This window comes from Strix aluco, chromosome W, assembly GCF_031877795.1.
Source record: "Strix aluco isolate bStrAlu1 chromosome W, bStrAlu1.hap1, whole genome shotgun sequence".
NCBI classification, from domain to species: domain Eukaryota; kingdom Metazoa; phylum Chordata; class Aves; order Strigiformes; family Strigidae; genus Strix; species Strix aluco.
In genome coordinates this window covers 35045634-35274739 of record NC_133970.1, presented here as the reverse complement: position 1 = coordinate 35274739, position 229106 = coordinate 35045634, and the positions used below count along the sequence as shown (strand labels likewise).

At 43.0% G+C, this 229106-nt stretch overlaps 1 protein-coding gene across 2 annotated transcripts; it reads left to right on the top strand.

Annotated features, from left to right (window-relative positions):
* The first annotated feature begins 36309 nt into the window (after window positions 1-36309).
* On the top strand, window positions 36310-185926 carry LOC141917729 (homer protein homolog 1-like). 2 transcript variants are annotated; one of them, XM_074811142.1, is made up of 9 exons: window positions 36310-37285; window positions 94598-94754; window positions 104227-104358; window positions 109123-109215; window positions 115768-115910; window positions 157569-157725; window positions 175834-175944; window positions 177573-177653; window positions 183354-185926. In XM_074811142.1, the coding sequence occupies exons 1-9, from the start codon at window positions 37281-37283 to the stop codon at window positions 183540-183542; spliced, it is 1068 nt and encodes a 355-aa protein (XP_074667243.1). In that variant the 5' UTR covers window positions 36310-37280; the 3' UTR covers window positions 183543-185926. The 2 variants fall into 2 exon arrangements, with proteins under 2 accessions (XP_074667243.1, XP_074667244.1); XM_074811143.1 differs by lacking the exon at window positions 183354-185926 and adding an exon at window positions 182857-182895.
* The last annotated feature ends 43180 nt before the right edge of the window (window positions 185927-229106 follow it).

Sequence of the window (229106 nt, the reverse complement as noted above, 5' to 3'; positions counted from 1 at the left end):
TCCTGTAGCAACATCTTTGTACTGAGCAAAAGCACCATCTCCACACCGGCTTATATCAGATTTCAGACCCATACTATGTATTACTACTGGTGGTTCCTCCCTATCACCTGTGAGCCGTAAGTAATTTAACACATACACCGCTTTTGCAAGTGGTTCTGCAGCAGCCAAGACCTCTCCCCCTTTTTGTTTTTGCAAAAGCGCTTTTAAAGTTTGATGCGCTCTCTCCACTATGGCTTGCCCCGTGGGGGAATGTGGTATAGCTGTGATGTGACGTGTACCCCAGAGTTGGCAAAAAAGAGCAAATTTTTGAGAGGTAGAGGCTGGTCCATTATCAGTTTCACGGGTCAATTGAACTAATTCCCCATATTCCCTGGCCCATTCCGCCCTACCGCGATGGTAACTTCTCACAGCTTAGTGCTTTTTCACAGTTCAGTGTTACAGCTGTCCGCTGTTTTTGCCTGCCCCCTTGGCACAGCTCAGCAGTTTGTTATCTGTCTTCCAAGGCCTGTTCTTCATCAAAGCCTAGCTATTGCTCAGAGGCTGTGTAAGGCTGACAGGCCAATGCCTCTCCCACATCTCCCCTTTCTTTGTTTTGCAGCTGCACCTGCAACACTTATTTCGAGGCTTTATCAATTAAGGGTTAGGCAAACTTCAAAAAACACAGCATACTTAAAATAGTTCCACAGAAGGCTAGAAACAAAACAGCAGTTACAGTTACTAGTTAAAAGAGTAGGCTAATTTCACTACTTTGCGGGATATGACTAAATACTACAAAAATAAACAGTAAGGAAAATACAGAATAGCACACTTACTTAATGGGGTACTAACATTCAGATCCGCAATTGCTGGGGAACCCTGGATGCAGCGAGAATTTAGAGTGCCCTTCCTCACAAACCGGAAATCCTACGCGATGCGTCCATCCGTAGGTGAGGCATCCAACATCGCTGCAAGCAGGTCCAGCCTCATATATCTAATTCAGCAGGCCAAAATAACTGGCAACTTTCTTTGAGCGGAAACATCTGATCTCATCCTCCTGTTGGGTTCCACCCAGAGCCTGGCCAGCACTCAAGGGGGGAAACCAAGGGAGTTTCTAATAAGGTTAAACACTTGAGTTCCTAATTCTTAATATTGCTAAACAAAGAAAGTCGAATACACACATTCTTATAGCATTTCATCCTTATTAATAACTACATTTTGTCTAAGCTACATCTTTCACTAGTGACTAGTAAGCCTATATGTTTCATCAAGGAGTTGCAATTCCTGTTAGCATTTTCTCTTAAAAGAGTTGGCAACTGTAGTGTGATTAAGGACAGAGATAGTGTATTTTGTCCTATTGCAGCAGCAAGCATTGCCCATACATTCTGCTTAAATGATCAGTTGAAGAGACCACGAACTGTCGGCACAGGGGCACCCACAGCACCCACAGCCGGCTCCTGAGTGTCCACCAAAAGCTGCCTCTCACGCCTCAGGTGTGGTCGCACACACCTTGCCGGTAACCACCGGGGACCGTGACCTGTGGAGACACAAGCATAACCTCTTCCCCAGGTTATTAAAGGATATGGTCCTTCCCAGTTACCACTTTCCAGGGTTTTTGCTAACACTTGAGCCTTGCCCTGGACTTCTTGTTGATCTGGTATCTGTGATGAGAAGTGATGCAATATTGACGGCACCTATTTTAATGATCCAAATGCAGCAAAGCGAGTGACGTCAGATTGCCATAATTCTGAGGAGGTGAGTCCCCGAGGGTTGACACCACTGGCTGTTGAAGAGAGAGTCCTTCTGGCATTCAGGGCAAGTCACAATGATGTCTTCAGCGTGAGGCCTTGATAAAGAAAACTGGTTTTGTATTGCCCTGGCATTTTGGTGGAAAAATTGCATGTGAAAGCCGTGCTTGCTGTGTTTCTGAGATGGCATTAGCTGCACAGTAGAGATCTTGTTTCGCTTTCTCTGTAAGTACTCTGGGTGATGTCAGTGAAGGATCTCCTCGCAAAATATAAAGCAAGCTATGGAGATCATCATTAGTTAGGCCCAACAACAGCTGTATCCAATTTATGGCTCCCAACAGTTTCTGTCAATCATTTAAAGTCTTAACATCAGTTTTAAGTTTAAGGTGTTGGGGGACAATGGTCTGTTCACAAATTCTCCACCCCAGGTACTGCCACGGTGATGATCGCTGTACCTTTTCAGGTGCTATTTGTCACCCCATTTGAGGTACTGAGTCTTTGGGTAAAGCAAGAGGCTTTTCCATGATCTCCTGTGTTTCTGCTGCTATAAGGATGTCATCCATATAATGATAGATAACAGCCTGGGGGACCTGCATTGTGGGAGTATTCTTTATGCCTTATGGTAAAACAACCCAGTGGTACCGTGTTGTAGGTTCACTAACATTAATACTGGGAACAAAAAAGGGAAATTTAGATGCATCATCCGGATGCAAGGGAATGGAGAAAAAATAAATCTTTCAGATCAATTATTAGAAAATGCCAGTTTAGGGGAATCAATGTGTTGGAGATCATATAAAAGTCACAATTTACCACTTTTATTTGATATAACAAACACCAGGGGTTCCAAGGACTGGTAGGTATGATATGTCCTGCACTTAACTGTTCATGAATTAAATCATTCAGGTGGAACAACTGTTCCATTGGCAAGGGCCACTGACCCACCCACACAGGTGATTCTGTTTTCCAGGTTAGTTGCAGGGTGGGTTTAGGGGTGGGTTGTGCTGCAGTGGCCATTAAGACAAATTTGATCCAATTTGAGTTCCCCATTGAGCCATACAGTCACGACCCCATGATGTAGCAGGGGTTTCCAATATAAATGCATGAATATTTGCTACCCGGTTTTGTGGGCCCCTTACCTGAATGAGATCTTTGCTTTGAAATGTTACAGCGTGACCACCAACCCCGAAAAGCACTCGAGTTACCCGAGCTAACAGCAAATCTGGTTGCAGACATTACAGTCACATCCGCACCAGTATGTAAAATGCCTGTCAGTTCAACAGATTCTTCGGCTTTAGTGAGGGCACATTTTATCAGAGGTCGACTTTGTCTCCCTGTCTGAGCTCAAAATGTTTGAGGAGTAAGTGCTGATCCAAATCCTGAGTCACCCCAGCTGTAGTAAAATAAACAAGCTGAGTAAGTTTGACCTCTGGTAAAACGAACAACCCCTGTAAGGTTGTAGATGATTTTTATGACAATACCCTTCTCAGCTAGATGGTACAAGGGTGCACTCTCCCCACAGAGTGTGCACCTAAATTCAAGACAACAATTAACACAGAATTACTGCCTCCTGCTAGAGGAGATATTTCACCTGTGACACTTCAAACACTGAGCCCGAACAAACAGGCAGCACCGATGACCCAGCGGGCACTAGGACGCTCTGTCAGAGAACTCCGCACTCCGCAGCTGCCGCTGGGCTGCGTCTCGCACACGCAGAACAATCAGACAAAGAGGCCTCTTACCCTTATTACTCACACAACATAAAATGATAAATGGTGCAAACATCAAAACACTGTTAAGAATATATAAAGCCATTGCTTATTGATTATGTGGTGTTGGCAGACAAGGGGCGCTGCATCCCAGTGTCAGCAGCTTCTGTAAAAACTGCCGCTTTTGGCGGGGTGGAGGGGTGGGGCCGAGAGTGCGGTGCCGGGCTCGGCCGCAGGCGTGTAAAAGACTGAAGACTTTCTCAGCCCTCCCATCAGCACCATCATAAGTAATGCTAATGATAAAACTAAGAAAGTCCCAAGCCCCCCAAGCCTCAGGATTACCATCAATAGCGGCATGTAGTCTAGCAATAAATTTTGGATAGGGCTCCGTGGGCCCCTGTCTTACTCCTGTAAATGCTGGTGCTGCTTTTTCATCATGTACGGCTAAAATCGTTTTTAAGGCCAATTCTTGGGTTAACCGTAACACTTCTGGTTGAAATCTAACTTGGCAGTCGGGGCTAGCAAAAGGGCCTGCACCCATCAGCATTTGTGCTTGCACCCCATATAGAGGATCTCCTTGCTGACAGGGTGTGGCTGCTGGGAAGTTGAATTACTGAACCAGTACATGGTGATTTTAACTCATTTTCACCATATACTAATTCCGTAACCCAGCACATCCCCATCACTTTCCAGTCTCAGGCCTCCCACTCATTGCCCTGTGGGGTTACTGTTACCGGGAACGCCATTGGTCCCAGCTCGTTAAACTGCCCCTCAATTATCGCATCCCGAGTAACTCCCCGCCATCGATGTGCCGGATTAGCATTACCACCCGCGCCTCCCAGTGCCCCCCTCCCATTTGAGCCGACGATGGCAGCGGCCCGATCGCCACCGTTTCCCTCTGACCACCCCCCCCCCTCCCCGTGTTGCGAAAGAAGGGGTTAACACAGAGAGTGGAGGCGGTGCCGTAGGGGTGGGCTGAGCCGCTTGCTGCATTCGGACCTCAAGTTGCTCTAATTTTCTCGTTAGGTCTCGCAAGTGCTGATCTTGTAAACCATAACGAGATTGTTCCTGCACCGGTCGGGGTGACGGGGGCGAGGACGGGGGCAGGGCTGGGTCGGCGCCTTCCTCTGGCGAGGCGGCGGCGGGGGGCGGCGGGGGCGGGGCGGGGCGCTCCGGGGATTGGTCCTTTGAGCTTGAGGGGGGGACTCAAGCGGTGGTGAATCTGTTGACTTTTGCTCTTGCCTTCCCTGCCGCACGGGTGCTGCGCGTGCAGCGTCCCCGTCCCTCCTTTTAGGAGCCGCCTTGGGGAACAGGGATCCCGCGAACGTCCCAGCAGTGGCGGAATCCTGAGCGCCAGCGCGTTCGGCCTCTGCTGACCAGGCAGCGAAAGCGGAGGCGGGGGTCTGCCGTTCCGCTTTCAGTTCTGTCAGAGTGTCTAGGACCAATCTCCACACGGTGGAGAGTTTCCCACTGTCTTTAGAGCCTGAGCTAATGTCGTCCCACAGTGCTGCGCCCAAGTAGCTGCTTCAAAGGCTGCGCTCACTGAGGGGATTAGTCCGTGCTGCCGAGCCCACAACAGCACCCTCCTCAGGTTCCCCTGATAAGATAATCCTCTCTCAGAGAGTATATGTTGGAGGAGCTTAACCACTGCCGCTTCTTCTTTACCCAGCGCGGACCCCATCTCCTCCCCAGCCGCTCACCTGATCAGGGCGAGATTCCCGACGATCGCGCGCGCGTCTTCCCAGGCGCCGGGGCAGCGCCTGCTACGGCTGCTTCTGCCCCCTCTGGGCCGTCTTCTCTTGCTCGGGCGAGCACCGACGGGAGGGTCCCGATTCCCCAGGGCTTGAGTCCCGCGTATCTTCGATGAGGCTCCCTCGGGTCCCTGGTCGGGTGCCACTTGCTGACGCAGAAGTCCCGGACACAACTTAGACGACCAATGTGATCGAGTTGATGCCACTTTATTAAAGGCTACACAGCAATTTATACTCTATCTCAAGCTTCACGCGCCGCTATCTTATTGCTAATAGGCTAAAGCTACTTGTTCACGCGCCCTTCTGCCCCCTATGATTGGTCCCGGTGTGGTGTCCACGCGCTGCTCTCCCCCCAGGTAGACCCCCTGTTTTCGACATTCCAACATCTTTATCTCTTGCCCAGGAATGTAGTTTCTCAGGGCGTCTCGGCCTTGTTTATGTCCTTGAACACAGCTGCAGCTTGTTGTTACAGTGAGGCCCCTTGGTCTGGATCACTCACAACATGTCCGTTGTTCTCCAGTGATGCCACAAGATGCTCCTGAAGGCTACAGGGATCCAGGAAGGCTGGGCACTCTTTAAGAAGGAAGTCTTAATGGCTCAGGAGCAGGCGGTCCCCAGGTGCTGTAAGAGAAGCCGGCGGCAGAGAAGACCACCCTGGCTGAACAGGGAGCTTTGGCTGCAACTCAGGGAGAAAAGGACAGCTTACGGCTTTTCGAAGAAGGGGCTAGCCACTCACAATGATTACAAAGATGCTGTGAGGCTATGCAGGGTGGAAATCAGGAGGTCTAAAGCCCAGCTGGAATTTAATCTGGCTTCAGCAGTCAAGGACAACAAGAAATGTTTCTATAAGTATGTCGGCAGCAAAAGAAAGACCACGGAGAGCCTCCATCCCCTGCTAGATGCAGGAGGAAACATGGTAACAAGAGAAGAGGAAAAGGCTGAGATGCTTAATGCCTTCTTTGCCTCAGTCTCTGTGGTGGTTTGACCTTGGCTAAATGCCAGGTATCCACCAAGTCGCTCTATCACTTCCCCCCCCTTCCTCCTTTTTTCTCAACAGGGCAAAAAGGGGAAAGAAAATAAGATAGGAGAAAAAGAACCCTTGTGGGTAAAACAAAAGCAGTTTTAATGTAAGAAAAGCAAAGCAAAGGTCCACGCGCAGCAGAAGCAAAAAAAAGAAAACAGATTTATTCTCTACTTCCCATGAACAGGCGATGTCGGGCCTTCTCAGGAAGCAGGGCTCCAATACGCATAGTGGTTGCCTCGGAGGACCAAGGGTGACCCCACCCCCTTCCTCCTTTCTCCCAGCTTTATACTGAGCAGACGTCATATGGTCTGGAATATCCCTTTGGTCAGTTCGGGTCAGCTGTCCTGGTTGTGTCCCCTCCCAAGATCTTGCCCACCCCGTCCCACTGTGGGGGGGAAATGTCAGAAAGAGCCTTGGTGCTGTGTAAGCACTACTCAGCAGTAGCCACAACACCAGGGTGCTATCGACACCCTGCCAGCTCCCAGCATAAAACACAGCACCATGAGGGCTGCTACAGGGGAAAACCAATTCTGGCTCAGCCAGACCCAGTACAGTCTCCACCCCTTATTCCATACCATTTACGTCATGCCCAGGTCCCACATAACACTCATTTATCCATTCCGTAAGCTTTCTTCACTCCTCCAGATGTTCAGTGACTTGGCTCCCATCTGTCAAGATGGATGTTCAGGACAGGAGCAGTATGTTTGACTGTTGGACTCCAGCACCGGCTAGGTTTGGGTCATCATCGCACGTATTTGGTTCACTCTTCGTCGTTCCTACTTCCTCCATCACTTCCTGCAACATACAACTCAGCCCACAGATTATTTCCCCCCAAGGTTAAATCTCCTTGAGGCACACACTGAGTAGCCCCATTCTCCCGCATTACCCACCAAGTACATCCAGGTCCCTGAGCAAAAACAATCCCACGAGTGGGCTTGCCTTTTCCCAAGGGAGGAGCAATCCACACTGCCTTCCCCAGCCATTTCCCTGTGTGTACTACAGGGACCTTATCTCCTCCCACAGTATGAAGGGGTTTGGTTTGGGCAGGACCAGGACGGTTAACAGATCCTCTGGTGTTAATTAGCCAAGTGGCTTCTGCTAAATTTATATCCCAGTGCCTCCATCCCCCATTGTCCAATGCTCTCAACATAGTCTTCAACAGTCCATTGTATCTTTCAATCTTTCCAGACGCTTGTGGGTAATAAGGGATGTGATACACCCACTCAATGCCGTGTTTCTTTGCCCGGGAGTTTATGAGATTATTTCAAAAATGGGTCCCATTGTCTGATTCGATTCTTTCAGGAGTACCATGTCGCCATAAAATTTGCCTTTCAAGACCTAAGATGGTATTTCGGGCAGTGGCATGATTTACAGGGTACGTCTCAAGCCAACCAGTAGTTGCTTCCACCATGGTGAGTATGTAGCGCTTGCCTTGGCGTGTTCGTGGCAATGGTCCAATATAGTCAATTTGCCAGGCCTCACCATCTCGAAAACTCAGCCATCGCCCTCTGTTCCAGGGAGACTTTACTCGTGTGGCTGTTTTGCTGATTAAGGATACCAATTAAACTCGGACACCAGACTGAAAGGAGTAGGCATATTTTACTGGTGATAACCAAATAATGTAACAGAGTAATACAGAAAACATGCAGTAAGAAAAAAGCAGAATAGTGCACTTAAAGCAACAAACAGGAAAATACAGGGTAATGCATCAAATCATTACTACAAGAGAGAGAGAGAAGAGTGATTAAGAAAAATACATCACCACTTGTATACATTGCCATCATCCAGACCCGCAGTCGCTGGGCAGCCCCGGTTACAGCGAGGATTTGGAGAGCCTGTCCCGGCAAGTGGGAAATCCTACGCGGTGCGTCCACCCATAGGTGAGGCTTCCAAAGTCGCTGTGAGCGGGCCCAGCCTTATATACCAGAGATCGACAAGCCAGAATAGCTGGCACCTTTGTTTTGAGCGGAAAGTTTCTGGTTTCATTCTCCTGTTGGATTCCACCCAAAGCCTGGCCAGGGCTCGGGGGGGGAACCAAGGGAGTTTCTAACAAGGCCAAACACGTGGGTTCTCAGCCTTGAACAAGGCTGCGAAAGGAAAGTTGGATACATTCTCTCCTCACTACTGATTATATTTTGTCTTTCACTAGCGAGTTTACATATTTTATTAATGACTACATGCTAAGTTAGCAGCTTCAGCTTGGGGCCTGTTGTTCAGGCTGCAGTATTTCAATGCTTTAGCACTTTTTACACCAGCATAAGTGGGTTGTTATAACTTAGTACAATACCTACTCGCACAATGGTTATCAGTTATAAAATATACAGGATTCATCTATAGGTCAACTCTGGCTTGGGCCTGTTGTCCAAGCCTTAGCACTTCAGTGGCTTGCTTGATTGCAGCACATGTTTCGCATTCATGAGTGACCTGTGAGATGGCCTCCATGGTCAGGTCCACCCCTCGATCACGAGCCCATCTGTACGTTGCATCTCTCCCGAGATGCCCGGATGTTTCATGGGCCCATCGAGCTACAAATAGCTCACCCTTGCGCTCCCAGCCCAGGTCCAGCCGAGCTACTTCAGTTTTGGCAGCCTTGTCTACTTGCTCATTGCTTTGATGTTCTTCGGTAGCACGGCTTTTGGGCACGTGGGCATCTACATGACGTACCTTTAGAGCCACGATTTCCACTCGGGCAGCGATGTCCTGCCACAATGCAGCAGCCCAGATGGGTTTACCTCTGCGCTGCCAATTGGTCTTCTTCCACTCCTGTAGCCACCCCCACAGGGCGTTAGCCACCATCCAGGAGTCAGTGTAGAGATACAGTACTGGCCACTTTTCTCGTTCAGCAATCTTTAGGGCTAGTTGGATCGCTTTTACTTCTGCAAACTGACTTGACTCGCCCTCTCCTTCAGTGGCCTCAATGACTTGTCTTGTGGGACTCCACACAGCAGCTTTCCACTTCCGATGGTTTCCTACCACACGACAGGATCCATCAGTAAACAGAGCATACCGCCTTTCATCTTCTGGTAACTCGTTATATGGTGGTGCTTCTTGGGCACGAGCCACCTCCTCAGGCAGTGCTCCAAAATCTCTACCTTCTGGCCAGTCCATGATGTCTTCCAGGATTCCTGGACGGTTGGGTTTTCCCAGTCGAGCTCGTTGCGTGATTAACGCTACCCATTTACTCCAGGTAGCACTGGTTGCATGGTGTGTAGAAGGGATGTTTCCTTTGAACATCCAATGTAGTACAGGCAATCGCGGTGCCAAGGGGAGCTGTGCTTCTGTACCAACAACTTCGGAAGCGGCTCGAATCCCCTCATATGCTGCCAATATCTCCTTTTCAGTTGGAGTGTAGTGGGCTTCTGATCCTCGATATCCCCGGCTCCAAAATCCTAATGGTCGACCCCGAGTTTCACCTGGTATCTTCTGCCAGAGGCTCCATGTGAGGCCATGCTCCCCAGTTGCTGTGTAAAGTACATTTTGCACATCTGGTCCTGTCCGAACAGGCCCAAGAGCTACCGCCCGAGCTATCTCCTGTTTGATGTGCTTGTTGTTGCTCAAGACCCCACTCAAAATGGTTCTTCTTTCGGGTTACTTGATAGAGAGGGCTCACCAGCTGACTGTAACCTGGAATGTGCATCCTCCAAAATCCCACAAGTCCTAAGAAAGCTTGTGTTTCCTTCTTGTTGGTCGGTGGAGACATAGCTGCTATCTTGTTGACAACCTCCATAGGCACGTGGCAGCGTCCATCTTGCTATTTTATTCCCAAGAACTGAATCTCCTGTGCTGGTCCCTTGACCTTGCTTTTCTTTATGGCAAACCCAGCTCTCAGAAGAATCTCGATTACTTTTTGTCCTTTCTTGAACACTTCTTCTGCCTTGTTGCCCCACACAATGATGTCATCAATGTACTGTAGATGTTCAGGGGCATCACCCTTTTCCAGTGCAGTTTGAATTAGTCCATGACAAATAGTGGGGCTGTGCTTCCACCCCTGGGGCAGTCGAGTCCAGGTATATTGGACACCCCTCCACGTGAAAGCAAACTGTGGCCTGCACTCTTCTGCCAAAGGAATTGAAAAGAATGCATTGGCGATGTCGATTGTGGCGTACCACTTGGCTGCCTTTGACTCCAGTTCATATTGGAGCTCTAACATATGTGGTACAGCAGCACTCAGTGGTGGCGTCACTTCGTTCAGGCCACGATAGTCTACTGTCAACCTCCACCCTCCGTCAGACTTTCGCACCGGCCATATTGGGCTATTAAAAGGCGAATGTGTCTTACTGATGACACCTTGGGTCTCCAGTTGACGGATCAGTTCTTGGATGGGAACCAGAGAGTCTCGGTTTGTGCGATACTGCCGTCGGTGCACGGTCCTCATAGAAATTGGCACCTGTTGTTCTTCAACTCGCAACAGTCCCACAGCAAAAGGATCTTCTGAGAGGCCAGGCAGATTAGAAAACTGCTTGATCTTCTCTGTGTTCACACTGGCCACACCAAAAGCCCATCGGTATCCTTTTGGGTCTTTGAAATACCCCCTCTTGAGGTAGTCAATGCCCAAGATACAAGGGGCTTCTGGGCCAGTTACAATGGGATGTTTTTCCCACTTGTCCCCGGTCAAGCTAACCTCGGCCTCCTGTACTGACAGTTCTTGACATCCGCCTGTCACTCCTGAGATCCAGATAGGTTCTGCCCCTCTATAACTTGATGGCATTAATGTACACTGTGCCCCGGTGTCGATTAAAGCCTGGTACTTCTGTGGATTTGATGTGCCAGGCCATCGAATCCACACTGTCCAATACACCCGATCATCCCTTTCTTCCTCCTGATTGGAGGCAGGGGCCCTCTATTCCTGTTCTTGGTCAGAGTATTCACTGTCTGACCCTTGCCGTGCCAGGCCGGAAACTCCTTCATCAGGGCCAAGGGAGGTGATCTCAGTCTTCCTGTATCTGGGAGATCACTGATTACTTTCTTGCGGTTTCACACCAGCTACATTAACAACCTTCTTAGATGTCTTCTTCTTGGCAGGGGTCTTTCCTCGCAATTCATGTACACGAGCTTCCAACTTGAAGGTGGGTTGACCATCCCACTTCCTCATGTCCTCCCCCTGGTCACGCAGGAAGAACCAAAGTTCGCCACGTGTCATGCGCCTAGGTTTCCCTTTCCCTCTGACTGGGGTGGAAGAGAACTGATTTCTTGGGGTGCTCCTGACATCCAGGGCGCTTGCCCATAGAGATGAGGAGGTACCAAGACTCTCTTCAAAGTTCTGAAGCCAGGAAGAGACTGCCTCCACAGTTGGCGTACATCTTAGTCCTTCTCCCATATCCATTTCTGGATAGTACATCGCAGCCAAGCCGGCAGAATACGAGGATGGCGCACCTTTAATCACCTTCCTCCACATGGCCCGTGTGCACAGGACATCCTCTGGATTTTTAGGGGCTTCATCATTATCTGGATCACCATAGATGACTTCCAGCACTGCTAATTCTCTCAGGTACTGGACACCTTCATTTGCAGTAGTCCACTTCCCTGGGGAGTTGTCCATAAGATCTTCCTTGAAAGGATACCTTGCTCTAACACTTGAAAGGAGTCATCTCCACAGACTGCAAATTGCTCTCTCTTTTCCAATTCCCCTTTCAATTCCTCGATCTCTAGCAAGGGAACCCAGCTGTTGGGCTTCCTTACCTTCCAGCTGCTGAGCATCAGCCCCATTATCCCAGCATCGAAGCAGCCAGGCAGCAATCCGCTCACCCGGCTGGCGGCTATAGTCTTTCCGCAGATCTCGCAGTTCTGATGATGTCAGGGACCGGGTAGTTTCTGCCTCCTGTTTGAGTTCTGTTATTCCCTCTTCTGACCCCTTTGCTGAAGGACCCGCTTCTTCCTCTTCTTTCTCGTCCCTTATTAATCGAGGGTATGGGCCTGTTGTTCTCCTTGTCCACTGTTTCTTTTTTACTACTGGGGCAATCTCTGCTGTTGTTGTTATTGTTTGAGTTCCCATTTCCACCACAGTCCTTTGAGAGCACTGAACTGCAGCTCGATAAGCACAGGCCAGGCCCCAGTACAGCGCTAGGAGTTGCTGATTTTCACTGGGATAGACAAGGCACCCTTCTATCAGGTGTTGTGTCAGTTTTGCGGGGTTGCTTGCCTGTTCAGGGGTAAGATCCCAGGCTACAGGAGGTGATAACCGTCCTAGGAATCTGCCCAAATCCTTCCACTCCCCCTGCCACCCAGGGACAGGCCGCCTCAGGGCACATTTTGGTATTGACTCACCCAAAATTTGCCTTCTCTTACACCAAAAACATATCGAGCTCCACAGAACCCACAATAGGCGAATAGCATTAATGAACAGTATCAAAGAGCTAACATAAGGATTAATAAGTACCTGAGGAGCCTGCAGAATAAAACCACTCATGATGTTCCCAATTTCTTCCAGCATGTTCCCGAGCTTAGCAAAATAAAGATAAGCAGAGCAATAAACAAACCCGTGACCAGCACAAGATCTTGTCGCTTAATGACTGCTATAGCTATAGCACAATTAATATAAAACTGCCGTTGTCTTGCCCCAAGTTGGGCGCCAAAAAAGACTGTGGTGGTTTGACCTTGGCTAAATGTCAGGTATCCACCAAGTCGCTCTATCACTTCCCCCCCTTCCCCCTTTTTTCTCAACAGGGCAAAGAGGGGAAAGAAAATAAGATAGGAGAAAAAGAACCCTTGTGGGTAAAACAAAAGCAGTTTTAACATAAGAAAAGCAAAGCAAAGGTCCACGCGCAGCGGAAGCAAAAAAAAGAAAACAGATTTATTCTCTACTTCCCATGAACAGGTGATGTCGGGCCTTCTCAGGAAGCAGGGCTCCAATACGCGTAGTGGTTGCCTCGGAGGACCAAGGGTGACCCCACCCCCTTCCTCCTTTCTCCCAGCTTTATACTTGAGCAGACGTCATATGGTCTGGAATATCCCTTTGGTCAGTTCGGGTCAGCTGTCCTGGTTGTGTCCCCTCCCAAGATCTTGCCCACCCCATCCCACTGGGCGGGGGGGGGAAATTTTGGACAGAGCCTTGGTGCTGTGTAAGCACTACTCAGCAGTAGCCACAACACCAGTGTGCTATCGACACCCTGCCAGCTCCCAACATAAAACACAGCACCATGAGGGCTGCTGTAGGGGAAAACCAGTTCTGGCTCAGCAACACCCAGTACAGTCTTTAATACCAAGACTAGTTGTACTGAGGGAATCCAGCCTCCTAAGCCAGAGGACAGAGACTGGGAGAACAACTGCCCCGCAATCCAGGAGTAGATAGTCAGTGACCTACTGCATCACATAGACATACACAAGTCTATGGGACCAGATGGGATACACCCGAGGGTGCTGAAGGAGCTGGCTGGGGTGCTCGCCAAGTCGCTTTCCAGCATTTACCAGCAGTCCTGGCTGACCGGGGAGGTCCCGACAGATTGGAAACTGGCCAATGTGATGCCCATCTATAAGAGGGGTCAGAAGGATCATCCGGGAAATTACAGGCCTGTCAGCTTGACTTCGGTACCCGGGAAGCTGATGGAGCAACTCATCCTGAGTACCATCACACAACATATGCGGGACAACCAGATGATCAGGCCCAGTCAGCATGGGTTTATGAAAGGCAGGTCCTGCTTGACAAACCTGATCTCCTTCTACGACAGGGTGACCTGCTTATTGGATGAGGGAAAGGCTGTGGATGTTGTCTACCTTGACTTTAGTAAGGCCTTTGACACCGTTTCCCACGGCATTCTCCTGGTGAAACTGGCTGCTTGTGGCTTGGATGGGCACACGCTTTGCTGGGTAAAAAACTGGCTGGATGGCCGGGCCCAGAGAGTTGTGGTGAATGGAGTTAAATCTGGTTGGCGGCTGGTCATGAGTGGTGTCCCCCAGGGCTCGGTTTTGGGGCCACTCCTGTTTAACATCTTTATTGATGATCTAGACGAGGGGATCGAGTGCACCCTCAGTAAGTTTGCAGATGACACCAAGTTGGGTGGGAGTGTTGATCTGCTCGAGGGTAGGGAGGCTCTGCAGAGAGACCTGGACAGGCTGGAGCGATGGGCTAAGGCCAACTGTAGGAGTTTCAATAAGGCCAAATGCCGGGTGCTGCACTTGGGCCACAACAACCCCCAGCAGAGCTACAGGCTTGGGGAGGAGTGGCTGGAGAGCTGCCAGTCAGAGAGGGACCTGGGGGTGTTGATTGACAGCCGGCTGAACATGAGCCAGCAGTGTGCCCAGGTGCCCAAGAAGGCCAATGGCATCCTGGCCTGTATCAGAAATAGCGTGGCCAGCAGGGACAGGGAAGTGATCTTGCCCCTGTACTCGGCACTGGTGAGGCTGCACCTCGATGACTGTGTTCAGTTTTGGGCCCCTCACTACAAAAAGGACATTGAATTACTCGAGCGTGTCCAGAGAAGGGCAACGAAGCTGGTGAAGGGTCTGGAGCACAGGTCGTACGAGGAACGGCTGAGGGAACTGGGGTTGTTTATTCTGGAGAAGAGGAGGCTGAGGGGAGACCTCATCGCCCTCTACAACTACCTGAAAGGAGGTTGCAGAGAGCTGGGGATGAGTCTCTTTAACCAAGTAACAAGCGATAGGACAAGAGGTAATGGCCTCAAGTTGCGCCAGGGAAGGTTTAGACTGGATATCAGGAAGCCTTTATTTACAGAACGGGTTGTTAGGTGTTGGAATGGGCTGCCCAGGGCAGTGGTGGAGTCCCCATCCCTGGAGGTGTTCAAGAGTAGGATTGACATAGTGCTTAGGGATATGGTGTAGGTGAGAATGGTCAGTGTTAGGTTAATGGTTGGACTAGATGATCTTCAAGGTCTTTTCCAACCTAGATGATTCTGTGATTCAGTGATTCTGTGAAACCCTGAGAAATAATCATAAAAATATTAACCTATTATTTATAAGACAGGAATAATAGGAAGAACAGATACAGAAACCATGGATGATATTTGGAATTTGTTAGAACTTCTACTAGAAATCAACTTGGTATTGTTTGGCAGGAGTGATCAAAAATAAAAATGCCATATGATTGCTATGACTTACTCTTTCTGAAAACACAGACCATATTGTCTATTATGTAAATATGACTGAAAAAGGTTTTTTATAAGCATGTGGTTTCTCAGATGTGATCCATAGAGGACACAATAGAAAAGAAGGCTGTGTGCAAGTACAGTTTTGCAAGAAAGGATTGCTGTTGGAGAGGTTTCAGATTCACAATGCCATTATTGCTACATTTCAAAACTCATAAGTAGAAAATACACTTTTTTTTTTTTACAATATTTTCAGCATCTTCATCTGAAACTACAAAAATATCTGTGAGGATTTGGGAAGCAACGCTGGGTAATGTTTCTAGATAAACTCAGAGTACTTAGACAGAAATGACAAGCTGACATAATCAGTCTACTTGCATAAACTGTTCTTTCTCTATGGTCAGAAAAAACACAGGAGGGAATTGCAGCCACTAATAAACCTAAGAAATTAAAGCATTACTCAGGGCTCAATATCTTAAAAAAATTCCTGTAGCAGTGTAGTACCACAGACCTGTGTAGGAGATATGTGATCTATTGTTTTGCTGATTAAGGATACCAATTAAACTCGGACACCAGACTGAAAGGAGTAGGCATATTTTACTGGTGATAACCAAATAATGTAACAGAGTAATACAGAAAACATGCAGTAAGAAAAAAGCAGAATAGTGCACTTAAAGCAACAAACAGGAAAATACAGGGTAATGCATCAAATCATTACTACAAGAGAGAGAGAGAGAATAGTAATTAAGAGAAATACATCACCACTTGCATATATTATCATCATCATCCAGATCCGCAGACTCTGGGCAGCCCCGGTTACAGCGAGGATTTGGAGAGCCTGTCCCGGCAAGTGGGAAATCCTACGCGGTGCGTCCACCCGTAGGTGAGGCTTCCAAAGTCGCTGCAAACGGGCCCAGCCTTATATACCAGAGATCGACAAGCCAGAATAGCTGGCACCTTTGTTTTGAGCAGAAAATTTCTGGTTTCATTCTCCTGTTGGATTCCACCCAAAGCTTGGCCAGGGCTCGGGGGGGGAACCAAGGGAGTTTCTAACAAGGCCAAACACGTGGGTTCTCAGCCTTGAACAAGGCTGCGAAAGGAAAGTTGGATACATTCTCTCCTCACTACTGATTGTATTTTGTCTTTCACTAGCGAGTTTACATATTTTATTAATGACTACATGTTAAGTTAGCAGCTTCAGCTTTGGGGCCTGTTGTTCAGGCTGCAGTATTTCAATGCTTTAGCACTTTTTACACCAGCATAAGTGGGTTGTTATAACTTAGTACAATACCTACTCGCACAATGGTTATCAGTTATAAAATATACAGGATTCATCTATAGGTCAGCTCTGGCTTGGGCCTGTTGTCCAAGCCTTAGCACTTCATCTATTTCTGATGGTAAGAGAATAAGATGTTGGAAGTGAGTGCTGGAAGACTAGCATTCACTTGCAACAGGATAGAGTTAGAAATATTGGACCATAAGGCATCTCAGGGAATTATGTCATACAGTTGCTTTCAAAAGCAAATCTAGTCCTAGTTTCAGAGTACCACATTTACTTGAATATAAGGCAACAAAGAAGTTTCTTCATCTATTCTGGGAGAAAAAGCTGTGAATTTAAATTCCTTCAGAATCCCTCCAGAACCACCTGATAGGACAGTGAAGATTTTCATAGACTTATGAAAATTCAGATAGAAACCTTGGGCTCAAGGAAGAGGATGTCATTTGCTCTATTCCCCTCTTTTCTCTACTTCATTTATAAATTAAACACAGATACTGCAAGGGAAAATTATGAAGTGATCCCACTCACTGAAAGAAGCATGTGTGTGGAGAGGGAGATTTGTGATTAGAGAGGAGAAAGGAGGGCAAGGAAAAGGCATAAAAGCGTAGGAGAAAGGAAGAGACACAGAATAGCAGCAATGTATGAGACGTGAGGAAAGTGTGAGGTGCTGGCTCCCTCATCTTCAAAGGGAATAAACATCCTTGGTTTCCTTAGGATTTTCAAATTTACACTCATCTGGTATTAAACCAAACAGCAGGTGATGTAAAGGAGCAGCCCAGAGCCTTGGAGGAAGTGGTGTCTGCAGGCTGCCAGCTGCCGGAGGAAGGTTATTTCCATTCTTCCAGCTACCTTCACCTCTCCCACATGGAGGCAGTGATGGCCAACGTCTGAGTTCTGTGATTACCTTTCAGTTACTGTTTCTTTTGCACCCAGTACTTATTTTGGAAGGCTACTCTTGAAGCTACCAGCTCCTTGAAGATCAACAACCTTTGGAGTGGCAGGAAAAAATATTTATAGTGAGTTTATACCGATTTATTATTTTGCTCTTTCATAGCTCTTTTTGCTCCCCTGCTTGTTTTAGCCTCACTCAAAATATTTGGAGACCATAATAGTATGTTGCATCAGATTTTAGTTTCATAAACCAAACAAGCCAATTTTTATTTTTCTACTCTCAAATAACAGCTCTGAGGTTCCCTAAACATCCTTAGAGTTTCTATCTGGTTTTGGTGCAGCTAGAATTCCTTTTTTTGAACATGCTGACTAGAGCTGAACAAGGAATTGCAGTTCAAATCTTTTCAGTGCTTTATCAAGAGAAATGGGATTTCCCTGTCTCTCTCACAAGCACATTTGTCTATTCCATAAGAATGGTAGCTCATAACCAGTGTGCAATCAACCAATACAGATCTGGTTTTGCGTGGAGAATACAGAGGTACCATGGAAGGTTAGTCAAAATGCAGACTCTTGTGGTGCTTCTTGCTTTTGCAGCTCTGTTCTGCTGCTGTTCAAGGACTTTGGCCAGGCCAATTGTGGTGGTGCAATCCTTACCCCCCCCGCCCCTCTTTGTTGGGCTGCTTGGTGCTAGGTGCGATTCCACCCACATCCCCCGAGCTATACACCAGTCTGTGGAGATAAGGACTGACAATGTTAACGAGCCTGGCTCCTGCCCCTCCCGATTGCTCGGAAATGGTTAAAATGGCCCATCAACTCCTAAGGGCCTGGCACACCTGTGCCTGGGATGTGGTCAAATGGGAACAATAACAGAGTCGCACATTAATCAAATTCTTCTGTAACTGCTGGAAGGCACCAGAAGGCATTTGACAAAAGTCAATTATCTTGGACCCTATAAATGGCGACCACCAGGGAGACCCTTTGAGCTCTCCTGGATCGCAGCGGGCCTGTGACCAGCATCTCCCCTGAGCTGGGACGCCTCTCAGGTACCAAACCCTTAAGGTGTCGTCTGCTCCAGACGGAAGGCCAGGGCGAAGTCCCCCGCTTGAGTCTCAATTATCGCCCGTTGAGGAATGCCAAGGCATTGGGAGTATTTGCTCTAAACTCGAGAGGGAAATTTTCTTTGAGCTAGCTTCTCTTTACTCTGTGTGTGTGTGTGTGTGTGGGTACGTACCCTTGTTTCTGTGTGTGTATGTCTGTTCTGTGTTCATTCCACTGAATCCAAACACCTTTGTTTCTGTATGTTTGTCCATTTTGTTATGTGCATGCATGTGTATATATGTGTATATATATAGGTACCGTTAAGTAAGTTAGTGTGAATCTTGTCATTTTAGAATCTGAATAAGTCGCTTTTCTTTCTTTTAGTATTTCTGAATTATTTTATAATAACAAATTGCTGTTAGTTATTAATAAACCTAGACTTCTTACTAAATATTACCGTGTCAATACTTTCATCCGCGACAAATTGGCGTAGTCGGCAGGATGACAAGCAAAATCACCAAATACTTACAAAAACACGGTATCCAACCAAATCCCACCTTCCCAGAGGATTGGGCTTATAATAATTGGCACAACTGGGAAGAGGTAGAAAAACAGTTAACTATTGCTCGAGGTGCAACTAAATTTGGAAAAAATAAAGGTATGATTTGTAAAATGTTGGGAGTGTGCCTGGAAGCTGCCTGTCATGAACGAGAAAAAGTTAATCGTAAAATACAAAATTTACAAGATGAGATTACAGGGCACAAATCCACCAATCTGCTGTTATCGATTAAAATAGAGCAGCTGCAACAGCAACTTAAGGAATCCCAATTGAAACAACAAAAACTGGGGGAACGCGTTGAAATGATGCTAATGCAGTCTCCAAACCCCCCTGATATTGTTCAAATCAGAAAATTAATTGTGTCCCCTGAAGACTGGGATGGTAACATTTGGAGTGATACACATAATGACGACTCAGACGAAAATAATTATTTGCAGCCGCCTGAGTCTCCCCCTCTTGCAGTCAGACCAATTATTAAAACAGAGGAAACAACAGGACCTCGGGGTGGTGTGAGAAGTCGCATCAGCAAAACAACCCCCTTTGATCCAATTCAAATAGCCCATTTACAAGATCGTTACGGCCGTAAGCCTGGAGAAACTGAAACTGAATACCTATGGAGAGTTTCTCTAAACGGGGGAGATAGAATTTTACTAGATGGCAATGAAGCCAGTGGATATTGGGGTCCTGGTGTCTTTTTGGATGCTGGTCCCAACCCCCCGAATGATCCCCACTCACTAACAAGCAGAGTGGCATATTGGGCTGGTGGCATTGATGCCTTAGAGAGAGGAGAACCTCTGTTAATACCTATCAAATCTCTAAATGACCTCTCCGCAGCTTTTACAAAAGCTGCCTGTATTCAAGCCATGCATCAGCGTAAACCTACTGATGTTCCTCTTTCGGCAACTGTAGCTCCTGCTATACTTAAAGTACTGATAAAAGGAGCCCCTGCCATGCTCAAACCTTTTCTCATTGCAAAACGGGATGAGATCCAGAGAGACTTAAATTATAATGAATTGGTAAATCTAACACAAACTGTTGGAAATAGTGGGGAAGAAGAATTAGAACCAAGAGTATTACCCACTTGGGCAACTTTAGTACATGAAACTGTAAATCATGCCCGAGAAAAGGGATGGGATGAAATTCCCAATGAAACAAAAAATATAGGTCGCACTGTTAGGCAAATTAAACAATTGCATCAAAATAATTCTCAGGAACAAAAACCCTCTGACCGACAATCTAGGGGTCAGGAGTGGAGAAATGAACTGTGGAAGCAAGCATTGTCACTAGGAATTCCTAGAGCCGCGATTCAGAGACAGCCTACCGGCGTCATTCTGAGTCTGATTCAGGCATTTCAAAAAGGTATCGCTCCAAATGCTCCAACCCCCCCCCTCCCCCCGTCGCCAGCTCCCAGAAAAAAAAAAGATAACCCTTTTCTCCCTCAAGAGGATCAGTTGCAAAACACAAGATCAAAAAACTGATAAGGTCCGGACGGCAACTGGGCCTGCCAGTCCGGCAAGTAGAAGCTTATCAGTGGATAAATGAGAACGGCCCTTACATTTTAATTCCAGTTGGTCCTCAAAATCAATTAATAAAATTTTTGATTGATACTGGTGCACAAATTTCAATAATTACACAGCGAGATGCCAATAAGCTAGGCATACGACCTGGCCGGCGAAAGGTTAAAATTACCGGAGTCACAGGAATTAGCACTGTGTGCCAGACAGCAAAAGTTAATTTACTGCTCCCTGGCGAAAAACGTGTAACATCTCTTCGCTTTGCGATCAAGGAGCATTATGAAAATATCCTGGGTTTTGATGCACTGAACGGCCGGACCTGGCGTTTGCCAGACGGCAGTCTGTGGTCTTTTGGTTCAATTGCCAACCCCAGCCATAATAAAAATCAACAAACTGCCACAGTGCGTGTACTCCGTGCAGCTCCAGCACTTCCCGAATCAAAAATTACTGATGTCCCACAGTACCCAATTTCTGCTACAGCACGAACTGGAATTTCTGAAGTAATTGCAGACTTAGAAAAACGGCAGATTATTTCCCGAACTCACTCCCCATACAATTCTCCTGTCTGGCCAGTCCGCAAACCAGATGGGAGGTGGCGTTTAACAGTCGATTATCGGCGTTTAAATGCCAGTACAGCCCCATTGACAGCGGCAGTCCCCAACATTGCAACTTTAACGGCTACACTGCAAGCCGCTGCACATCCTTGGATGGCAGTGCTAGATGTAAAAGACATGTTTTTCATGGTCCCTTTAAGGGAAAAAGATAAAGAAAAATTCGCATTCACATGGGAAGGTATCCAATATACCTTTAACAGACTCCCACAGGGATATAAACACTCACCCACAATTGCCCATGCTGCACTTGCTGAACTTTTACAGACAGTTTCACTCCCTGCAGATGTAAAACTGTATCAGTATATAGACGATATTCTAATCGGAGGACCCTCTCCTGACAAGGTGGGAGAAGTGGCAGCAACAGTTTGGCAAACATTGCATGAAGCAAAAATTGAAATTCCACCTGAAAAATGTCAGGGACCAAGTAAAGAAGTAAAATTCCTGGGCACTTGGTGGATTGCTGGAAGTGCAGCAATCCCACCAGATACTCTAAATAAAATAGAACAATCAGAAATGCCCCAATCTAAAAAAGAATTACAACAGCTAATGGGCACTTTAGGATATTGGAGAAAACATGTACCTGGATTCTCCATCATTGCCCGCCCACTTTATTCACTTTTACGAAAAGGAAAATCGTGGAGATGGGATTCAGAACATGAAGAAGCAATTAAAACTCTAATACTGGAATTAAAAACGTATCAATCCCTAGGACCTGTTCATCCTCGTGACCCTATTATAGCAGAATGGGGTTTTGCAGAACATGGTACTTATTGTAACTTATTTCAAATCGGCCCTGATGGGCCAAAGAGACCTTTACTGTTTAGCTCAACTGCATTTAAAGAGACTGAACAAAGATACTCAGAGTGGGAAAAGGGTCTTTTGTCTCTAGTCCGTGCAGTTAAACAAGTTGAGAAAATACGTCAAGAACAAGCTGTTCAGACCAGAGGTCCCTTTAATTTATTAGACACAATCCTAAAAGGGACTGCTCCCCCAGAGGGAATTGCACAAAAACCTACAATTAGGAAATGGTATGCCTATCTAGTGGGTGTGGCAGATGAAATGCAATTAACTGAAGGACACACAAAAGTTTCTAAATTACAAATGCCTATTAATACTGACCCCCTGGCATTACAACAACCATTCAAACCTTCACCAATTTTAGATGCACCTCCCTTCACTGAAGATTCACCAACCGAGGGTGTCTGGTTTTCTGATGCCTCGGCAAAAAGAGTGGATGGTAAATGGCAATATAAAGCTGTTGCATTAGAAATCAAAAGAGGCAAACAAGTTATTGAAGAGGGTGAAGGCAGTGCTCAAGTAGGAGAGTTAAGAGCAGTTGTTTTGGCAGCACAAAATGAAGCAAAAGCCATTTATGTAGACTCTTATGCTGTCTGGGCAGGTGCCACACAGTGGCTTTGTCAATGGGAAGCCCTAAACTGGGAGATAAATAAATCACCAATCTGGAGAACTGAAGACTGGCAATTACTATTGACCATAGCCAGAAAAACACCATTCCAAATAGGATGGGTAAAAGCTCACGCTAATGACAATAAACCAGCTACAAACTGGAACCAAAGGGTGGATGAATTGACAAAAATTAGGAAAATAGATATTGAAGATTCCTCAGACCCCACATGGTATCGACTGGGAGAATGGTTACATCAAAAATTAGGCCACACAGGTCGAGAAGCACTTTACTTTTCAGCCCAAAGCCGGGGATGGCCTCTCAGTAGGAAAACATGTGAAACCATCCTCACTGAGTGCCCCCAGTGTAAATTAAAATTGCAGATGGACCATCCTGCCAAAGCACCACCTTTACACATTAAAGAGGGGAAAACTTTGTGGTCTACTTGGCAAATTGATTACATTGGTCCTTTAAAATCCTCTGCTGGGTACAAATATATTTTAACAGGTGTAGAAATAATATCTGGACTCCTTACAGCTACCAAGTGCCAAAAGGCTAATGCACAGAATACTATCCGAGGCCTTTCCTCATGGCTCTCAATTTTACCTGTCCCTGATTCTATCCAGAGTGACAATGGCTCACACTTTACTAGTAAAGAAGTACAGGAATGGGCAAAGCAAAAAGAAATAAAGTGGGTATTTCACACACCTTATTACCCACAATCTAATGGTATAGTTGAACGAGCCAATGGACTGCTGAAAAAATATCTTAAACCACATGAAGGACAATGGGACAGACGTCTTTCTGAAATTTTACAGCAGTTAAATAATCGGTATGGTCCCTATGGAAGTCCAATTACTCGAGCCTTCTTAACACTTTCTTCAGAAACAAACCTAAATAATGAGCACACCTGGTCCTCAATGAAAGCAGGACAGCCTGTGATGGCAAAAATACCATCTGTAGGAACAATACCAGTAACCCTGGTCAAGCCACGAGGATTTCTAGCATGGGATGCTATTGATAATGATGGAATAAAACATAAAATCAGTACTAGATGGATTTATCCAGCATCCTAAGGGGTAACCTGTTCAGCTTCCCCCCCCCGAGACCGTTCTCTTTTCTTTCCTTTTCAGAAATAACCGACTCCACCAACGACAATGCGGAAGCAGACACCATACCCAGCAAGTCCACCAGTAGCACTGTGGGAACAACCCTCATCTTCAATATGAGACTCTTCGCAGCATTGCACCTACCCTTTCTCTCCCTCACCATCATACCTCGATTGCTACAACAATGGTGTCTATACGGCTTCTTCTTCTCTCTTCCTTTTTCTGCTCATGAGAGTAAAGGCACTTACAATGGCTCACACATCAAATCCTTGGGATCTTGCATTACTGAGATACACTGGAAGCATCAAAACACTACAAGGCAGGTCTAATTGGTCAATTTTCCTCACTGCACAGAAGGTGACAGGATTATTGCATTTGTCCTCACTATACGCAATGCCTCAGTGTACAACATACACCCAATCCTTGCATCAGGACTAAATCACAATGGAAACATACTCTGTCCCTCAGAACATAAAGTATGGGCCCACCAGAAGGAGGGGAAATGGCAAACAATTGATGTAAATGCATGTACTGTGTGAGAAAAACGAGGCTTCATTTGTGAAAGAAATACTCTTGAGGCTCAAGACATTTGTCTTGATACTGAACAAAACATTTGTCACTTTGAGATCCACCCAAATGAAACCCCTGAAAGCGTAGTCATATATGTTGGAAAAGGATGTGTTTGCATGCGAACACGATGTGATTCCTTATTAATAGATGGTACTGTCCATACGACTCCTCCAACATCCTGACTTAATCGACCTCCTGCAACAAGCACAGAAAACTGGACAAAAGACTCTTATCACGGTCCAACATGATATAGAAGAAATACATCAAGTGTTAACAAGAGTCAAAAGGGATGGAGAACATCAGTGGTGGGAAAGCTTATTTGGATGGTCACCAACCGCAACTGGACTGTTTAATTCTATGTTCCACCCGGTCATGATTTTCTTAATTCTAATTCTAATATGTTTACTGCTCATAATTGTATTGTATATTAAGGTTTGGAGGATGGTTAAACAGATTACTCAGTTACAGAAGTATCCCCGTGTGTACACCATCCCAAAATAACTTTTTGAAGCTAATCAAACACAAAATTTCCTTCAACTGTGATTGGATTATGGCATCCTCTGTTTATAGGCATAGAGGCAAGAGGCAACCACACTGCCACTCTATGGACAAGATAAATTGACTTTAGTCACGGGGTGGATTGTGGTGGTGCAATCCTTACCCCCCCCCGCCCCTCTTTGTTGGGCTGCTTGGTGCTAGGTGCGATTCCACCCACATCCCCCGAGCTATACACCAGTCTGTGGAGATAAGGACTGACAATGTTAACGAGCCTGGCTCCTGCCCCTCCCGATTGCTCGGAAATGGTTAAAATGGCCCATCAACTCCTCAGGGCCTGGCACACCTGTGCCTGGGATGTGGTCAAATGGGAACAATAACAGAGTCGCACATTAATCAAATTCTTTTGTAACTGCTGGAAGGCACCAGAAGGCATTTGACAAAAGTCAATTATCTTGGACCCTATAAATGGCGACCACCAGGGAGACCCTTTGAGCTCTCCTGGATCGCAGTGGGCCTGTGACCAGCATCTCCCCTGAGCTGGGACGCCTCTCAGGTACCAAACCCTTAAGGTGTCGTCTGCTCCAGACGGAAGGCCAGGGCGAAGTCCCCCGCTTGAGTCTCAATTATCGCCCGTTGAGGAATGCCAAGGCATTGGGAGTATTTGCTCTAAACTCAAGAGGGAAATTTTCTTTGAGCTAGCTTCTCTTTACTCTGTGTGTGTGTGTGTGTGTGTGTGTGTGGGTACGTACCCTTGTTTCTGTGTGTGTATGTCTGTTCTGTGTTCATTCTACTGAATCCAAACACCTTTGTTTCTGTATGTTTGTCCATTTTGTTATGTGCATGCATGTGTATATGTATATATAGGTACCGTTAAGTAAGTTAGTGTGAATCTTGTCATTTTAGAATCTGAATAAGTCGCTTTTCTTTCTTTTAGTATTTCTGAATTATTTTATAATAACAAATTGCTGTTAGTTATTAATAAACCTAGACTTCTTACTAAATATTACCGTGTCAATACTTTCATCCGCGACACCAATGGCCATGTCAATACTCAGCAGGCTTGAGATTCAGATGGCACAGCCATCTGTTTTTTTTATCATCTACAGGTATCCCACCAGGAGGTTCAACCCAACACTCCTTTCAGAGGTATTGATACTGCTGCTAAGTTTACAGGTGTTGCCCCAGCTGATTGGCCATTCAGAACAGGGTTTGGCAGCTTGATCATTGGCTATGAATATACATGCCAGGAATATGCTGCTTCAGAGCAGCAAACAAGTCTTTCTCCTGCACCATCCTGTGCTTTGCCCTGCCTGAAACCATCCATCTCTTGTTTGATGGTGGCATTGCTTGGTATCTTGTGAAGTTACAGCCACTGCCCTGCTCATAGTTTCCATCGGGCAGCATGTTCTGCAGCTCAAAACTGCCTCCATCAGAGTGCTCCAAAGAAAAGTGTTCTAAAAGAGCAGGGGAAAAAAACCAAAACAACCAACTTAGAGCTGAGCCTCTTGTTATCACTATTAAATTTTTCCAATTTATATTACTTCAGTCTTCAAGATCAGGTGATTGTGTATCATTTATCCTGTTAACATCTATCATTTAATCTCCTAGCTTGCTTTCTTTGTATCTGCATGTACAGTTCAGCCTTAGCTGATGGATGTCACCATGACTTTGTATCTTATATTAATTTGGGGAATGGCAAGACAGAGAAGTGATTTGAGTAAGCTTGGCAAGCATAAACAAAGGCTTTCTCCGCAAGACAAATAATGTTAACTCAACCAAATCAACCTGGAAACTGATCAAAATTGTAAAAGGGTGTGGTGGTTTAGTCCCTGCCGGGGTCTGAGACCACGCGGCCGCTGCCCCTCCCCCACAAAGGGAGTGAAATACAAAGCCCCAAGACTGAGATAAGGAAAGGTTTAATACAGCAGTGCAATAGCAACACAACCAACAACAACAATAACAATAACAGTAATAGTGATAGCAATGAACAGAGCAAAATAGCTACCAAATACAGCAGTGAGAAGCACGATGTACAAAACCACGAGTGCACCGCGCTCCCGCGCCAGGAAAATGTGACCTGCCAGGATGTGACGTCCGCATGGTATCTGAATAACCCGGCTAGAGCTCCCCCCCTCTGCTGGGGAAACTTAACCCTATCCTGGTTAAACCAGGACATAATCCACCCCTTTATTCTATACCATGTGCATCACATCCAGCTGCCACTTAGCAATTAGCATTGACAAAGAAAAATTAACAAAAGCACAGTATAACTCACGGTGTGTTTTCACCCACAATCAAGTCCCCTTGTGGCACGCATCGGACCTCTCCATCCTTCTGCATCACCCACCAGGTGCACCCAGGTCCTTGAGCAAAAACAATCCCGTGGATGGGTTTGCCTTTGCCCGGCGCAGGACTAACCCAGACCATTTTTCCCAGCAGGTCCCTCATGCGCACCACAGGGACTCTATCCCCGTCTACAACACGTGGAAGTTTTGACTGAGCCGGGCCAGCTCGATTGGCAGATCCTCTTGTGTTCACTAACCAAGTGGCCTTTGTCAGATGCGTGTCCCAGTGTTTGAAGGTTCCACCCCCCATTGCTCTCAATGTAGTTTTTAACAGTCCATTGTAGCGCTCGAACTTCCCGGAGGCTGGTGCGTGGTAGGGGATGTGGTAGACCCACTCGATGCCGTGTTCTTCTGCCCAGGCATCTATGAGGTTAGTTCGGAAGTGAGTCCCGTTGTCCGACTCAATCCTCTCTGGGGTGCCGTGTCGCCACAGGACTCGCTCTTCAAGGCCCAGGATGGTATTTCGGGCGGTGGCGTGGGACACTGGATAAGTTTCGAGCCATCCAGTGGTTGCTTCCACCATTGTGAGCACGTGGCGCTTGCCTCGGCGGGTCTGTGGCAGTGTGATGTAGTTGATCTGCCAGGCCTCTCCATATTTATATTTCATCCATCGATCTTCATTCCGCTGGGGCTTCACCCATTTGGCTTGTTTGATTGCAGCACACGTCTCACATCCATGGATGATCTCTGCGATGGTGTCAATGGTGAGGTCCACCCCTCGATCTCAAGCCCACCTGTATGTTGCATCTCTGCCTTGGTGGCCCGAGGTCTCATGGGCCCACCGGGCTATGAACAGTTCACCTTTACGCTGCCAGTCCAAGTCCACCTGAGCCACCTCGATCGTAGCAGCTTGGTCCGCCTGCTGGTTATGTTGGTGTTCATCAGTGGCCCGACTCTTGGGTATATGGGCGTCCATGTGGCGCACCTTCACAACGAGGTTCTCCACCCGGGCTGCAATGTCCTGCCATACTTCAGCGGCCCAGACGGGTCTGCCCTTGCGTTGCCAGTTGTTCTGTTTCCATTGCTGCAACCACATCCACAGGGCACTTGCCACCACCCACGAGTCAGTGTAGAGATAGAGCCTCGGCCACTTTTCTCGCTCAGCAATCTCCAAAGCCAATTGGATGGCTCTCACCTCTGCGAACTGGCTCGATTCACCTTGTCCCTCAACAGCTTCAGTGGTTTCTTGTGTGGGATGCCACACTGCAGCCTTCCATCATCGATGTTTTCCCACAATGCGGCAAGACCCATCAGTGAACAGGGCATATTGTTTTTCTTCCTCTGGCAGCTCGTTATATGGTGGGGCCTCCTCAGCACGTTTCACCTCTTGTTCTGGTGACATCCCAGCATCTTTGCTCTCTGGCCAGTTCATGATCATTTCCACTAATCCTGGGGGGTCGCGGTTCCCTATTCGAGCCCGTTGTGTTATCAACGCAACCCATTTACTCCACGTGGCATCTGTTGCATGATGTGTGGAGGGAGCCTTTCCTTTGAACATCCATCCCAGCACCGGCAGTCGAGGTGCCAGGAGGAGCTGTGTCTCAGTGCCGACCACTTCTGAGGCAGCTCGAATTCCTTCGTACGCTGCCAGCATCTCCTTCTCAGTCAGGGTATAGTTAGCTTCAGAGCCTTTGTATCCCCGGCTCCAAAAGCCTAGAGGTCGGCCTCGGGATTCCCCATCTGCTCTCTGCCAAAGGCTCCAGGAAGGGCCATTCTCCCCGGCTGCGGTGTAGAGCACGTTCTTAATCTCCTGCCCTGTCTGGACTGGCCCGAGGGCCACTGCCTGGGTAATCTCCTGCTTAATTTGTTCAAAGGCTTGTTGTTGCTCTGGGCCCCATTTAAAATCGTTCTTCTTGCGGGTTACGTGGTAGAGAGGGCTCACAATCAGGCTGTAGTTTGGGATGTGCATCCTCCAGAACCCCACAGCGCCCAGGAAAGACTGAGTCTCCTTTTTAGTGGTTGGCGGGGCCATGGCTGTTATCTTGTTTATCACCTCCATTGGGATGTGGCGACACCCATCTTGCCATTTTATTCCTAGGAACTGAATCTCCCTTCCAGGCCCCTTAACTTTCTGTCGCTTGATGGCAAAACCAGCCTTCAGGAGGATTTCAATTACCTTCTCTCCTTTCTCAAAGACTTCCTCAGCTGTGTCCCCCCATACAATGATATCATCAATGAAGTGCAGGTGTTCTGGAGCCCCACCTTTCTCCAGTGCAGTATGGACCAGTCTATGGCAAATGGTGGAGCTGTGTTTCCACCCCTGGGGCAATCGATTCCAGGGGTACTGGATACCCCTCCAAGTGAACGCAAACTGTGGCCTGCACTCTGGTGCTATTGGAATGGAGAAGAACGCGTTAGCGATGTCAATCGTGGCGTACCACTTGGCTGCCTTCGACTCCAGCTCATACTGGAGCTCTAGCATGTCCGGCACTGCAGCACTCATCGCTGGCGTAACTTCATTCAGGCCACGGTAGTCCACGGTCAGTCTCCATTCGCCATTAGGTTTTCTCACTGGCCATATAGGGCTGTTGAAAGGTGAATGAGTCTTGCTGATCACCTTCTGGCTTTCTAGTTGACGGATCAGCTGATGGATGGGGACCAGGGAATCTCGGTTAGTACGGTACTGCCGCCGGTGCACCGTCTTGGTGGCAATTGGCACTCGCTGCTCTTCAACCTTAAGCAACCCCACCACCGAGGGGTCCTCTGAGAGGCCGGGTAAAGTGGACAATTGCTCAACCTCCTCCAGGGCAGCTATACCAAAGGCCCACCGGTACCCTTTTGGGTCTTTAAAGTACCCTCTCCTGAGGTAATCTATACCTAGGATGCACGGGGCATCTGGGCCAGTCACAATGGGGTGCTTATGCCAGTCCTTCCCAGTTAAGCTCACTTCAGCTTCTAATAGGGTCAGCTGTTGGGACCCCCCTGTCACTCCGGAGATGCAGATGGATTCAACCCTACTGTGGCTTGATGGCATCAGGGTGCACTGTGCGCCAGTGTCTACCAAGGCCTTATATTCTTGTGGTTCTGATGTGCCAGGCCATCGGATCCACACCTTCCAGTAAATCCGATTATCCCTTTCCTCCACCTGGCTGGAGGCAGGGCCCCTCTAATCCTGCTCACCATCACTCACTTGATCTAAGAGTGACTTGTGCAGGAATGATTTCCTGGTCCCCTCAAGAGGGTCAAGCATACTGTTGGCCATTCTATTCTGTCTGGGGGATTTCTGACTAGACACTGGAGCTGCATCTCTCTTGGAAGACTCCCCTTTCATGGTGGTCTTCCCTTTCAGCTGCTGTACTCGTGCAGCTAGGGCGGAAGTGGGCTGTCCATGCCACCTTCTCATGTTCTCCCCATTGTCGCGGAGGAAGAACCACAGGGTGCCCCGTGGTGTGTACCTTCCACTGCCCTTCTCTTGGGTGGGGAAACGCCTGCTTCTAATGGCTGAGACATCGGCCCGTGCAGGCGGAACATAGGACATGTCCTGTTCCACTTTCTGGAGCCTCTGAGACAGTTCCTCTACGGCTGAAACCAAAGCATGTTGGGAGGAAGGGAGACTTCCCTCATAGTGCCGGAGCTGGCCAATCACTTCATCTACTGTCTGAGTGTCTCGCCACCAGGACTCTACTGCTAATGCTTTGGAATGTCCCTCTGGTCCACTTTGCAGGAACTTCCGCCACATCAGCTGTGTGCAAGGGACCTGATCTGGATCCATTGGTGACTGCTCATCATTCAGATCACCATAGATCATGTCAAACACAGCCATTTCCCTGAGGTTTTGGATGCCTTTCTCCATGTCGGTCCACTTGCCTAACCGACATAGAGCATCATCCTTGTAGGGGTACCTCTCCCTCACAGCGAGCAGGAGTCGCCTCCAAAGGCTGAGGGTTTGAGCCTGTTTCCCTATTGCCTTGTCAATACCAGCCTGCTTGGCTAAAGGTCCCAGCTGCTTGGCCTCTCTCTCCTCCAATTCCAAACCAGCAGCTCCACTATCCCAGCATCGGAGCAGCCAGGTGCAAATTTGCTCGCCTGGAATGCGGCCGAAATCCTTCCGCATATCTCACAACTCACTGAGGGATAGAGATCGGATGGTTACCTCCGGCTCTTCCTCCTGCTCTCGTGATGGGCCTGGTTCATCATCACCCTGTGCACTGCGAGGGGATTTTTTGGTATATTTGGTTTCCCGTATTGGGGCGACTGATATTGGTACTGCTTGTCCCTCTGGCCCAGCTGCTGTGCTGGTGGAGGCGACTGGTACTGGCACTGCCTGTCCCCCTGGCCCAGCTGCTGTACCAGCAGGTTCACTTTCAGATCCTGCAGCCCTTTCTCCCCCTTGAGGGCAGTGATCAGTGTTAAGTGCGATGCGGTAAGCATGGGCAAGCCCCCAGCACATCGCAGCGAGCTGCATCTCCCAGGGTTTGTCAGATTGGCAGCACACCTTTTCCAAACACTCCACCAGTTTATCAGGACTCTGCACTTGTTCAGGAGTGAAATCAGAAAGCACTGGGGGTGACCACTGACTCAGGCACTTGCCCATCTTCTCCCACACACCTTGCCATTTATAACTATCTGCCCCCGGGGCAGGTTTCCGGGTGGTGCTATTGTTGGAGAAGTACCGCATGGCCCAAAACAAGATCAGGCAGACATTTAGAAAGCACAGAGCCGCAAGCACACTGGCCTGGGTGCTCCAGGGATAGCTGAAACTCTCAAAAACCGAGAGAATCTCTTCCCCTGGCTCACCCATAGAGGGGGTGAGACCCCAAACAAAAGCCCAGGCAGCAAACAGGTACCGGTTCACCCCCACAAGCAGCGAAACGATCCCATTATAAGCAGACAGTAACCAGTAGAGCAAAATAAAGCCCTTGACACATTTTCCACCGACAATAAATGCCAGTACTAGGAGCACAGAGTGGAGATGAGGATTAATCCAGCCCCACCACGCAAGCAAATTGCCCAGCATTGCAAACATTTCTTATCAAACAATACAAGTAAAACAGAAAAATTACACCTAACAGATTGCTCTAACACACTTCTCCTTTTGTCCTTATTTCAGCCCTCTCATGCCCCACGTTGGGCACCAAAGTTGTGATGGTTTAGCCCCTGCCGGGGTCTGAGACCACGCGGCCGCTGCCCCTCCCCCACAAAGGGAGTGAAATACAAAGCCCCAAGACTGAGATAAGGAAAGGTTTAATACAACAATGCAATAGCAACACAACCAACAACAACAATAACAATAACAGTAACAGTGATAACAATGAACAGAGCAAAATAGCTACCAAATACAGCAGTTTGAACCACGATGTACAAAACCACGAGTGCACCGCGCTCTCGCGCCAGGAAAATGTGACCTGCCAGGATGTGACGTCCGCATGGTATCTGAATAACCCGGCTAGAGCTCCCCCCCCACTGCTGGGGAAACTTAACCCTATCCTGGTTAAACCAGGACAAAGGGTATAATTGAGACAAAGCTGAAGACTTAGAGAAAGCTTGGTCAGACCTGGAAGAATGGTAACAATAAATATGGAAGGGAAGTAATCAATTATGTTGATGCGTGGAAACAGACTCTACAACTCAGAGAGAGTTATTAAGCAGGTATGTTTATTCCAGCGCCAGGGTGCAAGGGGATTTCTCCACAAAGCTTGCACACCCACAGCACATTTTACCAGAAACTTATAGAGTGTGGATATACATATTCATTGGATTACATAACACAAATATACATTGTAGCAGCCAAAATAACAAGTCAGAGTGTTCTTCTTTCTTTCTGCAGGGCAGGGGCCGTTTATTTTTCCAATAGTACATACTTATGCTCTCGTTAAAGCTCTTACTTCATAATTAGCAAATCAGCAATTAGACAGCTATCAACCTTTTCTCCTATCAGGATCAGACCACTCTCACACGCGCTGTGCAGACCAATCACCTTCTTGTTCACTCACTGTTCACGTGGCGGTAACTTCTCACAGTTCAGTACTTTTCCACAGTTCAGTGTTGCAGCTGTCCGTTGTTTTTCCCTGCCACCTTGGCACAGCTCAGCAGTCTCTTATCTTTCTCCCAAGGCCTGTTTCTCATCAAAGCCTAGCTATTTCTCAGAGGCTGTGCAGAGCTGACAGGCCAATGTCAACTTGCCTCTCTCCCACAATACATATGCATGAGTGAGGCTGGGTTAGTTCTAGAGGCTGGTGTCAGCAGTTTATGTTCTCTTTGCACCTGCGCATTGCCTCCTGGGGGGCGCCTTCGGGGGTCTTTGGGAGGAAGGCTCACAGTCTTCTTCACCTCATACTTTTCCCCGGAGCATGCGCAGATTCTCTTAGCCAATTTCTTGAACAACAAAAGTGGTTCCAGCCGGTTTACCGCCTCTGTGTTATCTAAAAGTACTATCTTATTAGTTTCTACTGTCCATATATAGTCTACAAAGTCTCAACTTGTTAGAACCCATCTGCTTTCCAAGGACATGTCTCTTATTTTTGCCGAACACAGTAGTTCTTGGTAAGTTTCTACAGAAAACTGCTTTGTTTAGATGAACACAGTAGCCCTTGGTAAGCTTCCACAGAACAGTCAGGGCAAGCAGGATTATTAAGCAATATTCAGAAATCATTATAAGTTGCTGTAAGTAAATAAGTTGCAAAGCAGGTGATCATTTCCTTGTATCAGTGTGGAGCTGCTACACTTAACTGTAATAATCAATTAATATTGTTTAAATGAGGAATTAAGAAGAAAAAAAGATTAACCACAAGATTTACTTGGAGTGATGCTTTCTTTGTCCCTACAGCTCTGTTCCCCCACCTGGGATCTTATCTGTCCTAGTACTCATATTTTATTACTTATAGAGGAGCATGAGATATATAGGGCATTTCACAAATCAATAGACACTCTTGGTATCCCACACAGGGTTGTTCTGGAGATAGCAGTTTTTCTTTGCCCCTGAATCTGTTCACACCTCTGATTCTCAAGTGAACATGCAATTCTTTCCCCCAGGGTTCAGTGTGTTTGGTTTCTTTTATATTTTTTCTTTTATCTTCAGTCTCAGGGAGTTCTGTTTTTTGCACCCATGCAGTGGGAAAACATCATACTTCATGCAAGCCAAATATGTGAACAAGTTGAAAGGCAGAGACAGATGGAGCCATCTCTGTGATATCTAAAGAAAAAACTTTTGACATAATACTAAAGCATTTGCATTAGTGTGTAAGCTTGAGCTGAAAGAACAAAACTGATGCAACAGAGTTACTCAATTGTGGATTTAGAGCCTTGTTTCTTTGCTCTTGACCTGCCATTACTACATGCAAAATGTCATGTGCGACTTTTAGAAACTAATGAATCTAGGCTCCTAACTACTTGACATCAAAGAATATATTTATAAGCTGTGTGTTGTTTACACTTGCCTAGACTGAATTCTTTTTTATCATAGTCTCTTTCACTCTTATCACTCTTATCATATATAAGAAAGAACTGCTGTGGATCTTCATCTTTCCCCAAACAACACTGGGGACTACCACAAACAGTTTTACTGCTAGAAACCTGTATTTTTGATTTTTAGTGGAAAATACATAGAGCTTCATATGTTTCAGAGTTAGCACGTGAAACCCTACCAAAAAATTACAATGACAATCCAGAAATGTAATGCAGCTTCATCATAACCATGCATGTTCTGAGCATTGCCCACAACAAACCTTAGACTGTTGCCACTCAGTCTAAAGTTTTTGTAGCTCAGTGCCTTCACTTTAGGTTATGAGGTAGTGTGTGAGAAATGTGAAACTGAGGAAGCTGTTGTTTTCTCCCTTGTGATGAAATCTGAGTTGCTGCTACTGGTAGGAATGATTCATGCTAGATTTCTTATGCTTAGTTTTGTTTGGAGAAGGTTTCCCTTGCTATTTAACTTATCATCATCTTCACTCTTCCCATAGCTGATTACTTTTATAGGTCAAAATGTTGAAACAAGGGTCTGTAAAACATGTGTATGTATGAATTAAAATAACTTTTGAAAATATCTGTCCTTACTCTGGGGAGATCACATTGTTAGATAAATCCTTTTGCTATCTTTCATTCCAGCCTCTTCCTGGAATATACTTGGTCTCAGGTAGTACAGATCTTATGAGAAGACAACCCTTTTGTTAAAGCAACAGTTCTGAGCATACCATTGTTGGTTTTTTTGTGTTTTACAGTGCCATAACATCCATTGGTAAAATGTAGGTCTTCCATTTTTATGTGGGGATTGACATCTAGTATCTCATTGATATCTCCCCCTCACACTCATTATAGTTTAATATGCCTCTGGTGGCTACAACATCACTTAAGCAGGAAAATGCCATGAAAATATTGAAAGTGGTCCTAGAAGTAGCAAGGGGCTGGGATGCATGTTCCACCTTGGGTATCTCTATGCCATTGGCATTGTCTAGAAGTGGTTGTACCTAATATTTATAAATTCAGGAAAACTCAAAGAGTTAATGAAAATATTTGCTGAACCTAAGATGAGGTAGGTGCCCAGCAAGGTAGTAGATAGTGCTGGAGCTTGGACTACTCTGTTGAATTAGAAGCAGCAACACATGCTATCTGTTTGCATGGTACCATTGAAGGACTGAGCCAAAAATAGTAGGATCTGGCAAGCTCACCGGTGCTGGCTATTTCTTTGCAATACTACTAGCATGGATGTGCTGGAATCTACTTTTTTTTTTTTTTTTTTTTTTTTCCAATTTTAGAATGTCTGCTGTGTTTCTTTCCTGTTTAGCCAGTAACGCTGTCAGGTTTGAAGTGTTTGCAAAGCAGGGGGATGCAGGAATGTGTTTTAGACACGGGACCAGCTGCCTTTGAAGTGGGGCGCCCTGCCATTCCCACGCCCGGGGCAGAGGGCTAGAAAGTTGCCGCAGCCGCCTTCCGCGGTGGGCTCTGCGCCATCTTCACCCGTGGCTCTCCCCGCCATTCCACAGGGCGCAGCGCTGCTTCCGCGGCACCCGGGGCGGGCGCGGGGCGCGGCGGCGGGCGCGCGCGGCGTTGCCGTGGAGACGGCGCCGCAGAGGGCGGTCGCGGGAGGAGGCGGTCCGGGCGCCGCCGGCGCCCCGGAGAACCCCGAACCTTCTCCTCCGCCGCCATTCCCTATTATAGAAGCGCTTCCGGCGGCATGGACCACTCTGACATCATCCCCCCGCACCCCGGTGACATCAGTGCCGGAAGCGGTGCATGACGTATGTGCGTAGGGGAGCGTGGTGACGTGCTATTTAAAGTTCCTCGGGGGGAGGATGGGGGTAGAGTGAGTAGGTGCCATTGCAAGCAGTAGCGAGTTGATTGCTTTGTGGCGACGTGCGCGGTGGACTGTAGGGCCCTTCCCTTCCGAGGAGTGGGACGGAGGCGTGGCGGCTGCTAACCTCGAGGGGACAGGCGGGCGGAGGTGTGGGGCGGAGGATGCGAGCGGGTAGAGGCAGCGGCTTGAGGGCGCTGGAGCAGCCGGGCACCGCCTGATACGGAGCTCGCTCGCTCGCTCCGTCCCTCTCCCTCCGTCCCACCGGCGGGGCTGAGCCCGCGGTCCCGCCGCAGAGGAACGCGGGCTCGGCGGCCTCTCCCGCTGGCAGTGACCGACCCGCTGCGCCCCAGGACGATGCCCGCCCGGTCGCCGCAGAAGAAGGCGTGACGGCGAGGAGCGGATCCGCTGTCGCGGGAAGGAGGAGCGGCGTTCTGCATCTCTGCAGCCGGGGGTGGGCGGATCGGGGGAGCGCGGCGCCCGCTAGCCGCCGCACGCCGGGAGCCCGATGCCAGCGCTGGTGCCGCGGCTCGCTCTGCCTCCTCGGGAGAATGCATTTGTGCTCACCACGCTGCTGGCGGGGGTGCTAGGGGGAGCGGCGGCGTGGAGCCCTGCGCGCACCGCCTGCCCTATCCCGCTCCGCCTCTGAGTCGCACGGAGCCTTCGGCGGCCGCTCACTTCCCGGCGAGAACCGCCGCAGTCGCCGCCAGTCCCTGGCGAGCGTCTCCACGTCTGCCCTTGGAGCCGCCGCTGCCACCCGTCCGAGGGCCGGAGCCGCTGCCTGCAGGCGCCTGGCGAGGCTGGCGGCCATGGGAGCTCGGCCCGCGGGGGGCGCTCCCTAGCGCGCGGGCGACTCCGCTCGGCCCGGTAGCTGCGACCCGGCGGCGCGGCGAGCCCAGCCCAGTGAACTGCCGCCGCCACGGGGCTGCGGAGCTGCCGTTGAGACGAGGAGCACCTCGGGGACGCGGTGCCCGGCGCCGCCGGCCGCCATGGGGTAAGGATGTCGCGGGTGCCGCCGGGGCGGGGCTGGGGGGTGGAAGCGGCTGCCCGCGAGAGCTGTTGCTGTTCAAGCGGGCGCTGGCTGAATGCGTACGGAGGCGAGTGGCTTTACTGGCTGGGTGCATAAGGACCAGGAATCCTGCTGTGCATCAACCTGATGAAAGAAAAGCGGGGTGCACCGTGATCTGCAGAGGTTTGCCTCCGCCGTAGCCACATCGGATCGCTGGAGGAACCGCCTAGGCTTCCAGATCCCCACCGTGAGGACCTTCCCCTGGTCTTTTAGGGGTGGTCAGTCCTGAAAACGACTGCTTTAAGTGCAGTGTGACAAAGCGAAACTCAAGAGCAGCGAAGGCTCGTTTTAACTCTTCTGAAGTTCAGAGGATATAAAACAAGGTGTGAATTTCCCAATATAGTGAAGAAGGCTCTGAGAGAAATCTGCTTTATAGGAGGTCCCCTAAGTGAATTGGGATATCCCCTTGAGACTTTAAAGAAATTAGAAGGAATAAAATCTTTAAAATGAACCTGATCACACCTAATGTAGTAGCTATAAAAGTGATATTGATATCTATGAAAACTTTCCACAGTTGTATTCTTAGTAATTTGTATAGTGAGATGAAAAAATAAACCTTGTGTTTGCCTGATAACCTCTGAATAGAATGGAAACTCATCCATGTTCAAAAGCAACAGAAACCCAGTATGATTTGGCTAACTGCAAGGTAGAGACAGACTTTTAATGCATTAACAAGATGCTGGTTTTCTAAGACTTTATGACATAGTTTAGAGTATAAAAGTTATAACTCATGTCCTTTGTATTTTGGTCATTCAGGAATTCAAATGTGAAATTGATATAGTAATGTGGAAGTTAAAAGTGTCTCTTTCCTCAAGCTGTTAAGGACACTTGGAATTTTCCAATTTAGTAATTTCCTTGTATGTAGGGTGATAACAGCTGTGTCTTTGACTCTGTCCTAGTCACTGGGGCTCACTGTACAAGATGCAGGAAGGAATGACTTCTTAGACTAGTTTTTATTTTCCTATTGTCTTCCCTTCCATTTGAAAAAAAAAAAAAAAAAAAAATCCCAAACAGAATAAACCCAAGCTTGCAGTTGTCTACATATTCAAGAAAGTGACAATGTGTTTCAAAAACCTGCCAAAAGGCTAAATGATGTTATAGTGGTTTTGGGATATATTCTTAAGACTTCTAAGCAGACACAGAATTATGTAGCTTTTTAAGTTCAAATAATTGAAAACATTTCATTTATTTAAAATCAGTATTGTGTTTGTAGATGTCATTGTATTACAAATACAGGGAACTGTTGAAGAGTAAACTTTGTATTTTCTCCAGAATTAAATTGAGCACTTCTGAAAACAAAAACCTGACTTACCAAAAAAAAAAATCCTTAATTTCTCCATTTCATAAACTCCAGTACTGCTAGTGTTTTAGCATGGTAACTTCTTAATGAACAGTGCAAATCCATATCTGTAGAGGGAGTAGAAATAATCCTAAATACTGAAGGACTATAAAAATTATTTGGAGAAATGGTGTAAAGTTGGTCTCGTGACTCTTAAGTAGTATCTTGGCATGTTAAGGTCAAGAAAACAAAACTTGAAAATATTTTGAAGACTCTTTGGACAGTACACACTGGGGTGTTGTAATATAGTATTCCTTTGCAGACTGTCTTTTAACAAGGTGGTCAAAACCAACAATGTAGGTATGTGTTACTGATAAGCTCTCTGCTCTCTAAGAGTGAGTGAGTGCATCCAAGCCAGGGCCAGCACCAGCTCTGTGGATCTGCAGTTAAGTATCAGACATTTGCTAATGTTCAGAGCAGAGGTCTTGTTTCAGTAGCTATTTTGTATTAGCATCTAAATGCAATTGCCCATGGATTTCAGACTATTTCTAGACCAAGATGTACTGGACTGTTAACGTTGTAGTTATAAAAATAGTCTTCTGATGCTCTACTAAGGTCTTAAAATTGAGTGCTCTAGAAGCAAGTTGCAAAATGATTGATAATCCATGTACATGGCCACATGAGGGTCAGTGTACTATATTCAGTATTTAATGGGTACTGCACTCCTACATAAGCTTGTACAGCAAGCTTGTAGTACCTGGCTGGTAGAGAGTTTACCTATTCCAATGGTCAGAACACAGAAAACTTGAGATGGGGGAGAGGAATTGGCTTGCCAAACCAGCAGTGGTTTATTCTTGTTTGTTATAGTCTGCTCGGCTCATTGAGTACCATCAGGCGAGCCAGGTAATTATGCACTGTGTATGCAGTGAATACCAAGCTGTGGGTGACTGGTCTCTGAAGCAGTACTGCTATTAAATTTGTTTTCAGAAACTTGAGAATGGTCTATAGGGTCCAGTGGTTTAGGAGCCACTCTTCCTAGTGCTGTATCCCATATGTCTGTGTGTGTCCCTCATATCACAGGAGAAGATAAACAAATCAAGCCCTGGGGATTGTACAGGCCAGGCACTTAAGCATAGGATGTTCATTCTTGATTCTCTACCTGCCAGTCTTTCTGTCTCCCTCTCTCCTAGTTCCTCATCCCTGTTGCATAAAGACGAATTCCTATCAATAGTCACTGTTGAGTGATATACCCATTTTTTTTTGTGCGGGCCTTTCTGTTGAGTTGACCACACTGACTATAGCATTATTCAATGGAAAAACATTGATTTTTGTGTAAATAAGATGACCTCAGTATGTTCTGTCCCAGTTCATAATGTGTCTCTTTTGTATTGCCAGTATTGAGAAACACAAAATTTGTCAGTATTGCGCAATCAGTTGTCTTTGAGCAGAGGTTTGACTATATTAAAAATCTTTAAGAAATAGATCTTAAGTAAACATACTCAGGATGTGTATTAGTAGCTCAGGTTATTGTATACATTGACCAGGTAAATTCTGTGTTGAAAGCTGCAAACCATCACCTTATTTTACTGGTCGTTGGTACTGCTTTTACTTTTTAGCAGGAGAGGTTAGTGTTTGTGGACTATGCTGCAGTCATTGCTCAGGCTGGAATGAATATATTTCATGCTAGAAGCAGTATGGGAACTCCACAGCCATGAATTCTGGTAACGTTGAGAATTTGGTGTCCTGTTAAACTTAATCTCTTGGATTAATTCCTGGTTTATTAATGAGTAGTCTCTCTGTAACTACTTTCCTTTATGGACTTCTGTGCTGTAGACAAGTATCCAAATTCATCTTACTAGCTTTTCCCTTCACTCTTTACCTTGTAATTCCTCATCATTCAGCAAAGCTTCTGTAAGACGTGCTTGTCTCTGTCATGTCACATTAATCACGGTGTCTTTTTATAAAGACTTTAGCTCTCTTCACTTGGACTATATTTAGTATGTTATCTTCATAAAGATGTTTATGATATGTGTCAATTTGATATGGCAGATTTAGAATACTAGGGTTCTTAAGTTGGCTAGAGTATATTGTGGAAGATGACTATTTTAGGATGTATTTATTAGCATTGTAGTTACCTAAAATAATTATTTTATTTTAATTTTTGGCAGTGTATTGGGTTTGTGTGTGGCAGGGTTTTGGTAGCAAGGGAGGGGCTACAGGGTAGTTCCTGTCAGAAGCTTCTTGAAACTCCCCCGGCTCCAAGTCGGACCTGCCTCTGTCCAAGGCCAAGCCAATTAGCGATGGTGGCTGCGCCTCTGTGATAACATATTTAAGAAGGGGAACCTGGGAGGAGTGGGAGTTGCAAGGAGGACATCTATGTAAACACCAAGGTCAGTGGACGAAAGGAGGAGGAGGGGGAGGTGAGTCAGAGCAGAGACTCCCCTGCAGCCCATGGTGAGAGGGCAGGCTGTCCCCCTGCAGCCCATGGAGGTCCGTGGTGGAGCAGATGCCCACCTGCAGCCCGTGGAGGACCCCACACTGGAGCAGGTGGCTGTGCCCAGAGAAGGCCGGGACTCTGAGGGAAGCCCGCGCTGGAGCAGTCTGTTGCTGGGACGACTGCACCGCACGGCAGGGACCCACACTGGAGCAGTTCATGAAGAGCTGCAGCCCATGGGAAGGACTCATGTGGGAGAAGTTCATGGAGGACTGTCTCCCGTGAGAGGGACACCATGCTGGAGCAGGGGAAAAGTGTGAAGAATCCTCCCCCTGAGGAGGAAGGAGCGGCAGAAACAATGGGTGATGAACTGACCGCAACCCCCATCCCCTGCCCCCAGCACCGCTGTGGGGGAGGAGGTAAAGAAATCAGGAGCAAAGCTGAGCCCAGGAAGAAGGGATGAGTGGGGGGAAGGTGTTTTTAAGATGTGGTTGTATTTCTCACTGTCCTACTCTGATTGGCAAATTAGTGGTGGTGGTGTTCAAATTAAATTGATGTTCTTTCTTCCCCAATTGAGTCTGTCTTTTGCCCATGACCATAACTGGTGAGTCATCCCTCTCTGTCCTTGTCTCAATCCCTGAGCCTTTTGTTATATTTTCTCCTCCCCATTCCTGAGGGAGAAGGAGTGAGTGAACAGCTGCATGGTGCTCAGTTTCCCTCTGGGCTTAAACCAGGACAGGCAATTAAGGGAAAATGACTGTTGATCCACTTCTAGCTCTTAATCTTGTCGAAGGATGAGGAGATAGTCAAATGTGTTTCTTTAAAGCATTCAGGATGCAGAGTCCCATTTTGAAGAGAGCATACTGTAGTTGTAGGGGAATTGACAAATCATGCTAATTCTAAACTCTAGGATGTAATAAGTTTTCCAAAGCCAGTTTGAACCTTTAAAATCTAAAAATATGTGAAAATCTATTATGTTTGAACATATGGGATAGACAAATCTTGCTGTGGAAATTGGTTTGCTACCTGTTGCCTTGGTTTTTTAGGTGTTCCAAACCAAAGTCTTGTCTTTAAACTTTTCAGTTTCCTTTCCCTAGCTAGGTAACAAGACATTAGCACTATAAAGCTGTTAGGAGCCAGAAGTATTGTTAACTGTTGAATTTGACCTGACTCAGGTTCTTCAACCTGTCTTTTCCCCCTCCCACAAGGTTTAATGACAGCTCTCCCAAAACTTTGTCTTAGCAACAGTTCCATCAGCTGTGCTCCTCTGGCACAGAAATATTGCAGATAATAGAGCAGATGGTACAGCTTCTTGGCAATAGTTTAGTGTTACTGCAATTCTTGGTCATGTTATCTCAAGGGTAAAATGAGACACTTACTGTGGGAAAGCAGTGGCAACAAAGTGGTTTATGCTCTCTTCTTGTAGCAGTGTGTAGAGAGTAACAAAGCCAGATCAATGTTACTTACTATAGATAACACCCACAAAACTTGATTTTCTGAAAAAAGTTAATAAATGTATAAATACCTAGACAGATGTACTGTATGTAAATCAGTTTGAAATTGTTAATGAACTACTTTGTCATGCAGCAATGCATGGAGACCTCTACCATGCTTAAATTATCTTCTGTCACAGTAGTTTTATGACCATGAAATCTAAAACAGCTATTCTGGCCTCGCAACACACAAATGGGTGTCCTGAACGCCATGGGGGACAATTTCCATGCTGATCCAGTGAAGGTGTTCATAATACCTTAAGGCTGTGACTGATCTTTTTCAGTATTTCCATGCATTATAAAGATTGTATAGACCAGCTCTCTGGTTGAAATACTAGTTCTGCTGGAAAATAAACATTTCAGTTCTTCACACTGATCGTGCTGAGATTATTTTTATATTAATGTCTCAAGGCAAGCATCATATGAATGTTTTGTGTGTGTGTACTTGTGATTTCTCCCTCCCAAACAGTGCTTACCCTACCACAATACCCATTATCTTTGCAGATGTTGAGCCAATACTTGAGGGAGTATGCAGTCTCAGAGCCATAGAGATTGCAATACCTTGAAATGAAGAGACATGGATTTGATGGATGGACCACTCGGTGAATAAGGAATTGGCTGGATGGTCGCACTCAAAGAGTTGCAGTCAACAGCTCGATGTCCAAGTGGAGGGGGGTGATGAGTGGCGTTCCTCAGGGGTTGGTATTGGGACTGGTGCTGTTTAACATCTTTGTTGGTGACATGGACAGTGGGATTGAGTGCACCCTCAGCAAGTTTGCTGATGACACCAAGCTGTGTGGTACGGTTGACACGCAGGAGGGAAGGGATGCCATCCAGAGGGACCTGGACAGGCTGGAGAGGTGGGCCTGTACAAACCTCTAGAAGTTCATCAAGGCCAGTGCAAGGTCCTGCCCATGGGTCAGGGCAATCCCATGCACAAATACAGGCTGGGCGATGAGTGGATTGAGAGCAGCCCTGCAGAGAAGGACTTGGGAGTAGTAGTGGATAGAAAACTGACTATGAGCCAGCAATGTGTGCTCACAGCCCAGAAAGCCAACCATATCCTGGGCTGCATCAAGAGAAGTGTGGCCAACAGGTTGAGGGAGGTGATTCTCCCCCTCTGCTCAGGTGGGGTCTCACAAGACCAGGAGTACTGTGTTCAGCTCTGGGGCCCCCAACATAAGAAGGACATGGACCTGTTGGAGTGAGTCCAGAGGAGGACCACGAGTATGATCAGGGGTCTGGAGCACCTCCCTTATGAGGACAGGCTGAGAGAGTTGGGGTTGTTCAGCCTAGAGAAGAGAAGGCTCCAGGGAGACCTTATAGCAGCCTTCCAGTACTTAAAGGGGGCCTACAGGAAAGATGGGGAGGGACTCTTTATCAGGGAGTGTAGTGCTAGGATGAGGGGTAGCGGTTTTAAACTGAGAAGGTAGATTTAGATTGGTTATAAGGAAGAAATTCTTTACTGTGAGGGTGGTGAGACACTGGCACAGGTTGCCCAGAGAAGCTGTGGCTGCCCCCTCCCTGGCAGTGTTCAAGGCCAGGTTGGACGGGGCTTTGAGCAACCTGATCTAGTGGAAGGTGTCCCTGCCCATGGCAGGGGGGTTGGAACTAGATGATCTTTAAGGTCCCTTCCAACCCAAACTATTCTATGATGAAATACTGGAACGGGCCATCACTTCTAATCAGGGGAGGCAATGACACCTAACTGGCTTTAGAGCATTTATGCTTGCTAATTAGTAAAAATAATAAGTAGAATTCAGATATCACTTTTATGGGAATTTTGTTGGAAAACATTTATTCTTTATGATTGTCTCTTAAGACTGTAATTTGATTTAAAAGTCTTAGCTGATCACCCTTTAAATCTATGTCTACGCGTTAGTGTACTACAAAGAGAAGAGCATTATCTCATGATGTAACACTAATTTGCTAGTAGTTTCTCATTAGTATAGGTGCCTGGGACATGATTTTAGCTGAGCCTATGGTTTTCCAATGTATTCCAGATCAGTGACCATCTAAACAATGCTAACGCTTCATACAGATTAAAAACTTAGCTCTTACATTCTTTTAGATATCTTTAATTCTGAAGCTGTTTAGGCCTAAAGTAATTTCCAAGAAATGATGGCTCTTCTAGTCCAGTAGTTATAGTTTAAGAGGCATCTGGCAAGGGAGAGTGAGTGTGGTATAGAGATATCTGATTAGTTTGAGACCAGACCTGGAACTCACATGAGTATATGTATATATATATACACACACAGAAATTCAGTGTGCTTGTGTTTTAACAATGTGCCCTTTGTATCTGGAACAACCCTGCATGCTCTCAGGAGAAAAATCTCAGGCTTCCCCATGTGTGTGGTTGTAGTCTTAGTAACAGGAAACTGTAACAGTGAACAAAGGCGCAAAGTATCCTGTATTATTTACAGTAAAAATAAAAATCGGAGAACTCAGTCCCTCTTTTGTTTTTTTCTTAAGATACCACGTTAAGTTGAAATATGTATTTAAAGACCTTACTTATGTGAAAGCCCTCTGTAAAAAGTTTTGCAAGAACATGCTTTCTAGTTCAGGGTTTTGTGCTGCTCTCCCTGAAAGGCTTTTTCAGATGTATTCAGTCTTAAAGGTAAGGTGCAATGCGTGTGGAAGCATTGTGCTATGAAAAAATCTGCTTTTAGATCTAATTTTGATAATAGGTTTCTTTTCCCCATTCTGTTGTGAGTATCTTATTTTTTTTTTTTTTTTCCAAGGCTGGGCCATTTGGGATACACCAAAATTAGTATTGTGCTCAGAACAGGGAGGTTAGAGGGGAGAGGAGGCTAGAGGGAGCTGTGGTTTTATTCCACCTGGGCCTTGCACATGCAGTGTTGGACTCTGCATCTACACAGAGCCTTTGTAGTAGTATTAATGTTGTCTACTCCATTCTGCAAAGTAATGGAACTATGTTTGAATACTGTATTGATTTTCTGGAACTTCATCACAAATATGCTTCTGGCAACACATTGAATTCTGACACATTTTTCTGGTGGTGAGTAGTGGTGAATGCCAGTCATCATTTAAAAAATTAGTCTAGGGAGACACTGTTTAAGCATGGATTGCCAGATACAAGCATATATTGACATTTCCAGTATCTTGTCATGATTATTTTTTTCCCCAGCTACAGTTAGCTAACTTAAGCAGCCAGTATCACTGGTTTTGACTAATGGCTTTTACCTGAATAAAGAGGGAAGAACTTGAAATACATAGTTCATCTCAGGTTTTTCTTCTTTCTCCATATACTTGCAAATGATTCACAGGCACTGTTTTGTCCATCTTTGTGATTGCATTCTTTGTCAACATCTTGATCATTAAATTTTCACTGAGCTTGCCACCAAAAAGTGGGGACAAGAGAAGACAGGGGCTGCTTTTTCCTGTTGTCTGTACTGCAGCACAAACATTTGACTATGCAGTGAGCCACGTCAGTACTGTAACCTAGCTGACTGCACAGCTGTACTAATACAGGGTTGGCACAAGGGAAGTGTCATTACAGGTGGGATAGATCTACCTTTTGCTACAGCAGTGTCTGTTTAACTTGTCAGGAAGTGTTTAAAAAAAAAAAAAATCCAGTCTCATAGCTATCCCTGTCTGAGTTTGCTCCTCAGTTTTGAAGCTGAAGTCTGGAAAGTTTCTTTTGAGACTGTCAACTAAGTTGAGTCTCAGCTTGTTGAGAAATGGCATTTTTCCCCCCTTTCATAGTGTCTTTCATAGTAAAAACTATAATAGGTAATATTGCCAGGGTTTTAGAACTTGTGGTTTTTAAATGACTTATTCTGTAAACAGTATGGTATAGTCTTGAATCCATAGTTAATCTTGAATCTATTATTGTAACAGGACATGTAATGAGATCTTCCTTGAGTTTTGAAAACTGAAGAATGACCTTTAAATGGTCAACACTTTACAGTGAAGTGTTGGTGAAACAAATCATCTTTGACACATGTTCTTGCAATTCCTACTTTTTGTGCCTGTTCATTTCTAATAGTCTGCTAGCCCTGGCTTGTCTGTACAAAAAGCTAAAAGAATGTACCGTGTGATATTGGCAAAACCAGTGTTTTCTTCAACATGTGACTTACAGTGGAGTGTGCTGCCTTTTCAGGGCTTCTTAGGATATGAAGTGTTTTCCATGTCAACAAAAATAAGCATATGGAATAATGTATTCTATGTAGCTCTGTTGTCAAATCATTGCATACAGTAACTGGGGCCCTAAACAGCTACTTGGCCAATTGTCTTTGAAATTGGGAGACCTGTGCTTTTGCACTAGCTGTATTTTTCACTGACTTGTGTGTGACTAAGAGAGTTAACCTGCAATTAGACAGGATCAATTTATCTTGGCTTAACTTATTTTCAGCTTCTGGATACTGTTTTCTAAGTGCTTTTTCAACATCACAGTATATGTCTCTTCCATGTCAATATTTGTTCTTGTTCTTTTATAAAACATAGAGGGATTCCCTGTATCTGCTTTAGCAAGCCTACTACCCAGACATCCAGAGCTCTCTGCATCTAGACATAGATAGGAACTGGATTCCTACTAGGAAATGATTGGCAGTGCTTGGGAATAGGTGGTATCTTGCTGGTTTGAGTCCTAGATAGGCCTGGTTCTTCAAAAGCACTGCACAGCTCATATTGCAGCATGTCTGACTATTCACAACAGTAAAACTCCCAGGATCTTTGGGAAGTTTTCTGGAAAAAGACAGGTGCACATGGTTAAGTAATGATCCATTTTAATGGGATTTCTGCGAAAAGTGTGTGCTAAACTCTACATTCCTTAGTTACCTCACATCTGAATGCAAACGCCGTCCATGTCTCTTACAACAGATCTTAATGGGCCACCCAAGATCTGAGATCATTTTTACTGATAATTATGTATTCAGTGACCTTAAATGTGAGATACAGCTTTTTTTAAAAAAAAAAAATCCTCCCTTTTTGTCCACATTAATTATGAATTTTTAAAATCAGGTTGGAACAAAAGCTAGAATATGTCTATTATTGGGGTGGATTGGAGGGCATTATAGGGACCTTTTGTATATCTGTGACTGACTTATCGTTGGCAGGATTTGAGAATTAATATAATTCTGGAGCTAAATTCTTACACAAAGGAAAATAATCTGCTCCTTCCCCAATTGTTCTTCCAAAGTACTGCCTTTACTTAGCATAAAAATAAGTTTAAAGAGTCCTTCTCTTCTGCTCCTCAGTAACATCCTTAAATCCTATATTTAAAGAACACTGCTGCTCTAGAGTGCTCAAAGATGAACATGGTAATCCTCAAATCGCTTGCACTAACTCCACCATTACAGATAGGACCCAAGTTTAGTTCTTGTAAAGATTACCTTCTGCTTCACTTTCTTGCTTGTCTTGTTACTCCTGCCACTGGCTATTGTTTTTATAAAACTCAAGACCTTCCTGATTCAGAGGACTTTGCTGTCACTTACAGCAACAGGTAGGATGTTGTGTATGCATCTGGAGTCATTTGGAAAAGAATAGTTGAACACCCTGGCAGGAAGATTCTCTCAAAGAAGAGTATTAACTGTCAAGACCATGTTCGAATTCAAAGTGGTTTTACAAAATCCAACCATGCAAACATTTCTGCAACCTTGGAAAAATGCTATTTATGTAGTTAGTGGGAACCTAGAACAGAGGTTTGATTTTTATCTCCTATATGGCTCTGGATAAATCCTAATGAGTCTGTTCAGACCCTAAAAATAGCTGGCTTGATGATCCTGCAACTTGCATATGAAACTACTTTTCTGAATTCCCTCAGTAAGAATATTGGTGGTATTTACCCAGTTATTAAAATACAGACTTCTGTCTTCACCCTGTACAAGTTCTGCTAGCTTCCTCATTGTAGAGGAGAAATATTGGGAGGGATAGAATGATGATTTCAGAGTGTGGGTAAGTTAACTATTTTTGGAAAACCAGATCATTGAATGCTACCTCTATATGAATACCAGTTTTGCAGCAAAGTAGCTGACTGTGTGCTGCTATTAAGAACTTGATTAGAACACAAAGTTTATGATTAGCATTGCTGGTTATGATCACTAAGTGAAATTTTGTCTTTCACATTTGAAAAATACAGCTAGTATTCTTCTATGAGAAGCTTGTATTGAACAAGAAATATTCCTAACCAGAGTGGCACAATAGCAATCAACCATAATTGAAACTTGACAGTCATGGTGACTCACTTATGTTACCTGACACCTTAATGAAGGTGATTAAGAAAAAAAAAGACAAGACTTCTGGTTTCAGATACCACTGAGCTTATAAATGAATATGCTTGTATGCCAGAGTTTTGGGAAATTAGTGGTCATGATCAAACTTCACACAGAGCAGACTAAGTAATGATTAAAACTGATACTTTAACTGGCAAATACAAAATTTTGTTCTAAATCAGCTTGTCTTATATGTATGTTGTTTATCTTCCTAAAGAACTGTTAACCTTCATTTTGCTTGTAAACATTGAGGGGTTTGTTTGGGTTTTTTGGTTGGTTTTTTTTGTTTGTTTTTGTGTTTTTGCAATTAAGTATGATTTTAGTATTTCCTACTCATGGCATTCTGTTTCTAAACAGAAAACCTGTTAGAGAGTGGGAAATGGCAGTTTCTGCTACATGGACTTGTATTTGATGTTTCAGTTAAGCCTCTTTTGGACATAAATATGTGAGCATGTAAGTGCTCCAGTTATGCAAAACATGGTGTAGTTTTCCCTAAGTAAATAAAATGTTTTTAAATACAGCTTTCTTTAAAACTGACTTTGCAATGTCGAGCATTCTGTAAGTAAACCTGCTCGTTTCTGACCACTGTTTATTTCAAGGATATAGAAGCACACAGGTTTGACTTCTTTTGTTTAATATCTATTCTGATATTTATGCAAAGGAGTGAGGGAGGCTTTTCTAGTTCTTGGTTTGTACATAGGTTTTGAATGCATTGAACCCACCAGTTCATTCAGGTACCATGTAAGGAAAATAGTTCCTGTTCATAAAAAGAGGCCATACTGAACTAACTAACTAGCTTTTAAAAAGCACTGGTTCCTGGTTTTTGATTAGATGCTTCCTAACTGTAGTAGCATGTATTTATTGCTTGAATATTTTTATTGAACTATTAAGTATAGGCCTTTAATGTAGGCAATTCCAATTCCATGTGAAATAAATAAGAAAATTCCAGTTTTATCTGTCACACAGGCACTTGAACCAACACTTATGCACAAACTATATGGTGTGCATTTTGTTGCTTAGTTTGTCAAAATGCTGGGTCGTTTCCTGAGATCTGATGATGTCCTGTAATTACACTTTCAACAAGTAAACTAACTTCCATCTGGGTTGTCGTGGTTCTACTGTCTTTTCTAGCTACTAAGAAGAAAAATTAACTCCATCCCAGATGAAACCAGGACATGGGTAAAGCCCTGATACCTATCTGCTATCTTGGGGTTAGAACTACAGTAATTGTAGGTGCCTTTCTGAAGTATAAACTGTATTTTAAAGTATCCTTTGCAAACTAGTTGATAATCTAGTTCCAATACAACTACTTTGTCTTTACCAGCCTCCACCGGCGCAATCAAAGCAAGGGCATGAACTGTCAGTAAAGAAACGTTTCTTTATGTTATTTGGATAGCAATACCCAAGGGTAGTACTGATGCAACCATTCTGCTTCCAGCACGGTCATCTTCCCTATGAGCTGCTCATCAGTGAGACAGTCTAGACTATGTATGGGTATTCCTCTCCAGCAGTCGGGGCCTGTCCCCATGGCACAGTACTTGGCACAGTCCCTTGGCTGACATTTACTGTGCAGACCTGTGTACCTATTTCCATGTCAGCCTCTGTAGCAGGCTGTGCAGGGCACCATTTGCTCCAGGCACAGTGTATGGTTGTACTAGTATATTTAAAAATGGATTGTGCCCTGTATGCTTGCTGTGAATCTCGCCATTATGGTGGGAAGTGGCCTGACAGTGAAAGGCACATTGTTGGGGGAAAGTTATCAAAAGGGAGGGACTTGCTGGTATGGTAATAGCATACTTAAAGTGAATTAAAGAGGCTTTATAGTTCCTGCAGTGCTCAGTGGGATGTTTAAAATTGATGTGTTACTTATGAATATAAAATTAATTTGTTTACCTTTCTAAGAGTACAATTCAGTTCCTTGATACAAATGAAATAATTCAATTCTCATCTTGTGATGTGGACCAATGATTCTTTTTGAAGCTTAGCATGCAGCTGTAGCAGTCTTGAAGGGATTGTGAATTGTTTAAAGATCAGTTGATGGTGATAGTGATGAAATGCATGTTTATTCAGCCTGGTTCATTCCACTTGCTCTATATGTAAGTTCTAATATTTCCACTGGTGCTGGTGAAGGCATGACTTCAGTTTTGAGCTGCCTGCAGTCAAAGTGCAGGTTGCGCTAATCATTTATTTAAAGGTGTTTATTTTTGAGGGCTAAGTGTAAAAGCTCTCAAAACTGACTGTTAACTGACAACTTCTTAATATTAAATAAGGATGTGGTGGTTTGACCTTGGCTAAATGTCAGGTACCCACCAAGTCGCTCTATCACTTCCCCCGCTTCCCCCTTTTTTCTCAACAGGGCAAAGAGGGGAAAGAAAATAAGATAGGAAAACAAAACAACCCTTGTGGGTAAAACAACAGCAGTTTTAACATAAGAAAAGCAAAGCAAAGGTCCACGCGCAGCAGAAGCAAAAAAAAGAAAACAGATTTATTCTCTACTTCCCATGAACAGGCGATGTCGGGCCTTCTCAGGAAGCAGGGCTCTGATACGCGTAGTGGTTGCCTCGGAGGACCAAGGGTGACCCCACCCCCTTCCTCCTTTCTCCCAGCTTTATACTGAGCAGACGTCAGATGGTCTGGAATATCCCTTTGGTCAGTTCGGGTCAGCTGTCCTGGTTGTGTCCCCTCCCAAGATCTTGCCCACCCCGTCCCACTGTGGGGGGAAATGTCAGAAAGAGCCTTGGTGCTGTGTAAGCACTACTCAGCAGTAGCCACACCACCAGTGTGCTATCAACACCCTGCCAGCTCCCAGCATAAAACACAGCACCATGAGGGCTGCTACAGGGGAAAACCAATTCTGGCTCAGCCAGACCCAGTACCCAGTTTTGTGGGTTTTAAACTGGAAATGAAAGGAATGACAAGTGCCAGGCCCACTAAAATAAAAAGCATTTTTACATGTAGAAGGTATGTCAAAATTAGTAACTCGGAGATGCAGAAAAAGGTGAGGTGGACTTGGTTGATGGAGTGAGAAGTAGTAAGAGGGTGTGATCATTTTTGTATGAAGACCTACAAGGAAGCAAATGGAAGTTTAAAGCCTATAAAGAAGGTAATGAAAGAAAGCTAGTAAGAAGCATTACAAGGAGGGGTTGATAAAGATTGTGGTGCCAAGTGAGGAAACCTTATTTTGTTACAGAAATATCTTAGAGACAAATTCCAAGTTTCTTATAATAACCAAGGAAGATATGTATTCCTTGTTTTTTTCTGTTGTGAACAAGTTGCTGAGAGATCTAGTCTTTAGAATAGCAAAATTATGAGTAGTATTAGTTGAGTTTCTTTCAAAGTCAAAGATGATCTGAAAAACATCAGTTAGACTTCATCTAAAAGTAGTAATTTTTAAATACTATCACTGTTTACTATTTAATTGCTGATTTATCTCAGTGGAAACACTTGATGGATTCTATGATTTTGTCTTCCTTCTATTCCTTTTCCAAAATCCTCATCTGTCTCTATTGTCAAATGCCTCAGCTTTGTCTCTCTTGTCATATACCTGTGAAATACAGCACTGGTCCTAGTGCCAACCCCTCTGTTCTTGGTTCCTTCCTGCTGTGCTAGCTGTGCAGTGACACTTGTCAATGCTGCTGAAGGATTTCATTACAGCAACTAAATTGATCTAACCAAACTTTAGAACAGAGGGTGTTGACTCTTAGACAGTCTCATGCTTTCTCATCAGGACAAAGCAGGGGCTTTCAGTCTGTCAGTTGTTTGAATGTGCTCCTGTGGGTGGTACTTCTACCACTGTCGTCCTGTGACCCTTATATCCCACCAAACAGCACCATTAACATCAAAAAGTCTTCATGTGTTTACAGGATGCTGTTTCTCCCCATCTATGCCTCAGCAACAGCACCTAAGTAGCCCCATCCAATTTGGCTTAATTCTCACCGTGTTCAGTCAGCATCAGTTGATCTAATTAGTCGTTTGCAAGCAGTAGTAACAGCCCTTCTCACAGGTTGGAAATTGTTTTGCAAAGGAAATTACTGAACTTTAGATCTCAAAGAGTCCATGAACTAATTCAAGGGTGTCTGTGAAACATGACAAGGAAAACATGCTGGATGGGAATTGGCTTCTGTTCTGGAGATTGCAGTAGATTGAAAATCATGTCCTGTTGGAGTCTTCCTCCTCATCCTCCTCCTCAGGCCCCTGGAAAGGAGAGGGTTGCTAGGCCTGCTTGTAAGGCAGAGCATGGAGTCTTGGCTCACCAGCAGCATCTCTGGATCCCAAAGCAACGTTGTGCTCTCACCCTATCTGCTTCTATGTCTGTAGAGCTGTTCTTGTTCTGCTGTTGTAGGATTTTCCTTTTTCCTTTCAACTATAGGTCTTGTAATGGTTCTGAAGACTGTAGATACTGTCCCTGAGGACCACATTCAGGTCCTGGTTTCTTGCTTGTTCTCTGGGTTTTAAAGATCATCAATTGAATCACTGAAACTCAAGTTTTTAAGGGGAGGAAACTGTCTATTTATTTAAACTCAAGAAAACTGATGGTGCGGAGGGCAGGAAGCTAACTTGCTCACTGTATTGCTGTGTGTTAAAGTGCTGTGCTAATTAACGGTAGAAATTCAAGCTGAACAGTTAAGCTGCTTTATGTTCTCCCTTAAAATATTTGCATGAGTTCTGTAAGAGTAATCTGACTGACACACAACTTGATCACATGGGACATTTTAGATGTAAATTACAAAGGAAAAATTGCCTCTATATGGAGATTATCAAGGAACTAGAGGAATTAAAAAGAAAACCTGGTTATCAATTGCTTTTTGACTTTTCTAAACTTTTTTTCCTAACAGGTATGAGTGGTGTTATTTCTTCCTGTCCTGACTTAGCCAGGATAGGGTTAAGTTTCCCCAGCAGTGGGGGGGGAGCTCTAGCCGGGTTATTCAGATACTATGCGGACTCTCATCCTGGCGCCATTAGCCCGAGAGAGTCGGTTAACAGGTGTGTTATGCCATCGCTCTGTTCCCACTGCTGTATTGGTAGATATCTTGCTCTGTTCATTTTTATCACTGTTATTTTTATTGTTGTTGTTTGTTGTGTTGCTGTCGCACTGTTGTATTAAACCTTTCCTTATCTCCCCCCTGGGCTTTGTATTTCACTCCCTTTGTGGGGCAGGGGCAGCGGCCGCGTGGTCTCAGACCCCGGCAGGGACTAAACCATCACAACTTTACTGCTAATGCTTTGGAATGTGCCTCTGGTCCACTTTGCAGGAACTTCTGCCACATCAGCTGTGTGCAAGGGGCCTGATCTGGATCCATTGGTGACTGCTCATCATTCAGATCACCATAGACCATGTCAAACACAGCCATTTCCCTGAGGTTTTGAATGCCTTTCTCCATGTTGGTCCACTTGCCTAACCGACATAGAGCATCATCCTTGTAGGGGTACCTCTCCCTCACAGCGAGCAGGAGTCGCCTCCAAAGGCTGAGGGTTTGAGCCTGTTTCCCTATTGCCTTGTCAATACCAACCTGCTTGGCTAAAGGTCCCAGCTGCTTGGCCTCTCTCTCCTCCAATTCCAAACCAGCAGCTCCACTATCCCAGCATCGGAGCAGCCAGGTGCAAATTTGCTCGCCTGGATTGCGGCTGTAATCCTTCCGCATATCTCGCAACTCACTGAGGGATAGAGATCGGATGGTTACCTCCTGCTCTTCCTCCTGCTCTCGTGATGGGCCTGGTTCATCATCACCCTGTGCACTGCGAGGGGATTTTTTGGTATATTTGGTTTTCCGTATCAGGGCAACTGATACTGGCACTGCCTGTCCCCCTGGCCCAGCTGCTGTACCAGCAGGTTCACTTTCAGACCCTGCAGCCCTTTCTCCCCCTTGAGGGCAGTGATCAGTGTTAAGGGCGATGCGGTAAGCATGGGCAAGCCCCCAGCACATCGCAGCGAGTTGCATCTCCCGGGGTTTGTCAGATTGGCAGCACACCTTTTCCAAACACTCCACCAGTTTATCAGGACTCTGCACTTGTTCGGGAGTGAGATCCCAAAGCACTGGGGGTGACCACTGACTCAGGCACTTGCCCATCTTCTCCCACACACCTTGCCATTTATAACTATCTGCCCTCAGGGCAGGTTTCCGGGTGGTGCTATTGTTGGAGAAGTACCGCATGGCCCAAAACAAGATCTGGCAGACACTCAGAAAGCACAGAGCCGCAAGCACACTGGCCTGGGTGCTCCAGGGATAGCTGAAACTCTCAAAAACCGAGAGGATCTCTTCCCCTGGCTCACCCATAGAGGGGGTGAGACCCCAAACAAAAGCCCAGGCAGCAAACAGGTACCGGTTCACCCCCACAAGCAGTGACACAAAGCCATTATAAGCAGACAGTAGCCAGTACAGCAAAATAAAACCCTTGACACATTTTCCACCGAGAACAAACACCAGCACTAGGAGCACAGAGTGGAGATGAGGATTAATCCAGCCCCACCACACAAGCAATTTGGCCAGCATTGCAAACGTTTCTTATCAAACAAATACAAATAAAAACAGAAAAATTACACCTAACAGATGGCTCTAACACACCTTCTCCTTTTGTCCTTATCTCAGCCCTCTCAGCCCCACGTTGGGCACCAAAACTTGTGGTGGTTTAGCCCCTGCCGGGGTCTGAGACCACGCGGCCGCTGCCCCTCCCCCACAAAGGGAGTGAAATACAAAGCCCCGAGACTGAAATAAGGAAAGGTTTAATACAACAGTGCAATAGCAACACAACCAACAACAACAATAACAATAACAGTGATAACAATGAACAGAGCAAGATATCTACCAATACAGCAGTGGGAACAGAGCGATGGCATAACACACGTGTTAACCGACTCTCTCGGGCTAATGGTGCCAGGATGTGACATCCGCATGGTATCTGAATAACCCGGCTAGAGCTCCCCCCCCACTGCTGGGGAAACTTAACCCTATCCTGGCTAAACCAGGACAGTTCCCTTGCTCTACATTGTGCTGTTTAGGTTTCATTCCGCTCGCTTCTTTTTGTATTGCAAGTGTGGCAAAATTGCTTTTCCATGCTGTAGAATGGAGGGAAATAGTTATTTTTAGACTGTTGCTTGCCTGTTTGATATTCCAGATGCAGTTTAGCTTAGTTTACTGTATGTAAGGGATGTTACAGGAATGTTAACGTCTAGACTATCAGAAATGTCTTGTTAGCCTGTTGTTCTAGGGTTCTTGGTTCACAGAACAGAACCTCACATTAGATTGCTTTTCTGTTTGCTTCTGGTTAATGCTTTTAGTGACTAGATGTGAAAAATAGCTATACATCTTAAACTTAATTGTCTAGTCATCAAGATAGAAGACCTCCTCTCTACTTCTTTGGCAAGAATTTTTGGACAGAGCAAAATCCAGGAATTAAATACAACTTTGGATTAATTTTTGCTATCACAGAATCGTCTAGGTTGGAAAAGACCTTGAAGATCATCTAGTCCAACCATCAACCCAACATTAACAGTTCCCAACTACACCATATCCCTCAGCGCTAAGTCGACCCTATCATAATTACTTAGATACTTACGTATAGTGAAAATACTATCTTAAAATTCAACCTAATGTAATTTAACTGCTCTTAAGCCATTAAAAGCTGATGACTAGTTCTCTCCAATCTTGTAATTTAAAAATAAATTTAAGGTAAAAGTTAATTCAGAGACACCTTTGTCCATTTACTTGCACGATTTAGAGGAATAATCACTTAGGTACCTAGAAAAAACCTGAAGATGTATATACCCCTGGAATAACTTAATAAACTGAAGTGAAAAGAGTGAAAATAAAGCTAAGTACTTGTCCTTGGTAATACGCTTCATGTTATCTCATCTGACTTCTAAAGCTCTCACTTGATTCATGGTATGAAAATGAGATTTTGACAGTTGGGTGGAAGAGCAAAAAAGGAAAACCTTATAGATATGAACCTTCATGCAGCCATTAGAGGACCTTTCATAGCTGGTAATAAATTCTTGGTGTGAATTTTTCCTGTAACGCTTTGGCTCATTAGCTTACCCACAGAACTTGAGCAGCATATGATAGTTGGGGGCATTGGAAAAGAGGTATTTCTTCCAGTCTGGACCTTTAAAAAAAGCACCAGGATTAAAGAAGTCAAAGCAAGTCCAATGTTTATCTGTTTTTCTTCCTTTTTTAAATTAGTTTAACAATACCTTTTTTTACTCTTTAGTACAAGCAGCTCCACATTCACTGACATTATACCAAAAATCTAAGAGAATTTTGTTGGTTTTTTCCTTGCTTTAGAATATAAGCCTTAATTTTATGTATGTAGTATCTATTTTATTCAGAATATAGAAGTTTGCATCTTAACTGGTAAATGTAATTCAACGTGTTCTGTTTTGATCAGGACTTTGAGGGCATGTTGTCTCTGCTTGTTAGAGCTCAGCAGGAGTGCCTTTACCATCTTGGAAGTCCCAGAGAACAGCAGTGCTAGACTACAAGATGTTTTGTGCAGTCAAGAGACAGACTTCTAGCTGAGGTTCAGCATGGCGAGGACAAGCAACTGTTGAGATACTACCTAGATGACAGGATGAAATGCCTGAGCTACAGGTGTCATTATGACTCACATATAAGTAAGTTGAATTTTATTGCAGAATCCTGTGCACTCTGTCATGTTCTTTCTCTGAAGAATGTGCATATGTTTTTATGTTTCATTTTTTTCTTTCTCTGATTTGTGAGAAAGCAAAACATAAGTTTCTGATGTTGATCTGGACATTCAGCATATCTAGTAAGACCCATCTGATTTCACCGTATCAAGGATGAATTTGGTCCGTTGCTTGTTTAAAGGAAAATGAGTGGAACGCTGTGATTCAGATTGTCATTGTATTCTGAGAAATAGTAATGCAACTAGTGGATTCAGTTAAAACTTCTCTACTGTTATCTTGAATTTTCTTGGGAAATGAAGAAAAAAAATCATTTAAAGTATCTGTCATGCAGTGAAGTTAACACTGACCTACCAAAATAATTTATTCCATAAATCTCATGAATTTTAAGTTAACATGTTAAAGCCTTCCTCACCTGATGTTAGGTGTCTGAAGAGGGGATGAGACACAAGACAATTCTTGGCTTCTGAGTGCTTTTGCATCTTCTGTGCCTGGTGATGTGGTGAGGGCCAAGGAGAGCTGTGAGGGGGTGGTTCTTAATATAAGATATTGAGGGCACAATCTGTTAGCTTGGTGTGTGCCGACACAGAAGTCTCAGACACAACTTAGACGACCAATGTGATCAAGTTGATGCCACTTTATTAAAGGCTACACAGCAATTTATACTCTATCTCAAGCTTCACGCGCCGCTATCTTATTGCTAATAGGCTAAAGCTACTTGTTCACGTGCCCTTCTGCCCCCTATGATTGGTCCCGGTGTGGTGTCCACGCGCTGCTCTCCCCCCAGGTAGACCCCCTGTTTTCGACATTCCAACATCTTTATCTCTTGGCCAGGAATGTAGTTTCTCAGGGCGTCTCGGCCTTGTTTATGTCCTTGAACACAGCTGCAGCTTGCTGTTACAGCAAGGCCCCTTGGTCTGGATCACTCACAACATGTCCGTTGTTCTCCAGCGATGCCACAAATCCCCCTTTTTGTTTTTGAGCGATCCAGACTCCCCTGTGTTCCTGTGCTAAAAACATTGCACCGACAGTCCTCTGCAGGGCCCTTTGCAGAAGGCCTATAAGGCAAGGCAACGTTGAGAGCACAGTCACTACAATCAAAAGGACTACTCCGAGTTTTGACTAATGTTATCAACCCACCAGATAATCCCCAACCTTTAAACATCCTTGTCAGCCAGTCCAAGCCATCATCTTCTGTTAAGCGTTTGACTCCATCCTTCAATTGCTGAATGCTTTTAAAAACAGATTCTGAATGATCGGATAGATTCATACAACACATTCCTCCAAATTCAGCACAACCATGTCCTTGCGCTAGAAGCAAAAGTCAATCGCAGCTCTATTTTGTAACGTAGCATGTCTGACACTATCAACATCAGTTAAAAGACCACTTAAAGTCAAAGAAGTAGCATTAGTTTGTTTGCTAAGCCAAAACTGCAGTGGGTTCGGCCATGTATCCACAGGTATTTCTACCAAGCATGTAGAGAACGGATTTTCAGGGCTTGCGGTGGCGTTTGGTTGTGAGACCACCCATCCTTCACCCTGAGGCAGGTTCCAATAGAGGCCGAACACACCGAGCAGGAACCCAGCGAGAGCCGGCATCTGTGAAGACACAAACATAACCCTTGCTCCAAGTTAATATCTCATTCGGTTTCTGTTTCATCTTTCTTAACTTCCTTCTTCCAGGGTCGCACCCATCGACTCGGAACCCATCTAGTGCCGGTATCGGTAATAACGCAGGCATAGCCTCGACCCGTCATTGTTAGCTCTGCAGGTCCTTTCCACTCTCCTGTAGCAACATCTTTGTACTGAGCAAAAGCACCATCTCCACACCGGCTTATATCAGATTTCAGACCCATACTATGTATTACTACTGGTGGTTCCTCCCTATCACCTGTGAGCCGTAAGTAATTTAACACATACACCGCTTTTGCAAGTGGTTCTGCAGCAGCCAAGACCTCTCCCCCTTTTTGTTTTTGCAAAAGCGCTTTTAAAGTTTGATGCGCTCTCTCCACTATGGCTTGCCCCGTGGGGGAATGTGGTATAGCTGTGATGTGACGTGTACCCCAGAGTTGGCAAAAAAGAGCAAATTTTTGAGAGGTAGAGGCTGGTCCATTATCAGTTTCACGGGTCAATTGAACTAATTCCCCATATTCCCTGGCCCATTCCGCCCTACCGCGATGGTAACTTCTCACAGCTTAGTGCTTTTTCACAGTTCAGTGTTACAGCTGTCCGCTGTTTTTGCCTGCCCCCTTGGCACAGCTCAGCAGTTTGTTATCTGTCTTCCAAGGCCTGTTCTTCATCAAAGCCTAGCTATTGCTCAGAGGCTGTGTAAGGCTGACAGGCCAATGCCTCTCCCACATCTCCCCTTTCTTTGTTTTGCAGCTGCACCTGCAACACTTATTTCGAGGCTTTATCAATTAAGGGTTAGGCAAACTTCAAAAAACACAGCATACTTAAAATAGTTCCACAGAAGGCTAGAAACAAAACAGCAGTTACAGTTACTAGTTAAAAGAGTAGGCTAATTTCACTACTTTGCGGGATATGACTAAATACTACAAAAATAAACAGTAAGGAAAATACAGAATAGCACACTTACTTAATGGGGTACTAACATTCAGATCCGCAATTGCTGGGGAACCCTGGATGCAGCGAGAATTTAGAGTGCCCTTCCTCACAAACCGGAAATCCTACGCGATGCGTCCATCCGTAGGTGAGGCATCCAACATCGCTGCAAGCAGGTCCAGCCTCATATATCTAATTCAGCAGGCCAAAATAACTGGCAACTTTCTTTGAGCGGAAACATCTGATCTCATCCTCCTGTTGGGTTCCACCCAGAGCCTGGCCAGCACTCAAGGGGGGAAACCAAGGGAGTTTCTAATAAGGTTAAACACTTGAGTTCCTAATTCTTAATATTGCTAAACAAAGAAAGTCGAATACACACATTCTTATAGCATTTCATCCTTATTAATAACTACATTTTGTCTAAGCTACATCTTTCACTAGTGACTAGTAAGCCTATATGTTTCATCAAGGAGTTGCAATTCCTGTTAGCATTTTCTCTTAAAAGAGTTGGCAACTGTAGTGTGATTAAGGACAGAGATAGTGTATTTTGTCCTATTGCAGCAGCAAGCATTGCCCATACATTCTGCTTAAATGATCAGTTGAAGAGACCACGAACTGTCGGCACAGGGGCACCCACAGCACCCACAGCCGGCTCCTGAGTGTCCACCAAAAGCTGCCTCTCACGCCTCAGGTGTGGTCGCACACACCTTGCCGGTAACCACCGGGGACCGTGACCTGTGGAGACACAAGCATAACCTCTTCCCCAGGTTATTAAAGGATATGGTCCTTCCCAGTTACCACTTTCCAGGGTTTTTGCTAACACTTGAGCCTTGCCCTGGACTTCTTGTTGATCTGGTATCTGTGATGAGAAGTGATGCAATATTGACGGCACCTATTTTAATGATCCAAATGCAGCAAAGCGAGTGACGTCAGATTGCCATAATTCTGAGGAGGTGAGTCCCCGAGGGTTGACACCACTGGCTGTTGAAGAGAGAGTCCTTCTGGCATTCAGGGCAAGTCGCAATGATGTCTTCAGCGTGAGGCCTTGATAAAGAAAACTGGTTTTGTATTGCCCTGGCATTTTGGTGGAAAAATTGCATGTGAAAGCCGTGCTTGCTGTGTTTCTGAGATGGCATTAGCTGCACAGTAGAGATCTTGTTTCGCTTTCTCTGTAAGTACTCTGGGTGATGTCAGTGAAGGATCTCCTCGCAAAATATAAAGCAAGCTATGGAGATCATCATTAGTTAGGCCCAACAACAGCTGTATCCAATTTATGGCTCCCAACAGTTTCTGTCAATCATTTAAAGTCTTAACATCAGTTTTAAGTTTAAGGTGTTGGGGGACAATGGTCTGTTCACAAATTCTCCACCCCAGGTACTGCCACGGTGATGATCGCTGTACCTTTTCAGGTGCTATTTGTCACCCCATTTGAGGTACTGAGTCTTTGGGTAAAGCAAGAGGCTTTTCCATGATCTCCTGTGTTTCTGCTGCTATAAGGATGTCATCCATATAATGATAGATAACAGCCTGGGGGACCTGCATTGTGGGAGTATTCTTTATGCCTTATGGTAAAACAACCCAGTGGTACCGTGTTGTAGGTTCACTAACATTAATACTGGGAACAAAAAAGGGAAATTTAGATGCATCATCCGGATGCAAGGGAATGGAGAAAAAATAAATCTTTCAGATCAATTATTAGAAAATGCCAGTTTAGGGGAATCAATGTGTTGGAGATCATATAAAAGTCACAATTTACCACTTTTATTTGATATAACAAACACCAGGGGTTCCAAGGACTGGTAGGTATGATATGTCCTGCACTTAACTGTTCATGAATTAAATCATTCAGGTGGAACAACTGTTCCATTGGCAAGGGCCACTGACCCACCCACACAGGTGATTCTGTTTTCCAGGTTAGTTGCAGGGTGGGTTTAGGGGTGGGTTGTGCTGCAGTGGCCATTAAGACAAATTTGATCCAATTTGAGTTCCCCATTGAGCCATACAGTCACGACCCCATGATGTAGCAGGGGTTTCCAATATAAATGCATGAATATTTGCTACCCGGTTTTGTGGGCCCCTTACCTGAATGAGATCTTTGCTTTGAAATGTTACAGCGTGACCACCAACCCCGAAAAGCACTCGAGTTACCCGAGCTAACAGCAAATCTGGTTGCAGACATTACAGTCACATCCGCACCAGTATGTAAAATGCCTGTCAGTTCAACAGATTCTTCGGCTTTAGTGAGGGCACATTTTATCAGAGGTCGACTTTGTCTCCCTGTCTGAGCTCAAAATGTTTGAGGAGTAAGTGCTGATCCAAATCCTGAGTCACCCCAGCTGTAGTAAAATAAACAAGCTGAGTAAGTTTGACCTCTGGTAAAACGAACAACCCCTGTAAGGTTGTAGATGATTTTTATGACAATACCCTTCTCAGCTAGATGGTACAAGGGTGCACTCTCCCCACAGAGTGTGCACCTAAATTCAAGACAACAATTAACACAGAATTACTGCCTCCGCTAGAGGAGATATTTCACCTGTGACACTTCAAACACTGAGCCCGAACAAACAGGCAGCACCGATGACCCAGCGGGCACTAGGACGCTCTGTCAGAGAACTCCGCACTCCGCAGCTGCCGCTGGGCTGCGTCTCGCACACGCAGAACAATCAGACAAAGAGGCCTCTTACCCTTATTACTCACACAACATAAAATGATAAATGGTGCAAACATCAAAACACTGTTAAGAATATATAAAGCCATTGCTTATTGATTATGTGGTGTTGGCAGACAAGGGGCGCTGCATCCCAGTGTCAGCAGCTTCTGTAAAAACTGCCGCTTTTGGCGGGGTGGAGGGGTGGGGCCGAGAGTGCGGTGCCGGGCTCGGCCGCAGGCGTGTAAAAGACTGAAGACTTTCTCAGCCCTCCCATCAGCACCATCATAAGTAATGCTAATGATAAAACTAAGAAAGTCCCAAGCCCCCCAAGCCTCAGGATTACCATCAATAGCGGCATGTAGTCTAGCAATAAATTTTGGATAGGGCTCCGTGGGCCCCTGTCTTACTCCTGTAAATGCTGGTGCTGCTTTTTCATCATGTACGGCTAAAATCGTTTTTAAGGCCAATTCTTGGGTTAACCGTAACACTTCTGGTTGAAATCTAACTTGGCAGTCGGGGCTAGCAAAAGGGCCTGCACCCATCAGCATTTGTGCTTGCACCCCATATAGAGGATCTCCTTGCTGACAGGGTGTGGCTGCTGGGAAGTTGAATTACTGAACCAGTACATGGTGATTTTAACTCATTTTCACCATATACTAATTCCGTAACCCAGCACATCCCCATCACTTTCCAGTCTCAGGCCTCCCACTCATTGCCCTGTGGGGTTACTGTTACCGGGAACGCCATTGGTCCCAGCTCGTTAAACTGCCCCTCAATTATCGCATCCCGAGTAACTCCCCGCCATCGATGTGCCGGATTAGCATTACCACCCGCGCCTCCCAGTGCCCCCCTCCCATTTGAGCCGACGATGGCAGCGGCCCGATCGCCACCGTTTCCCTCTGACCACCCCCCCCCCTCCCCGTGTTGCGAAAGAAGGGGTTAACACAGAGAGTGGAGGCGGTGCCGTAGGGGTGGGCTGAGCCGCTTGCTGCATTCGGACCTCAAGTTGCTCTAATTTTCTCGTTAGGTCTCGCAAGTGCTGATCTTGTAAACCATAACGAGATTGTTCCTGCACCGGTCGGGGTGACGGGGGCGAGGACGGGGGCAGGGCTGGGTCGGCGCCTTCCTCTGGCGAGGCGGCGGCGGGGGGCGGCGGGGGCGGGGCGGGGCGCTCCGGGGATTGGTCCTTTGAGCTTGAGGGGGGGACTCAAGCGGTGGTGAATCTGTTGACTTTTGCTCTTGCCTTCCCTGCCGCACGGGTGCTGCGCGTGCAGCGTCCCCGTCCCTCCTTTTAGGAGCCGCCTTGGGGAACAGGGATCCCGCGAACGTCCCAGCAGTGGCGGAATCCTGAGCGCCAGCGCGTTCGGCCTCTGCTGACCAGGCAGCGAAAGCGGAGGCGGGGGTCTGCCGTTCCGCTTTCAGTTCTGTCAGAGTGTCTAGGACCAATCTCCACACGGTGGAGAGTTTCCCACTGTCTTTAGAGCCTGAGCTAATGTCGTCCCACAGTGCTGCGCCCAAGTAGCTGCTTCAAAGGCTGCGCTCACTGAGGGGATTAGTCCGTGCTGCCGAGCCCACAACAGCACCCTCCTCAGGTTCCCCTGATAAGATAATCCTCTCTCAGAGAGTATATGTTGGAGGAGCTTAACCACTGCCGCTTCTTCTTTACCCAGCGCGGACCCCATCTCCTCCCCAGCCGCTCACCTGATCAGGGCGAGATTCCCGACGATCGCGCGCGCGTCTTCCCAGGCGCCGGGGCAGCGCCTGCTACGGCTGCTTCTGCCCCCTCTGGGCCGTCTTCTCTTGCTCGGGCGAGCACCGACGGGAGGGTCCCGATTCCCCAGGGCTTGAGTCCCGCGTATCTTCGATGAGGCTCCCTCGGGTCCCTGGTCGGGTGCCACTTGCTGACGCAGAAGTCCCGGACACAACTTAGACGACCAATGTGATCGAGTTGATGCCACTTTATTAAAGGCTACACAGCAATTTATACTCTATCTCAAGCTTCACGCGCCGCTATCTTATTGCTAATAGGCTAAAGCTACTTGTTCACGCGCCCTTCTGCCCCCTATGATTGGTCCCGGTGTGGTGTCCACGCGCTGCTCTCCCCCCAGGTAGACCCCCTGTTTTCGACATTCCAACATCTTTATCTCTTGCCCAGGAATGTAGTTTCTCAGGGCGTCTCGGCCTTGTTTATGTCCTTGAACACAGCTGCAGCTTGTTGTTACAGTGAGGCCCCTTGGTCTGGATCACTCACAACATGTCCGTTGTTCTCCAGCGATGCCACAGGTGTGCTCAAAGTATGCTAACTGAATTAGTGACCAACTTTATTCTGAATTTTGTGTGTCCTTTTTGCTGTTTGAAGAAATCGGAAATAATAGGTCAGTCTTGTCTGTGTAGCATGCTTAACACTTCATGTGTAATATCTTTGAGCTGTATATATATGTGTGTATGTATATATGTAAAAACACTGATCAGAGCATGTCAAAATAAATGGGCCCTTAAGGCCATTGTCATGGTTTGAACTCAGCCAGTAGCAAATCACCACGTGGCCAGTCATTTACTTCCTTCCCCCTGCCCCTCCCCAATGAAATAGGGTAAGGGACAATAAAAAAAAAAATTGTAGGTTAAATACAAAAAAAATTAGTAATAGTAACAAAACGACAGTAACAATAGTAAGTCTAAACGGGTAATATACAGCAGTTGCTCACTGACCGGCGACCGGTACGCAGCCCACCCCCAGCAGCAATCCTGACTGCACAAGAGATCTCGCTGCGCCGACTGGAAAACGGAAATGAGAGAGCACGTATGCTCTTCTAAACCAACCATGATGTCACATGATATGGAATACTCCAATGACCAATCCGGGTCTGGCCCTCTAGCTGTGCTCCCTCTCAGCCCAAGGAAAGTTAACTCTATCCTGGCCAAAACCAGGACAGACTCCACCCCTTATTCCATACCATTGACATCATGCTCGGGTTCCAAATACATTCTAAGGAATCACCACCCCTTTCCCAGGTCTCACAGGTATCATTCCCTTAGTCTATGGGCCATCCTTCCACAGTGTCTACTGAGTTCATTTAGCCCATAACTTTGAGTTCCATCTGTCATGACAGTCTTTAACGCTGGAGGAATGAGGCGGAGTTGGCTCAGTTGGTAGAGCAGGAGGCTTTGGATGTGTCAGGAGGATGTTGCGGGGCACCAATTGCCATAAAAGGGTTATTTGACAGTTCAATTCATTGGCTATTTTCAACTAAAATCAAATCTCCTTGAGGCACTGTAAGAGTCGGTCAGATCAGCATTGTCTCAACATTGTCATCAGGGACATGGACAGTGAGGTACCCGACAACAGCCTGTTTGGAACACAGTTGCCGATCCCTGGAGTGGAATGTGGTGCAAAGGCTCCTGAATGCAGAACTGTGTGGCACAGCCAGTGCTGTGCTGTTCTCCTGAGTACTGACCCGTGTGGTGCAGGCAGTGCAGTGCTGTTCTTCGGTGCCTGAGCTGTGTAGTACAAAGAGTGCTGTGCTATTGTTCGGTACCTGGGGCTAGCCGGAGCTGTTAGAGATGACCGCATAGCCACTGTCAAAAAAGATGGATCGCGACTGTTGCCATAACATCGATGAAGAAATCATGAACCTTAGATGAACTTTGCTTCATTATAATACCAAAACACACCTCCCGGTTGAAGGTTACCTGCGTCCAAGACTGACCACACCTCAGACGCTCCCCCCTGCGCACGCGCGATGGCCTCGCTCGAGAAGGGCGGAGATATGACAATTGAATTCTGAGAAGGGCGGAGACCCCTGAGGCAGAGGTGGAGCAAGGTGTGTTACTAAGCATAAAAGATGACTTCTGGACAACAAAAATTGGAAGCTTCCCCACTAAGGACCACGACGATTGACGACGCAGCATCAGCTGGACCCGGGACCGTTAGGACGTCATGAGATCAGCGGTGGTAGCTATAACCTCTCTCCCTCCTCTCTCTAAACTTTACTTTACTTTTCTCCTTTCTTTCACCCATCTCTAACTATGGCGTGCCGCTTCACAGGCAACACAATAAAGTTTTACTGTTTGATTACTGCTATCCCCTTTGGTGTTGGTCACCTTAATTTTGCACTTTCGAGATCGTAGCAAACGAATCATCACGAGTCCACCGAGTGGACCCTGACAGGCATGCATCGGACTTCTCCGTCCTTCTGCATTACCCACCAAGTGCACCCAGGTTTGAGCAGGGCCAGCTTGCTTGGCTGATCGTTTGGTATTGACTAATCTGGTGGCTTTTGCTAAATGCAGGTCCCAGTATTTGAAAGTTCCACCACCCATTGCTCTCAGTGTAGTTTTCAGCAATCCATTGTATCGCTCAATTTTCCCAGAGGCTGGTGCATGGTAGGGAATGTGATATATCCACTCAATGCCATGTTCTTTGGCCCAAGTGTCTATGAGGTTGTTTCGGAAATGTGTCCCATTATCTGACTCAATCCCTTCTGGCGTGCCATGCCACCATAAGACTTTCTTCTCAAGGCCTAAAATGGTGTTCCGGGCAGTGGCATGGGGGACACGGCATAAGTTTCCAACCAACCGGTGGCTGCTTCCACCATTGTAAGCACATAGTGTTTGCCATGCTGAATTTGTGGGAGTGTGATATAATCAATCTGCCAGGCCTCCCCATATTTATATTTTGACCATCGTCCTCCATACCAAATGGGCTTTAACCATTTGGCTTGCTTGATCGTAGCACATGTCTCACATTCATGGATAACCTGTGCAATAGCATCCGTGGTTAAGTCCACCCCTCGGTCACGAGCCCATCTACATGTTGCATCTCTTCCCTGATGGCCTGAGGAGTCATGGGCCCAGCGAGCCATAAATTGTTCACCCTTATGTTGCCAGTCCAGATCTACTTGAGCCACCTTAATCTTAGCAGCCTGATCCGCCTGTTGGTTGCTCTGATGTTCTTCAGTGGCCCGGCTCTTGGGTACATGAGCGTCTACGTGACGTACTTTCACAACAAGATTCTCTACCCGAGCAGCAATACCTTGCCATAATTCAGCAGCCCAGATGGGTTTGCCTCTGTGCTGCCAGTTGCTCCATTTCCACTGCTGTAACCACCCCCACAGGGCATTTGCCACCATCCATGAGTCAGTATAGAGGTAGAGCACTGGCCACTTTCTCGCTCAGCAATAATCAAGGCCAGCTGGATGGCTTTCACCTCTACGAACTGACTTGATTCACCTTCTCCTTCAGCAGCTTCAGCGACCCGTCGTGTGGGGCTCCACACAGCTGCCTTCCACCTTGGATGTTTCCCCACAATGCGATGGGACCCGTCAGTAAACAGGGCATATCGCTTCTCGTTTTCCGTTAGCTTATTATATGGTGGGGCCTCTTCAGCACGCGTCACCTCTTCCTCTGGCGCCATTCCAAAATCTTTGCCTTCTGGCCAATTTGTAATCACTTCCAATATTCCTGGACAGCTGGAGCTCCATTGTGTAATTAATGCAACCCATTTACTGACGTGGCATCAGCTGCATGGTGTGTAGAAGGGACACTCCCTTTGAACATCCAGCCCAGCACTGGCAGTCGGGGAGCCAGGAGGAGCTGTGCTTCAGTCCCAATCACCTCTGAAGCAGCTCGGACCCCTTCATATGCTGCCATATCTCCTTTTCGGTTGGAGTATAGAGGTCCTCGGATCCTCTGTATTCCTGACTCCAAAACCCCAGGGGTCGACCCCAAGTCTCCTCTGGTGCTCTCTGCCGGAGACTCCAGGTAGGGCCATTCTTCCCGGCTGCAGCGTAGAGCACATTTTTAATATCTTGTCCTGTCCGAACTGGCCCGAGGGCTACTGCATGGACTATTGCCTGCTTAATTTGTTCAAAAGCTTGTCATTGCTCCGGGCCCCATATAAAATCATTCTTTTTCTGACTTGATAGAGAGGGCTTACAATCTGACTGTAATTTGGAACGTGCAGTCTCCAGAAACCCACAATGCCTAAGAAAGCTTGCGTTTCCTTTCTGTTAGTTGGTGGGGACATAGCTGTTATTTTATTTATTAATCACCTCCATTGGAATATGATGACGTCCATCTTGCCATTTTACTCCTAAAAACTGGATCTCTTGTGCAGGTCCCTTGACCTTACTGCGCTTTACTGCAAACCCAGCTCTCAGAAGGATTTGGATTATTTTCTCCCCTTTCTCAAAAACTTCTTCTGCTCTATTACCCCATATAATGATGTCATCAGTGTACTGTAAGTGTTCCGGGGCTTCACCCTGTTCCAGTGCAGTCTGGATCAGTCCATGACAAATGGTGGGGCTGTGTTTCCACCCCTGGGGCAGTTGAATCCAGGTGTATTGGACACCCCTCCAGGTAAAAGCAAACTGTGGCCTGCATTCTGCTGCCAGAGGGATGGAGAAAAATGCGTTGGCAATATCAGTCATGGCGTACCACTTGGCTGCCTTCGACTCTAGTTCATACTGAAGTTCTAGCATGTCTGGCACGGCAGCACTCAGCGGTGGCGTGACTTCATTCAGGCCACGCTAGTCCACTGTCAATCTCCACTCTCCATTAGACTTTTGCACTGACCATATGGGGCTGTTAAAGGGGGAGTGCGTCTTGCTGATGACTCCTTGGCTCTCTAGCTGACGAATCAGTTTATGGATAGGGATTACAGAGTCTCGATTGGTGCGGTATTGCCGTCGGTGCACTGTTGTAGTGGCAGTTGGCACCCGTTGTTCTTCGACCCTCAGCAATCCCACAACAGAAGGATCCTTTGATAGACCAGGTAACACAGACAGCTGTTTAATTCCTTCTCTTTCCAAGGCAGCTATACCAAAAGCCCACCGATACCCTTTTGGGTCCTTGAAGTACCCTCTCCTAAAATAATCTATACCAAGAATACATGGAGCGTCTGGGCCAGTCACAATGGGGTGTTTTTCCCACTCTTTTCCACTTAGATTCACCTCGGCCTCCAATACAGTCAACTGTTGAGACCCCGTCACTCCTGAAATACAAATGGGTTCTGCCCCTTTAAAAGTTGATGGCATTAGGGTGCATTGAGCACCAGTGTCCACTAGAGCCTTATACTGCTGGGGGTCAGATGTGCCAGGCCATCAAATCCACATGGTCCAATAAACTCGATTGTCCCTGTCCTCCGCCTGGCTGGAGGCAGGGCCCCTCTAATGTTGGTCATAATACCCGCTAACGACAAATGTGTTAGTGTGGTGTGCACGGGTTTCAGCCTCATCTTGATCACTCACTTCTTGTGAATGCTAATCAGAAGTTCTTCTCATAGGATCATGAGCAAAGTCAACCTTTCTGCTCTGTTTGGGCACTTGATTACTGGAAACCGGAGCAGCATTTCTCCTGGAAGAACCCCAATTTGTAGTTGTTCTTCCTTCCAACTCACATACCCGCTCTTCTAGGCGGTAGGTGGGTTTTCCATCCCATTTCCTCATGTCTTCTCCGTGGTCACGCAGGCGATGCCACAGCTTCCCCCGTGGTGTGTACTGGTTCTCTCGAGTAGAGAAACGACTGCTCCTAATAGCTGAGATCCTAGTCCGTGCAGGTGGGGAGTAGGACATGTCCTCTTTAAATTGCTGGAATTCTTGAAATAGCTTTTCCACAGCCACGACGAGGGGGGAAGAGAGACTTTCTTCATACTGTTGTAGTCGTCGAACCAGTTCATCCACTGTTGGTCCCTCTTCGTCTCTCCAGTTCATTACTGCTAATGCATTGGCATATGATGAGGGTGTGCTCCGTACAAACTTCCGCCACGTGGGATGGGTGCATTGGACTTCATCTGGATCTGTGGATAGCCGTGCATTATCTGGGTCATAGTTAACCATCTCCCGCATGGCTAATTCCCTCAAGTATTGGATCCCTCTCTCCATAGTGGTCCACTTACTTGGATGACACAAAATCTTCCTTGAAGGGATACCTCTCCCTCATGCTTGACAGGAGTTGCCTCCAGAGACTGAGATTTTGTGTTTTCTTTCCAATGGCTTTGTCAATGCCCCCTTCCCTAGACAGGGATCCCAGCTGCCTGCCCTCCCTACCCTCTAATTCCATGCTACTGGCCCCACTATCCCAGCATCGGAGCAGCCAGGTAACGAGTTGCTCACCTGGATGGCGGCTGGAATCTTTTCGCATGTCTCACAACTCACTCAGGGATAAGGATCGGGTGACTATCACTGGCTCTGCCTCCTCTTCCTGTTCGCGTTATGGGCCTGGTTCATCGTCACTGCGAGGGGATTTTCTTGTGTATTTTTTCTTATGTACGGGAGCAACTGACACCCTCATGTATTGGTCCTCTGGATCAGCTGCAGTGCCTGTCCTCGGGGTTGTAGTGGGTGCAGTTTCTGTTGTGAAGTTTGGAGTGTCTGTAGTGTCTGTTAATATGTTACCAGATCCAGAGCCCTTCTCTTCTTTTTGAGGGTAGTGAACGGTGTTTAATAGCACTCGGTAGGCGTGGGCTAGGCCCCAGCATGTTGCAGTGAGCTGTGCCTCTCTGGATTTGCCTGGGTGACAACATACTTTTTCCATATATTTTACTAGTTCTTCAGGATTCTGCACCTGTTTGGGAATGAATTTCCAATACACTGGAGGTGCCCACTGTTGTAGGTACTTGCCCACGCTACTCCACACCCCCAGCCACTCATAATTCTCCAACCTTGGGGTAGGTTTCCAGGTGATACTCTTAAATAGTTGCTTAACCCTGAACAAAACCTGAACCACATGCAGGAACACACTGGCTCCTAGTAGTAAGACGACCACGTTAATGTCAACATTCCAAGGATATTTGAAATTCCTGAATTTCTCAAACACAGTTGTAAATAGACCCATGGCCTATGACTGCATCGTGTCATAGATGAGCATCACATAGTACAGCAAAAACAAAATCTTAACTCAACTCTCATGGATGGTGAGCAACAGCATGGGAAATACATACAGGAAGCGAGGAGATAAAATCTTAAGGAGCCAAGCAATAAACATTATTACCCGATCTGTCATTATCTCAAGCCTCAAGCCCCACATTGGGTGCCAAAAGACTGTCATGGTTTGAACTCAGCTGGTAGCCAATCACCATGTGACCAGTCATTTTCTTCCCCCCCAGTGAAATAAAGGAGGGACAAAAAAAAAGAAATTCATAAGTTGAATAAAAAAATGTTTAGTAATAGTAACAAAACATCAGTAACAATAGTAAGTCCAAATGGGTAATATACAGCAGTTGCTCACTAACCGGCGACCGGTACGCAGCCCATCCCCAGCAGTGATCCTGACCACACCAGAAATCCCGCTGCGCCAACTGGAAAATGGAAAACAGAAATGATAGAGCACGCGTCTCCTTATATACTAAGCATGACATCACACGATATGGAATACTCCAATAACTGATCTGGGCCCAGCCCTCTAGCTGTGCTCCCTCTCAGCCCAAGGAAAGTTAACTCTATCCTGGCCAAAACCAGGACAGCCATGAAGCAAGCAGGAGAAAGAGGAATATCAGAGACAAATATTTAGGGGACAGCTGTTTAAGGGACCCTTGATACTGCTGTTTTGTAGGGTTTCACAGTCAGTGAGATGCCTGAACAGAAGTGCTGGTGAAATAGATTGGAAAGGTGAATTTTCTAAGAGGGAGGATGCTAAGGAAGAGTTGATCAGGTCAAATGAATGACTTGCAATGAGGCAAGAATGTAGGTCTGAGAGAAGGATCAAAGCAAGGTCACTTGGGTCCCAGTCTAAGACTCACTCCATTCTCCCGTGCCTGGGGGTGCCAGCACAAGCAGTGTCCTTTCCTGCCACCACCGCTGTCCTGACAATAACTTCATGTTTGGCTTTTCTTGTTCTCTGTGGATAGAATGAACCTGGGCACTGATTTGTCCCGTGCTTTGCAACTCTGCCAGCTTCCATGTTGTTGCTGTTACTAAATTTGTGAGACTAATCTGTGCTGTGCTACAGTTAATTTTAAATCTGTGCTGTGGAAGAAGCTCTTTACTCTTCTAAATTTTACCAATAACTGCTATCCTTCATTGGTCTCTTATGAATGGGAAGCTTGGACAGAAGAGGAATGAGTTTAAATGAACTTTCTCATTGCTCTTCGTAATTCTGGTTTTTGGGTTTTGAAGGTTTTCTTGTTTAATAGTGTTGTGGTTTAACTCCAGCCAGCAACTACACACCATGCAGCCACTCGCTCACTCCTCCCCACCCCACCCAGTGGGGGAAGAGAACTGAGAACAAGTAAAACATGTGGGTTGAGATAAGAACAGTTTAATAATTGCAATAAAAATTAAAATATAATAATAATGAAATAATAATTCTAATGAAAAGGAAGATAACAAAAATAGTAAAATAAAACCCAAGACAGACAAGTGATGCAATTGCTCACCACCTGCTGACCGATGCTCAGCAAGTCCCTGAGCAGTGATCCGCCCCTCCCAGCCAACTCCCCGCAGTTTATGTACTGGGTGTGATGTCATATGGTATGGAATATTGCTTTGGCTAGTTTGGGTCAGCTGTCCTGTCTGTGTACCCTCCCAACATCTTGTGCCCCTCCAGCCTTCTTGCTGGCAGGGCATGAGAAGCTGAAAAATCCTTGACTTAGTGTAAACACTACTCAGCAACAACTAAAAACATCAGTGTATTATCAACATTATTCTCACACTAAATCCAAAACACATCACTGTACCAGCTACTAGGAAGAAAATTAACTCTATCCCAGCAAAACCAGGACAAATAGCAAGAGCCTTATTTCCCCAGGTATGGTAATTCTGGCTTTTGTGATTTTATATGATAACTATAAATTGTTAGTGCTGTCTGCAATTGTCTTACAGTGCATGCTTGTAGGATACTCTTCTGCCTTTCTTCTCTCCCTTCCCTCTCTGAAACGTCTTATGTATGGGCTTCCTGAGCATTTATTTGAGATTAGCATGTATACAGTGGTTCATTTTTTCCTCGAATGGACTATCTTATAGGATTGCATGCTCATCCACATCAGTGGATGTGCCAAAACGTTATCAGAAGGAATCTGATTTAAAACATCTTTTCTGCCCTGCATTTTGAAGTTATCTGCTTTCCTGACTTGCCTCCTGTGTCATACAGAAACTTTTATTAATTGATACAAATAATCACGTGAAAAGTCCATAATTGCTGACTTCCATATAAAAAATATTGAGGTTTTTTTTTTTTTTAAAAGCTTAGGGTTTTAAGTTAAGCAAATACAGTGCAACTGTTCTCACTCCTGCCTGAATAACTCTCAAATTTCAACTAGTCTTTATAGGGACATTGACATTTGTGGTGGGTTCACCTTGGCTGGCTGCCACATGCCCACCAAGCTGCTCTATCACTCCCCCTCCTCAGCTGAGCAGGGGAGAGAAAATATAATGAAAGACTCATGGGTCAATATAAGGACAGGGAGATCACTCAGCAATTACCATCACGGGCAAAACAGACTCGACTCAGGGAAATTAATTTAATTTATTGCCAATTAAATCAGAGTAGGATAATGAGAAATAAAACCAAATCTTAAAACACCTTCCCCCCACCCCTCCCTTCTTCCTGGGCTCAGCTTCACTCCTGGATTCTCTACCTTCTCCTCCCCCAAGTGGCACAGGGGGAAGGGGAATGGGGGTTGCGGTCAGTTCATCACAGAATCACAGACTCATTCAGGTTGGAAAAGACCCTTGGGATCATCGAGTCCAACCATCAGCCCTACTCTACAAAGTTCTCCCCTACACCATATCCCCCAGCATCTCATCTAAACGACCCTTAAACACATCCAGGGATGGTGACTCCACCACCTCCCTGGGCAGTCTATTCCACTGTCTGACCACTCTTTCTGTGAAAAATTTTTTCCTAATGTCCAGTCTGAACCTCCCCTGTTGAAGTTTAAACACACATTGTCTCTGCCGCTCCTTCCTCCTCACTCTCTTCCCCTGCTCCAGCATGGGGGTCCCTCCCACAGGAGACAGTCCTCCACAAACTTCTCCAACATGAGTCCTTCCCCCAGGCTGCGGTTCTTTACAAACTTCTCCAGTGTGGGTTCTTTCCATGGGATGCAGTCCTTCAGGAACAGACTGCTCCAGTGTGGGTCCCTCCATGGGACCACAGGTCCTGCCAGGAGCCTGCTCCAGCACGGGCTTCCCACAGGGTTACAGCCTCCTTCAGGTGCATCCACCTGCTCCAGCATGGGGTCCTCTATGGGCTGCAGGTGGGTATCTGCTCTGCTGTGGACCTCCATGAGCTGCAGGGGTCAGCCTGCCTCACCATGGTCTTCACCAGGGGAATCTCTGCTCTGGTGCCTGGAGCACCTCCTCCCCTTCCTTCTTCACTGACCTTGGTGTCTGCAGAATTGTTTCTCTCACATATTCTCACTCCTCTCTCCAGCTGAAGTTGCTGGTGTTTTGGTTTTTTTTTTTCCCCTTCTTAACTATGTTATCACAGAAGCGCTACCACTGTCACTGATTGGCTCAGCCTTGGCCAGCAGTGGGTCCATCTTGGAGCTGGCTGGCACTGGCTCTATTGGACATGGGGGAAGCTTCTGGCATCTCTCACAGAAGCCACCCCTGTAGCCCCCCCTGTTACTAAAACCTTGACATGTAAATGTAATACAACATTTCAAAGATAACAGATTTCTGAGAATTTTATCAAAATAAAGAGCCAGGTCGAAAAGACTTTATTAGAGTGCTTGTTGAGAGAGCAAGCGCTCAACTAATAGTCACTGGGAAATGTGCTGGGTCAGATGTTCTGCCTCAAAAGCCAGGAAGTTTTCAGGTGGAAGTTTGCTTTTGTTAGACACTGGAGGTCCAACTGAAACTTAGAATTTGGTTTTTGACCAATTTTTATTAAATCTGCTATTTGTACAAATACTTAAAATACAAAACAAAAAACACTTGGTAAAGAAGTGGAAAAGGTGTTGCCAGCATCACCAACAACTCCTTATTAAATTAACAGGGTGGGACTGTGTGATATGCTGTCTCTTTAGGATGATACAAATTGATGCAGGTATAAAATTGAATGAATATGAAGTTCTCTGTCAGAGTTCCATTGGAATGCATACCATGGTATTTCTGTTACATCTTTGTCTTGGTTTCGGCCAGGATAGGGTTAAATTTCCTTGAGCTGGGAGGGAGCACAGCTAGAGGGATGGGCCTGGATTGCCCATTGGAGTATTCTATATCATGTGTCATTATGCTTGATATATAAAGGATGCAAGTTCTCTCTCATTTCTGCTTCCAGTCGGCGCAGTGGGATCTTTCATTCTGTCGGGATTGCTGCTGGGGGGATGCTACCTACTGGTTGCCAGGTGGTGAGCAACTGCATTGTGTATTATCTGTTTGGACTTCCTATTGTTACTGTTGTTTTGTTACCATCACTAAACTGTTTTTTTTTTATTCAACCTACAAATTCTCCCCTTTTTTTGTCCCTCCCCTATTTTACTGGGGGAGGGAGGGAAAAAGGTAAGCGACTGGCTGCATGGTGATTGGCTACTGGCCGAGTTCAAACCACGACAGTCTTTATTCTCTCTTCTTGTTCTGTTTTCCACAGATCTATCTCCCCCCCTTAATCCTTGTATTCAGATTGTTTTTCTGACATTGATTTGTACTTACCCACATGATAAGTTATGGTCACCATGGCCAAAACCAAATGCATAATTGTCTGCCTTCACTAGAAATAATACCACTGCTCTGGAGTCTTTTCCTGTAAGATATTTTCCAGGGACTTTTATATGAACCAGTCACAGAATCATTTCCAATAGTAAACAACTTTTTCAATTTGGGCAGTAACTTAGAGCATGTTGTGATTTCCCATTCACCATACTAAAGCTACTAAGTCAATTTGAATTCTAAAACCAGCTATGACTCAGTTTGTTTAACATTAGCGTCACCATTGTGCAGTGCAGTTTGTCTAAGAGGGGAGTCCAGCAATGCTTTTGCTTGTTTATATACCCTTTAATGTTAGAAGCCGTTTCATCAATTCAGTTGAGGGGTTTGCCGTTGTCTTCTAAAGTTATTTGACATCTAAGGAACTGTAAAAATCTAATGTTTGAATAATTGTTCAGTATTTTCAAAGTCTGATCTGTAATTTCATAGGATTGGAATTATTTCAAACCATGCTCTCTATTTCTACTGTCTTTGAAACTACCTTGTTCATGTGTAAGAGTACAGCTAATGAGCAAAGAGTGAATGTGGATTGAAGCATAGATGCTGTAGTGTGGGCAAAGGTGGAGGGGAAGGGACAGAGTTTATGGGCTGGGGTTTGAACCTTTCTTTCCTAAAAACAGGAAATACTGGGTATCAAAAATGTCTATTCTAGATTTATAAAAATAAATGTTAAAAACATAGGCTACAAGTTACCCTTGGGAAAGAAAGTATTGGAGCTGGCCAAAGCTGATTAAACCAGCAGGCCTAGCAGCTGTCTTGTGGCATATCAGCAAGGCCTTGTCTTCTGATCACCCATGAAAAAACATAAATTTCATAGAAATGAAAATATGAGCAGATCACTGCATCACTTTATTTGACTTTCTGTATCTTATATCCATTAAGTACTGCATAATATCTGATTTCAAGCTGAAACACTTCAGTTGCACAAAACTTCAGATCCGTGAAAAACTAACATACAGTATGTAATGATGTTTCTGGCAAAGGTAATTGTATTTTTTTCTTAACCTTATAGGTTTAATGAAAGGTTCTAGTCCATTTTTCTTCCCTCAGCTCCTGAAAAATTGCTGGTATTATTTGTGACGGTACACTGTTGCATTTAAGGTAATGAATTAATTTGGTAAGAGAGAATCCCCTTGTGTTCTAGCCGGTCCTCAGAGATTAGAGGGGCTGGGGGCGGCTGGACTTATCTCTTAATAGCTATGCCAATTATGGCTGTAACTATAGGCCTGACACCAGATGCACGAACAGCCCGTATGCTGTAGGTCCGGTTGCATTCAAGAGAAGCAGTCAGGTTCATGAATAGTACGGTTTATTCTTATGCAGCATCTACAGATTCTTGGAGATTGCCTATGATAAATGCACAAACTGCAGGTTGGCTATATAGCACTACACACAAAAACCGATTGCAATCACACACACTTAATTCCTGGGCAATCACTCGGCATAGCCGAGGGCCCAAATCTTACCAAAAGGCATCCTTCTGGGGTGGGGCGAGGAGCACAAACCCGTCGATCTGTCCCTCCAATTTGGTATCGGATTATCGTGCCTCCAAGTTCGATACAAACTCGGGGTAGTATTTATCTAAGTATGTATATGTGAGTGGGTGGGACTGTGGTCAAGCCATTGTTTCTTGAGTAACGACACAGCACATTCCTTGGTGCAAGGTGTGCGCTGGTTCTGTGGGAAAAGAGGAAGAATGAGAGATAAGGTCTGCAGAGTTCTGCAAAACAGTCCTTGAGAGAAGGGGAAGAGCAGGAGATAAATCTGCATAGTCGTGTCAAATATTCCTTGAGAAAAGTGGAAGAATGGGACCGCGTGGCCTCCACCTGGCTTCGCATTCCTCCTTGGTGCCACGGCAACACAAATCCCTGGATCTCCATCCCGTCCTGTGTTTGTTCTGGGCACCATGTGTTAAGGAAATGTGTGTTTTGCAGATTTTTTGTTGTTTTGCTTTTCCCACACTTCCATCATACACTAACTCAGAAGTGGTCAAAGATCTAATGCTAAAAGCTGATTGTTAAATGGGAATGAAACAGTTTAGAAAACATCTTGAAGGCACTGCTCTGTGTAGTATTATGTAGCTATAAAACGTATTTGATAAACTAAGGTGTTACCGTAAATTCGGTCTCAAATGAACCCTCTAAGACTTAGTTTGAAGTTTTAGAAGGCAGGCATTCCTTATTGCAGTGCTGGATGCACGGGGGATCACTCCACCTAACGTGTATGCCGAAAGACAAAAGCACACTTATTATATACAATAAAAGAAATGAATATTCATGTAATTTCTGAGAAGTACACACCTATTTCCAGAGGATCTAATGCATATGTTAATACATTGCACAAGCGTACTAAAATTTGGGGAAGGGTCTCTGAGGGGCTTCCATGGGGGTCTTTGGTGGCCTGTGGTGGTCCCTAGTGGTTGTTGAAGAGGTGTCTCTTAGTGTCCTTTCCATGAACTCTGAGGTTATTTTTCCTATAAGGCCTTGTCTTGGCTCATTGGTCTGTCTGTAACAAAGTTTCTCAGCTTTCTTATCTTTGACTGCCACAGGTGTCTGCTGGTTTCTCTGCCCTCCCCAGGATGTACCCATCACAGTTACATAAATGATGTCCTTGGGTGCATTCTTATCTGAGGCCCCTTACAGCAATTATGTCCTTGGGCACATTCTTGTCTGAGGGGCCTTACAGCAATTAGCACCAACTGCTTGCAGGCATCAGCTAGCAGGCATCAAAGGCATTGAACTTTATAGGTAAATAGAATAGGCACACATATGTATTAACTTCTAATGGAATGCAAAAAACATTCCAAGCTTTTTAGGAACAACTTTCTAAGCTTTTACTGACCATGAGTAAACCTGACTCAAACCCAAAACAACTGTAAAATCAAGTCTAAGAATGTAAGTGTAAAACTAGATAAACTGTTGGTGGTATGGGAGAGATTTCGATCTGGTTGCTCAATTGTAGTTTCTACTTTTTTTACTATCTCAAAGCTTGTTTTAAGACATCAAAATTCTTATTATATGCATGTGATATAGAAAGCAAAATGTACTCATTTCACAAGTATGCTGAGTATGTTTTGTTCGAGTTGTCAGTTGCTTTCTGTCCAGAAAAAGATTTTCATTTCAGAGCAGTTTCCATACAACAAGAAGCCAATGTAATACAATACTGTCCCATAAGCTACCATATATAGTATTTATCAGACTTCAAAGCATTTTTAGGAATAAGGAAAATTCTGTGGTTTTCTATTGCTTTGAATTGTGTTTACAGAGCTTGTTGACTCAGACTCATAAGAAGCCATTGGTCATATTTGGATGCCATAGTTGATAAATTAGTTTTGACTATAGCTGCACTTCTAATCAGTCTCCTTATTTCTTTTCAGGGATCCCTCATGAAGCTGCTTAGAGTAACAAAAGCTTGCTACAGGTTTAAAAACAAGCCAGGGAGAGTAATTTTTAAGACTGTAGCCGGGCATTGGGAGAAAGCTGTAGTCTTGGTATGCTGTCATTTTGAAAAAGCAAAAAGGTCTTTGTTCTGTCCTAAATCTGAGGATAATCAGCAAATGCCTGAGATCATGCAGGGGATTCGTGTTGTCTGATATGGGGAGAAATCACCTTGGATGACAGATATTATAGAGACTCAGAATTCACTGGGTGCAGAATTACTACCTGCAAAAACTTGAGTGTGATGCCTACTGAGAGTTTGCAGTCCTTGGGACTGCCGGAGCACATGTGCTGTGCATGCAGGCTGCCATGTGGCAGGGTCTGCTTGCCCATCCTGGTCTCCTATCCTCTTGACACAGGTGGCACTCAAAAGATGGCAGTGCCTGGTGGCTCTTTTTTTTTTACTCAACTCCTCCATGGGTCACAGTCCCCTGAGTGTTGTACCAGCTCCCATGTCTGCTCTCTGCTCCTGCTTGGGCAGCTCTTTGCTCCAGTCTCTGTGTCTCTTTTTTTTTTTTTTTTTTCTAGCCCCAATCCTGCTCTGTTCTTGTGTCTGCACAGGGCAGTCCCTGACTTCCTCCCACACAGTGCAGCACCCCCACTACTAAAACCCTGTAAATTTATCCTGATATGGGGGTTGGTGGTGTAATTTTTTTATTTTTTTAGCATCATTAACACACCAAAAGGGAAGGCAAATAGGACATCAACTAATGTTGAAAAGTTCATACCTTTTACAGTAACTAAGACAACAGAATCCCAGGCTTGAGAAGTTGTAGATAGATGTCACAGAATGACAGAATCATCTAGGTTGGAAAAGACCTTGAAGATCATCTAGTCCAACCATTAACCTAACACTGACAGTTCCCAACTACACCATATCCCTCAGCGCTATGTCAACCCTACTCTTAAACACCTCCAGGGATGGGGACTCCACCACCTCCCTGGGCAGCCCATTCCAACACCTAACTACCCGTTCTGTAAAGAAATGCTTCCTAATATTCAGTCTAAACCTTCCCTGGCGCAACTTGAGGCCATTCCCTCTTGTCCTATCCCTTGTTACCTGGTTAAAGAGGCTCATCCCCAGCTCTCTGCAACCTCCTTTCAGGTAGTTGTAGAGGGCGATGAGGTCTCCCCTCAGCCTCCTCTTCTCCAGACTAAACAACCCCAGTTCCCTCAGCCGCCCCTCCTACGACATGTGCTCCAGACCCTTCACCAGCTTCGTTGCCCTTCTCTGGACACGCTCGAGTAATTCAATGTCCTTTTTGTAGTGAGGGGCCCAAAACTGAACACAGTCATTGAGGTGCGGCCTCACCAGTGCCGAGTACAGGGGCAAGATCACTTCCCTGTCCCTGCTGGCCATGCTATTTCTGATGCAAGCCAGGATACCATTGGCCTTCTTGGCCAATTGTTAAGATGTCAAAATGGAAAGAGGAGTTGAAACGCTGTTCATTCAACTGTTAGGACACAGTCTTTTTTCCTAAGGCTAGCCTAGGATTGATCACATATCAATGAATGGATTTCTGTATCAATGTGGTGTGATTCTACCTCAAGTGGTACTTCTCATCCTTCTTTAGTCCTCACATTCCCACTTAAGTCAAGGAGGACTTAGCACTTACTTCTTTTTAGTCTGCATTAGACTGCAACATTATAATGGTCAAAGTGAATTAAGAACAACAGTGTATTAGCTTGAGCAGACATTTCTAACAGTCAAACTGTGTTGCTATGGCATTCTGTTAGTTTCTTTTCTTTTTGTTCAGCATCAGGATATATTTGGAAAAATTAATTATTTCTCTCCGTAATTAGTGATGAGTTCTTGTCTTAGTTCCTAATAGTGTTTTTAATGAATACTAAATACTTTGTGGTAGTGAAGGAATGGTAAGAGAAAGCTGAAAGAGGAAGAATAAGGAACTGATAGTTGTTTTTACAGGATTGTTTTTTCTTCTTTAAAGTTGTTCTTTTCTTCTTTCTCTCTCAACTCTAGGCAAAAGTACATTTATATTTAAATATATATATGTCTGAGCACTTAGCAAGAGAAAAAGGAAACTACTCTTCTATTTAATATAACTAATACTACTTCAACTGAGTTAATTGAGACTTCCAGATTGGTAGGGCTTCATGTCCTGTGTGGATAATGAAAAAAGCAAGTGTCTCATAGTAAAGATTGTTTAGCTGAAGTTGTAAATCTTGTATATGTTTTACATATTAACTTTTGCTTGTTTCTGAATGTTTTAGTAAATCTAAAATTTAAGTAAGTCTATAGTGTGTTGCCACAGAAAAGTACAGATGACCTGATTGTACAGCAGCTTTGAAGGGCTTTATTGGCAAATCAGTGACTGATTCTATAACACATTCCATCCTGTAGACATAAGGTGTGTAACTTCCATTTGTTTGAAGAAATAATCAGTATAGATGTTCATCATCAAGTGTCAAAATGTATTCTGGTTAGTTTAATTCTAGAGGCATCTGAAGTTTAGCTCCTAATTACCCCAGTAATTTGTCAAAATCATGATTTCTTCAACTAGTTTAATGAAGAGGGCTATGTTTCTTGCCACAAAGTGTAGACAGCCTGTTATTCAGCAAAGCTGTAGTTTCATTTAAAACATGGAAAGAAAAGACTGTAACTGTAGTTTAGTAGAAGTGATAAAAAAAGTGCGGGTAAGCTTTATTAATGCTGTTCTGTACCTAACTGTAATGTCTATGCCAGACACACATATATGCCTTGCAAAGTGCTCTGGTTTGTCTTTGTGAAACACTGCTGAGCAATCAGGAGGAATACGCAGGCTGTCTCATCAAACAAATTGAGGCTATTGTATCTGGGGCTATAGAAGATTTTTGTACTGACAGTGCAAGAGAGCAGCAACTCAAGGCTGAACAATCAGACTTTTACCGACACTCCTGCTCGCTTTAGTTGTATAGTTTTCGCTTACCTTTTACATATGAAAATCCTAACCTGTGGTATGTTGAAAGCCTCAGTTGTGTGATATACTGTAATGACAGAGCTGAATAGTATTTCTGGTCAAATGTGTATTCATTAACCACACATCTATGATTTGGATTCAGTTCTTCTTTTGTCTTTTTAGTTAATGTGGTCAGAGACTTTATTTTCTCCTTCCAATGTCAATCTTCATCCAAATAATTGCCAGGTTTCTAAGACTTGTTTTGATGGGCTCTAACTTTCCAGAGTTAAAGAACTGGTTGCGCTATGGTAATATGCATCAAATTACATTTGGGTATGCTTAATTGGGAGGTACGTGGAAAATGTATCTAATATTGAAGATAAGAACTAAGGTTTAGGTGTGGCTGAAGAAGTAATTGTAGAGATTCACAGAATCACAGAATCACAGAATTGTCTAGGTTGGAAAAGACCTTGAAGATCATCCAGTCCAACCATCAACCCAACATTAACAGTTCCCAACTACACCATATCCCTAAGCGCTATGTCAACCCGACTCTTAAACACCTCCAGGGATGGGGACTCCACCACCTCCCTGGGCAGCCCATTCCAACGCCTAACAACCCGTTCTGTAAAGAAATGCTTCCTAATATCAAGAGCACTAAGAATTAGTGTAAAGGTTATGTTAAACAAAAGGGCTATAAAAGTCACCTTTGTATAACCTTTGCATTTGTGAAAGGGATTGGGATCGGGAAAACAGCTACCCAACCTCCCTATACCTTGGTGATTTAGAAGGAGAAGATGAGTTGGTGCTGAGGGTACAGTGACGTTTGTATAGAGGACTAGCATGTGCATTGATTCCCCTGGTCTACCTTCCTCCTCCTTTAGCTTTCACTGAAATGGTGAAATCTCTTTGGTCTCTTCTGTATCACTTCTAACATCCAGCATAGGAGAACACCGCATCTTCTGTCAGATGGGCTTCAAGGAGCCTTAAATCCCAGCAGAATAATACTATTCTGCTGCTGAAAGCAACTGATCTTTTCTGCTCTCACTGCCAAGCAGTAGAGATATTTCTGAGAGTTCACATGTACCCCTTTATAATGAGGCCAGATTGAAACCCAAAATCCTAATTTTTCTTTTGCTTTTATTTTAGGCAGAAAAATGTGTTAAGAATTTACCTCTTACTTAAAGGGAGATGAGGGCAAGGACAAAGGACATGTTTCTTCACATTCTGGAAATGGGAGAAAAAAGAGTTAAAAAACCTACAAAGTTAAACTCAACTTAATTCTGATACTTGATATCTTTGGGATCTGATGGCAGCATTCCCTGAAGAGTACAGCAATCTCTTTGTCAGTAAAATGTAGCTAAATTTAAACTGACAACCATCTTAGCAATACTAAAATATTTTTAGATTGCTATGCAATACTGTTATCCCTTAAACAGGTTTCATTGCTCAGTGTGCAAAAGCCAATCTCACGCACAGAGCCGAGATTTCAGTTTATTCCATAGCTGTGCAAAGATGGGTGCTAGGTGGTAATTCCACAAAGCTAGCACACCGCACAAAGGAACTACAGCCTATTTATCCTATTACATGATTAGTAAAAACCTATCTAAGTTTACACTCATTGGTCCATAATTATCATTCCATCTGCTATTGGTTAGTTCTATTTAAATTAGCATTGCTTGCTATGTAAATTAGCACGCATGCTCCTTGCAGGTGTGGGGGGGCAAGCTTTTTCGGGCTTGAATTGAGTCGGTGGTCACGATCTCCCCCTGATGCCTTTACTTCTCCCCCAGTTTCCACAGATTTTTGCTGACTTCATGCTTCTTGGACAATCACCAAGCTTCTGGCACCAGATGCTTACCTCTTATCAGTCTTTATCACTTCTTCAATGATGGAGTCGTTAGCAAGGCCTGGATCCCATCAGGTTTACACAATAGAGCCACAAAGTATCTGGCTTACACAATGGAGCCAGCGTTTAGTGGTCCTTGTGCTTGATGAGAAACATTGGTATGGGCTACAAGGCTACAATACTATATGTCTTGGTAATGTTGAGGATGGAAATATTAACACGGCAATGATTTAGCAGCAAATCAAGATTTATCAATGACTAGCAGCACTTAATCATTAACCAATTTAAGGATTTAAAAAATAATTCAGTAAAATACATTATGATTAAAATAGCAACTTAACTACAGATTCAAAAATGACAAGATTCACACTAACTTACTATAAGGTATCCTAAATGAATATATATATATATGTATATTCATAAACACAAGACATACAAACACACAGGCGGACAGAAATATTTGGATCCAGTGAAATATGTATGTACCCACACTCGTGAAAATAACTGTGTATATCCAAACACATCCGTAGGTAGAGAGGTGGGTGAAAGAGAAGATAGCCTATAGTTAAAATTTCCCTCTTCTCAAGTTTAGACTAAATACTCACAATGCATTGGCATTCCTCAATGGGGTGATAATTGAAACTCGAGGGGGATGACTTTGCCCTGGCCCTTTGTCACTTTTGACAGCAGATGGTACCTCAAGGAATTGGATACCTGAGAGGCGTCCCACTCAGGGGAGATGCTGGTCACAGGCTGTCCTGGTTTAACCAGGATAGGGTTAAGTTTCCCCAGCAGTGGGGGGGAGCTCTAGCCGGGTTATTCAGATACCATGCGGACGTCACATCCTGACAGGTCACATTTTCCTGGTGCGGGAGCGCGGTGCACTCGTGGTTTTGTACATCCTGCTTCAAAGTGCTGTATTTGGTAGCTATTTTGCTCTGTTCATTGCTATCACTATTACTGTTATTGTTATTGCTGTTGTTTGTTGTGTTGCTATTGCACTGTTGTATTAAACCTTTCCTTATCTCAGTCTTGGGGCTTTGTATTTCACTCCCTTTGTGGGGGAGGGGCAGCAGCCGCGTGGTCTCAGACCCCGGCAGAGGCTAAACCACCACAACTTTGGCGCCCAACGTGGGGCTGGAGAAGACTGAAATAAGGACAAAAGGAGAAGGTGTGTTAGAGCAATCTGTTAGGTGTAATTTTTCTGTTTTACTTGTATTGTTTGATAAGCGTTTACAATGCTGGGCAATTTGCTTGCGTGGTGGGGCTGGATTAATCCTTATATCCCCTGTGTGTTCCCAGTGCTGGTGTTTGTTCTCGGTGGAAAATGTATCAAGGGTCTTGTTCTGCTCTACTGGTTTCTGTCTGCTTATAATGGGCTCGTTTCGCTGCTTGTGGGGGTGAACCGGTACCTGTTTGCTGCCTGGGCTTTTGTTTGGGGTCTCACCCCCTCTATGGGTGAGCCAGGGGAAGAGATCCTCTCGGTTTTTGAGAGTTTCAGCTATCCCTGGAGCACCCAGGCCAGTGTGCTTGCGGCTCTGTGCTTTCTGAGTGTCTGCCAGATCTTGTTTTGGGCCATGCGGTACTTCTCCAACAATAGCACCACCCGGAAACCTGCCCCGAGGGCAGATAGTTATAAATGGCAAGGTGTGTGGGAGAAGATGGGCAAGTACCTGAGTGAGTGGTCACCCCCAGTGCTTTGGGATTTCACTCCTGAACAAGTGCAGAGTCCTGATAAACTGGTGGAGTGTTTGGAAAAGGTGTGCTGCCAATCTGACAAACCCCGGGAGATGCAGCTCGCTGCGATGTGCTGGGGGCTTGCCCATGCTTACCGCATCGCCCTTAACACTGATCACTGCCCTCAAGGGGGAGAAAGAGCTGCAGGGTCTGAAAGTGAACCTGCTGGTACAGCAGCTGGGCCAGAGGGACAGGCAGCGCCAGTACCGGTCGCCTCCACCAGCACAGCAGCTGAGCCGAAGGGACAAGCAGTACCAGTATCAGTTGCACCAATACGGAAAACCAAATATACCAAAAAATCCCCTCGCAGTGCACAGGGTGATAATGAACCAGGCCCATCACGAGAGCAGGAGGAAGAGCCGGAGGTAACCATCCGATCTCTATCCCTCAGTGAGTTGCAAGATATGCGGAAGGATTTCAGCCGCCTTCCAGGCGAGCAAATTTGCACCTGGCTGCTCCGATGCTGGGATAGTGGAGCTGCTGGTTTGGAATTGGAGGGGAGAGAGGCCAAGCAGCTGGGACCTTTAGCCAAGCAGGCTGGTATTGACAAGGCAATAGGGAAACAGGCTCAAACCCTCAGCCTTTGGAGGCGACTCCTGCTCGCTGTGAGGGAGAGGTACCCCTACAAGGATGATGCTCTATGTCGGTTAGGCAAGTGGACCGACATGGAGAAAGGCATCCAAAACCTCAGGGAAATGGCTGTGTTTGACATGGTCTATGGTGATCTGAATGATGAGCAGTCACCAATGGATCCAGATCAGGTCCCTTGCACACAGCTGATGTGGCGGAAGTTCCTGCAAAGTGGACCAGAGGGACATTCCAAAGCATTAGCAGTAGAGTCCTGGTGGCGAGACACTCAGACAGTAGATGAAGTGATTGGCCAGCTCCGGCACTATGAGGGAAGTCTCCCTTCCTCCCAACATGCTTTGGTTTCAGCCGTAGAGGAACTGTCTCAGAGGCTCCAAAAAATGGAACAGGACATGTCCTATGTTCCGCCTGCACGGGCCGATGTCTCAGCTATTAGAAGCAGGCGTTTCCCCACCCAAGAGAAGGGCAGTGGAAGACACACACCACGGGGCACCCTGTGGTTCTTCCTCCGCGACAATGGGGAGAACATGAGAAGGTGGCATGGACAGCCCACTTCCGCCCTAGCTGCACGAGTACAGCAACTGAAAGGGAAGACCACCATGAAAGGGGAGTCTTCCAAGAGAGATGCAGCTCCAGTGTCTAGTCAGAAATCCCCCAGACAGAATAGAATGGCCAACAGTATGCTTGACCCTCTTGAGGGGACCAGGAAGTCATTCCTGCAGGAGTCACTCTTAGATCAAGTGAGTGATGGTGAGCAGGATTAGAGGGGCCCTGCCTCCAGCCAGGTGGAGGAAAGGGATAATCGGATTTACTGGAAGGTGTGGATCCGATGGCCTGGCACATCAGAACCACAAGAATATAAGGCCTTGGTAGACACTGGCGCACAGTGCACCCTGATGCCATCAAGCCACAGTGGGGTCGAATCCATCTGCATCTCCGGAGTGACAGGGGGGTCCCAACAGATGACCCTATTAGAGGCTGAAGTAAGCTTAACTGGGAAGGACTGGCATAAGCACCCCATTGTGACTGGCCCAGATGCCCCGTGCATCCTAGGTATAGATTACCTCAGGAGAGGGTACTTTAAAGACCCAAAAGGGTACCGGTGGGCCTTTGGTATAGCTGCCCTGGAGGAGGTTGAGCAATTGTCCACTTTACCCGGCCTCTCAGAGGACCCCTCGGTGGTGGGGTCGCTTAAGGTTGAAGAGCAGCGAGTGCCAATTGCTACCAAGATGGTGCACCGGCGGCAGTACCGTACTAACCGAGATTCCCTGGTCCCCATCCATCAGCTGATCCGTCGACTAGAAAGCCAGGAGGTGATCAGCAAGACTCACTCACCTTTCAACAGCCCTATATGGCCAGTGAGAAAACCTAATGGCGAATGGAGACTGACCGTGGACTACCGTGGCCTGAATGAAGTTACGCCAGCGATGAGTGCTGCAGTGCCGGACATGCTAGAGCTCCAGTATGAGCTGGAGTCGAAGGCAGCCAAGTGGTACGCCACGATTGACATCGCTAACGCGTTTTTCTCCATTCCAATAGCACCAGAGTGCAGGCCACAGTTTGCGTTCACTTGGAGTGGTATCCAGTACACCTGGAATCGATTGCCCCAGGGGTGGAAACACAGCTCCACCATTTGCCATAGACTGGTCCATACTGCACTGGAGAAAGGTGGGGCTCCAGAACACCTGCAGTTCATTGATGATATCATTGTATGGGGGGACACAGCTGAGGAAGTCTTTGAGAAAGGAAAGAAGGTAATTGAAATCCTCCTGAAGGCTGGTTTTGCCATCAAGTGACAGAAAGTTAAGGGGCCTGGAAGGGAGATTCAGTTCCTAGGAATAAAATGGCAAGATGGGCGTCGCCACATCCCAATGGAGGTGATAAACAAGATAACAGCCATGGCCCCACCAACCACCAAAAAAGAGACTCAATCTTTCCTGGGCGCTGTGGGGTTCTGGAGGATGCACATCCCAAACTACAGCCTGATTGTGAGCCCTCTCTACCACGTAACCCGCAAGAAGAACGATTTTAAATGGGGCCCAGAGCAACAACAAGCCTTTGAACAAATTAAGCAGGAGATTACCCAGGCAGTGGCCCTCGGGCCAGTCCGGACAGGGCAGGAGATTAAGAACGTGCTCTACACCGCAGCCGGGGAGAATGGCCCTTCCTGGAGCCTTTGGCAGAGAGCAGATGGGGAATCCCGAGGCCGACCTCTAGGCTTTTGGAGCCGGGGATACAAAGGCTCTGAAGCTAACTATACCCTGACTGAGAAGGAGATACTGGCAGCGTACGAAGGAATTCGAGCTGCCTCAGAAGTGGTCGGCACTGAGACACAGCTCCTCCTGGCACCTCGACTGCCGGTGCTGGGATGGATGTTCAAAGGAAAGGCTCCCTCCACACATCATGCAACAGATGCCACGTGGAGTAAATGGGTTGCGTTGATAACACAACGGGCTCGAATAGGGAACCGCGACCCCCCAGGATTAGTGGAAATGATCATGAACTGGCCAGAGAGCAAAGATGCTGGGATGTCACCAGAACAAGAGGTGAAACGTGCTGAGGAGGCCCCACCATATAACGAGCTGCCAGAGGAAGAAAAACAATATGCCCTGTTCACTGATGGGTCTTGCCGCATTGTGGGAAAACATCGACGATGGAAGGCTGCGGTGTGGCATCCCACACGAGAAACCACTGAAGCTGTTGAGGGACAAGGTGAATCGAGCCAGTTCGCAGAGGTGAAAGCCATCCAATTGGCTTTGGAGATTGCTGAGCGAGAAAAGTGGCCGAGGCTCTATCTCTACACTGACTCGTGGGTGATGGCAAGTGCCCTGTGGATGTGGTTGCAGCAATGGAAACAGAACAACTGGCAACGCAAGGGCAGACCCATCTGGGCCGCTGAAGTATGGCAGGACATTGCAGCCCGGGTGGAGAACCTCGTTGTGAAGGTGCGCCATGTGGACGCCCATATACCCAAGAGTCGAGCCACTGATGAACATCAGCATAACCAGTGTCACGTCCCGCTCAGACGAGGGGGACAAGTGACTCAGATTCGCAAATCCCCAATGGAGCGGACAACAAGTCTCCAAGTCTAAACATTTATTAACTACTCACAATGTACTAATTGAACACACGATAGTTGGCTAAGTATATAGCAAGTTGTGGCAAGCAATATAATATGCCTTGCATTGCTTAATAGGAAAGGGAAAAGAGGGAGATAGAGGGAATGGGGAAACACAGATCACCGGTCTGGGTTTCTGCGCTGATCCCGCTGCCGAGGGTTCCGGGAGGCACAGGAGACATCCGTCTTTTTCGCTGACATCCGTCTTCTTCGCTTCACTGCACTCTCTCTCCTCGGGGCGCGCCCCCCCCCCCCCTTCCCTTCTTGATTTATACCCACTTTCCTTGGGTCCATCCCCTAGGTCGACCCCCATACCTACGTATCCCATGTACGGGGAGGGGTGAGGTGTTTCATGGGATGATGTAATTAGCATGATCATGTTAGCCCTCGTTAGCATATTGAGGGGTGTTAACTTTAATATGCATTTCGTGGATAATGAAGCAAAGGTCATTCACCGGACAGATGGCCCTTGAAGTTTTGGCCAGGTGCACCAGAGCAGAGCCGTCCTGTCTTCACAGGGCTCCCTCCTCCAGTCCCATCTTGTGTTATTCGGGCAGCCTTATCAGCTTCGACCTCCACAGAATGCACCCTGTGACTCATAGTTTTGTCTTGCGAGTGTTTGAGGCATTTCTTTGATCAGCCTCAACTCTTGCTTTCTCAGGCTGTTTTTCTTAGTTTCTCACAGGCCTGGTTTCTCGTCTCTCACAACCAGCAGGCGGACCAGGCTGCTAAGATTGAGATGGCTCAGGTGGACTTGGACTGGCAGCGTAAAGGTGAACTGTTCATAGCCCGGTGGGCCCATGAGACCTCGGGCCACCAAGGCAGAGATGCAACATACAGGTGGGCTCGAGATCGAGGGGTGGACCTCACCATTGACACCATCGCAGAGATCATCCATGGATGTGAGATATGTGCTGCAATCAAACAAGCCAAACGGGTGAAGCCCCAGCAGAATGAAGATCGATGGATGAAATATAAATATGGAGAGGCCTGGCAGATCGACTACATCACACTGCCACAGACCCGCCGAGGCAAGCGCCACGTGCTCACAATGGTGGAAGCAACCACTGGATGGCTCGAAACTTATCCAGTGTCCCACGCCACCGCCCGAAATACCATCCTGGGCCTTGAAGAGCGAGTTCTGTGGCGACATGGCACCCCAGAGAGGATTGAGTCGGACAACGGGACTCACTTCCGAAATAACCTCATAGATGCCTGGGCAGAAGAACACGGCATCGAGTGGGTCTACCACATCCCCTACCACGCACCAGCCTCTGGGAAGATCGAGCGCTACAATGGACTGTTAAAAACTACATTGAGAGCAATGGGGGGTGGAACCTTCAAACACTGGGACACACATCTGACAAAGGCCACTTGGTTAGTGAACACAAGAGGATCTGCCAATCGAGCTGGCCCGGCTCAGTCAAAACTTCCACGTGTTGTGGACGGAGATAGAGTCCCTGTGGTGCGCATGAGGGACCTGCTGGGAAAAATGGTCTGGGTTAGTCCTGCGCCGGGCAAAGGCAAACCCATCCACGGGACTGTTTTTGCTCAAGGACCTGGGTGCACCTGGTGGGTGATGCAGAAGGATGGAGAGGTCCGATGCGTGCCACAAGGGGACTTGATTGTGGGTGAAAACACACCGTGAGTTATACTGTGCTTTTGTTAATTTTTCTTTGTCAATGCTAATTGCTAAGTGGCAGCTGGATGTGACGCACATGGTATAGAATAAAGGGGTGGATTATGTCCTGGTTTAACCAGGATAGGGTTAAGTTTCCCCAGCAGTGGGGGGGGAGCTCTAGCCGGGTTATTCAGATACCATGCGGACGTCACATCCTGGCAGGTCACATTTTCCTGGCGCGGTGCACTCGTGGTTTTGTACATCGTGCTTCTCACTGCTGTATTTGGTAGCTATTTTGCTCTGTTCATTGCTATCACTATTACTGTTATTGTTGTTGTTGGTTGTGTTGCTATTGCATTGTTGTATTAAACCTTTCCTTATCTCAGTCTTGGGGCTTTGTATTTCACTCCCTTTGTGGGGGAGGGGCAGCGGCCGCATGGTCTCAGACCCCGGCAGGGGCTAAACCATCACACAGGCCCACTATGATCCAGGAGAGTTCAAAGGGTGTCACTTAGGGTCGCTATTTATAGGGTCTGAGATAACTGACTTTCATCAGTTACTCTTCCATTCCGGCCCAACTTGAGTGATGAAATATTTTGGTGTTTTCCATCAGTTGCGCAGGCCCAGAACTTGCTGGATGTGCAGTTCTGTTATCGCCCTACCTCAGCCATGTCCCAGGTACAGATGTACCAGGCTGTCAGGAGGTGATGGACTGTTATTACTGCTCCCAAGTGATAGGGAGATCAGGAGCCAGGCACGTCAAGGGGGTGCCTTAACGCTCTGGTCCTCTGCCATTTGCAATCCATACTGCCCTAGATTGGTGTGTGGCCCAGGAGGAGGGTTGGAATCACACCAAGCACTGAGCGGCTCAGCAAGATGGGGGGGGGGGGAATTGGACCACCACAATCCACCCCATGACTAAAGTCAATTTATCTTGTCCATAGAGTGACAGTGTGGTTGCCTCTTGCCTCTATGCCTATAAACAGATAATGCCGTAATCCAATTGTATTTTGAGGGAATTGTGTGTTTGATTAGCCTCTATTAGTTAATGAAAGTTTCATTATTTCGGGGAAATATACACACGGGGAAACTTCTGCAACTGCGTAATTTGTTTAACCATCCTCCAAACCTCAATATACAACATTATTATAAGCAATAAAGATATTAAGGTTAGAGTTAGAAAAATCACGATTGGGTGAAGCATGGAATTAAACAGTCCTGTTGCTGTTGGTGACCATCCAAATAGGACTTCCCACCATTGGTGTTCTCCAGCCTTTTTGACTCTCTTTAACATTTGATGTGTTTCCTTTATATCATGCTGGACTGTGATAAGAGTCTTTTGTCTGGTTTCTCATGCTTCTTGTAGAAGGTTGATTAAATCAGGGTGTTGGAGGAGTTGCTTGATTATGGTTAGATTCATCCTGATAGGTGTAGGTTGTAGCTCGCAATATAAAATGTAATCAAAAGATAAGTCATCATAGGTAGTTATTGGCACAGAGAAATTAAAATCACAACCAATAATGACAGAAAAGTTACACACACATAGATTGAACTGATTGGTTATGTTATAGACAAAATCATCTACCAATAAAGAATCACACAATGTTCGCGTGAAAGCACATCCTTTTCCAACATATAGGACTATGGTTTCAGGGGTTTTGTTTGGGTGGATTTCAAAGTGGCAAATGTTTTGTTCAGTGTCAAGACAAATGTCTTGAGCTTCAAGAGTATTACTTTCACAAATGAAGCCTTGTTGTTCTTGCACAGTGCATGCATTTACATCAATTGTTTGCCACTTTTCCTCCTTTTAGTGGGCCCACACTCTATGCTCTAAGGGACAGAGTATGGTTCCATTGTGATTCAGTCCTAATGCAATGATTGGGTATATATTGTACACTGAAGCATTGCGTATGGTAGGGATAAAGGCAATAATCTTATCACTTTCTGTGTGGTGAGTGAAGTTGGCCAATTGCCACCATGATTGAAACTCCCTTTCAAATTCTGAGGTGTTGTCCCAGATCAATTTACAGATCTCAGTGGGTAAGATTCCTCCTCCTTCTCTAATAATGGCTGCTACTATAGACTGTATCCACAGTTGCGTTTGGATACAACTCAAGGCAGGAGAGATATTACCCTGGGTTGCTCCGAGAGCTTTTACAATTAATTGATGATCATTTACTTCAATTCGTTCCCAATGAGGTAAAATGTCTGATAGGAGCCATTGACTTGCTCCTAAGGCTGATGAAGATGACTTTAGTGGGTGTTCCAATTTGATCAGCTCGTCGGTAGTAGCAGTTATCTTGTTCATTAGGGCTTCAGCGTCTATGCTATTTAGTATTCCTAATCCTGTCATTAGGAGAAATAAGTTGTATTTCCTGTAATCATGGGGAAAAATAAGTTGTAAATTCTGAAGTACAGTATTTTTTTAAACTTATGTAATTTTATTTAATAAGCAATTTAACTTTGAACCATATATGTTATACATATTTAGTGTTTCTATGAAAACGTTTCAGATATGAAGCTCCAAAGACTGAGAGTTTCACAACACATGTTCCTGACCCTAATTAATGTTAGTTTTAGAATAATTGCATTGAATCAGCCAGTTCAGTTTCAGATATGGGCTAAGATTGATTAGAATAATCAGAGTATTAAAAGATTTTTGAGAAGATGAGGTTTTGAAGTAGTACACATTCTGCAACATGCAGTGTAATGAGATGAAGTTATACATGTATTGATGCCTGTTAGTTTAAAGGGATAGATGGAGGGTGAGGTCTGGGAGGTGATGTGCAGGGCTGAGTCTATATTTAGAGATGGCTGTTTTTATCTAACTCTACAGCTGGGTGCTGATTTTTGCTTTAGAAGGCTTGCATTTTGCTTGCATATGTATATTAATGCACTTATCTGCTCTATGCAGCAACACATACAGAAGTTCTTAGGAAAAATTTATCATGCGAAGTAAAATGTGTACATCCCAGTGGGCACAACTGACAGATAGCTTGTGTACAACAGTATTACGTACAAATCAGATTCATGACATTTACTCTCTGTCCTTCAGGGAACAACCCATCTTCAGCACCCGAGCTCATGTCTTCCAGATTGACCCAAACACTAAGAAGAACTGGGTTTCCACCAGCAAACATGCAGTTACTGTGTCTTACTTCTATGACAGCACAAGAAATGTCTACAGGATAATCAGTTTGGATGGGTCAAAGGTAAGCTTTCTTTTGGAGTACTTGCTTGCTGATTGACTTTTGTATTTATTTTCCAGTCTGATGTCCTTCATGTATCTTATCAGATGCTTTTGTCATTATCTGAGTAACAGATTACTGACATGTTAAAATGATTGCATTGCTTCATTACATATTTTAAGTGTTTATTGGAAAATACTATTTTCAATGTATTCATATTTACTTTGATAAATCTGTTGCTGAATTTAAGCAATGACCTGTTAGTTAATACTTTGAGCAGTCTAAAAGGCACTCCCTGCGAGGTGCACTAAAAAGTACAAATAGGGTTACAATAACCTGTTTTCATCTTCGTATTCAATGATGTTATCTATATCATTGGCTTCAGCATTATGAAGGACATCTTTTTAGTGCCCATAATCACTTAGTAAATCCTTCTCTGTTACATAATCTTCCAATTTTTGTTGTAGAGAATGTCGTGATTCCCTCCTAATAAAGTTCTCCATGATAAGCTTTTATCAAAACTCAGTTGGGTTGGGTTTGGGTTTTTTTGGGGGGTGTTTTTCTTTTTTTTTAAATTTTATTTTAGTTTTTAAATTAGGAAAGATAATGTGTTGAGCTGCTATTGTAAGAAACCTTGTCTAAGAAATTAATTTGGAAGACTCAGAGAAAATATTTGACTTAGGTTCTGCCCTAAGTGGGTATAAAAACAGTAACTTTACAAATGGCATGTCAGAAATCTCTGCAGTAAAGACATTAAGATATACAGAGTGTAATCAAAAGCTATATTCCTTTCAAGAGACTTTAATTTGCAATTTATGGAGATGTATCAGTTCACAATGGTTAGAACTAAAATACTCTGTTAGAGCATAGCAGTATTCACAGATGTTTCTTCGCTATTTATTAAAAGCTGAAAAACATTACTCTGCTTTTTTTCTTTTTTTCTTTTTTTTTCTTTTTTTTTCTTTTTTAAATCCAGAGTATTGTTGTTTTAAATGAGAAAGGAGAGTTTCTATCATACAGAAGTACATAGGAATTTTCTGTCAAAGATCTCTATATGATACTACTTCTGGTGATTGAGGCTCTGGTATCAAAGCCTACCAGAATTTTTCCAAGTTTAACTCTGACTGTATCTTACCTTCTCATCACTCCTTCAAATGATTTTGTTCTGTCAAATAATTAAAATACCTTTTCTGTGACTGTTTATAAAAGACATCTGGATTGGGACTAGATGCTGTATGAAATCAAGGCTGCTAGTTGTAACCTGTAGCATCTTAATTGATCTGCACAGTTTACAAAATCCTTATTCTGATATCCACTGGAGTTCCTCTGCTTTTGTCTAAAGCTGCAGCTCTTGAAAAGTGGCTGCTGAGTTGCACTGTCAAGCAGTTGTTCAGCTATTTCTTTGCTCTTTTGTCTATTGCAGCATTTCCTTTGCATTTGCAGTACTATTGGCAAGGTATATTGATAATACAGTCTATCACTTTTATTTACTCTCTCTGTGATTGCTGCAATCCTAATAATGTTTCCATTCAAGCGTTGTCTGTCTAAGATCTAGGATCCCAATCGTGATTAAGAAAGAGCCATTGTTTTAGGCATCACAACATTGCTCTGAAACATATCCAGGTGAATAGCAGGGGAGGACCCATAGAATAATTTTTATGAGGTTTTCAGCATAAATCCCAGATAATTATTTATTTTTAATTATAGCCCCATCTTTTTTAACATGTCTGCACATACATAATGTAGTATGTAGAAAGGGCTAAATATAAATATAAAGCATTCTTAAGTTCAGAGTGCATCCTGAGTCTCTCTGCTGTATGGCATACAGTTGGGTGTCAATAACACTACTGGCATCTGAGCTTGTAAGGTCTTACATTACACTGTCAATTGATCAGACAAAAGCGTTAAATTTGCAAAGGAGAAAAAGCTATGCAATTTAATTCTCCGGTTTTGAGTTTTGAAATTAAATAGAATAAAGACGATTCTGTGGGTTTTTTTTTAAAACAAATTTTACATAGAAAATGTCTCAAAGTTACATGTTCCCAGCTGCCAAAAATACTTGTTGTACCATATTGGTTTTGTAGCTCTCATGCCCCTCCCTCAGGGAGAACAAATCTATGAACCAACTAGGTTTACTTGTTAACCTCTGCTGGTGGGGTTTACAGTGAGTTTGTACGTTGGAGAGAATGACATGCATATGGCTGCTCAGTTATAGTGGCTCGGGTGCTGAGCAGTAAGCCAGTAAGTCATGGCAACTCATGTGTATGTCCACTTAGACTGCAGTAAGGAATGTTTGTGAGTGTATTGGTTTTGGTAGCAGGGGGGGTACAGGAGTGGCTTCTGTGAGAAGCTGCTAGAAGCTTCCCCCATGTCTGATAGAGCCAGTGCCAGCCAGCTTCAAGACGGACCCACCGCTGGACAAGGCTGAGCCAATCAGTGATGGTGGTAGTGCCTCTGTGATAACATAGTTAAGAAGGGGGAAAAAAAAAACGTGGCAACTTCAGCTGGAGAGAGGAGTGAGAATATGTGAGAGAAACAATTCTGCAGACACCAAGGTCAGTGAAGAAGGAGGGGGAGGAGGTGTTCCAGGCACCAGAGCAGAGATTCCCCTGCAGCCCATAGTGAAGACCGGCTGTCCTCCTGCAACCCATGGAGGTCCACAGTGGAGCGGATACCCACCTGCAGCCCATGGAGGACCCCATGCTGGAGCAGGTAAATGCGCCTGAAGGAGACTGTGACCCTGTGGGAAGCCCACCCTGGAGCAGGCTCCTGGAAGGACCTGTGGAGAGAGCAACCCATGCTGGAGCAGGTTTGCTGGCAGGACTTGTGACCCCGTGGGGGACCCACGCTGGAGCAGTTCATAAAGAACTGCAGCCCATGGGAAAGACTCATGTTGGAGAAGTTTGTGGAAGACTGTCTCCCGTGGGAGGGACCCCATGCTGGAGCAGGGGAAGAGTGTGAGGAGTCCTCCCTCTGAGGAGGAAGGAGCGGCAGAGACAACGTGTGATGAACTGACCGCAACCCCCATTCCCTGTGCCCCTGTGCCACTTGGGGGAGGAGAAGGTAGAGAATCCAGGAGTGAAGTTGAGCCCAGGAAGAAGGGAGGGGTGGGGGGAAGGTGTTTTAAGATTTGGTTTTATTTCTCATTACCCTATTCTGATTTGATTGGTAATAAATTAAACTAATTTCCCCAAGTCGAGTCTGTTTTGCCTGTGATGGTAATTGCTGAGTGATCTCCCTGTCCTTATCTTGACCCATGAGCCTTTCATTATATTTTATCTCCCCTGTCCAGCTGAGGAGGGGAGTGATAGAGTGGCTTTGTGGGCACCTGGCAATCAGCCAGGGTTGACCCAGCACAGAGAGAGATACACTTGAGATTTGAGTGATAATCCCATTTCTGCCCCACACCCTTCCCCCTCTTTAGGTCAGTAGGTTCCAGTAGGATTCCTGGATAAAATTTAACTTCTGTACTGATTGTCTGAACATCATTAAATCTTTCTTCTTCATTAAATCTTTCTTCTTGAAAACAAAAGGACATTTTCAAGACATGATCTTCACTCACCTCTGAGAGATGCTACTGTACATCACAGATTCCCACTTGAATTTCCTTGTGGAGATCTTTGGTCTATTTTGAGACAGGGTTTGGTTTTTTTCCCCCTTATTCTGTATCAATGGGTCTATGAGGCAGATTTGGCTGAGATAGGTCCTATAGAAACAAGTTTTGCTTATTCTTTCTACATTCTGTGTAATGTTGTTTTCTGAAGCTACTGTCTCCTCTTAAAATACCCAGCATAAGAAATTATGCATCTCCCTCTAACTTGACTCCAGAAAACGTTCTAGGACCATAAGGTGTTCAGTGTACAGGCCATATTTAATAGGTACATACAGTATCTGGATCCATGTTGCCCATGTCAAGGAGATCCTGATGCAAATAATCAGATAGAACTTGCATCTGGTTTCTATGATCTCTTGAGTAAATATCTTTTATGCAACCTTTTTCTCCTACCGCTCTAGGAATCAAGAGAAAACCTGAAAAATAAAATCTCTTATGCAATATGACATGACAACATTGAGCAGTTGTTGCTAAGGTTTTCAGTTCTCATTCATTATATAGTCATTTCATATCTCATTGGAAAAATGTGTTTTAGTACTTCTTTTTCCTAGGTGATGGAAGGAAGCCTCCGTTATTTCTCCAATAACATTGCAGACAGAAACTAAGATTATTCTCAGAATCCTACTGTCCTTTCCATTCAATCTCTGGCAATCACTGAGAAAAGAAAGTAGTGTGGTTCCTGCAGTACTAGTTAACTCTCTGATAATGTTTTCACAGATGCAAAATTGGCAAAAAACCCAGTAATTTGTGCTTATCTAAAACAAGAGAAGACTCTGGAAAAGAGTGATTTTACAGTCTGTAGGTTCCATGAGCCTTGTATATATAATTTCTGAGTCAAGTCTCCCGTTAGTGTTATTGCAATAGATGATCTTTACATTTTAATGACTGTTGTAAAATAAGCTAGTCACACATTAAAGTGATAATCTGTTTAATGCTAATATAGATTTTAAGTAAGGCCTGTGAGCACAGGTCTTGTTTGTAAACAGAGGGACTTGTGGACGAAGTGGTGATTGTTGGCTGTCTTGGTCACAGTGACCACGAAGTAGTTGAGTTTCAAATAGTTGGCAATAGGAGAAAAAGTGCCAGCAAAACTTCGACTGTGGATATGGAGAGAGCAGACTTTGGACAGCTGAGGGAGCTAGTTTGTAAGTTTCCCTGGGAATCTGCTTTTGAAAGTATTGGGGTCCATGAATGCTGGTCACTTTTTAAGAGCCGTCTTTTAAGAGTGCAAGAGCAAGCAATTCCAAAGTGCTGGAAGTCAAGCAAGCAGGGCAGAAGGCTGGCTTGGCTGAGCAGGGATGTCCTTCTAGAGCTTAGGCAGAAAAGGAAAGTGTATGGACATTGGAAGCAAGGACAGGTGATGTGGGAGGACTACAGAGATGCTGTTCGCCACTGTAGGGAGAAAATTCATGCAGTCAAAGCTTGATTAGAGTTCAAGCTGTCCAACACTGTGAAGGACAACAAAAAGGGTGGGTTTTTTTAATATGTTAATAGCAAAAGGGGGATGAGATAACATTGGTGCATTACTTGATGAGGTCAGTCACCTCACAAATAGGGAAGTAGCTGAGATATTTAATGCTTTCTTTGCCTCTGTCTTTAACACCAGTGATGGGCCCTGGGATTCCCAGAGCCCTGTGTTGGAACACCGTGACTGAGGGAATGATAAACTTCCAGCCAATCCTGAAGTTGTTTGAGACTTTCTGCTTCAGCTGGATGCGCATAAGTCTATAGGGCCCGATGAGATTCATCCCAGGGTACTTGAAAGAGCTGGCTGATGTTATCGCAGGAGCTCTCTCCATTATTTTTTAATGATCTTGGGAGTCTGGGGAGGTCCCAGTTGACTGGAAGCTGGCAAATGTTGTCTCAGTTTTCAAGAAGGGTAAGAAGAAAGACCCTGGTGATTACAGGCCTGTCAGTCTCACCTCAGTGCCTGGTAAAATTATGGAGAAGGTTATTCTGGGAGTTATTGAAAAACACTTGAGAGACAGTGCAGCCACTGGTCATAGCCAGCATGGCTTCATGAGGAGAAAGTCCTATTTAACAAACTTAATTTCCTTTTATGACAAGGTCACCCATCTAGTTGACCAAGGGAAGCCAGTAGATATGTGGTGTTTGGGTTTTTTTTATTTTAGCAAAGCTTTTGACACTGTCTCTCACAGTATCCTTCTGGACAAAATGTCCAGCATACAGCTAGAACAATTGGTCCAGACAGCCTGTTCTGGGTTCTCTCTTGTGCAGCCAGCCCACATGGTCAGCTGAAGCAGTGAGCAGTCTCAGCTGAAAACTGGTTGGTTTCTCCAAGGTTTTATGCTAGGTTAATTTGCAACCAGACATGCCACTATCATTGCAGCAAATGCCAGTCCTGCAGGCTTTAAACTTGCCCATTGCTTGGAGGTCATAAGTCCGTGTCCTCAGAGTCTTCTGCACTGAGGAAGTTACATCTGTGACAAAATTACCTGCACCCTCAAATCTGTGATACAAGTTCAAAGTAATCAAGCAGTGGATGGAACTAGGGCTTAAGCAAGGAGACAACATAGCTAGAGCTTGAGTTGGGAGGAAGATTCTTTTCTACGCTGTCCCCTGGATAATTAATTTCAAACATGTTACTGTTGATGGCTTCCACACCAAGAGAGATTGAGCATTATGTGAACTTGCACAGCTCTCTTCTGGGCTTCCACCAGGTTATTTCAAAAGGAGGACTTCCAAGCACTAACAGTACATGAGAAGACAAGAAGCATACAAGAAAAACAGAACTTCAGAACATCTTTCTAAGAAGTTCACCTCTGCTGTCTCACGTTATCTCTTTTGTCCTTCATGGCATAGACAGCTGTTTCCCATGAAGTCAGTTGGAGGCCTTGGTGCAAGTGCAAGCTTGCTGGCTTTATTTGGGCCCACAACCATATGTCTAAAGAAAGGAGGATGACTGAATTACCAGTAACTTCACTGACCAGCTTCTCCTATATGAAAATATGAGGAGAAGTTTTGTGGACAATTAATGCTGAAGATGGTTCTCCAGTCTCTAGTCACACAACAAATATTGTCCTTGACCTGATGAGACCTGTTGATTCAATGAAGCTTGCTGATTCAAATGTAAGCTTTCAGTCATTCCAAATTTTTCCAGGAGTTGTTCACAATGGTAGCCAAAACTTGCATTTTGACACAAAGATTATCAGAGCAAACTGCCTGTTTGATATTGTCAGCTACATCCAGATTTGCTTTTCCAATTTAATGTGAGCATAGTGGAGCTGCCAAAGCCACTGCAGAAGATGCCAGTTTTGTTAAATTCATCTGTGCTTGCAGTATCTTTGCCTGCCTTTCTACATGTTGCAATACAATGTATTCTTCTGAACTTTCTTGCGATACTCAGACACAGAACAGACACAGAATCGTCTAGGTTGGAAAAGACCTTGAAGATCATCTAGTCCAACCATTAACCTAACACTGACAGTTCCCAACTACACCATATCCCTCAGCGCTAAGTCAACTCAACTCTTAAACACCTCCAGGGATGGGGACTCCACCACCTCCCTGGGCAGCCCATTCCAACACCTAACAACCCGTTCTGGAAAGAAATGCTTCCTAATATCCAGTCTAAACCTTCCCTGGCGCAATTTGAGGCCATTCCCTCTTGTCCTATCGCTTGTTACCTGGTTAAAGAGACTCATCCCCAGCTCTCTGCAACCTCCTTTCAGGTAGCTGTAGAGGGCGATGAGGTCTCCCCTCAGCCTCCTCTTCTCCAGACTAAACAACCCCAGTTCCCTCAGCCGCTCCTCCTATGACATGTGCTCCAGACCCTTCACCAGCTTCGTTGCCCTTCTCTGGACACGCTCGAGTAATTCAATGTCCTTTTTGTAGTGAGGGGCCCAAAACTGAACACAGTCATCGAGGTGCAGCCTCACCAGTGCCGAGTACAGGGGCAAGATCACTTCCCTGTCCCTGCTGGCCATGCTATTGCTGATACAGGCCAGGATGGCATTGGCCTTCTTGGCCACCTGGGCACACTGCTGGCTCCTGTTCAGCCATCTGTCAATCAACACCCCCAGGTCCCTCTCTGACTGGCAGCTCTCCAGCCACTCCTCCCCAAGCCTGTAGCGCTGCTGGGGGTTGTTGTGGCCCAAGTGCAGCACCTGGAATTGGGCCTTATTGAAACTCCTACAGCTGGCCTCATCCCATCGCTCCAGCCTGTCCAGATCTCTCTGCAGAGCCTCCCTACCCTCGAGCAGATCAACACTCCCACCCAACTTGGTGTCAAGTCACCCTCTCCCCCACTTCATCTGAGAATCAGCATATGCACATGGAACCTGTTTGTGGGCTTAGCTGGCCCCTCAGCTGTAAATTTTTCAGGCTTGCCCTGTAGAATTCAGAGAAAATTTGATGTTGATGGTAGCTATGCTCCAGTGCTACCTAAATCTCAGCAGAAGCAAAGGATGCTAAGTAAACTCCATAACTACTCACTTTAATATATCCATCCAGAAGGCCATCTCACACAAGTAATATAGGCTGGATTTGACTTCTAGATCTTGGGCTTGGGAGAGCAGTACTTGGTCTCTCTGATGTTGAAGTTTCTCACTGTCACCATCCTGAGAAAATATTGTTATTCTCTGCATCAGTCCAGTTTCTGCTACTCAAAGAATAAAATTAAGATTTCTTTATCTCACACTGCACACTGATGTTCAAAAGATTCCTGACTCTGTAGCATGAGACAGTAGGACCCATATTGACAATAACCTTTGGAGCACAATAACTGGTATGTAAGAAAGATTCTTCCTGAACTGTTCTGCTCATAGTGTATGCTATTTTTTGGGAAGTTTTAAGGACATTCTCTTTCACATGGGTGTTACAAAGCACCTACTAACCAGTGTTTTATGAAAAGGGCTGTGAATTATTTAACAAATGTGGCTGAAACTCTTAGTAGCACCAGACAGATGAGAAAGCATGCCTGCATTTCACTTCCAAAACACATATCTGGTTTTATGGCTAGTCTTTCTTGTTCATGTTGGCTGGTTATAAACTGTAATAACCATATTTTTTTTTAGTTAAATGGAACCCATTGGTGTCATTATAAGACTATCCTGACATACTTTAACTGGACAGTTCCACATCACAGATTTAGATTATGTGAGACAAACTTTAATGTGATAAAAATACTGTTGAAATCCATGGTAAAACTTTAGTGGCTTTTAGTGGGACCAGCATATAATTGGATAGTTATAGTTTTTGTTTACATTAGCAGAAGTTGTATGCTGGAAGATGTGCTTCTTCCATCCTGTACATAACAAGAACTAGAGAAGAAAAATCTATTCTAAGAGTAGCTCTTCTTCTGTAGTTGGTGTACTACCCTGTCACTGTTAGTCATGTTTGTGTGTGTATAAAGGAAAAACAGACTCTTGCAATACAGAAACTTAAATTGTGCTTCTTGTTTTATTGCATGTTTTCCAGTGAGGATTGCATATGCAACGGGGTGAATGCAACTGTGGAGCTTACAGTGGATCTTGAAAGTCATTGCTTTAGGGGACAAAGAAACATACTTGTGAGACAAAAAAAGACTTTGATAGTTCTACTCTGATCTCATTAGCCTATGTGGATACTTTAAAGGACTTTTTTTTTAGACTTGCTAACTATTAAATGACTGCTTGCAATTGCAAACAGGTGCCCCCCCCCCCCCCCTTTTGCTCCTTTTAAAGAATGTATGCCAATATATGCTTTCATAGTTTTAGCTGTGATCGAATTTGAAGAAAACTGTTCCCTAGTTGCAAGTTTGTCTCATCCAGTGTACACAGATACTTGTCTATAATACTGGCATTTTCAATTATTGAGTAGTCTTTTTAAAAAAGTCAAACCCACAGAACTCCTTTTTTACAACTATTACTTTTTTTTTTTTAGGCAATAATAAATAGCACTATCACCCCCAACATGACATTTACTAAAACATCCCAGAAGTTTGGCCAATGGGCAGACAGCAGGGCAAATACAGTCTATGGCTTGGGATTTTCATCTGAACATCACCTTTCAAAAGTAAGTATGACCAGTGACAACTCTTCAGCCAGTCAAGCAGTTTAAGAGTATTTGATTCCTGCTGGTTATATTGTGACTCAGTGCTCACTATTGTTATTTAAAAATAGTTTACAAAAAATGTTCTGTATCCATCCTTATGATGTAAAAAGACAAGACTATTGTTATAACACTTTGTTGCCTATGAATTTTCTTTTAACTGATTGAGGAAAGGAAGGAGTTTCAAGCTATCACAGTGTATGTTGTTAATGCTTTCTAGGTATTCACTTGTTAGGTTTCATTAAGTTTCTCTTCTTTAAAGTTGTTCTTCCATTACAGTTTTTCATGATAGAATTTAAAGGAGTAGACTATGTAGTGTTTCTTCTGTGTTTAGATCTCCTAGAAAAAAATTGTTGGTAGTCTTCAAATGCATTTTTGTCTTTAAGCCACATTCACTTTTCTGCTGTGTAGTGCATCAAATTACAGATATTTCAACATGTGCAGGCTTAAAATAAAGCTAGTGGGAAAAATATTCAATGTAAAAGAAAACTACGTTGTCTTGTTGGGATACAAAAGTTGAAATTTTTACTACAGAAACTCAATGCTCTATGAGGTTTTCTTCTGTTCTCGTTGTGCAGGAGGGAAGTCCACCTTAATCCAAGGGAAGCAGTAACTCCTTTTTCTCAAAGTGATGGTATGGTTCCTGTGAGCACCCTTTCTACAATCCCTACTGTTACTGATACTACTCTGGTAGATGAGTCCAGGAACCTGTAAAAGCCAGTGTTTTTCTCCAGATGAGGAATTCCATTTTCAGTTTAAAAACATGTTTCTACATTAAGCAGAGATTTTTCGTCTTTGAAATATACAAAATATCTGGAAACCCAAATGCAATAAAAAGGAATGTATAATAAATGTTTGAGTAAGGGATATAACGGTTGGCTTGTTATTAAAAAAACCTAACTAAATAAAAAAATCATACTGGCCCTTTGGAGAAAGTAATTGTCACTATCCAAGGATAAGCAATGGTCCTTTCAGAAAACCATTAAAAAGAGAACCAGTACATCTGCTTTATCTGGACAGTGTGATATGCTTGTAAGATTTCTTCCATTCATAATCCAATAGCTTTCATTTCTATGAAGCAACACAAACCCAGGAAATTCTGAGTAATATTAATATTGAATATATGCATGTGCATTTGTGCACATCATTGCTTCAGTGAACTTAGAAACTTTGTCATTTATTTAAATTGGTGTGTATGTCCTAGAGGCACTTGCTTACCAACATGGTAATAACTTTTGTCAATATTTCAAATGATTTCACATAAATCCTAATTTAGTTTACCTCTCATATACTAGCTTGTTTTCCTTAATCATGGAATGCTTCTTTGGAGGCAAAGTATCATGCTGTAGTCATGCATAGCCTGTGTTTGCCTACCTTTTAACACTGGGTTGTCCTTGTCAATGAAAATATTTTTGTTTCATCTGTCCTTTCCTTCACTCTTTCCTTGCTCTCCTCAAGTGATACTTATTTCTTTCTTAATTACAGTTGTTTCAATCCCATTCTTTTGCTGCCCTCAAACTGATGTCTAAGAGTTTTTGGTATGCCCTTGGCTTAAAACTTTATATTGCCGTTGAAAAAATAATCTGAAAAGCTGCAGTAGATATTTTTGTCTTAAGTACATGTTTGATTAGCAGTTACTCAGATTGCTGTGATTTATGAAGAATACACAGATCTGTTGAGAAAAATGCCAAGTCACAGACCTTTTCAGAATCTTATGGTGATGAATCTTCAGGACCTTTTCAGCAAACTGTTTCCCTTGTATTAGATCTTAATTATCAAATTGTGATTTTCATGTGAATTAAAATTGTTGATCATTGCTACTAAAATTCATAAAGGTGAAACTTTTTGTGTTACTGTAAAATTAGCAAACATATTTGATGGAGGGAAAAGAAACTTTTGTTTAGATTACAGTCTACTCAGTCACTGGAGTTGGTAGATATATTGGTCTTGGAATCAGAAAAGCTGAATTAGCAACCCTGGATCTGCTGTATAGCTTCAGAAAAATGACTGTGCACTGGCATTGTAGTCAGGTATCGTGGTTTGAACTCGGCCGGTAGCCAATCACCATGCAGCTCATCGCTTACCTTCCCCCCTTCCCCCCCCCCCCCCGGTAAAATAGGGGAGGGGAAAAAAAAGGGGAGAATTTGTAGGTTGAATAAAAAAACAGTTTAGTGATGGTAACAAAACAACAGTAACAATAGGAAGTCCAAAGAGGTAATACACAATGCAGTTGCTCACCACCTGGCGACCGGTACACAGCTCGCCCCCCAGTGGCGATCCCAACAGAATGAAAGATCCCACTGAGCTAACTGGAAGCAGAAATGAAAGAGAACTTGCATCCTTTATATATCGAGCATGACATCACATGATATGGAATACTCCAATGGCCAATCCAGGCCAGGCCCTTCAGCTGTGCTCCCTCCCAGCCCAAGGAAAGTTAACTCTATCCTGGACGAAACCAGGACATCAGATTTGCCAGAGCACTCTTTGGTATACCTAGCATGGACATGAAATCTAATTTAGGGCTCAAGGTACTACTGGATATTAGTGATAGTGCTAACAAATAAACTGTATTAATGTATTTGTTCAGAAACAGGTTGCTTCTAGAAGTTGCCTTAAAAATTGAATCTGGAATTTCTTTTCTGTACCTGGTTTATCGAAGTCCCTAAGTGAACAGCCCTATTGTATGTAATTTGTTTTGCAGTAGTGTCTCTGGGCCCCAATGAAATATTTCAAGTTCCAGGGAGCAAAGACAGCCTGCAACCACAAAAAAACTTAGTCTAGTCTGTGACTGATATCAACAGGTTAATGAAGCAAACAATCAGAGCAGAGATAATAAAAGTCATGTCTTCTAATAAACTGGTTATTCTCAGATCATTGTCTGCTTAGCTGTGTCACTCTAAACAAGCAGATGATTTCCAAAGCATATATCAAGTGTTTGACTTTTGGACTATTCCTTTTTGGTTCATGTGCCTTTGCCCTCCTAAACTGATTGCTAAGGTAGAGTGAAACAGCAGTAACCTCTTTCTGGATGATTATTGTGAATGTGAGAATTAGTGGAGCGAGACTATCCAGTATAAAAATAAAGTCACTCTAATCAACTTCACACGCAAACAGTATAGAAGAAAATTAATTAAACATTTGTTTATCTTCATTAGACATTTTCTCAATATGTCAGACCACAAATTCACCTCAAGATTGTTCCATCAGGAGTCAGGCAGAAGTCGGTGATACCTAAAAGATGATTACTATGTTGAAGAATATTCCTTTCACAGGATCAGGATTTCCTAGCACAGTCCCTCTTGCTGCTGTAGTAGGAGGTACAGAATGTCCCATGATATTCAGAGAAAACTGAGGCTAATTTCTCAACCTGAATATAAATCTGTGCTTTTGATAGTACCCTGCTGTATGGGAAGAAAGATTCCTTGTCAGCATTGCTGTCTGTTTTATCCCTTTGAATTAGTTGGCCTGATTCATTCCAAATAACTTAAAAGAATATGCTAAATGCCAAAAGGACCATCACAGGTACTTGTGAGATCATTTTGTAGTCTCCCCTCACAATTTTTCCGTCTTTTCCTTAAATTGTTAATCCTCCAGAGAACTCTTCCTTTCATACCATGAGATCTCATCTTTGTTATTTAATAGCCTACCAGGACAAGTAGTTTAAAGACAATAAGGTTTTTTAGATCTTGGATAGCAAGTGAAGTTCTGATTGAAAATAGTTGAGGAGACTGTGTCACACAAAGGTAGCCTTCATCCCTTCTAAATACATGCAGTGCAAAACAATTTCTTTGTATGCTGCTGCTGAAGAGATTTAGAAGCTGTTGGTGAAGTTTCTAATGTTTTTGCAGAATCATTTCAATCTTAAGCTGATCATATTCTGTATAAAAGAAGTAGCAAGCAAAAACAAATGCTTGGCTACTATAGCAATTAATGTAGTGTCAAGCTGAGATCTATGAAGCCAAATTTTTCTCTAGACAGAGAATCTAGGCCCTATTCTTAATAAATTGATTTAATCTATCAAGTTTAAGGGTGCATGTATTTCTGAATTGCTGCTTTAGCTATTTTCTGGAAGAGGTACGTGTAGCCGAGAAATCAAGCTTCATATGCCAGTTCAATGTGAAATTCTTGAATTTAGTGTTCAGTATATGTTGAGTGTTCAGTTCAATGAATTTGTTCTTTAACTTGATTGATGTCAATGAACAATCAAGGAATGAACTTGACTCAATATTCCTGCTGCTGCTTTCTTAATTAGCTACTGAAATTATAAATGCTGTTAAAATTTGGGAAGAAATTAGTATTGTTTCAAACATGAAAGAATGAAGCCCATTGAAGGCTCTAGGCTAATAGTGACCACAGTAGGCTTCAGAACCAGATAATTTGTTGTCAGGAAGACATTAAAACCTGAATCTGAAAGCAGCTGTGCAAGGCAGCTTATCACTATTATTAGTCATATATGAGGTGGGTTTTTTAACACTAACAGTAACAAATTAAACTTTGTTGCATCATAACTTTCCTGTCATATAAACAGAGTATATTATGTCTGAAAGGTATGTCACTGTGTAACTCTCTTAAATGAATATCTAATAAGGAGAAAAATTAAAAAATTATACTGACAGGATTTTACTTTGTAAAATATTAAGTACAGCATTCTGTTCTGCATGTAATATAACTACTTCATGCCTACTCTCTCTTTTTCCTTTTTTTTTTAAACATATGTACCTTCAGTTTGCAGAAAAATTTCAGGAATTCAAAGAAGCTGCACGACTAGCAAAGGAAAAATCCCAAGAAAAGATGGAGCTAACAAGTACACCCTCTCAAGTGAGTCTTATTGCCTGATTCAAGCCTAGTACTTCACAGTCTGTGGTATTATCGTATCTTATACACATGTTGTAGTAAAAATGAACAGGGTACTTCACAGTTTCCCTGAATCCTCTCAGCAGTCAGCTAGAAGTGTCAAGAAGTCTAAGAATGCATTTAATATACATTGCAGAAGTGTCAAAGGGGCTTGCTTTAATATAAAATTGACCTTTTGTTTATTCCCATCCCTTTCTTTGAGCTTTCCCCAGAAAATATGTTATGAGTCAAGATGGTGGGCAATTATGTAAGTAAATCCATAGTAAAGACTTTTTGTGTTTTTTCTTATTGTATCTATGAAACTTCAGGCAATGCACTGTAAAGGACTTTATATAAGAATCATTACAACAAAAATTGAAGTTAAAACAGCAAACTATTTTTACTTATTTCCTCCTGTTGTAGTATTCACTTGTGAAATGTGTTGAAGGAAGATGACAGATTCACATGTGGGTTCTGGGGTTTTATTACAGTTAGCCATGTTGTAAAAGAAGACTTTATAAAAGACATCTCAAAACATGAGCTGGGTTAATATAGGCCTAACAGGAAGATAAATTAATATAGTCATATTTACATTAGTCATGCCTAAAATTCATTTACTTGAAAATGGATACTTTGAATTTGCTTTGAAAAAAGAAATTGCATGAGGCTTTTATGCCCCTCCCCTCCAGTGTTTCTGTCTCTGTGTGTAGCTATTTGCTTTATTTTAAGCAATAGCGAAGACAACTAATTCCTTCTCTTGGAGGATGAAGCAACTTTAAAACTACAACAGGGGTTCCTGAGCTGAGTAGGATTCATGCAGCTGAGTGTTTTTTTTCTGGGGAGCGCATCTTCATTCATTGAATCAATGCATCTCTTGAGTGCTTTGTACTGCAATATGCTCCTGATCTTTGATGGAACAAGGATGGCAGGCAGTTTGCAACATGCTATACGAATAGGTTTATTGCCACCAGAAAGCTGCATCTGGTGTCCTTCCAAATCAGTGGAAACCACAAGAATACACAATGAACCAACCTCATGTTGTTTTCCCAGTAGGCATTTTGCCCAAGTGCTAGGTTGGCTTTGCTATTAAAGGGAAACTGCTTGCTCTGCTGTAACAGGAGAAAAATAAGGCAGTCTTTTTTAAATTAGTTTTCTTGACTGTCTCTAAACTTCTCATAATTTCCATTAATAAATACATAGATAATGGAGGTAGGTATTTCAGTATTATAACCTAGTATACACTTGGACTTTAGAAACAGTGAAGTGCTTCAGCTAGGCCTCTAGTTACTCGATATTATAGGCAAAACAATTACTCTGCTTCTCTTTTGACATGATGATTAATAGTCTGTGCTCAGAAGTTAAATCTGACACTGTTGAATGGAGTGACTTACTTGGTTTGTACATAAATTTGAACTACTCATTCAGAGACAAGATGCTTTTGTCTAGCAGTTGCCCAGGGTTAAAGCTTTCCCTTAATCTATATGAGCTATTAATATTGTTCATTTTCCAGTACAGATTTCCCTTTATACTTGGAACCTAACATTTTATACTCTAGGCAGTTATAGAAATGTTAACTTGAGCGATTCTATAATGCACGTTGAGATCTGCAATTTATTTACTGCACACTTAGGAATAATTTCATATTCAAGCCTTACTTTTCATCTCTTGGCTTTTAGCTGTGTTGATAAGTTAGTGTATTATTCCAAAAGATACAGCTCATGCAAGTGCTGACACATCAGCATAATAGTCTTCACATACTTAATGCTTCTCATTAGTTCCCCAGAAAGAAGGGAGTTTGGAGTGGATGAGAAGCAATGACTTCACAGCAGACTGCAACATTTCTGTAGTGCTGGGGCTTATTTGAAGAGATTTATGACTGGGGGGAAGATGGGTGCTTGGTAGTGGGGAGGGAAGGTGGGACCCTAGAGACATTTGAAAGAGCACTTTTTGTCATTTTGATCATCTGCCAAAAAGTGGCTGCAAGGCATGTAATTCCAGTGTTGCCTTTCTCAATCATTTTACAGCTCTTCTTTCCCTTTTGCATAGTGATCCTTTGCAGAGAGGGGGAGTAAAGGAGGAAGAAGAGATATTTTCAGTGGCCAATCAAGACTTTGTAGGAACCTGGCTTTTTTAGGAAGCTTTGACAGGAAAGGCATTGGGAGGTAGCGTGTGAGTAGTGAGCTCTATAACAGTAGCTCAGTTAGCTACAAGTGTCAATCCCTCTGCTGTCTTGGACTTGCAGATATCATTCTGCACTAAATTAATAATAGGTAGGAAGATACTGCATATCAAAACTGGAAAATATACATGTAAAACTTACATAAAATGTGTTACATTTCTCTTGTTACTGCTTTAAAAATGCATTATTTTGCTCATGTCATAAACCCATGGATCTTACAGTGACAAGCCACCCATGGTCTATTTTCAGTTACAGGCTTGCCTATGCACTGAAAGTGCAACACTGATCTGGAGTTCACTGAGCAGCATGAATCGATAAGCTGAAACCTGTGGTTCAAGTACAGAACCAAATAGTGCAGGTTGTGGGGTTTGCATCCTCACCCCATCAGTCTTACCAACTGGAGTTTGAACCTCAGGTTTTTTTTTTTTCTCTAAGCAAGAATCTGTCTTCAGATATTTCTTGTGACACCAGTCATTTCAGATTAAGACCTCTGTTAATTTCTGAAATTGTGTGGTAAGTAAATTAAAATAGTCAAATAAATCAAAATAATCCAACTCTTTAATTTATGATTCTGAGACCCTCCTATACTATTAGGAATAGCTATTGCCTGAAAAGTTTTAATATCACAACATTTTTATAGTGTAAGGAAGGGGTTGGTTTTGGCAAAATCATCATGGTTTTATCATCTGTTGGCTTTTTCTTTGTAGAAGTACACAATTTACTTCTGAACCTTGTGGAAAAAGTGACTTTCTGGGGTATTGTGTGAATTTCTATTCTGGAACAAATGTTTCAGACCTTATGGTATCTGAATCAGTAGCAGGCAGCCTTATGCCGTTGCCAGTCAGTACTGAACAGAGCTCTATGAAGAACAGCGATGCCAGGGAAGTGTATGGAATACTTAATGAGAAAACAGTATAATATTTAATAAAAAAAGAAGCTGGAATTAGTTTGGTTTGTTCCTGGTTTTAGAATCATCTATTCCTTTTCTTTTATTCCATATTTAGTCACCATTAAAAGGTGGCTTGATCTGTGCTGTGAAGTCTGTTTTACTTTAGAGACTCTTTTGTGAGTGCATGTATTTTGTTTACAAGATTCTGAGATTTAAGTCATCTTTTGATTAATTCCTCCCCATTATGCTTAGTTTGTATATTGTAGGCAACTGTCATTTTTATACTGCTTGGCATCACCAGTCCTGGATACTTATTAGTAGGGCCAGGGCTCCTTTAGACAGGGGAGATCTCTGAAAAACTCTTAAATAGCAGACTCTCACATTTACTTGTCATGTTGAAATATATTAATCCTCAGTCCATGTGTAAGTCCAGGACTGGCGAGTGACTTAAAGTTCAATATCCTCCAAAAACTTATATATGATATAATAATGGTTTTATACCACAGGAGAGCCATTAATCCTTTTTTCTCAAATGTATAAAATATCTATTTGTAGCTGTAATGAGTGGGAAATATCAGGCCTTAAAATATGTCATTGGTTTACATTTACTTCCAATTTAAGCACTGGGGTTTTTTTCCATATAGGATCTATACAGTTGGATCTTAGTTAACCTGCTCTTCCAGCTAGGAGGGAAGGGTAAAAAACTTTTTCAGCTGACCAGCTCTGTAAAATTTGAAGTGGATGTGTGAAGCTATAATGATAGGGAATAAAAATTTAATTACTTCTGAATGTCTCACAAAAATGTTTCTAGAATTCTTTTATTCTCTCTAAATAATAGAAAATGTGAATATATTATTTGTAAACTTAGTTTTGTTCTGTGTGTTTTTTTTCAGTTTTATTTGGTGCTTTATTCATAGCCAGCTTCATAATAAATTATTTACCAGGCAGGGATAGTTGTGAGTGTGTGAGAGCACTGATTAACCTGTATTGGTGGAAGAAATACATACTAGAATCTGATGCATCTCTTGTACATACAGATCAGCTCCTCATGAATTTGCAGGGAGTGAACCTTTAGGTATTACATAGACTGTGATGTTTGTCTGCATTAATTTTTGTTACTTGAATTTCATTCAAATTAGACATCTATGAAAGTACTGAAAAATAAGCCTAGATGGAACTTGCACATTTGGGTTTTTTCTGCTGAAATAATTTTTATCATTCATACTTAAAATATTTTAATATTTTAATAAAGCTTTATGTATCTAATAATAGTGTCATAAGAATTTTAGCTTAAAGATACAAGCAAGCCAGATTTTGTGGGATATGGTATATGTTTTTTAGAACATCTAGTGTAGTTTGGGAAGAGGAGGAAATAACAGAGAAACTCTTGGGTCCATAATGCCTTTTATTTAATGGCAATGGAAACTGTTTATCAAATCAGAGGATAATAATAGACAAAACCACATAATTTATATAAAATAATTCATGTGCCTGATTATCTTTCCAACTCTGCTCTCCTTTAAGACCTAATTTCAATTCAGTTTCAGTTCAGTAAAATTGTTCTGTAAAAATCAAGATTTATTTTTGACTTCTAAAGTATTAGCACTTAAGATAATAGTTTTGAGTATAAAATAAGAAGATTCTTCCTGAAAGTAGATAACAATTTGCATTCATAAAATAAATAGTTTATATTTGTGTAATAAATCAGTGTAAGCTAATTATTTTCTGCTTTTAATCAGTAGGAATTTAATAAGAAGATGCAGAATGAAGACACTTGTGCATGTGCATTGTATAACTTGATGAATGATAAATATAATAGAACTTGAAGTCATTATTAAAAAATTTTAATATAACTCCATATTACCCACTAATTCAAGTTGTAGAGTGAGATATGTCTCTCACTATGTGAAAAATACAGTAGAATAAAAGCAAAAATTTGACAATTGTTGTGCTGCAAATGCTTAACATAATTTAAAGTGTAATGAAAACATTGAACGACAATATTTTTGGTTAAGTGACACCAGTACTTTGTGGAAGGTGATGACAGCCAGATCTTATTTTCTTTAAAAGAACTGAGTTTTTCCATCTGGTCAAGTCTCAAAGTCAAGGGTAACATTTCTTATAGATATAGGAACAGATTCAGTATTGGAGGCTCAAAATTAGACCCTCATCTTGTAAGATCATGACCATCTTCAGATACTTTGCAATTTCTTCTGAGATTGCTGTTCTTCAGCTTTCTACACAGTGTCAAAGAGCTGGGAAGAGGAGCTGTTGGCCTTCCAGATACTGTGCTTTTGCTTCAGTTTAATAACATTAAATAGCAGTTTTATCTCTTCCCCATGCAGATGGTAAAAGGCTGTGTGACCATAGGAGGTGCTTAGCTTTTGGAAATACTGTAATTCAACCAGTCCTCTGCTGTATAGACACCCCTCCATGACATCCGTTGAACTCTATTCATGAAACTCTTCTATCTTAGAGTTAAATGTTACCACTTGATTACTAAAAGCCTACTAAGACATTTTAAAATTGAGATGAGCTATTTAGCCTATATGACTTGCTTATGTCCTGCAAAAATCATTACTTGAAAAAGTATATAATAGGAAAGAAAATATTAAAATTAAACCACATACAGGGACTGAAAAGCCTATAATGTTCTAACTTAAGATGTGGGCTACACAGTGTACTTTGTTTTTTAAAAAGGAAGTACTTTTCAGTGACTAGAAATTGGAAAATAGTGTTTGTTGGCCAAAACATAAATGTACATGTTGACATGATGAAGACTGATTAAAACTGCACCAGTGCCTTCTGCTAGGAATACAGCCAATAAGTTTTTCAGGTGTCTGGTTGTGTAGCAGTAGCTGCCTGGGTATAGCTGGAGTATTCTCCTTCCCAGATAATACCATGACCAGCAAGAGCTAGGCCAGACTAACGTGTCTACGAAAGTTTTGCAAGGACTGTGCTGAACAAGTTTTCTTTACAGATAGCTCATAGGTGAAACTGTGAATGCACCACCAATGGCCCTTCCACTGTTCACTTTGGTTAATACACAAAATTAAAACTAGATTTTGAAACAAATATCAGAATTGTTTGTTTCGCCATGTTAGAATATAAAGTAGGAGATAATCCTGGGTGTCAATAGTCGCCTGTTGTGTAGCTGGCTGAGGGCTGAATATAATATCAGGTAAGAGAGAGAGATCTGTAATAAGCAGGAGGCTGGATACTTGCAAATAAATCATAGGTCAGTTGTGTTTTGTGCAAGATAATGTGAATCCTATGGTAATACACTTCTAAATTAAATTCACATGATGAAATATGACCATGAAGGATGCTGGAAATCTGTGAGCCTCACATTAATACTGCCTACAGTTCATATCTCATTTAAGAATTAATGTTAGTGCTTATATACACATAGACTTCCTGAGCAGGTCACTTGGTAATTCTAATGTGTCATTTGTTTGTTTTACTTAAGGAATCAGCTGGAGGGGATATTCAGTCTCCTTTAACGCCAGAAAGTATTAATGGGACAGATGACGAGAGGCTGATGCCAGAAGTGATGCAGAACTCAGAACCAAGGGCTGAACCAACCCAGAACGCATTGACATTTACCCATAGGTACAGATTCCATTCCCACATCCTTGACTAAGTGATACTTATCTCCTTCCTTGTTAAAGGGACCTTCTCCCATGTCGTGGCTTCCACCTAGCAAAGTTAAGAATTAAATTATGTCATTAAAAAAAAAAAAAATTGGTTTTCAGATTTGCAGTATAATCTTTGTTTTCACAAAAAAAGCCCATGAGGAAATCTCTTTGAATAAGATTTGGGGGGGCATTATTTTATAGTTTAATCAGCTGAATATGAGCCCTTGAACATTGGTTAGTGCAGGTGTCCCTTTAACAGGAAGCATTATTTCAATGTTTGAGATCTTAGTAAAGTTAACTGCTTCTTAGAATATTCCAATTAAATTTATTTGCACACATTTTCTTTAAAGGACGTATAGGATTGGATGTCAGCCTTTCACTGATGAGTTGTTGGAAGAAAAGGGACTCTTGCGACACTTTTGTATTATAAAATTTAAAGCAGCCTTTAATTGAACAATTCTCTGACAGTTGAAAACATTTTTCAACTTTTTTTTGAAACATGAGAGAAGTGTAGTTCTGCTTCAAACTGAACTATAATTTATTGCACTAGCAATACTGTACTCTGTTCTTTAAGAAACCTAGTACTTTTAATTTAATGATACAAGTAATGAGTTAAGATGGGTATATCTTGCCTATTAGAAACGATTGTAAATGGGACACTCAATAAAACACATTATGTACTGAGACCATGGAGAGTAACTTAAATATTTAATAAACTTAGAGCAAAGCTAGAAATACTAGATTTATTTTTTTAAACATGGTCTGAATCAGATTAAATACAGTTTAAGAGCTCTTGAACAAAGGTTGAGGAACACTAGGATGTCAGATATGTCATGCAAATAATTCAGAATGAGCAGAGATAAAATTGGAATTGTTCAAGACTTCTTATTTTTTGTAAGAGAATAATACTATTAAACATATCTGGAAAAAATAATTTACATTTTCAAATGAGAAAAAAATTATACTTTTTTAGCAGAGTGATTGTGTTTATTTTTATATTTCAGTTGTCAACAGTGCATCTATTACATGTTTTACAAGAAATGGTGCTTTGTAAGAGAGCTCTGTGCATACTGAAGTAGTTTTGCAAATGTTGCACATCAGTGTTCTGTAACGAGTTCATTTAAACTTAATGTTTGTGTGTTGGTATTCTCTATCAATATTTTTGTGAAAAGGAGTTGTGATAAAGCCCACACAGGAGTAGTGGTATTTGTTTTGTTTAAAAAAATGACAGCTGCAAGATCTTATCTCTTGCTTTGCATATGTAAATATGTTTTCTGGTATGCCAATATAGTAATTACACTTTGCTCTGCATTGACCATGACTGAAGATATTTTTTGAAACTATCCAGTTGTAATTTTTGATGGTGTAGAATAGAGGTTATAAGATTTTTACATACTTTGCATTTTTCTATCATCTACTTCATGTATGCAGTGTGAGTGCCTGGTTTTAGTTTATTGTCCTGTTAAATACCACTAGCTAGAATTGGTCTTCCGACAATAACTCTGCATTTTGAGAGTCACTTCTCATGAGAATCATTTGTCTTGCTAATGGTAGCTTCAAGTTTGTTAGTGAGCTATTACTAAAGAAAATGCAAATTTTTTCAAACCCTTTGAAATTAATTGAATTTTGAACTAGATAAAGTTTTTATTATAAATAAATAAAGATTCATATAGGTTACTTTTTTTTTTTAATACTGAAAAGCTCAAGTGAGGACATTTATATATTATTTAAACCAGACAGAAAATGCTTTCAGGTGCTTTCTGACAATTTTTTCATATAGAAAGAAATAATCATTTTGTGTGTATGTGTCTCAAGGAACACTGTCTCAATCAGAGGGAAAATACCATTTAAAAAAACATATATTCCAAAAGATTCCAGTTATTTCCCAGGTACCATTATGTTTTTCAAGTTGATGACAGAACTTAGTTTGGAAATCAGCTGCTTTGATTGGATTGAATTGTTAGCTGTAATGAAGACTCTCTAAAATGGCACTATGTAACACATGCATGAAAGAGATGGGAAGTAAAGCCTCCAGGATTGTGTTAGCACTGGTTAAATGGGCATGTTGTTGTAGAGGCATTTCATAATATTAAATTGGCAACTAGGTAGACACACCTAGTTGCTTGTGCTGGCTGGAAGGGTGCTCTCTGCAGAAAGTCTGTTTGCCCCTGATTTAAAATAAATAAATAAAATTAAACAAAACCTTACACCCTGATCATTGGAGACTCCCTGGGCTTTTCACGTGTCAGGGGTACAAAAGGATTGAGCTCCTCCTTGTTCCCTGTCTTTTTGATCCTGCTGTGTATTGGTGACACTCCATGTGTGATGGAGAGGAGTTGTGCACTGAACCCTTTCCCTGTGTGCTCTGGTAACTCCTGCTGATCGCTAAGCCTCTTCCACACCCTGCATTTCAGCAAAGTTAAGTTAAATTTTAGCCAGTGCTTCTGGGTGAGAAGGATAATGCTGGAAGGGCATGCAAGTGTTGTCTTGTGCATGGCAATGCTTTTTACGTATTTGCCTTTACTTCTTTCTGGAGCTGTTGATCAATCGCTAGGTGCTTTTCAAAAGAAAAGATGGTGTGGGCTTCCCTCCAATGAGTTTAGCTATAGGGGACATTAGAGTCACTGAGGCTGGCCATGCTTCACTGAAATAACACTAGTCTAGCAAGTTCATTTCTTCCACGATTAGAAAAGCTATATTCTGCTCTGGCATGACAGTACATACTTACCCTGTGAAGGTCCAAAAGGAGTGGTCCTCAGTGTAGTCTGGAGCACAGGGAAAGGTACATGTGGGGCCACCTGGCAGGAGCCCAGGCAGCCATGGGGCAAAGGTTGGAGCTTTGTGGGCAGGACGAGGTGCCACAGCACCGCACAGTGAGGATGGCTGGTAAGGTGGGAACTGCGTTGCTGCCGAGAAGGTCGGTGAGCTTAGCTGAGTGTGGGCACCTCTGCAGCAGAGGACAGGTGTAAAGGTTTGAAGGGGGTTGTTGTCAAGACAGTGATCTAGGGAAAAGTTTTTCATGTCTATATGAACTGGAAGGCTCTGAAAGGAGTTAACAAGGTCAAAATGAGAGGTGTGGAGGTCATGCTTTAGTCTACATCTTACTACTTGTCATTTTTAATCTTCACACACCGAAAAATGTTCAATTTAATTTTGTTGTAACACATCCCCTCTGGCCAGATATGTCCTCTTCTGCAAGCATTCTTCTCCGTGCTTTGTATGTCTTAGTGTAGGTAGTTGGGGGCTGTGTTATTTCAGCAGAGTAAGTGTAGACTACTTTGGCATTTATAGTTATTTTCTGACCATTTAAACCCAAAAGCTGAAAAAAAGCATTACTTAAGTCACCAGAGTTTTGTTATTAGATCTTTATTTTTTTATTATTTCAGTAAATAATTGTAAGTATTGAAATGTAAATAAGAAATGAACATTCTCCAGTATATGTCTACAATCCTATTCATATCCCATGAGCATAATAGATCAAAAGTCTAGTTGCTTCAATTTATCTTTATCTGGAAAGTCCTAATGCTGTTCACAAGCAGTGTGACTCTAGTCAACTGCTTGAGAGATAAGGATATTAAACGGTTATGAGCCTTGCACAGAAAGATAAACTCTTGCAATTAAACCTCTTGCCTTTATTAAACTAACTATGATGGTTAATGTTGAATTATGAAGTAATGTTACTTGGGAAATCCCACATCTTATAATATAGCCTGAGCACTGCTCTCATTAGTGAATGTTGCCACAACAAATGAAAGTAAAATGTAACCTAAGCCTGGCATTAGAATTTTTAAAAGTCTTGGCTGAGACTCTGATTGAATCTGATTTTCTGAATGATGACTAGTCCAGGAAGGATTTTTTCTAACAAAAGCTATTTAATAAAATCTAATATTTAAAATAATTAAGACTAAAAAGAGTGTGTATTTTCTTAACTAAATCTTAGTTTCCTCGGACATCCTCCTCCTTTAAAAAATATTTTCCACATTCTTTAAATTGTGATTTTTTTTTCCCATCTAAAAAAAGTTGATCATAAAAAGGCATTTGGCATTTGCTAAAAAATTTGTAACCATTTCCAGTGTGACTGCACCTGGCTTTTAAATGTAAGTTTTAATCCTGCTGGTGCATAGTTCTCCTGGTTTTGGCCAGGATAGAGTTAACTTTCCATGGGCTGAGAGGGAGCACAGCTGAAGGGCTGGGTCCTGACTGATCATTGGACTATTCCATGTCATGTGACATCAAGCTCAGCATAGAATCACAGAATCACAGAATCATCTAGGTTGGAAAAGACCTTGAAGATCATCCAGTCCAACCATTAACCTAACACTGACAGTTCCCAACTACACCATATCCCTCAGCGCCATGTCAACCCGCCTCTTGAACACCTCCAGGGATGGGGACTCCGCCACCTCCCTGGGCAGCCCATTCCAACGCCTAACAACCCCTTCTGGAAAGAAATGCTTCCTAATATCTAGTCTGAACCTTCCCTGGTGCAACTTGAGGCCATTCCCTCTTGTCCTATCACTTGTTACTTGGTTAAAGAGACTCATCCCCAGCTCTCTGCAACCTCCTTTCAGGTAGTTGTAGAGAGCGATGAGGTCTCCCCTCAGCATATAGGTGGGCACGTGCTCTCTCATACGCGTTTTTTGGTTTTGGTTTCTGGATCAGCGGGGTGGGCTTCTCTGGTGCAGTCGGATCACTGCTGGGGACAGGCTCTGTACTGGTCACCGCTCGGTGAGCCACTGCTGCATTTTATCTGTTTTGGACTACTATTGTTACTGTTGTTTTTTTGTTAATATTACTAAATACTTTTTTTTATTCAACCTACAAATTTCTTCTTTTGTCCCTCCCCTATTTCACCGGGGGAGGGGGAGGGAGGGGCGGGGGGAGGGGGGAGTAAACAGCTGGCCATGTGGTGATTTGCTACTGGCTGAGTTCAAACCACAACAATAGTATACAATTCCTGATGGCCTGAATGAGCCCAAATAAATACAATACTGAGCTTATTTAGCCTTAGAATATAATTCTAAGTGGCATTTTGTAATTTGAATTTATACTCAAATCCTAGTATTTTGGATGTTCTTTATAGTGTTATGCGTAGCTTCCTTACCAAGTAGTTCTGTGTATTACTTTTTTTTAATTCTTGTTTTTGAATGCTATTTAGACTGATGACAGGATAATTTCATGTTGTGAGAAAGCTCAGGAAGTCTTTAATCCAAGCTCCTGCTCAGAGAAGATCAGTTATGAGATCAGGCCAGGCTGCTCTAAGCTTTATCCAGTTGGGTTTTGAAAACCTCCTAGAATGGAGACTGATAAAGCTAGGCTTTTAAAAAAAGGTTTTTCTGTAACATAAAAGGCAATAACTGTCTTCAGATTGCACAGTACTATAATGAACTGTAACATTTTAGGTCACGCTGGAGGAACTCTGGTAAATTCAATTACTCTGTTGAGAAAAGATTATTTCTTGAGGTACACTTGGAGAAGAAACTCAAAAGTGATATGTTCCCACAGTCATTGTAAGCAAAGAACTGGTTAATATAACAACTTAGAAGTAGGTCTTGACTTCATCTCAACCAACATTTGTTTGATGTTGTCAAGGTCCTAGCTGTGCTGTTCTGCCTCTTGTGCTCCACCAACAAGGAGAGGGATTGTTCTCCCCTCCCTCCCTGACCTAATTCCTACTGCTTCCTGAACTCCTGCACTTCTGCCTAAACTGCTGGGATTTAGCTCAAGTAGGCTATCCTTCAAAATAAAAGTTCTTGCTAAGAAACTATTAATTTGAAAGTAAAATCTGACTTGTGTTCATGTAAATTTTTTCATGTCTCTGATTTTCCTGATTGATTGTGACAATTTCTGAAAATTCTGTAGGGAATCTCTGGAATATGTAGTAAACCATTACATGGTTTTAAACCGGTATTGTGTCAAACACAGCATAATACAGCTCATACTGTAACATTTTCATAAGATATCTCTAGTAATGGAAGGAGAGGTGGAAGGGACTTGTATCTGCTATTAGAAGAATGGTCATGGTGTATGTGTTGCTTATCTCTTTAAAATGAAGCAACTCTGCAACTGCTAGAGCTAATTTTAATGGCTGGGGGAATGGATGAGAGCCAAAACTAAAAATAGCCCAACACTTAAGAGAGTATTATGACTATCTCCCTTGTGCACCCTAAGGAAGTTCTAGTTTGGAGCATGTGAATTACCTACTTCCTGCTGTTTATTTAGTGAGTGCTCTAAGGGGTGATTCAGACAATGTGAGCTGGGTGTTTGAAACTGAATGATACAAATACCATCCTCAGGGACAAGTGAGCACTCTTCTAACATATCTGTCAAGTACGTTCTTAGAAGAGGAATATAATCCTTATGCAATTTATATTAAAAAACATGCAACTTGTAACATGTAATTTTTTCCTCATTTAATCGCATACATAAGAATTAGAAAAAAGCATAGTAAAAATTAAGAGAAAAATAAAAGGAACTATCTTGCTTAAGGAAGGAACTTTCATTTTCTAAAAGAATATATCCATTGTGTTCAACCCTGTCACGTCCCGCTCAGACAAGGTAGACAAGTTACTTAGATTCATAAATCCCCAACGGAGTGGACAACGGTGAGACAAGTCTAAGTATATAACAAATTATGGCAAGCGATATAGTATGCTTTGTGTTACCTAATAATAAGGAAAAAGGGAAAAAAGAAAAGAAGAGAGATAGAGATAGAAATAGAGATCACTGGTCTGGGTTCCTGCATCAGTCCCACCAACGAGGGTTCAAGGATGCATCTGTCTTCTTCGCTTCACTTCACTACTTCTTCTTTTCCACTCCTCACCCCCCCTCAATTTCTACACACTTTCCTTGGGTCCCTCCCCTAGGTTGACCTCCCTATCTACGTATCCCATGTATGGGGAGGAGTAAGGTGCTTCATGGGATGATGTAACTATCATGATCTTTTTAATCTTCATTAGCATATGCAGGGGTGTCAACTTTAATATGCATTTCCTGGATAATGAAGCAAAGGTCATTCGCTGGACAGATGACCCTTCAAACTTTACAAGATGCACCAGAGCAGAACCGTCCTGTCTCCACAGGGCTCCGTCCTCCAGCTGCATCCTGTGCTATCCAGGCAGCCTTATCAGCTCCAAACTCCACACTATCCACCCTGTGACTATAGTTTCATTACTTGTGAGTGTTTGAGATGTTCCTCTGCTTGGAGGGCCTCTGGTCTCCCCCCATCCCTTATCTTTACCAAGTCTTGTTTCTCGTCCTTGTTTCTCACAGGCTGTTTTTCTCAGTCCTTGTTTAGGGGAGCTACAAGTCTTCTCTCACATCCCACCCCATGGCTCAAACACTCCCGTTGTTGTTCTTTGACTGTTGTGATCCGTATATAGCAAATAGGTACAGAGGAAATAGAAGACAGAAGGCAAGAAAGCATACATCTAACTGCTGCAAGGCCTATCATTAAAAGCAAGAATCCACATAATATCATAAGACCAATATTTACAAACCATTTTCCCCACCCTGTGAGTCCTAAGGTTTTTAATAGTGATGTGACCCATGACCCAGGGGATCTCTGCAGCAGCACCCGGGCAGAGGCACGCAAGCGGGGATGCAGGCACTGCGGAGCTCAGTCCTTACTAGTCAGGAAAAGAAGAAAGAAAGATCTTGGGCCTGCTGCTTTTGCCTGCATATATCCTGGATTTTTGCAGGCGTCAGGAATCTCAAGGATGTTCAATAAGGCATCTCTGAGTTTCTCATAGGCTAAACAACAATTAGTGTGATATATATTTTTTTCAGCACCCCAGCTGCAAGTCACTTGAGCATATCACAGAATCACAGAATCACAGAATCAACTAGGTTGGAAAGGACATTGAAGATCATCTAGTCCAACCATTAACCTAGCATTGCCAGTTCCCATCGACACCATATCTCTCAGCACTATATCGACCCTACTCTTAAACACCTCCAGGGATGGGGACTCCACCACCTCCCTGGGCAATCCATTCCACTGCCTAACCCGTTCTGTAAAGAAATACTTCCTGACATCTAGTCTAAACCTTCCCTGGCGCAACTTGAGGCCATTCCCTCTTGTCCTATCACTTGTTACTTGGTTAAAGAGACTCATCCCCAGCTCTCTGCAACCTCCTTTCAGGTAGCTGTAGAGGGCGATGAGGTCTCCCCTCAGCCTCCTCTTCTCCAGACTAAACAACCCCAGTTCCCTCAGCTGCTCCTCGTACGACCTGTGCTCCAGACCCTTCACCAGCTTCGTTGCCCTTCTCTGGACACGCTCGAGTAATTCAATGTCCTTTTTGTAGTGAGGGGCCCAAAACTGAACACAGTCATCGAGGTGCGGCCTCACCAGTGCCGAGTCCAGGGGTAAGATCACTTCCCTGTCCCTGCTGGCCACGCTATTGCTGATACAGGCCAGGATGGCATTGGCCTTCTTGGCCACCTGGGCACACTGCTGGCTCCTGTTCAGCCATCTGTCAATCAACACCCCCAGGTCCCTCTCTGACTGGCAGCTCTCCAGCCACTCCTCCCCAAGCCTGTAGTGCTGCTGGGGGTTGTTGTGGCCCAAGTGCAGCACCCGGCATTTGGCCTTATTGAAACTCCTCCAGTTGGCCTCAGCCCATCGCTCCAGCCTGTCCAGATCTCTCTGCAGAGCCTCCCTACCCTCGAGCAGATCAACACTCCCACCCAACTTGGTGTCATCTGCAAACTTACTGAGGGTGCACTCGATCCCCTCGTCTAGATCATCAATAAAGATGTTGAACAGGAGTGGCCCCAAAACCGAGCCCTGGGGGACACCACTCGTGACCGGCCTCCAACCAGATTTAACTCCGTTCACCACAACTCTCTGGGCCCGGCCATCCAGCCAGTTTTTTACCCAGCAAAGCGTGCGATCATCTAAGCCTCGAGCAGCCAGTTTTGCCAGAAGAATGTTGTGGGAAACGGTGTCAAAGGCCTTGCTAAAGTCAAGGTAAACTACATCCACAGCCTTTCCCTCATCCAATAAGTAGGTCACTTTGTCGTAGAAGGAGATCAGGTTTGTCAAGCAGGACCTGCCTTTCATAAACCCATGCTGACTGGGCCTGATCCCCTGGTTGTCCCGCATGTGTTGTAAGATGGTACTCTGGATGAGCTGCTCCATCAGCTTCCCGGGCACCGAAGTCAAGCTGACAGGCCTGTAATTTCCCGGATCATCCTTCCGACCCTTCTTATAGATGGGCGTCACATTGGCCAGTTTCCAATCTGTCGGGACCTCCCCGGTCAGCCAGGACTGCTGGTAAATGATGGAAAGCGGCTTGGCGAGCACCCCAGCCAGCTCCTTCAGCACCCTCGGGTGTATCCCATCTGGTCCCATAGACTTGTGTGTGTCTATGTGGTGTAGCAGGTCACTGACTCTCTCCTGGATTGCGGGTGGGTCGTTCTCCCAGTCTCTATCATCTGGCTGAGGGGGCTGGATTCCCTCAATACAACTAGTCTTGTTATTAAAGACTGAGGCAAAGAAGGCATTAAGTACCTCAGCCTTCCCCTCATCACTTGTTACCATGTTTCCTCCCGCGTCTAGCAGGGGATGGAGACTCTCCCTGGTCTTTCTTTTGCTGTTGACATACTTACAGAAACATTTCTTGTTGTCCTTGATTGCTGAAGCCAGATTAATTTCCAGCTGGGCTTTGGACCTCCTGATTTCCGCCCTGCATAGCCTCACAGCCTCTTTGTAATCACTGTGAGTGGCTAGCCCCTTCCTCCAAAGACTGTAAACTCTCCTTTTCTCCTTGAGTTGCAGCCTAAGCTCCCTGTTCAGCCAGGGTGGTCTTCTCTGCCGCCTGCTCCTCTTAGAGCACCTGGGGACTGCCTGCTCCTGAGCCATTAACACTTCTTTCTTAAGGAGCGCCCAGCCTTCCTGGACCCCTATACCCTTCAGGACCATCTCCCAAGGGATCCTGTCAAGCTGGTGCCTAAACAAGACAAAGTCAGCTCTTTGGAAGTCCAGGATGTCAGTCTTGCTTAGCCCTTTCCTGGCCTCTCTAAGAATAGAGAACTCTATTATTTCATGATCGCTGTGCCCTAGTCGTCCTCCAACCACCACATCATCCACCAGTCCATCTCTGTTCACAAGGAGGAGATCTAGCAGGGCATCTTCTCTGGTTGGTTCTCTTACCAGCTGTGTTAGGAAGTTGTCCCCTACACATTCCAGGAATATTCGGGACGGGTCCCGCTCTGCTGTGTTGTATTTCCAGCAGATGTCTGGGAAGTTGAAGTCCCCCACAAGAACAAGGGCAAGCAACCGTGAGATTACACCCAAGTGCCTATAGAATATTTCATCCACCGCTCTGTCCTGGGTGGGTGGCCTATAGTAGACTCCTACTACAACATCTGCCCTGTTGGCCTTCCCCCTGATTCTAACACAAAGACACTCCACCCTGTCTTCACTGCACTTGTATTCAAGGCAATCATAACAGTCCCTAACATACAGTGCTACCCCACCGCCTCTCCTTCCTTGTCTATCCCTTCTAAAGAGCTTGTAGCCATCAACAGGTGCACTCCAGTCATGGGAGGCATCCCACCATGTTTCTGTGATAGCCACAACATCATAATTTTCCTGTTTCATCACGGCTTCAAGCTCCTCCTGTTTGTTACCCATGCTGCGTGCATTGGTATACATGCACTTCAGATGGGCTGGTGTTTTGCCCCCTTCCCCCTTCAAATCTAGTTTAAAGCTCTGTCAATGAGCCCAGCTAACTCCTGCCCCAAGATCCTCTTCCCCTTCTGGGACAAGTGTATCCCATCTAAGGCCCAGAGGTCTGGTGCCCTGTATACCAACCCATGATCGAAAAAACCAAAGCCCTGATGGTGACACCAGACTTGAAGCCACGAATTCATCTGTTGTGTTCTTCGGTGTTCATCCTCATCCATCCCCCCAACTGGAGGGATGGAGGAGAACACAACCTGTGCCCCCGACCCCTTGATCAGTTTCCCCAAGGTCCTGAAATCTCTCTTCATTGATTTAATACTTCTCCTGCTAATGTCATCGCTACCTACCTGAAAAACCAGAAGAGGGTAATAGTCCTTGGGTTTAACTAGAGAGGGGAGTCTTCTTGTGAGGTCCTTGATGCGGACCCCAGGGAGGCAGCAGACTTCCCTATGATGCGGGTCTGGTCTGCATATGGGGCCTTCGATACCCTTCAGAATGGAGTCACCCACTACAATGGCTCTTCTGGGGTTCCTTTCAGAGCTGGTTTTAATACCTTTTCTAGAGTGACCTGGCCTTGGTGGTCCTTGATCTTCCTCATTGTTTGTCTCATTCTCTTTCTCCATGTCTTCATTCAAAAGTTCCAGGAGCATGTTTACAATCCTCCTCGCCAATCTTCCCTTGTATTCCCACATTCCACCCCCTCACTCAAACAACCACTTCTGCTGGGGCTGGTAAAGCTGGAGGTGTTCATTTGGGTTTGTGGGGTATAGCACAGAGCGATGTACAGAGGCACACAGTAAACACACATAGAATAAAGAAAGGAAAAGAAGGGGAAAAAAAGGAAAGAATAAACATATCTCTACAATAATGCTTTTGGATCGGGCGTCCCACTCATCCTGTCAGACAGTTAAACAGCTCTGTCAGCCAGGCACCATTAGTATATTGTTTCATTTGATGCATTAAGTCCCGGGGATGTTGAATGTTATTCTCTGCACTGGCTGATCCATCAGTGATGTTGAAGCAACACATGCCTTCAAAATTGAAGCAGTATTTATGTTGTCAAAGGAGGAAATAGTCCACCATCAATCAATTTTGTGACATTCATTGGCATACAGCCGTTATCTACTCGGAAAAAATAGCAATGAGAAACATTAATATCAAAATCACTTAGCATAGTATAATTCTGTAACACAGCTACTGGGGTTAGCACACCAATGAAACACACTGTCAAAAGATCTGTAGTTTTTAGTCTTCCCTTAATATAAAAGTTACAGTAAAGTCCAAACAAATCTAGGCATGTACGTGATGGTCTCATAGAAATGTGTCCAGGGTATGTGCTTGTAGTATAAGACTATAAAGCACAATGAGCCAACCTGTGATAGGGGAGGAAAACAGAGTGTCATCTCCTTCCAGTAATACATATGCTGTTGCTCCAGCTCCTTCAGTTAACATTACTCTGGGTTTAATAACCTGATGTGCGGTAAAAGTTCTCCAGTACCCTAAAAATCCCCCAAAAGTCTGTAACTGTTTTACTGTGGTTGGCACAGGAAATTGCTGGACTGTTTGCTGTACCATATTTGGTATTTCTCGAATCTGTCCATACCAAACTATTCCCTAAAATTGTACAGTAGTACTAGGACCCTGTATTTTCTTTGGATTAATTGCCCAGCCTCGGTCCTTGTTTCGGGGAGCTACAAGTCATCTCTCACAAACCCTTCCAAAATATGGATGACATTAAAAGATTGTGTGTTAATACTTCAGCAACTGTAAATATTGCCTCTATAAATTGGGATATGTGATACTTAACTCTAAATCAGATTCTGTGGAGGGTGCTGGGGTTTTTTTGTTGCATCCATTAATTCACAGTCATGAATTTTGTTAGGTATTTTCAATAATACTATTTTCTGAAATGTGTTATTCCTTTTAGGAGTCTACTCTTAGCACACAGTGAATTTTTGTTGTCATCTTTAGGCATTGGTGCAGGACCTATTCTCTTTATTCTAGATTTTCCTAGTAATTTAGTTGAATTATGAACTTTTTCTATTGTGCATTTTGATACCAGGTGTGTATGCTTGTGTAAATTTGTGAGCAGTGTCTGTGAGGTTTCTTTTATGGGATGATTTGTACATATATTATTTAGACTAGTTGCCATTTTGTTAGTTCTAAGCTCAAACATGCAATCATCTTTTCAAGAAGAATTCAAATGATAGTTATAGGAGATCTTATGTAGACAGTTGATACTTCATGTTTTATTCACTCATACTTCCATCTTTCAGTGTCTTTGACATTGCTGAGAGTCATCATAGGAAACCTTTCAACCAGTAAGTAGGGATAAAGTGCAAACTGAACTTTCCCCAGACACCATGAAGGAGTCCGAGGTGTTGTGTCTTTAATACACCAGAGATCTCTCTGGGTAAAATTTGCTGAAGTTAGGTCAGCATTTCCAACTATAACAGAAACCTCTTGCACCAGTGTCTTTTGAAACATTTTTTTTCAAAACTGAGAAGTGTCATTAGGATCAAAGAGAACAGACACCAAAGAAATGCTACAGGTCTCAATGCACTGTTCTCCAGAAAAAAACAGTGAAAAATTTTGAGAGGAAATCTCCACTTTGTGGAATTGTTTATTATCTTAAAATAATCTATGGAAAGACTTAATGCTTTGAAAGTACAAATGTCATGCCTTGTTTGGATTGGAAGCTTCAGTTGCATACTTACAGATAATTTTCAGCCACACATTTAAAAAAAAAAAAAATCTTCTACAGAAAGAGAAAGCCAAAGAGAAAGGTTACCAGGTAAAAAAACACATAGCTATTCATCCCCTGAGTCTTGAGTGAATTTTCTAACAGTTATGACACTTGAAAAGAGAAACCTTTTGTGAAAAGCAAAGGCAACGGGCATATTTTGCAGGACAAATATGAACGTATTTTTCACAAACTCTGCTCAAACTTCACTGTCCCATCCTGGTTGGTAAGGGAAATTGATGCATGAAAGTATCTCATGACCAAGATAATGTGAACCATTCGTGCTCATACCTTCAGTTTGGGATTAATTCTTGATGAGGAGATGAGGGGCTTTCTTCAGAGTCTGGAATTTTGGCTGTTTGTAACAAGACTTTCCTATGGCAGTTTGTTCTGCAGGTAAGAGTATCACGCAGTTTGCACCCATCTGCACACACACATGCTTTGCCTCTCTCCAAAAATGGACCTCTTCAAATTATGCCCCAACAGCCAATCAAAAGTATAATGTTAGAAGATTAAAAGCTCCTTGTAGCTGGTATGTAGCTGCTTCATTTCAAGTGCAAGACTTTGTCCACTTACCTTTACCAACACAAAATATAATGCTCATTTTGTTAGACAAATGCTACAGAAACTTTTCCAGACTTGTTAATTTACTAATTTCTGTTTCTAAATGGACTCTGTAGTCATAATCTGGTTCTATGAAACTGAAGAGTAGTCTAGACTTGGGTTTCAGGATACATATTTGTGGGGACGAGATCCCGTGCAGGCCACAGGAGACAAGACCACAGACAATCAATATGATTGGAAGTCAAGCTCAAAACTTTATTAGCAAGCAAGCCCTTATATACTCTTGTGCCTTCTAAAAATAGCAGCAAGCCCTTATATACTGTTGTGCATTCTAAAAATAGCAGCAAGCCCTTATATACTCTGGTGCCTTCTAAGAATAGCAGCAAGCCCGCCCTTATATATTGTGCATTCCAAAAATAGTTTCCCTCGGTACTTTCCACAAACATTGCTACCCGCACACAGCCAGTAGATAAGTTCCTGCTTTTGCAGTTCAGAAAAGTCCCTTCTTTATTAGTGTCTTCCTTAATGAACGTATTCTTTTTCTTCTGGCCTTCTTGTTTTCAGACATTGTTAATCTTCTGACCCGAGTGCTGGTTGTACTTTTCCATTGTCAGTGTGGGCAGAAAGTTCAGTAAGCCAGCATGTGCACCCACACATATTCCCATCCACATAGAAATTATTGAAAAGGTTACACAGTTTTAGAGAAAGGAAATTAAAGAGAATTGAAGATTTGTGGCCTCCTGATCACTTTTAAGTATGCTCTAGAACAATCTGCATCAGTATCTTATTTCGATTCTTGTGTATTTTACTCATCTCAAGGTTCACTTATTGTCAATTTTGGATTATTTTGTAAAATCAATATACAGAACATGGATGAACTTGTGTAACTTATAGTGATTGTAGTCATGGTAAAATGCCTCTGTCATATTCCTTAGAAGTATAGGAAATTGAAGTGTTACTCAACAATTATGACTTCAAAGTCCACAAGCTAAAAAACAGCTTTAAAAAAACATCTCAGAAAACAAGTGAAAACTTGGCTTTTTGTCAGTTTGGGTATATTAAAATCTGTTACAACTCATAGCAATATACAACTCATAACCATATACTTTAAAAATACAGCTTTATTCTTTTAAAGTCCACATAAACCTATGCCCCATAGCCATACTTTCTTGAATATTTTTGAAGTGTGTGTTTTTAATGAACATCTCCAATTGTTCAGTTGCTCAACTTCACCCAATGTGTTTTTTACGATGAGTGTGATGAGACTCTGGAACATGTTTCCTAGAGAAGTGGATGCCCCATCATTGGAAGTGTTCAAGGCCAGGTTGGATGGGGCTTTGAGCAACCTGATCTAGTGGAAGGTGTCCCTGCCTATGGCAGGGGGGTTGGACTAGATCATCTTTAAAGGTCCCTTCCAACCCAAACCATTCTATGATTCTATACCAGGAATTATTTCCTGCTTTACTGAGAATACAGGAGCTATAAATAAGTCACCTTAAAGTAAAACCAAACCAAACAAAATCTCCAGCAAAACAACAACAACAAAAAAGCCCAAACCTTTCAGTTAGTGGTTCTTTTAAAATGTAGTCTCTTTGCATTTCAAAGTCACTTGGCCCCTGTACCCTACACCAGGGGTCTGTTTTGCTCGCTCACCCACTCTTCCAAAAGATCTCTGTGTTGCTGTACCTTGTCTGTCCGCTTTATTCTCTTTAAGAGAAAGGATACATGTTAAGTTTTTTAGGCAGCGGGCCAAACCCAGTGGAGTACTTGAGGGATGCATTTTTAAAAAATGAGAAAAATAAAAAATAAAAAAAAAAGTCTGTAACCAAATACATTTTAGTGAAGCTGAAGCTCCATTGAATGCATCTGATTGAAACCAATTTAGTCCTCCTTTTACTGATACCAGCAAGTTACTTGCCTTCTGTGTTGTCTCTGGTGTAGTGGTGGATAATGAGAGACATGGACTTCTCATATGAGAAGCTGCACATATATAGATAGAAGATTTAGAAATGGGTATCTATATGATGTGTGGTTATGGTATCACTGCTATCTGGAATGCCTAATAATAAGCATACAAGTATGGTGACAATGTTAATGACTAAAAAGTTACTATTCTTGAAACACTGTAGAACTAATTTTTCTCAAACTTCCAAGAGAATATAAATAAATGTACCTTCATCCTTTAACAACTCCCATTGGAGATGAAATGATTGATTTACTTTATGGATTTATATTTTTGTTTTAGTCTTTTCCATATTACTCCCTTCTTAACTGCCCCCTCTCCTTGGAGAAGAGGGACACTCTGGAAGCAGAAATCAGTCTGGCTAGCACTAGCCTCTGCAGTTATTTGAGCTTAAGAACTAGTAATTTATTTTATTCCTGCTGGCATTAATAAAGATACTATTAGATATAATAGATAATTTACATTACATCTGACCTGAGTTAGAAGGTGCCAAACGTCTTAAGTCATGGAGTGTTTCCACTTTCAGTCTTGGTGAATTATTAATTGTGGATTCACCTGAAATGCGCTATGTAGATCCATGGAGGAGTGTTTTGCCATTTTTAAAGTACTCAGGTTGTGTTAATGAAGCCCATATGGACTTATAAGTTAACTAATTTTTAATCAATTAGATAACTTTCTCCTAGAGGATTGACCATGGAAGTCAGAGCCAATGGTAGCTGGCAAGAAATATTTAAAGTTATGGATTCTCTTCCTGTTGAAGGCATGAGATAGATGTGCTGCTGTGCCAAATTCTGCTTGGGTTAAAAGGAAGAAGAGACAGAGCGTGAGTTTAGGAGGTGGCTATAGCTCCTATTCCTTTGCTACCCCTCTCGTGCCATAGTTAAAGCTTCAGAATTAGCAACTGTACCTTGAGCAGCTGCTACAGGCTCCTTCAGCAGTTACACAGAAAGAATGATTGGATAGAGCTGAGTGAACACTTCTGTCCCCTGGAATATTTTTCACTCCCAGGCACGTGTGGAGCCTGGTTTAGGAACTAACTGTGCTGTGTCTGTTGACTTCTCCCATTCATCACCAACATACAGTTGTCTTCATGGTGCAAAGAAATCATGGTGAATTTGATGAAGCCACTTGCTGATCTTATATGTTTATTGATAGGATTCAGCCAAATGGATTACCTCTGCCCACTTCTTGAAAGAACATATATTTAAAAACTGAAGTTTGACAAAGCACGGAAAAGCCGTTTAGAAAGCTCTCTATATTGGAAATACATAGCATGAGTACTGACTTAATTTTTTTTTTTAAAGAATTGTTTCATATTTAAATGAATTCCTTATACAAAAAAGAACTTTCATCGAAGGCTTTTTTTTTTTTTTCCAGAGATTATCTGGAATAGAGCTGACTGAATTTCATAAACTGTGTAGCTGTGTATGCTTTGAGGGATCACTTTGCATCCCTGTAAGAGATGTAGGACCAAGGACCAGGAGCTCTTAATTTTCACATGAAGTAAGAAGCTGGGTTTTAAGACTAATCCAAAAGATCCATGCTGTTTTACTAATGTTTTAATGTGTCGTTTTTGTCAGATAAAATAAGATTACTGATGATTTCTCCCTTATTATAGGCTTTACAAGTAAACCTAGTTAAGATGGTAATTCCTTTGGAGAATGCTGTGGCCTGGGTTCTCTGGGGGAGAACTGGCAAATTCTGCCACATTCATGTGACACTGGGGACCAAAAAATTATGCCTGAGGGGCTTCCATAGTGCCTGATGCATTTCTTCCTAGATAGGTACCCAAAATGGGTCAGATGAAGTGCCATCTGAGGATGCTTATTTCTCTTAGCTTTTAAACATCTAAATCTGTGGAAGATGAGTTTCATATACAAAGCTCTCTTTACCAGGTCCATCCTTAAATTGTACCTCCTGCCAACATTATGATCTGGAGTTGGTCTTCCTGTTTTCTGTGGAGGCAACACAGTGTCACATTCCCCAGCATTGCTGTCACCCTGCTGTGGCTCCTTGGTGGGCTGTTTCATTCACTCAGCCCACTCTCCAGGTGATGGTTCCTATCCAGATAGCATAAGCCCCCAGAAAACTAGAGTAAAAGCTTATTGATCAAGTAAAAGTCTAAAGTTGCTTTATTGTAAGCCATTTCAGAATGTGCCTGAATGCAGTGTTCAGGCTCCACCTGCAGAAGTTGTGTTATTGAAAATAATTGTGTCATGTTGATTATTTTCTGTTGCATTGCGGTAGGCAGACCCCTTGCAGTGGAAGTTCAATATCATTGACCTACTTCCTACAGACATGGGTAAAGATTAGGAGCAGGAACACATAAACACAGAAGTGGAATATTTTGTCTGTCAAAAATATGAAGTACTTAATATGTTGTCTTTTTGAGGGAAGAGTTAGCCTGAAGAATAAAATGGGGAATACAATTAAATGGAGATCAACATCTCCTGTAATTTTACATCAGCTTTATGCTTTAGGGAAGCTTTCTGTACCTAAAGTGTCACATCTTTTGAGTTCCTTTAATATCACTGTAGATGCCACTGGCATTTTGTAGTGCAGGCAGAAAGAAGTTTGTGTTGATCAGTGTTTTGATCATATAACAGGGCTTTGCTGAGGTGAATTCAAGTTGCTAAATAGCACTTCGGTGAGATGTGGACAACTGGCAATTCATAAAGCAGCAACAAAGTATTTCACAGTAACACCAAACAGCCATCAAGTTTTGTCAGTAATGAAGTAGAATATAAGAAGGGGTTTTTTTATCTGCTCTTAAGCTATTTAGCAAATGAAATTTATAACTAATGTAATTACATGACAACACCGACTGTGTAGCACCTTCTTTCTGTACTCTAAAGATTTTAGTATTCTTGTTTAATTCTACTTTAGCACTTTAGGAATTGTTTGTGCTGGGCTTAATGTTCAGCAAAGCTGGAGGCTCAGGAAAGTTGGATTTTAAACATCTTCACATCATGATGTTTGCTCTACCTTTTTCCTAGTGTAGGTGCCTTATCAGGGAAAGTGTAATAGAGCTCACTATGTTAGAAAACAAATGTGCTCTAATGGTGCCATGGCATGCAGGCATAGCCTCGTGAAAGGATAGGCGCTCAGCATCTGTTCTGCTGTCTGTGAATTCACAACTAGCAAAACTCACATGCAACTTCATACTCTTGTGTCGTGGTTACGGCTGGGATAGAGTTAACTTTTCTTGAGCTGGGAGGAGGCACAGCCGGAGTGCTGGGCTCGGATTGGCCATTGGAGTATTCCATATCATGTGATGTTATGCTCAGTATATAAATCAGGTGGGTTCTTTCTTGCTTCTGGGTTTGCAACGGCAGGATCTTCAGTCTTCTGGGATCACTGGGTATCGGTTGGCGGGTGGTGAGCAATCACATTGTGCATCACCTGTTTGTACTTTCCATTATTGTTATTGTTTTGTTTTATTACAACCACTAAACTGTTTTTTCTTTTATTTCAACCCACGAGTTTCCCTTGTGTTCCTTCAGTCTCTTCCTGCATTCACCAGGTGGGAGAGGGGTGAGCAACTGGCTGTGTGGTGTTTGGCTGCCAGCCGAGTTCAAACCACGACATCTTGGCATCCCTGTTGGGTTTGTGACAAGTTCTGTAAACTGGACGGTAGAGAAGCGGGGAGCAAAGCTTTATATTCTTCTTTAAAATTGTTGCTTCAATTAAGTGTTGAATTTGGAAAACTGGTCTATAAATTATTATTTTTTTAACTTCCAGCTGACTTATGAGCCAAATCATAGAATCGTTTAGGTTGGAAAAGACCTTTTTGATCGTCAAGTCCAACTGCAAATCATCTGCCCTATGCATTATTCTGAAAAGAAGCTGAAGGAAACCTAAGATCACTTAGATCCCACAAGTCTAGACCAAGTAAATAAGAACTAACAACCGCCAATGAATTAAGGGAAGGTGCTGCATTTGGGTTTTCTCTTAAAGAAAAACTGGTGATTTTTACTATAGGGGAGAGAGAGAAACTTACATATGGACTGCTTTCTCAAAGTGTTAACCTGTAGTTCATATCAGTATCAGAGACTTCCCATGTATCAAATTTTTTTTTCCATCCATTTAATCTCCTTTTAGTAAACGTGACTCCAGAATCAACATAGTGCAAGAAATTTAGCCTTTTCTTGGATTCAGATTTGGTTTAAACAAGGCAAATTTATTACTTCCGTTCTCTTAAAAAGCTGAGAGAGAAAAAAACATGAGTGGCAGTATCCACTGATAAATGTTGCAACTCACTAGCAAGTTGTTTTGTTCAAACCTATGCAGTAAATATATGCTTTACTGTGATCACATAGTTCATGCAACTTGCTGCTTGTTTTTCAAAATATTTCTGACAGCTCCATAGATGGTTTAGTTTGGGCTTTATATATAGGCTATTGACTCTTAAGTAATTGTATGGCTATCACAGGAGACAAATTAAACTTAATTAAATTTGCCATGCTCTCACATAGCTTCTGTTCCCTTAATGGAATAAAATTATTTTGTTGTTGGCATGTAAACTGACAGTTCATCTCCTATACTAACTGTGTGATTAATCATGTCATTGTATTTACTGGGATAAGCAAACTGGCAATTGTAATGCAAAAATGAATTGCACCAGTAGTTATTATTTGATATTGTAAGATAACCTAATGTACTAGCTGGGCGGAGGCCAGTCATCGTTCGGAATCTTTACGCAACTGCCTAATCACATACATTTCTGTCGATCATTCTACAGCATGTCTTTCTGTTCCTGATAGTGGAGTTGTGAGGCTCTGCAGTTGCAATGATTGTTCTGCTAAATTCAGTGTTTGCTATGAAAGTAAGACAGGAACCAGCATTAAGGGGTCTTAGAGACTTGAGATATTCTGTGGTATCACTGACAGAAGGTTCAACTAAGATCTAAAATAAGCACTTGCAAATCTTTCACATTTGACCCCTTGTAATGGCTGCTGTCTTCAGCAGAGGCACAACACACCCCAGTTTAAGCTATGACAGTACCTAGAAATGCAGACAGAGGCTTGTGCAGAGGATCTCCACCCCTTACATGTAGTGTATGTCAGATTTACAGGGTTGGGAGAGGTCCCTTTAGCCACTTCGCTGCTCTATATGTGGCTGCAGTTGCTCAGAGCATAGCTCTGTCTGTCTTTACTCTGTCATTGCAAAGCTGAGGATCTCTGCTGAGCTCCGTAGAATCAACCTGTAGCTGCAACAGCCTCATAGGTCACATCTATACAGCTAAATAAAACAGGCCTTGGCACTGAGGGCCGTGGTCTGGACCATATCTACGTGTTATAGCAATGATAGTGGATCTCTTCTGGGCCTATGCAGTGTCCTTGCGGCTGTAAGACACAATTACTGTTTTGTGTGGAGTCCTTTTCCAGTTCCAAACTCCTGCAATCATTTGAGGGCTGTGTTGCCACCCATCAGAGCAGTATTCTCCTTGCACAAAAGCAAGGATGTGCATTGCATGCCCAGAAGTGTTTCAGATGGGTATGGGAGGGTTACAGATTGCATAAAGCCTGGTAGGGTGATTTTTGAAGAGTGTAGAGATGGAAGGGCGCTAAACCTGACTATGTGCAAACTGTGCTTGGGATCTGTCTAGCAGCTGGCATGGAACTGAGCAGTTTGGGGAGAGTACAAACTCCCTAGTCCATATGGCCTTCAGAAGCTCGGGGCTTTTTGTTCCTGTTTTACTTAGTGATGGAGATCTGGTCACTGGGAAAAGAGTTGTTTCTTGTCCTTACTATCACAGCACGTTTGAAGTTGAGAGAACTGTAGGGCAGTCAAAAACTCTCTTCTCTTCTGTTACATTGCTGACAGAGTACGAATTGTGTCAGCATATACATAAATGATGTTATAGGTAGGATATTTTGAAAGAAGCAGGGTTTTGTCTAGCTAGGGGCCTCAGCAAAATTAATCTGTACTAATTCAAAGTGTGAATTTGCAGTTAAACTGCTTTAAATTCTTGTGTGTACAAATGAGTTCCAGAATGAAAATGGCTGTAATTCAGATCATTTTAGTGTCAGGGTCACCATGTCCTGGTATCTGACTTGCTGATAACCACATCATCTAATTGCTTTCATAAAGTGATTAAGTTCCATAGGAGCCCAAATCACTTTGACTTTCTTTGCAGCCAAATACCTAGTCATTTTAGAAAATAGGATGCAAGTTCCTAAATAACTTAGGTTGCTTTTGAAAATGTAGTTTTGTTGGAATATTTGAAGTATTCAACATCATAGCAACAGCAAGGAATTATGCCTAGTTGTGGTGGTTTAGCCCCTGCCGAGGTCTGAGACCACGCGGCTGCTGCCCCTCCCCCACAAAGGGAGTGAAATACAAAGCCCCAAGACTGAAATAAGGAAAGGTTTAATACAACAATGCAATAGCAACACAACAAACAACAACAATAACACTAATAGTGATAACAATGAACAGAGCAAAATATCTACCAATACAGCAGTGAGAGGACCAGCTGTACAAAACCACGCGCCCGTGCTCTCGCGCCAGGATGTGACGTCCGCATGGTATCTGAATAACCCGGCTAGAGCTCCCCCCCACTGCTGGGGAAACTTAACCCTATCCTGGCAAAACCAGGACATAATCCACCCCTTTATTCTATACCATGTGCGTCACATCCAGCTGCCATTTAGCAATTAGCATTAACAAAGAAAAATTGACAAAAGCACAGTATAATTCACGGTGTGTTTTCACCCACAATCAAGTCCCCTTGTGGCACGCATCGGACCTCTCCATCCTTCTGCATCACCCACCAGGTGCACCCAGGTCCTTGAGCAAAAACAGTCCCGTGGATGGGTTTGCCTTTGCCCGGCGCAGGACTAACCCAGACCATTTTTCCCAGCAGGTCCCTCATGCGCACCACAGGGACTTTATCCCCGTCTACAACACGTGGAAGTTTTGACTGAGCCGGGCCAACTCGATTGGCAGATCCTCTTGTGTTCACTAACCAAGTGGCCTTTGTCAGATGTGTGTCCCAGTGTTTGAAGGTTCCACCCCCCATTGCTCTCAATGTAGTTTTTAACAGTCCATTGTAGCGCTCGATCTTCCCAGAGGCTGGTGCGTGGTAGGGGATGTGGTAGACCCACTCGATGCCGTGTTCTTCTGCCCAGGCATCTATGAGGTTAGTTCGGAAGTGAGTCCCATTGTCCGACTCAATCCTCTCTGGGGTGCCGTGTCGCCACAGAACTCGCTCTTCAAGGCCCAGGATGGTATTCCGGGCGGTGGCGTGGGACACTGGATAAGTTTCAAGCCACCCAGTGGTTGCTTCCACCATTGTGAGCACGTGGCGCTTGCCTCGGCGGGTCTGTGGCAGTGTGATGTAGTCGATCTGCCAGGCCTCTCCATATTTATATTTCATCCATCGATCTTCATTCCGCTGGGGCCTCACCCGTTTGGCTTGTTTGATTGCAGCACATATCTCACATCCATGGATGATCTCTGTGATGGTGTCAATGGTGAGGTCCACCCCTCGATCTCGAGCCCACCTGTATGTTGCATCTCTGCCTTGGTGGCCTGAGGTCTCATGGGCCCACCGGGCTATGAACAGTTCACCTTTATGCTGCCAGTCCAAGTCCACCTGAGCCACTTCGATCTTAGCAGCTTGGTCCGCCTGCTGGTTATGTTGGTGTTCATCAGTGGCCCGACTCTTGGGTATATGGGCGTCCACATGGCGCACCTTCACAAGGAGGTTCTCCACCCGGGCTGCAATGTCCTGCCATACTTCAGCGGCCCAGATGGGTCTGCCCTTGCGTTGCCAGTTGTTCTGATTCCATTGCTGCAACCACATCCACAGGGCACTTGCCACCACCCACGAGTCAGTGTAGAGATAGAGCCTCGGCCACTTTTCTCGCTCAGCAATCTCCAAAGCCAATTGGATGGCTTTCACCTCTGCGAACTGGCTCGATTCACCTTGTCCCTCAACAGCTTCAGTGGTTTCTCGTGTGGGATGCCACACCGCAGCCTTCCATCGTCGATGTTTTCCCACAATGCAGCAAGACCCATCAGTGAACAGGGCATATTGTTTTTCTTCCTCTGGCAGCTCGTTATATGGTGGGGCCTCCTCAGCACGTTTCACCTCTTGTTCTGGTGACATCCCAGCATCTTTGCTCTCTGGCCAGTTCATGATCATTTCCACTAATCCTGGGGGGTCGCGGTTCCCTATTCGAGCCCGTTGTGTTATCAACGCAACCCATTTACTCCACGTGGCATCTGTTGCATGATGTGTGGAGGGAGCCTTTCCTTTGAACATCCATCCCAGCACCGGCAGTCGAGGTGCCAGGAGGAGCTGTGTCTCAGTGCCGACCACTTCTGAGGCAGCTCGAATTCCTTCGTACGCTGCCAGCATCTCCTTCTCAGTCAGGGTATAGTTAGCTTCAGAGCCTTTGTATCCCCGGCTCCAAAAGCCTAGAGGTCGGCCTCGGGATTCCCCAGGTGCTCTCTGCCAAAGGCTCCAGGAAGGGCCATTCTCCCCGGCTGCGGTGTAGAGCACGTTCTTAATCTCCTGCCCTGTCCGGACTGGCCCGAGAGCCACTGCCTGGGTAATCTCCTGCTTAATTTGTTCAAAGGCTTGTTGTTGCTCTGGGCCCCATTTAAAATCGTTCTTCTTGCGGGTTACGTGGTAGAGAGGGCTCACAATCAGGCTGTAGTTTGGGATGTGCATCCTCCAGAACCCCACAGCGCCCAGGAAAGATTGAGTCTCCTTTTTGGTGGTTGGTGGGGCCATGGCTGTTATCTTGTTTATCACCTCCATTGGGATGTGGCGACACCCATCTTGCCATTTTATTCCTAGGAACTGAATCTCCCTTCCAGGCCCCTTAACTTTCTGTCGCTTGATGGCAAAACCAGCCTTCAGGAGGATTTCAATTACCTTCTCTCCTTTCTCAAAGACTTCCTCAGCTGTGTCCCCCCATACAATGATATCATCAATGAAGTGCAGGTGTTCTGGAGCCCCACCTTTCTCCAGTGCAGTATGGACCAGTCTATGGCAAATGGTGGAGCTGTGGTTCCACCCCTGGAGCAATCGATTCCAGGTGTACTGGATACCCCTCCAAGTGAACGCAAATTGTGGCCTGCACTCTGGTGCTATTGGGATGGAGAAAAACGCGTTAGCGATGTCAATCGTGGCGTACCACTTGGCTGCCTTCGACTCCAGCTCATACTGGAGCTCTAGCATGTCCGGCACTGCAGCACTCATCGCTGGCGTAACTTCATTCAGGCCATGGTAGTCCATGGTTAGTCTCCATTCACCATTAGGTTTTCTCACTGGCCATATAGGGCTGTTGAAAGGTGAGTGAGTCTTGCTGATCACCTTCTGGCTTTCTAGTCAACGGATCAGCTGATGGATGGGGACCAGGGAATCTCGGTTAGTACGGTACTGCCGCCGGTGCACCGTCTTGGTGGCAATTGGCACTCGCTGCTCTTCAACCTTAAGCGACCCCACCACCGAGGGGTCCTCTGAGAGGCCGGGTAAGGTGGTCAATTGCTCAATCTCCTCCAGGGCAGCTATACCAAAGGCCCACCGGTACCCTTTTGGGTCTTTAAAGTACCCTCTCCTGAGGTAATCTATACCTAGGATGCACGGGGCATCTGGGCCAGTCACAATGGGGTGCTTATGCCAGTCCTTCCCAGTTAAGCTTACTTCAGCCTCTAATAGGGTCATCTGTTGGGACCCCCCTGTCACTCCGGAGATGCAGATGGATTCGACCCCACTGTGGCTTGATGGCATCAGGGTGCACTGTGCGCCAGTGTCTACCAAGGCCTTATATTCTTGTGGTTCTGATGTGCCAGGCCATCGGATCCACACCTTCCAGTAAATCCGATTATCCCTTTCCTCCACCTGGCTGGAGGCAGGGCCCCTCTAATCCTGCTCACCATCACTCACTTGATCTAAGAGTGACTCCTGCAGGAATGACTTCCTGGTCCCCTCAAGAGGGTCAAGCATAGTGTTGGCCATTCTATTCTGTCTGGGGGATTTCCGACTGGACACTGGAGCTGCGTCTCTCTTGGAAGACTCCCCTTTCATGGTGGTCTTCCCTTTCAGTTGCTGTACTCGTGCAGCTAGGGCGGAAGTGGGCTGTCCATGCCACCTTCTCATGTTTCCCCCATTGTCGCGGAGGAAGAACCACAGGGTGCCCCGTGGTGTGTGTCTTCCACTGCCCTTCTCTTGGGTGGGGAAGCGCCTGCTTCTAATAGCTGAGACATCGGCCCATGCAGGTGGAACATAGGACATGTCCTGTTCCACTTTCTGGAGCCTCTGAGACAGTTCCTCTACAGCTGAAACCAAAGCATGTTGGGAGGAAGGGAGACTTCCCTCATATTGCCGGAGCTGGATAATCACTTTGTCCACTGTCTGAGTCTGGGTGTCTCGCCACCAGGACGCTACTGCTAATGCTTTGGAATGTGCCTCTGGTCCACTTTGCAGGAACTTCCGCCACGTCAACTGTGTGCATGGGACCTGATCTGGATCCATTGGTGACTGCTCATCATTCAGATCACCATAGATCACGTCAAACACAGCCAATTCCCTGAGGTTTTGGATGCCTTTCTCCATGTCGGTCCACTTGCCTAACCGACATAGAGCATCATCCTTGTAGGGGTACCTCTCCCTCACAGCGAGCAGGAGTCGCCTCCAAAGGCTGAGGGTTTGAGCCTGTTTCCCTATTGCCTTGTCAATACCAGCCTGCTTGGCTAAAGGTCCCAGCTGCTTGGCCTCTCTCCCCTCCAATTCCAAACCAGCAGCTCCACTATCCCAGCATCGGAGCAGCCAGGTGCAAATTTGCTCGCCTGGAATGCGGCCGAAATCCTTCCGCATATCTCACAACTCACTGAGGGATAGAGATCGGATGGTTACCTCCGGCTCTTCCTCCTGCTCTCGTGATGGGCCTGGTTCATCACCACCCTGTGCACTGCGAGGGGATTTTTTGATATATTTGGTTTTCCGTATTGGGGCGACTGATATTGGTACTGCTTGTCCCTCTGGCCCAGCTGCTGTGCTGGTGGAGGTGACTGGTACTGGCACTGCCTGTCCCCCTGGCCCAGCTGCTGTACCAGCAGGTTCACTTTCAGATCCTGCAGCCCTTTCTCCCCCTTGAGGGCAGTGATCAGTGTTAAGGGCGATGCGGTAAGCATGGGCAAGCCCCCAGCACATCGCAGCGAGTTGCGTCTCCCGGGGTTTGTCAGATTGGCAGCACACCTTTTCCAAACACTCCACCAGTTTATCAGGACTCTGCACTTGTTCGGGACTGAAATCTCGGAACGTTGGGGGTGACCACCGACTCAAGTACTTGCCCATCTTCTCCCACACACCTTGCCATTTATAACTATCTGCCCCCGGGGCAGGTTTCCGGGTGGTGCTATTGTTGGAGAAGTACCGCATGGCCCAAAACAAGATCTGGCAGACACTCAGAAAGCACAGAGCCGCAAGCACACTGGCCTGGGTGCTCCAGGGATAGCTGAAACTCTCAAAAACCGAGAGGATCTCTTCCCCTGGCTCACCCATAGAGGGGGTGAGACCCCAAACAAAAGACCAGGCAGCAAACAGGTACCAGTTCACCCCCACAAGCAGCGAAACGAGCCCATTATAAGCAGACAGTAACCAGTAGAGCAAAATAAAGCCCTTGACACATTTTCCACCGACAACAAACGCCAGCACTAGGAGCACAGAGTGGATATGAGGATTAATCCAGCCCCACCACGCAAGCAAATTGGCCAGAATTGCAAACGTTTCTTATCAAACAATACAAATAAAAACAGAAAAAAATTACACCTAACAGATTGCTCTAACACACCTTCTCCTTTTGTCCTTATCTCAGCCCTCTCGTGCCTCATGTTGGGCACCAAAAGTTGTGATGGTTTAATCCCTGCCGGGGTCTGAGACCACACGGCCGCTGTCCCTCCCCCACAAAGGGAGTGAAATACAAAGCCCAGGGCTGAGATAAGGAAAGGTTTAATACAACGATGCAACAGCAACACAACAAACACCAACAATAACACTAATAGTGATAACAATGAACAGAGCAAAATATCTACCAATACAGCAGTGAGAGGACCAGTTGTACAAAACCATGCGCCCCGCGCTCTCGCGCCGGGATGTGACATCCGCATGGTATCTGAATAACCCGGCTAGAGCTCCCCCCCACTGCTGGGGAAACTTAATCCTATCCTGGCTAAACCAGGACACTAGTGTTCAATATTAATTTAATGCACTAAAAAGCTTATTGGGTATCAGTTGTGAAAAATGAGATACATTACAGATGTGAGAATAAACTACTTCCAGTGATACTGATAAGCAATTTCAGTAGAGGAACAAAGGCAAATCTTCTTTTACTTTTTCAGAGTATGTGAGAAAATTTTAGGTCTGCAAGGTCTCACAGACATGAGAATAAAATACTTGCAGTGATACTGATAAGTAATTTCAGTAAGGAAACAAGGGCGCTTTTTTTAATTTTTCAGAGTGTGATAAAATGTTAGGTCTAAAAGGTTTTAATGTTTAGTGCAAAAAAAGCTAGAAGTTGATTAGCTATGCTTGCTCTTGCAAAGGGCTAAAAGCTGTAAGACAGAATTATTGATTTTGGTTTATGCTATATGACCTTTATGAAGAGATAACCTAGTGTCTCTTTACTATATAAAATTAAATGACTAAGACAAATATGAGATCTTTTTTAAAGAATAAAACTAAAATAAAAGTTGAGCCTCTTCGGAGAAATCAGGGATTTTCTCAGTGATACTCTGATGATTCAGGTTAAATACAAGTCTTTTGCATTATGATACAGTGTACAAAAGACATGCATGAAACTGTTGTTAACTGTGTAAGTTTGAGAAACAGAGTTTAAATGTCACCTATGTAAACGCATCCACCGTATACTAGCAGACAATACAAGAAACTTGGAAACTTCATTATTTCTTGTGGAGAAGAGTGACTCTTCTCTTTGTCCCCCACTTTAACTTGGGTCAGGACTGGGATCTAAAGCCCTGATTGATAAGGATAGTAGCTGAAGCATTAATTTTGTGTTAATAACCAATCTTCTGCATCCCATGGAGTGCCTTTCAAGAGCTCTTCTACTGCTATTGACTCTTAGTGTTTCAATAAGCAGTGAACACCACCATACTCTAGGCATTTTTTTCTCCGGCTTTGTTATCTTCTGCAGGAATACCATGCTGGGTTACCATAGAGGATATTTCTGTGGAATTTTCCTTCCTTAAAAAGAATTTAATTTCCAGTCTGTTCCTCAGTGATAAGCTTCCATATTGAAAGGTGGTCTGTATTTGTGTTGTGGTGGCTTCTATGGGCCCTGTCATGAATTAAGGCTGTATTATGAAATACAGAACATGGATTTAGGTGGTGGATCTAAATAGGATATAGTCACTGATTTTCATTGCATAGTGGTCTGCCATACAGTGGAAAGAGTTTGTACCATTACTCAACCTCTTTGGTCAGCTTCATCTGTCAAGTCTGCAAAGATTTTGACCCTGCTCCAGTGAGCTGATGATCAAAGCATAGGACAAGAGATGCCTAATAACAGGACTGTCTGTAACAGAACTGGAAAGGCAACTCTTCTGTCCATAGGCTGCATGTGTGCTTTGGAAGATTTGGATTCTGAGAGCATGGTCAAACTGAAAGGCTAAACACAAGTGAAAGATCATATAGGAAACACCTTGAAAGAGAAATAGCTCCATAAGCACCCCTCTTCCCAAATTTGCAGAAAAAGCTTCTTCATTTCTGCCTTCTACACTGACATAGGAATTGGGAGCTCAAGCATATTGTAGCTCTTATTTGAGCAAAGGGGTATGCAAAACAAAACATTATATCCTGGAGTGGGATAAACCTTCAACATTTGTAGAAAACAAAAAAATCAGAAAAGTCATGCTCTCACCTGCTGATTTCAGCCATTCAGCTGCCTTTCTCACTTTCCAGTAGGTGTGTACAGCTTTGTTATTAGTCACTTTAAATATGATGTGCTTCAAGGGCCTCCTTCATCTTTTTTGCTATGACCAAATTTGTCATTTAAGCTGTACATATTATTCAAATCTAAAGAGCTGATTCACAACTATGTTTCCCTGGTTTTATGCTGATGTAATGCTATTGAGATCATGTAGATACTCCTTATCCCAAAGGGAAGAACAGATCTTTCATGCTCCATTAATGTTTCTACTTCTCTCCCCAGGGGAGCTATCTTCCTTTGGTAAAATTCTTTTGAATACTTTGATTAAGGATAAGGATCTCTTTGAATATTAATTAGTTTTTTCATTGACCTCACTCAAAATATTTAACTCAAAGCAATTTCCTGGTAATTGTCTCTTGATTATAACTTTGAGAGGACTTACCCTTTTTTAATAAATTCCATTTTGTCAAATAAGACTTCCTTTTGCATGTGTCCAGTTAATCACAACTACAAATAAAAAGACAATAAGCAGTAGCCATAAACAATTATTTTTGTTTTGTTTCTTAAGTTTCCTTCTTACAAAAGCTGTTATTCTTATCATATCTTTCCCTCTTTTGCTGGTCTTTTACTTAAATTATTTATACTGTAGGTGACTGTTGGTCTCGGTCCAGCCGGGGTGCAGAAGAAAAACAAATTCACACCAGTTTGTTGAAGGGGGAGCATTGCCAAGAGCAAATGCTGCCGCACTAAGTGCAAGCTCCCAATTTATTACCACCTGTTTACATAGGTTCGTTTTTACTTTTACATCCTACTGACCTTCAGGTTTTATCTGTTTACTGCTCACATGCTCACCATGTGTTCTGCAGGTGGTGTTCTGGCCTGCTGTTTCTGATGCTTGCAACACGGTGTTACATAATGCTGCCTCGGTTTCCCACAATCATTTTTCTAACCTCAAGGCCAGTTTACATTTTGCTAACCACCAGTTCTTAATTCCCACAGGTGACTGTGTCCCTCATGCATATAAGTTCAGTCTTTTGAATGGTTGAATCTACTGGGCCTGTACAAGCAGGCAGCTTTGTATGAAGACTAAAATGGCAGAATAACTCAAGACACTTCTTTCTTGCCTCTTCCTGAAATAGAAGAGGACCTGATGGCTATGTGTTCTACTGCTCTTTCTTCAGCTTCCCACTCACTTCAGGACTCCTAATTAGGTATAATTAAATGACAGAACCCCTTTCTGTTTCCAATTTTGCTTTGAATGTTCAAGAGAGAGGGAGAGAGACTGAAGAAATTTCAGTTTCATTACCTAGGGCATATGGTACTTTGGACTAACAGCAGGACAAACTCTAAACCCATCATATTTAAATCCTTTCTATCACGATGTAATTTTACACATTTAATAGATGACCACAGCAGATGCCTTTTAAAATCTCTGAAAAGGAGTGAAATTCCCCAAATGCCTGTTTAAAATTTCTTCTAAATCAGGACATGAAGTGTGGAGCTTAACTGTCATTCTTGGCATGAATGAGAGAGGAGGCTTCTCGGGAGCTTTTAGGAGTACCCTTGTCATGGTTTTAACCCAGCTGGCAGCCAAACACCATGCAGCCAGCCACTCACCCTCCCCTGCTTGGGGGATGGGAGAGAACTGGAAAGGTAAAAGTAGGGAGACTTTTAGGTTGAGCTAGCAACAGATTAATAATTGAAATAAAATAAAACAATAACAACAGTATTAATAGAAAATACAAACAAGTAATGCACAGTGCGACTGGTTGCAACCCACCAACTGATATCCAGCTCATTTCCAGCTAGTGATCCCAAAAAAAACAAGGTCCTGAAACAGCAATCCTGGAAGCGAGAGAGAGCCCCCCCTTCCCGTCCGACCCTCCTCTATATACTGAGCATGACGTTATATGATATGGAATATTTCATTGGCCAATTTGGGTCTGTTGCTCTGCTCCCTCCCAGGTTCTTGTACACCTGCACATTGACAGGACATGGGGAGTTGAAGATACCTTGATCTCTTAGCAACAACTGTAAACATCAGTGTATCATCAGCATTCTTCTCACTGAATCCAAAACATAGCACTATTCTAGCTACTAAGAAGAAAAATTAACTGTATCCCAGCTGAAACCAGGACAACTTTGAGGGATGCAACACTCATCCTCTGTGCCAACAGAGTCATCATCTTCATCTAATAAGACATTCCCATCATTCTAATGTAGGTAATAGCAAGCTTAGGCCGCTGCAGAGATCTCACCCTTCCAGCCTGGGACCTCAGCATTATCAGAAGCTTATGGAGCTATCTTAAGGCACCCTTTAAAGCTTACCATCTTATTCTCACAGCACTGTTTTCAGTTTTCATTATTTCAGCCAGGACTGTTAAGAGTTCTCAGGCCCTGTGGACGAACACTTTTGTGGCTTTATTTTGTATGGAGGATTTCATAAGGACTTTGTGCAGAATTCCTTCCCAAATTCACCAGAGTTTTACATAAACCCAAACACTTGCCTTACACTTCCAAAGAGGAGAAGCTACACTGCTACACTAGAGCTCTCAGATACTACGGTAACAGAATAAATCATTCACAATTCCCCTTTGCTTCCTTAAGCATGAAGAGCTGCTCTGTAAGGCTCACCAGCAAGGCTGTCAGAAAGGATCACCCCTTGCTGTCAGAACACTTAATGCATTGTTACCAGCTGGTTGACATACTTCTCCTGTTGATTGGTAATGCTCACTCCACCAGATTCTTAGTCTGCTTCCAATGCATGCCGCTATTTATAATCTGCGCAGCAGCTACAGGGACTCTGCTCTATTCATATTTGTCAAGTCTTATGGATTTAGTTACTATACCAGATGCCAAATTTTGTAGTGAAAGTGCTCCAGTCTCTACTCAACTGAATTCCTCATTTCTGCTATCCCAAGACAGTACTGTTCACCATATATCTGCAGTGTAGATCACAGTGACACCTGAAGAAAAGAATTTACATGCTCTTGAATAACTGTAGTTCTTTGAAACCATGACTACAGTAGAGTAAGAAATCCAATTTTTAACTTAATTCATTTTAAGCAACGAATCCAATATTAAAAACCATAAAATATTAATAAAGCATAATTCTGCACATACTTTATTTCTCTAAAATCTGAAATAAAGCTTAAACCATGTTTTATAGTGTTGGCATATCATGCAGCGGTCCAGGTCCCGGGCTGCAGGGAGTGCCTGAGCCTGTCAGTCCTGTCAGAAGGCACCAGTGATAACACCTGTGTGCGCTGTGATCAGCTGGATGACCTGCTCAGCCTGGTGGTGGAACTCAAAGAAGAGGTCGAGAGATTAAGAAGTATTAGGGAGTGTGAAAGGGAACTTGATTGGTGGAGTAACACCCTAGCACCCCTAAAGCAACAGGAGCAAATGGAGGCTCCAAACGAGGTAGGTAATCCCTCATCCTCTTGCTACCAGGCAGAAGGAGGGGCCCTAAGAGATGGGGGAGGCTGGAAACAGGTCCCTGCTCAGGGAGGCAAGAAAAACCTCTCCCGACCTCCCTCACCCTCCATGGTGTCCCTTCACAATAGATTCGGGGCCCTGGAACTTTTGAGTGAGGAAGAGAAGGAGGAAGGAAACGAGACAAACAAGGAGGAAGACCAAGGTCCACCAAGGCCGGGTCATTCTAGACCAGGTATTAAAACCAGTTCTAAAAAGAACCCCAGAAGAGTCATTGTAGTGGGTGACTCCATTCTGAGGGGTACCGAAGGCCCCATATGCAGACCAGACCCACTTCATAGGGAAGTCTGCTGCCTCCCTGGGGCCCGCGTCAAGGACCTCAAGGCAAAACTCCCCGTTCTAGTGAGACCCAAGGACTACTACCCTCTCCTGGTTTTTCAGGTAGATAGTGATGACATTACTAGGAGAAGTCCTAAAGCAATGAAGAGAGATTTCAGGTCCTTGGGGAAAGTGATTAAGGGGTCGGGGGCACAAATTGTGTTCTCCTCCATCCGTTCAGTTGGGGGGATGGATGAAAAAGAATACAGGAGAACTCAACAGATGAACTTGTGGCTCCAAGACTGGTGTTACCATCAGGGCTTTGGATTTTTCAATCATGGGTTGGTATACAGGGCACCAGACCTTTTGGCATTAGATGGAATGCACCTGTCCCAGAGGGGGAAGAGGATCTTGGGGCAGGAGTTAGCTGGGCTCATTGACAGAGCTTTAAACTAGATTTGAAGGGGGAAGGGGACAAAACATCAGCCCATCTGAAGTGCATGTATACCAATGCACACAGCATGGGTAACAAACAGGAGGAGCTTGAAGCCATGATGAAACAGGAAAATTATGATGTTGTGGCTATCACAGAAACATGGTGGGATGTCTCCCATGACTGGAGTGCACCTGTTGAGGGCTACATGCTCTTTAGGAGGGACAGACAACGAAGGAGAGGGGGTGGGGTGGCGCTGTATGTTAGGGACTGTTATGATTGCTTTGAGCACAAGTGTAGTGAAGACAGAGTAGAGTGTCTTTGTGTTAGAATCAGGGGGAAGGCCAACAGTGCAGATATTGTAGTAGGAGTCTACTATAGGCCACCCACCCAGGACAGAGAGGTGGATGAAATATTCTATAGGTATTTAGGAGAAATTTCACGAATGCTTGCCCTTGTTCTTGTGGGGGACTTTAACTTCCCAGACATCTGCTGGAAATACAACACAGCAGAGCGGGACCAGTCCCGGAGATTCCTGGAATGTGTGGGAGAGAACTTCCTGACACAGCTGGTGAGTGAACCGACCAGAGAAGGTGCCCTGCTGGATCTCCTCTTTGTGAACAGAGATGGACTGGTGGATGATGTGGAGGTTGGAGGCCGACTAGGGCACAGCGATCATGAAATAATAGAGTTCTCTATTCTTAGAGAGGCCAGGAGAGGGCTAAGCAGAACTGACATCCTGGACTTCAAAAGGGCTGACTTTGTCTTGTTTAGGCACCTGCTTGAAAGGATCCCTTGGGAGATGGTCCTGAAGGGTATAGGGGTCCAGGAAGGCTGGGCACTCTTTAAGAAGGAAGTTTTAATGGCTCAGGAGCAGGCAGTCCCCAGGTGCTGTAAGAGAAGCCGGCGACAGAGAAGACCCCCCTGGCTGAACAGGGAGCTTTGGCTACAACTCAGGGAGAAAAGGGGAGTTTACAGCCTTTGGAAGAAGGGACTAGCCACTCACAGTGATTACAAAGAGGCTGTGAGGCTATGCAGGGCGGAAATCAGGAGGTCTAAAGCCCAGCTGGAAATTACCCTGGCTTCAGCAGTCAAGGACAACAAGAAATGTTTCTGTAAGTATGTCAACAGCAAAAGAAAGACCAGGGAGAGTCTCCATCCCCTGCTAGACGCGGGAGGAAACATGGTAACAAGTGATGAGGAGAAGGCTGAGGTCCTTAATGCCTTCTTTGCCTCAGTCTTTAATAACAAGACTAGTTGTATTGAGGGAATCCAGCCTCCTCAGCCAGAGGACAGAGACTGGGAGAACGACCTCCCCGCAATCCAGGAGGAGACAGTCAGTGACCTACTGCATCACATAGACACACACAAGTCTATGGGACCAGATGGGATACACCCAAGGGTGCTGAAGGAGCTGGCTGGGGTGCTCGCCAAGCTGCTTTCCATCATTTACCAGCAGTCCTGGCTGACCGGGGAGGTCCCAACAGATTGGAAACTGGCCAATATGATGCCCATCTATAAGAAGGGTCGGAAGGATGATCCAGGAAATTACAGGCCTGTCAGCTTGACTTCGGTGCCCGGGAAGCTGATGGAGCAGCTCATCCTGAGTACCATCACACAACACATGTGGGACAACCAGATGATCAGGCCCAGTCAGCATGGGTTTATGAAAGGCAGGTCCTGCTTGACAAACCTGATCTCCTTCTACGACAGGGCGACCTGCTTATTGGATGAGGGAAAGGCTGTGGATGTAGTTTACCTTGACTTCAGTAAGGCCTTTGACACCGATTCCCACAGCATTCTCCTGGCGAAACTGGCTGCTCGAGGCTTGGATGATCGCATGGTTTGCTGGGTAAAAATCTAGCTGGATGGCCGGGCCCAAAGAGTTGTGATGAACGGAGTTAAATCCAGTTGGCGGCCGGTCACGAGTGGTGTCCCCAGGGCTCGGTTTTGGGGCCACTCCTGTTTAACATCTTTATTGATGATCTAGACGAGGGGATCGAGTGCACCCTCAGTAAGTTTGCAGATGACACCAAGTTGGGTAGGAATGTTGATCTGCTCGAGGGTAGGGAGGCCCTGCAGAGAGATCTGGACAGGCTGGAGCGATGGGCTAAGGCCAACTGGAGGAGTTTCAATAAGGCCAAATGCTGGGTGCTGCACTTGGGCCACAACAACCCCCAGCAGCGCTACAGGCTTGGGGAGGAGTGGCTGGAGAGCTGCCAGTCAGAGAGGGACCTGGGGGTGTTGATTGACAGATGGCTGAACAGGAGCCAGCAGTGTGCCCAGGTGGCCAAGAAGGCCAATGGCATCCTGGCCTGTATCAGAAATAGCGTGGCCAGCAGGGACAGGGAAGTGATCTTACCCCTGTACTCGGCACTGGTGAGGCCGCACCTCGATGACTGTGTTCAGTTTTGGGCCCCTCACTACAAAAAGGACATTGAATTACTCGAGCGTGTCCAGAGAAGGGCAACGAAGCTGGTGCAGGGTCTGGAGCACAGGTCGTACGAGGAGCGGCTGAGGGAACTGGGGTTGTTTAGTCTGGAGAAGAGGAGGCTGAGGGGAGACCTCATCGCCCTCTACAGCTACCTGCAAGGAGGTTGCAGAGAGCTGGGGATGAGTCTCTTTAACCAAGTAATAAGCGATAGGACAAGAGGGAATGGCCTCAAGTTGCACCAGGGAAGGTTTAGACTAGATATTAGGAAGCATTTCTTTCCAGAACGGGTTGTTAGGTGTTGGAATGGGCTGCCCAGGGAGGTGGTGGAGTCCCCATCCCTGGAGGTGTTTAAGAGTCGAGTTGACATAGCGCTGAGGGATATGGTGTAGTTGGAAACTACCAATGCTAGGTTAACGGTTGGACTAGATGATCTTCAAGGTCCTTTCCAACCTAGATGATTCTGTGATCCTGTGATTCTGTAAAACTCGGCAAACAATGAATAAGCGATACTGATTGAAAAAAGCAGAAAACATCTCTTGATTTGGACTGCTTTTGGTTTTTTGTTTCATGAAGGCATCTCTCGAAATAACAATTCTGAATGCAACTCATTAATGTGTGCTCCCTGCCCCCACCTTCACAAGCCTTCTCCAACTAGCTAAATGTGGTGACTGGAGATTTTTGGATTAATTTTCCTTAAGTGACCTAGTTTGCAGAGAAAGATAATCATGCATTTATAGCCTCTGGCACTCTATTCAGGTCACAGATGGACAGATAGCAAAACTATTCCTCAGTGACTTCCTGGAGTTGTAAGTAATTCCCAATGAGAATGGAGATTGGCTTGATGTTAATTGGTCAGAATGCCTAAAAGTGTGGAAGATCATTGGCTCTTACTTGAATTTTCAGGGGGTGTCACAGTTATACCATATGATACCAGTCAGCAGTTGTTCTAGGAGTGTTTTGTGGTAGTGATCAAATTATTGGAGATGTTAAATATCTGACTTCAAATCCTTTGCCTTCACGATGAAGCACCATGTGGTGTTCTGACTGTGGACGTGTCTGATGTTACATATGTACCAGATACTGTGGCCTGCACCAAGGATCGAAGATTCAGAGAGAAGCACTTACAATCCCGTGAACAGCTGTCACTGTAAAGATAATTTTCCATGCAATAAGTATGACCTAAACCTGTTTTATGGAAGTATTTTTTTGTATAGCATGATCAGTTGAGCCAATAAAACTCATATTTTGCTGTTATCCATTAGAGGCCCATTCTCCCTCTTGTATTTGGCACTAATGTAGTGATGCTTGCAAAGCACCTTGTTATCTTATTTTCAGACGTTCAGAAGTTTCACAAGGGAAATGACCAGGCTTTATCCTCTGTTATGATATTTTTAAAAGTTTGGTGAAGCTTTTCATGATGAGAAACAGACAACAAGCAGGAGTGTTAAGGATGTCTCTTTTTTTAAAGAATGTCTTAAATCTTTGAGTGTGCCAGGCAGTCAGTGATGTTAATTCTGACAGGGCTGAAGAAATAACCGTTAAAATTGTAACACTGCCAGAAAAGGGATGGATAGCTTTCAGAACAAAACAAAATACGTGTGCAAGTTGAATTCTTGTGCCTCAGGACTGCAAACGTGTGTGTTCCTGTGTCCCCCAATGTATACATACAGCTCTGTGCCACGGCATAAAACTGAAAGGTGTTCTGGCAGAAGTTACGTTGCAGTTTGGATCATTTTGATCACCGAATAAGTGTTCATATTTCATGTGCTTCCTAGAGCAAATAATGTCAGGATGCATGAAGAATGATTTGGTTTTGGTTTAGATATTTACAACTGTTAAAACAACCTGACAGAGCTGTGCATGTATTTCCTATGACACAGTCTAATGCTTTGAGGGCAGAATCAATTCTTTTTAGCAAAAAGCCTTTCAAACAGGAATTAAGTAAAAGGTTTTAGAGAGAAAGAGTACATGCAGACCTTCTGTACCTATACTGAGGGAGTGTAGTGCAGCTGTTTCACAATCAAAATTTTGACCATGGGCTCTAGCAGTTGGGAGCTCCATGTGTGGGCTTTCAGCTTCTAGACCTGTGTGTTCCCTGTCCTGGGTGTTAGCCCCAGCATCTTCTCTTCTGAGGGAGAATTCTCATTGTGCCTGAACCATATGTTTCTCAGTGTTCCCTCTGGAATTGTTGATAAATTTGAACCAATGTAGCTCTACAGATATAGGCATAAATGCAGATACTCTTAGTCTAGCTTAAGAACAGCCTGCTGTAGGTGTGATTTTATCTGGTCTTAGAATAATTAATTTAAATCCAAATAAGTCCAGTTTTAATCAAAATAATCCACAAAGCAGAATTTTAATTTTATTTGTTTTTACTTTGTCAAGAAAGTATTTGAAAAAAGTAAGTCAGCACTGCCAGGATTGGTTATGGGCTATTTTAATCAAATTATGATTTTATGAAACAAAATTTTACATCTTTAGTTCTGCGTTTCTTGGTGTGATATCCATCACATTGCTGTGTTTATGTAAGAGAATGTGGAGATTTATAAGAAGAAACAGGATAAGTCTAAATAATTGGGAAGTCATTGTGTATTATCAGATACAAAACTAGACTAATTTAAGTAATACATTTCTATTTTATGGAGCCATAGTACAATCTGTAGAAAATACAGTAGAAATTATTTGTAGAAGAAAACAGTATATGCTACAAGCAAATAACATCTGCATTGCAATAGACATGTTCATGCCCACTGTGTAGATCTCTTAGGGATAAAAAGTACGATTGAGAAATAATACTAGTGTAGTCCCATTGAAAACAACCAATTTGAAAATAACCAGCTCCAAAGTAACCTTCTAGCCTTTGAGCCAGGGTAGCCATAGCAGTAATAGAAAATACATGCTTCGTATTTAATGCTGACATTTCAGTGTACAAGCAATAACTTCAGAGCTCCTGACTGCTTTCTTGGCAGGGCAGTAAGGCACTGGGCAAAGGTGAAGATGAAACATGCCACGAATCCCCCTCGCATTATTACTCAGCACTAGCTAGGAGTCTGTCTTCTGGGATCTTCATGGCTTATAAATTTACCTTCTATCATTGTGGGTATATAAATTATTGCACTGAAAAAAATGCATTCGCTACCCTTTTTGCATCTTAAATTAGGATATTAAGTGACCAAACAGTTCTCATCCTGTAACTGTCCTGGATACAAAGATTTTTATCCTCTGCTGCATTACATCAATATAAAATTTTTTTTCTGTGAGGAAAAATGAGTAGTAAGGCACATTTTGTAAACAAGTATACATGTCATGCACACACAATTAGTTACTAGTCCTGGCCATAGCAGGACTACTAAATGGGATTACTTGCATGAAATTGCTGGTGTGGATATTTGTTTGCTGAATCAGAACATCAAGGAGGAATTGTGAATATGATAATGAACTAGATTTTTTAAGCATGTTTTCTATGGAATTTTTTGATCTGCTGTGCTACTATAAATGAAAAGTAAATCTGAACAGAGAAACAGAAGAGTAGACATTATTACAAAAATTCATTCTCATCTTCTTTCATATGTGAGTCAGTGTTCCTTGATGAAATAGGATTATTGTTACTTTAGTTTAGTCATTTAAGATTTAAAATTTCCAGTGGTGAACTTCTAATTAGTTGAATAGATCATGAAATGCTAGAGCAATTTGAAAGAACCCATATCCCTCTTCTGAAGGAACTTGTATTCCTGTTCAAGGGGACAAAATGGTGTATTTGGAAGGAAATCCTGGAGCGTGAAAGAATCAGACATCACGTTTTAGTGAAATGGTAGATGTGATCTGAATTGGTAATGAATGTTCCTCAGTGACTGGTTGGCTTTGAACACCTAAGGAACTTTTATAGGAATCAATGGTTTTGAAGTATGCTTTTATGGGATGCACTGTGCATATGCATGAAGTGAGCAAAAGAAACTCGGTGGGCAAAATGGTAGCAGAATGTTTAATTGTTCACATGTACAAAGTTCAAATAAACCTATAAACTTACATGCAAAATAAAAATAATAATTTATAATTAAATTAAGGATATTAAAATATATTTATTATAACAATATTATACTAATTACTTGTAATTCACCATAAACCTATATACAAAATCATTTTGGCCAGAGTTACAGATCACTGATTTTCAATTATGCCTTTAATAGTAAGCTAATTAGAAAAAATAATTATTTTCTATATGTATTTTCCATATAAGTTTGCACCTCACACGCTGTTGATGCTATACAAGTAAACATTAATGAACTATTTGCATACTAATACATTCACCTGATGTGTCTGAGATGTTTTTCCCTTGCATACTGAGTGCAAGGATAGGGTCTGTGGATGATGACAGACTAATTATCTGTGAAAAATGAAGTCCTGTGTTTCCTCAGAGAATAACTAAACTCTAGGCAAGGATTGTTCCTCCATAGGCTACTTAAAGAAACCCCAACATCAGCTTCCTCTTTGAAATGAAGCAATAATATATCTATGCTCCTTGATCTTTGGTCTCTTTGCTGATATTACTGAAGAAAGGCACATTAACAGTATTATGGTGTTGAAATTCAAGACTTTTGAATTTGTAGATAGAAATTAAATATGGTATTTAATAAAGAAAGTATATTTCAGGAATAGAAGATTTACATTAAGACAACTAAGCTGTAGTTCCAAAGCACTACATTAGCTCTCTCTAATCAAGTTGGTGACAAATCTTTTTTTACAATATATTTCATAAAGTAATAGATTAAAAAAGCACTTACTCTCAATACATATATATTAAAATGGTGACTAGTCATATACATATTCTAGAATTACATGCTGTTGCTTTTGGGAAGCTGATTTGGATTTCATCATCCTTAACATTTTATTAAAAAAAAGTACCTTGTTGAACTGAGAGGGTTGTTTTCCAATAATGATATACCTATATTGAAAAAATCTGTTGATTAATATTTTCTGAATCTAAAGTTTTGATGATTTGAGCACTTGGATTCTCATTTGGACATTCAGTCATAGGATTTTTGCATAATTCTATTTTTCCTGGATTTTTTGAAAAAAAAAAAAGACATTTAAAAAAAAAGAGAAAGAAGATATTTGAGGGCTCTGACCATTCTCATTCTGTTTTTGCAGTTCAACAATCAGCAAGCATTGGGAGGCAGAACTGGCCACACTCAAGGGTAATAATGCTAAGCTCACAGCAGCCCTGCTGGAGTCCACTGCCAATGTAAAACAATGGAAGCAACAGCTTGCTGCATATCAGGAGGAAGCAGAACGTCTTCATAAGCGGGTAAGTGAAGGTAACTGGCCAGGATCCTTGAGGTAGAAATACTGGTGACTGTATCCACTCATTTTGAAGTAAAATAAGCTTATTGTTGGGGCTTTAGGTTAATCTTTGAGACAGAAATTAATGGTGACTTTAAAGCACACAGGGTTCCTCAACTGGAAAATTCTTTCTTTTGTAGCAGTTCCTTTTCTGCAGAGGGTTTTGCTGCAGGAAGAGTTATCTAACTTGTGTTACTTAGGACATGTCTGCCAGCTTTCACTCTTCATTTGCTGACAGCTGCATCACATCTGTTTCAGGACCTTCTCCATAGCATTACACTTTAGTCCCTCTTGCATTTAAGGCCATAGAAACTTGACATCAGATCTGTAAGTTAAAGGAACCCTGTTGTAGTTTACACATATAACAAAGACCAACAGCTTCCTTTCATCCTTGCACCTAAAGAAAACAATGTAGAATCAAGCTCATTATACACAGAGATCTGCCTTTGCTTTCATACAAGAGGGGCAAGGTCCCATTCCCTTCACTAAATTTTGTTTGCAGAGGTCATTTGGCAAACCAGAAATTAGAGCACAATGGGGGCAGAAATGCCAGTGTCTGAGAGGAATAAAGTGTATGCAAGGTTGAAGGATGCATTATGAAAACAAGTATATAATATTTTTAACCTCTTTTCACATGTAACTATATTGTATAATTTTTTCATCTTTATTCATATGAATTTGTCATCATAGTTTAGGGCATATTTTTGTACAAAGTGAAGGCAAGATTAGCATATGTATGGAGGGAATATGTCTTTGATGGAGTTGAATTAGTTTTGTTAATATCAGTTAACTTAGAAAAATATCAAGGAGATGAACTTAGTTAAGAAAATAAAAACAAACAAAAGCCCTATATGCTTTTTTGCATGACAACCAGTTTCATGAATATGCTGACAGAAGGGAAAGGTCAACTGGAGGCTAGTAGTCCCAGGAACAAGGATCATATTGATCTGAGGAGGAGAAATTCAGCAGGCTGCATCTAACCTGGAAGAATAGCAAGAATTCCCTTGATCTTGACAAACCTGGGGAAATGGCAGGTTGTTGGGGCTGTCCTATACCTAGACTGACTTAAAGATGAGGATCTTGAAGCCCCAGCCAAATGAGTTGATAGGGAGAACGACAATTTTCGTTAGACTGTAACTGCGTGTGCCATAGCTGACTGGATATGCATGAAGTGTAATTAAAACTGGTGCTTTTTGCAAAGTGCTTTCATTTCAAGAAATTGGCAGTTGCTGACAAAATTGCTTTGCTTCAGAAATTTTCCAGTCAGGAACAAGTTTGTCATGTGTGTTTGTATGGAGATTTTCACTTTGTCATCTCATTTAAGCTTCTCTGGAAGGGTGGAAGTTCTAACCTGTGCTCCAGGTTTGTGAATAGATGATAATAGTCATTCTTGATAAAATTATTTAAATTATAACCTTATATTATAATTACTATAGTGCAAAAGTTCAGGTGGATTTAATCACCAGATTCAGGTTTTACAGTGAAGAACTCATTGATAAAATGTGGACATAATGAGGTAACATTCTTCATACTAAAATGTATTAACAGCTTTTGTTGCAAAGCTGAGACAATACAGCAGCTGAATTATTTGCCTGCAATGGGGAGACCCAATCAGACAAGATGGGCAAGGAAGACACTGTAATAGAAGATCCCTTTTTCTTGATGTTGCTCTCACTCTTAGTAAATCTTATTTAAAATCTGTTATTGGAAAATACAATTAATGAATATAGGAATTTTTAGCATGTCACTTTGCTTGTACCTGATACTACAGTTAACAGAAGTAGCAACCAAGTATTTGTAGATACATTCATTAATAGCTGATTATTTTTATAACCTTTGCCCAGCAAATTTCCTGCAATTATTTTTTATTGCTGAGGGAACGCAAAATCTTATAACATGGGATCATCTACACTGTGCTCTTTTGATCACCTTTTACATGCCTTTATTAAATGTTTCTGTAATCTGTGACCTTGGGGCTTGTTGATATCTCACATAGAATATAGGAACACTCTGTGCCTATGGCTCTCTGGGCATGCCTGTAAATTACAACAGGATAGTTCATCAAGGTACTGCCCTCTATTGGAATTGCTTTTAGAAAAATATAGATTTAGCTAACTCTAGGCGAAAGTATGCAGATTATGTAAAAATTCAATCTCAATCTGTTAGCCATACGGTGTGATACAAGAGCTGTTCTAATCTGCATGCTGGAGAATAATCTTTCAAATATGTGCCCCATTCAAAAAGAAACTCCAAGTCAGATACTTCTCTGTTACACAGATGGAAAATGTGCTGTTGAAATGGTGCATCTGTTGGTTATGGTATATGTGGTAGCAAGCAGTGTTAAATCACCATATTGTGTTATCTTTCTATTAGTTTTATCTGTTAAGCACAGTATAAACATGTAGCTGCAATTGATCAAAAAAGTGTTCCTCAAGTTGGAATCCATCTCACCTGAGATTATGTAGAAGTTATATATCAAGTCTCAGATGGTCATCTTTTTTTCTTGCAATTCATGGAGAGACAAAAGCATGAAGAATAAGTGTCCCAGTCTGAGAAAACTGACTAAGGTGTTGAGTTGAATTTGCTTCTGTAAGTACTTGTCTTTCCCCATAGGATAATCATCTAGATAGTCCTATAAACATACTTTTAGTCAGATGAAAGGAACCCCATCCTTAGTTCACAGAATCACCAAATCATTTAGCATGGAGGGGAATTTTGGAGGTTATCTGGTCCAATTCCCTACTGAAAGCAAGGCCAGCTTTGCAGTTAGATCCAACTCCAGGGTTGGATCAGGTTACTCAGGGCTGTAAGTCAAGTCTCGAAAAATGGAGATCCCACAGCCTCTCTGGGCAACTTATTCCAATGTTTGACCACCCTTCTTGTCAAATTATTTTTCCTAATATCTAATTGGAATTTGCCGTACTGCCAAACTGTTACCAGTTCAGAAGAAAAATGGGTTTTGATCCAAAAGAACCTTTGTTGAGAAAAGTCTAATAGAAATGCTCCTAGAAAAATTTATTTCAAGGAGAAATAAAAGTTTGGAAAATAATTTGCATGTTCAATTGTAATGTAGTAGTTGTTTTATATGAAAAAGTTAGCTGTCACAGCATCTTGCCCACTGGAGAAGAAGAATGTGTGTAGATATGTATGCATTGGAGGCATATGTTCACTTGCAAGATCATAGTCTTTTATAAAATAGACCAGCCTCCAAAATGAAGAATGGTACTGCCAACACTAGCTGCTATATTTAGTTCAATTTAATAATATATTATGTGATTTATATATAATGTAATTATGGTATTCACTCATTACATGCTTTAGGTTTATATACAAGTTTTGGTGCCTGAGTCATCTGTCTGCAAGCTACAGCAGACTCATATCCTCTGTCAAGTATGCTGCATGTGGGGAAGTAATGCATATTGATTAGTAAAGTTTGCATTATTATTTCCATCTTTAGTTTCCTCTTTATATAAATAGCCTTATAAATAGCCTTTTTTCCATAAATAGTTTCCTCTTTATATAAAAAAATATTTTTTATTGCTAATACTGTCTTATTAGTTGAATTCTTATGGTACCTTTTTCCACAGTTTGAACTTTGCAATGTTTTATTTATAAATATCCATTGATTTTACATTATATCTCACCCCTCTATTTTCCATTTTCCTCATTCACCATGATAAACTTAGTCTTTCAGCTTCTGCAGTATTTCTTGTGAACTTTGCTTTTTAATTTGTTTTAAATTATTTTAAACCCAACACTTTTTATTCTATACATGTTTTCAAATTTGACTGTGTATCACATCGTTTACACTTTTTAAAATACAGAAACAAAGCTAAAATGCCCCTCTCTGATTTTGATTGCATTTTTCAAAATTAATTTATTATTTGTAATTTCTGATTAAGTATAAGATTTCCTCATCTATCAGTTCAGTTTTTCATATCAACCCACATTTATTTGCTTTCTGAGGCCTTTATCTTCCTTCTCCCATTTGTTCTCTGCATTAATAATGCCTAGAGCTGAGAAGAGAGTACACATTCATTGCGTCTGAGTGCAAAGTTCTCAATAAATTGAAGTTTTGTGCTCTCTTCTGATATATTGTGAGCTTAAGTCAGAAATATTCTACTTTGATATTTTGTCAGACATTACATTTTTCAAAAGTTTACTAAATGAGTGTATGTATTTTTCTCTCTAAAATACAAATTGATAATAATTATTGGAAGATAATAATAATTAAGCCAAATCAAGAGCTTAATTTAGAGCTCTCAACCTTCTCTCCTCTAATCTGCTCAGAAGCATTTTAACAACAAGAATTTCCCTTAAGCGGGGTTGGTGAGTACTCCAACACACCTTGCATAGCTTTTCAAAGTCAAAGGGGGTTCATGAATTAAGAACAGCTCAGTAACAGAAAGAAAAACCCTGAAGTCAGCTACTTCAGACAAATAAAATAGCATCAGTACTAACATTAATCCTGATATCATAGAAAGGAAAGGATTGTATGGTGATATGAATTATGCAAAGTAACCCAAAGTTTCATCTTTGGCATGTAAAAAATGAAAATTATATATTTTTTCTTTCATGCTAACTGCTAAAGTAAATCATCCGATGACACTGGGCACCAAGACAGAATAATATCACCAGTGCATAATAAAAGAGCTGCAGATCATTCATCTGCAGGAAAAGAAACCTGAGATAACAAGAGATGAAGGCAAGTGATCAAACTCTTGGATATTCCTGAAAGAACAGAGTGGTAAACTCTTGAATTCTAGCTTGTTATTTTACCAGGATTTCCTAGGAAATAAGTTAAAATTAGTTTATTAGGTTATGGTTCTTTCAATGAATTAAATAAGTGTGAGGACATCTTATGTAGTCATCAAAAACACCAGACAAATAATGGACCCTAATTTCACTCCTGTTAAAAGAAATATTAAAGTGGATATTAAAACAATGCATGAACATATAGAAATAAAATCATGGTCATTTTACTGGGCTATTTCTGTGCTACTTAAAAAAACCAAGAATCTATAAAAGCAGTTATTAAAGTCCACAAGAAGTATGGGATGCCATATAATCCATCTGCTCAGATTATCCAAAAAATTTCTATAGAAAATCTTTGCAGACCCTTTAGCAGTCACCTCCATGTTTCCACCAGCTGCATTAATAATTGAATAACTGAAACTCAGTTTTGAACATGCAGATGTGTGATAAAGTTGCTTGCTGAATCAGAACCCATATTGTGGGCTTCTTACTTGCTGAGAAGTCAGTGCTTATTGAACAACTTATTAGCGCTACTGTGGGACTACTGTGAATAACTGTTTGGTTTTATATGACCAAGGAAGGATATTTTCTAAAAGTGGAAATATGAAATAAGGTGACAGAAAGTGTGGTAACAAGAAATTTATGAATGGAGTTTTGATCCAAAAATTTATTGGCAATGCACCTTTTTTATGTGATGCCTATCTCTTGGCATCCTCCCTTTAAGACTGTGTCACTCCTACCCCCACTGAACAATCCAAATTTATATTTAAATTTGGTTTGATTGATTAAAGAAAAAAGTTATCCAAGTATAACTTCCTTCTGAAGATATTGTAATTAGCATGTGGCTAGATAGTAGCTTGGTACTATTTGTTTAATAAAGAAAATAGATGAACATTTTGCAGGGTAAATAGTTTGACAATTTAATCAAAATAGTGGGATTACCATTTTGCTTGTATTTGTCTATGCATTTAATTGAAACAAATGTGTGTGCAGTGTCACAGTCCACTTGGTGGACTTGTGATGATTCGTTTGCTACGATCTCGAAAGTGCAAAATTAAGGTGACCAACACCAAAGGGGATAGCAGTAATCAAACAGTGAAACTTTATTGGGTTGCCTGTGAAGAGGCACACGATAGTTAGAGATGGGTGAAAGAAAGGAGAAAAGTAAAGTTAAGTTTTAGAGAGAAGAGGGAGAGAGGTTATAGCTACCACCGCTGATCTCATGACGTCCTAACGGTCCCGGGTCCAGCTGATGCTGCGTCGTCGATCGTCGTGGTCCTTGGTGGGGAAGCTTCCAATTTTCGTTGTCCAGAAGTCATCTTTTATGCTTAGTAACACACCTTGCTCCACCTCTGCCTCAGGGGTCTCCGCCCTTCTCAGAATTCAATTGTCATATCTCCGCCCTTCTCGAGCGAGGCCATCGCGCGTGCGCAGGGGGGAGCGTCTGAGGTGTGGTCAGTCTTGGAGGCAGGTAACCTTCAACCAGGAGGTCTGTTTTGGTATTATAATGAAGCAAAGTTCATCTGAGGTTCATGATTTCTTCATCGATGTTATGGCAACAGTCGCGATCCATCTTTTTGACAGTGGCTATGCAATTATCACTAACCGCTCTGGCTAGCCCCAGGTACCGAACAATAGCACAGCACTCTTTGTACTACACAGCTCAGGCACCGAAGAACAGCACTGCACTGCCTGCACCACACGGGTCAGTACTCAGGAGAACAGCACAGCACTGGCTGTGCCACACAGTTCTGCATTCAGGAGCCTTTGCACCACATTCCATTCCAGGGGTCAGCAGCTGCGCTCCAAACAGGCCGTTGTCGGGTACCTCACTGTCCATGTCCCTGATGACAATGTTGAGACAATGCTGATCTGACCGACTCTTACAGTGCAGATGGACCAATCCTGAGTGCACAAAAAATGGACAACTAAATCCATATTTTTACATATGCAGTCCTTTCATCTGGAATTGCAAGCAAATTCTCGTTGCACTAGAAACTCCCGAAAAGGAAAAAAAAAAAGGCAGTTCTTGCCCATATGAGGTTATAATGTTAAATATTGACCAAATGTTCAAGAGAGATGTTCTGGGGAGTTTTAGGGTTTTCTACAACACAGTAAGATCTGGAAAGGCTAATTGTTCTAACTGTGATAGTTGAGTTCTTAGAAGACATGTAGGAATATAGTGACTTTGGTTTTTATTTCTGAAATTACAATTTTGCATTAGAAAAGAGTTTATGTTTTAGAGCAGGCTGTAATTATCTGCATGAGGTCCATTATCCTTCTTACAGTGGAACTAGTTTCTAATAAAAAAAAATCCAGAGTAATATTTTAAAAATCCTTGAGAAGAGAAGCCATTGCAGAGGCTGACCACCTTCTTTGCATGGAATGAGGAAATACCAAAGAAAAAATATGAGCATTTTATTTCAGGGCATATGTATTTTTCTCTCAGATGTACATTTTTGCTCCTCCAATATCCATTTCAGCTATCATAAATTCCATATTAATTTTGAAATGGTATATGTTGTCAGTCTTGACATTAGAATACCAGAGCATTTCCTAGGACAGGATTTCTGAAATCCAGCACGTACTCTCAGCTCCCTTTCTACGTGTGATTCCTAATAGAAATAATCCACATCTAGCCTTTATCAAGATTCAACCCTTAGTTAATACTTGCAGTTTACTAAAAAGATGTCCCCTTTTGAGACAGAGCAGGTGAATCAGGTTATGGTAGTTTTGTTTTTTGAAATCAAAATGTGAATTTGGCTTTTTTTTATGGATGGTGAACTGAAGACAAGTCCTTTCTGTCTTTTTTCTGTTTGCCTTGATTTGGTTTTAGAGCAGATTTGCATTTAGGACCCAAGACTATTTAATCTATTTAAACTATTTAAACTGCTGTCACTCTGGGAAAGAAAAAAAAATGTTTTCACTGAAGGGTCCCTCATCCCCATCTTCATCATCTTTCTAAAAAAACTAAGAAATGCTTTAAGATCCTTTTATCTGCAAGTTATAAAAAACATACACAAACATGCCACAACATTTTTATGTAGTCAAAGCTTTGTAGAATAAAATATATCCTATCCATTGGAGAGTGAGGAAATTACTGGAGTTAAATACTCAGGAATAAAGGATGACATATCTGTATCATGTTTGCTATTGCTATTGCATGTACTTCATGAGCTAGCCAGATGGCTGGAAAAAATATTTGCTAATTAGATTGCAGAGAAAGGGATGTCGCCTGAAGTTAGTATTAGCATTATCAGTTGCAAATAATAATGAATGGCTGAAGCTCAAAGCATCGATTTTAGTACAATTCTTATATTTTCAAATATTCCTACTGCAGTTTCATTACTTTCTTCACAAAAATCAAGCATATGATGGATTATTCCTCTTTCACCTGTGTAGGAATGAATAACTGTGGAAAACATTTTGATATTTCCATGGCTTGAGGCATCAGTGCCCACAGAGAAAAATGTGTCCTTTTCAGCAAAATATTTAATTGTTTTCTCAGTTGAAAAAAGTACTATATTGTTGGTAATGCACAAAACTCCCCCTGCACCCAGGTTATCATTTTATATATAGGTAAATCTTGGAAAACTGCAATAATTAATTTGCTGCCAGAAGTGATGTATATGAATAATACTATGGTGCGCTTTTTGTTCTTTCAGCAGCAACCTTGAAAAGTTTCCTTGTTTTCTGCATTTTCACATTTCTTAGCACCAAAAATCTTTCCAAAGTTTTTATTCTTGAAAGCTATGCTAGAATTATTTTTATGATCGTCTTGTTTGCATGCTGTCTTGCATCTTACTGTCTACCTTGAAGAACCAAGAAGCTTCTTCTACAGAAATTATGTGAAACTTTATGCAGTTATTCCCAGTTTTGCTGAGCCATGCAACATAATTTCTCTTCTCATTGTGGAAAGCAAAGGGCTCTCTTCTTTGTAGGAGGTTCATCTTGAATTATTGATAGAATAATATTACCACAGTCACAGTTATGATCCATTTAGGGATGTAACTCAACCAGATAAAAATGCATAATTAATGCTTAAATTCAGTCTTGCATGTTCTTCACTGTAGCCTGGGTTAGTACACCTTGGATATTGTGTTCCACAATAAATATAAGGGATGCAAATATTTTTAGGAAACAACAAGTTAATAGTGTCAGGTGTATCTATAAAATAGGCTACAGCTGCACTGAAAATATGTTCTAATCTGTCTTTCTTGGCATTTCTGTAGCAGTTGAAGTAATTTCTGTATAAAGTTTAGAAGGAATTTCATGATCTGCTGGCACTGAATTTAAGATGCTGAATAAAAACTGTGGCAACTCAGACACGGACTCTCCATGAAGTGCAGAAGGAAAAAAAGTTTATTGTTACAACAGTACATACTTATGCTCTCGCATGCTGTCGGTAAAGCTCTTATTTCATAATTAGCAAATCAGCAATTAGACAGCTCTCAACCTTTTCTCCTATCAGCATCAGACCACTCTCACACGCGCTGTGCAGACCAATCACCCTCTCGTTCACGCGCTGTTCACGTGGCGGTAACTTCTCACAGTTCAGTACTTTTCCACAGTTCAGTGTTGCAGCTGTCCGTTGTTTTCCCCTGCCACCTTGGCACTACTCGGCAGTTTCTTATCTTTCTCCCAAGGCCTGTTTCTCATCAAAGCCTAGCTGTTGATTCAGAGGCTGTGCAGGGCTGACAGGCCAATGCCTCCCACATCTCCCCTTTCTTTGTTTCGCAGCTGCACCTGTAAGATTTGTTTCAAGACTTTATCAATTAAGGTTTGGGCAGACTTCAAAAAACACAGCATACTTAAAATAGTTCCACAGAAGGCTAGAAACAATACAGCAGTTACAGTTACTAGTTGAAGAGAGTAGGACAGTCTTTTTCACCATCACATTTCCAGGACACTGGGATACACTGGGTTGACTGAGGACCACAGCTGATTTCATTTACCCGGCATGTTCTCATATGGCACAGTTCAGCACACATCAGAGCCATCCTCGCAGTCCGGATCCCCATCACACTGCCATCCGTTAGGCACACACTGACCACTGATGCACACAAAATCAGATTCAGCACACGTCTTCACCACACAAGCATTCTCATCACTGCCATCGTCTTCACCACACAAGTAGTCTCATCATCAATGGGGTACTAACATTCAGATCCGCAATTGCTGGGGAACCCTGGATGCAGCGAGAATTTAGAGTGCCCTTCCTCGCAAACCGGAAATCCTACGCGATGCGTCCATCCATAGGTGAGGCATCCAACATCGCTGCAAGCAGGTCCAGCCTCATTTATCTAATTCAGCAGGCCAAAATAACTGGCAATTTTCTTTGAGCAGAAACATCTGATTTCATCCTCCTGTTGGGTTCCACCCAGAGCCTGGCCAGCACTCAAGGGGGAAAACCAAGGGAGTTTCTAATAAGGTTAAACACTTGAGTTCTTAATTCTTAATATTGCTAAACAAAGAAAGTTGAATACACACATTCTTATAGCATTTCATCCTTATTAATAACTACATTTTGTCTAAGCTACATCTTTCACTAGTGACTAGTAAGCCTATATAGTTCTTTGAGGAGTTGCAATTACTGTTAGCATTTTCTCTTAAAAGAGTTGGCAACTGTAGTGTGATTAAGGACAGAGATAGTGTATTTTGTCCTATTGCAGCAGCAAGCATTACCCATACATTCTGCTTAAATGATCAGTCGAAGAGACAGCAAACTGTCGGCACAGGGGCACCCACAGCACCCACAGCCGGCTCCTGAGTGTCCACCAAAAGCTGCCTCTCACGCCTCAGGTGTGGTCGCACACACCTTGCTGGTAACCACCGGGACTGTGACCTGTGGAGACACAAGCATAACCTCTTCCCCAGGTTATTAAAGGATATGGTCCTTCCCAGTTACCACTTTCCAGGGTTTTTGCTAACACTTGAGCCTTGCCCTGGACTTCTTGTTGATCTGGTATCTGCGATGAGAAGTGACGCAATATTGGTGGCACCTGTGAGACAGGGGAAATGTTTAAAAAGTTCATGGCATATAATGCCGTATTTAGCCTTTCGTGAGGTGTAGATAGATATACTCCATCTCCCCCTTTTTGTTGTTGCAATAGACACTTTAGCGTGCCATGCGTACGCTCCACAACAGCCTGTCCGGTCGGTGAGTGGGGAATGCCGGTCAGATGCTTGACTCCCCACTGTATGGCAGGACGCAAACACTGCTCCAGAAAAGGTATCGACAGACACATGTACGTATTTTAACGTTCCAAATGCAGCAAAGCGAGTGACGTCAGATTGCCATAATTCTGAGGAGGTGAGTCCCCGAGGGTTGACACCACTGGCTGTTGAAGAGAGAGAGTCCTTCTGGTATTCAGGGCAAGTGGCAATGATGTCTTTAGCCTGACGCCTTGATAAAGAAAACTGGTTTTGTATTGCCCTGGCATTTTGGTGGAAAAAATGCATGTGAAAGCCGTGCTTGCTCAAAGACATTTGTATTAGCCACTGTAACATGTGCATAGTAACCAGAACAATGATACACACAGGTTCCTGACCAGCAAGTAATAGTAGGCGCTGCCTACCTTTCATGATCAGTTTGGCAAACATTTCTGGACGAGTAGTGACCGTCTTGTGCATTTGGTGTGACAAAAAAATCCATTCAACAATAACAAGAGGGTCACTAAGTGTTTCATCCCACTGAAACAGCAGAGCATAGGGCTGCCCTGGAGGGTTAAATAATATCAGTTGATACGGATGGCCGGGCACACATTGTGATGCTTGTCTTTCTGAGATGGCATTAGCTACATGGTGGAGATCTTGTTTCGCTTTCTCTGTAAGTACTCTGGGTGATGTCAGTGAAGGATCTCCTTGCAAAATATCAAACAAGCTATGCAGATCATCATTAGTTAGGCCCAACAACAGCTGTATCCAATTTATGGCTCCCAACAGTTTCTGTCAATCATTTAAAGTCTTAACATCAGTTTTAAGTTTAAGGTGTTGGGGGACAATGGTCTGTTCACAAATTCTCCACCCCAGGTACTGCCACGGTGATGATCGCTGTACCTTTTCAGGTGCTATTTGTCACCCCATTTGAGATACTGAGTCTTTGGGTAAAGCAAGAGGCTTTTCCATGATCTCCTGTGTTTCTGCTGCTATAAGGATGTCATCCATATAATGATAGATAACAGCCTGGGGGACCTGCATTCTAACAGGGCTCAAAGCCTTTGCAACAAACCACTGACACATCGAGGGGCTGTTTTTCTCTCCTTGTGGCAAAACAACCCAGTGGTACTGTCTTGCAGGTTCACTAACATTAATACTGGGAACTGAAAAGGCAAATTTAGGTGCATCATCCGGATGCAAGGGAATGGTAAAAAAAATCAATCCTTTAGATCAATTATTACAAGATGCCAGTTTCAGGGAATCATTGTTGGGGAGGGCATTCCTGGCTGTAACGTACCCATATCCTCCATGGCATCATTAATGCGTCGGAGATCATGTAAAAGTCACCAGTTACCACTTTTGTTTCAAATAATTAACACCAGCGAGTTCTAAGGACTGGTGGTAGGTACGAGATGTCCTGCACTTAACTGTTCATGAATTAAATCATTCAGGTGGAACAACTGTTCCATTGGCAAGGACCACTGACCCACCCACACAGGTGATTCTGTTTTCCAGGTTAGTTGCAGGGTGGGTTTAGGGGTGGGTTGTGCTGCAGTGGCCATTAAGACAAATTTGATCCAATTTGAGTTCCCCATTGAGCCATACAGTCACAACCCCATGATGTAGCAGGGGTTTCCAATATAAATGGATGAATATTTGCTACCCGGTTTTCTGGGCCCCTTACCTGAATGAGATCTTTGCTTTGAAATGTTACAGCGTGACCACCAACCCCGAAAAGCACTCGAGTTACCCGAGCTAACGGCCAATCTGCTCACAGATATTACAGTCACATCTGCAGCAGTATCTAAAATGCCTGTCAGTTCAACAGATTCTTCTGCTTTGGTGAGGGCACATTTTACCAGAGGTTGACCTTGAGTCACTTTCTGAGCCCAAAATATTTGAGGAGTACCTGCTGATCCAAATCCTGAGTCACCCCGGCTTCTCGGCATACTATTAGGGGGAGCCACAGTAAAATAAAAAAGCTGAGTAATTTTTGACCCTTTTGTTACTGAACACGGGGGTCCAGGGGTCCAGGCCATAATTCTGATTTCCCCTTCATAATCGGCATCTATGACCTCTGGTAAAATGAACAACCCCTGTGAGATTGTAGATGATCTTCTGACAATATCCCCCTCAGGCAGATGGTACAAGGGTGCACTCTCCCCACAGAGTACGCACCTAAATTCAAGACAACAATTAACACAGAATTACTGCCTCCGCTAGAGGAGATATTTCACCTGTGACACTTCAAACACTGAGCCCGAACAAACAGGCAGCACCGATGACCCAGCGGGCGGGCACTAGGGCGCTCTGTACTAAGGAATGTTCCCTCGTCCTGCACTACCCCCCCACTGGTACAGAGTCTGCCCTGCGCTTCGTTCCTCTGCGGCCGCTTCCCTCGCGGGATAACGGGACTGCGGGTCAGAGAACTCCGCACTCCGCAGCTGCAGCTGGGCTGCGCCTCACACCCGCAGAACAGTCACACACCCACACAAAGGGGCCCTTACACTTATTACTCACACAACATCAAATGACAAACACTACAAACATCAAAACACCATTAAGAATATGTAAAGCCATTGCTTATTGATTATGTGGTGTTGGCAGACAAGAGACGCCGCATCCCAGTGTCAGCACCTTCTGTAAAAACTGCCGCTTCTGGCGTTGGGGGGGGGGCGGGGCGAGAGCGCGGTGCCGGGCTTGGCCGCAGGCAGTCGCTCCGCGGCGGGGGGCGCTCGAAGGCTCGGTGCTTGCAGGTGGGGGGGTGCGGATGCTGAGTACAGAGATCCACACACTCGGTTTCCAGATAGAATACTGTGCCGGCGTTAGTACCATTTTTAAAAGTGCCAGCCAATCCCACGGGACCAATTGATAGCCATGAGCGATTGCCTCCAGTATACCTGTTGTAAAGGAGTTCTGGAGCCCGTCCTCATTAACGCTTTTCTGTTGTTCTTTAATAACAGAAAATTGCAGTCCTTCCCAACGTGGCTGACGTCCCGGCTCATAGATTACAGGAGCAACAATCTTTCTGGCCATGTCCATATCCCCTTGCGCCAAGGCCTCTTGCCTCACTTTTACCCACGGATCATCCCCAGCTAAGGGAGGACACAGGCCAGGTTCTCTTTTAGGATTTACAGGGTCCGGGTCTAAAGGATTATCACAGTCAAAAGACCCAGCATATAAAGCTTGCCGTAGGGGTTCAGGACATGTGTCCTCGCCCTCTGTGTCCTCATCCTCTGTCTTAACAGCCTGGCCTCGTTCCTTATCTTGCCTTTTTATTACCTCAAAAAGAGTTCTCCATGTCAGTAAGAGTTCTGCTGCAACCTGATTCCCTCACATTGTACAGTCCCATAATCTTATTCCTACTTTATTCCATATCAGAACAGTGAATATAGTAACCACAACTGCTACCCACTTTAGAATTCTCTTCAAGGCATGTGAGTTAATATGCAGCTTATATTTTTCTTCTGAGGGTATTGACCTACCCATCGCTTCCCCACAGCTCACCTTGCTCACCCTGCAACAGTGATTGATGGTTTGAAAAAATGAATCAAGCTGCAGCAAACAGCTCAGATTCATTCTGTCAATAATTGCTTGGGGAGGGTTACCACTCAAAATACTTCTGTCATTCCCACTTCTTTGCTTCTGTCTAACCAAAGTCTTTTCTCATGAAGCAGTTGTCTGTGTTGAGAATTGGTGCAATCTCCTCTCTTGGTTTCTTTGTGCTTTGATTTGGTTTGTCTTCTTTGAGAGATTCTTCAGTCTTCTGAAGCTTTGAGCAGTCACTCTCTTAAGCTCACGTTAAGTCTGCAACTCCTCATTGGCCCAAAGCCTCACTCCTCCAGTCTTCCCAGAAGCCCAGAGTGTGCTAGCTGTCTGCTACAATGAAAACTTCTGCCTGATATTCTCCTCTATTTATAGACTGTTGACCGTAGATCAAAATTTCCAGAAAACTCTCAAATGGCCTCTACTGAGAAGTTCTAGGCTCTGCCAGAACAAGTTGCCTTGCTGTATTATTTCAGCTGACTTATTTTGCACTGAGGTATGCAGTTAAGTATAATAATGGCCATATACTAGAACAGTTAGATCATTAAAGAGTCACTAAAAAGCCCTTTCAGAATTTTTTTCCCTGTGTGCAATCCTTACCTGGATGATAAATGCAAAATAAAGCAGCAGAGGTGAAGAACGATAATTTTTTTCTTTTTTAGTCTCAAATACAAAGCCACAGATCTGACTTTTTTCAGATATGCAAGTCAGTGCAGTCTTACAATAGCACAATACAAGAGCCTTGTTTAATCAGTTATTGTTCAAAGACTGTTTTTTCAGTCTGAATTCTGTACTGGAAAAAAGGTTTAATCACAGGTATATTGCTTAGTGATTGAGCCTTGCTCTTAAACATGAAACACTGAATGAGGAGATGTACCTGAAAAGAGCATGTGGGAGGATCAGACTAAAGCATTTTAGCTTCCTTTTATGCCCCCTTCTGTGCATAATGCATAAACAGTTATTTTTAATGACTTTTGGACCACTGGTCATGAGAAAAATAAATTCAATTTGAAACAAGGAAATAGAGCAAGTAAATGCTATCCAGATTTTTGCCTAGAGCTTTATCTTTTGTTGCTTCTGTTTTCAATTGCATATTCTTTATATCACATCAATTTCCAGCCAATCTTACTCTACAGATTTTTTGAAAGATCACAGTATGATTTTCTTTTTTATAGGTACATTCAAGAAGAGAACATCATGAAGATATTTGACATCTTTTCAGATCTCTCTAGGAATGGGCATTTAAATATGACTGTGATCAAAGTAAACCTGGTTTTTTAATTGATTTTGTTCTTTTTTTCCAAGTTACTGATTTTTCAACTAACAGTAAACAAAACAGTTGAACAATGCATTATTTTCTTGCATAAGCAGTAAGAGATGTACATTTGCCCAGAGAAAAGCTGGACCAGAGTAAGACATCACAGCCCCTTTAGTGTGGGTAATTAATTGCCCTTCTGATAGTGGTTGCCTCTGTTGGCAAGAAGATTTGTGAGAGCACTCCCTACTATGCTCAAGCAAAATTAGTTGTGCTTGCTTAAGCAATTTCAATGGATGTCTTGAGTTAGTATGGCCTGGAGCACACTGGAGAGTGTTCATGTGAGCCACACAGCCGGCAGGGCTGTAATGGGAGGTGTTTTCAGCCAGCAACAATACATGCAGCCGAGAGTTGTAACATTTCATTCACCCCAGTTCAATCCATCAGCCTCCTTGGACTCCAGGCTTGCACCAATATGTGCATCCTCACCATGTGTACCAGCCCAGAGGAAACCATGTGGAGAGCAGTGGGGTCCAAGCCCTTCCTTAGTCACAGGATGGAACACCTCTGCACCTGCTTCTAAGGCACTTAAGTGCTAGGACACAGGTGGTTCAGGGACTGGGTTTTCTTCTGTCTCTCCTGTTGAGGCTCTTCCACTTTGCATAAATGAGTATTCACTGTGCCAGTACTTGGTAAATACTTGCTGTATTTAGATGTTAGTTCAGACACTGTTTAGATATAGTTTTTTCCCCGTTGGTGTGTTGCAATTCTACTTGATTGTTTCTTGTGTAATTATAGTAGCGAATACTGTAATAGTCACAATGGTAGCAGTCACAAATCATCTAAATAGATATATTTTTGTGTAATTGAAGCAAATTGAGAAAATTATCCAAGACTTCAGTTGTAATGCTAAGTGGCATATAAAACTGAGCAAACTGCTATTACTTTTTTTTCCACAAGCACCGATATTTCTTTTGGGACAATTCCAGCCAATAAGATAGGTCTTGGGGGTGAGCGGTAGGGTGTTGTGTTACCAAGCTATCTCCTCATCCCTCATTCCCCTTACCCCTCTCAAGAATTTGCTGTAATCTCAGTTTCTCTCAATTTATAAGCCTGATGTGCAAAAATGTCTAATCATAATTTTCCAGCAGAAGGAACTAGACTTGTCATAGCTGTTACAGATGGAAATTCATGCTCTGTGACTCAGAAAGGAGAAGCTGAGAGGGATTTTGTTTTAATTTTCTTGTATTTCATCTTGGCTTTCCTTCGACTTCTCCCTGCACTCAGTTATTTACCTTTTGAGCCTACAAACAGTTCAGAGTCTGAAATTACTGGCATCACAGTGGCTTTACTAGCTAGACTACATCAGTGCTGGAGGACACCAACCTTGATTCCTCAAGATGTTCTTTTATCCAAGAAATAAAATTGTCCTGGAGAATACATGCCCTCTGTCTAGGGGCTACTTCTCTGGGAAAGGTAAATGGAGACCTTAAGGTTTTCATTGCAGAATTGGGTAGCACAGGAATATACTTTGTTCAAAGGAGTTTTGGGGCCAGATTTGTTAGTTACTGTAGGTAGATGATGCAGCTCTGTTGAAGACTATATACTAAGATTGATAGGCACATATCTTCTGGAAAAAAAATGAGTTATTGTATTTTTAATATTTTAACAGTTTGTTATTAAATAAAAAGGTTTTAGTGCAGACATCCACACAGGCATGTGTTTGCTGCCTGCTACTAAAGAGGAACAGTACAAATCCAAATCGTGCCATTAGATGTTGGCTTTGTGAATGAGAGATGAGATCCAAAAGTAGAGGGAGGAAGTAAGAAGTTGGCAGCTGTACATTGACAGCTATTACACTGTTGATGCTGAGTCAGAAATTGAGGATGTGAAATGTTAATTGGCTTGCTAGGAAGTAGGTGAGCATTGTGGTTTAGTTGATTAAGATAGTGCAATATTAGAAAGTGTCAGATGGAGATGTTAGACAGACAGACAGATCTGTGTTTAATCATCTAGACATTACTGTTTCTGAAATGGTAATTCAGCTTCTTTCATAAAATTTTCAATAATTAGTAAGTATAACTTTTAATTACTGTTTTTTTCAGCCTGCAACATACTAAAGTTATTGTTTCCAAGATATTACAGTAAACATTAGAAGTCATAGCAACCATTTTATGCAAAACAATTTTTTAAGGCATTTTATGCTAAGTTCATAAGAACACCTTTACCATTTTAATCAACATAACTCACCCAGAACTAAGGGCATATTTCAAACGCAGCTATTTATGCAAAGAAGTAATAGTGCGTTGAATTTGTTGCAATTAATTCTGTATGTGTTGCTTCTACTTATTTCAACAGGTGACTGAGCTAGAGTGTGTGAGCAGTCAAGCCAATGCAGTCCACACACATAAAACAGAATTAAACCAGACAATACAGGAGTTAGAGTCTATGCTGAAGAAAAAAGAAGAGGTATTTGCTAACATTTATTCTTGGCTTTTCTGTTACATCATTTCTAAAGGCTTTCAATATTAAATTTGGGATGGCTGATAAATATTGTATTATTTCCTATAGATGTTACAAAGTAAAATCCATTTTTCAGCTTCTTTGAAATGATTAATATTTTACCATGTATATAATTACCTTAGTCTAATATAGAGCTGGGTATCTGAACAACAACAAAAAAAGGTATTGTTTTTGCAAAAGTAAGTCTGCATTGAGGCATATGTAGTTTCTACAAAGAAGTCATCACACAGATGCAGTCCAAATTCACCAAGAACGGAAGCAGTCATAAGCATGCTTTCCTTTTTCTGGAGAGTAGGGTTTGGAGCAAATAATAGATCAATGTCTTTTTCAGGCTAATCTGTTTTTCAGGCTATGTTAATATAGCTGACTTTTATGATCCCTAAGATCAGCCCTTTCCTTAAATGCACGTCAAACCCCCAGCCTGTAACTTGATATTTATTGTGCCATCTGCCTTGGGCTGGACCAGCAGCAGGAAAATACAAGGAATTGGAGTAACACCTGCGCTGGCATGGGTCCTAGAGGAAAGCAGATTTGTGCCACAGAATGATCAAAAATCACTCCTTTATGGATGGAAAAAAGGAGGTGGAAGGAACCATGTATGAAGGATTGTTTGCCCTGTATAAGACCAGATCCCTTGGGCCCTCCGTAACAGACACACTGGGCACTAGTGTGCATGTTTGGAGGGGCAGTGTATCTTGCAGGGTCTTGCCTCCAGTGGGGCTGTTGTTAGGTGTTTCTGAGGAGGATGCATGAGAGACACAGTAGTTACAGAATATCCTCCCAAAATGGAACAAAGCCTTTTCCAAGCTCCCTCATACTTAAGAGATTTGCCTCAGGTTGGTAATGTTTCCCATTTTGGTGCCCATGTGCTTTTGAATTATACTGAGCTGTTGGATGTGAAGAGATCTTTCTGAAAGGACTTCTGGGAGGTGACTTTCTGGGGAAAAGTATTTCTAGTTTTCAGTTTGATACCTTTTAGTTTCATTAACTGTTTCTATTCTTGTCTCCTGAAAGTAAGCTAAGAAAAGGTTTCTCTTCCATTCATTATTTTATCTGTATTTGTTATTTTTATACCTTATTACTTTCTTTTTGGTAAATTAAAGATACCATTTCTTTTAGACTCTTTTTACAGAAATCAATGGTCAACGCAGGCAATTTTTTGATGCTCAGCCCTGCTGCTAGTGACAATAAGCAGCTCAGATGAAAATTGGATTTTTCTCTTGAAAAAATGGAGGATAGATTATACTAGAATTTAAAGTATAAAATTGTTTCTCTAATTACAAGTACTCTTCATTTTCTAGGATAACATTACTTCAGATCTTTTGTGTGGGAGAGAAAGACTTAGACTTCTATAGCAAAGAAAATGCTTATCTGTGTTGTTTATTCACAATAGAATTGTTGTTTGGGACTGTAATTCAGGAATATTGGAAGCAGGGTTTAAACTTCATGCAGTAGCTAATTGCCAGTTTTGATATCATTGCAATGGCTTGCTCAGAAGAAGCAGCAGCCAGCTTACCTGCACTGAGGCCAAGCCAGGTAACGTGTTGCTAGCAAGGTTGTTTCTTCTCCCTTAGGAAATAGAAAGATTGAAACAAGAAATTGACAGTGCCAGAGAGCTCCAAGTACAGAGGGATTCTCTGACCCAGAAGTTACAGGTGAGCTATAGTGCATCATCCTAATTTAGACAGAAGGGAAAAATGATCAAGTGAGCAGTTCACATCAGCAACTTGTGCTATTTTCACTGAAGGTGCCAGATAAATATGTAAGTTACATTGTGTTGTGAAGTGGTGGGTTGGGACGCTCTGAAATTTGTACCAAAATTTCCATCTGCTGTAAGTTGTTATTTTTTCCTGAGGGAACAGACACAAATTTCATTTACAATTCCACAGAATGAACTTGGACTAGCAGATGTGCTTCATCAATACATGTTCTAGGCAATTCTGGTTTCATTTTCACTGCAGTGTCTTCCCATAGGTCTTGTGTGCCACTGAACTGTCAGGCTGTGTATCACCATGTTGGGATGAGTTTGTATTCAGCTTTTAAATATGCTTTGAGAAAGTAAAGGTTAAAGCATTCTTGTGTAGTACAGACTAAAACCACACTCTGACATTTTCTTGGCATTAGAATCATTGTGGTTTTATTGTGTTTTCTGGGTTGTTTCTTTACTGTGCATAAAGCCAGATACCTCAGCCTACTGGAAGCAGTATGCTCTCAGTATACCCTCACTTGCTATGTCTGAGCTCCTGTCTTCTGTCGCTGGGTTGACCAGCCAGCACAGACACACCTCCCTTTTGAAACCTGTCTTCTGAATGAGGCTGACCCAAAGCTTAGTTGGGTTTAAACTCTGAATTCAGATTTCAGAGTTTTGATAGGACTGGAAACTCTGGCATTAAATAGCTCCAAATCCAAAGTGCTGAAAGGTGACCCTTGCTGTTCTGTGGCTTGATCTAAATCACGCTGAAAACAAGCTCTGTCAGACTACCCACTGCTTAAAAATTGTTAAGCAGATATTCTTTGAAATGCATTACATGAATTGGAACTTCCTTGAATCTCATTTTAACTACAGAATAAACCACATAAAAAAAAATGAGTTTATTAATTTTTCCCCATTCTTAAGTCAAATTATTTGGAAAAAGCATGTTATTACGGTGTTTCTTTAAAGACTGTTTTGAATACACCTGAGCTTGCTTATTCCACTATTCCAAAAATTGTTTCTGGCTTTAGACTAAGCATGGGAGTTTTCAGCTGAAAAGGAACTTATCTGAGAGACTCAAAAAGAAGATTATAATGAAAGTTGTAAATTGTTCTAGCAGTAGCATATGCAATAATTTCAGTGTAAGATCACACGAAAAGTAATAATGAGCTGAGAACTAGCTATCCTTGGAATTACGAGAGACTAGTAATAGATGAAAGATGTTTTAGAATTAGAAAATGCTAAGGTTTTATTAAAAATTATACTTTATGAAGTCAGTAGCTTCTTTTTGGTATATTTATATCTTTAGTAACCAAATGGATATATTATGTATATATTTCCATATGTCATGTTGTAGGCAATCAGTTTCTGAAAATGGTTCTATATGATTCTATTCAAATAAATTTAAAGCTGTCTTAGGATCCAAGTTAAAAGTTGCCTTTCTTCAGCTTAAAGCTTATTACTGACCTGATGCAGCCTGTCTAAAATATCTTGAATCTTTGCTTTGTTATAATCTTCCTGCTTTGATAATACTGGATTTCTCTGAGCCACTTCACCCTACATCTGTGACATTGGTGAAATGGTGTTTTCTTCTGTAGCTCCAGACTAACCATCTCACCTCTGTTCACTTAGTTGACTCATCACCTGTTTTCAGGGTGATTGTCTCCAGGGTCCATATCTGTTTGTCTCGCTCTTTTTTCTTCTGCTTTAGTTTTTCCCTCTTGTGTTTGCAAATGGATTATGTAACTCTAAAATATTTTAGAATGTAGCCTGTATGAAAAACTCTATGCAAAGAAATTATTATTTCAAGGTGTATCACATTTCTGACACACTCTCATATCAGGGAATGAATTAGAAATCCATCATTGGCAAATTCCAGTGAAGAGCAGTATGTTATCACTGTGAAGGGTAAGTATCAGGGCCCTTGTTACTTAATAATCTCATTAGCAATGTAGAGAAGACCTATTAATGAGTCATGATCAGTGTGACTCTCACAGTAAGTCAGGATATCTTTATTACTGTGGCTGATTCCTAAATATAGCTGTCGTGTATGATTTGAATATTTTATTCGGATCCTTGCACTGAATTCCACAAAAGATTATTACAGTGCAAACAGCAAACATAACTTTTTAATAATTTATTTCTTTTCTAAAACAAAACAATGTATGACATTATTGTCCCTGCTGTAAGAAAAGCTTGAAAAAACAGTGTAAAATAATTCTTGTAAAGGGCCTGAATGTATCAGAAGAGTTAGTTTACTGTTAGATAAGATTAATTGCAAATAAAGTTAAATGACACAACTAGGGGAATAGATTATATCACATGGACACCTCTCCATTTCTTCCCATCAAGAAGCAACAGTTTTGAGGTACACTGACTCATAATAGGAAACTGCACATGAGCTGGACATAAACTTGTAATGCAATACTGTTGCAAAAATCAGTAATACTAATCTAGGGTAAATATGTGTAAGGATCAAATGTAAAATTTTGGAAGAAGTATTTTCCAGAAATTAAAAGCAACAGTTCATGTCATATTTCAGTTACTTCTACTTTCCATAAGTCATTAAATATGTTAAGCACAGGTTAGGGAAAATAAAACAGAAGGAAGTATGGGAGAAAGTATCTGAGGAAATGTTTGGGGAAGCTAAATGTATATGGATTAGGAAAGAGATATCAAGAATGGAATATAAATAAAGTGCACAAGCTGGAAGTTTAAACAAAAGAAGGGAACTCTTCTGATTTGAAGAGATGCAGGGCAAGGACTAACAATGGAGAGTTAAAGGGAAACATCTTATGCTGAATATGGATAGAAGTTCCTACATCTAACATAAAGCTTTTGGTTTTACCTGGGTGCTCCCACCTAACAGCTCACAGCAGAACAATTCCTCAGTTTAAGAGTGTCTGAGGAGGGCCTGAAAGATGATGTTCAGTGCTAGATACAGGCCAATGGGCTGCTCTTCAGGCCCAGATGTAAAAAAACCATAAACGTATCCATGGATTTGTTCCAAAGTGATCCCTTTCATCACTGGCTTGCCTACTTACAAAAATTAATTATCGGTGGGGAAGTTAATCCTTATATAAGCATGTATGTATTTTAATTTATATTGTTTCTACAAATACTCTTTTCAGTTAGCTTCCTTTAATGCTTTGGCAACTATATTATTCAGCGTTAAACAGATTAAACTAATTCTTCTCTTGGTCCTGGCAGCAAGGGCTAATTTCTGCTCTCAGCTGTGCTGTTCAAGACCGGTGGCCAAAACTGTAGTTTTTAACTTGCTCATTTACAAAGAAATAAGGGAGGTATTCCAGTTCAGCTTGGATGTAACCCTTGGCTGCACAAGCAACCACAACTATGAGGAGATCAGGTCCCCAAGGCTCTGCCTTCTCCACCTGCACTGCCGCTGGGGGTCCCAGAGCTCCCCCCCACCTGCAGAGGCTGGAAGCTGACACTGAGCTCTGGCCACATCATCCCATCCCTCTGCTGCCCAGGGGTGTAGCGGCCAATCGACAATGCCATCACACCCCACACAGATGGAAAGGCCACGGACACAAAGCTGCCATTTTATACCTGTTACTCCTGACTGCCCAAATACATATTCTGTATGGCTCAGGTTGTTTCTTATGGTTACCTGAGATCTCTCCAATGTAAACATGAATGTATTCGTTAGCTTTGAGGGAGACAGAAGAATCGTAACAAAGACAGTGGGAGAGTGGAAGGGCGGAAAGAAAGCTTGTGCTGGGAGGAATGACTGCTGCCAAATCGCCCACCCTATGGCTGTGTGAAACTAGTTGTAAAAACTCATAGCAGGCCTGTTAAAGCTTTGTGCCACAAAGCCACTGTAAAGGTAAGCAATGTTTAAAAAATGTTTAAAAAATATTAATGTATGTAAATACAAATTCACTATACACTTTTCCAGAGAATAGCTGCGCAGGGTGCATGGTGTACTAAATACACTGTCCCTGTGCTACCTTTGAGAGTGTTTTCCATAACTGAATTTATGAAATTCAACATGGATTTATGAGACGTGCAATGAATGAGACAAATAACAATATGCTATTCCAGACCCACATGACTGCTACATTAGTAATTTGATAAAAGAGAGTGTTACTGTAAAAGCGGACAGAGGAACTCTCTAAGACTCGTTTTGGAGTGTTAGAAAGCAGACATTCTTTAGTGCAGCGCTGGGCGCACACGCGAATAGCTTCGCAAAGGTAAGCGCGCCCCAGATCTATAACCGGCAGCTAATATACAGTGAGATTATGCATATTCATAACTTTTCTGAGAAATGAGTTACATATGCATTAGATTCCCTGGAACTAATTACAATATCTGCATCCTAATTACGCATGCGCTTTCTTGCTGGGTGGTGGTCTCGAGGGGTCCCTGGGGGTCGTTGGCAGTCTTCCTCACCATGTCTGCTGGTTGACCTCAGCGCTCACGCATGCTCACAAAGGTCTGTTTAGGAGGTGTTGTGCAGCTGTGTTGTGACTTGAGCTGGTTTGTTTTAATTTGTCTCATCCTTGTTCCTGTTATCTTCAAGAATAGGCCCCAACTGTCTTATTTATTACTGTCTTATCTTCAAACCCCTTTCTTCTTCATGAAAGCACCAACCTTCAGCTGTGTCTGCACATACCAGAAGCTACATTGACACCGACATAATTTATTCTCAGTAAAAAAAAATGTTTAGCAAGACAAAAAAGCAAGACAAAAAAAAATGTTAGCAAGACATTTTGGCTTACAAGAGGGCATCTGGTTTGCACAAAGCAGAGCAGCCATGACCTTCCTCCCATCATGCGTAAACCAAAGCTGTGAGGGGTCCCAGCAGGCAGCACTCCCCTACCACTGGCTGGCGCGAAGGGGTTTCTCTTCCTCATGAATGAGAGCTGAGCTTGCTCAGGGTCAGATCCCCTCAGTTATGTGTAATGTGATGCTGCTTCGTCTTTCCACCCGCTGTATGGAAATAGGTGGTCTGTACAGCACTGGTGGCTCATGTGCTTTCCCTGCTCCCACAACTGCGCTACTGCAGAGCTTGCAGGTGGGAGCTCTGGGGCACAGTTCAATGAGATAAGACATTCAGCTTGCACTTGCTGGTTTAAATTTGTAACAATTGATTTCACCCTGACATCATTCTTGCTAGTTTATGTTTCTGTCTTAATTTTCAGGGTGAAAAGGCCTATAATGTGGGACAGGAGTAAGGTAGTACTCCTCCATCCATAAAACAGTATTCTGGATGAGCTTCTATATGAGACCATTTAATGGGGACTGTGTACTTGAGCAATTCATGTAGTCTAAATAAGGGAATACTTGAACTTAAGTAAACCTTTGACAAGCTGTTTTCAGTAGGTGGCATATTTCTGAATGCTAGAAGTGATAACTTCCCTGAATATCACATCCATTGTTCACTGACTAAATTTTATCCCTGTCCAAAAGTTTCTGTCCTTCAGACGAATTACTAAAAAAAATAGAGGAAATGATAGTGCACATGCAATCCTAATATCAATTTGGGTTCTGGTTTTGGCTTAGTGAAAACTGTAAAGGTTCACAATCAAAAATTGTTTCAAAAACTGGTTGACAAAAATAGCACACAAATACCAGCAGGAGGTTAGACTGCTTTCTGTTTGCAGACAACACATTAATATGTTATGTATTTTCTCCGAAGGAAGTAGAAATTCGAAACAAAGACCTGGAAGGCCAGCTGTCTGATCTAGAGCAACGTCTGGAGAAAAGTCAGAATGAGCAAGAAGCTTTTCGCAATAACTTGAAGACACTTTTAGAAATTCTTGATGGAAAAATATTTGAACTAACAGAGTTACGAGATAACTTGGCCAAGCTAATAGAATGCAGCTAAAGAAAATGGGATCTCAGTGCCAATCAGCTTAAAGATGCACTGTCTCTCTTCATAGGACTGTGTCCGGCTCTGCATCAAAGTTGCACAAAATTAGAAAATGCTCCTCTGAGAGGGCTTGTTTTAAATTTGAGTCATATTTCAGTGTAAAATTTAGAACTTAGCTTGCAGCTAGTTGAAGAAAAAAACAACAAACTTGAATTATAAATTACCTCCTTGTACATTATTGGCCATAGATAACTTGAAAGATATTAACAGTAACTGAATGCAATTCTTTTCTAATTATCAGTGGTGGAAGAATTAGCAGTGTCCCAGGTCACATCCCCTTTTTGTGATTGATACAATATAGGTTATCTGCTGTTTTATTTATTTAAGATATTTAATTGCTGTGTTTTGTGCAAGAACTTAGTGATGACAGCCCTGTATTTTGTTGTTCTTAATAATTTCTCAGGATCCTTTCCACTGTGGAGCAGTGCCGTTACCAATTTATTCTTGCCAGGATTGAGAGAGAGTTGCATCTTTAATTAAAACAAAGTTACTATAACTGCTTGTATAAAGTTCTTCCTTTTGGGGTTTTTTATTTAGTTGGTTGGTTGGGTTTTTTTGTTTAGAGAGATATATATATACTGGAAGATACCATATTTCTTTATGGAGCTTACTCTGGTGTTCTACAATATTGTCCAATGTAAGGTTTACTTTTTCATATGAATTTCATGTAATTACAGTGAGATACTATCTTCCACTTAACTATATTTTGAAGCCAACCAATGATGGCACGTGAGTCCCCTAGGGAAAAAAAAAAAAAGGGCAAAAAACCCCCTGAGAATTTTAAATGTAAAATTTGGCATGCACAGATAACAAGAAGTAGCTAGTTGTTTGTTTTCTGGCCATGATACGTATATCGACTAACTATGTTCAATTAACTGTTAACCTGTTCTGCAGGAGACTTTTTCAGAATGTCACATGAATTTCAGGTTTTGTGAATAATGGCTTATGGGGAGCATTGTTTATTACAGATTGCATTAAGGGCATAGAGCTGTTGCAAGGGATTACTCATACACTGAACTTGTCCAGCCAAGGAAGCTGTTTCTAGACGTTTTGTTGTCATAACAAATTGAAATGGAGACATGTTTACTCTTTTATGGGTCTTCATATCACATCTTTATTGAAAATACACCAGGCAATATTCTGAACTGTTAACTAAATACTTAAAAACAGGAAATCGAATTCACTTATCCTCATTGAGCAGGTTTTAAACTTTTTTTGATGTAATTTTAACAGACGTTTGACAAACACACATTTCTTTATATAATAGATTTATTTAAAAAAAAAACCCTCTTTGAAAGGTAAGCCAAGTGTCATGCCATAAATTGCTTGTAATGTTGAAGAGGGCTTTTTTAAGACATATGAATGAGTGTCAGACTTCAAATTCGAAAGATGCACTGACCTTTGTTTGCTCCACAAATTAATTTGAATGTTAAACATGAAATCTAGCCGCTTATTACATTTGTACAACACAATTTTCTCCACTTAGAGGCTGCTATTCAAAACTAGAAAAGATAAGTTTTTTTTTATGTGTGTACTGTGCATATACCATATAATACACACAGTTTCTCATTTATATCAGAAATACATGCTTTATTTCTAAAATACTGGGGTTTTTTTTCTTTACCAGTAATTTATCAGGTGTCTTCTGACTAGTCAGGAAAATGGTTTAGGTCAAATGCTAAACCATCATGTATTATACTGTATGTAATGTACACAATGTTTAAGTTTTCTTCATATTTTTAGGGTATTTTTCTCAACTATTTTATTTATTAAAGGGGTGGGGGAGCTTGGTTCAGTGTGCTACTAGTTGAAAGCTTTGTGGTGAGCTACATGTTTTTCATTTGGTGGATTTTAGATGGTGATGTGTATATCTTCATCAGGTCCAGATGAGCAGATAAAACCAGTTTTTAATTTACCTGGGGAGGTTTGGGCCTGATTCTCTTGCCACTTGCACTGCTGTAAACCAGTTGTGTCCTTGATGTGATGTCAGCAACATTCAGTTGGCATAACATCTGAGGAAGTGCAAGGAGAATCTGTCCTGTTAATGCTCAGTGGACATAATAAGGATGAAGAAAGAATAAAACCACAGAAAGGTGATGATGGAATAAATGTACTATTATTTTTAATGATATTATTATTGACATTTTTCAAGATATGATGTCGTTTACATGTGGGAAAATAGTGGACAAATATTTCAGCTTAAATTTTGTGAATATGTGTGGTACATGAGTATTTCTATGTATACATACACACATATGTATATACAGAACATGGAAAAATTTAGATGTGCACATTTTTAATATTTTCCTATTGAAATTAAATTTAAAATTTGAAATTGATATTTGATAATTTCTTTTCTCAGTAGATATGCTTCCTTCCCTTTTTTAAAATAATAATTACTGAGGGCTGCACCTTTGAATTCCCAAATAGTTGTCAAACATAAATATGGGATAAGGTGGACATACATGCACATATAAATAAAATCCTATTGCTAAGAGTATTTTTAATGTTTGTTTACAGTAGGTGAATGTTTAGAAATCACAACCTAAAGTTCATACTTAGGTGGTTATACCTACTGTAGCCTCTTCACTTCTGTTTTAAGATAAAAGTTTGCCTGTTTGAAACATTACTTTTCCCAGAGACAGGTATTATGGATTGTATCTATCTTTGATGAAACTATGGGAATATGTATACCAGAAAACAGTGTTGAGTACTATAGCCTGAAAACACGACTGTGAACTTGCATGTGAGGGGAGAGCAATCACATCACATATAACTCAATATATGGCAACTACAGTCCTGTAGAAAAAAAAATAATTACCCAAAAAACTAACAGAAATATCCCCCCAAAAAATCCAAAAGAAAAATAAAAAATACACCTTTTATTTTGAAATATACTTGCTGTTCTCTGGAGAATATACTTTTACTTTTTTCTTAAATCTTTTTCAAGTATGTTCAAGTGATAGCAGCAGCTACCTTAATCTTTCAGGTGCTACTGGATTTTGCATTAGTGTGTTCTGTTATGAAATCCTGACTTTGACATAAAAGATTTTTGTAAGTATATCCCCATCTGGATAGATAGTTTTTGGAGCGTCTTGTTCATAATCCATATGCCTCAATGATCCAGTAATTGCATTTTTCTATGTGGACAGAGTAAAAATGTGTGAATTAATCTGTCTGTTACAGACTGGGAATTCCTTTTCCTAGCTAATATGTCCAGGAAAGAGGAGAACAAAAGGAACTGATAATGCAGAAATGCTGTTATAAGGTCTCTAAGAAAGTACATTTTCAGGTATAATAAATATATAAAGGGTTAAACCATATGTAACATAAATAAATATCGTTTAATGCTATCGGTGGCATTCCCAGGAAAATCCCTTTAAAGAAAACCCTGCAAGAATGAACAGTGTGTCAATTAAAGATGAATATTTTGGGATGTGTCTTTTTAGTTGTCAGTTGTGGAAGGTTTCTGATTTCTGCTCATTTTTCTACCAGTTAGGGACTAACTTCATGTTTATCTTCAATAAGGGGCTAAACCTCAATTTGTTTTATCATCTTTTATATTCTGTACTGAACTGGCTACTGAGCAGCACTCTCTGAACACTGCATTCATTAGGAGGTTTATTCCAAAGGCAAAATCAAAGCCTTTTTCAGAAATACCTCATGGAAAGAGGAATGGAAAACTGTTGCAGACCTTAACCCTGCAGAACTGTGGATGTCGATAAAAGCACTTAATTTAGTTGATTACAGAAATCTTGGATCTTGAGGCCAAATATAAAGCTGATTAGAGATTAGGTCTGAATGTCAAAAGACAATTAAAATAAACCCACAACCAACCATCAAGAAACTCTGTCCAAATGCATGTAGTTCAGTCTCAGTAACTGGACATGCCATTTAAGTGCACAGCTCTACACTGTTTTTTTTTCAGGTAATGGACCTGAGTCTGCAAAGCAGTGTTCAAATTGTCTTGTTTACATTTTCTTAATAACACTGTATATGTGCACTACCTATGAATGGTGCTAAGCAGAGAACATATCATGGAATAATAGGTATTTTTTAAAAAAAATATCTTTTTTTTTTCTTAGTAGCATTAGTTCCTTATACTCCACTTACTTCAGACAAGTAGGATTAATTTTCCCCATTATGTTAAATGTTTGGGAATGATATACAGAGTTTTGTGTTAGATCCTGGAGTCAGTTCAGCTCATCCCCACTGTTCTGGCCATGCAACATAGCTGGAAAGGAGGTAAAACTGTTTATATCAAAAGACCTGCAATACCTCTAGATAGTATGGGTTCTCACACCATATGGGGTCTCATAGCTTGCCTGCCACAACCTCTCAGGGACATGTAGCTGCCGGTACTGCCTCTGCACCCTTGGCAGCTCATGCTAGGACCAAAGGAACATAAGTGTAATTTACACCCACTTTCTTCCTCATTGCCTGGTCTTGCACAAGCAAAACTCAGGCATGGAAAGAAGTAGTAACTATCAAAGATGTTTTAGATTTTTTTGGGAAAATGTAGTTGTCAAAAAGATTGCCTTACATGGACCTTCACAAACAATATGTGCATCCAGATGCTAAGGGGAGAGCAAGACCTACACTGACAAGGTATGTTTAAGTGTAATCTGCATGTATGGATTTCCCCCTTTTGAGTTAAATTAAATATGGTCATGCAGATATTTGCAAGATTAAGTTTTTCAGAGAGGGAACAAGACCTTTGAAACTCTCTGAGTCTGGACTGCATTTTGTTAAATGATGACAGGAATTTTCTCTAAACAAAACAAAGGAAATGGGAAGCAAGATGATTTTGTACTTCCTTGCCAGAGAGATATCACAGCCCTTAACTCTGGATGGAAATGTGAAAATTAAATCTACTTTCTCTGCATCTGAATATGCAGTTCTTTTTTATAATTCCAGCAGTATTTCTCAGGAACCAGAAATATGACTTAAAAAGCAGTGAAAGACACAGCTCTGTCTTCGACTTTCACTTAGTGACAGGAGCCAGAACAGTAATGTGTAGTTGAGCAACTCAAGTAGTATGTAGTGTGAGCATCCTGCACCAAAGTCCCTACTGCTTAGCCTCACTGCTACACCCTGCTAGCAGTGTGGAAGCTAGCCCAAATGTGGCTGTACTTGCTGTCTGTCACAGAGGTGTCCCCAGAGGGTTTGTTGTCCTTTGTCCAGAAGCTGCTGGTTCGTGCTGTAGCCCTTTTGCTCCAGACCATTCTGCACATTTGTTGATTTGCATGTGGGGGGCGAAAAAAGGGGAAATTTTCTTCAACAGATTGGAGAGAAGCAGAATAATGTGTTGGTTTGATATAAGCACCCTTTCCCCACCTCTTTGAAAGAAAAAGAAATTATTTGGGATGTTTATTATAATTTGAACCTACAAAGTAAAAAATTTTTTATCCTATTTTTCCTTTTTGTGTCTATGTTCTTTTCTCCTGCATAACATGGAACAGCTAAGCACATGTTTATAATAATTGTAAGAAAGTGCTAAACTGCTTATGGAACCAGATACATAAAAATCCAGTGCCCTGCTCACCAGGCAGGCACATCAGCAACCCAAATGAAAAGCACATAAAAGATAACTGTAGGTATGGGGTGCTGCCTGTTGTGTCTGAACATTTCTTAGCCACAGCGAAGGAGTCAGACAGCTAAAGAAGCTGAGAGAAGAGGCAACAAGGAAGCATCAGGAAGTATTCTGAATCAGAGCTGGCTAAAACTGAGCAATGCAAGTATTTTCAGAAGACAAGAGTCTGTATGCTCTTTATTGATAATGACTGCATTTCAGAAACAGAAAATTCCTATAATGTGTGTTTAACTCCTCCAGTCAAAATACAGTAATGTGTCAGGATTGGCAGGATGTTTTCAAAAGAATCTGAGCTGATTTTCCTGCTAAAACAAAGGGATCATATACCAGGCAACAAAACTTCCCATCAAGACAGAGGATTTCATTCATCACCTACAGTAGGAGACAGGTATTTTTCAAAGGAATTAAAGCAACATTTGGAAACTTTACTGAGAGAACCTGAACAAAGATGAGAGCAGAGCTCTGTGCAGCAGCTTCGATGTGCCTGAGTCAGACTAGGAAATCTATCTACAAGGCTTCCAGTCTGGACTGGCAGGGTGAGTAGGTAGCAAACTGTGCTGTAAGTTCAAAGGTTCAAAGGCAGATGTGCTCGCCAAGCTGCTTTCCATGATTTACCTGAAGTCATGGCTAACTGGGGAGGTCCCATTGGACTGGAGGGTGGCAAATGTGACACCCATCTACAAGAAAGGCAGAAAGGATGATCCAGGAAACTATAGACCTGTCAGTCTGACCTCGGTGCCAGGGAAGGTCATGGAGCAGGTCGAGTGCCATTAAAAGTCATATAATGGACAACCAGGGGATCAGGCCTAGTCAGCATGAGTTTATGAAAGGCAGGTCCTGCCTGACAAACCTGATCTCCTTCTATGACAAAATGACCCGACTATTGGAAGAGACTGTGGATATTATCTACCTGGATTTTCAAAAAGCATTTGACACAGTTCCCCATAGAATTCTCATAGAAAAACTGGCTGCCCATGGCCTGGATGAGCAAACGGTCTGCTGGGTCAAGCACTGGCTGGATGGACGGTCCCAGAGAGTGGTGGTCAATGGAGCTAAATCCAGCTGGCGGCCGGTCACAAGTGGTGTTCCTCAGGGCTCGGTGTTGGGACCATTTCTGTTCAACATCTTTATTGATGATCTTGATAAGGACATAGAGTGTATCATCAGTAAGTTCGCAGATGACACCAAGTTAAGCGGGAGTGTCGATCTGCATGAGGATAGGGAGGCTCTACAGAGAGACTTGGATAGATTGGATTGGTGGGCCAACGTTAATGGGATGAGCTTCAACAAGGCCAAGTGCCAGGTCCTGCCCTTGGGCCACAACAACCCCATGCATTGCTACAGGCTTGGGGAGGTGTGGCTGGAGAGCTGTCTGGAAGAGAAGGATCTGGGGGTTCTAATTGACAAGCAGCTGAACATGAGCCAGCAGTGTGCCCAGGTGGCCAAGAAAGCCAACAGCATCCTGGCTTGTATTAGAAATAGTGTCACTAGCAGAAGTAGGGAGGTGATAGTCCCCCTGTACTCTGCACTGGTGAGGCCACACCTGGAGTATTGTGTCCAGTTTTGGGCACCTCAACACGAGAGAGATATCGAGGTGCTGGAGCGAGTGTAGAGGAGGGCAACGAAGCTGGTGAAGGGCCTGGAGAATAAATCCTATGAGGAGCAATTGAAGGAGCTGGGATGGTTTAGTTTGAGGAAGAGAAGGCTAAGGGGAGACCTCATCATTCTCTACAGCTACCTGAAAGGACATTGTAGAGAGGTTGGTGCTGGTCTCTTCTCACAGGTGATTAGTGACAGAACAAGAGGGAATGGCTTTAAACTCCAACAGGGGAGGTTTAGACTGGACATTAGGAAAAGATTTTTCACAGCAAGAGTGGTCAGACAGTGGAATAGGCTGCCCAGGGAGGTGGTGGAGTCACCATCCCTGGATGTGTTTAAGGGTTGTTTAGATGAGATGTTGGGGGATATGGTGTAGGGGAGAACTTTGTAGAGTAGGGCTGATGGTTGGACTTGATGATCCCAAGGGTCTTTTCCAACCTGAATGATTCTGTGATTCTGTGATTCTGTTCATAGAATCATAGAATACCAGGTTGGAAGGGACCTCAAGGATCATCTGGTCCAACCTTTCTTGACAAAAGCACAGTTGAGACAAGATGACTCAGCACCCTGTCCAGCTGAATCTTAAAAGTTTCCAATGTTTGGGAATCCACCACTTCCCTGGGGGAATTATTCCAATGACTGTTCTCATTGTGAAAAATTTTCCTCTTGTGTCCAATCGGAATCTCCCCAGAGTAATTTGTACCCATTACCCCTCATCTTTTCCATGTGACTCCTTGTAAAAAGGGAGTCTCCATCTTCTTCGTAGTCACCCTTTAAATAATGGAACATGGTGATAAGGTCTTCCCTAAGCCTTCTCTTCTCAAGGCTGAACAAACCCAATTCTCTCAGCCTTTCCTCATATGGCAGGCTTCCCAGTTCTTTGATCATCTTTGTGGCCCTTCTCTGGTCCCTCTCCAGCCTGTCCACATCTTCTTTGTATAGTGGGGACCAAAACTGAACACAGTATTCCAGGTGTGGCCTAACAAGCTGTCCCGATCCAATGTCAGGGGATGTTTCAATATGATCCCAAGAGCGAGATTAAGACACAAATGAGGTCAAATGCCGTATACCCAAAACAGTTTTTATTATTAAAAGTGAAGAGTGGTAGCAATAGGACAGAATGGAAGGAAAAGACAGAAATCAAGTAAGCATCCAGAATAGAGTCACAAGAATAGTCACCACCATGGATCCAGCAGCGTCCCGTTGGTCCTCAGTCTTCAGTTCTTCGGTGGTGGGTGCACACAGAGCAAAGTTCTCGGTCACCTTTTAAGCTCATCTTATCAGCTGATTTGCATACTAGACAAAGAGAGGAAGGTATTCCACAGACTCATTTCCATGAGAGACAAGGAAAAAGGTGGAGCATGGGTTCTGAGCATACGTTGAGGGGGAACGGAGTGCACCACCAAAGTCGGCGGTCGTGCTCGCCCTGCCCACCTTTGTTTTTGCCTCAGTTCCCACAGATCTGCTGACTTCATGCTTCTTGAGCAATCATCCGGATTCTGGGGCAAAAATGATTGCCTCTTATCAGTTTTTATCACTTCCTCACTGGTGAAGTCGCAAAGTCATTTGCAAGGCATGCATGGCATCTGGCGTACACAATAGAGCCACAAAGTATCAGGCTTACACAATGGAGCCAGGGATCAGCGGTCCTTGTGCTTGATGAGAAACACCTGGTTTCACTCAGTCCACGTTTCCCCCTCTTTGAGGCTTATCTAAGGAGTTTGTCAATACAACTGCAAGGGAGTGGGAGGGTGCATCCTTTGATACACTCCTGCTTCTTTGGGTGACATTCCTTAGACTAATTACAAAGGGCACAGCTGGTCCTTGATGAATGTTCGAGGCATTACTGACACCACCCCATGACTCAAAGCACACACACAAGCAAGCTTTGAGACAATTATTTGACATTTCAGTCTCTCACACAAGCACTGAGTAGAGTGGGATGACTTCTTTATTTCTGCTGGTGATGCCCTTGCTGATGCAACCCAGCATCCTGTTGGCTTTCTTTGCCACTGCAGCACACTGATCACTCATATTGAGCTTGTTGTCCACCAGGACCCCCAGGTCCCTTTCCACAGAGCTGCTCCCCAGCCAGGTAGATCCCAGCCTGTGCTGCACTCCTGGATTATGTTTTCCCAGGTGCAAGACCTTACACTTGTCCTTGTTGAACTTCATAAGGTTCTTGTTAGCCCATTCTTCCAGCCTATCCAGATCTTCCTGCAGGGTAACTCTCCCTTCCAAAGTGTCCACTTCCCCACTCAGTTTGGTATCATTGGCAAACTTTGTCAGGGTACACTTGATCCCATCATCCAGATCACTTATGAAGATATTAAACAGCGTTGGGCCCAATAGCAATCCCTGGGGGACCCCACTTGTGACAGGTTGCCAGTTTGAAAAGGAGCTATTTACCACCACCCTCTGGGTATGGCCTCTCAGCCAGTTCCCCACCCACTGCTCAGACCACTTGTCTGGACTGTAACACATCAGTTTCTCTAGGAGGAGACTGGGGAACTGTATCAAAAGCCTTGGAGAAATCCAGATAGACAATGTCCACTGTTTGCCCCACATCAACTAAGCAGGTTACTTTGTCATAGAAGGTGGTCAGGTTTGTCAAGCATGATTTGCCCTTGGTGAATCCATGCTGGCTTTTCCCAATCACATGCGTTGTTATAGACTATCTTGCCAAAATGATGCAAGTTAGGACAAATTAAATTTCAATTATTTATTTTAGCAAGCGGCAATAAGCAAAACAGCGCTGGGCGGCCGGGGAGTCCCTGCTCCACCAACGGCGCGCACCCACTTCCCGAGGGTCCGTCTTTTTTATATCCTCCGCCTTCCGTTATCGGGTCTCTCTGAGAGGTGTATCCTGCGTCTGCGCACTTTGCAGCTAGGGGGTCGCTCCATCCGGGTCTTCCTCACGTCACCAGCTCCTCGTATTTCCTACTTTCCTGAGAGTGGCTCACAAAGTCTTTGTTTATATTTTACAGAATATAGACACTACCCTCTTTTTTTTTTTTTTTTTTTTCCCTTTGTCTTTCTCCCCTTTGTCCTTCTTCCCTTTCTCCCTCTTTTCAGTCTTTTGCCTAGTAGGAGTCCTTGCTTCAGCATTTCAACTTAGATAAGCACTTACAGTCAGTTAGTCGTTACACAGTGTAATAGTTAAGATTAAGCTTAGGCCAACATAGTTTATGGAATAACATGTCACGAGCTCCCAGTATCTTCAATGGAATTTGATGAACAAACAGTTTACTGTCTATCACAATCCCCCCTTTTTCTTTTTATCATTTTGTTCATCAAATCGTTGCAATTCTTGTTGACTTAACAGGAGAGTTTTTTTCAATTTAAAGTCATCATCTAATTGATTGTTTTTGGCTTTAATGAGTATTGGACGGGCGACAGACATCAGATATGTTACCCGTTGCATCATTCTCCAAGTTATGACATATAATATTATTGACAAAGTCAAACTGATTAAGATTAATATCAAGAGAACCACAATGGGGTGACACAACTTGTTCAAGATGCCTGTAGCAGTAGGTGACCATCCAAAAAGGGTGTCCCACCAGTTATGTTCTGCATTCTTTTTTGCTCTTTCCAAGACTCGGTGTATTTCTTCCACATTGTGATGAACAGTTATTAGAGTTTTTTGTCCGTTTTCTCTAACTTTCTCTAAAATTCTAACTAAGTCTTTGTGTTGAAGTAACTGCTTAACCAAAGTGAGGTTCATTCCAATGGGTGTAGGTTGTAGATTATGTATTAATGTATAATTGGATTGCAGGAGTTGGTAAGACGTGACCGGGGCTAAATAGGAAAAGTCACATCCGATTACCTTTGTGAAGTTGCAAACACAGAGATTTGAATAATTTTTTGTCTCTATTATGATCTTGTCTACAGTTAAGAATTCACAAACCGTCCTCAAACATACACAACCTTCGCCAATATATATAAGTACTGTTTTAGGATTTTCATTGGGATGGACCTCAAAGTGACAAATATTTTGTTCGGTATCTAAACAAATATCTTGTGCCTCAATTGCATTGCCTTCACAAATGAATCCTTGTTGCTCCCGTACAATGCAAGACTCTAGATTGACAGTTTGCCATTTTTCGTTTACCTTTCGGGCCCATACTCTATGCTCAGAAGGATAGAGTATGGTTCCGTTGTGATTCAGCCCTAATGCAATGATAGGATAAATTTGGTATATGGTGGCATTGTAAATAGTGAGTATAAAGGTAGTAGCTGTGTTTGTGATGGGGTCATAGGTAAAGTTTACCAGGTTCCACCAGGATTGGAGTTTCTTTTCAAAATTAGTAGCACTGTCCCAAATTATTCTTCGAATTTCAGTAGGAAGAATACCTTCTTCACCTTCTCTTATAATTGAGGCAGCTATCGACTGCATCCATATTTGAGCCTGGATGCAGCTGAGAGCTAAAGAGAGGTTATTTTGGAGCACACTGAGTGCGTCTGTAATCAATTCATGATCCTTTATATTTACCTTTTCCCCTTTTGGTAATATATTCGACAACAGCCACTGGTTAGCCCCCAAAGCCAATAAGGAAGATCGCAAAGGCCTTTGTATATTAGTTAAATCACTAATTGAGGTAGCCAATTTGTTCATTATCACCTCCGAATCAATACTATTTAAAACTCCCAATCCTGTTCCCAAAGCACCGGTTAAGTCTCTCTGCGTTCTTTTTGTGTGAGGAGTTTGTTTTTGCAGCCAGGTTGTCCATCCCTCGTAAGAAGTCTTTAGGAAAGGTGAACATGCTGGCTGAATATTTGAAACATTATTTTGCATTAACAATTCAACTTGCTTGAGAGACCACGCCGGGTTAAACAGCATTTGTTGTTTACCTGTATTTCTAATTGCATATGGTCCAATTTTAAAAATTCTTGGGCTAAGCACGACTGTTGGTTGTGTTGGAACAGTATGAGTAGTCTGAGTAGTCTCTTTGGGAGCGTGGGTTGTGATTGTTGTAGTTTCCTCCTGTATATTCAATGGAAATCGGAAAGATATAGCTTGATCTCCTGACCTGGTCCCTCCCAAACAAACTATGGACACCGGTTGGGTTGCAGTAAATGCATACCAACAGGCTTCCGACTCACAACGGGTTTGAGTTATTTTAGATTCCGTTTTGTTTCTGATAACGATTTGAGTAAAAGGGGGCTGACGGACGGTTTGAATTAAAGGGTGCCGACTTATTATCACATTTACATTGAATACTCTGCAGCCTATCTGTATCTCATCTCCTTTTTTAGCTGTCCAGGTATGGGATGAATTCTCCCATTTATATGTTTGGAGTGTTAGGTTATTGCTTAGTATGGCAGTTGCTAACTCTGTCCCATACAAATCTGCATCCATACTTCCTGTATGTCCATAATAAGCATCTGTCCAAGGCCATATAATTTGATTAGTTAGGGTATGTTCAAAAGGTTGGTGGGATTGGTTAGTCGTTCTAGCCCATCCTGGTAGTGTATTCATTGTAGCTAATACACCTAGCCAGACTATCCAATAGCTCCAATAGAAGGCTGACGGGATTCTATAGATTTGCATATTTTTTCTTAGTCTCTTTTGTATCGGGGTGTCTGACACTCTCGTCTGGCCCTTCTCCCTCAGAGGTCCTTTTTTCTTCAGAGTAGGGCAGTAAAGTTTTCCCCACTTTGATACGTCTCTGCCTCCTCTGCCTACTCTGTTGCTTAGAGCAGCAGGGTGTTCCATCTTCTCGGCAGCAGCCGTATTCTTCAGGGGTACGTTTGCCTCTACTCCGGGACACATAGGTCTCCCAGTTTTTATCTTTGACCTCGGGTTCACGACAGGGGACCCAGAGGATGTGCTTTCTACAGATCACCCTTAGGATCTGAGAGTGTTATTGAGTAGGCCAATTAGAGTGAGTGCACTCTCTTTAGTAAATATTTTCTACCAAGTTTTAGAATCTCCAGTTTTAGGGCCTGATTAGTTAATCGCTATTCTCGTTAATAACACTGATTACAACTAGACCGAAGATTTATTCCATGTGCATTATGAATCCCCCAGCCTTCTTTACATACATTACACTTTACACTTTATGCATATAAAAGGAAAACAAATATAAGTTTCAATTGGACAAAAATATCAGGGTCTCACTCATCGAGTCCTTCGTAGGTTCTTATCTCACAATGTGTAGAGAGTTCTTTCAGGTTTTCCGAAGGGTGACTCGTAGATCCCCAGGAGGGCTGGTCACTTTCCAGGCCGGATCCTGTATAGGTCCCTTTACTCGGCTTGCGTGTGTCCACCCCTTCTCAGCAGTCCGAACAGCAGTTTCTGTAGTAATAAGAGCAACATAGGGTCCTTCCCAACGGGGGGTCAAAGAAGATTCTTTCCATGATTTGATTAGTACTTTATCTCCTGGTTGGATTTGATGCATGGCCACATCCAATGGAGGCCTTTGTACTACCATCCCCCGAGCCTGTAGTTGTTTTCTCCTTGCCATTAGCTGTATCAGGTAGGACTTTATCTTTAATTCTTCAAGTTGGGGGTGATCCGGTGGCATTTCTAAATCATAGGGCATCCCATATAGCATTTCAAAGGGAGAAATGCCTACATCAGTTCGGGGCTGAGTTCTGATATTTAACAAGGCTAAAGGGAGACACTTTACCCATGACATTTTAGTTTCTAACATTAGTTTGGTAAGTTGTTTTTTTATTTCTCCGTTCATACGTTCAACTTTCCCTGAGCTCTGCGGGTGCCACGGAGTATGGTATTGCCACTGTGTACCCAGGGCAGCCAAAGTCTCTTTGGCTACTCTGGATACAAAGTGTGGACCCCTATCTGAGTCTATTGCTTCTATTGCTCCATACCGAGGTATGATTTCTTCAAGTAATATCCTTGTTACTGTGTGAGCTGTGGCTCGGGCTGTGGGAAAGGCTTCTACGAATTGAGTTAAATGATCTATAATTACTAATAGGTATTTATACCTCCCCACCTTTGGTAATTCAGTAAAGTCTATTTGTATTCTTGCAAAAGGTCTATGAGCCAATTCTCGCCCTCCATATACTCGTTTTCTTATTTGATGTTTATTTACTTTTTGACAAACGAGACATTTTCCTATCACTCGTTTGGCTATATCATATATCCCAATGCACATGTATTTAGTTGCAAATTGATCCACTAATGCCTGAGTTCCCCAATGAGTGTTTTTATGGAATTGCTGCATTATCTTGGTAGCTATGGGTTTTGGGAGAACTTTTCGGCCATCCGGGAGTTCCCATTTTCCATTAGCTTTCTGTTTAATCCCCATTTGATTTAATTTTGCTTGTTCTTGAACAGTAAAACTTAAAAGTTCATAGGATTTTCCATGGAAAAAGCACCACTTAAACCCTGGTCTTTCACATACACATTCTATACCGTCTACTCCGTATTCTTTCCAGCAACCATAACAGGGGAGGTAATTATCTCCACAATTAACACACTGCTTTCTGTCCTCTATCGGATCATCCAAGTCCAGTGCTGATAGCGCTGCTCTCTTTGCCTCTTGATCAGCAAGGTTATTCCCTCGTACTAAAGGATTTAGCCCCCTCTGGTGTCCTTTTACGTGCACTACCGCAATTTCGCTGGGCCCTCGTATAGCTTGCAAAATTTGTGATATTAACTCCTGATGTACTAGGCTCTTCCCCCGAGAATTGATTAAACCTCTTTCTTCCCATATTTTCCCAAAGGTATGTACTATTCCGAAGGCATATCTAGAATCAGTGTATATAGTTCCCACTTTTCCATTTAGTAATTGTAAAGCCTTTAATACTGCATATAATTCACATGCCTGTGCTGACCAGCTGGGACTCAAGGGTCCTGATTCTATCACCTTAAAAGTTTTTCCATCAATTATGGCATACCCTGATTTTCTTTTCCCTTCTACCACTCGAGAGGATCCATCTACAAATAATTTTTCTCCTTTCCCTAATTCCTCCTCTTCCAAATCTGGTCTTATCTTAGTCTGCTCCTCGATGTTACGGAGGCAATCATGAAAAAGATCTTGACTAGGTTCTCCATACAGAAATTGGGCTGGATTTTGTAACGATGTTGTTTCAAGGGTCAGGTGGGGGGACGTAATGAGGATTGCCTCATATTTTACTAGTCTAGCATCGGTTATCCATTTTTCTGCTTTTTGCTGTAACACACCTCTAATATTATGGGGTGATAGTACCCTTAATTCACTACCAAAAGTTATTTTATGCGCTTCCTCAACTAACAAAGCAGCTGCCACCACAACTTGTAGGCACGTAGGCCATCCCCGACTTACGGGGTCCAGTAATTTTGAGATATATGCTACTGGTTTCTTTTTTCCTGCCCATTCCTGGGCTAATACTCCAAATGCAGTTCCTTCCTCTGTGTTGACAAATAAGAAAAATGGTCTTTTCAGGTCGGGCAAGCTCAGAACAGGAGCATTTACTAATTCAGTTTTTAGTTCTTTTAACCGTTGATCATCTTCCTGAGTCCATTTTAATAATCCATTTTTAGTTATTTTGGTGTATAAAAACTTTACTTTTCCACTATACCCTTCGATCCACTGCTTACAATATCCAAATAGCCCTAATAGCTGCCGGACTTGTTTTTTAGTTTTCGGACTTGGTAGGGAAAGTATCCCTTTCACCCTTTCTGGATCCAATTTCTTAGTTCCTTGACTTAATCGATGCCCTAGGTATTTAACTTCCTTTTCAACAAATTGCAATTTGGATTTTGACACTTTCAGTCCCTTTAAGCTCAGGAAATTTAACAACTTGATGCTTTCTTCCCGAACCCTTTCCTCATCCTCCCCTGCTATTAAAAGATCATCTACATACTGGACTAGGGTAAGGGTATCTCCTATCTGGTAATCCTGCAAAATTTGTTCTAAAGCTTGCCCAAACAGGTTTGGGGATTCAGTGAAACCTTGGGGTAGGACTGTCCACCGGAGTTGAGTTTTCCTGTGGGTGTCTGGGTCCTCCCACTCAAAAGCAAAATAGTTTCTACACTCCTCTTTTAAGGGACATGCCCAGAAAGCGTCCTTCAAGTCTATTACACTGTACCACCGGTCGTTCGGGCCTAATTGACTTAAGAGAGTGTGTGGGTTAGCTACTACAGGGAATCTAGTTACAGTCCTTTTGTTAATTTCCCTTAGATCATGGACTAATCTGTACCCCCCATCCGCCTTCTTGACAGGTAAAATGGGAGTATTAAAAGGGGACATGCAGGGTTCCAATAATCCCTGCTTTATTAATCTCTGAATTTCTGGTTTTAATCCTTGCCTTCCCTCCAGAGGTATGGGATATTGCTTAATCCTCACCGGTACTTCAGGATCCCGGATGGTTACCATAAAAGGTTCAACATTCAGTTTTCCCACCGTATCCGGAGTGTACCACACTTCAGGGTTGATTTTAGTCTCATCTTCAACCCGTAGGGGGCATAGTTTGATTTCAAGTTTGTGTTCTGTTACTTCCAAACTAATTCCTAATTCAATCATTAGATCTCTCCCCAGTAGGTTATAATCTGCCTCAGGTACTAACAATAAGGATCCCATCCCCACTTTAGAATCTGTTTCAAGGAGTACATCTTTAATTACCGGTACTCCGAATGGTTCTCCTTTCGCCCCAACTACTTGTACTTTTTCTGATGAAATCTTACATCCTTGGGGCAATGATTGAACAGTAGATCTCTCCGCTCCTGAATCTACTAAAAATTCTACCTCCTGTTGCTGAGGACCTACTTTTAACTTTATCAAGGGCTCAGTTCGTTCTCGGGTCCCCAGCAAATAGAGCCCCTGACACCCCTAATCTTCTTTAAACATTCTCTCATCCATCATTCTCCTTCTGCAGCTCTTCTTTGTGTGACCTTTTCTTCCGCAATAAAAGCAGACAATACTCCCTTTTTCTCTCTCTCTCTCCAGTTCCTTTGATCTATAGCCTGTTCTTTGACCTTCTTGTTTTCTCCCAGCACTGTTCACTCTCTGTCCTTCCCTTATCGCAGCTACCATCATTCTGGTATGTTTCTTTTGAGTCTCGTCCTCCCTTCGGACATAGACTTTCTGTGCTTCTCTCAGTAATTCATCCAACCCCCGATCCTGCCAATCTTCTATTTTTTCTAGCTTCTTTCTAATATCTATCCATGCTTTTGCCACAAATTGTGTCTTTAACAATGCCTGTCCCACTGGGGTATTAGGGTCTAGTCCTGAGTAAAGCTGAAGATTTTTCCTCAGTCTCTCTAACCACTCAGTAGGAGTTTCATCCTTTTTCTGATGTTCACTAAAGGCTTTGTTTATATTTTGTCCTCTAGGGACTGATTCCCTTATACCCTGGATTACAATCGTCCTCAGGTCTTGCATATGACCTCTATCGATTTCATTTTGATTATTCCAATTAGGTCGATTTAGAGGCCATTTTATATCTGCTGCCGGACCTTGCTGATGCTGTTGATCCCAAATTCTCATTCCTGCTCTCCTGATCATATCCCTTTCTTCAACAGTGAATAGTATAGCCATTATGGCTTGTATTTCATCCCAGGTATAGATGTTTGGTCCTAAAAACTGATCCACCCGCTCCGCCACACCTAAGGGATCCTCCAATAGGTTCCCCATCTCTTTTTTAAATTCTCTGACGTCCCCTGAATTAAGAGGGACAGTCACATATCCCATGCCAGGCTGGGGTCCCCCCATCGCAACCTCCCTTAGGGGGTACAAGCCACTATCACCCCACCCCATTCTAGTTTGACTACGGGTTATTCGTCTCGGTTCTTTCGGGGATTCAGGTGGGGAGTCTGAATTCTCTGGGTCCTCCGGCGCAGTCGGAGGAGGTGAAGGCGCCGGAGGTGGGGGTGGAGGTATGTAAGGAGGAGGAGAGGTGGGAGGTTCGTCCTCATCACGTACCTTCTTTTTCTTAACTTTTTCTTTTAGAGGATATAGATTTATTCGGGTATCTGATGCTATCCATACCTGTGCATATTCACTCTCCTCTAAATTAAAGGGTTCCCTTGAGTTGACATAAATGTTTAGGGCTTGGCAGACCCATTCTTCAAAGGACCCAAAAACAGGCCAATAGAGATGATCGCCTCTGATTTGTTTCCCTCCCCAAACTTCCATACAATAATAAATCATTTTTGCTTTGTCCTTACCCCGCCTAGAGGGGTAATCTTCCCAATGGTTTAACATCAAGCCTAAAGGGCTATCTGGTGGTATTTGGGGGTACCTCACCTCGGGTCCCAAATCACCCATGGGATCAGAAGGCTTGCTTTTCTTCTGTCCCATCTTCCGGAGCGCCTTCACACACTCACACAATTCGCTTCCCCCTTTTCGTGACCCAGTCCCTCGCGGGATATGGGAACTGCACTACCGAGGGGTTCGCACTCGCTTCGCCCTGCTGGGCGTCTCACACACCACGCTCCGGGAAACCCAACCCCAACCGAACGGTAACCGGCCTATACTCACGCAACCCTGCGTCTTCGTCCGGGGCTTCGTGCACAAAGATTACGGGGTTACCGGTATTTTTTTTTTTTTTTGCTTGTTGCCGAGTTTTGGAGTTCGTCGGTAGAGGGCGTGATGTGATAGCACTCAGCCGGGGCCGCTGAACTCAGCGGGGCGCGCCTCCCCGTATGGGGCTTCCCACCAGATTGCCTCTATCCGAGTCACGGCACCAATTTTGTTATAGACTATCTTGCCAAAATGATGCAAGTTAGGACAAATTAAATTTCAATTATTTATTTTAGCAAGCGGCAATAAGCAAAACAGCGCTGGGCGGCCGGGGAGTCCCTGCTCCACCAACGGCGCGCACCCACTTCCCGAGGGTCCGTCTTTTTTATATCCTCCGCCTTCCGTTATCGGGTCTCTCTGAGAGGTGTATCCTCCGTCTGCGCACTTTGCAGCTAGGGGGTCGCTCCATCCGGGTCTTCCTCACGTCACCAGCTCCTCGTATTTCCTACTTTCCTGAGAGTGGCTCACAAAGTCTTTGTTTATATTTTACAGAATATAGACACTACCCTCTTTTTTTTTTTTTTTTTTTTCCCTTTGTCTTTCTCCCCTTTGTCCTTCTTCCCTTTCTCCCTCTTTTCAGTCTTTTGCCTAGTAGGAGTCCTTGCTTCAGCATTTCAACTTAGATAAGCACTTACAGTCAGTTAGTCGTTACACAGTGTAATAGTTAAGATTAAGCTTAGGCCAACATAGTTTATGGAATAACATGTCACGAGCTCCCAGTATCTTCAATGGAATTTGATGAACAAACAGTTTACTGTCTATCACATGCGTCATTTGACTTGTGATAGCCCCCAGGAGGATTAGTTCCATAACTTTCCCAGGGACTGAAGTAAGACTGATGGGCCTATAATTTCCTGGATCCTCCTTTAAGCCCTTCTTGTAGATGGGGGTGACATTAGCTTTCTTCCAGTGTTCTGGGACATCCCCTGATCTCCATGACTTCTCAAAGATTATGGAGAGTGGCCTTGCAATGACGTCAGCCAGCTCTCTTAATACCCTCAGGTAGATATTGTCAGGGCCCATCGATTTGTAGGGGTCAAGCTCCTGTAATAGTTCACATACCAACTCTTCCTTCACTGATGGTGGGTCTGTGTTTGCATCAACCTGGATTTTTGTTCCCAAGTCCGGGGGGCCCACAGTGCTGGTAAAGACAAAGGTGAAGAAAGTATTGAGAACCTCTGCCTTTTCAGCATTGTTAGTGACTAACTCACCTCTCCTGGTGAGGCCAATATTTTCCATCTGTTTCTGCTTGTTGTTTATGTACCTGAAGAACCCTTTCTTGTAGTTTTTGACATGTCTGGCCAATTTCAATTCAAGCTGGGCTTTTGCTTTTCCAACTGCATTTCTGCACACCCTGGCAATGCTCCTGTAGTTCTCAATGGGTATTCATCCACTTTTCTATCTCTGGTATGCTTCTCTTTTGGTTTTGAGCAGACTCAGTGTAGTGGTTTAGCCTCTGTCAGGGTCTGAGACCACGCGGCCGCTGCCCCTCCCCCACAAAGGGAGTGAAATACAAAGCCCCAAGACTGAAATAAGGAAAAGTTTAATACAACAATGCAATAGCAACACAACCAACAACAGCAATAACAATAACAGTAATAGTGATAGCAATGAACAGAGAAAAATAGCTACCAAATACAGCAGTGGGAAGCACGATGTACAAAACCACGAGTGCACCGCGCTCCCGCGCCAGGAAAATGTGACCTGCCAGGATGTGACGTCCGCATGGTATCTGAATAACCCGGCTAGAGCTCCCCCCCACTGCTGGGGAAACTTAACCCTATCCTGGTTAAACCAGGACACTCAGAAGCTCGCAATTAAGCCAAGGGGCTGCTTGCTCCCCTTACCTTTAAAGGGGGATGAACTGTTTTTGTGCTTCCAGGAGAGCATTCTTGAAAAACTCTCAGTACTCGCTAGCTCCTTTATCCTCCATGGAAGCTTCCCATGGAATCCCTCCCAACTGAGGTTTTTAAGGAAATTGACACTTTGGCCAAATTGCAGCAATGAAGCTGTAACAGGGACATATGTACCTAAAAATAAAATCCATAAAGTAATCAAGGCATCACAGAGCAGAGCAGAAGTCAACCCCATGGCTGAGCAAGCAGCCACACCAAGGACTCTCAGTATGGCCAAACATGTGATCACCTCTATAACCCTGGCAGAGAGGAGGGTTTACTTATGGGATAAAACACCAACAGATTAACCTTCCATTGAAGCTGGATTTACAGCTCAGGAATAGCTACTAGGTGGCTGTGGAATTCACCATGACACTGTAAATCACTCTTTCAATGTGCTGCACCAGAAAAGGAAGCCAGTATTTGAGGAAGTTTTAAGCTGCCCTCCATGACTCACATAAGACTATCTCTGTGTCTTATATTGGATAAAAGCTGGGACATAGCTACTTGGAAAATAGTTAACTGGCATCAATGGTGATAGTGGTGTTTCAAGGTATCAGACCTTCATCATCTGGAAGGTCTTGACAGATTTAAGTGAAGAAATTCTAATTTACAGTATTTCGGTACCTTTATGAGATTTTTTTATTTAAGGAAACCCTTTGACTTGTTATTGCAATGACATGCTGATGGGTAACAGAAGACATCGTAGTGTAGTCTTTGGAAACAGCTAGGCCTCTTTCACTAGCTGAGCTCCAAATGGAGTAGGAGATAAATTTTGCATGCAATCATTTAACCAAGCTGGTACTGACAGTACCAGATGCTTTCTTACTCAGACACATCCCTGAAACTGAGTATCTACTAAGGATTTCAGCAAATTCATGTATCTGGGCCTCATGAGTGTACCGGGTCTGGCTGAGCCGGAATTGGTTTTCCCCTGTAGCAGCCCTCATGGTGCTGTGTTTTATGTTGGGAGCTGGCAGGGTGTTGATAGCACCCTGGTGTTGTGGCTACTGCTGAGTAGTGCTTACACAGCACCAAGGCTCTTTCCGACATTTCCCCCCCACAGTGGGACGGGGTGGGCAAGATCTTGGGAGGGGACACAACCAGGACAGCTGACCCGAACTGACCAAAGGGATATTCCAGACCATATGACGTCTGCTCAGTATAAAGCTGGGAGAAAGGAGGAAGGGGGTGGGGTCACCCTTGGTCCTCCGAGGCAACCACTACGCGTATTGGAGCCCTGCTTCCTGAGAAGGCCCGACATCGCCTGTTCATGGGAAGTAGAGAATAAATCTGTTTTCTTTTTTTTTTGCTTCCACGCGCGGACCTTTGCTTCGCTTTGCTTATATTAAAACTGCGGTTGTTTTACCCACAGGCGTTGGTTTTTTTTCCTATCTTATTTTCTTTCCCCTCTTTGCCCTGTTGAGAAAAAAAGGGGAAGGGGGGGGAAGTGATAGAGCGACTTGGTGGGTACCTGGCATTTAGCCAAGGTCAAACCACCACAATGAGGCAGAAAGACTTTAGATCTGTTGGGCAGCTGATGGATGGGAGAGGACCCAGGTTTCTCCCAAATGGCTGATAGTGCAGTCTTGACAACTGCCAGTTGGGACACAGAATTTCTGTTTAAAGTTTCTTGTTGCAAATTGAGATTAAAAGCTAAAGACTTAAAGTGGGTTTTTTTCTGTGAAATGGGACGAAGTATTGACTTGAGACTGTAACTGCTTTTGAGTATTTAAATGTGGTTTAGATGTAATAGATGTTAGGTTGTTACCGAAAATCCGGAATAAAGAACTTATCAACACCAATTTGATGCAGATAAGCAGACACTTCTTTATTGACGGCCGGGCGCGCAGGGGAGTGTTCTCACCAACAACGCGCGCCAAGCACTAAAATCACTCATCTTATATAGAACTTACTCGTATACAATTTCCAAGGACACAGTTTCATACACAAACACAATTCCCAAGGACACAGTTTCATACACAAACACAATTCCCAAGGACACGGTTTCCTTGGCAGGTACTTGTAAACTGTTACGGTTGTTTCCCCCAGTTCCTATTAATCCTAAACTTTGACAACTACTTGTATTCTCCTGGTCCTATATATATATATAATAAATCAACTTACAGATCAGTTTGTATTTGGTTACCTAGGTTCCAAACGTTTCTACTAAATGATTATGACCAATCTCTTCGGCCTTGGTATGGGACTGTATAGGTGATTTTAAAGCAGCAATCGGTTGCTAATACAAACCACAACAAATAAAAATTTTACTAAATATTTCTTATGATTTTATATTTCTATTAAATCAAACACAATTTCTTCTACTTATTGGTAAATCGATGACATTTCCCCCCTTTGAAAGTGTTGAATATTATTTCAATACTTTCACATTTTATTCATTTTCATTTTCAATGTTAATATTTGTTTCACCATATCTTTGGTGGTGGACTGTATTCAGGTGGCACATGTGGTACTTCTCTCATAATTCTTCGGTGTGCTGCAAGTCTATTAATAAACTGTCTTTTAAGACAGGCATAAACTAACATGATCATCACAAAGACAATTAACAGCAAAAACAAGGTCTTGATTAGGGATTTCAGCCAAGAGCTCAGGTTCCATCCTAATCCACTAAAAATCTTTCCCAACCAATCTTCGGACATATCTTCTCGAATTGTTTCTGTTTCTTTTTCGATTTTGTCTAAGAGATCTAGATCATGTTCTACATCCTGAGTCACATTAGGAATATGAATGCAGCAATGATCTAGGCTATCCTTGAGATATCCGCACGCTCCATGCTCCTTTAACAGAAGCATGTCCAATGCCATCCTATTCTGAAGTGTCATTCGGGAAGTTGCCTGTAATTGAATGTTTAATTCTTTAAATCCTTTCCTTGTGACGTTGGCCAATTTTTCTACTTGTCCTGTCAACTGATAGAGCCATTCTCTGTTTCTATATGAAGCTATTGGGTTCAAAAGGGACTCTAAGGCCCAGCCAATTTTCACTCCTGTTGATGGTTCATTCCATGTGTCATCATCTGTTTCAGACCTCTTGGTTCATTTTAATTTCAAATTTTCTAAGGGTCCTTTGAATGGCGATTTCTTCCAAATTGGACACAATGTCGGCAGGTCTAAAGTAACTTGTTTCACCTTACCATCTACTGGCAAGTGAGTTGTCCAGGTTCCATCACTTAATGCCTAAACTAAATGTCCTGGACTCTGAATGGTAGATTTCTTACAACTAAAAAAGCTATCCTCTCTTGGGTATAAATATACTTGTCAAAGTGAGGTTATTATGAAAATCTCGACAGTAACAACCAAACTTCAAAGCAGCTGCTAAGGGAGGAATTATTTGAATTATTGAGTCTGCATTGCTGCAATCATACACCTTTTCACACTTCCACCATGGTACTACATGTTCCTTTTCTATTTGTGTAGTACCTTTATCTACTACTGAAGGAAGAATTGCGAATGCACCTTTAATCCAAGTACCGTCCCAAGTAAAACACCAGGGAGTTCTTATGTTCCAGGTTGGTCAAATTCATAGTTAAAATTCCCCAAGGAATAGATTCACCTACTGCTCTTGGTATTGGTAAACAAGCAGTAATCTGTGTAACATTCTGCAAATTGGCAAATCCCTTAATCAATCCTAACATCAAATTTTCTTCAGACATTTCTTTGGGAATGTTAATCAATTGTTCTGTGTCTTGTCTTTTGTTTCTCACCACCAAATCAGTCCACACCAGTGTCACCTGCTTAGCTAACACAAAGAGAATAATCACAAACTGATATAAATAAGTCTTTGGATCACGGCTAATAATCTTCCATGGAGTGGGCGCCTTCTTCACCCGGGTATAGTGTATCCAAGCATCTGATTCTACAATCTTAATAGCCATAAAGGTGGTTAACAGTATCTGGAAATGTCCCTTCCAGCGTTCTTGCAGAGGTTCGGAAGTCCACGTCTTCACATAGACATAGTCTCCTGGTTGAAAGTCATGCACAGGATTCTCCAGGGATAATGGTCTGTTCCACAGTATTGCGCTCCGAATTGCAGTCAAAGTTTTTCCTAAAGAAAGTAAATAGTTATACACATCTTGTTTCCCTTTCACATGCATGTTTGGATTTGGTTCTGGGGATTCATAAGGTTTCCCATACAATAATTCATAAGGACTGACTGAGGTTCCACTCTTTGGTTGTACTCTAATTCGTAACAATGCCAATGGAAGCGCTTGAGGCCATTTTAAATTAGTTTCTTGACAGATTTTGCTTATTTGTCTTTTTAAAGTCTGATTCATTCTTTCTACTTTTCCACTGGATTGTGGCCTCCATGAAGTATGTAAGTCCCAAGTGATACCCAAAATTTTGCTAATATTTTGGACTACTTCTGCAACAAAGTGTGGACCTCTGTCAGAGGAAATTCCAATAGGAACTCCAAATCTTGGAATTATTTCTCGTAGTAACCACTTTACTACTTCTTTTGCTTGTGTGGTGCGACAGGGAAAAGCTTCTGGCCATCCTGTAAAAGTATCAACCCCCACCAGGATGTATCGATACCCATTTTGTCTAGGTAATTCTGAAAAATCTACTTGCCAATAATCTCCAGGTTCCGTACCAGATTTTAACCTGCCCATTTGAACTCTTTTCTTGATCACTGGATTATTTTTCAAACATACTTCGCATTTTGCAGTTATTAATTTAGCCATGTCCATCATCTTCACCGATACAACTTGTTTTTGTAAAGATGTTACTAGAGCTTCTGCTCCCCAATTACATTCTTGATGTTTGGTTTGCATTATTTCTCTCATTAATAAAGGTGGAACTACTACTCGTCCATGAGGAGTTATCCACCATCCAGTTAAATTTTTCTTGGCATTCAGAAATTGACCTAGTTTCTCATCTTCCACCGAATATTTTGGCTTTTCTCTAGGAAGGGTTACTGTCTTGGAGGGAATTAATGCCATTTGGAATGCTCGTTCCTTTGCTATTTTCTTTGCCATTCGGTCAGCCAAATTATTTCCAACAATTTCTTTTGTGTTCCCAATTTGATGTGCTTTACAGTGCATGATTGCTACTTGATCTGGTTTTTGAACTGCTTGTAATAATTGTAAAATTTCATTTTAATGCTTAATATTTGATCCCTGGGAGGACAATAATCCTCTTTCTTTCCACAAAGCTCCATGGACATGGACTACCCCAAAAGCATACTTTGAGTCTGTCCAAATATTTACTTTCTTCTTTTCACTTAGTTCTAAGGCTCGAATTAAAGCAGTAAGTTCTGCTTTCTGAGCTGATGTGGTACCGTCAATGCCTTTGCTTCTATAACTGTGGTGTCTGTTGTTACCGCATATCCAGCGTATCGGACCCCTTGTTCCATAAAGCTGCTACCATCTGTATACAGTTCCCAGTCTGGTCGCTCCAATGGTACGTCCTTCAAATCTTCTCGACTGGAATAAACATACTCGATAGTAGCCAAGCAGTCATGTTCTAGTTGTCCTTCTTCCTGTATGGAACTTAAAAACACTGCAGGATTTACCAGGTTAGTTGTTTTTAGAATCACATCATCTTGTTCAGTCAGTATTACCTGGTACTTCATCATTCGGCTCGGAGACAGCCTTTTGTTCTAAACCAGTTATCACCATGTGTGGGACATAGACTGTTATTGTTCTTCCCAAAGTCAATTTCCGAGCTTCTTGTATGAGCATCACTGTTGCAGCCACTGCTCGAAGGCAGTTCGGCCACCCTTTACTCACTGTGTCCAGTTGTTTGGAGAAGTATCCGACCGGTCGTTTCCAGCTTCCTATTCGCTGAGTCAGCACACCCAACGCCAGACGTTGTCTCTCATGGACAAACAACTGAAAATCTTTGGTTAAATCCGGAAGTCCTAAAGCAGGTGCAGACATTAAGGCGCGTTTTAATTCCATAAAAGCCTTTTGCTGTTGTGGGCCCCATACAAAAGGAAAGTTCTTTTGGGCCTCATACAATGGTTTAGCTATCAGACCGTAGTTCATGATCCAAAGGCGACACCACCCTGCCATTCCCAAAAACGCTCTGAGTTCATGAATATTTTTCGGCTCAGGTATACTACAAATAGTTTCCTTGCGATCTTTTCCTAATTGTCGCTACCCTTTTGAAATTTCAAAGCCCAGATAAATCACAGTCTGGCAGGCTATTTGGGCTTTCTTCTGAGATACCTTGTACCCATTCAGTCCCAGAAAATTTAAAAGGTCTGTTGTTACCTGTATGCAGGTAAATCTTTCTTCTGTGGCAATCAGTATGTCATCCGCATATTGTAAAAGTAAATGTCCAAGCTTTGGTTTATCCTGTTTCCAAATTTCAAGCTCTCTTGCCAGCTGATTTCCAAAAATCATTGGGCTATTTTTAAATCCTTGGGGTAGCCTTGTCCATGTCAACTGCATTTTTCATCCTGTTTGTGGATTTTCCCACTCAAAAGCAAACAATTTTCTGCTTTCCTTTTCTAAAGGTATACAAAAGAAAGCATCTTTTAAATCAAGCACTGTAAACCACTGATGAGTCTCCTTTAACGCTGTTAACAATGTATAAGGATTTGCCACCACAGGATATATGTCCTTGACTATTTGATTTACTGCTCTCAAGTCTTGCACTAACCTATATTCACCTGAGGGTTTTCTAACTGGTAAAATAGGAGTATTATACTCAGATTCACATTCTTCTAAAATTTTGTACTCCAAAAATTTATCAATTAATTTCTTCAGCTCCTGTCTGACTTCTGGTTTGATTGGATATTGCTTAATTCTTACTGTCCCTGCACCTTCCTTTAAATCTATTTTCACAGGCTCTGCCAATTTTGATTTGCCAGGAATATCTGTTTCCCATACTGTAGGAATTACTGCAGAATCCACCTCTGGTGGAATTTCTTGCTCTTTCACTTTTTCCTGTATCATCAGGATTTCTCCTGTTTTTGATTCAGGTATTTTCAAGAAAAGTTCTCCTTCTTCAAAAACAATCTGTGCATTTAATTTGGATAACAAATCCCTTCCTAACAAGGGTATCGGACACTCTGGTACATACAAAAATTCATGTGTAATTATTTTATTTCCAAATTTTAAATCCAGGGGTTGCAGGAATGGTCTATTTTCCTCCTTCCCTGTTGCTCCTATTATGTTTGCTGGTTTTGTTCCAATTTTTCCTTTACAAGTATTCAATACCGAAAATGTTGCTCCTGTATCCACTAAAAATTTAACTTCTTTATCTCCCAGCTTAATTACAACCAGAGGCTCAGCTGGGTTCCCCTCCGGTCCCCGTCAGTCATCTAAAACCATCAATTTGGCTATTTCTTGTTGAGCATTCCCGTTTCTTGGGCAGTCTCTCTTCCAATGCCCTTCTTGTTTACAAAAGGCACACTGATTCACTCCTAAGGGGGTATTAAGTTTTGATTACCATAGTTCATAAATCCTCCTCTTCCACCAATTCCTCATCCTCTTCCTCTGCCCCTTCCTCTGCCTGCTGTCCCTGTCATTACAGCCAACAATCTACTTTCTCTGGTCTTCCTTTCCTCTTTTTCCTGTTGTTATATACTTTCCATGCTGCTTCTAGCATTTTATTCAGACTCCTTGAATCCTCTCCTTCAAGTTTCTGGAGTTTCTTTCTTATATCTGGTGCTGATTGTCCCATAAAAATCAAAGCCAATTGTATCTGAGCCGCCTCTGTTTCTACTCTTAAGTCAGTATATTTTCGGGCTGCTTCCTTCAATCTCTCCAGAAACGCTGAGGGAGATTCATTCTTATCTTGTCTCACCTCATATAATTTAGACCAATTCAGAGACTTAGGCATGGCATGTTTAACTCCATGCAAAATCCATTTCTGGTATCGATGCAGTCTTTCTCTGTGCTCTACATTATTTGGATCCCACTGCGGATCCTCAGATGGAAAATTCTGCTCTACTGTTCCACCTATTGTCCCACTCAATACAGCCACTTCTACCTGTGCTTTGCCAGCCTTTAATACCATCTGCTTTTCTGTATCATCCAGTAAATTATCCAAGATCACCTGTAAATCACTCCAGTCCGGATTCTGTGTTCTGATTATAGTATCTACCACTCTGCCTACTCTTTCAGGATCTTCTCTATATATACCTGCTGCCTGCTTCCAAGCCATCAAATCCGTAACTGAAAACGGCACTTTTACATACACTGGCCCATCATTACCAACGCCCTGCCGTAGAGGAGCTATTGTTTGCACCTGCTGCCGAGTTCTTCGGGAGACAGGAGTATGAATTACAATCTCAGGCGGCCCTTCCTCCACATCCTCTATTCCACTACTCTCTGGTTCCTCTACCTGTTCCCTATATTCTCGCCCCCGATGCCTTTCTCTCCGCGGAGGGGATATATCTAATTCTGGCCCTTCATCCTTTTCAACAGAAGCAATTCTTTTCTTTAAACAATCTTTTCCCAACTCACATGTTGAACAACACTTTTTCACCTTTTTATCGTCAGAAGTTATAGCCATTACTAAATTATCCCTACTAATCAACTTACATTCTTTCTGCCAATCTTTCCTCTGTCTTAAATAGAAAAATAAATCAACATATGGCACTTCACTCCATTTCCCTTCCCTTCTACAGAACAGCATTAACTGCAGAATGGTGTTATAATTCAGTGTCCCATTCACAGGCCATTTTTCCTGATCTTCCAAAATATACAGAGGCCACCACTGATTGCAATATTCAATCATCTGACTCTTTCGCAAATCATCATGCAAATCTCCCCACTGTGCTAACAAACATCCTAACGGAGAAGTTTTCGGAACTTTGTCATTTGCAGTCAGATTACCCATACTTTTACTTTTAAACAAATGAGTCAGCTTAGATGCCATAATAAATCACTTTACAGTACAATACACAATCAATCACTCGAATCTGTCGCTTTGTTCTTCTCCGGCTGCACCCCTCGCGGAGTAACAGAACCGCGGATCCGAACTCCGCACTCGCTTCGTGCTCAATTGCACGTCTCACACTTACAAACACACTCACACCTTTCCACAACTGTTACTATATACAAAGGTATATAACACAGTATTATGCAATTCTTAAATTCTTATACAATACTCTCCAAAAAAAAAAAAAAAACAATTTTACAATATAACACATGTAAAACTTCTAACTTCTTGTTAGAGGCACTTCCTTTGAGAACGCTATAGCATATAGGTTCTCTTGTTTCCCAATCCACAATTGTCCAACCCTGCAATAGCTTTCGCTTATGTCTTACGGGCAGACGCCTAGGCTTCCAATACACGAGGATCCTCTAGCCCAACCCTGCGCAGCTTTCGCCACCTCTGACAGGCAGGCTTATACAGTGGGACTCTAACCCACTGTGTGGGACTCTAACCCACTTTCCAAGGGTGGGACTCTAACGCACTCCTAAGTGGGACTCTAACCCACTCCTAGTACAAAAAAAGAAGTGTCTTACCAAAATCCAGGGAACGTCGCGAAGAGCCTTACGGATCGGGGATTGATGGGTATCCCCGAGAAATCCTCGGTGCCGGCTGGAACCGATCATGTCCCCGATTCCTCCGGTCTCTCTCAGCGAGGTCCCATCTGGGTCGCCAGAAACTGTTACCAAAAATCCGGAATAAAGAACTTATCAACACCAATTTGATGCAGATAAGCAGACACTTCTTTATTGACAGCCGGGCGCGCAGGGGAGTGTTCTCACCAACAACGCGCGCCAAGCACTAAAATCACTCATCTTATATAGAACTTACTCGTATACAATTTCCAAGGACACAGTTTCATACACAAACACAATTCCCAAGGACACAGTTTCATACACAAACACAGTTTCCTTGGCAGGTACTTGTAAACTGTTACGGTTGTTTCCCCAAGTTCCTATTAATCCTAAACTTTGACAACTACTTGTATTCTCCTGGTCCTGTATATATATATTATAAATCAACTTACAGATCAGTTTGTATTTGGTTACCTAGGTTCCAAACGTTTCTACTAAATGATTATGACCAATCTCTTCGGCCTTGGTATGGGACTGTATAGGTGACTCTAAAGCAGCAATCGGTTGCTAATTCAAACCACAACAGATAAAAATTTTACTAAATATTTCTTATGATTTTATATTTCTATTAAATCAAACACAATTTCTTCTACTTATTGGTAAATTGATAACAAGGTTGTATACAAAGCTAAGCAAAGCATGTCATGGTAGGCAACCTGCGGTTAATGTTTTCACCGAAAATGTAGCCTGAGTAGACACATTCTTTTAGAAAAGTGACAAACTTTCCTGAACAGAAATTTGGTCTATCAATCAAGCATGTTTAACTAATGCTACCTTTGACTGAGGACAAGTCCTGTACTCTTCCCTTCTCCCATCTTTTCCAGGAAAGGATTAAATGAGAGTAGACATGGTGTGAGTGTCACTTGCTAGCATGCGGCTTTTCTTGATCCTGTCTGCTGGCCATGAACACCATAGGAAGTGGCCAAATGGCCAGACCTTGCAAAGGCAGCTCCAATAGCACAGCCCTGCATGGCCGACCCACTGAGTGCAATTTAATTTAAAGATGAGTGACAGAGCAAGGCAGGGTGGGGTGGGGGATGATGGGACACATAAAAGGCTGATGCAGAGAGGGTGGTAATAATTTGTTCAGACAGCGGCAGTGGGCAGGACAAGAAGTAATGACCTTATGTTTCAGATATTAAGAGAAGCCTTCAGCCAGTAGGCACTTCAATGGATCACTTGGAGAGGCTGTGACCTTCCATCAGGAAACTATTATGGGAATGACATACCTGCTCCTGCAAGAAAGGGATAGGCTATGTGAATTTTATTTTTTAATGCCTATTCAAGACTTTTTATTTTCTTTTTTTTTTAACACGTCATTAGAAACCAAGAGCAGAGTGCAATGGCTTCTTTGTCAAATTGTTTTTCCAGGGCTCTGTCCACTCCAGCAAGTGGGAGGGGAGCAGGGGAGGCCATCGCTTTATGATGCTTCATATGAAGTTGATTCATAAAACATCTGTTGTGTTGTTTAAATTGTGTAGTTAACATGCATGGCAGTTTGAGCATGCATTGATGATTTTGTATGCTAAGAGCTCAGTTACATTTCTGCTGAAATTTAATGGAATTAAAATAAAGTACTGAGGAAGAAAAATTATAGTTAATATAAATGCTTTGTATGAATTGCATGATTCTTCATTTTTTTCTTATTCCTGTGATTTTCAAACAGTAATATACAGAGGGAGTGTGATGCAAATTAGAGAAGTTTAAGATAAAAGAATGATGTAAACAGTGAATTATGTTTGAAAGACCATGAATGTGCTTGGACTTATATAAGCAATGTGAGGTATAGTGAGATGTCTCAGAGAAGTCAAGTCTACTGCCTTCTGTGGTGAGGTGAAAGTGAAAAGATGATACAGGTAATAATCTGTGGCACAAGAGTCGCCAACAAACATATCCCACAGACAGCATACAAATATAGTAGGAACAAAGGGAGAAGGTAGCAGATATAGGGACTGATCTTGAATGTAATTTTTGTTTTGTTTTACCAGAGTTTTGGTTGCTTAATGAGGAGAGAGTGAACCCCAGCATTGTGACTTAGTTACAAAAATGTTACCTAAATATAATTATTCCCTGCTGCAACATAGCTTAGGCACAACCATCTGCCATTAAGCAATGACAGTTAGGCAGCTTGAGGAGTTAAAAGAATAACAGTGGAAACATAAATGAATGATATATGAAATTTTTTTTTTCTGTGGGAACCAAACTGTACTAAAAATAGTTTTTTAACATTGGTACATATTTAAAGTAAAAATGAGGCATCAATCAAATAAATATCCTTTAATAAAAAAAAAAAGGAATTATTTTAAAGCACCAAAACTATGAGCATGATGTTACATTGCATGTACAAGAAGTTCAGTACTTTGTGTAGAGTTTTAAACTTCTGAGTCATGATATTAAAAAACATGAAATACACAGCAATAAACTTGCATTGCAGAAAAGCTGCACTAAAGAAAAAAGAGCAAAAGACAGACAGTTAAAACTTTTTTTTAGCTTTTCGGTATTGCTAGAAAAGTTTTCTTGGTATTTTTTACCTTTTTTAAACATACTTGTGTAGGGAGTGGCGTTCGGAAGATCTCGCGATGTACGGAAGGAATAGCTGTAGCCCTCCCTTGTTACGAGGTAAGGTGATGGATAGGCTTGTAATGTTAAGGGCACACCCACGAAGGAGGTACTTGGTGAACGTATATAGGTGAGATACACAGTTTAATAAACGGACATTTTGTATCCATCATATTGGTGTTTGTACTGATGTCCCCGTGAAGGTCTTAACCTCCTGCAGCATTAGTCTGCGATCTGAGCGCCACTGACATGTGGATTGGCAGGTTTAATGAGGCAGGCTAATTGCGGTGTTGCAGTATTAGTCTCTGCGACCTGAGCGCCACTGACACGTGGAGAGGCAGGTTCAAAGAGGCAGAGCTAACAGCAACAAATGGTGACCCCGACGTGATTTACGACATGATTCCGGGAAGAGATAAGCTGTGGCAGTCGGCGGTGCACAGCAGGAGGTGAGGAGCTCTACGCAGGACGAGAGACTCGGCGGCGCGCCATAGATGTCACAGTTAAGGTACCGAAAAGATGGGGTAAACAAAATAAGACTTCTATGAAGTCGAGAACATTAAAAGCAATGCTACAAAGATTGATGAGGCTCGGCGTTTTAGCAGAGCCAATAGACTGTATGAAGCCAGAGCTCTGGCCGCAAATAGAGGCGGAGTTAGCAGAACAAGCAAAATTAGGAAAGCCGGAGCATTTAATGGCTTGGGGGCAGGAAATGCGATGATGAAAGCTACCCCGGAGGAGCACTCAGCGAGCTCCGACGATGGGGCGGACCCCCGGAGGAGCACTCAGCGAGCTCCGACGATGGGGAGGGGGAAACCGAGGTGCGTAGGGGAGAACTAGCAGAAAAATGGAAGGCAGACATGCAGCGTTGGGGGGCGGAGATGTGGGAGGCATTGGCCTGTCAACCTTGCACAGCCTGTGAGGAAGTGCTAGGCTTTGATGAAAAACAGGCCTTGGAAGAAAGATAAGAGGCTGTTGAGCTATGCCAAGGTGGCAGGGAAAAACAACAGACAGCTGCAACACTAAACTGTGGAAAAGTACTGAACCGCGAGAAGATGCTACCGCGAGAACAGCGCGTGATCAAGAGGGTGATTGGCCTGCAAGCGCGGAGTTGACAGCGGCGGCCCTGGGCCTTCCCAAGCCCCTCCCCCTCCAATGCCAGAAGAGGCAGTTTTTACAGAAGGTGCTGACGCTGGAATGCGACGTCCCTTGTCTGCCAAGACCACATAATCAATAAGCAATGGCTTTATATATTCTTAACAGTGTTTTGATGTTTGCAGCATTTATCATTTTATGTTGTGTGAGTAATAAGTGTGAGAGACCTCCTTGTGTGATTGGTTTGCGTGCATGAGACGCAGCCCAGCTGCAGCTGCGGAGTGTGGAGTTCTCTGACAGAGCGCCCTAGTGCCCGCCTGCTGGGTCACTGGTGCTGCCTGTTTGTTCGGGCTCAGTGTTTGAAGTGTCACAGGTGAAATATCTCCTCTAGCAGGAGGCAGTAATTCTGTATCAATTGCTGTCTTGAATTTAGGTGCACACTCTGTGGGGAGAGTGCACCTTTGTACCATCTATCTAAGAAGGGTATTGTCATAAAAATTATCTACAACCTTACAGGGGTTGTTCGTTTTACCAGAGGTCAGACTTACTCAGCTTCTTTATTTTACTACAGCTGGGGTGACTCAGGATTTGGACCAGCACGTACCCCTCAAACATTTTGAGCTCAGACAGGGAGACAAAGTCGACCTCTGATAAAAAGTAACCTCACTAAAGCCGAAGAATCTGTTGAACTGACAGGCATTTTACATACTGGTGCGGATGTGACTGTAATATCTGTGAGCTTCGGTAACTCGAGTGCTTTTCGGGGTTGGTGGTCATGCTGTAACATTTCAAAGCAAAGATCTCATTCATGTAAGGAGCCCAGAAAACCGGGTAGCAAATATTCATCCATTTATATTGGAAACCCCCACTACATCATGGGGTCGTGACTGTATGGCTCAATGGGGAACTCAAATTGGATCAAATTTGTCTTAATGGCCACTGCAGCACAACCCACCCCTAAACCCACCCTGCAACTAACCTGGAAAACAGAATCACCTGTGTGGGTGGGTCAGTGGCCCTTGCCAATGGAACAGTTGTGCCACCTGAATGATTTAATTCAGGAACAATTAAGTGCAGGACATCTCGTACCTACCACCAGTCCTTAGAACTCGCTGGTGTTAATTATTTGAAACAAAAGTGGTAACTGGTGACTTTTACATGATCTCTGACACATTAATGATGCCATGGAGGATATGGGTACGTTACAGCCAGGAATGCCCTCCCCAACAATGATTCCCTGAAACTGGTATCTTGTAATAATTGATCTAAAGGATTGGTATTTACCATTCCCTTGCATCCGGATGATGCACCTAAATTTGCCTTTTCAGTTCCCAGTATTAATGTTAGTGAACCTGCAAGACAGTACCACTGGGTTGTTTTGCCACAAGGAGAGAAAAACAGCCCCACGATGTGTCAGTGGTTTGTTGCAAAGGCTTTGAGCCCTGTTAGAATGCAGGTCCCCCAGGCTGTTATCTATCATTATATGGATGACATCCTTATAGCAGCAGAAACACAGGAGATCATGGAAAAGCCTCTTGCTTTACCCAAAGACTCAGTATCTCAAATGGGGTGACAAATAGCACCTGAAAAGGTACAGCGATCATCACCGTGGCAGTACCTGGGGTGGAGAATTTGTGAACAGACCATTGTCCCACAACAGGTTAAACTTAAAACTGATGTTAAGATTAAATGATTTACAGAAACTGTTACGAGCTATAAATTGGATACAGCTGTTGTTGGGCCTAACTAATGATGATCTGCATAGCTTGCTTTATATTTTGCAAGGAGATCCTTCACTGACATCACCCAGAGTACTTACAGAGAAAGCAAAATAAGATCTCCACTGGGTAGCTAATGCCATCTCAGAAAGACAAGCATCGCAATGTGTGCCCGGCCATTCGTATCAACTGATATTATTTAATCCTTCAGGGCAGCCCTATGCTCTGCTGTTCAATGGGATGAAACACTTAGTGACTTTCTTGTTATTATTGAATGGATTTTTTTTTTGTCACACCAAATGCACAAGACGGTCACTACTCATCCAGAAATGTTTGCCAAACTGATCATGAAAGGTGCCACCAATATTGTGTCACTTCTCGTCGCAGATGCCAGATCAACAAGAAGTCCAGGGCAGGGTTCAAGTCCTGGAAAGTGGTAATTGGGAAGGACCATATCCTTTAATAACCTGGGGAAGAGGTTATGCTTGTATTTTCACAGGTCACAGTCCCGGTGGTTACCAGCAAGCTGTGTGTGACCACACCTGAGGCGTGAGAGGCAGCTTTTGGTGGACACCCAGGAGCCGGCTGTGGGTGCTGTGGATGCCCCTGTGCCAACAGTTCACGATCTCTTCAGCTGATCATTTAAGCAGAATGTATGGGTAATGCTTGCAACTGCAATAGGACAAAATATCTCTGTCCTTAATCACACTATGGTTGCCAACCTTTTTAAGAGAAAATGCTAACAGTAATTGTAACTCCTTGATGAAATATATAGGCTTATTAGTTACCAGTAAAAGATGTAGCTTAGATAAAATGTAGTTATTAATAAGGATGGAATGCTATAAGAATGTGTGTATTTAAGTTCCTTGTTTAGCAGTATCAAGAAGCAGGACCCCAAGTGTTTAACCTTATTAGAAACTCCCTTGTTTTTCCCCCCTTGAGTGGTGGCCAGGCTCTGGGTGGAACCCAACAGGAGGATGAAATCAGATGTTTCCGCTCAAAGAAAATTGCCAGTTATTTTGGCCTGCTGAATTAGATAAATGAGGCTGGACCTGCTTGCAGTGATGTTGGATGCCTCACCTACGGATGGACGCATCGCGTAGGATTTCCGGTTTGCGAGGAAGGGCACTCTAAATTCTCGCTGCATCCAGGGTTCCCCAGCAATTGCGGATCTGAATGTTAGTACCCCATTAAGTAAGTGTGCTATTCTGTATTTTCCTTACTGTTTATTTTTGTAGTATTTAGTCATATCCCTCAAAGTAGTGAAATTAGCCTACTCTTTTAACTAGTAACTGTAACTGCTGTATTGTTTCTAGCCTTCTGTGGAACTATTTTGAGTATGCTGCATTTTTTGAAGTTTCCCTAACCTTTAATTCATAAAGTCTTGAAATAAGTGTTGCAGGTGCTGCTGCAAAACAAAGAAAAGAGGATGTGGACTCAGACTAACAAATCTGTACAATGGTTAGAGGCCAAAGCAGTCCAAATGGCACTCCAGCAAGAGGCAGAGAATCCTGTTAATATTGTTACAGACTCTTTATATGTTTATAAACTTGTACACAAAATGACAACAGTAGGATTTGTGCAGACGGAAGTGTCGACCTTACTTTATGAAGCTCTACAACAGTGCATAGGGCAGGCCTTTATTACACATGTGAATAGTCACCAATCCCTACCAGGTCCGACTGTAGAAGGCAATCATAAGGCTGACCAAGCGGCACGGGGTGTGTGGTCATTGGATGCCGCAAAGAGTTTACATGCCTTTCTACACCTTGGAGCAAAAGCCTTAGCAAAAACATGTCATATTTCTCTGTCACAAGCAAAAAACATAGTGGCACTTTGTCCCTACTGTCAAAAAGGCCCACTGTGGGAGGCAGGTGTCAATCCACGGGGTCTCTCTTCCAATCAGATATGGCAAACTGATGTAACAGCATGTGAATTGTTAAAACCAAATAAGTATCTCATAGTAACCATTGACACCTTTAGCTCTACAATATTAGCCACAATGGCTCGTAAGCAAACAGCCAGACACATTATTGTTCATTGGGAGGGCGTCATCGCCTTGTTAGGGAAGCCACAAGAGATCAAAACAGATAATGGCCCTTGTTTTGTTGCTAGAGGCACAAAAGAATGGTGTGCATTGTGGGACATCAAATTAGTACACAGCAGTGGAAAAGGACGGCCTAATCCAATGGATACCCGCACGGTGTGTAAAACCTGATCTAACATAAGATGGAGTTTTGTGTTACAGCATTGGTGGTTGATCACCCTCCTTGGTTGCGTGTCGCCAACTCACGCAGGATATTGGAGAGAGCGGGCACGAGCACATCACCGCGAAGACGTCTGTTTTCCTCTGGATACAGGGGCAGAATCTTGCTATGTCTTCATCACAGTCACCTTTGTAAAACCAGAATGGTTTGGGTGGCTTGACAACGTGTGGACTTAGATTACTAATTAGCTTAGTTGGGATTGGCTCATTTGGGGAATTATTGGGATATGTGGTGTGCTTCTTGCTACTTGTATCGCCTTTACATGTATTAGTGCTGTAGTTTGTAGATTGTTTAAGAAGGTTAATGTTTTGTTCTTAGATCGACATATGGGTCTTGCTCATCACCGCTTGGAACAGCGCAATAATGACAATCAATCAGGAATAATGATGTTATAAAGCATGGGGAGGGGGAAATGTAGGGAGTGGCGTTCGGAAGATCTCGCGATGTACGGAAGGAATAGCTGTAGCCCTCCCTTGTTACGAGGTAAGGTGATGGATAGGCTTGTAATGTTAAGGGCACACCCACGAAGGAGGTACTTGGTGAACGTATATAGGTGAGATACACAGTTTAATAAACGGACATTTTGTATCCATCATATTGGTGTTTGTACTGATGTCCCCGTGAAGGTCTTAACCTCCTGCAGCATTAGTCTGCGATCTGAGCACCACTGACATGTGGATTGGCAGGTTTAACGAGGCAGGCTAATTGCGGTGTTGCAGTATTAGTCTCTGCGACCTGAGCGCCACTGACACGTGGAGAGGCAGGTTCAAAGAGGCAGAGCTAACTGCAACATACTTGTAGCTTAATACTTTATAACATTGAGCATTTTTAGATATAGTAAATTTGCAGTTGTTTACAATAAAATATGCATTTGATGTCCTTTTGAATATAATAGAGTTAGTTAAAGATCTTTCTTAAAGCCAAGCACAATATGTTAGTGCTTAAGTCTACCAATAATATTGCACAAAGCTAGTGAATGGCAAATTGGTTTTCTTTTGATTATTTCTCATTTATTCAACAGGCTTAAAAAAGAAGTTAGTTTCATTAACCTTTACTGGCTTCATTCATGCAAGACAATCTGCAGCCACCTGTATTTCTTGAGCTTTCATCTTCTGATGCTGTATTTGCATATATGCAAGATGAAATCCAAAACATACAGGAACCACAATAGCACATTGGGAGATGTTAAGTGAGTGTCCCTAATCCCCAACACCTATTTCACAATTCAGAAATAAAAAAAATGTTCCTAAAAGAATCTGAGAAATCAAGCGGGTCTACGGCAAACTAATTACTGAATAGGTGACAGCTTCTGGAATAAAATCTCTGCAGGGTTTAGACAATACTTGCCAAAACAGTCATCATCCTTCTTATTCTTTCCAAATGGACACACTACTGGTTAATAGCCTTAGATATCAGCTTCAAATAACACTCTACATTAATATTAGAAGCTCAACAGAGTAAAATTCATTGGTTGGTCATTTTCCATATTAGAGGTACATCAGAACATTCACATTTGAGAATCGAAAGAGAACCTTTTCTGTCTGTCATGGTTTGAGCTCAGAGAGCACTGAGCACCACACAGTCACTCACTCCCCCCTTCCCCCCACATCCCTGGGAAAGAGAAAGTAAAGCAAAAGGCTCAGGAAATCGAGATAAGGACAGGGAGGGATGACACACCCATTACAGTCACAGGCAAAAGACAGGCTCATTAGGGGAAGAAACAAAGAACATAAATTTAATACAGACACTAACAACAACAACACTTAACAGACAGAGTAAGACCATGAGAAGCATTATCACACCTTGAAAACACCTTCCCCCATCCCTCCCTTCTTCCCAGGCTCAGCTTTGCTCCCCATATCTCTACCTCCCTCCCCCAGCGGTGCAGGGGGCACAGCTCTAGACCACAGAATATAGAAGACCTGAATCACAATAAAAATACATAAATGTCAGGCTGCAGATTCACCACAGTCAGAGCTGGGAGCTTTGAATTAATAATTAATAGTCAAATTGAATGGGAAGTGCAAAGAAACATATATACAACAGCCCCTCCCCAAAATATACTGGCATGCCCACCCACCCTCAACCCTCCTAAAAATTCTAATTTTAAGTACATGTATTAGGCAGCAATTAAATATAAATTTATTTTGTAGGAAAAATTTAAACTACAGTATGTTTATAGGTTAAAACCAACCATTGCTGTACTTTTTATAGCACTGATAGCAGTATGTCAATGTGCTTACTACACCAAAGAGCAATTTGCAGTCAAGTTTAGGATAACATACTGTCTGTCAGCTCTGGTATGTAAGGTGCCTCTGTTTACTCCTTTTCTTTCCAAGGAACTTCGCTTGTTACCTTGTTACATTAATTCTGTAGTGCTAAACATAATATATTGTCCAGGCTTACCAAAAATATATACAGGTAAGTTAATGACATAAACTTTACAATGAAAATAAAATCTGATTACACACATGAGCAAACTTGATTTACAAATTATACTCTTGAAATTCAGTGCAGCAAACAGAATAAAGGTAACATTAACCAATATTTTCTGCTTCCTCTTCTGAATAAGTTGCATCTTCAATAATGTACCTGTCATTACTTTAATATTAGACATTACAGAATATAGTACTTATACGCAAAATGATTCTTTAGAAATAGTGTAGTGAAGTATGTTGAATTCTATCCCTGATGCAGTAACAAAAGAACACAATACATAATCATACTAATTTATTTTGCAAGTGTCTGGTGTAGGATGCAGACTGTCAGACTTTAAAAAAAACCCCAACCTTAAAAGTGATGTTTAAGAAAAATTTAAAAAGCCTTCATCTACCCTAGACAAGTAAATTAACTAACACATGAAAACATAGTAAGAAAGTGAATAAAATAAGATCTGGAACCTCTGTGAATGAGCTTGATGCAAATTCCATTCCATTGCTGTTTACATTTTTAGTAGAAATTCAGTATTTTGTTTCTTGTTACCACTCATAAAAAGATTTTTCAGTCCTTAGATAATCATTTGTACAGCAAACATTATGCATTTCAACTCTTTTACCTCACTGGATTAGTTATACCACATTAAAACAGCTTTAATTTGAACAAAGAAAGCAAGTTTCTAAAGATGTAAAAAACCTGAAAAAACTGATAAACTGCTTAAGATAAATGACTGGAAACAGAACAACACAGCCACCACAATGAAGTCCAGCCACAAATGAAAAATACCAATAATAAGTAGAAAGGTCTTTTTTCATGGAGGCTCTCTTTCCTTGCATATGTCTGGTTTTTCTGTAGTGATGCTTGGTGAGATTTCTCAAGGACCAACACAATTATTAGAGGTTTTCTCAGCTACGGATCTCAATGCAGGATTGTCACAATCTCTGTTAGTTTCTTGTGAATATACTTAAACGTTCCCCATTTGGTGCTCCAGCCATCCCACTGCAAAATCTCACATTACAGAGGCTGGAAAGTTTTATGCATTAGCCTGTACATTACTGTATTGGGTTTGTGTGGCAACGTTTTGGTAGTGGGGAGGCTATAGGAGTGGCTTCTGTGAAAAGATGCCAGAAGCTTCTCCTATGTCCAATAGAGCCAGTGCCAGCTGGCTCCAAGACAGACCAACTGCTGGCCAAGGCTGAGCCAATCAGCACAGTGGTAGTGCCTCTGTGATAACATGATTAAGAAGGAGAAAAAAATCCTGCTGCACAACTGCAGCTGGAGAGAAAAAGGAGTGAGAATATGTGAGTGAAACAACTCTGCAGACACCAAGGTCAGTGAAGACGGAGGGGGAGGAGGTGCTTCAGGCACCAGAGACTGGAGCCCGTGGATAAGACCATGGTGAAGCAGGTTGTCACCCTGCAGCTGATGGAGGTCCATGGTGGAGCAGATACCACCTGCAGCCTGTGGAGGACCCCACGCTGGAGCAGGTGGGTAGTCGTGGATGGAAATACTAACACGGCAATGATTTAGCAGCAAATCAAGATTTATCAATGACTAGCAGCACTTAATCATTAACCAATTTAAGGATTTACAAAATAATTCAGTAAAATACATTATGATTAAAATAACTACAGATTCAAAATGACAAGATTCACACTAACTTACTATAAGGTATCCTAAATGAATATATATATATATGTATATTCATAAACACAAGACATACAAACACACAGGCGGACAGAAATATTTGGATCCAGTGAAATATGTATGTACCCACACTCGTGAAAATAACTGTGTATATCCAAACACATCCGTAGGTAGAGAGGTGGGTGAAAGAGAAGATAGCCTATAGTTAAAATTTCCCTCTTCTCAAGTTTAGACTAAATACTCACAATGCATTGGTGTCCTGGTTTCAGCTGGGATACAGTTAATTTTTCTTCTTGGTAGCTAGAATAGTACTGTGCTTTGGAGTCAGTATGGGATTTGATATGAGAAGAATGTTGATAATACACTGATGTTTTCAGCTGTTGCTAAGAGATCAAGGTCTCTCCAACTCCCCACATCCTGCCCATGCGCAGGTGTACAATAAGCTGGGAGGGAGCAGAGCCAGAGCACTGGACCCAAATTAGCCAGAGAAATATTCCATATCATGTAACATCATGCTCAGTATATAAAGGAGGGTCAGCTGGGAAGGAGGGAGTTCTCTCTCACTTCCGGGGTTGCGACTGCGGGATCTTGGGTTTTTCAGGATTGCTAGCCAGGAACGGGCTGGGTATCAGTCAGCGGGTGGTGAGCAATCGCATTCTTCATTACCAGTTTGACCTTTCTATTATTGTTATTGGTTTATTTTATTTCAATTATTAAACTGTTTTTTATCTCAACCTACGAGTCTCCCTACCTTTAGTCTTCCACTTTCCTCCCCCATCCCCCAGGCAGGGGAGGGTGAACGAGCAGCTGTGTGGTGTTTGGCTGCCGGTCAGGTTTAAACCATGACAGTCCTTTTTGGCACCCAATGTGGGTCATGAAGGGTTGAAATAACAACAGATATGATCAGAGTGTATTATAATGAATTTGTTATAAGTATTCATTTTGTTGGCTTATCAGTTGCTTGTCATAATATCAGTCTATTGGTCCTAGGGTCATGTCTTTCGTTCTTACAGTTGTGCATCACCTCATTTGCCATATATAGTCCCCATGCTGCTGCTTATCACCCGTGGCAGTTGGATTCTGCTTATGGATTTTTGCTTATCTATCTGTACTACGTAACTGATTTATGGCACGATAAAGTTGTCGGTCCTGATATTAGTCCAGCATTTGTACTCAGCATTGTCATCACGTCTATACTTTGGGGGTCATCTAGCGGAAAGTGTTAATGATTACACCCTTTACCTTTTCTCCTCGGAGAGCCAATCCATGGGGGAGACACCTCCCCTCACTTTCCCCTTCTCCTCCAGGCTACTTACAATACTGTTTGAGAATTTTGGGAATTCTGAATATCCTTGGAATGCTGACACTAACATTGTCATCTTATTGCTAGGAGCCAGTGTGTTCCTGCATGTGGTTCAGGCTTTGTTCAGGGTTAAGCAACTATTTAAAGAGTATCACGCAGAGATCTACCCCAAGGCTGAAGAATTATGAGTGGCAGGGGGTGTGGAGTAGCATGAGCAAGTACCTAGAAGAGTGGGCACCTCCAGTGTATTGGAACTTCACCCCTGAAAAAGTGCAGAATCCTGAAAAACTAGTAAAATATTTGGAAAAAGTATGCTGTCACCCTGGCAATTCCAGAGAGGCACAGCTCACTGCAACATGCTGGGGCCTGGCCCATGCCTACCGAGCCCTGTTCAACACTATTCAGCACCCTCAAGGGGAAGAGCTCTCCAGATCTGATAACAAAATGACAGTCACTGCAGCCACTCCAATGCCCACAACAGACACTGCAGCCACTCCAACCCCCGTGACAGGAGCTGTAGACACTCCAATCGCAGCAACAGATATTGCAGCTAATCTGACCCTGACGACAGGTACTGCAGCTGAACCACAGATCCAACCCATGACCATGTCAGTTGCTCCCATACATAAGGAGAAATATACAAAAAAATCCCCTTGCATTGTAAAGGATGACAATGAACCGGGACCATCACGAGAACAGGAGGAGGCAGAGCCATGATAGTCACCCAATCCTTATCCCTGAGTGAGTTGTGAGACATGCAAAAGGATTTCAGCTGCCATCCAGGTGAGCAACTCATTACCTGGCTGCTCCGATGCTGGGATAGTGGGGTCAGTAGTGTGGAATTAGAGGGTAGGGAGGGCAGGCAGCTGGGATCCCTGTCTAGGGAAGGGGGCATTGACAAAGCCATTGGAAAAAGGACACAAAATCTCAGTCTCTGGAGGCAACTCCTGTCAAGCACGAGGGAGAGGTATCCCTTCAAGGAAGATTTTGTATGTCATCCAAGTAAGTGGACCACTATGGAGAGAGGTATCCAATACTTGAGGGAGATAGCGGTGCGGGAGATGGTATATTATGACCCAGACGATGCGTGGCTTCCCACAGATCCAAATGAAGTCCAGTGCACCCGGCTCATGTGGTGGGAGTTTGTATGGAGCACGCCATTGTTGTATGCCAATGCATTAGCTGTAATGGACTGGAGAGACGAAGAGGGACCAACAGTGGATGAATTGGATCGCTGACTCCGGCGATATTAAGAAAGTCTCTCTTCCTCCCTCGTTGCGGCTGTGGAGAGTTTTCCAGACATACTAGCTGAGAAACTATCCCAAAATTTCCATCAATTTGAGGATAAGTTCTGAGCCCCACCTGCACAGACTAGGATCTCGGCTATTAGGAGCAAGCATTTCTCTACTTGAGAGAACTGGTATACACCACAGGGGAACCTGTGGTATCACCTGCATTACCATGGAGAAGACATGATGAAATAGGATGGAAAATCTACCTACCTCCTAGAAGAGTGGGTACATAAGTTGGAAGGAAGAACAACTACAAAATGGGGTTCTTTCAGGAGAAATGCTGCTCCGGTTTCCAGTAATCAAGTGCCTAAACAGAGCAGAAAGGTTGACTTCACTCATGATCCTGAGAAGAACTTCTGATTTGTATTCACAAGAAGTGAGTGACCAAGCTGAGACTGAAACCTGTGCACACCACACTAACCCATTCATCTGTAGCAGATATTATAACCAACATTAGAGGGGCCCTGCCTCCAGCCAGGTGGAGGACAGGGACAATCGAGTTTACTGGACTGTGTGGATTCGATGGCCTGGCACATCTGACCCCCAGCAGTATAAGGCTCTAGTGGACACTGGTGCCCAATGCAACCTAATGCTATTGAATTTTACAGGGGCAGAACCCATTTGTATTTCAGGAGTGACAGGGGGGTCTCAACAGTTGACTGTATTGGAGGCTGAGGTGAGCCTGACTGGGAATGACTGGCAAAAGCACCCCATTGTGACTGGCCCAGACACTCCATGTATTCTTGGCATAGATTATCTCAGGAGAGGGTATTTAAGGACCCAAAAGGGTATCGGTGGGCTTTCGGTATAGCTGCCTTGGAAACAGAGGAAATCAAACAGCTGTCTGCGTTGCCTGGTCTCTCAGAGGACCCTTCTGTTGTGGGATTGCTGAGGGTTGAAGAACAGGTGCCAATCACTACTGCAGCAGTGCACTGACGGCAATATTGCACCAATTGAGACTCTAATCCTTATCCATGAACTGATTCGTCAACTAGAGAGCCAAGGAGTCATCAGCAAGACTCGCTCACCCTTTAACAGCCCCATATGGCCAGTGCGAAAGTCTAATGGAGAGTGGAGATTGACAGTGGACTAGCGTGGCC

Bases quoted from the DNA above. Each gene is read 5' to 3' on its own strand.
- LOC141917729 (XM_074811142.1), top strand. The intron at 109,216-115,767 runs GTGAGTCTTATT...GTTTTACTTAAG, and splicing joins TAACAAGTACACCCTCTCAA to GAATCAGCTGGAGGGGATAT. The intron at 157,726-175,833 runs GTAAGTGAAGGT...TTATTTCAACAG, and splicing joins CAGAACGTCTTCATAAGCGG to GTGACTGAGCTAGAGTGTGT.